The 243793-nt window shown below is 37.3% G+C and overlaps 3 protein-coding genes and 1 long non-coding RNA gene across 17 annotated transcripts; 3 read left to right on the forward strand and 1 right to left on the reverse strand.

Moving 5' to 3' along the window:
• The first annotated feature begins 24780 nt into the window (after positions 1-24780).
• On the forward strand, positions 24781-42610 carry EXOC1L (exocyst complex component 1 like). 2 transcript variants are annotated; one of them, XM_072775113.1, is made up of 3 exons: positions 24781-25231; positions 34774-34904; positions 40944-42610. In XM_072775113.1, the coding sequence occupies exons 1-3, from the start codon at positions 25111-25113 to the stop codon at positions 41208-41210; spliced, it is 519 nt and encodes a 172-aa protein (XP_072631214.1). In that variant the 5' UTR covers positions 24781-25110; the 3' UTR covers positions 41211-42610. The 2 variants fall into 2 exon arrangements, with proteins under 2 accessions (XP_072631214.1, XP_072631215.1); XM_072775114.1 differs by lacking the exon at positions 24781-25231 and adding an exon at positions 25268-25479.
• Positions 42611-61730: 19120 nt separating this feature from the next.
• Positions 61731-128837, forward strand: EXOC1 (exocyst complex component 1). 8 transcript variants are annotated; one of them, XM_072775115.1, is made up of 21 exons: positions 61731-61889; positions 67063-67196; positions 79126-79256; positions 81976-82135; positions 85423-85443; positions 86898-87085; positions 88947-89174; positions 89378-89510; positions 90161-90270; positions 91037-91090; positions 97321-97470; positions 103337-103442; positions 108172-108216; positions 109485-109648; positions 110437-110544; positions 111970-112046; positions 112565-112793; positions 119831-120014; positions 122661-122860; positions 125953-126147; positions 127753-128837. In XM_072775115.1, exons 2-21 carry the CDS (start codon positions 67073-67075, stop codon positions 127903-127905), a joined length of 2760 nt encoding a protein of 919 aa, XP_072631216.1. In that variant the 5' UTR covers positions 61731-61889; positions 67063-67072; the 3' UTR covers positions 127906-128837. The 8 variants fall into 8 exon arrangements, with proteins under 8 accessions (XP_072631216.1, XP_072631218.1, XP_072631220.1 ...); XM_072775117.1 differs by lacking the exon at positions 108172-108216; XM_072775119.1 differs by lacking the exon at positions 91037-91090.
• Positions 128838-139409: 10572 nt separating this feature from the next.
• On the reverse strand, positions 139410-151890 carry LOC140604103 (uncharacterized). 2 transcript variants are annotated; one of them, XR_012007138.1, is made up of 3 exons: positions 151589-151717; positions 141661-141729; positions 139410-140197 (listed from the first exon to the last, which is right to left on the reverse strand). It is a non-coding gene; the product is annotated as an uncharacterized lncRNA (long non-coding RNA). The 2 variants fall into 2 exon arrangements; XR_012007139.1 differs by lacking the exons at positions 139410-140197; positions 141661-141729 and adding an exon at positions 146476-147077 and having other exon boundaries at positions 151589-151890.
• A 2140-nt stretch (positions 151891-154030) lies between these two features.
• On the forward strand, positions 154031-232253 carry CEP135 (centrosomal protein 135). Of its 5 annotated transcripts, none has more exons than XM_072775124.1 (26): positions 154031-154246; positions 157735-157892; positions 159403-159593; positions 161113-161280; positions 164221-164362; positions 166462-166546; positions 169682-169810; positions 171389-171604; positions 173441-173506; positions 176456-176594; positions 181297-181520; positions 186392-186544; positions 187461-187613; positions 191694-191771; positions 199458-199609; positions 208388-208503; positions 208573-208727; positions 209323-209378; positions 210332-210500; positions 211537-211647; positions 211961-212146; positions 218258-218467; positions 219926-220128; positions 221230-221334; positions 224770-224883; positions 230484-232253. In XM_072775124.1, the coding sequence occupies exons 2-25, from the start codon at positions 157780-157782 to the stop codon at positions 224870-224872; spliced, it is 3423 nt and encodes a 1140-aa protein (XP_072631225.1). In that variant the 5' UTR covers positions 154031-154246; positions 157735-157779; the 3' UTR covers positions 224873-224883; positions 230484-232253. The 5 variants fall into 5 exon arrangements, with proteins under 5 accessions (XP_072631225.1, XP_072631230.1, XP_072631226.1 ...); XM_072775125.1 differs by lacking the exon at positions 154031-154246 and adding an exon at positions 154381-154626; XM_072775127.1 differs by lacking the exon at positions 154031-154246 and adding an exon at positions 154473-154631.
• The last annotated feature ends 11540 nt before the right edge of the window (positions 232254-243793 follow it).

Genomic DNA, 243793 nt, shown 5'->3' on the forward strand with positions numbered 1-243793 from the left:
CTCTCCCTGTGTCTCTGCCTGTCTCTCTCTCTCTCTCTCTTTCATAATGAATAAATTTTAAAAATTTAAAATTTTTTTAAAAAACGGAAGCCCACGGGTTAGCTGGGGTTAGGGAAGGAGGTGCTATAATGCAGCTGAAAAAGAAACTGCGTGCATGGAGGTGGGGGATACGAACTTCTATTTTTATTTGCAAACTCCCAAGGATAAGCTGTGCAGGTCGACGTAATATTTACATTCGTTCTTAAAAGAATGTGACTCTAAAAGAAATTTAGCAGGAGGGAGGGAGACCTTCAGGGTGGCGACCAGGACGGCGGTGCCCTTAGGTGCAGGTTTGAGAAGCTTCGCTGTGCACGCGGGGGCTGCTCTTGAGCACGAGTTCCCGCCTGCGGGCTGCGCTGCGGGTCGGGCTCTAGGACACGCCCTCGGCCTGCGCTCCTGGTTGAGCTGGTCCCCACCTCACTAGCCCAGGTCCAGGTCCGGAGAGGACCGCAGACCTGCCCCTAAACAACCTCCTTTACGGGAGAAGTTTGGATCTCGCACCTGAGCCCTCGTGGAAAACCCTCAAATGATGGGGGATAAAAAGCCATAGGCAGAACTTTAGGGAAGTGGGCGGTAAAAGCCAGCGTCTCCACTTTGGCTCCAGGGTAAACAGTACTCAAGGCTCAAAGGAAGCCTGGAAGTTCTTTTCCTTGGCTAGTTTATAAGTGATTGCTTATCAATTTGGTGGGGCAACTTAACAACAAAATAAACCCATTTGCTTTCAATTTCATGGGAAACAAAGTTAAATACACTTTTGTTATTTTTAAGTACTTAGAATGTCATCTAGCAGTGGTCACATGATGAGCTGGTCCTCCACAGTGTTCGCCGGTTGTTCCATGAGAAAGGCCTCAAAAGAGAATTATGCCAGAATTCTAGGGAATCTCGATGGCAATGTGCATAACTGGGAGAAAATACAAAAGTAGAAGGTTGCCTTTTTATGTTTCCTTGGCAGCAAAGAGTAGCAAGTTTAAAGCTTTATAAAAAGTTAAATTGTCTTTGGAAGATCCTCCAAGTGTGAAGGGCCCTAGGAGAGAAACACAGTGAACTGGAAAAACCTTTCAGTTCTCCCCTATGTCTTCCTCCTGCATTTCTCCTTTGGGACCCACACAAAACACTTCACTTCTGGTCACCAAATGGAGCAGGGAAGGAGTGGTTCTCCACATCAAGCAATTATCTGTGACACCAGTTGGGAGACCTACAATTTAACTGGATTTGAACGCTATCTGTGTGAACATAGTGTCAGATCCCACAGGTTAAGGGCTCAGTTCCACAAGACTGCTCCCATCGTACTTCAAATACCAATTGCAAACAGTAGATTACCAACAACTTTGTCCAATTTGGCTACAAATTGGAGTTTCCCATGATATTTTTTCCCTTGGATTTTATTGCTTGCTAGAAAAACTCACAGAACTTAGGGAGAAACTTATGTTTACGTTTACTAAAGGATATGATAAAGGATACAGATAAACAGCCGGATGAAGAAGTACAGGGTGGCACAGGAGGTCTGGGAGGGTGCTGACCACAGGGGATTCTGTTCCCATGGAGTTGGGGTGCATCACCTTGCCTGAAAACTCTCCAAACCCCATGTTATTGGCATTTTTATGGAGGCTTCCTCATATAGGTACAGTCGATTATCAACTCCCATTTCCCCCCTCTGGAGAAGTGGGGGGCAGGCCTGAAAATTCCAAGCTTCTAATTATGAGTTAGTCTTTCTGGGGACCAGCCCCCATCTAGGAGCCATCTAGGAGCTTACTCAGAGTCACCTCAATAAAACAGAAAATGCTTCTTGGTGGTCTTAACACCTAGGAATTGACCGGATTTTATGAGCCTGGTGCCAGAAATGGTTCCTCATTGGTCTGAGGATAAACTCCCAACTCTCTCATTAGATTTTAAAGGCTCTTTATAGTTGGCCTCACTCCTTCCACTTATTTCTTTAGCCTCACTTTTTTTTTAAAACCTTCCCTGCCACTCCATCTCCTGCCACATCTTCTTCCCAAAGGCTCTTGTTAAAATACTCTGATTTCCTCTACGTATAGGAAAGCCTCTTTGATCACTCAGCCTGAAATGCTCTTTGGCCCTTTTTTCCCTCGCTGGCTCTACTCTTCCATCAGGTCTCTGATTAGACAATTTTCTCCAGGTAGTTTCCCAGGCTCTCCCCCATAGGCTCTTATAACCACACCATACCTTCACCACAGCATCTGTCATGCAGTATTGTAACTGGCCATTTCCCCCTATTTCATCACCAGACTAAGCTACTATCCTGTACCCAAAAGGAAGCCATACCTGTAAAGAACCTGAGCTTTCAAGTCCAAAAATCTGGTTCCAACCCCAGTTCCTGCACTCATAAGTTGTGTGCCCTTCAGCAAGTTTCTTACCTGTCTGGTGTCAGTTTCTGATCTGTAAAGAAGGAGGATCACTATAAAGATTACTGAGACAGTGCATGTGAAGCATTTGCATATAGCCAGGCAATTAGTAGATGCTCACTAAAGAGGAGTTATAAATGGCAACAGTTCTGTCCCAAAGTATCCTCCCTAGACTGAACTCCTCTCACAAGAGTGGACACCTTCTTATCACCACTAAGTGGAGAGAGAGGAAGAAGGAAACTATGATTTTCCTGACCCTCCAAAATCCTTGTTAGTTGTATATACTTACAGAGGTTATTTGACCTTTCATTCTTCAGTTTCTTTATCTAAACATGTGTAATTAGCATTATCATAGGATAGAGATGAAAGCATTTTGAGCAGATACAGCATTTTGAAATGGCATATTCCTTTCCCCATTTTTTCTCAAAAGCAATGTGATTTTAGGACATTAAAATAGTGAAACTAGCTGGGGGCTAAGAGACCATAAATAATGTGAAACAGCAAACCCTCACTTTAAGCCGTGACTCTTAACATTTTCCTTCCTGTATCCTTTATACCAGAAAAGACAAGAAAAGTTGTAAAACAAGTTGTTGGAAATTTCACTACACTTTTTTTTTAATTTCTATTTATTTATGATAGTCAGAGAGAGAGAGAGAGAGAGAGGCAGAGACATAGGCAGAGGGAGAAGCAGGCTCCATGCACCGGGAGCCCGACGTGGGATTTGATCCCGGGTCTCCAGGATCGCGCCCTGGGCCAAAGGCAGGCGCTAAACCGCTGCATCACCCAGGGATCCCTTCACTACACTTTCTGCCCTCACCTACCAAGACAGTAGTGAGACAAGCCAAGCAAGTGAGCAGTTCATATGAGAAGCCTCAGTAGTCAGGAAAATCTGTATCCTGCACAACACAGCCTTGGATAATTGAGATTAGATTTTTCTTACAATTTATCATCCATCTGAGATAGACACACTATTAGAAGTAGAAAATACATTAGCATTCTGGAAAAAAAGAGAAAATTGAGCACACATATATTTAATTTTGCTTCTTCTGATGTCTATAAAAATGGGAGTAAAAAGGTTGTTTTAAAACACACAAGATATGGGCAGCCTGGGTGGCTCAGCAGTTTAGTGCCGCCTTCAGCCCAGGGCATGATCCTGGAGACCTGGGATCGAGTCCCACGTCGGGCTCCCTTCATGGAGCCTGCTTCTCCCTCTGCCTGTGTCTCTGCCTCTCTCTCTCTCTCTCTCTCATGAATAAATAAATAAAATCTTTTAAATAAATAAATAAATAAATAAATAAAACACACAAGACAAAAAGAATGAGAGAGGAAACACTACAACAAGATATAAGGAGCTGTAAAACAGTGAATGAGTGATAATTCACTCGGAGAGCTGACTTAGAACTAAGTCTGCAGAGGGAAAGCTCAGAAGCAACAACCCAGTTCCACTATAGAACCCCAGAAAGATCTAGAATTGGCAGCACCAGCTACCTCTGAAAGTGGGGGCAAACATAAGATTATTGAAGGACTGAATAATGTCTGTTTAAGAAGCTGCTGGATCCTCACATCACTTTTTCCCCACTCTGTGTGGTGGATCAAATGTTTCTCCACCACCCCATCCAAACACTGGAAGTTAACTCTCTGGAAATAGGAAGCAGAGTTTCTGAATTAGGAGACATCAGGCACAGATAAGGACAGAAGTATTGTACTAAATCCAGAAATATTAACAAAATATTTATATACTGAATATTATCCCCCTACACTCCTGTCCAATCTCTCTTTTTTTTAATGAGCTCTGGAATGAAGTGAGCCAGGGCTAATCTTTCAAGCAGGGAATTGGAAAATACTTCTTTAGGGAACATGAGTAATCCAAATCAATATATATATAAAGATGCCCACAAAATTTTCCTGCCAAATCACCCGTCAGTGAATTTCATAGTCAAAACCCCAGATATTCCAATCAGTTCAGGGCTCTCAAATATGAACAGATGGCCAAGCATCACCAGGTATCTGAAAGAAAGCCTGTAGCATAAACTACAGAGTAAAATAAAGAAAAGGGAGACAATTTGGAGACCATGTAGGCAAAATAATCCCTTGAATAATTATTAGTGTGCTCATACAAATAGGGAAAGTTATTTTACCCATACAAAAAGAACAAGTCACTATTCCATTTTAAAACTTAGTATAAAGTTATAGTAATCAAGATAATGTGGTATTGGCAAAAGAATAAACAAATAGATCAATAGAACAAAATAGAGCCCAGAAATAGACCCCCATGAATATAGACAACTATTCTTTGACAAAGAAGCAAAGATAATACAATGGAGCAAAGATAGTCTCTTCAACCAATGGTACTAGAACAACTGGACTCTGACATGCAAAAAAAAAAAAGGAAAAAAAAAACACGAATCTAGATACAGACCTTATACCCTTCACAAAAATTAATTCAAGATAGATCATAGGCCTAAATGTAAAAGACAAAACTATGAAACTCCTAGAAGATAACACAGGAGAAAACCCAGATGACCTTGGGTAAGGAGAGGCCTTTTTAAGTACAACACCAAAGACACAATCCATGAAAGAAATAATTGATAAGCTAGACTTCATTAAAATTAAAAACTTCTGCTCTGTGAAAGACAAGATTAAGAGAACAAAAAAGACAAGCCGCAGACTGGGAGAAAATAATTTGCAAAAGACAAATCTCATAAGGAACTGTTATACAAAATACTTTTTTAAAAAATCTTAAAACTCAACAACAAGAAAACAAAAAGCTCAACTATAAAATAGGCCAAAGACCTTAACAGACACCTCACGGAAGAAGATATATAAATCACAGATAAGGACATGAAAAGATGCTCCATATCATATGTCATCAGGGAAATGTAAATTAAAACAATGAGATACTACTGCACACCTATTCGAATGGCCAAAATCCAGAACACTGACAACACCAAATGCTGACAAGAATGTAGAGCAACAAGAACTCTCATACATTGCTGGTAGGAATGCTTTGGAAGACAGTTTGGCATTTTCTTATAAAACTAAACATGTTCTTACTATACAATCCAGCAATTGTGTTCCTTAGCATTTAACCAAAGGGGCTGAAAGCATATGTCCACACAAAAATCCACACGCTGCAGATTCATTCGCACAGCAGCTTTATTCATATTGTTAAAACCTGTAAGCAGCCAAGATATCTTTCAGTAGGTAGGTGGGTGGTACAACCCGACAATGGAATATTATTCAATGCTAAAAAGAAATTAGCTATCAAGCCATGAAAAGACATGAAGAAATTTTAAATGCATATTACTAGGTAAAAGAAGCCAATCTGAAAGGGTTATATCCTTCCAATGACATGGCATTCCAAGGCCAAATGATATGATGTTTCCGGAAAAATGGAGGGAAAAAAATGGAGACAATAAAAAATAAATGGTTTGGGATGGGTGGAGGTTGGGGTGGGTGGGGAGAGGAATGGGAAGACCACAGAGGGGTTTTAGGACAGTGAAAAGACTGTATACAATATTATAATGATGGATACATGTCATTACACATCTGTTCAGGCCCACTGAATGCACAGCACCAAGAATGAATTTTAAGGTAAACTATGGACTTTGGGTGATTATGATGTGATAATGTAGGCTCATCCTTGATTTTAGAAAAAGTCACCAAAGAAAAATAATAATAAAAAATAAAATAAAATAAAAAATAAAAAAAGTCACCATTGTGGCGAGTGGTGTTGATAATGAGAGAAAAGCTATGCATAGGGGATCCTTGGGTGGCGCAGAGGTTTAGCACCTGCCTTTGGCCCAGGGCGCGATCCTGGAGACCCGGGATTGAATCCCACATCGGGCTCCTGGTGCATGGAGCCTGCTTCTCCCTCTGCCTGTGTCTCTGCCTCTCTCTCTCTGTGACTATCATTAATAAGAATTAAAAAAAGAAAAGAAAAGCTATGCATATGTAGGAGCAGGAGTTATATGGGGGCAGGAAATCCCTGTACCTCCCTCTCAGTTTTGTCATGGACTTTTAAAACTGCCCTAAAAAAAAAAAAAAAAATCTTTTTAAAAAGCAATCTTTTAAAAAAAAAAAAAAAAAAGAGTAATATGCTCTTTTAAAAAAGGAACATCCAGAAAATCAAAAGCTCTTGAAAATTACACGTATAAGAGCAGAAATTAAAACTCAATAGAAGGATTGGGAGATAAAATTAAAGAAACTTTCTACAAAGTATAAAGCAAAAACACACAGAGTGCTCACTTCAGCAACACATATATTAAATGTGTTTAAATTTAAATGTAGGGTAGATCAGCATGGCCCCTCACAAACATGACAACACACAAATTCATGAAGCATCCCATATAACAATAATAACAACAATAACAATAATAATAATGGCAACAAGAACTAGTGAGGAGGTGGAGAAATCAGAACCCTTGTGCACTGCTGGCAGACATTTTAAATGGTGCAGCCATTTATTTATTTATTTATTTATTTTTTTTTTTTTGGTGCAGCCATTTAAATGTGAAAATAGTCTTGCAGTTTCTCAAAAAAATAGAGTTACCATGGGGCACCTGGGTGGCAGAGTTGGTTAAGTGTTGGACTTTTGGTTTCAGCTAAGGTCATGATCTCAGAGTTGTGGGGTCTAGTCCCACGTCAGGCTCCACCTAGCATGGAATCTGCTTGCCCCTCTCCCTTTGTGCCTCCTCCTGCTGGTGTTCTCTCTCTCTCTCTCTCTCTCTCTCTCTGTCAAATAAATAAATAAAATCTTTTAACAAATAAAAATTAAAAAAACACAGAGTTTCCATATGATTCAGCAATTCTTCCTCTGGGTAAATATCCCAAAGAATTGAAGGCGGGGACTCAGACAGATATTTGTACACCTATGTTCATAGCAGCTTTATTTACAATAGCCAAAATGTAAAAGCACCTCAAATGACTGTCAATGGATAAATGGCAAACAAAACATTGTATGTGTATGTAATGGAATATTATTCAGCCTTGAAAAGGAAGGAAATTCTGACACATGCAGCACCATGGATGAACCTTGAGGACATGATACCAAGTGAAATAAATAGGAGAAAAAGGACAAATATTGTATGATTCCACTTACATGAGGCACCTAGAGTAGTCCAATACATGAAGACAGAAGCAGAATGGAAGTTACCAAGGCCTGGGGATAAGTGGTAATAGGGAGTTACTGTTAATGAGCGACAGATTTCGGTTTGAGATGATGAAAAAATTCTGGAGATATAGGTAGTGAGGATGATTCCACAGCAATATGAATATACTTAATTCCACTTCACTCTATACTTAAAATGGTTAAAATGGTAAATTTTATGCTATGTATATTTTATCACAATTTTTAAAAACTAACAATTCAAGCATCTAACCTAGAGATACAGAGGCAAATATTAAAAGTAACAGCCCTAAGGGTTGGAAATGTTTTCCTCTAATCATAGGAAAATGATAGGGGAAGGGATTGGAAATGCTTTCCTCTAATCATAGGAAATGATAGGGGAAGGGGGACGCTGGTTTTCAAACAAGCTTTGTTAAACTACTTATCTCTTTAAACTATGTGCATGTAAAATTTTGATAACACTATAAACCAATAACAATCAAAATACATTTTAAATAATTTTACTTGGGCATCCCGGGTGGCCCAGCGGTTTAGCGCCGCCTTCAGCCCAGGGCGTGATCTTGTAGACCAGGGATCGAGTCCCATGTCGGGCTCCCTGCATGGAGTTTGCTTCTCCCTCTGCCTGTGTCTCTGTCTTTCTCTCTCTGTGTCCGTGTGTGTGTGTGTGTGTGTGTGTGTGTGTGTGTGTCTTTCGTGAATAAGTAAATAAAATATTTAAAAAATAATAAAAATAAATAAATAATTTTACTTAAGTCAATTTTATAGCTAATTGAATCATAGAGTGGGTAGGGCTGTTGGCCAAGATGATCTAAAACAGTAAGTAGCAGATTAAGAAGTCGAACCAACATGTTCTAAATCAAAGTTCAGCATCTTACCACAACATACTGCACCCCATAATAGCATCTTCCTGAATGTCCTAAAATAAACTTCTGGGAGCCCTGCCTTAAGCCTTCTTAAATTACTTTTCTTCATGTTTTATTAAATGCCTAATAATACTACAGCTTTTTCCATTTTGCCTAGCACTATTCGTTAAAAATGAACTTTTTTCTAATCTAAACACACTTCTGCAATAACTTATTTTTCCTTATTTTCTTCTCTATCTTCATAATTCGAAATGAATGGAATTTTTGAGTCAAGCACTTTTGCTGTGTAAATAGCTGGAGAGTCTTTGCTATCCATGAAGAAGACTCTGTTCTTTATTTCTTGTGTGCGGGATTTTGTATTGCGTCTAAAAGCCTTACCATGGTAACCTTTGTGGCAACAGAAAGCATTTCCATTTCAATTCAATGCAAGTCACCAATTTAATATTAATTTTAATGTTATTTTTTTCCCTTAGAAATATGATATCACTATAAAGAGAAGTTAGACGAAATAATGATATATAATTTACCATGCTTAAGACTTTAGAATAAAACCCAATGTGGACATCTTCTTCCAATAATACTCCATTAGTTATCAGTTGAACATATACTGAGCATTTATAAAATAATTTTTTAAAGAACTACAAGGACCTGTCATAAGCGTATACTTCAACACTGACAAGGTGCTTTTTCCCAGAATAATGTGCTTGACAAGTCATCAATCTTAAAGCTCTAAATGAGATTTATTATGCTTTTAAGATAACACTCCCTATCACAGTAGCACAGATTACTATGTATGGATTCTAATCTATGTGACTATCTCAATCAGGTTGTGTGCTTCCTGAGGTCAAGGTAGCACAGGATTACATACATAATAAATGCTTATTAAGCATTGTAATAACTAAGTAATGAATCAGAGTATGGGATCATGGAATGTTGAAGCTGGAATGGGTCCCAAGGATCTTTGGGTCTAACTACTCCTTTTTATAATCAGGAAATTCTAATGAGCTTTTGAGTATGTGCTTAGGTCAGACATTTCATGTGCATTTGTTCACAGCAGCCCCACTAAACAGATAAAGAGAGAGAATCAGAGACTTCACGTAATGTGACCAGGATTACACACTGGCCAGTGCTAACACTGGGACTCAAACCAAGGTGACTGGAGACCAGAGTTTCTGCTTTGATGAAGCACAGAGATAGATGTTGACTGATTTACATGAGATCTTATGGCTGGCTGCTGACAGGCCTAGACTTCAGATTGGCTGATTGCCCAGTACAGTAGCTCATTGTCAGATCCACTAATGGGTATACTAAGTTAAAAATGAATTTCTGTCTGCTGACATTCTTGACTATAATTCCTTATTTTTATATAGTGAAATTTGAGAAGACTATACGTGTGTATATTACTCCTGCAAAATTGTTTCTCTGAAATGTGTATCTTAGACTGGAAAACATCAGCTTTGATTCTCTTCCATTTCTTAAATAAACCAACAGAGGCTCAGAGAGATGAAGAAAGTAATCTAAGACCATGCCAAAATGCCACAGCTAAGGAAAGACAAGGAAGCTAAGGAAAGATCAGGTTTCCTGCCTCCTAACACAGGGCTGCTCCGCATACACATTCTGGTTCCATGTGTTGGCAGAGATCTGTGAGGTCCATGATCTATGAATCCATATTCTATACATATCCTTCTGGAACTTTCCACTTCTCAATGATATTCATTTCTATTTACAAATATTTCTGATCTCTGATTTACTCCTTACCCAATACTCTCTGTATCAGATCTAATTTATGCTCATCCTCACATTAGCTCTTTGCCACTTGCCACTTGCTCAGTGGAAAATTCTGGCTACCTCCACCACTGCCTCTCCTCCTAACACTGCTGAAGAAGTTCTCCTTCTTCCAAGGGGAAAGACTGGATCTGGCATGGCTTTCATTATGCTCAGAATGGCAGCAGCCATGGCAGCTCCGATACCAAATCCAATCTTAGTAGATCCAAAGAGAAACTCTGTGCTGCAAAGCATGGAATATGGATTAGCTGTCCAAAATGGTCAATTAACATAACAAAAATGGAGCAAATACGGATGCCTGGGTGGCTCAGCGGTTGAGCGCCTTCCTTCGGCCCAAGATGTGATCCTGGAGTCCCGGGATCGAGTCCCAGAATCAAGTCCCACATTGGGTCTCCACAGAGAGCCCGCTTCTCCCTCTGCCTATGTCTCTGCCTCTGTGTGTCTCTCATGAATAAATAAATAAAATCTTTTTTTAAAAATGGGGTAAACATTTTACCAATGAGAGTCAGAAGTTAGGAAGGAACCAAGAGATAAATTTATTTTCTTTCTTTCCTACAATGAATTGCCTCCGTATACAGTGGTTCCATAAGGCCATTCTGAAGACATCCTATTTGACCAAGTACAAGCTGTGTTTTCTTTTGAAGCTTTGTCCAGTGCGTAATGTTCCACCCTCCCTCTCTGCCCTCACACTCTTTTTCCCCTCACTCTCGCTGCCCTGGTGTTGCATTCCCCAATAAAACATTCTCATGAACACTTTGTCTCAGGTTCTGTTTTCTATCCAATTCATATTATGAAAGCTACTTTTTGGAGGAACAAAACTCTTACAAACTAAAAATATCCCTTCACAAATTCAGCTGGCAATTATTTAGATGAACACTTTTTTCTGAGATGTCCTGAGTCCTGGCAATGGGGAGAGGAGATATACAGAAGGAAGCAGTAGAGGTAGAAGGTGATGGAAATGTTCACCTCAGGCCTCACTTTTATCTCCACTTTAAAAGCAGTTAAATATCTTTGCTATCGGCAAATATTTGACATTTATTAATGAACCTAGAACCTTGAAGATCTTCAGGTGAGGTGAGGAAATGGATGTGTACATTCCTCTAAAATATCTAGAATATCTAGGCTATTGTGAACTCTTTGGATTGCTGTTAAATTCAATGACAAGGGCCAGAACTCCTTTCCCTTTGAAAGCTAGATGTTAGCCAGCCCCTCTAATCTTGGAGGAGGAAAGAAGTTTAATTTATGGGAAGAAAGGCCCAACAGCTGGCAACCCTCAGAACTCAAAAATGCCAGCCTTGTTGTATTAATCATGGTTTTTATTTTCTATATTTTATAATGTTTTGACATTGTGTGGACCTTACAGACTTCCCTTCTGGAGTTAGCTGATTTCTAAGGATTCTTCTTCTTCTTTTTTCTTTTTTTTTTTTTCTTTTTTTTTTCTTTATCTTTTTTTTAGATTTTATTTTTAAGTAATCCCTACACTCCATATGAGGCTCAAACGCACAACCCTGAGATCAAGAGTTGCATGCTCCACCAACTGAGCCATCCTCAGATTAGTTAATTTCTTTTTTTAAAAAATTGTTTCAATATTTGTTTATTTATGATAGACATAGAGAGAGAGAGAGAGGCAGGGACACAAGAGGAGGGAGAAGCAGGCTCCATGCCAGGAGCCCGACGTGGGACTCGATTCTGGGACTCCAGGATCGCGCCCCGGGCCAAAGGCAGGCGCCAAACCACTGAGCCACCCAGGGATCCCCCAGATTAGCTAATTTCTAAAGATAGCAAACAACTCACCCAGGGGCATGCCCTTATACGCAAACCAATCAACTCAAAGCTCACACCCCAATCACTTTCTTTTTTTAAAAAAGATTTTGTTTATTTACTCATGAGACACACAGAGAGAGAAAGAGAGTCAGAGACACAGGCAGAGGGAGAAGCAGGCTCCCTGCAGGGAGCCCGACATGGGACTCGATCCGGGGACTCCAGGGTCAAGCCCTGGGCAGAAGACTGCTAAACCGCTGAGCCACTCGGGCTGCCCCCAGTCACTTTTTTTTTTTTTAAATTTTTATTTATTTATGATAGTCACACACAGAGAGAGGCAGAGACATAGGCAGAGGGAGAAGCAGGCTCCATGCACCGGGAGCCCGACGTGGGATTCGATCCCGGGTCTCCAGGATCGCGCCCTGGGCCAAAGGCAGGCGCTAAACCACTGCGCCACCCAGGGATTTCCCCCCACCCCCACCCCCCCTATCACTTTCTTTATCAAACTCTCACTCACCAAGTCAGTATTCCCCCTATCCTAAATCTGGTACTTGATAGTTAGAGACCACTTCCATAGCCCAGAGCCTATAGAAACTATTCAAAACCATCTGATCCTAATAACATGCCCTCCCTTGCCTTTCCTGAAGACACCACGGCAGAGGCTTGTACCCATGCTTCCTCCTCTTCTGCTTCCTGACCCACGCTGATGCCTCACGTTGTCCCACATGGGATCTATGTCTCCTTATTCCAGAGGTCTGTGAATGTGAACATCTTCCTTCATGAAAGCTATGTCTGTGTCTGTGTGATTTACCATGCCTTGATTAAAAACAATCCCAACTACATTCTCAAGACACAGGCTAAACAGCACTCCATCTCAGAGACCTGACTTTCAGTCTTTCAGTTGCATGGGGCCTCTTCTGTAAGTTTCTAAGTCTTAACAATTTCAACCTCTTTCCTTTGCTTCCCCGGTCCTAGAGGGTGGGGTTGTTGCTTTCTGCAGCTGCTTCATCCAGGACACCGGGCTTCTTTTAGCCTTTCAGTTAAAGATTCTTCTTACCTAGTCAACAGTTCTTCATATTAAATTTTCTCTGTCAAAATAACTTTTGTGTTTTCTGCCTCTTGACTAGACCCTGATGAATACAAAATTTTATGGTTAATTCTGGCATTTGAGTTTGCATCAGAGCTTAATAATTTATCAATAGCTCATGAGATATTGCCAAGGGAGGGGGGAGGTGTATATGGAATAAGCCCAGCCAGTAAAAATTCTGGGAAATCAAAGAGATTCAGATCAACTTATGATGTGTCATTCTCAAGAAAATAATACTAAATTCCTCATACTTGCCAATTCCTCATCTTATGTAGCGATGATATTCTAAATCTTCACCTTTTATTAAATCAATACAGAAGACATATCCAGGGCTCTGTTGTCAACAAAGGTCATGGTACACTTCTAATCTTATGAAAAATACAGAGGATTTCAAAAACATATGACTTTGTCATTGGGCTGCTGTAACAAAATAATATAAACTGGGTGGATTATCAATAAACACTTATTTTGCACAGTTCTGGAGACTGGAAATGTGAGATCAGAGAGCCAGTATGGTCAGGTTCTGGTGAGAGCCCTTGGTTGCAGAGCCCTACAAACATCTCTTTGCATCCTCACATGGAGGAAAGAGAGTGAACTATCTCTCTAGCCTCCCTTTATAAGGGCATTATTCCCATCATGAGGGCTCTACTCTCATGACCAAAATACCCCCCCCCAAAGACCCCACCTCCATCACATTGGGAGTGAGGATTTAACATCTGAATTTGGGACATAAACATTCAATCCACAGCAACGTATATAATAAAGAACAAGATCTTTCCTGGTGACAAACTTCTCAATTATATCCTCATGTTCCTAGCACATGATAATTGCTCAGTTATGCCGCCTATTATTGTGATGATGGGTAATGGGAAATACACGAGTTCCTTGCTTATCAAAAGTTTGCACTAAACCACTTTGCTTTCTATGAGAGAACTACATTATTACCTGTTTTTTCTAACTGAAAGAAATCCAAAGAATATTTTCACTGTTATGAAGAGGGGGTGAAAAACAAAAATAGCATTCTGCACTGAGCCATTACAGAGGCTCAGTACACCCCAAGAAGCAAAAGTGGAACAACCAAGCCCCCTCCCCAGGAACTACATTCAGCATCTCAGTTTCAAGCTGCCATGATTTTGAACTGTGCCTGTGACATCTGCACTTTATCATTATTTATTTTGTGTATCTATCAGCAAGATGTGTCCTAAAGTATAAGAATGCCTAAGAGAGGTTATTTTTGGGGTTTGAGAATGCTCAAAAATTTTTCCCTATAAATTAAAAATTGCCTCATTGCTCTTCTCCATTTAGGCTTATAAAAGTTTGTATAGGAATTTCTACTTTCAGATAGGGTAAAGATGCACTCTGGAGCAGGTGGCCAAGTACCTGGGTTCTAATCCAGGTATACTACTGCATACTGCATACTGACTCAATAACCTTGGGAAAAGCATGAACTGCTCTAAGTCTTGGTTTCTTTATCTGTCAAATGGCATTATTTTTTAAATTTTTTTTATTGAAGTTTGATTTGCCCACATATACTGTCAAATGGGATTATTAACACTAATTACTCCACCTACTTTATAAACGTACTCAATTCACCAAATATTTATGGATCATCTATCAGTAAGGTCTTATGCTAGACATTCCATGATATATGAAGAGAAGTGAAACATGTTCCCTGCCCTCAAGAAGCTGATAAACCAGTATTTTTCTATCATTTAACAAACAGTTGTGAAATCCCTCCTATCAAGCACTGTACTGGAAACTAAGAATATAAAGATGTCTAAAATACAGTTCTTTCTTTCACAGGGCTTATAATATGATAGAGAGATAAAAACAAAGGCACAGATAACTAGAACAAGAGGTAGAGCAGGCAATGAAAAGTTGAAACAAATCAGGAGGGGCTTGGTGGATCTGGTGCCATTTGAACCGACCATGAACAAAAACCTGAAAGAAGAAAAATGAAGGGAATGACTAAAAGAGTGAGCCCAATTAGCTGTCATTAAAGCCTGAGGTGGAGTGGAGGTGGTGGAAATCAGAGAGAAGGAATGAATATAAGTGATATTAGATGAACCATGCTTGGAAATCCACATAGGACAATTATAATAGTAACTGAGATTTATGGCTGAGGATACAACAGTGAACAAGGTGGGTGTGGCCTTTGTTTTCAAGGTACTTTAGGTTTGGCTGGGAATATAAATAATTTTAAAAGTTCCTTGATATTTGTCTCTGTTTGAAAATATAGTTTAGAAATACAACATGGGAAGCTCAGTGAGGTTGACAGATCAGGAAATAATTGCCATTGAAAACATGGTTTGTTATATTCACAGATCCCAAGAGGAGGGGACACCCATGCCACACCATAGGGGGGACACACAGGGAAGCTCCAGGGTCTGTCACGAGGCAGAGGAAGGGAGGAAAGCATGGACAAGAATCTATATTGTGGTTTTCACAGGAAGAAATGGGTGAGGCAGGGTAAGCAAGTTTGGGATTAGGTAGTTTGATTAATTTCAGTGGGCTCTGGGACTTAGGAGCTGTTCCCAGATGCCTGGTACTTGGCCGTGGGTTGATTATGGCAGGCAGCCCTGTGTAAGAGAGCCTGATAAGGAAAGTGATGGAGGTATGACCCCTCCAGGGTCAACAAGCCTCAAAAAAAAAAAAAAAAAAAAAAAGCCTCCAGATATCAAAGCATCAGAATACAGAGAAGTAAAACTCATGGTTCATAAAATCTCCTAAAAAGTAGGGGAGTTTATTTAGGTTTTTTTATCACTGGCATCCACCACAATACTTTCTATATGATACAGAAAGACTCCATAAATGTTTGTTGAACAATCAGGTTAAGATATCCCTTCTTTGAGGCCCTTGCGGGGCTCAGTGGTTGAGCATCTACCTTTGGCTCATGTCGTGATCCAGGGTCCTAGGATGGAGTCCCGCATCAGGCTCCCCACAGGGAGCCTGCTTCTCACTCTGCCTATGTCTCTGCCTCTCTCTGTGTGTCTTTCATGAATAAATGAATAATAAAATCTTAAAAAATATATGTATTTCCCTTCTTTGACTCCTGAACTTTATTGAAGTTGGAAAACTGTAACACTTCATTGAGCATCAACTCAGTGGCCACCTTGTTCTGGAGGACCTCTTTAGATTCCTCGGACTAAGCTGGGCACCCCTGTAATGGATACTGCAATGCCTAGTCCCAATCCCCTTCCAGCAAAGGAGGGCTGATAGCAGACAGCCTTCAGAGATTGCCCTCAGGAGACTGTGAATCAAAGTTAAATAAATAAATGATCCTTTTAAAAATTAAAGATACTATTCAAACCAAAAATGAAAAGTGAATAATATTTCTTTTATGGCAAAGCTACTTTGTATTCTGGTTAGCATTCTTTCAATTTCAAGAGATAGAAACCCAACTTGAATTTGCTTAAAGAAAGAAAAAGAGAGTTTATTGGTAATATAACTGAAAAACACTCTTCAGTCATGGCTGCTCTCCATGTTCATTTGTCTCTCATATCTATTTATCTCTATGTATGACCTCATCTTTTTTTTTTTAAACTGAAAATAGCCTTTCTGTGCCTGGGGACAATGGCCTCAAACAGCTCCAGCTTGCCTTATACTTATAGCTCTTGATCCAGTGGGGAGAGGGGAGAACATCTTTTTTTTTTTTTTTTTTTTCTTTCTAGAAACTCTACATAAATTTCAGAGGAAACTATTGAATCCAGTCTGGAGACAGAAACTACACTGGTTCCTTGAACAGGGGTAGGTACAAAACAGCAGTTACTAACTTTAGACTGAGGACAGGTGAACAATAAATAACTAAGGACTAAAGGAGTCCCCTCCTTGGCAAGAATGAGTTTCAGGCCTTTGAAAAAGGCTTAGCTAATACAGGAACCAGAAGCTTACTGGTAATAAAAGAAACTTTCCACAGGGTGTTGGCCAGGGCCAGCCTAGCCAGGGCCAGTCTACAGAAGCAGCTTGCCATCATGGGAGGGTATGGACAGGCTCCAACTGGTCTCTGGAAGAAATCTATTGTTGCCAGAGAGTATGGGCCCAGGGTATAGCTAGAATTCCCCTGTGTAACCACTAGGCTTCCACCCTAAATAACAGTAATAATGGATCACCAGAACGTGGAAGGGACTTCTTTCTGCTGCTGTTGCTTTACAGGGTCACTTCATTGCCCTCTACTGACAAAGTTTAACATTCTACTAGCTGGCAGGTGAAAGAGATGTTCACAGGGCCCAGCTTCAAGATTACAGAGCAAGGTGTGGATTTGATGCTGAGAGACAATTGGTTAGGCACTATTCTGCTTGGATCATATGCACAGCCCTGAACCACTCACTGTGACCAGGGGAAGGAGTATTCTCATTAGCTAAGACTAGGCCAGACTCATATGCTCACGCCTCTGCAGTGGTCAAGCACGTGGCAGGGGAAAAGATGGATTCTTCTACCAGAAGAAAGGAGAGTGCTAGGCAAAGAGGAAAAGTAGAGGGACACCTGGGTGGCCCAGCGGTTGAGTACCTGCCTTTGGCCCAGGGATGATCCCAGAGTTCCAGGATCAAGTCCCACATCGGGTTCCCTGCATGGAACCTGCTTCTCCCTCTGCCTGTGTCTCTGCCTCTCTCTCTTCCTGTGTCTCTCATGAATAAACAAACAAAAAAATCTTAAAAAAAAAAAGAAAAAGTAGATATCCTTTGTATGTTTTATGTTGACCTGTGTAGGTCCAGTTCCATTTTTAGAGGAAAAGGAAAACCATGGCTTTTCCCTAGGACTGACAACTGCATTTTAATTCATTTAAGACATATTAATTATGCATCTGCTGTGAGAGGAGCTCATCCTTACTAGTCCTGAACTACTGGTATCTTTGTGGACACAAGTTGAATTGAAAAGTCTAAAAATGTAAAAGCAGTTGAAAAACAAATTAAAACAAGAAAAGAGTACCTTTATTTACAGATTAATATGTCCTAAGAAATATATCTACAACTAGCAAAGTTTTAAAATCTACTCATGGTCAAGTTGCAATAAGGCAGTATGGCCAAGTGGTTCAGAACACAAATTATAGAGTAAGACTGCCTGCATTCAAATCCAGCTCCATTACAAAGTAAGATTGGGCAAGTAACTGGTAACTTGTGTGAAAGTTTTCTCATATGTAAAACTGGAATAACAATAATAGCCACCTCATAGGACTATTGGAAAGATTAAAATAAGCTAACATCTATAAAGGTCTTAGAACAGCACCTGGCACACAGTAGGCACATAGTTGGACATGAAGTAATGTGAGTTTCTCTCTATTAACTAATTTGAAAACCCATTCTCTCCAAAATACAAAAAAACTTGCTTGAAAAAATCTAACTGCTACATATATACATATATATATATTAGCACCCATTCTATAGAAATAATATTATTTTCAATACCTTATGACATTGAGATATCCTCTTTATGAATATAAATCATATATTCCATGGAATCAAATAAAGCCAAACAAAAACTTGTTCTTGGTGTTATTCTGCACCATACAGAAGAAAATAGAAAACTTTTCCTTATACCCTTTCTTTAAAGGTTTGTAAAATTATGTGCAAAGGTGAAATCTTCCATGAAATTAAATTAGTGTATATATCTTGTCAAAAGAATATTTTTATAAGAGTGCTTTTAGAGTTTCTTTTTTTTTTCTTTTTCACTTTTAAAAGGAGACTGCTTCTATAAGTCCAATGTTTTAAAATGACACTAGAACATTCTGAGCAAGAAATGTACTCCATCTCTGGCTGAGTCAGAGAAACCTTTTCTTAATGAGGACTCTGGCACTGACTGTGAACCACTGAAGCCTTCCTATTGTGACATATTCTGCAATATTAGTGATAAACTGAAGTCCGAGATATCAAGTATCTCAGCAAGTCCTCATCAGTGAATGTTAGAATGTCGGGGAAGGGCAGGCACAAAAGAAGACATTGCATTCTTTTCCTCTCAGGGATAGGGCTGTATTCTCTAATAACTCTTATAACAGAGCTATGGGACTAGGTGGAGCATCCATAACTGGAAGAAAACAAGAGAAAACACCAAAGTACATCTATTTGGAATCGATACTAAATCATCTATCCTAAATACATTTTCCCTAGATCATCAAAGTGTGCATACACACACACACACACACACACACACACACATGCATACACACTGACCTAGTCCATTCAGGCCACTATAACAAAATACCATATATTGGGTGGCTCAAACACAAAACATTTATTCCTCACATTTCTGGAGGCTTGGGAAGTCCAACACCAAGACACTAGCAGATTTGGTGTCTGGTGAGAGCCTGCTTCCTGTTTCTTTTTCCTGTGTCCTCCTCATGGAAGCAACAAGGAAGTTCTCTAGGGTCTCTTTTATGATAATCCCATCCATGAAGATTCCATTCTCATGACTTAATCAACTCTTAAAGGCTGTTCCTCCTAATCCTATCACATTGGGAGTTAGGATTTCAACATAAGAATTTAGGGGGAAGGGCATACATTCTAGAGCATTGCACACTCACACATACACATGAACATACTAGACTAGAAATACCAAGAACTACTTTGATTAAAGAACAAATATTTCCTGGATTAAGTAAAATATGATACAGAAATATAATTTTTTATGTTTAAAAAAGATGAAATATTTTGATACCAACATTGTCCTGATTCCTACAAATAAAAGTTTAAGAAATAAAACACAGAACTGACCATTTTCAATCTCTGTGTAAACTAACATAAAAAGACATCATGTTCAAAACTTTCATAACGAAAAAGATTGTTTTAGTAACATTTTATTACTAAAGACATTCTTACCAAAGGTGGAAGCAGTAAATGTGGGACACAGATGTATTACCCTCCTTGTCAAGCATTAAGGAGGGCTACCATGTTTCCACAGAATATTGTTTCCTCATAAGAAAAATGGGAACAATCATACATTTATCTACCCTTAGCTTTGTTGGAGACTAAATAAACAATGTGTATTGCAAACACCAACACTCAGAGCCTGGCATTGATTAGTGCTGATAAACAGTATTTTCTCTTCTCTCCTGGAGGCCATTCCAGGATTTAGTGATGTGAGGACATACACAACCACAGCCTTTTGCAAAGGGGCTTTGGGATGTAGATCTGGAAAGAAGACACAGAGTTGGGGGTCTAACCTGTATTCACCATGTTTACTACTATTTCATCATACACCTACACAGCAGCCTTAAGAAGAGCAGAACTTTGGTCAACAAATTCCCAAGTAGGCCAACTCTGTAATTTCTTTTTTTTTTTTTTTTTTTTTTTTTTTAATTTTTATTTATTTATGATAGTCACAGAGAGAGAAAGAGAGAGGCAGAGACACAGGCAGAGGGAGAAGCAGGCTCCATGCACCGGGAGCCCGACGTGGGATTCGATCCCGGGTCTCCAGGATCGCGCCCTGGGCCAAAGGCAGGCGCCAAACCGCTGCGCCACCCAGGGATCCCCCAACTCTGTAATTTCAAGGAACAATTACGTTATCCCTGAGCTCAGGGCAAACCTACACTCCTATAATTTATGAATGTGCAAAAGGGAAAAAATATTATCTCTTGTACACATTATTATCCTTTTTTTCAAAAGATTTTATTTATTTGAGACATAGAGAGAGAGGCAGAGACATAGGCAGAGGGAGAAGCAGGCTCCATTCAGGGAGCCTGACGTGGGACTTGATAGGATCGAGTCTCCAGGACCACTCCCTGGGCTGAAGGCCAGGCTAAACCACTGAGCCACCGGGGCTGCCCTACACATCATTATCCTGTTAGTGATGGACAAGTAGGACACCTACTCCTAGATACCTTACACAAGTAAGTAATTCTATGGTGACAAGAAAATGTAAAATTTTTAAAGACTAGGTTGAGAAATGGTTAAAGTAAAATTCCAAAACTGAAAATTGAAAAAGAAGTAGTCCCTTGGTCTCTAAAAAAAAAAAAATCTAAGAATAAAAAAGATCTGGACTGTTTACAGACTTAGAAATGATAGTCACCTCTTCCAGCTGGGGGTTGTGTAGAATCCAGGTTTCAGTTCTGGAGTTAACACAAAAGTGAATTAATCTGTGAGTTTTATAGGACTCCCAAGGAGGCCTTTTCTTCTGAGTAATTTGCCTCCCTGTACACCAGCTAAGCTATATCTACACACACATAAGTTTCATTACTTTACCCAGGATGGTGGACTGGCGGGACCTCATAATGCATCAGTAAGGTATTAAAAATTCCTCCTCCAGGGACACCTGCCTCAATAGGTTGAGTGTCAAACTCTTGATTTCAGGTTAGGTCATGATATTGGGGTTATGAAATCAAGCCCAAAGTCAAGTTTCATGATCCACGTGGAGTCTGCTTGGGATTCTCTACCTCTCCCTCTACCCCTCCTCCTCACTCTCTCTCTGTCTCTCTATCTCTCTCCCAAATAAATAAATAAATAAATGTGGTTTTTTTTTTTTATTTCCTTCTCCATAGGAAATACATTTAGGGGATGTTGGAGTTTTAAAAATAAGGGTTTCCAGAAAAATGCCATTAATTCCCAATGGTTTCCTTATCATATTCCCCATTGACAATTCCATTGCATTTCAGAAAACAAATTTACAGACTAGAATAATCTTTGGCCATGAGGAAAAAATGTTTTTATAGCTCTATAAAATATCTTTTTAAAAAATCTTAAGTAATCTCTATGCCCAACATGGGGCTTGAATTCATGACCTTGAGTTCGAGTCACATGCTCTACCAACTGAGCCAGCCAGACACCCATTATAATTCTCTTAAATATCTTAGTGAACACTATGGGGGTCTATTTCATTATTTTTCCATCACCTCTTCTGTTGATGTTAGTTTCCAAAAGTTTTGTACTATATTCCTATCAACTGACAAAGAAATTAGGGTCTCTGGAGATTCTGCTTGTTTCCATTTTTGATGAATTGCCATTTGTAATTCTTTTAAGCCTGAATCCTTTGATTCTTTATAACGTAGATAATGTTTTGATAGATTGGTCTTACAGAAAGATTCAGGACCTTAAAAAATATTTATTAGCACTATAATATGACTTTTCCCTTAAGACTGTCAAACAAATCAATACAATAAGAATATTCTAACCAATTGGCAAATCATTCCTGAACACACTTGTTGATAGCAAATATTTCAATTTGGAACTATGTCAGCTTCTGAACATCTCATTTCAACATTACTTAAGGCCATCCTGGAATATATAGCCACTCTTCTCTTAAGAACTTTCAGAGAAAGTTGTAGTATTCCTGCGGAAGTGCAGTTGAGACTTTCACAGCTAAAGTGCATGCATTCATGGCAACAAGAGCAAATGGATATTGATACTGAATACGTCGTTGGTAAAGACTAATAACTGTCCACTCCAGCTATGAGGAAATATAACTGCAAAATCAGCTATGCAAAAATGAAAGAAAGTTATTATAAGACTATTTGATTTACTTTTTTGTTCTTTTCGTAAATATTTACAAATAAATTGAGTGAATAAATGAATGCAAAAATGTTGATAATGTGCTAGACACTGCATATCACATATCCTGGTTGTATGGTAAGCAGAAGAAACATGGTTCCTGCCCTCATAAAACTTACACTCTAACAGGAGAGAAAAAAAAATTTTTTTAATTCCATAAACAAGCATCTTATTAAATTTCAATGACAATGCTGTTGATAAGCATTCTGACTCATACCAGTTTTTTGTTGTTGTTATTGTTCTCCATAGAGGACTAAAACACCTAGGAAATAATTAATAAACTGTATATAATGTCTTCTAAAAATCTCCCTGTAGGTCCATTATCTCATTCCCTAGATGGAAGTGGAAAGTAGTTATGTCATTACCTCCACCTTCCACCTTTGATATCCAATTAGGTACCATGGCTTATTGATTTTATCATCCAAATATATCTTACATTCAAGTCCTCTTCCCCATTTTTTTTTAGAGAAGGGAAGAAGGAGAAGGACAGAAAGAATCTCAAGCATGCTCTACACCCAGCGTAGAGGCTGACAGGGACTCATTCTCAGAATCCTGACTTCATGACCTAAGCTGAAATCAAGAGTCAGACGCTGAGCCAAAAGAGCCACTCAGGCGCCCCACCCTCTTCTCCATTTCTATATCCAAAAGCATAATACTAGTTCTCTGGTAGTCTACCAAGTTGTTTTACTAGAGCCCCAGAATCACAAACAGATCAGGAGATATTAAAGTAGGAAAAGACCCTAGATATCATTCTTCAGATGAAGAAACTGAGGTTCAGTGAGATAAATGTCCCACCCAGGACCCCATAGTTCAGTCTAGCCACAGCCATGCCATTAATTTTTCTTTAGAGAAGCTAATTTGGAAGCCATAGAACACTATTATTAATTGCCTGCCTTTCCCAGCCTCTTCCTCCTTGTTAGAAAATCCTGTTTCCCATGGTAGGAACCAAAAATGACAAGTACTTGTTTCCTAGGGATGGCCATGTGACCCAGTCTTGGGCACCAAGATATAGAGGGAAGTCTCTGGCTGGTTTCTGAGAGTTTGCTTCTGACATAAAGAGAAATCAAGAAGAGCTACCAATCCCTGACTCCCTTTCTTCCTTTTTTGGAGCTGAACAACAGCAGCCTAAGGACAAAAAGCCAACAGCTGAGGATCAGAAGAATCAAAACGACTTGGGACCCTCTATGAGCCCTGAGCTAACCTTGAAACTGCCTACTTGCAGACATTTTATTCTGAGACATTATTTGAAGTCTTCCCTACTTACAACTTTATGTCATGTGTTCTGTAACTTGCAGCTGAGTGCACCCTGAATGGCCGCTGCTTTATTTCTTTATTTTCCCTCTTTCCCTCTAAGATCTACAGGAGCAGAGAATTGACCTGTTATTTTCATTGTGTCTTCCCAGTTCCTAGAACAGAGCCTGGCACAAAATCAGCCCTTGAGAAATATTTTTTGAATGGATGAATGTCCCCAAAACCTTCACTGGCTCTCTACTCCTACGGAATAAAATCCAAAGGATTAATCTGGCATTCAATGCCCTTCCTGATCTGGCCCCAATCTATTTTTCCAGTCTTATCTTTTACTTTCACATATGCTACTACTCAGGAAAACTATTTCCTGTCCTCCCAAACACTCCCTGAGCTTTCTAATGCAGGGCTTTGGCTCAGTGTCTGGTCTGTGGAATAGGCTCCTTCCCCTCCACTTTGATACTTTCCCCTCATTCTTCAAGTTCCAGAGCTTCTCCCATAGCACCTCCTCTGATACTTTTCAGGTACAAATATCTTTTCTATGTTTTCTTTTGTGCCATTTATGCTAATTAAACATTCATGCTAATTATTTGGTGTAGTCATCTCGATTAGATTATGAGCTCCTTGGGGATAGAAAATTCACCCTCCCAAGAAACAAATATAAAGCTTTGCCCCCGTAGATACCTTAATAAATTTTTATTTGTGCGTATGAGAATAAACAACATCAAAGTGAGCCCATTTAAAAAATTATTTGGACACAGGAATTGGTGCTGACTGTCATGGTAGCAAAGGTCTGATGAATTGCAGGAAGGGAAAGAAGGAGGGCAAGAGACTTGTTGGAAGTGTCAGGAGCAAGCCCTGGTGCTTTGTCTCCTGCCGATGATAGCGAAGTTCTTAATGGAAGATGATCCCAATCAATAGAGCCAGACAGCTGATTTATATAATGGAATCAAGCTGAAGCCGTTGGTCTTCCTCTGCAGAGTGATGTGAAAGGGGAAAACGCTACTAGACTAGAAAAAGCAAGGGACTCCACAAGTATAGCTGCTGGTGTTCAGAAATGTGTTCCCCATCAGCAAACCACAGGAGAGCTCCAGAGAGCAGCCTTCTTGAGCCTGGATGCTGAGGATTGCCGGTGGGGCGAGTGCTGCAGCTGGATTTGGGCTGCTGCTGCCGCTGCCACTGGGCACGCACCGCAGTGAGGGGTCTGACCACGCAGACCGCCTCCCAGAGCCTGGGTCTGGCTGGGAATGAGAAGTTAAGAGAGTGAGGGCTGGGAGGTGCAAACCCAAACAAGAAATCTAGGGAGCCAAAGGAGAGCAAAGGGTGATCTGGAGCCAAGACATCAGGCCAAGTGGAACTGGAGGAAATGTCATCATTGGTGAAGGAGGACTTGGAGAAGAAACTGTTTAAGCCACTCTCACAGAATCTCTACGAGTTTATTGAAATAGAGTTCTCGGTCCAGGACAGGTATTACCTCTGCGTGTCAGGTAATCTGTTCTTTCTGTTATCACTTCAAAATGTAAATAACTCCACAAGAGCCTTGGGTGGTAGAAGGACATTTTTGTATTTATTTTCCTGAATGGTAACAACACGTGTATCTTCAGGTGATAGAGCTTAATTATGCCAAGTTTGGGAATTTGGATTCCACTGCATTTTATTTTCAGTGCTAAAATTGAAGACAGAAAAATAATATTGTATTAAGAATATTTTGGTGGATTGTTCAGAAGAAAACTGGGTATGTATTTTCCTGCTTTGATTATTTTGTCTCCAAGCCTTTATTTAATTCACTTGCATGGTATGCAACCTTAATGTGTAAGAGCCCATTTTTAAAAATTCAACAGAGAGCTTTCTGTATGTTTTTAAATACACTGGAGAATTGAGTTATACAGCTCTATTTCCAACCAGCCTGGATAACTAAGATTCTGTCTTTTCATGCTAAGAAAGAAAAAAAGACCTTAGATTTTCTTTTAAGGGCTTACTTAGACTTCCTAGTGGTTTATTTTGAAAAGAGAAATGATCTTCTAAAAATTCTTTCTCTTCTAGGAAGTATGCTTGCAGAAACAATACTTTAATCATAGAAATTAGTTCATGAAGTGGGAACTTTAGGGATAAGAGGCTGCTCTCTAAACTATTTAACTAAATACAGATTCTCCCTCATGTTCTTAAAATGCACAAAAATTATCCATATGTGAGAATAGGCTTTTGCATTTAATTATGATTTGCCTAACCTGCAATGTTTGTGCTGAATTTAGACAGAAATGTTTATGCCATTACTGAATTTAATATATAGCTTTCCCTTTTCCCAATCCATGCCTTTTACTACTTCTCAGGGGCTTAGGAGGAAGGAGCTCAGAAACTCTAAGTGTTCTTTGTGGACTTTCTTTTTTAAGGCACACACCTCAGCATTTTCAGAAAACAACTTATTATAATTCTTTTCCTGATAATTGCCTCAGAAGGACTCTAAAATTGTCAAGATGAAGTATTGTAAGGGAAGCAAAACAGCTTTAAATAAAATGGATAAGAACTTTCAAAAATTCTATCAATCCTAATAAGAATAATATTTACTCAATAATAAGCATACTAATATTTACCTAATGCTTTACCTAGCATATGTTGCTATATAAATACAAAGTATGAGAACTTGGCGTACTAGCAAGGTAAAAAACTTAACTGGCCAGGAAAAAGAAAGAAAGCAAGTTATGGAAAAAAGTCAAATGAAATAATTTTAGAAACTATATTGCATCCTAACCATGAAATCACTATATCTTTAAGTATTTTGACTTAATATATTAGAGAAGATGCTTATTCCAACATTAATATTTAATAATTTTGTTACTAATAATGATCCTCTTTATAAAGTTAGTTACTCATCATGTAACATTAGTATGCAAGTAATTTTTTTAAACTTATAAAAATAAAATCCTAGCAATGTATAAATCTAACTTACCAAATATATCTTTTTTTAACCAAATATATCTTAATTCCTCTCTTCAACCCTATAATTAATTAAACTTGTCCTATATGCATTATAAAAAAAAAGTCCCCTAGAATTAAACTTTTGGAAATGGATAATGTCTTTTTTTTCTGTTATCCCTGAGTTGTAAGAAAGATACTGTGCACGGGGGTTACCTGCTATCTTTTTTCACAAATGACCTGAATCATTTTAACACGGATCAGAAGGTCAAGGGGTTAACATTGTTAGCATGTATGAAAGCAACTTCTTTAGGGTTCAATTTTCTCATCTGGAAAATGACCAAGGAGAGTAGGTGATCATTTTAATTAGTAAAATTCAACGATTCTCTTCTGTAAGAAGTAAGGAAGAAAAAAACAAGGTCCTCTCAGATGTGAAGAGAAAGCAAGATTGTGATATTTCAGATAAAAGTTAACATTATAACTGATACTTATTCACTAATTTTTCATAACTCTCCTCTATATCACATCCATCAATTTGAGAGCACTTATCCTAAATGTAACATCTCTTTATGACCATTTCAAGTACATTGAGGCAGAATGGTAATTGAAAATGAAGTCAATGTGATGACTGATAGACTTTAATCTTTGATCATGCTTTACTCAGTAGATTTCTATTGATATGAATCCAACAGGTCATATTACAATTATTAAGGCAGGTAACTCCCGATTTTGAATGTTGGCCACCTTCACAGAGTAGAGACTGATGGTTATAATTTTCTCTTTATATCCTACAATCTAGCAGTTCTAAATTTTAAGAACCAAAGGCTAGAGCAGCTGAATTCCATCAGGCATTTTTCAAACTAAAGAAAAGTATGTTTAGATAAGTTAAAATTTCTATTTATCTGATTAGAATCTGTCTTCTATTTATCTGATTAGAATCTGTCTTTTAACCAAATGACTGTGATTTACTGTATCTTGATACCTTACCTGATTGATGTCAAAAATCAGATGTCCTAAACCCAATCTCCCTTTATGTATTTACTAGGATTTACATTGAGGATTTCCTGGCACCTCAGTCTCTTCCCAACTCAGAGTTTGCATGGTCATTTCTCCTTGAGATTAGCTTCCCCTAGCCTCGAACATCGTTATCCCTATCAGTTAAAGGCATCTTCTTATAGAGGATGGAGGAGCCCTTTTATACACAGGCACTAGAAAGGGAAAAGTCACTTGTGCAATGATGGGTGCAAATAAATTAAAGATATTCCAAAGGATTGAAATAGTACATCCAGCATTCACCATAATTAATAGGGAAGTAGCAGGACATGCTAGAATGGATTCTAGAATGCTCGAGATCAGACATACATGGTATAAAACCTGGCTCTACTTTGTCCACCTGCCAGCTGTGAAATTTGGGGCAAGGTAATTAACCACTCTGGCCTCAGTGTTATCATCTCTGAAATGGAGATAATAACACCCACATAGGCACATAGTGCTCTCCTGTTAAATCCTAACTAGGAAAAAAACAAATATGATAAATTATGTTAAAAAAAATAAAATAAGAGGTAGGATTATATTTTTAAATATATGGAAAAATTAATTTACTGTGATAACATGCTGAAATATATTTGTATAAATAGTATATACTATATATATTTATAATAAAAACAATACACACTAAACATATATAAGCATTATATTTAATACATAATGAAAATTGAAATATTGTTATACATTTTATAAATAAAATTATATGCATATTCAGATACAGATTATTTTAAATATTCTCATATACTTAGGAAAACATTTTTGTTTATAAATATTAATTTTAAAATAAATAGCATTTTCTAGAATTATGAGAATGGTATTATAAATTATCCATACATATTACATTTTATTTTATTTTTAAAAATTTTATTTATTTATTCATGAGAGACACGGGAAGAGAGAGAGAGAGGCACAGACACAGGCAGAGGGAGAAGCAAGCTCCATGCAGGGAGCCCGACGTGGGATTCAATCCCGGGTCTCCAGGATCACACCCTGGGCTGAAGGCAGCGCTAAACCGCTGAGCCACCCGGGCTGCCCCCATATTACATTTTAATGTCAGAACAGAACTTCTCTGTGAACCAGGGAATCTAACAATTTTGTCAAGCTATTTATGGTAAGAATAGTAACAATGAGAGAGTGTCAAATAAGAATAAATTAACAAGCCTTATAAACAACAAACATTTATTTCTCACAGTTTTGGAAACTGGGAAGTCCAAGATCATAGCTCTAGTAGATTCAGTGTCTGGTTAGGACCACCTCCTCAGAGATCACCATCTTTCTGTAACCTTATATGGTGGAAAGGGCAAGGGATCTCTCTGGAGTCTTTGTATAAGTGTATTGATGCCAAATCACCTCCCAATGTCCCCAACTGCTAATACCATCACCTTTGGGGGTTAAGATTTCAAAAATAAACTTTGGAGGAGACATAAACATTCAATCTATAGTACTCAGTATAGCCCAAGAATTGATGTTATAAAAATATTTCTAGAAAAAATATATTTGAGAATTTTTAAAAGATTTTATTTATTTATTCATGACAGACACAGAGACAGAGGCAGAGACACAGGCGGAAGGATAAGCAGGCTCCCTGCAGGGAACCCGATGGCGGACTCGATCCCAGGCTCCCGGAATCATGCCCTGAGTCAAAGGCAGATGCTCAACCACTGAGCCACCCAGGTGTCCCTTGAAAATTGCTTTGTTAGTGAAATCAATAATAGTGTTCTCAATGACCCCAAGACATCATCAATATATTGAAACATTTTCACTGAGGCTTCCTATCTTTGATATCTCATGGTGGTTTCTTCATATTATTTAGTTTCAATGATGAAAACAATTATGTAATACTAAGATTATAAAATAACAGTCATTTGTTTATTTAAAGCATTTCTATGTAGTTTATTTGTGAGCTATCGTTTTTCCTCTATTCTGCAAAATCATATTGGTGGAATTAGCCAATCTTCTTTCCATCTAGCCTTATGAATTACAGTGACTATTTTGCCATGGTAAGAGAGGCAGTTATTAATGAGTGTTTCTTTTGAAATTAAAAGTGAAAATAAATGGTTGGCATAAAGTTAAGACTGTAATTCTGAAAACGCTAACTAAAGTATTAATACTTGAGCAGGTTATTCTGAAATTCCATGAGTCTATAGATATTACTCACTAAATCATAATTACATAATGGCCCCTCTGATGTTACTAAAATCACCTCTCTAACACTTTGACTATATAAACACATTTCTGTTTTAAGACAATGTGATGAGTTTCCACTTTGCTGCTGCGTTAGTGTGGATATGGCCATTGAATTTTAGCTGGCAGCAGAGCCCAGGTGTGAAAATCAGGGGTTGGGTCCACTCCAGCATGAGTAAACTTCTTTGACTCTTGGCGAAAGAAAATTCTTGGAGTCTCCTTGACTCCAAAGGAGGCTACTTTTGCCAAATTCGGAGTCTGTACTGTTTCTTGCTACATCATTGTATCAAAAGGTTAACTTTTAAAGTGTGCTTATTTTCTTAGTTCAGTGTTAGTTAGGACAGTAATCATTAATGTAAAAAAACTCGATAACTGGTAGATCCTACCTTCTTAACATCTCTCTCAATCCTTTATAGAACTCCTCAAGAAAATTTTCTAGAATTTAAAGCTCAGTTATCCCTTAAACTTCTTCAGGGACAACCCTCCTCCCAAGCTACCCCTCCATACACACACCTTTCAGGATAATATTTGAATTCTTTAGCCTAGGATTCTAGACCCTTCCAGACCTATTGCCTAACCTGCTTCCTACAATCTACCCACCCTCACATTTCATGCCAACAATACCAAATACCTGTCATGACTCAAAAGGGTCAAGTATTTCATGCTTTTGTACACATGCTGTTCCAGAAGTTCCTCTAGTCCTTTCTTTATTCTGCTCTCACTGCCCCTTACAACTCAGATTACCCCCCTTCAAGAAGCTCTCTCTGACCCCACCAGTTGGATGAAGATGTCCCTGCTCCATTTTCCTATATTACCCTGTCTGTGCCTCATTCATGGCACTGTGATTATGCATTTTTTCTGAGTCCATACCCCCTGTAATCTCAGTGAGAGCAAGATTGGTGCCTTATGGGAATTCATTTTTTTCATGCCTCGCACAGGGCTTTGTACAAAAGGGGAACTCTAATATTTATCAAATTAATGAAATGAATCAGCCTATAGGCAATTGGCTAACTATCATAACATGTAGATGAAGCAGAGGAATTTGCTTCAGATTACATTTTCACATAGTATCCAGTTATTTCTTCCCATACCCATTCTCTCCCACACCCTAAGTAGCAAGTGAGACAGCTAGTCAGAACAAGAACATTGTCCTTTGGTTCTGAGGTAGAGCCTTTGTCTGAACAGATACAACTGCCTCTTAATGGAGGGAACTGCCCTCAAGATCTTGTCCTGAATAAGTCTAACAGAATCAACTCCGCCTCCACTTCGACATTCCATGCTTCCTTCCTAATAGCTTCCTTTCTAATCATTTCCTCTTCCCAAAGCTAACATCTAGACCAGTGGAAATGAACCTTTCTTAGAGCTGGAGAAAAGCACATAGGCAGAAACCCACCAATTTTTGCAGACAGTTTTAGGAGTCTCACAGACTCTGGGACAGTATTTTGAGATTGAGTTAAGATCTCCTGTCCGGGTCCTCTCAAGGACATGCCCTTCAGTCACTCCCTTTGTCCCCCAGAATATACAATCCCTCCTCTTGCAAACTCTTGGAGTATGTGATCTAAATCATAGCCTTTAGTCTTTTCCTATTTTTTGTTTCAATCCTACCTAACCCTGGAACTGGCACACAGTATGCACTCAGTATTCGTGCAGAAGGAGTCGTCTACAAGTTGTCTTCTGCCCTCACCATTCCAGAGAAACTGCCCTCAGGAAAGAAATAAATGGTATTCCCTAAGTCAGATTCAGTGCCAGGTCTGAACTCTGCTTTCTCCAACAAAGTGACTTCACAGGATGGTTTCCAAGTTTTAAAATTCTCTGTCCTCTTGATTTCCATGGCACTGCATTGTTGGGTTTGTCTCCTCCCAGACCTCTCTGCTGGCACCTTTTTCTTTTCTGCTCCATCTTGCCTCTTTCCTCTGCTCTTTTCCCTATAAACTTGTCTTGGAAAACTGTTCACACAGAAAAAGCCTTATTCTGTATCTCTACTCCTAAATTATAAACTTCCACCTCCTTCTCTTCTGAGATCATTTATGGATACCTTGTCTGTATGTCAAAAAGTAAACTCATGGGGTGCCTGGGTGGATCAGTTGGTTAAGTGTCTGCCTTCAGCTCAGGTTGTGATCAAGCACCCACATCGCATTGGACTCCCTGCTCAGCAAGGAGTCTGCTTCTCCCTCTCCCTCTGCCTCTCCCTTCATCCACTTATGCATGCTCTCTCTCTCTCCCATAAATAAATAAATAAATAAATAAATAAATAAATAAATAAATAAATAAAATATTTTTAAAAAGAGAAATAGGGGCACCTGGGTGGCTCAGTGGGTTAAGCATCTGCCTTTGGCTCAGGTCATGATCTGGGGGTCCTGGGATCAAGCCTTGCATTGAGCAGGAGTCTTCTTGTCCCTCTGTCCCTCTCCCATCCCCCTCCCTCTGTTTATGCTCTCTCTCTCTCTCTCTCAAATAAATAAATAAAATCCTTTTTTAAAAAATAAATGAAAAGTAAAGATATAAATCAACCAATCATCATTGTTCCCAACCAGTTTACCCTCCATACTTTCCTGTATGGGTTTCCATCAAGTGTTGTCAATGCCTCATTTGAAATCTTACTTAGATTTGCCATGTCTATTCCATTGCTCACATCCTATGCCTAGATTACAACAGTCTCTTAAAACAAATGAGATAAAACACTTAACCACTTACTGCAAACCAGGCACTATCCTACCTCATTTATCTAGCTTATCTTTAATCTTTAAACCCTCTGAGTTTGTAGAAGTCTGATGTGCTTTCCAACGTGAGCAGAAGGAGGCTTAATCTCTCTGGTGTGAAGTCATTTCCTCAGACCACACTCTAAGTAGTGGTGTCCATGATTTGAATCTGAAATGTCTAAAGCCAGAGCCCAGTAAGCCTCACTGCCTTTTCTAGGGATCTCCAGTCCTCCTTTCTTTTCTCCTTCTTCAGTGTATCTTGTGCATCCCTACTCCCCCCCCACAAAAAAAAACACTCCTTTAACAGGGCACCACTGTACTAGCCTCCTGTTCAGGGAGGGAAGAGGATTTATTGAATATGTATCACTGTATGAGCTTTCACTGAACACTTGACAGAATGACCTCTTAGATTTGTCAGCCTGATCAGATTCCTTCTCTATGGGATCAAACTCACTGAGCAACTCTAAGATCAACTGGTGGCCTTAATTTCAGTATCACTTCCGCCCTCAGAGGATAATTACTCCATTCACCAGCCCCAATTCTGGAGCCCTCACAGTCCAGACCAGCAAGCCATCCCTTCTACTAGAGGAAGGATCCAAATATCACAACTCCTCAGTGGTTTCTGTCCCTTTGCAAATCCAGAGGCTTTCAAAACATTTTCACAGTCTTCTCGACATAGGCAGTCCTATTGCCCACCATATCCTAACACCCACCAATCTATATAGTCCACTTTCTCTAATTCTCTTGATAAGTCTCAGCTTCTCTGTCATTAATTTCCTCATGCTGTCCTTCACCTGGAAACACTCTCAGTATCATCCTTGCCTTCACAAACAGGACTCATTTTAAATCCTCTCTCAAATTTTATTTCTCCCACTATTCCTTCCTTAACTATTCCAATCCTCTCCCTCCTCAGAACTCCTGGTGAGCATATAGTTTGTTGCACATTGCTTATCTAGCATTATATCATAATGTATTGCTTTATATCTTCTTAACCAAGAGGACATGCCAGAGTGGTACTTTCCAGAATGAAAAGAGAGTTCCTCAAATTCCAGTCTCACTCTTAGAGGACAGAACTGGCTTGCAACTCTCTAAGTGACATCATCCATCTTGAAAGAAGTTTCCAGATATTCAATTCCAATTGCCACTACTTTATAATATACTTATATAGCATTGTATGTCATAACTATATATTTTATGTGACTTATGCATGTTAGCATTGTCTCCTCAACAAAATCATAGTTTCTAGAGGGCAGGGACCATGTTTCATCCTTGTATCACCTCTGGCATCTGTAATAGTTCTATCAGGTAAATAGCAGATTCTCAGTAAATACCCCCTTTATTTATTCACTGATAATTTTCATTTCAGGAGCTCTAACATCAAATATTGATTCTTCTGATGTGTTCATATGAGATTAAGGATTTTAAGGCCGGGAAATTATTTCCCTCACTTTGTTCACATCAAATAAGCCATGGTTTTCTCTTGCCTTTCAAAGTATAGTACTAAAGCTTTTTGTTTTGATGGCACACTTTGAATGCTAATATTTGGAGACATGCTAAAGAAGATTAAAAGTCTCAAACAAAAAAAATCTCAAACAAAATCAAACAGGTCAATGGTAGCTATGATGCAAGTACTTGTATGTCAAAATTCTCACAGCAACTTTAGAAGACAGTTCAGTACAGTATGTTTAGAAGACATACAGACCTGTATTTGTATGATCACTCTTCAACCCTGTGTTGCTGTGTGAGCAGAACTGTTTGCTTTCCTGACCTCACTTTCCATATTGTCATAAATTAAAATTCCAATTTGTTCTGGTAAATACTTTGGCACTGACTGTATGCTAACACTAAGCCTCTTATTTCCTGCCATGAGTCGAATCCCATTCTCCACCACAAAGCTCATAGCTGAAAGCACATAGCTCAGTGTTCCATCTGACAGAAATTTCGACGGCAGCATGTAAACACAGTTGTAGTAAAAATTAAATTAACATATGGAGCAAATTAGAGAGCATACTCATGAAGGTTTAGATATGTCAGGCTTTATAATTGGGGTACAGATAGGATGTAGGCTTAAACTCATTATATGAAAAGAAGGTACATAAATCCCTAAAAGTACAAAAAAATAAAATAACTTGATGAATAATTTATTCCAAGAGTTCATGTAAACTAAGTGTTTTTCTGTCCTACAGTGACGAAAAATGAAGAAGTAAAAATAATTATGGTGAAACACTACAGAATAGGTTTAGATGAAAAATATGAAGTAACAAAAAAGTGGTCTTTGAACGATCTGCAGATGATTGATGGAAAAGAAGCAGATACCGTAAGTGTTATGTTTTGTAAGGGAGATGTGGGATCAATATGCTAGAAATCTTTATGTTCAATGTCCTACTTCATATTATTCTTGGCATATACTGTTAAGATGACATATTGTTCTTTAGTGGTATGGGTTATTTTGCTGGGATAATCCACTGGGTTTTTTGTTCCGTTTTTCTAAGTTGAAGTTTGAATTTTTGTCTATTAAATTTAAAAGCATCTTTCCCAAGAGATTCTTAACAGATTAAGAACAATCTGGGATCCCTGGGTGGCGCAGCGGTTTAGCGCCTGCCTTTGGCCCAGGGCGCGATCCTGGAGACCCGGGATCGAATCCCACATCAGGCTCCCGGTGCATGGAGCCTGCTTCTCCCTCTGCCTATGTCTCTGCCTCTCTCTCTCTCTGTGACTATCATAAATAAATAAAAATTAAAAAAAAAAAAGAACAATCTGCCAGTCAATCCTAAAACTTTATGTGATGTTTCCACCACCACCCTCTCCCCAAGTTCCTCCATTAAATTTTGAAGATTCCTTCCTCATTGTCTTCAAACTACTGTCAGTTAGCCACTTGATCCTCCAGAAATCCTACAACCTTAGATTTGAAAGGTGGTGTGGGAGGTTTACATGACAATCTTTCACTTTGACCACTTGAAGAGTGGTTTTCTCAGTTTCCCCTTGAATTCTTCCACTGATGGGAAACTTTTATCATGTGAGGAAATCCATTCAATTTCTGAATTGCCATACTTTATTTTTAATTTCCTGCTATGTTTAACCAAAAATCTGCTTCACTCTAACATCCACCCATCAGTTCTGGTTTTGCCATTTGGGGCAACTTAGAAAAAATCCAGTCCTCCTTTCACATAGCAGCCTTTCCAATATTTGAAGATGATTATAATGTTCCCTCAGGTTTTCTAAGTCAAAGGTACTCATTTTATTCTTTAAATAACTTTCATTATGAAGATCAAATAAGATAACATGATAGGACAATACAAATGCTAAGAAATAGTAGCATTGTTGTGATTTCTTTCCCATGACATTGCTACAACACCCTCACCACACTATTTTCTCTTCCCTGGAATGCTCCAGCTTTCCCAAAATTAAATACAATACTTTACAATTAGTGAGACTGGCTTGTATTTCCTTGGTTCTGAATTCTTTATTTCTATTAAACGCTTACCTGAAACTCCAAGTCTTTTGTGCATGAATTACCAATTAACCTGATCTGCCATAGCTTCTACTTACAGAGAATAAAATTTAAATTAGGGCCCTTGGTGATCTGGCTCCATTATTTCTGGTCATTCCGCCTTAAACCGTATATATCATCAGTGCTTAACTGCTGACTGTCAAGGTTTAAAATGCCCAGTCACCTCCATCTCTCACCCCATTCCCAGATTCCCCATTGGGTAAAGTCCTACTCTTGTTTCCCTTCCCCCAAACCCCCCTTGCATTGAAGAATAAATGTGTTACAGACATAATTCTACAAACTGCAGTTGGCTTACTCTATCTCCCCTCCGGATGGAAACCTAAAAAACTGAGACCATGACTTTTCATCTTTTATCATAGCCTTCTGCCTTATAGATATTAAGCATTCAATAAGTATTTGTGGTTTTGCTGGATAAATTAGAATTTAAGCTTATTTATTCTTAATCCTAGAGAATACCATATTCTTAGTTTGGCCTATTGTTCCCACCTATCAAATTGTCAAATATTCACTGTAGTATGATGATGCAGATTTAATGAGCACAATATGTAGGACTTAATTCATCAATAATAAAAATGATGAGACAGGCAGAGCTAAGTGCCATCTGGTAACCTGTAGGTAATTGATGAGTTACTATTACCACCGCTTGTAATAACGCTCCCTGCTACCATCTCACACTTAGTAAACTCTTATCAGATGCCAGGAACCACATGAAGCTCTTTTCTTATATAATTTCACATAATCATTACAAAACCCTATAGAATTAGATTCAGTTATTACTTCCAATTTACAGATGAGGAAAACGAAACTCAAAGAGTTAATTGACTTGCCCAAGGTCACAAAGCTATTCAGGGGTGGAGCTAGACTTTACCCAGAAATCTATTAATTTGCCTTCTTTGAGCTGCTTGTTTAACATCTCTACAAATTCATATATCCATTCGTTCATTCATTCATTCATCCAGAATTTGTGGTATACCAGATTCTACTAGTCTCTGAAGATACAGCGGTGAAACAGACAGACATAAGCACTTACTTTTGCCATACTTACTTATATACTTACTTAATTATCTAGTCTGAATACCTGTATTTTGCCCTTATGATCTTTACTGAAATCAATATATGCTATTTGCTATTGTCTTGATATCATCACCTAGGAATCAATCCTATTTTTAAAATTTTGCATGTTTGGCATGACTTCTTGGTGAAAACATGCTGGATTTCATTGCTTTTTTTCCCCTGAGTATTCACAGAGCATTTTTCTGATAATACATTTAACCTAAATGTTGAACATTTAGGAAATAGTTACTATTGCACATCAATATGGTAGAATGTGACACTGTCATTAAAAATCATGTATCCATAAGAATGGCTCAGGACACAATTGTTCATCATTTAGTAAGTTTTTTTAAAGTCAGCCAAATACAAAACTTTTCTGTACTATTATCTCATTTTGCATATTTAGAATATTTCATATTATTGAAAACTGAAATCTAAACCTTAAATTTGAATACAAAAAATATACATAGGTATATGTATGCATGAATATGTATATATGAAAGAAAGCAGTATTTTGACAATAATTATCTCTATTTGATAAGATTACATATTCTAAGTTATTATTTCATCTTTATACCTTTATGTACTTGCCAAAATTTCTATACTGCATTGAATTTTATCAGAAATCAATGTCAAGGGGCATCTGGGTGTCTCAGTTGGTTAAGCATCTAATTTTTTTAAAGATTTTATTTATTTATTTATTCATGAGAGACAAAGAGCAAGAGAGAGGCAGAGACACAGGCAGAGGGAGAAGCAGGCTCCATGCAGGGAGCCTGACGTGGGACTTGATCCTGGGACTCCAGGACCATACTCTGAGCCAAAGGCAGATGCTCAACCACTGAGCCACCCAGGCATCCCAACGTCTGATTCTTGATTTCAGCTCAGGTCATGATGTCAGGATTGTGAGATTGAGCCCTGCATCAAGATCCACACTGAGTGTGGAGCCTGCTTAAGATTCTCTCTCCCTCTCACTCTGCCCCTCTCCACCTCCTACTCATGTACTCTCTCTCACTCTCTAAAAACAAAAATCTTACTGTGCTGTTTAATAAATAAAAGAAATATTTTTTAAAAAGAAATCAATGTTCAGGAATTAATCATCCCTCCCTCTATTTTCACTCATTTTTCTTTTCTTATTTTTCTCTCAAGTTTTCAAATATTACTGATGGCATAATGATTTTCTACAAGCTTGGTCAGTGCCTGGGGTTGTATTCAGCAAGCCTGTCACTTAGATTCCCTGGAAGCAGCTCTCTGTGCTCTATTTTCTCCTCACCTTCCTGACCTTAATTCTATCTCAACCTTGTTGATTCTTCCCTTTCCCGTTGAAGATCATCATCTTTGATTGTGAACTAGAAACAAAAGAGAAGTTGAGTATTTCTAATTTTCTCATCATTTTAGGACCTAAAATACTAAAGTGCCAGGAAAAAAAAAACCTATAATATCCAAAAATCAGTTCTTTTAAATATTTATTTTCTGTGGATGAAATGAAAATATCCCAGTTGTTCTGAGAATTTCTACTTCTCTTCTTTCTTGGAATTGAAACCTCAGAAGTCAGCACTTATTATATTTTTCTCAATAGCAATGACATGGTTTTAAATAGAATAATTTTGAGCCAGAGAATTGTCAACTTTAAAATGCAATGGAATTGAAATTGAAGTCAATCTATAAAGCAGAAATCATAAGGACTGGGGATTTGGAGAGTGATATGGTGTACCAGGAGGCGGAACAGTATAGCAAAACATTCGACTGAGCTGATTGAGATCTTGGTTCTTATCCTGGCTCTGCCAACTACAAGTGTGACCTGGGCTCCACCTCCCTGGAAACTATTGTCCCAGCTAAGCAAGAGGTCACTGGATGATCCATGAGACCCTCTTCTAGGTCTAGGATTCTATGGAAAAAAGAACAAGAGAATGGAGAGGGAGAGAAAGAGAGGGAAAGAGGCCCTTGTATTCTATGTACATGTCTGCTCAGGCATCAATTACTAGGCTTAAAGTAGAAAAATAATCCCCTCTGAGTATCCCAAAGGGATAATGGATATTTTCTACAGGATAAGGATAAAATATTTTAGAGAAAACGATATAAAGAGCATGATTACTTTGTGGTGATGGAATGGGTGTGATTTCCTTTTACTGAGATTTCCTGCAGAAGTGTCGTTAATGCTGCAATTATGACAGCCAGGAAAAATTTTGCAAGGTGTGGCTCATGGGAACACTGCATTTAAAATCATGTAACTTTTGTACATTCTTGTTTGAAAGCATTGTGTTGTTTTTTTTTATTTAATGATATGAAGCAAGGTAGTATTCACACCAGTATCACAACCTTTGAGGGCAGCTTTGGGACTATTATTTATTAAACTCTACACTATGCAGTTTTTATAATTATTCTCATATACATTTCATAGCAACCATACCTAAAATGGGGGGAAAAGTAAAGATCAGATTAGATAAGTACTTTGCCCATGGTTAACATCAGAGAGTCAAAATGGTTATCTAACTTCAAAACTCATGTTCTTTTTCCTGCCTCTTGCAAGAATTTTCCCATTTAAAAGAAAAATGCAAATGTGCAAGCTGTTTCTGTATAATGTTTACACACTACATGGTAACAAATTATTAATAGTCTCGTTTCACCTCTCTCCCCCTCCTTGTCATTTACGGCAATGTTTACCTCCACTTCTCTTTTTATAGGATTACTTCTGATCAGTTCAACACACATTTGTTGAGAACTTAGTATTTGCCATAGATAAGCACTAGGAACACAAAGATAAATAATTCAAAACCTCTGGCCTCAAAAAGAGTTAGGGGTTAGGCAGTTAATGAATGTGGAAGCGTTTTGTAAACTGAAAAGCATTTTATAAATTCAAGGCATTGTTGTTACTGCTCTTAGTAACAGCAATTATTGTTATTTTAGCAGATAGGACCTAGATGAAGTTTGATGTCCACTTGTTCTTAAAACATCTCCACTAAAAATACAGCAACAACCTAGAGCAATCAATAGAGGCAGTCTTGAGTAATTTGACACTTTCAGTCAAATGATTTAATGATCCCAGCTATTAACTTCAAAGGTAATTCTTTGCTATCAACTTGCTATTAACCAGCAAGCTGGTGATATAGTATGGCAAAAGCTAATCTTGCCATCCTGTGTTTCCCCCTTCTTTTATTTATTATTTATTATTTATTATTTATTTATTTATTTATTTATATTCAATTCATTAACATATAATGTATTATGGATTTCAGAGGTAGAGGTTAGTGATTCAACAGTGCTCATTACATCCTGTGCCCTCCTTAACATCCATCACCCAGTTACCCTGTCACCACACCCCACTCCCCTTCATCAACTCTCAGTTTGTTTCCTATAATTAAGAGTCTCTTATGGTTTGTTCCCCCTGCTACCATTGGAATAGCACAAGGGATCAACTTCCTAGGAAAGAAATGGAGACATCTTTTCTCCACTCCAGAAGTATGTAAGGGGATTTATTTTCTTTTTCCATCCCCATGTATCCTCTCAAACTCACTACCCTGGGAGGACTTGATAACTGTGCATTCTGAGGCATGTTTTATTTGGATAATTGAAAAGTTACAGATGCTTCCAAAGTAATCTTCCATATTATTGTTTTCTTTAAAAGCAATATGTTTAAATCAAATAGCTTTAGAAAGTTCGTTTGTAGATTTTAGAAATCTGTTTGATACTGATACTTTACAATCAATAAGCATATGTAAGAGAATATGAGAGAATCCCCAGGAAATTTAGCTACTTTCCGGGCTACAAACAATCATGTCTCTCTTTTTTTTCTAGGACAATCCATTTTTTGATCTGCACTTCAAGAAAGTGTACAGTTTGGAAGCATATAGTTGTGCTTCTAAATATGCCTTTGCTCGAACTGTAAATAAGCTGAATCATGCATATCTTAAGAAGGACTTACAGATTGTGAATTTTGATTCTACTTACATTAATGATGATTCTATTTGGTCCTCCAACAACAAAGATTGTTTGGTTCTTATGAGAATATGCTTTTATGCTTTCAATCTGGTGTGCTTGTCCCTGTGTCCCCTGCCACTCTGAAGATGTATACCATGTTCCTTCATCAGTGTTCTATGAAAATGGTTCCCTAGATAAATATCAATAGTCATGATTTCGTTTTTTCCTTCATCAATGACTATTATTTATATGACAATAAAGTGATGCTTTGTGAATTGCAGTGAAATGTGTTTTAATGCAAATATTGCATTCATGGATAGGAAGAAGTAATATTGTCAAGATGTCTGTACTACCCAAAGCAATCTACAGATTCAATGCAATCTCTGTTAAAATCCCAACAGCTTTTTTTTAGCAGAAATGGAAAAGTCAGCCCTCAAAATGATATGGAATTCCAAGGGTGCCAGAATAGCCAAACAATCTTAAAACAGAAGTACAAAGCTGAAGCACTCACATCTCCCAACTTCAAAACTTACTATAAAGCTACAGTAATCAAAACAGTGTGGTATTGGCATAAGGATAGCCATATAGGCCAATGGGATAGAATTGAGAGTTCAGAAATAAATCTAAACATCTATTTTTGACAAGGGTGCCAAATTCATTCAAAGAGGAAAAAATAATCTCTTCAACAAATGGTACTAGAACAACTGGATATGCCCAAGTAGAGGAATGAAGCCCCTATCTTACACCATACACAAAAATCAACTTAAAATGAATTAAAGACTTAAATGTGAGACCTGACACCATAAAATTCCTAGAAGAAAATACAGGGGTAAATCTTCAGGACCTTGGATTTGGCAATGGATTTTTATCATAACAAAAGCATGGGCAACAAAAGAAAAAAACAGATTGGACTTCATCAAAATTGCTTTTGTATCAAAGGACATTATTAAAAAAGTAAAAAACAAACCTACAGAGTGGGAGAAAATATTTGCAAGTCATGTGCCTGATAAGAGTTTAATAACCAGAGTATGTAAATAACTCCTACAACTCAGTATCAAAAAGACAACCCAATTCAAAAATGACTCAAATAGACATTTCTCCAAAGAAGGTATAGAATAAACACAAGAAAAGATACTCAGCATCATTAGTCACAGGAAATACAAGATAAAACCATAAGGAGATACCTCTTCACACCTACTAGGATGGCTTTAAAAACAAAAATAAAAACAGAAAATGACAAGTACTATCTAAGATGCAGAGGATTGGAGCCCTTATATGTTGTTGGTGGGAATGTAAAATGGTACAGTCACTATAGAAAATAATTTCACATTTCCTCCAAAAGCTAAACACCGAATTACCAAATGACCCAGCAATTTCACTCCTAAGTATATACTCAAGGGAGTTGAAAACAGGGGCTTGAATAGTTGTTTGCACACCAACATTCATTGTAGCATTATTCACAACAGTCAAAAGATGGAAACAACCCCAATATCCATAAACATGAATGGAGACACTAAATGTGGTCTATCCCTACAGTGGAATATTTTTCTGTTGCAAAAATCAGTGATGTTCTGATACATGCCACAACATAGATGAATGTTGAAAATGTGCTAAGTGAAATATCAGACACAGAAGAACAAATATTGCATGATTCTACTTACATAAAGTATATAGAATAGGCAAATCAAGAAACAGAAAGTAGGTAGGAGGTTACCAGGGACTGGAAGAAGGCAAAAATGGGGAGTTGTTGCTGAATGGTTTACAGAGTTTCTGTTTGGGATGAAGAAAAAGATTGAAATAGATGGTAGTCATGGCTGCACAGCATTGTGCATATAATTAATACCACTGAATTGTATGTTTACAGTATGATCAAAAAAATGTTATATATATTTTACCACCATGAGAAGTAATAATAATGTAATATGCTAAAAGTCACTGAATTGTACACTTTGAATGAATTGTATGGTATGTAAATTATATCTCAATAAAGCTGTTAAAAAGGACTACATTTAATCTACTAGAAGTCTACTAGAAGAAAACATGAGTGAATTTTTTTATAAACTGAGATTGGGAAAAACTGCTACCTATCACTTAAATTGAGAAATAATAAAGAAAAAAGTGATTAATTTAACTACGTAAATATAAGATGACTTTGCATGAAAAAATACTATAAAGAATCAAACAACAAATGACAAACCTGGAAAACACGCAAACATACTAATATTTTTCATAAATGGAGTTCTCTTTAACTTGAGGGGTTAAAAAGACCAACAATACAGGGGCACCTGGGTAGCTCAGTTGGTTAAGCATCCAACTCTTGGTTTCAGCTCAGGTCATGATCTTAGGATCATGGGATCGAGCTCCACATCCCACTCCATGCTCAGTGTAGAGTCTGCTTAAGTTTCTCTCCCTCTCTCTTTTCCTCTGCTCCTCCCCGCTGCTCTCTCTCTCTAAAATATATAAATAAATCTTTTTTAAAAAGACCAACAATGCAATTTGCTAAAAAATTAAGATGATATGAACAGACATGTCATTAAAAAGAATTGCAAATGACATTTAAACATATGAAAAGATATTTAAACTTGCCCATAAGAGAAATTTAAATTAAATCTACAATATAACCCTGTTTCTCATCTATTAGATAGGCAAAAATTCAAAACTTTAACAATATCTCACTGGAAGTGGAAAAATGGGTCTTCTCATTCATTGCTATTGGAAATGCAAAAGGGTACAAATCCTGTAGGAGAGGAATTTGACAATATCTTGCAAAACTACATATATATTTACTCTTTGACTCAGCAATTTATTTTTTTCCTAGAATTCTATCCAAAGATATTTTAGCAAAAATATAGAATGACACATGCACAGGCATGTGACATTGTTTATAAGAGCAAAACATTTCAAATAGCTCAAATATTCCTCATTTGAATATTATAATATATATTATAATATAATATATGAATGGAATAATCTATAGCACAAACACATAATAGAGTACCATGCTGCAGTACAAAATGGAAAATAGTGAAGGTGCCAGGTATGCCCCGATTGGAGGCTGTTGGCATGGGAAGCTGTAGGTGGGCTAACTAGAAGTCGGGTATCCTAGGTGATTGGTTAAAGATATACATTTGGCTTTCTCCAGTAGGTCCTAAGTTAGAAGTGGGGGCCAAAATTAGGGAAGTTGTCAATTATTAATCAAGTCCAGGCCATTTGAACCAGGCTATTTGACTTTCTAGACGGGGTGCTAAATAGTCCAAGCTATTTGACTTTCTAGGCTGATTGTTACACATAGTAGTTTGACTTCCTGGATTGGTTATTGCACATAGTAGGTTGGCTTCCTAAGCTGACTGCTGCAGGTTGTGGGTCAGAGTTCTTTCTCTGCATGTAGTTTGGTCACGGTTCATTTGCATATTCAGAAATATCTTAATCATGGTGGTGGTCACATGGCTATTCTTGTCAAAAATCCACTGAACTTACACCCTATTCTGAAGTTTAGTTGTTAATAGTATCGGTAATGTTATTTCGACACAATTAAATCATGTATCGTAAGATAAAGCATATGTTATCATGTTGATGTCATTATAAACTGAGATTTCAGGTTTAAGAGAGAGAATACACAATAATAAAATCAAATAAATTAACGCCTTGAAGGAGTAAATTTAATTGAAAATATTAATATAAACTCGCCTTTTAAAAAATAAGCATGCATCATGAGCAACAAGCATCTGAGCTTTCAAGAGTCATCTATAAATGCTATTCTTTATTGAAAAGAATGTAGATTGCTTAGAGAAATTACTGATTCTAGGCCTGCGGCAGAAAATGTACAAGATGAACATGGGACATCCCCAGATACCAAGAAGAAAGGAAGCTATCAAAGTTGATTGGTATCCGTCAAAAGACACAGGAGCCAATTTGAAGTAGCTCTCATGCCTAAGATGGAGAAATCCAAGCATTACAAAGAAAATGTCTTATAGAATGAAACACAGCAAATATACATAAGTCCATGAATTTCATAATACTAAAAATCTCATTTGTCATCACTGGAACATCTAAAAATTGATAAATAAAAGAAAGACTCAAGCATGTATCTTGCCTATTCTGTAGGAACTCTATTCCAGAGAAGATTTAAAGAAGAATTCCAAATAACAAATGCAGTAGGAATGATAAAACTAGAAAGTTGTCATTTGGCAATTTCCAATGAAATAATGGATTTAAGCAACAATTGTCAGCAAATGCTAAAACCATTAGGGGAAAATTTATGGGGAACTTTATAATGGAAGGACCAGGCTGACACTACTTGAACCCAAGCAATCTTAGTATCACTAAAAGCAAGTCAGCCAGCTTGAAGTGCTCATGAGGTGATGAAGTAAGCACCCAGCACCACCAATGAAGGAGTCTTACTAAAAAATGAACCTGAACCTAATCAATCTTTTAGGTCTAACCACTGAGTTTCAGGAAATGTGGAGAATGAAGGAATAAGCTAAATGACACCCAAATACAGAATGCGAAATTCTACAGCACCAGTGATTCTGTTTCTCTAACAAATCATTTTTTTTTTTAAAGCATGGAGGGTGGGGAGGAGCACTGTTTATTATTATCTTATTTCTTAAAAGAGACTGCAAAGCATCCAAATACTGTATGTGGCCTGGTTTGAACCCTGATTTGAATATGCCAAATATAAAAAGACAGTTTTGAAACAGGGAGATATGAATTTGTAGAGTATTAGATATTAAGGAGTGAGTTATTAATTTTGTTAAGTGTGATAAGGATGTGGTGGGTATGTTTTATTAAAAACATAAATTAGATAAGATAGATTCTGGGATATTTGTTGGTAATATGTCATTAAGTATGGATTAATTTTCAAATACTCCAAGGAGAAAAAAACAGAATAAAAAATAGGTTTGGCACAGTCATTATCAAGAATGAATGATGAATCCATGAGAGTTAATTATACCAGTCTACTTTTGTGTACATTTTTAATTTTTCATAATGAAACATTTAAAAATACCTGCATCTATCATCCTGAAACAAAAGTTGAAGATCCTTTTGAAATACCATTGTCCTATAAAAGAAGCCAGAGTTCCTTGAGAAGGGCTGGGCAGGGAAAATACTAGATAAGACCAGAACATCTTGTTGTGCTAAAGGATAAGGAAGCACTCAAAAAAAAAAAAAAAAAAAAAAAAGCACAGATGAGGGAAAAGACTCAGGAGACAACTTGAAATAGCTCCCAATGGCCAGAGCTGGAACAGTTTGAGCAAAACTAATAATGGAAGTATTGGAACACAACCCAAAGAATAAATACCAGAAAAAAAAAAAGAAATGAAGTAAATATGAGCACATACTGATAAAAATGAATGAGTGAGGGGAGAAGGGATGACTCTTCCTTTCAGTATAATTCCACATAATAAAAGCAGAAGGAATGAGGAAAACTAATAAATGTAGAAAAATGAGAGAAATCAAAAATCACCATTAAAACACCTCACAGTAAAAAAAAAAAAAAAAAAAAAACCACAGTAATAATTGCTACAGGCAGGATCAACAGATGGAAGCCAAAATTAGTGAGTTCAAGTTTAAAAAGAAATACGATGTTTTCATACCCTCAGAGTGTTTCCCTTAAAATATTTGTTGACTAAAAAAGGGGGAAAAGTAGTAACTTTGCAGTGGCAGATACCTGATAGACACTCCCTTAACCAGGGGATCAAGGTGAACATCACCAGCAGTAATGGGATGTATCAATATTGTGTACCCCCTGACATGATGCACAGAGAAAAGCACATAACCTCTGCAGTATTCTTATCCAAAATCCGTAGCCTTATTCTAATCATGAGAAAACATTAGACAAATCCAAACACTCTTCAAAAATGTCAAGGTCACGAAAGATAAGGAAAGACTGAGTCTATTTGTTTGCTAGGGCTGCCATAACCAAGTACCACAAACTGAGGGAAGCAACAGAAATCTATCATCCCATAGTTCTGAAGGCTAGAACTTGGATGTCAAGGTGTTAGCAAGGTGGGCTCCTTCTGAGAGCTATGAGGGAAGGATCTGTTCCAGCCTTCTCTCCTTGGGTTGTAGATGGCCACCTTCTCTTGTCTCCCTATCATCTTGCTTCTGTACACATCTGGGCCCACTTTTCCTCTTTTCATGCAAACAACAGTCATCATATTGGATTAAGGCCTAATCTAATGATCCCATTTTAACTTGATTACCTCTAAAAAGACTCTACCTCCAAATAAAGTCCCATTCCGAGGTGCTGGGATTTAGGGCTTCAACAAATGAATTCAGGGTACAAAGGGAGACACAAATTCAACCCATGATAACTCTGACGAACAGATGGAGAAGGCTTAAAGGGATATGACAACTCAATGCATTGTAGGATATTCTAAGATATAGATATCTTAGAATATCTTTTAAAACAGAGAAGGGATATTTGTGGAAAAACTGGTAAAATCTGAATAAGATCTATAATTCAGTTAGTCATATTATACTAAGGTTAATTTCTTAGTTTTCATAATTGTGCTATGATTGTGTGAGAGGTGAGCATCGGGGGAAGCCAGACAAGAAGTATGGAGCTCCTTGTACTATTTTGCATTTACTTAGAAAGTCTAATTTTTTTCCAAAATAAATTTTTTAAGCTCTATATGAGTTGATTTCTATGAAGTAGCTAAAAGATGACAAGGCTATCATATACAGACAACATCAAATGTGGAAAAATGGTGTCTCACTCCCTGAAATCAAGTTACTTAGTTATCTAGTTGAGTTGAAAATGGAAATGCCAGGGATGCCTGGGTGGCTTAGGGGTTGACCATCTGCCTTTGGCTCAGATCGTGATCCTGGAGTCCCATGCTCCCATGCTTTCCTGCATGGAGCCTGCTTCTCCCTCTGCCTGTGTCTCTGCCTCTCTCTCGCTCTCTGTCTCTCGTGAATAAATAAAATTTTTAAAATTAAAAAAAGAAAATGGAAATGCCCTCTAGCTGGGTATACCTTTTAATCAAAGCAGGCAGTTCAAATGATGATATGCTGGGGAAATCTCATATATCCCATGCCAAGTCTTACGTTGCCCTTTCCAACTAATAAAAACCGATCCATATAACTCACATGCTTGCTTCTCAGGTAAAGAGTTCAGACTGTGGTTAACAAAAGTGACCACTTCCTACTTGGAGTGATGTCTTTATAGAGAGAATAAAGATAGTATCTTACTCACTTTTGGAATATACACAGGAGGCCTTCAAGATATATGTATTTATTTTCTTGACATGTAATCCTTATAAAGGCAGTCTGATTCCTTAAGTACTTATTGAAAACCTCATCATATTAGTATAATTTTATCTCTTCTTTCTCCCCTTTGCCTTTTCTGTGTTCTCTTTTCCAACTCTTTTTTAGTCTAATTACTCTGCAGGCCAAAAGGTCTTATTTCTCTATATTCTGTTCTTAAATATGTTTTCTTGTACTCCTCTTTAGCCACTGTAAGCAGTTTGAAACCCCCAGAACCCGGTTGCCAAGACCAGCAGAGTCACCCAGACAAGCATTCAGTTTGCACAGTACACAAGAGCACCACATCTAAAGGGGAATTTTGGATCACCCAGCTGAGTTCTGGCACAGTGGGGGAGAGCTCCCTCCTCCATAAACCCTCATTTGTACTCATGGAGATTACCTAACACACACTCTACTCTTGACTACCTTCTGAGCATCAGTTGGCAATAGCTATTTTCACAATAATGCTTTATAACAAACAACTATAAATTGAAATGGCTTAAAACAACAAGTATTCAGCTCTTGTTCATACATCTCTAGGTTTACAGAAATAAGGCTGATGGAGGCTAGGATTGTCTGAACCGGGCCAAGGTGGTCTCCAAGATTCAAACTGAGTTCAGGTTTGTTCCACATCCCTCTTCTTCCTTGGGACAGTGACTACCCAAAACTTTTTCTTCTTACGGTCAAAGACAGGAAATCTTTGAATTTTTTTTAAAAAAGGCAGGTCCAATAGTGCGAGCACATTCCAAAGTTCTGCTCATATAATATCCACTAGCAAACCACTAGTCAAAGCAAGTCACCAGACCAAGTCCAAAGTCAAAGTGCAGGAAAATATACTCCACTCACCATGAGATCATATCAAGAATGTAAATGTGTAAGAGGAATGCAAAGTGGTTATAGAGACCAATACCCCAATCGAACAAACCGCTCATGCTGCTTTTCCTGCTCACCTTCTTCCCTTAGAAGCCTGAGCCATTCTGGCTTTGTTTCCTCATCTAGCTGGATATTGGAAGGATGGATGGTAGCACAGTATGCCTTCTGCCTGCCTGGGCTCTGGAAATCTGTCTTGGGGGAAGTTATTCAGGTTGTACAATAATATACTACCTAAATTCTTTTCAATTTTTTTTTCAGAGAGAGAATGCACAAAAGCAGGGAGTGGGGTGAGCAGAGGGAGAGGCAGCGAGAGAATCTCAAGGAGGCTCCACGCTCATCACAGAGAGATCATGATTTGAGCTGAAATCAAGAGTCGGATGTTTAACCAACTGAGCCACCCAGGTGCCCCATATACTACTTAAATTTTAATTTTTTTCTTTAAAAAGATTTAAAGGTGTGCTTTATTAATGAAGCTCATATCAAGGCATTGCATGGGTGAGAAAGTGATGGCCTCACAGGGTGTATATGCCCAATGGTCATCAGTTTTCATTCCAAGGTCCTTGAAGACATGATAAAAGCTATTAATCTTTGTGTTCCTCATGGCACATAATAAAGTGTCTGCCCTCACAGATGTTTTATAAATATAAAAGTAAGATTTTATTTGGAAAACCAGATTTATTTTTTTGACAAGGAGACCTAAAAGTTAAAGGTATTTATTTGATTGATTGTTGTCATACTTCCCATTTGCAAATGACACACATTTTTTTTTTATCCTTAAGCAAGTAGCAAATAAGTCTATGATCCTTACCCTTGAAGGTTGGTTGTGGGAGAAACTTGGAAACTTTGAGTTCTTGAGTAATTGGAGCCAAGTCCTGATAAAAAAGAACTGATAGACATTTTGCCACTTGTTTCTACAACCTCTGAGAGTAGCTTATTTATGATATGAAAGTGGCCACTTTTCTCTTCTTGGGAAAGTCTGAGCCAGGAAATTATTTATCAACATAATTATTTTCCAAAAATTACATGTAAGGGTGCTTAAAGAGACACATTTTAATCTTATGTAATATTTTAACCACCTAATTCTCTATTTTAAAAAATCTTATTAAAAGAAAACATCAGTAAGAATAATGATGATTGTCAGGGACTGGGAGACAGGGTGCCAGGGATTAGGGGAGAAAGTGCTAAGGAGTTATTGTCTAATGGATATAGAGTTTCAGTTTTGCAAGATGTAAAGTTACGGAGATAGATGGTGGTGTTGGTTGCATATTAAGTATGAATGTGCTTAATACCACTGAACTGTACACTTAAAACAGTTAAGATGGTAATCTTTATATTATGTATATTTTTATCACATTTTTAAATATTGGGAAAAAAGAAAACACTGAAAATGTTTAAAAAATGAGTAATCCACTGTGCTTTCAAAATTTTTCCTGCCTTTAAAAGAATACCAGATACTATAAAAACCACAAACTGTCCTAATATATCACTGATAAGAATATTAAATCAGGTAAAAATACTTGCAGTTCTCCACCAATGATTAACAGATTCATTTGTTTTACTGTCAAGAAAATATAAAATAAATTTTGTAGGCATCCACAGATTTCAGGAATGAATCTTTTATTTCAACCATGCTGATGGAAACGTATTCCAGCTGAGCTAACTTTTTACTAGTAGGTAGTCAAATACCAAGTTTTTGTATATTGTTCTTATATAACCATTCCAGGCTGGACAACTTCCTGTAGGCAACTGTTACTGAATTTCTGGTAATAGTTGTGCTTTCCTATTTCACGGCTTGACCATCCTTTTTTTTGCTTACTACCAATTTTAAATATTCTGCCCAAAAGACTGAAGATACTGAAAAAAAATAGGTTATGAGCTTACTCCAGATTTTATATACATTTCTAAGGGAAAAACAGTCTTGGGGACTCATTTCATGCCTCTCTTGGGAAGTTCTTGATCTTCAAGGGACTTCATTAATGGTAAAAATTAATTATCTACACTCCCTGCCAGTAAATAATTTTAGTAACAACAGTCTTACCTTACCTTAAAAGCAGCTGTTTACCTCTAGCTACTTACACTGTACAGTGAAAGTGCTACTTACTAGAAGTTACACATTGACTGTTGCTTAAATACATGACTGTTGCTTAAATACATTACTTAGTATATGTGAAAATAGATCTTTCCATTGGATTTAATCCATATAAATAATAAACAATTTAATAATGTCTTGTAATAAAGGAGGGATGTAAGTTTGAAGCAGTTGGAGAATTCAACATTAAATCTAATTTTTAGCAAAAATGAATATGGTCAAGCCCATGTATTCATTTATAGCTATCTTAATTTGCTTACACTTTTAGGGTGTAGGTCTTGTCTTGCCAGTGGCCTTGCTCCTGAATTCCCCAAGTGCAGAGAAGAGAAAAATCCTATGTCCGGTGCTTGACCCAAGTATATTAGCAAAGTCATGCTTAGGATCATTAAATTCAACTTCAAGCAAAATTATGTATATTTTTGTCCATGGTGGCCAATTCTCAGAAGAGATTCAGAATTAGATGAGAGATGATCTCTGTACTTCTGAGAGAATCTCTCTGAATGTGTACAGGTAACTTAGTACCATGACTTCTATTGTAATATCACCCCACAATATGTACATTGAGGGGCACCTGGGTGGCTCAGTTGGTTAAGCATCTGCCTTCAGCTTGGGTCATGATCCTAGGGGTCCTGGGATAGAGCTCCACATCAGGTTTCCTGCTCAGCAGGGAGCCTGCTTCTCCCTGTCCCCTGCCCCCAGGTTGTGCTTGCTCTGTCTCTCTAGTGCGCTTTCTCTCTCAAATAAATAAAATCTAACTCTCTGAAGAAAGTCCATGGTATTTTGATAGGGATTGCATTAAACGTGTATATTGCCCTGGGTAACATTGACATTTTCACAATATTAATTCTGCCAATCCATGAGCATGGAATATTTTTCCATCTCTTTGTGTCTTCCTCAATTTCTTTCAGAAGTGTTCTATAGTTTTGAGGGTATAGATCCTTTACATCTTTGGTGAGGTTTATTCCTAGGTATCTTATGCTTTTGGGTGCAATTGTAAATGGGATTGACTCCTTAATTTCTCTTTCTTCAGTCTCATTGTTAGTGTATAGAAATGCCACTGACTTCTGGGCATTGATTTTGTATCCTGCCACGCTACCGAATTGCTGTATGAGTTCTAGCAATCTTGGGGTGGAGACTTTTGGGTTTTCTATGTAGAGTATCATGTCATCGGCGAAGAGGGAGAGTTTGACTTCTTCTTTGCCAATTTGAATGCCTTTAATGTCTTTTTGTTGTCTGATTGCTGAGGCTAGGACTTCTCTGGGAAACGAACTAGGGGTGGTAGAAGGGGAGGAGGGCGGGGGGTGGGAGTGAATGGGTGACGGGCACTGGGTGTTATTCTGTATGTTAGTAAATTGAAAAAAATAAATAAATAAACATACTTCAATCCTAAAATAAATAAATAAATAAATAAATAAATAAATAAATAAAATCTAAATAAATAAATAAAATTTTTTTAAAAACCATAATGTGTACATTGAATAAAACAGCTGCATAAAAAAAAACTCGAAACACGTGATTCTGCAAGCCAACCTTCACCTTCCTGGTATCTGTACATCTTACTGTATTACTTTCTATGTTGTTCAAATGTGCATCTGCTACCTAGCTAATATTCATTTTAGATATTTACTTCATTAATAGTGACACAGGTAGTTATCATTCTCATTTAGTGGCTCCCCAACTTCCTTCTATAAAGCTGCAAAGAAATGAAAAGTATTATCATCTGATATTTACATCTGTTTCTAATAAAGCCTAAAACAAACACCAATTACTATGTGCATAATAGGGAGACATTATTCTGTCATCTTGACACTTCTAAAGCCATTTATAAAGAAAGAATGAATGTGGAAGGTGGAGCACTGTGATTCTTTGTTCCAAAAATTTTTCCTTGGTTTTCTCTGTATTCATACTAATGATCTGACATCTCTGAGAAATTAATTGTTCTTCCTTCCTTAGACAGAAATGTGCATAATTGAATTATGAGAAAACAGTGCTAAGAAAAAGAAAAGATAAAAATCCAAGTAACTGACATAATAAAAGTCCCCAAGTTAGGAATAAGGAAAAAATGAAATTGTATAGATTCATATGATTACTTCAAACATATAAAGACCTCTTGGCCTCGTACTCAATAAAATCAATCAGATTTAAATTAAAGGACAGTTGGACTGCAGTATTAGCGGGTTATGTGAAAGTCCATTTCTGTGAGCCCTATGGTTTCTCACTAAACAAAATCCACAAAATCAGTTGTGCTATCTACCCATTGGTGCTTCATCTAGCAGAGCCCTGGAGACAGCTGGACACGTCTGTTCTTCCTCCCTCAGGACTTTCAAGCAGAGGAAAAGAGATTCCCTTTCTGCCTCCAAAAGGTGGGAAATGAGTGCTGGTTACTCTAAGTGCTCTGAGTTCATTAAGAATCCACAAGCTTGGGGATCCCTGGGTGGCTCAGCGGTTTAGCGCCTGCCTTTGGCCCAGGGTGTGATCCTGGAGTCCTGGGATCAAGTCCCACATCAGGCTCCCTGCATGGAGCCTGTTTCTCCCTCTGCCTATGTCTCTGCCTCTCTCTTCTCTCCCTCTCTCTCTCTCTTTCATGAATAAATAAACAAAATCTTAAAAAAAAAAAAAAAGAATCCACAAGCTTCACACCTCTGCTTTATTGGAGCAAGGTATCAAGAGAGATTTCTCTGAGGAAGCAATTAACTTCAATAATCCTGCCAGTGTTGTCATCAATATTCATTCCTCTGGGCTATTTGGAAGAAACTTCTCCCTCCTTCCCTTTCCTTTTTAGCAGCAGAAAAATTATTTCATGCTATCCAACCATGAGATTGCCTCATATGTGATGTATGTTAATATATATAGCCTTCTGTCTATGAAAAGGAAGCAGGATCTTAGAGCCTGCATGACTATCATACATTTTTTGAGAACATCAATTGACCCAATTGAATCTTCTGAATCACCCTGCATGTCATAACAGCTATCAGTTATTGAATGCTTACTATGTGCCAAGCACTATGCCAAGTGCTTTACAAGAAATATCTCAGCAATCGGAGAAGGACAAACATATGTTCTCATTCATTTGGGGAATATAAATAATAGTGAAAGGGAATAGAAGGGAAGGGAGAAGAAATGTGGGGAAATATCAGAAAGGGAGACAGAACATAAAGACTCCTAACTCTGGAAAACGAACTAGGGGTGGTGGAAGGGGAGGAGGATGGGGGGTGGGGGTGAATGGGTGACGGGCACTGAGGGGGGCACTTGACGGGATGAGCACTGGGTGTTATTCTGTATGTTGGCAAATTGAACACCAATAAAAAATAAATTTATTATTTAAAAAAAAGAGAAATATCTCAGCAAATTGCATGAGACTCCCAAAAGATGGGGATTATTGGGCAGCCCCGAGTGGCTCAGCCGTTTAGCACAGCCTTCAGCTCAGGGCCTGATCCTGGAGACCTGGGATCGAGTCCCACGTCAGGCTCCCTGCATGAAGCCTGCTTCTCCCTCTGCCTGTGTCTCTACCTCTCTGTCTTTCTCTCTGTCTCACATGAATAAATAAATAAAATCTTTTAAAAAAATATGGGGATTATTATGGTGAATTTACAGATGAGGAAACTAAGGCTCGAAAGAGTTAATTAAGTGACTTACCCTGTGGTTATTGAACCAGGTAAGACCAGACTTGAACCCAGTTCTGCATGACCCAGTGATGACATATTTCCACCATTTTATGTTGCAGAGGACTTTAGTGACATAAAGAAGTATTCATCAAAATACTACTATGTGCTTACTCTCTGTCCTCTGGCTAAATAATTAATCTGTCCCTTCATTTTCTAGTCTTTAAAGTGAGGATAATAAAGATTCTTACTTCACAGGATCGTTGTGAAGACTAAATTAGTTATGACATGTAGTGTGCTTAGAATAGTATATAGAACATAATAAGTGCATTGGTATGAGTTTCAGGAACTGGGGATATATTTGGTTCACAACCAAACAGATAAAAAGTACTTCCCCTCATAAAGCTCCATTCCAGAGAAAGAGAAAGAGCAAATAACCCAATAACATATCTGTCAGGACGTAATGTCAGTATTCCAGGGTGTAATAAGAACCATGGAAAGAAAAATGAAGCAAAAATGGAAGATAAAGAATGCTAGGTTGGTACACTATTTTATTTTATTATTTTATTTATTTTACTTATCTTTTTAAAGTAATCTCTACACCCAATGTGGGGCTTGAATTCACAACCCCAAGATTAAGAGTCACATGCTCTACTGACTGAGCCAGCCAGGCACATCCTATAACATTATTTCAAATAGGGTTATCATGGAAACCCTCACTGAGGTAACACTTGAGCAAAGACTTGAAAAGGATGCAGCAGTAAGCCATGCAGATATTTAATGGAAAATTATCCCAAGCATAGGAAAAGGCATACCCAAAGGTCCAGTTTACTTGGACTTTTCATGGAACAACAAGGAGGTCTGAGCAACTAGACTAAAGTGATCAAGCAGGGTAGTGGAAGATGAAATCTTGGTGGGTGGAGAAAGGAGCCTTGTAGGTCATTGTATGAACTTTGCTTTTTACTCTGGAGCTACTGGATGAATCTGGGCAGAGGGTAACATAATTTGAGTCGTGTTTTAAAAAGAATCACTCTGGAGGCTGTGTTAAGAATGGACTATCAGGAGATAAGGGTAGAAACAGAGCAGAGGAGGCTGTAAAAGACTATTTGGGCAGCAGTAATTCAGGAGAGACATGATACTGGCAATAATCAAGGAAAGAGCAGACATGGAGATGGTGAAAAGTGGTCAGATTCTGGATGTACTCTGAAGGTAGAGCCAATAAGAATTCTTGAAAGATTGGATATGGAATATAAGAGAAAGAGAAGAAAGAGATACCATTAACCCAAATAGACAAAACCAAGGGAGAAGCTGTGTTTAGAAACTTTTTACACATCATTTTAAATACTTCCAACTTCTCTTCCTCTTCTAAATGTTAGGCAGTGACCAATTCTGTGCAGGCATCACCAGCTTCTCTCAACAGCAATATAGCCGCACCTTTTCTCTCTCACTCCCTGCCTATAGCATGACATACCTGCAGAAACCAGCCCTCCACTGCCACAGGTGACTGGAAGCATGTAGCTCAGTCTTGACCAATGGGAGACAGGAAGTGATGGATACATGCTTTCCTCTTTCTCCTTCATTCCAATGAAGAATTCTGAAAGATATTCCATTAGGCTTTGCAGAAGGTAACCATAAGATTGTTCAAAGTTGCCCATGGCATAGGTCACCTCAATAATGTACAGTTGTACTGTTTTTTATTCCTTCTCTATTTTATTTCCTCTGTGCCCTCATTCTGTTCCCTGAACTCATATTCTCAAATAAACTACAAGCATGTAAGCCCTCCTTTTGGGCTCTGCTTTCAGGGCAACCCTGAGCACTAAACCTGGCTCTAGAAAGGAAACCTTCAATATGGGATTTTAGAGACTGATCCTATAACACTGATCACAAGACGATAAGGACCTCTGCTGGTGGTAAGTGGGTGATGGTAAATTGCAAGTAGTGATAACCTCTGGCATACAGTGACATTACAATTACCAAGACTCTCAACTCTAACCAACTCGAATAGATTGGAATAAGGGGCAGACAGAAAATGAAGCACTGGATTACGTGGTACACATGGTACTTCAGCATTGTGAAAGCAATAATAATTATAAGATGGCCTGATACTGTTAACTGATTTTGGGATCTTAACAAAAGAAATTGACAGGCTGTATTCAGTTAATCATGGTACACTGTGAAAGCCATAAATCCTCTAGGGCAGTGTAGCCACAGAGCAGACTGTACTAAAAATCAGCTCCAACACATAATCATAAGTGTGGTAGAGCTACAAAGAAGTCTGAATGCACAGCCTTGAAACATTACCTGTCTCAAAGCCAGGCCCTAATAGGAAAATAATGGAACCCTGAGATCGAGAATGGGGACATTTGTATGGACATGCCTTATACTCCTAAATCTTCAGATTTTTTTCATCTTCTATGCCAATAGTCTCTTTCCTCCTGATAAAGGAAAACAGTCTCTCCTTGTCCAGAAATTCTGCAAACATATCTGAGGCAAGTGCTTCCTAATCTTATTTCCCTCAATATCCACCCCTATTGCTCTCATTACCTCAAGCCAGTAACAATGGTCAAACCTCAGTTACAATAAATATATAGAGGATTGCAATCCCTGCTCTAAGGATAAGTAGACTAGGATTTCTCAATCTCAGCCCTTGTGACATTTGGGCTAGATAATTCTTTGCTATGGAGGATTGTCCTGTGTATTGTAGACTATTTATAGTATCCCTGGCATCTACCGACTAGATTCTAGCAGAACCCTTCTAATAATGTCTAATAACCAAAAATGTCTCCAGACATTACTAAATGTCCCCTAGATATAGAACTGGTGTAGACTAACTCTTAAAGAATTGCAGGACTGCTACAACATACTGATTTGAACCAGGGAAGTATCTGTGAGAGTGAATATTTAGAGTGTTAAACCAAAGGTTGTAAGGCTGAATAGGGGAGAATTTATATCATAGGGCCATTCATCTGTGATTCTGGATTTAATGTTTTGGCAAAGACACATGGAGTCAGTTCTAACACACAACCTTGATGTCTTCATAAAGCTTGGATATGATGATGGCCTGTGCTAAATGAGATGTTTGGACAATTTTGAATGAATATTGAGAAAGGAATCAGAAGACAGAGAAATAGCAATGTTAGAATGAATTGATCATGAGACTGAAGAACCACCACTAGAATGTTTCTCAGAAGTAAGGATGTTAGAATGAACTTGTTGTAAAACTAAAGTGCCCATCACTTGGATATACTGCCACAAGGGCTATGATGCAAGTCAATTAACGCTCAGGTCATTTGTTTGAGCAGATCTAATGGTGCTAGAGGGATCTCTGATAGATTAAAAAAAAAACACTTTGAAATTTCTGGAAAGTCCCTGATAAAAGAGTTGCAGTACAGGTCCTTCATGTTCTGCAAGGCCAGAGAACCAGTCACTGGAAAAACTAAAGGTTTTTTTTTTTTCAAAGATTTTATTTATTTATTCATGAGACACACTGAGAGGCAGAGACATAGGCAGAAAGAGAAGCAGGCTCTCTGTGGGGAGCCTGATGCAGGACTCAGTCCCAGGACTCCGAGATCACAACCTGAGTCAAAGGCAGACACTCAACCATTGAGCCACCCAGGTGCCCCAAAACTAGAGCTATTTTTCATGAGCTGCATAGAATCAGATCTACCACGTCATAAGCACATGGAGATAGCAGGAATGTATGAAGGATGGAAATGGTATGGGATCGAGCCTGAGCAGATCCAGGAGACACAAGCAAACTACATGACTGGGTAAATTCGACCCCTGGCACTTCTACAGCACTGACATCTGTTTATCAACTCACTCCTATGACCTTCTGGGAGGTCCCTATGACCACCTAACAAAGAATCAAAAACTTAAATCTGGTTCACAGATAGATGAAATATTATGTTGGTAGGTAGGCAAAATTGGACTGTTGTTGCACTACAGTTCCACTCAGGAATGGCTCTAAAGAACAAAGGTGAAGGGGAATCTTTCCAGCTGGCGGAGTTTAGAAGAGTGTTCTTCCTGTTTGCTTTATATATAGAGAAAAGTGGCCTGAAATAAAAATCTTTACAGCTGTCTAGGTTTTTCTGTCTTGCCTACGGTGACTCTGCCAACATCCATGATCACCAGAATATAACATTCTTGATCAACATTATCTCAACCAAGGAATCCACTTCAGAGCCCCAAACCAAAGAAACCTCAAAGTGACAATATACACATCACCATGGAATCCACTAATATTAAAATATCACACATCATTCAGAGGCAGCCAGGTTCATAAAAGTAGTGGAATGGCTTGCTACAAACCCAGTTAATATGCCTGCTTGGGATTGAGGTGTTCTCCTACAAGATGTGGTAAATGCTCAAAACCAACCAATAAAGAGTATCCCTAAACAGTTAAAGACATGGCTCTAGAAACCCAGGCATTGGAAAAGGATTGGCCCATCTTATCAATGAGTCACTTATAGATTTATGTTTCCTTACTCTCAAATTTAGGTTTTGCTAGATAATAATACTTAGTTCTCCAGGCCTTGGGTGGAAGGATATTTCCAGCAGAATACACAGCATGGAATTCAGTGACCTTGAAATTCTATTACTTGATCACTTTGGGCTCCATTCTCGCCTTCAGTGGGCAGTTTTGAGACTCATCTCATAAAACTTCTCAGAAAGTCTTAAGAGATCAAGAAAATATTCAAATGTGGTGATGACCAACTCAGTAACACACCATTATATTGCTTCTCTTTCTTCATTGTTTCACTTTCCCTCTCTTACTCTTGCTCCTTAGGGTCAAAGCCCCAAATAAACCACTGTACATGAGCCTTTGTTTTAGTTTCGACTGGAGGAAATCCAAGAGGGGAAAGGGGAGAGAATAATTTTTGGACCAAAAGTTGAGATGCCTGATAAGACATGCAAATGCAAATGTTGGGGAGATGGTGTATACACAAATCTGGAGTTCAGGAAAGAAGTCCAGACTTCTAAAACTCAATTCACTGAATCCTAGCTTTGAAGAGGGCCACAAACATACAGTTGTTAATTTACAAAACAACAACAACAGGACAAAATAGCACGTGCAATTGTCACATAAATAGTGTCCACAGTAAGAGTTCTAGTACTGGGCACGAAAGGCCAAATGAGTCTTTTTAAAGATAATACTAGATATAGATCCTGCTCTTAAAAGGAAGATCATTTAATGAAATTGAAAAGCATTTGAGGTAGCATTCACTAGAGCATATTAAACTCAGTAGCAAATAGGTCTTTACTAACTCTGATTTTGGGGCAGCCTGAGTAGCTCAGCAGTTTAGTGCTGCCTTCAGCCCAGGGCCTGATCCTGGAGACCCGGGATCGAGTCCCACGTCTGGCTCCTTGCATGGAACCTGCTTCTCCCTCTGCCTCTGCCTGTGTCTGTGCCTCTTTCTGTGCCTCTCATGAATAAGTAAATAAAAAATCTAAAAAAAAAAAAAAAACTAACCCTGATATTTTTCCTACCAAATTATATACTCAGGGATCCCTGGGTGGCGCAGCGGTTTAGCGCCTGCCTTTGGACCAGGGCGCGATCCTGGAGACCCAGGATCGAATCCCACGTCAGGCTCCCGGCATGGAGCCTGCTTCTCCCTCTGCCTATGTCTCTGCCTCTCTCTCTCTCTCTCTGTGTGACTATCATAAATTAAAAAAAAAAAAAATTATATACTCAGACACTAGAGGATACTTTACACAACTTATTTTTCTCTTTTTCAGTGACTCCATCCCTGATAGAGTGAGTTACTTCCTCTTTTGTAGTCTCTTATCTACCTTTGTTGTTGGAATTACCTCACCAAACTGTAATTTATCCATGTATTTAAGTCTGTTCCCCCAAGGAGAGTGTGCCCTCTTCTGAATGGGATCCTTGCATTTGTATCTCCAGCACCTGACACAATGCCTGGTATAGAAGTTGCACTTTGTCCAAAAAAAAAAAAAAAAAAAAAAAAAAAGAATGCATACATGAATGGACCCTGCAGAACACCTACAAAAGATTGTGTTGAGCAGGAGCAAAGAAATCATGCCTTCGAATTCCCAGCACACTTATCTAACCTGTACCTCTCGTTGGTCACTTATCTTATTTTATGTATATTTGTACCTACCAAACTGTGAACTGTTTCAGGGTAGGATTTAGGTCTGAATCACCTCTGCACCTGGATCAAAGTGCCTGGCATAAAACCAGTGCCAAGAATATGGAATACGAATTACCTGTCTTGCAACCAGCAACCTTGGCACCATTGGTGCTTCTCAAACTTACATGTGCGTAGACGTCATTTTGTTAAGATGCAGATTCAGATTCAATAGATGCGAATATTCAATAGGTCTGCGGAGAGGCTGCAGGATCTAAAAAGGCCTCAGACAGCTGACGCCCTACCAGCTGGTCTGAGGACCACACTTTGACCATCAAGGTGCGTACATCAACAGTTCTCAATCTTAGCTGCATGTTAGGATCTTCTCGGAAGATTTTGAGAATAGTCTGGGTCCCCACCCCTCGGAAATTCTGATTTAAGTCCTTTAAACTCCCCACGCTGTAAGTAGCAAGGATCTAGAGTTAACAGAGCTTTACATACACAGAAAGAGAAAACACTTAATCGGACCGCTTCTTAAATGAAATTGCAGAAAATATCGGGATAAATAACTCTTCTAAAAAAAAAGTAACCTCGCGCCGACACCAGTATTCCCAGGTGCCAAGTCCGTCTCCGAGCAAGAGCGGCCCCGCCCCCGCCCCCTTGACACGCCCCCCGCCCCGCCCCGCCCCGCCCCCGCGAGACCTTGCCCGCCCCGCCCCGCCCCGCCCACCAGCGCCCCTCCTCCCTCCTCTACGGGGTCGACTTCCGGCGTGGCGTTGTCACGTGCCCGGAAACGGGAAGTGGTGGCGGAACGGCTCAGTTGACGGGCTCATCCTTGTAGCGGTGGCCGCCCCGGCCCTGCCCGGTGTCTGTCTTGGAGGACCTGCCTCGGCACAGCCGGGCTCGGTCCGGCCTTGCGGTAAGCCTTGGGCCGTGGCTGCCCCGTAGTCCCGGCGGCGGCCGACCCACTAGCACCCAGGCGGGCGCCGAGGTCTGAGGCGGCGCCTCGGCCCCTCTGCTGGCTCCGCGGCCGGGTGGGGTACCCCTCTCTCCGCGGTCTGGGTCAGGCGCACAGCCCGTTAGGAGCATCCACCACCTCCTTGCTGTCCGGGCGGCTGGGAGAGCAGACCTCACACATCCCTTCCCGGTTTCACCCATAAGAACCAAGATTTCATTTGTGCAAAACGGCCCTGATCTTTTTTTGCTCTCTGGCGTGGGCCAGGAGAGGAGGGCGTGACGATGCCTTCTTCATAGTCCAAATCCACATTTTCTTGTAGATCTCGGAAGCGCACTCCCCTGTCCGTGTCACGGCTTCCTCGTCTGCGTGACAATGCTCCGCTTGCCGAGTTGCCTCCATAGCACACGGGGCCCGACCCACGCGGACACTCCCATTGACAAGCTCTTTGTCGCGCAGTGTAATGGTCCCACTGAGGGTTTTTTTTTTTTTAAAGATTTTATTTATTCATGAGAATGAGAGAGGGAGAGGCAGGCTCCATGCAGGGAGCCCGACGCAGCGATCCGGGTCTCCCGGGTCACGCCCTGGGCCGAAGGCAGGTGCTAAACCGCTGAGCCAGCCAGGGAATCCCCGGTACCACTGAGTTTAAGGAAACAAGAACCAGTGGCTGACTATTTCTGGAACGTGGTCAGACCTGGATTCTTAAACCTGGAAGATAGTTTTAGAGGAGCTGATGACTTATTCACTGACTTACACAAAGGTGCTCTAAAGGCTGGACCCTTAGAACGTAAATGCGACGGAAGCACGATCTTGTCTTCCTGAGCATGTCTGTCATATTCACCTCTAATGTAGAACAGTGGGTGATGCTTAGTAGGCATCAGTACTTGCTGAATGAACAAGGGTGGCATCGAGCTTTCCATTATGCCTAACTCCTTTATGAGGTATAACCAGTCCTCTTTTGCTTTATACTTAACCCAACACTCATTGTTGCTTTTGACCCAAGAGGCACCGTGTGGTCAACGCTGACCACTATTATTCATTTGACCAGTTTTTACTATTCAGTTCAGGTTATCTCAAGGGGTATTTGCTGAGTACCTTCTTTTTTGTTTAAGATTTTATTTATTTATTCATGATAGATATATATGTAGAGAGAGGCAGGCTCCATGCAGGGAGCCCGACGTGGGACTGGATCCCGGGTCTCCAGGATCACACCCTGGGCCAAAGGCAGGCGCTAAACCACTGTGCCACCCAGGGATCCCTGCTGAGTACCTTCTAAGAAATAACACAGAACAATGCTGGAGAACCTCTTCTCTCTCTCTCTCTCTCTCTCTCTCTCTCTCTGAGTTCTTGAGGTCTACAAGCTTATGATCTCATGAACCAATTGAACAGCAAGTGCTTGATTGTTTAGTAAATACAAAAATTGCTCTAGCAATCAGGAGGAGAGATCAGTTTGGATTAAGATCATTATTGAATCAATTCCACATAAACTATGAAGTGTAATTAGGGTTTGGGTAGATGATACTCCCTGCATGGAAAAGCACTAAGCAAAGATGTAAAGACTGCACCAAGGAGAGGGCTTGGACTGGAAGATCTGTATTTGGGAACCTTGGGGAAATACGGAGCAGGGACATATTGTGATGAAAGCTATGTTTATTTTTTTTAATTTTTATTTATTTATGATAGTCACAGAGAGAGAGAGAGAGGCAGAGACATAGGCAGAGGGAGAAGCAGGCTCCATGCACCGGGAGCCCGATGTGGGATTCGATCCCAGGTCTCCAGGATCGCTCCCTGGGCCAAAGGCAGGCGCTAAACCGCTGCGCCACCCAGGGATCCCCGAAAGCTATGTTTAAATATTATTTGTTTATCAAGGATTTGGGGATTGTGGCAACTTGCAAAGAGATAACCAGATACTGAAGTGTTAAATGGATATAGTTGATGTGAACCTGGATTAGTGTGTTAGCAGTGGGAACAGAAAGGAAGGGTAAATTACACGTAGATGAGAGGAAATTAGTAGAATGTGGCATTAAGATTTCATGTTGACATGGAGGAGGAGAATCAAATATGATGGATTTTGAACCTGGACATTTGCTTAACAGGTGTGAGAGTTGGAAAGGGGGAATCAGGGAAACTTTAGTTGTCATGTTATTTGTTGCTATCATTTTGCTTAATTTTGTAATGCCTGCTATGTCTTTGCCAATTTCTAGGAATACAAAGATGAATAAGATACGGTACTTTCCTACAAAGTGCTGCTTTTAATGGGGGAGAGAATACAACTAACTAGAAAATATGGTTTGCTACTCTGTTAGCAGAGTAGAGGGGAAATGTTTGAGAAATATAAAAGAATTATTCTTTTTGTGTGTGTGACTACTTCCCAGAAGAGGTGACATTTTAGCAGGATCTTGAAGATTGAGTTGGAATTTCCTAGGGGGAAAAGAATTCCAGGAAAAGGAAATTGCATGAACAAAGCCCAGAGATAGAAAAGTAAAGTGGCCATCATCCAGAGTAGCTTGGACATAGGATAGAGTAGAGCTTTTAATACAGTGTCTAAGCCCTAGAACATATTAAGTGATTAGTAACATAGACACAAAATATTACAATAGGTAGAATGGATGTTGGAATGGGTGAAGATGTAATGAGATGGAGAAAAAAGCAGTTGGGGAAAAATCGTACTTCATGGCTTCCTAATCTTCTGCAGGGTAGATGACAACATCATTTGCTGACACTAGAGTTGGGGATTGAAGAAGATAAAGATCTGCAATACACTGATGGAGAATAGGAAGAGGAGTCATCAAAGGAAATGTTAAAGGGTTACTGAGCAATAGTGAAAGTCTAGCTTTGATCAGATTTAGATATTTGTAAAGAATGCAATGAACATAAGTATATGGCCTTCTTAAGTGGTGTACGGTAGCCCATAAGTAGTGGAGAAAAATACAGTTCACGGAGATTGATAAAGCATGGTGAACTAATCTACAAACAGATAAGATAATTGAAGAAGATAGTATGGGTGAAAACTGCCTCCAGGCTAGGTTGGAAAAGAAATTAAGCTGGAGAGTCCAGAGAGAGGATGAGAACAGGAAGGAGGGGGAGGTCAGAACACTAAAAGGCCAAGATTAGGTGAAAAAGGAATGGATGTGGGAAGATGTGATTTCTTGTGAGAAAAGCAATTTTTCAAACTGGGGCAGAAATTGAAGTTTCACAGATTGAGTAAGACATAGAAGATACCTAGTTTCCAAAATTGTCATTGTGTTATAAAAATTCATTCTGTGTCTTTTAAAATTCATAATTTCTTCATTTTCCCTAGAAACGGTATTAGAAGTTAATTTCCTAAGCAAATTCACATTGGAAAATAGTAATGTGAGTGTGTGTATATATATATACATTATATATACATACATTTAAAAATAAAGTTGAAAAGAGATTTTTAAAAATATTTAAGTTGACATTTGAAGAAAGACATTGAATTTAGTGAGAAACCTCTTTCTTTATAATAGCTTTATTGAGATATAATTCGTATACTATAAAACTCACCTTCTCAAGTGTATGATTCAATTTTTAGTATATTCACAAAGTTTTACAACCATCACTATCTAATTCTTTTTTTTTTTTTAAAGATTTTATTTATTTATTAATGAGAGACACAGAGAGAGAGAGAGAGAGAGAGAGAGAGAGAGAGGCAGAGACACAGGCTCCATGCAGGGAGCCCGATGTGGGACTCAATCCAGGGTCTCCAGGATCAGGCCCTGGGCTGAAGTGAAGGCGGTGCTAACCTGCTGAGCCACCAGGGCTGCCCTACTATCTAATTCAAGGGCATTTTCAGCACCTCAAAAGAAACTCCATACCCATTAATAGCCATTCCCCATTCCTTCTTGCCCCTAACCCCTAGCAACCACAAATCATTTTGTCTTCATGGATTTGTCTATTCTGGACATTTCATGTAAACAAAATCATAGAATATGTGGTCTTTTAACTGACTTCTTTCACTTAACGTAGTGTTTTCAAATTTCAGTGTTGTAGCATATATCAGTACTTCATTCCTTTTTATGGACAAATAATATTCCTCTGTAGATATACTTCATTTTGTTATATCATTTCATGAGTTGGTGGATATTTGAGTTGTATCTATCTTTTGGCTATTGGGGATAATGCTGCTATGAACTTTCATGTACAAGTTTTTGTGTGGACATATATTTTCAGTTCTCTTGAGTATATACAAAGTAATAAAATTGGTGGGTCATATGGTAATTTCATATTTAACTTCTTGAGGAACTGCCAAACTGTTTTTCCAAAGTGGCTGCAGCTTTTTACAATCACCAGCAATGTATGAAAGAGTTTCTTTGGGCAGCCTGGATGGCTCAGCGGTTTAGAGCCACCTTCAGCCCAGGGCGTGATCCTGGACACCCAGGATCACCTCCGGCTTTCTACATGGAGCCTGCTTCTCCCTCTGCCTGTGTCTCTTCCTCTTCTCTCTCTCTCTCTCTCTCTCTCTGTGTGTGTTTGTGTGTCTCTCATGAATAAGTAAATAGAATCTTTTTTTTTTTAAAAAAAAAGGGAGTTTCTTTTTCTCCACATCTTTACCAACACTTGTCTTTTTAATTTTAGCCATTCCAGTGAATGGCTAAATATATATAAATTCCATATATATATATAAATAAGTTATATAAAGTTGTAATTATCACATTTGTTTTTGGTTTGCATTTCCCTAGTGGTTAATGATGTTGAGCATCTTTTCATGTACTTATTGGCCATTTGTATATTTTCTTTGGAGAAAAGTCTATTCAGATCCTTTGCTCAGCTTTTAATTGGGTTTTTTTAATTGTTGAGTTGTAAAGAACTCCTTATAGAGGAAATTTATATTTAAATATTGTGCACGGGGCTTTTTTTCTTAAAACATTTTTGTACCTTAATATTTGGTAGGCACTTCCAAAATTTTTAGAGTTTGATAATGCTGGTTCTCTATAATTTCTTTTCCAAACATACAGCTTTTTATTTTTATGATGTTGGTTTGTTGATGTATGAAATCATTCTTCCTATGCTTATTAGCCACAAATAAGATCATTTTTTAAATCATAAGTGGAACAATATGAGATAGAATGGTATTGAGAATGACCTTAATATCTATACTCTCAATTTTTTTTAGCTGATTAAGAATGACAGCAATCAAGCATGCGTTACAAAGAGATATTTTTACACCAAATGATGAACGCCTGCTGAGTATTGTCAATGTCTGCAAAGCAGGAAAAAAGAAAAAGAACTGTTTTTTGTGTGCTACAGGTGGGTATTTAGTTAGAAAAAGCTCGTTTGGCATTCTTTTATTGTTTTATTCACCAGGGGACATTTCCTCTCATTTTTAGTATTCTCATTGTCTCTGTAATTGGAAAGACTGTTGGGCCAACAAATTCATTTTTTAAATTGCCTTTAATTAAATATCGAGTAGATACTAAAGAATCTATACCGAGTATATAAGGTGTAAAGATTAACCATACAGCAAACACTCGTGTGCTTACCACCTAATGTAAGAAGAATATTACTATTACTGTTCGTGAAGTGTCCTGTGCACCCTTTCCTAAGCCCATTCCCTTCCCCCACTCATTAAGAAGTAGCTAGTGTCCTGAATTTTGGTTTAGTCTTTCCTTGCTTTTTTTATCATTTCACTATATATATATATTTAATCTCAAATAACATATTGTTTGGTTTCGCATGTCTTTGAAATTTACAGGAATTGAATCACAGTGCATATATCTTTTTGTGACTTTTTCCACTCAGTATTATGTTCATGTTCATGAGTTTTATTTCTGTTTTTTTCATGTAACCATAATTCTTTCATTTTCGCTCCTATGGAGTGTTCTACTCTATGAGAGTTATCAGTTTAATTACACAGTCTACTAATGATGAACATTAGGTTTGTTTTCAGGTTTTACTGTTCAGACAGTACTTCTATGAACATGTTTGTCTTTGTCTCATGTATATAGGCAATAATTTTCTTTTTTTTTTCAATTTTTAAAAATTTGTTTATTTCAGAGAGAGCGCACACGTGTATGGGCGGGGGGGCAGAGGGAGAAACAGGCTCCTCGCTGAGCAGGGAGCTCAATGTGAGGCTCGATCCCAATCCCAGGACCCTGGGATCATGACCTGAATCAAAGGCAGGTACTTAACTGACTGAGCCACCCAGGGGCCCCTAGGCAAGAATTTTCTAGGGTAGATACCTAATGTGAAATTGCTGGGATATAGGCATAAATGTTCAACACTAATACCAAATTATTTTCAAAAGTAGTCAGGTTGGTTTTCTTTTCTTTTTTTTTTTTTAAAGATTTTATTTATTTATTCATGAGAAACACACACAAACAGAGAGGCAGAGACACAGGCAGAGGGAGAAGCAGGCTCCATACAGGGAGCCTGAGATGGGACTCAGTCCCGGGTCTCCAGGATCATGCCCTGGGCTGAAAGCACTTAACCGCTGAGGCACCCAGGCATCCCATCATACTGGTTTTCAATCCCACAAGCAGTGTGTGTTTTGAGTTCTTTTTCTACATCCTAGTAAAAACTTGGTTTTGACACTTAGTTTTGACAGACATAATTGATTCCAACCTGGTGGAAGTAATATGTAAAATAATATCTCCTTGTGGTTTTAAATTTTCATATAAATGATGAAATTGAGCACCTTTTCATGAGTTTATTGGCCATTTAGTTACCTTGTCTTAGTAATTTGCCTTAAAGCCTTTTGCTTATTTCTCTGTTGTATTGGTTGCTTTTTTACAGATTTGTACAAGTTCTATATATTTACCAATCCTGTATTGTTTATATGCCTCCCAGTTTGTGGCTTGTGTATGAGCTTTTTATGAAATTTCTAATTTTAATGAAATCACATTTGTCAATCTGATCCTATATGGCTTCCAGTTTTTTTATATTATTTAAGACAGATATACTTCCATAGAGAGGTGCCTCTTGGTTGAGCATGCAACTCCTGATCTCAGCTCAGGTTTTCATCACAGGGTTGTGAGTTCAAGCCCCAGCACGGAGCCTACTTAAAAAAAAAAAAAAAAGAAATATATATATATATATATATACATACACACACGCACGCACGCACGCACACACACTTCCCTGGAGTAATAAAAGTATTCTCCTATACCATGTTCTAAAGATTTTATATTTTTGCCATTCACATTTTAGTTTTTGCTTTAGTTTAAAAACTTTAGTTTTTACCTGTGTCCTTGTGATGAAGTATGTATGCCTATTTCTGGGTTCTCCTGTATCTGGCTTTTATTTTGTCTTGTTTTGGTTCTTTATTCTTCTACCTAAATTTTAGAATCCACTTGGCAAGTTCCAGATTCTGTTGGGATTTTAATTAGGATTGTTTTGAATTGTCATTCAGTTCAAAGAGAACTTGCATTTTCATGATATTGGGTCTTCTTGTCCATGGACATAGTGCAGTTCTCCATTTATCTAGGTCTTCTTTAATGCCTTTCAATAAGTTTTACAATTTTAAAGACTTTCAATAAGTTACATAGTTTCAAAGGTTTTACACATATGTTGTATTTATTCCTAGATTTTTTGATACTATAATAAATAATAACTTATTAGTATTAATACATTTTAAAGACTTTAATTTTTTTTATAGCAGTTTAGGTTTACAACAAAGTGGGAAGTACACAGATGTCCTATATATCCCCTGCCCCCATGTATGTGTACCCTCCTCCTTTATCAATATTGCTAGCAACAATGACAACAGTTTGTGGCCAAGAATGAACCTATATTGACACATAGTAATCATCCAAAGTCCCTAGTTTACCTTAATGTTCACCCTTAGTATTGTGCATTGTATGATTTTGGACAAATGTATAATGAAATATATCTATCATTGTAATATCATACAGGATATTTTCACTGCCCTAAAAATCCTGTGTGTTCTGCCTATTAATCTGTCTCCAACCTCTACTCTTTTCAACCACTGTTCATTTTACTTGCATGATTCTGCCTTTTCCAGAATGTCATATAGTTGGAATCATACAGTATGTCTGTAGCCTGTTCAGATTGGCTTCTTTCAGTTAGTAGTCTGCATTTACGTTCCTCTATGCCCTTTCATAACTTGATAGCCATGAAATAATAATATTCCATGCCTAGATGTATCTCATTTTATCTACTCACCTGCTGTGGAGGATATCTCGATTGTCAATTTAACAATTATGCATAAAACTACTATAAGCACTCATGTGGATTTTTGCATGGAGCTAAGTTTTCAACTCCTTTGGCTGACTACCAAGGAGTGTGATTGCTGGATCATATGGTAAGAGTATGTTTAGTTTTGTAAGAAATTGCCAAACTTTCTACCAAAGTGGCTGTATCATTTTGCAATGCCACCAGCAATGCCTCAGAGTTTCTGTTGCTCCACATTTTTGTCAGCATTTGTTGTTGTCAGGTTCTGGAAATTGGCCATACTAATAGGTGTATAATCATCTTATTTGTTATCTATATATTTTCTTTGGGAAATGTCTGTTAAAATCTTTGGCTATTTTTTAATTAGGTTTTTTTTTTCTTATTGTTGAGTTTTAAGAGTCCTTTTGTATAGGGGTACCTGGATGGCACAGTCAGTTAAGCATCTAACTCTTAGTTTTAGCTCAGGTTGTGATCTTAAAGTTGTGAGATGGAGCCCTGAGTTCATCATGGAGTCTGCTTAAGACTCTCTTTCTCTGCTCCTTCCCCACTACATGCATGCTCCGTCTCTCTCTCTCTATCTCTCTCAAATAAATAAATCTTAAAAAAAAAAAAAAAGAGTATGGGACGCCTGGGTGGCTCAGCAGTTGGGCATCTGCCTTTGGCTCAGGGCATCATCCTGGGTCCAGGAATCAAGTCCCGCATCAGGTTCCCTGCAAGGAGCCTGCTTATGTCTCTGCGTCTCTGTGTTTCTCTCATGAATAAATAAATAAAATCATTTTTTAAAAAAAAGTCCTTTGTACATTTTAGGTAACATTCCTTCATTAGATGTGTCTTTGGCAAATATTTTCTTGCAGTCTGGCTTGTGTTCTAATTCTCTTGATGTCTTTTGCAGAGCAGAAGCTTTTAGTTTTTTTAACATAAATATGTTTTAAAAATCATTTCTTGTTAGAATCTAGAAATACAGTTGGTTTTTTATATGCATTTCTATATCAATCTTGCTAAACTTATTAATTCTAATAATTTGTCCATAGACTCTTTGTAAATAGTGATATTTTCTTCCTTCCTTTATAGTCTTTATATTTTTTATTTGTTTTTGTTGCTTTAGTCTGCTGGCTAGGACTGTCAATATAGTGTTGATCTCAAAGCGAATGGCTTCACTTTTTAATGGCAGTGGTTTTTTTGTAGCTATCCTCTACAATGCTAAAGGGAGTTCCCTTCTATTCCTGACTTTTTACTTTGTTTCTTTTTGTTTTTTTATCATTGAATGAGTGTTCAATTTTATCAAATACTTTTTCAAATCATTGAGATTATCATATAGTTTTCTTAATTTGTTGGTGGTGATTGCACTTGGTTTTTAGAATGATAAATTGTGTTCTTTTTTTTTAAGATTTTATTTATTCATGAGAGACACAGAAAGAGAGGCAGAGACATAGGCAGAGGGAGAAGTAGGCTCCCCACTGGGAGCCTGATGCAGGACTCGATCCCAGGACCCCAGGATCCCGACCTGAGCCAAAGGCAAACACACCACCGCTGAGCCACCCAGGCACCCCTGTAAATTGAGTTCTTGGAATAACCTAACTCAATCATGATGTACCATATGCCATCAATTATAGTATATATTATTATTTTATGTACCACTCAAAAAAATACTGTGGTATTGCATCAGTTGTTAAGACATATTCTCATTTCAGAGATCTGAAAAGGTGGAAAAAAATATACATCTCAGAATACTATCTTTTGTATATGCCCTTGGATTAAGTTTGCCAATGCAGTGTTTGTTTGTAGTTATTTATATATTTGTAGTTATAAGAGTTTCCCCCGTGTTCATTAGTGACATGGTCCTGCCATTTTCTTTTGTACACTATCTTTGGCTCTACAACCAAAATCATAAAGTAAAGTAAGTTGGGAATGTTCCCTTGTTTTCTGTAGAGTGGAATAGTTATGTATGTTTGGAACGTTTCCTTGGAAAGCTTGGCAAAACATACCAGTAAAACTGCATTGGACTAGGTTTTTGGGAAGAGATTTTTCACTTACTAATGCAATTTCTTTAATAGGTTATAGAATTTTTCCATATTTTCTATTAAGTCAGTTTTGGTAAGTTTTACATTTTTTTTTCTATTTTTTTTTAGAGATTCAACCACTTCATCTAAAATTTTAAATGTACTGGCATTCACTCCAATCCATCCACTATTCTGCTGCCAGAGTAATTTTTAGAAACAAACTAGAACATGTCATTTCCCTAATTAAAATCCTCTAAGAGCACCCCCAACAAGAGCATACAGGCCCTTTGTGATCTGAACTTTCATCGTTTTTGGTAACTTCATTCCATCCACTTTCTTACATGTACAATTCATATTGTACTACTAATCGCTGTTCTGTGAGACGGTGCTAGGCTCTTTCAAGTCACTTGGCTTCACATTAGTCAGTCATTCTTTTTTTTTTTTTTTTTTAATTGGTGTTCAATTTACCAACATACAGAATAACCCCCGGTGCCCGTCACCCAATCACTCCCACCCCCGGCCCTCCTCCCCTTCTACCACCCCTAGTTCGTTTCCCAGAGTTAGCAGTCTTTACGTTCTGTCTCCCTTTCTGATATTTCCCACACATTTCTTCTCCCTTCCCTTATATTCCCTTTCACTATTATTTATATTCCCCACATGAATGAGAACATACAATGTTTGTCCTTCTCCGACTGACTTACTTCACTCAGCATAATACCCTCCAGTTCCATCCACGTTGAAGCAAATGGTGGGTATTTGTCATTTCTAATAGCTGAGTAATATTCCATTGTATACATAAACCACATATTCTTTATCCATTCATCTTTCAATGGACACCGAGGCTCCTTCCACAGTTTGGCTATTGTGGCCATTGCTGCTATAAACATCGGGGTGCAGGTGTCCCGGCGTTTCATTGCATCTGAATCTTTGGGGTAAATCCCCAACAGTGCAATTGCTGGGTCGTAGGGCAGGTCTATTTTTAACTGTTTGAGGAACCTCCACACAGTTTTCCAGAGTGGCTGCACCAGTTCACATTCCCACCAGCAGTGTAAGAGGGTTCCCTTTTCTCCGCATCCTCTCCAACATTTGTTGTTTCCTGCCTTGTTAATTTGCCCCATTCTCACTGGTGTGAGGTGGTATCTCATTGTGGTTTTGATTTGTATTTCCCTGATGGCAAGTGATGCGGAGCATTTTCTCATATGCATGTTGGCCATGTCTATGTCTTCCTCTGTGAGATTTCTGTTCATGTCTTTTGCCCATTTCATGATTGGATTGTTTGTTTCTTTGGTGTTGAGTTTAAGAAGTTCTTTATAGATCTTGGAAAGTAGCCCTTTATCTGATATGTCATTTGCAAATATCTTCTCCCATTCTGTAGGTTGTCTTTTAGTTTTATTGACTGTATCCTTTGCTGTGCAAAAGCTTCTTATCTTGATGAAGTCCCAATAGTTCATTTTTGCTTTTGTTTCTTTTGCCTTCGTGGATGTATCTTGCAAGAAGTTACTGTGGCCGAGTTCAAAAAGGGTGTTGCCTGTGTTCTTCTCTAGGATTTTGATGGAATCTTGTCTCACATTTAGATCTTTCATCCATTTTGAGTTTATCTTTGTGTATGGTGAAAGAGAGTGGTCTAGTTTCATTCTTCTGCATGTGGATGTCCAATTTTCCCAGCACCATTTATTGAAGAGACTGTCTTTCTTCCAATGGATAGTCTTTCCTCCTTTATCGAATATTAGCTGACCATAAAGTTCAGGGTCCACTTCTGGGTTCTCTCTTCTGTTCCATTGATCTATGTGTCTGTTTTTGTGCCAGTACCACACTGTCTTGATGACCACAGCTTTGTAGTACAACCTGAAATCTGGCATTGTGATGCCCCCAGATATGTTTTTTTTTTTTTAATTCCCCTGGCTATTCGGGGTCTTTTCTGATTCCACACAAATCTTAAAATAATTTGTTCTAACTCTCTGAAGAAAGTCCATGGTATTTTGATAGGGATTGCATTAAACGTGTATATTGCCCTGGGTAACATTGACATTTTCACAATATTAATTCTGCCAATCCATGAGCATGGAATATTTTTCCATCTCTTTGTGTCTTCCTCAATTTCTTTCAGAAGTGTTCTATAGTTTTGAGGGTATAGATCCTTTACATCTTTGGTTAGGTTTATTCCTAGGTATCTTATGCTTTAGGGTGCAATTGTAAATGGGATTGACTCCTTAATCTCTCTTTCTTCAGTCTCATTGTTAGTGTATAGAAATGCCACTGATTTCTGGGCATTGATTTTGTATCCTGCCACGCTACTGAATTGCTGTATGAGTTCTAGCAATCTTGGGGTGGAGGCTTTTGGGTTTTCTATGTAGAATATCATGTCATCGGCGAAGAGGGAGAGTTTGACTTCTTCTTTGCCAATTTGAATGCCTTTAATGTCTTTTTGTTGTCTGATTGCTGAGGCTAGGACTTCCAGTACTATGTTGAATAGCAGTGGTGAGAGTGGACATCCCTGTCTTGTTCCTGATCTTAGGGGAAAGGCTCCCAGTGCTTCCCCATTGAGAAGGATATTTGCTGTGGGCTTTTCGTAGATGGCTTTTAAGATGTTGAGGAATGTTCCCTCTATCCCTACACTCTGAAGAGTTTTGATCAGGAATGGATGCTGTATTTTGTCAAATGCTTTCTCTGCATCGAATGAGAGGATCATATGGTTCTTGGTTTTTCTCTTGCTGATATGATGAATCTCATTGATTGTTTTACGGGTGTTGAACCAGCCTTGTGTCCCGGGGATAAATCCTACTTGGTCATGGTGAATAATTTTCTTAATGTATTGTTGGATCCTATTGGCCAGTGTCTTGTTGAGAATTTTTGCATCCATGTTCATCAGGGATATTGGTCTGTAATTCTCCTTTTTGGTGGGGTCTTTGTCTGGTTTTGGAATTAAGGTGATGCTGGCCTCATAGAACGAATTTGGAAGTTCTCCATCTCTTTCTATCTTTCCAAACAGCTTTAGGAGAATAGGTATGGTTTCTTCTTTAAACGTTTGATAGAATTCCCCTAGGAAGCCATCTGGCCCTGGACTCTTGTGTCTTGGGAGGTTTCTGATGACTGCTTCAATTTCCTCCCTGGTTATTGGCCTGTTTAGGTTTTCTATTTCTTCCTGTTCCAGTTTTGGTAGTTTGTGGCTTTCCAGGAATGCGTCCATTTCTTCTAGATTGCCTAATTTATTGGCGTATAGCTGTTCATAATATGTTTTTAAAATCGTTTGTATTTCCTTGGTGTTGGTAGTGATCTCTCCTTTCTCATTCATGATTTTATTAATTTGAGTCTTCTCTCTCTTCTTTTTAATAAGGCTGGCTAATGGTTTATCTATCTTATTAATTCTTTCAAAGAACCAACTCCTGGTTCTGTTGATCTGTTCCACAGTTCTTCTGGTCTCGATTTCGTTGAGTTCTGCTTGAATCTTTATTAACTCTCTTCTTCTGCTGGGTGTAGGATCTATTTGCTGTTTTTTCTCTAGCTCCTTTATGTGTAAGATTAGCTTTTGTATTTGAGTTCTTTCCAGTTTTTGAATGGATGCTTGTATTGCGATGTATTTCCCCCTTAGGACTGCTTTTGCTGCATCCCAAAGATTTTGAACGGTTGTATCTTCATTCTCATTAGTTTCCATGAATCTTTTTAATTCTTCCTTAATTTCCTGGTTGACCCTTTCATCTTTTAGCAGGATGGTCCTTAACCTCCACGTGTTTGAGGTCCTTCCAAACTTCTTGTTGTGATTTAGTTCTAATTTCAAGGCATTATGGTCTGAGAATATGCAGGGGACGATCCCAATCTTTTGGTATTGGTTCAGACCCGATTTGTGACCCAGTATGTGGTCTATTCTGGAGAAAGTTCCATGTGCACTTGAGAAGAATGTGTATTCAGTTGAGTTTGGATGTAAAGTTCTGTAGATATCTGTGAAATCCATCTGGTCCAGTGTATCATTTAAAGCTCTCGTTTCTTTGGAGATGTTGTGCTTAGAAGACCTATCGAGTATAGAAAGAGCTAGATTGAAGTCACCAAGTATAAGTGTATTATTATCTAAGTATTTCTTCACTTTGGTTAATAATTGATTTATATATTTGGCAGCTACCACATTCGGGGCATATATATTGAGGATTGTTAAGTCCTCTTATTGGATAGATCCTTTAAGTATGATATAGTGTCCCTCTTCATCTCTCACTACAGATCGGGGTAAATTTTAGTTTATCTGATATAAGGATGGCTACCCCTGCTTTCTTTTGAGGACCATTTGAATGGTAAATGGTTCTCCAACCTTTTATTTTCAGGCTGTAGGTGTCCTTCTGTCTAAAATGAGTCTCTTGTAGACAGCAAATAGATGGGTCATGCTTTTTTATCCAGTCTGAAACCCTGCGCCTTTTGATGGGGTCATTAAGCCCATTCACGTTCAGAGTTACTATTGAGACATATGAGTTTAGTGTCATCATGATATCTATTCAGTCCTTGTTTTTGTGGATTGTTCCACTGAACTTCTTCTTAAAGGGGAATTTTAAGAGTCCCCCTTAAAATTTCTTGCAGAGCTGGTTTGGAGGTCACACATTCTTTCAGTTGCTGCCTGTCTTGGAAGCTCTTTATCTCTCCTTCCATTTTGAATGAGAGCCTTGCTGGATAAAGTATTCTTGGTTGCATGTTCTTCTCATTTAGGACCCTGAATATATCCTGCCAGCCCTTTCTGGCCTGCCAGGTCTCTGTGGAGAGGTCTGCTGTTACCCTAATACTCCTCCCCATAAAAGTCAGGGATTTCTTGTCTCTTGCTGCTTTAAGGTCTTCTCCTTATCTTTGGATTTTGCAAGCTTCACTATTAAATGTCGAGGTGTTGAACGGTTTTTATTGATTTTGGGGGGGAATCTCTCTATTTCCTGGATCTGAATGCCTGTTTCCCTTCCCAGATTAGGAAAGTTTTCAGCTAGAATTTGTTCAAATACATATTCTGGCCCTCTGTCCCTTTCGGCACCCTCGGGAACCCCAGTTAAACGTAGGTTTTTCTTCCTCAGGCTGTCGTTTATTTCCCTTAATCTATCTTCATGGTCTTTTAATTGTTTGTCTCTTTTTTCCTCAGTTTCCCTCTTTGCCATCAACTTGTCTTCTATGTCACTCACTCGTTCTTCCACCTCGTTAACCCTCGTCGTTAGGACTTCTAGTTTGGATTGCATCTCATTCAATTGATTTTTAATTTATGCCTGATTAGCTCTAAATTCTGCAGTCATGAAGTCTCTTGAATCCTTTATGCTTTTTTCTAGAGCCACCAGAAGCTGTATAATAGTGCTTCTGAATTGGCTTTCTGACATTGAATTGTAATCCAGATTTTGTAACTCTGTGGGAGAGAGGACTGTTTCTGATTCTTTCTTTTGAGGTGAGGTTTTCCTTCTAGTCATTTTGCTCAGTGCAGAGTGGCCAAAAGCAAGTTGTATTGGGAAAAAGAGAAAAAGAGAGGAGAGAAAGAAGGAAAGAAAAGAGAAAGAGGAAAAAAAGGAAAAAAAAAAAAGAAAAAGAGAAAGAAAAAGAAAGAAAGGAAAAAAAGCGGTGGGGGAAGGAAATCAAAAAGCAAAACAAAACAAAACAACAACAACAAAAAAAAAAGAAAAAAGAGAAAAAAAGAACCACGGGGGAGTATCTTCTGATTCTGTGTACTTTAAGTCCTTTGGCTTCCTCTGGAACTTGTCCCTCTAGCTGGTCTTCTGGGGGAGGGGCCTGTTGTGCTGATTTTCAGGTGTTAGCACTTGGGGTAGCTGCTCTGCCCCCTGCCTGGTGCAGGGCTCAGTGGGGGGTGTTTACCCGTGAGGCCCCTGGAGGAATAGCCCCAGTGGCGGGGTCAGCTCTGGAAACCTGGATTCAGCCCCCTCCGGAGCTCTCCGTCTGCAGGGCCTGGAGACTCCGGGGCGGGGCCGCTGATCTGCTCAGCTCGGGGCAGGAGCGTCCTTTCTGTCCTGGGCCCTCCCTGCCTCTGCCTGTCCCGGGGGAGGCTGGATCCTGGACTGTGTCCCGGCGCCCTGTGCTCCGGGGCCTGCGCTGTTTGATTCGCTCCCGGCCGCGCAGCCCCCTCCGCGGAGCTGCTGCCCGAGCCCCCCGCCCCCCCCGCCCCCCCCGCCCCCCCCCGCCCCTGCCCCAGCTGCTCCTGGAACTGCGCAGCCCCCTCAGCATGGAGCCTCTTCCTCCGCCCGAGCGCCTCCGAGCTGCTCCCGCCCCGCAGCCCCCTCCGCGGAGCCGCCCCCGAGCCCCCCCCCGAGCTGCTCCCACCCCGCAGCCCCCTCCGTGGAGCCGCCGCCTGAGCCCCCCCGAGCTGCTCCGGGTCCCGCCGAGCGTGCTGCAGCCCTTAGGGAGCTCGGGGCACTCTCCTGGGTGTGCAGTTGCTCTGTTACTGTCCCAGGGAGCCCGAGGGCATCCTCGCCCTCCTGGGGTCTTGCTCCAACTCCCTGCGAGCCCCTTTCCGCCCGGGAATGTTGGTGCAGCTCCTGTTTGCTCTCCTGTCCTGGGGACACTCGCCCAGGCCTCAGCCCGGCTCCTCGTGGGGCTCCTTCCCCTTGGATACCTTTTGTTTCTTTATTTCTTTTTTCCCGTCTTCCTACCTTGATAGAAGCGCGAACTCTTCACACTGTAGCATTCCAGGTGTTCTCTCTTTAATTCTCAGGCCGAATTCATAGATTTTCAGGATAATTTGAAGGTTTTCTAGGTAATTTGGTGGAGACAGGTGATTTGGAGACCCTACTCTTCCGCCATCTTGCCCCCCCCTCCCCCAGTCTTTAGAGTTGTTTTCATCGACCTCATACAATTCTTTCAGAACTGGTCTGAAGTTTTACTTCCCAAGGAACCTGCCTCTGACCCAGTTGTCCGATTTATGTTCCCTTTGATGCTCTGTGCATTCCTCAATCATAACACATATTAGGAAATACTACTCCTGTTCTAAATCATGTACAGGCACCTGACAAGGACACTTGCCATGAGTGGATGAATGGATGAAGAATAAGTGAGTAATATTCCTAATGAAAGTGTGTTTTACTCAACAGTGACAACTGAACGCCCTGTGCAGGTGAAGATGGTCAAAGTCAAGAAATCTGATAAAGGAGATTTCTACAAAAGGCAGATTGCTTGGCTCCTTCGAGACCTTGCTGTGGTAGATGCCAAAGATGCTATTAAAGTATGTTTTTCTTAGTTCTTTGACCTGTCTTCAGAAAGTGTCTTTCATTTTATAACATGATATTATATCTTTTAAGATCTAAACTTTTTACTATATAATTCTCTGCTTTACCAACTAACCAAGAATTAGTCTAAAGTGTATTATTAAACCTTCTATTCTCCCACTCTTAAATCTCAAGCTACTAAAATAAATCTGTATGTGTGTTTGTTTCATTGTTTTGGGGGTTTTTTTTGAGCCATAGTTATGTTTGTGCACAAGTTATGTACATTAGAGCAAAATAACTCTATATTTCTGTATTTAGGTTGGGTATATTTTGTATAAAATCCTTATACATATTTTAAAGTATTATGAGTAGTTTTTTTTTTAAACCTTCATTGTTTTGGTAAAACCTGGTTCAAAATCATGTGCAATACTCTAACCAAAGTGAGTCTTCCTTAGTTTGTCTTCACAAATGAATGTAGAATCATCAGCTAAGGCAACCAGGCTGGCCTGTTGAGGCCATGGTTTCATATTTGTGGCTCAAGTAAAGGAAGTGATGGTGAGTTACACACCTTATTTTAAGGAACTTAAAGAATAAGATATAAGAATGTAAATATTACAGTTTTCACTGAAGCCACACTCCAACTTGAAGGAGGTTGAATAATGTAGTAATCATGTTAAAGGACCACGTTTATTTCTGACAAGTCAAGGCTTTTCACAGCAATACCCTTTTTTCAAAGAAATGAAGTAGAGATCCTCTGGTGAAATTAGCTGCTCCTTCCCCTTAGCCTCTCTAACGCTGCCCCTCTCCTTCCTCCACAGGCATGTTTTGCATCACACCCATTGGTGATAGGGCTGATAGCAAGGTTTGCATTACCTAACTGCAAGGACCCTTTGATTTAACCCTTCAAGTCTCACACGTTTATTTAAAAGGCACAAAGAAGTAAAAGCTACCTCTGTAGAGCATCCAATAAAGTAGAAGTCTGACTTTACCCTGACCCTGGTACAGACCTCTGGGGATCTGAAAGCTGGACAAAATGACAGGCAGTTGAGTAAAATATTTTCAAATGAAGCAAAAACAGCTTTGCACATCTAGAATATGCAATTCAGAATTCAGATTTTAACAAATGTAGAGAATGCCTTTCTCTGGGCATTCTGGGCCGTTGATTTATCCCTAAGGAGCACCCAAAACACTTTAATAAATTATTTAATAAATTCTGTTACCAGGGGAAAAGATCAAGAGTAGAGACTTTTTTGGTAGGTTTCTGTTTAAGAAAAAATACTGTAAGGGCTTTTTAGAAATGCATCTTTATTAAAGAGCCTTTCCCTTCAATAGTTTTGCACTTTATAACCCCATTGACTTGCATAATTCACTAACATTGCTGATGCTTATTTAAATGCTTTCTCACAGCTGACGCCTCATTGCTAGCTTTCTTAATGGATTTTTTTTCATATTATATAGGCACCTTGGCGTGTGTACACTATATATGGATATAAAACATAAAATTTTTATACATAGCCTAACATTAGCCATTTAGTGTCACACATTGATTTGTGTGAGTGTTGCCACTGGAGCACTCAGCTTCTTTTACGGCATTATGGGAAATATTCCCAAGGAAGAGATAATTTCCCATCAAGTTTTAGATTAGTTGCCAATACTTTTAGGTTTTTTTATATGTAATAATGCAATTACCTCTTTATTGTAAATGCAGATTTTTAATCTTTTGATGTTTCTGTTCTGCTTATGAGCTAATTAGTAGTTCCATGCTACCATAATATGATTATTTTACCAGGTCAAGTCCTGATCCCTAAATTATCCCAGCTCTTTACAGTGAATGTCTGATATAATTTCCCTTACCCTTAAGGCATTCATTTACATTTTGTCCCCCCTAAATGATATTTTGAATTAATTGGATATATCATTAGCCTTTCATAGAACATTAAGAACGTTTGAATCTATTTTTAATTCCTTGGATGTGAAGAAAAGCATACATCCATAGGTTTTCATTTTTTAGATAGCAGTCAAGTGATCCTACATTCACGTAGGAAATATCATCCTGATATGAAATCACTGCTGCAGTGTGACTTAAGAGAAGCATACTGCACTTCTCCCACAGGTTGAGCTTCTTTGTCATTCAAAAGACAAGCATTTTTTAATTTGAGGCTAACCAGCATTTTTTATTTTTGAGGCACCTTTAATCATTCTCTGATTTCAGAATTGAAAACAGAATCAGTCCCTGCTTTCACTTCATTTGTTCTTGGAAACTACACTAGGATGTAGATTGTATTTTTTTCTCATATGTTATAATAAGAAGCTTACTAAGGAGTTAGTGCATTATCAAAGAAGATGTATAACTTTAAAACCCCATAGGCAATTTAAAAAGAAAAATTAGGTCCACATCAAAACTGGAGACCATTGTCATCTTAGAGACCAGGAAGCTGGGACACAAAGCTTTTACCTAGATATCCTATACTTCTACTCATATACTTAAGGGACATAGGAAGGAAATTACTGAAACATTGTGGTTTTTTTTTTAATCCAGCTTCTTTTGGGAGATAAAGTTTTTCCTGTATATTGAATTCTCGAACCATTCTCTGTAAGTCATTTAGCTGATTTTTAGTGGGTTTTTTTTTTTTAAGAACAGCTTCAACTTCTTTTCATTTTATTGAAATATAGACTTCATAATAATGAAAAAGGGATAAGATCAAAAACAGTATCTTTTGTATATTTTTATTTCAGGAAAATCCTGAATTTGATTTACATTTTGAAAAAATATATAAATGGGTTGCCAGCAGCACTGCTGAAAAGAATGCATTTATTTCATGCATTTGGAAATTGAATCAGCGATATCTCCGGAAGAAAATTGATTTTGTCAATGTTAGTTCACAGCTCCTGGAAGGTAAAGTTAAATAAAAATGCTAATGTAAAATCAAGTATATCTAAAGTGAATATATAATTTGACATTACTCAAAATGATTAGAACACTGATTCACCTTATATTGCAAAGGAGTTGAAAAGTAATTTTTCTTAATGTAGGACTGATACTCGTTCGTTATGGAAATTGATATATTAAATAAATAAAAATTACTTATAAACTTAATCCTCAGGGATGATTGCTGTTAATGTTTTGTTAGATAGTTCTCTAGTATTTTTTTCTATGCATATTTAAATCCCGTAAAAAATAAATTCACATTCTGTTTTCTAACATACTTTTTCTTATAATGAACATTTTTCATGTTATTAAATACTTACCCTAACATTTTTAGTGGTACCATAGTATTTCTTTTTTTTTTTAAGATTTTATTTATTTATTCATGAGAGACACACAGAGAGAATAAGAGGCAGAGACACAGGCAGAGGGAGAAGCAGGCTCCATGCAGGGAGCCCGACGTGGGTCTCGATCCCAGGTCTCCAGGATCACACCCCCTGGGCTGCAGGTGGCGCTAAACCACTGCGCCACCAGGACTGCCCAGTACCATAGTATTCCATTATATGAATATACCTTAATTTGTTTAACTAATCATTTATTTTAAAATTTCCAATCTTTACCTATTTTAAATAATTTTGACATGAATATCCTTGTGGTTGTATTTTTGTACAGAGTGTAAGTATAGTGGTTAAGAACATCAGGTCAGACTGTTTAAGTTCAAATCTTGGCTTTGTCACTTACCAGCTATATGACCTTGAGTGATTCTATGTTTCAGTTTTCTTTATCTCAGAAATAGAGATAATTAGTAGTATCCACTCCATAGGGTTGTTGTGAGGACAATTAAATTAAATATGAATGTAACAAGAACAATGCCAGGTGTATAGTAAGTACTTAATAAATATTAGCTCTTATTATATTATCAGAATAAAATCTTTAGATGTGAAGTTAAATAAGATATTTGTGATCAGTGTACCTTCAGGGATGTTACTATGGATTATTTTGTGTTACAAGATGAAAACTACTGTTATTCATTAAAAATATACAATGGGATTTTATTCTTTTAAAATTTCTTTTATGAAGACATAAATATTGTAAGAAAAATGGTCTGTATGCCTTGTGGATACACTTTGTGTTGTATTCTTGGTCCCAAAGAAAGCAGTTGAAATAAGAGCTAGTATGCAGATGAAGAGAGTTGTTGTTCCTCTTTATTAATTTAAAAAAAACAGATTTATTCCAAATAATATATATTAGAAAGAAAACTTAGATTTGTCCTAAGTTATATTGGCTTTTTTTTTTTTTAAGATCTTATTTATTTATTCATGAGAGAGACAGAGAGAAGCAGAAACATAGGCAGAGGGAGAGGCCGGCTCTTCGAGGGGAGCCAGATGTGGGACTCAATCTCTAGGCTCTGGGACCATGCCCTGAGCTGAAGGTAGACACTCAACTGTTGAGCCACCCAGGCGTTCCATATTATTAGCATTTTAAAATAGGAGCTTCATTTTGTTCGGTTGTAACGTCTGAAATAGCCAATATTCAACCATTTTGACCTATAAGAATGGCCATTTCAGATGCTTCAAGCTATTCATTTACTTAGCTACCTGACTCTGTCCTTTTTCTATTCTGTTTTACTTAATCCTTTTCTGTTTGCCTGTGAGTATTTCCCTCAATTATAGTATTCCTTCCCAACACTTAGTAGTTAGTAAACCGTTATTGGTTTCAGATTTGATGTTTGAAACTGGCAGAGGCAAGTCACATATGTCAGGCCCTGTGCCCCTCCCCTGAGTGAAGCCCTTGTGTAGGAGCTCTTGGGGTTGCCATGTCACTAACATTTTAGACCTCTTGGCAATTGAGTATGTTGAAGGAATGACCTTTAAGAAATTGATAGTAGTTTTTCATGCCTTGAATAGTGGTTTAATTTGTTTTGAATGGCTTTTATTTTATTTTACCATTTCAGTGTTGAACATTTTGATGAGGAAATGACAGCTATTCTGTTTTTAAATATGCATATATCCAGAGGTTACTTGTTGCCTACCATGTGTTTTAAACCAATACATTTCATTGAGTCAACAGAGTAGAAAAACTACATAGCCTACTTGATTTCCCTCCTTAAGAAATATTATTGGTAATCAGTGAGAAGAATTTTTAGAAATAAGTGTCTAGTTAAAAAAAGCATTTAATTTTTTAAGGCCTAAAGCAAAGTAGATATTTTCATGTTTACAAAAGTAATCCCTAATTCAGATCAATTTTAGGAATACTGTGAAGATCCTTAAGGATCTCACTTTGAAAATCATTTTCTATATATCAATAACTGTTGCTTCGGTTTAGTGGAGTTCAGAGAATAGTTTTATTAATGTCTGCAAACTTATTTTAATGTTTTAATGGATTTTGATATCATAGCTGTTGATTGACCTTAAAAAGATAATAAATATGTCTAAGCTTTAGGTGATGTTAAAAAATGAATAAGAAATTATCATCATCTACTTTTTTTTTTTAATCAACATCTACTTTTAAGATAAGTAAGATACTTCACTGTGAATGCTAACAGTGGCAACTCTAGTAGTTTTCATTGGGGTCAATTGAGTGTGCTAGTAAGTGGGGTTTCTCAGCAGAAGGTTTTTAAGGTTTTTTTTTTTTTTTTTTGGTTTTTAAGGTTTTTAAAGGAGGATTTTGTTAGCATTTGAAGTGAAGTCAAGTTTTTGTTTGGCTTTTTCTTTTTCATTCTTATAGCCAGGTTTTAAAAAAGAAATCTCTTACTTGAATCCTTAAAAGCCAGCTGGAACAGATACCTCATGTGTGTTTTTTAAAGTTGTTTTAATCTCGTCCTTTCTAACAGTGTTTTATGACTAATCTATTGTGAGATAGTGTCTGGGTAAAGTTTTGGGGCCTTGAGTGAAAATAACTAGACTAAATGCATGAGTCACAGCTGACCTAAAAATAATTCTCAGGAAGTGATCTATTTCCCAGTTTTCTCCAAGGACTAGTCAGTACTGTTTCTTAAAAGAAAGTAAAAATAGTAAGATACATGTATTTTTAGTCATTGTCAGAAAAAGAATAAGAGAATTAACTCTGGAAATTTAGTTTCGGTGGATCTTTCCACTTTGTAGTTGATTTGGACGTTATCTTTTAAACTTTGATGTACCAGAAGTTCAAATGAAATATGGGTAGTATTTAAAAATTTTAAATCTGTATACTTTTCTACCCAGCTAATATTCTTTGCTTACTTTCCTCTGCTTTTTTCATACCTTTTTACTCTCCAGAACTGCCTAAAGTTACAGAAGGTGCGTAACACCTTTTCTTCTTATTCTATTCCATATATTTTTTATTACTTGCCATTGTTATGTACTGTTGGTTGCATATTTTATGAAATTGTGCATAGGGACAAGTTTATTACCACAGAATCCATATAGTAATAAAATTAATGGTAAGATTAATTATTGACTTCCAGAGGACTGTTTCATGGAAGAGAAAATACTTCTGAAGAAGTTATGATCATATTTATTTATTTTAAATATCTGCTTGTGTAAGGAGCTGTACAGGATGATTTGGTCAGTCCCTGCCCCCTAGTGGCTAATGAACTGGCAGATATGACAATTTGACATTGCCACAGTGAGCTAAAATGGACTCGATCAAAAGACAGAGAGCTAGATGATGTCTGTGTAAAGAACTATCTATATATTGTAATCTGTAATTGCCTATACCAAAAGTTTTATTCCCCTCTTTTTCTTCCCGGGACATTATCTAAATCTGCCTAATTATCATTCTTAAGAATAAACCATTTATTGCTTTGACAATTTGTTTTATTCCTAGAACAAATTAAATATGTCAAGTCATGCTGAATGTAAATATTTCACCTTCATACAAAATAATGAATATTTAAAGTGTCCAGAGGTTATTATTTAAATCATGTCCCATTAAATTTATGAAAATCAATAACTTTATATATAGAGTTTCAGTTAGGGGGTAAAATTATTTTTTCCCTTTTACCTCTCCTAACCTCAAGCTTTATGTAAAATCCGACAAGCCAATTGTATTTTCTTAAAAACTTGAACTGAAGCGTTTGTCCAGCAGACACTTTACATTTGACTTCTTGATCTTTTGTTAAAAAGCATGAAGACCATTTAACTTTTTGTAATTTCAAACAGCCATGTTTTGTTGTTCTTGTTGCTATGGACTTGTTAAGAAAACTTTTATACCTGATCTTTAGAAATGTTATCAATACATGTGAAATTTTTTGAAACAAAGAAATGGAAAACTCATATAAAATTTTTAATACCCAAAATAAATTATGAATACATTTTTCATTTCAACTAAAAGTTATTAAAAAAAAAAGTAGGACAAAAAAGAACAGAAGAAAAATGTTACCTGGGGGAAAAAAAAGAAAGCAAATTATTTTTTATGTGTCCTAAATTCATAGTCCTTGTTTTGTTTCTGCTTTTGTATTTGTTTTTGTAGTTTAATTATGTTTTGGGAAATTGTCCAAAGTCTGTTTTAACACTTATAAGTAAGTGAATTAGACTGCATGCTTTGTATTTGTTATACTAAATGTTACAGTAAATATAATAACATATAAAGTTTTTCACAAAAATAAGGGTTTTTTTATATTCTGAATCATTCTTTCCTATTTTTCAGCCACTAAATGTGACCTGTACTTATAACTAGTCAGTTATAAGTCCCGTGTTATTGTCCTTCCTACTTTTTTACTCCTTTCTTTTTAATTTTTACCCTCTTTAAGAGTCTGTTCCAAGTGGAGAAAATCAGAGTGTGACAGGAGGTGATGAAGAAGTAGTAGATGTATACCAAGAGTTAAATGCAAGAGAAGAGCAGGACATTGAAATAATGATGGAAGGCTGTGAATGTGCAATTTCTAATGCTGAGGCCTTTGCAGAAAGGCTGTCCAGAGAGCTGCAGGTGCTAGATGGGGTAAGACCTTTTTATAACCTGTGAATGAATCATACATAGTAGATTGAAAAGACTGGTGATATTCAAGTTTTATTGCCTCAGCACCTAAGCCTTTATAATGTGATTCTTGCCATCTCTTTCTGTAAGCACATTACCAGATGCCGTATCTTTCACTGCTCTTGTTCAAAAGACAGAACCATTCCTTCTAATCGGGTCAGTGAAGGCAGTTTGCTGCAGTGGGGGACTTGGGGAGGTTCTTGACACGAAGTGATGGAAGTGAAAAGTAGCCAACCAGAAACCAGTTTGGGGATTGCTTCCCCTCAGCCCCTGAAATATCACAGGACAGTTCAGTGCAAAAGTTCACATCATTTTTGTGGTTTGAAAAAAAAATAGGTACAAATTAGAAATAGGAAAATTAGTTTGAAGTAAGTGAATTATTTACCCAGAAGGAGCAAAATAAGTGAAAACAAGGAGCCAGGGGAAAAGGATGTTTGGCTCCTCTGCTAAAATGTTTTGGGATGGCTCTTTTTCATTTGTACACAAGTTTCTGAGTCTATAAACTAAATGCACATCTTTAGAAAGTAAAAAGCTAATAGACACAGCTAAAAATAACACCACTAATGTGAGAAAAATCTATAACAAGAACATGTGCTATTTTTGTTTTGTTTAGACAAAGTAAACATTTAAGAAAAACCTTCAGAGAATGAGAAGTATTTTTAAAGACTTAAAGAATTTGGTATTTTATACATGAAAGGTACAGAATTTATGAAGTTGAACTCAGGCCCAGAGATTATACAAATAGTCCAAGTTTATAAGTTTATAAAACTCACTGGAAGCTAAGTCTAAAAGAAACTTCAAGATGTTAAGGTGGAAATTGTCCTGACAGGGTTGAACCCCACGTCTTCTACTGAAGAGATCTATTTAATGACCCTGAGCCCTGCTGACTCTTACCATTGGGCTGTACTTACAGTTGAGTTATTCTGAATAGCATATAAAATATGTGTGAAATTACAGTATCAACTGTCCAATGAAATTCTTTTCATTCCTGGTCCAAGTTTTTTCCTCATACCCAGTTACCTGCCTTCTTTTTTTTTTTTAGTTACCTGCCTTCTTAGTGTGGCTTAGTGGTTTATATTTTCTTTTGTAATTAATATTGCATATTTGTTACAAGTTATCATGTTGCTTCCCAGTTTTATTTTGGATTTGACAGCTTCCATATTTCAGGAAATTTAGAATCAATAGTCAGAATCACTTAGAAAACAATGATAAGGGGATGGTGGTTTGTTCCTGTTTTGCCTGGAAAAAAACATACAGTAGTTGCAAATGAAAAAGAAAAGAAAGAAGACAAAAGAAGGAGCTATCTTATGGATATATAGTCTGTGCTCATGTGGTCATGGCTCTTCCACATCCTGTAAGTACCAATTGTACTACAGTTATGAATTAGTTCAGTGTATCCTTCAAAGACTGGTATATCACTGCTACCCTCTTGACTAAGGTATTACACAGGTGATTATGCTTTTTTTTAAGCCTTTTACAAAAACGTAAGTATAGAAAATTTTTATAGCTGGTAGAATTGGAGGTGTCAGAAATGGTAATATGTCAACACCAGTGATACAATGTGGGGCAGAACCCTACTTGTACAATCTGGGGAAATATAAAATACTAAGAAATGGTCCCTAACCTTGATAGAGAGGCAAGTGTATCTTCTTGAAACACTGTGTAAAAAGGGAACATAAAGATAGAGTGATACACTAAAATAAATATGTAGATGCATATCAATCTTTGTTACTCACCTGTCAAAGGGATTTAGCAATATTTCATCTTATGCTTCTTTTATACATTTAAATAATATGAAGAGTTACTCTTGTTTTTCACTTTGTAGGCCAACATCCAATCAATCATGGCCTCTGAAAAGCAAGTGAACATTCTGATGAAGTTGCTGGATGAGGCTCTAAAGGAGGTAGATCAGATTGAGTTGAAACTGAGCAGTTATGAGGAAATGCTCCAAAGTGTAAAGGAACAAATGGATCAGATCTCTGAAAGCAACCACCTAATTCATCTTAGTAACACTAATAATGTAAAACTCCTCTCTGAAATAGAGTTTCTCGTGGTAAGTATTTTGTAAATTGCCACCTCCAACAAAAACCAAAAAAATCTAATAATATATAAAATCCTATTGTAAACATTTATCAATTTCCTTATGAGAGTAAGATTTAAAATAATTCCAAAGACCTTATGATAGGCTTGAGTAGCATGTTACTTGTAAATTTCCTGAAATCACATGTGCAAATGGTATATTTATATATATTCTAGAACCACATGGACCTGGCCAAAGGTCATATAAAGGCCCTTCAGGAAGGAGATCTTGCTTCTTCTAGAGGCATTGAAGCCTGTACCAATGCCGCTGATGCCCTTCTGCAGTGCATGAATGTAGCTCTTCGTCCAGGTATGTTCATTAGAAATGATAAAATCTGACCAAGGATCTGAGACTAAGCCTGTAATTTGCTATAAAGCTTTTAACAAGAAATAACGTGGGGCAAGTGGTTTAAGGTGACTGTAGTATTAGGTCCTCAAACTAGTTTCACTTCTTTCCGAACATGCTTCTTTTGGCACTAAGAACTTTTTCATTTCAGTTCCTATGACTGATCATCAGTGACTCTAGTTAACACCATGATTTTTCTTTAGTACTATGCACAGACCTTGCACAAAGTCAGTGTTTTGATTAGACCAGAGAGCTGAGGTTCTGTTAGGTCAGTCATTCCAAAAACTTGAGTTTGCTCAGAATCATGGAGAGGGTTTGTTAAAACACATATTGCTGAGCCTCACCTCCAGATTCAGTAGGTCTGGGCCAAAGCTCTAGTATCCACATTTCCAACAGTTTCCAGATAATGCTGAGGCAGGACCACACTTTGAGAACCATTGTGTTCTACCATTTTCTTCTCTTGCTTACCTTTTTTATAAAGCAAATGAATAAATCAATAAAACTTTGGGTTCTTCAAAACTGAATGAAATATGGATACTATTATAAATGTATTCATTGAAGATCAGAGAAATCCTTTTACCTATTAAATCAGTCAAGAAACGTTCTGGTTTCAGGCCATGACATGCTGCTGGCAGTCAAACAGCAGCAGCAGCGTTTCAGTGATTTGCGTGAGCAGTTTGCCCGGAGACTGGCCAGTCACCTCAACAATGTTTTTGTTCAGCAGGTAATTTTATTTCATTAATAAAAGTGGCATGTTTCTGTAGCTTTTTTATATATTACTTTAAACTTAAATTTCCACAAAAATTGTAATGTGTTTAATTGGGACCACAGTATATTCCTTCACACATTTATCCAGTTTTGAGATTTTTAAGTATTTACTCATAGATGTGTGTTGGCCCTCAACTGCTTCCTTAGTTAGGCAGTCTAGTTCCTTGCAGCTAAAACTGTCTGATTCTAGAAATCAAATAAATCAAATAATTATGCTTACTTATTAAATATACCATTTATATGTTCTTTATTTATAAAAGTACATCCAAACTTGTTACATATTTGCTACTTGGCCTATTTTATTTTTCAATATTTCGAGATGAGAACCAGAACTTGATTCAATATTTTAAATGTTTCATTGGCTGTATGTATTTTCATATGAGAAAAATAAGTATCACTCAGTTGTTAAGTTCTATTTGATTTAATTTTATATAAACCCTTTGTCTACATTTTTATATGGAAAAGGAGGTTGATAGCTTAGGTTGTGGCAATAATATTAATAATATTAAGAGTACTTTAGCAGGACTTGAATAGAAGGTATTTTAATCTGGCATAAGGATTAGGTTTCTTATGCTTTTCATCTCTTATTAAGGTTATTGAACAAAAAAAACTGCGAAATTTCGTTCATCAAGAAATGCTGTCTGAAACATTGAATTCTTATTTTGTTTTCGCTTTGCAGTATTCTAAAACAATTGTATTTACTATATTTTATTTCCAATTAGTTTACTCAGGCCCTCCTTCAACTCTATAACAGGTCCTACTTTCTTTCGGTGCCTGTGAGTACATCAAATTTGGCTCAAGCTTCTCTGATTTTTTTTTTTTTTTTTTTTTTGGTCTATAAAGTTTGCTAAACTTAACAGCAGCAGAATCTTTATAGATTATAACTTTACTGACTTAAGCTGCCTGTTAACCATATTTATAGCAGTTTTTTAATGTCCCATAGCAAAAAGGTTATTTTGGCCAAAAAGGCATTTCATGTCCTCTGCTTGCCTCTCTCTTCCTGTCGTTCTTTCACTCACTCCTTCATTTATTTAGAAACATTTTACCACGTGATTGGGATGCATACCACCCATTTTCTTAGGCTAGGTGAGGAGCTGATCCTGTCCTCCAGTGCCTCACAGTCTAGGAGAGGGAGGTAGATATACTTAGGAAGGGTAAATATTATCATAGTGGTCACATGCGCGAACATAAAGGAAGACCATCTTAGCTGAGGGTGTGAGGGAGACACTGGGGAAGACTCTCTTTACGTTTCACTTGACCTGAAAAATATCAAGAAAAAAGTAAAACTAGAAGTCACATAGGTAATACTAATCACATTTTTCTTACATTAGTACTTCAGTGATAGCTATGTCTGCCCAATTCTGTAGTTTTAAAAAATGACATTGTTGATAGTTATCCACATTTGTAGATGGCATTGAAATGTTGGAATGTTACTGTAGGTAAACAGTAGTCCTTTCTGCACCCTTCATTGTTTGTTGTAACATGCAGTTAATTTATGATTTTGCTTCCTTGCCTTGGAAACTAATGGCTTTGTTTACTATGAATGCTTCCAGTTCTGAAAATCTAATACGTATTGTTAAATGTGAGTGATGCATGTTAAAATCCAGAATGTTGCAACAACCTAGGATGTGCTGAAGAAAGTGGGAGAGAGTGTCTCAAGTACAGAAAAGAGATTGTCCCCCTTGGGTTCTGCAGAGACCTCATAATTCTGTCATTGTCTCTTGCAATATGCTGAGATCTGATTATGCACTGAACTAAAAGTACAATTGGAAAAAACTGAAATTGTAGGGGTTTTGCTATATGCTTAAGTTTGGGAATTTTTCTTTCAACATATATTTATAGAAACATCATAAAATAAAGCCTATAAAATATACCACCAGTATTCAGTTCATTTCACAAAAATTGTTTCTTTAAGAATGTTTTACAATTTCCTAAACATAGGTTAATGATCTGTATTTAAAAGCTGAGAAATAATTGATTATTTACGATCAATTTTTGTGATGTTTGTTGGAACTTTGCTCAGACTTTCTTTTTTAAGACAATAAAAATAAACATGTCATAATACAGAATCTTGAGAATTTACCCAACATTTGAAATGAGTGTATCATTTCTGTTGGAAAATTGGTTAAAGTGGTTAAGAGTACAAGGGACTATGGTGGAGCCAAACTTCCTGGAATCAAAACCCTGACTCTCCTACCTCCTAGATGGGTGACCTTTAACATGTTAATTAACCTCTTTGTGCCACAAATTCTAGTAACATATACACTAATGAAAATTTATGATGCATTTAGTTTATAGAAAATGTGTCTCTCTTAGATTAATTTGGACAAAACCTGCCATATTATTTTTAAATTATGTTAATCATAGTTTTGCTATTTTTTAAAGATTGATTGATTGATTGATTGATTGATTGATGAGAGAAAAAGAGAAAGTGCCCAGGAAGTGAGAGGGAGAGAGAATCTGAAGCAGATTCCATGCTGAGCACAGAGCCTGCCTTGGGACTTGATTGCACAACTGCAAGATCATGATCCCAGCTGAAACCAAAGAGTTGGATGCTTAACAGACAGAGCCACCCAGGCACCTGAGTTTTTCTATTTTTGAAATAAGGAGAAAAGTGCTTTGCAAGGTTATTGTGAACATTAGAATCTATACCTATAGAAAGAGAGAGCATGTCAAGCATAACAACATTCAGTAGATTGTTGTTACTTATTACTTATAATAAGAAATTTTATTTTTTTAATTTAAATTCCATTTAATTAACATGTATTATTAGTTTCAGAAGTTGAATTTAGTTATTCATCAGTTGCATATAACCCCAGTGTTCATTCCATCAAGGGCCCTCCTTTATGCCCATCACCCAGTTACTCCGTCCCCCACCCACCTTCCCTCCAGCAACCCTCAGTTGTTTCCTATAGTTTAGATACAATAAGAAACTTTAAACAATGTCTTATTTTTTTTAATATATAACGAATAAGGTGTGCACATGAGAGGTCTAGAAGTGACAGTAGCCTATATTAGTGATTGAATTAAACAGTTTAAATGCTTAATTTTCCTATTTTTATAGTTATTTTAGAACCAATTTCTCTAAATTTTCTGTTAGCACTAATCACATTTAATATCTTAATAGTAATGATTTGAAGGTAATGATGTTCTTCATAGAAGAAGGCAGTTTTTCAGGTGATAGTGATCTTAAAATGCTATTTGCAAAAGAAAGTTTTGAATAATAACATATATGAAAGAGCTTTATAAACTGTAAAATCCTTTACTTTTTTTTTTTTAATTTTTTTTTGAACATTTTAATTTATTTATGACAGTCACAGAGAGAGAGAGAGGCAGGGACATAGGCAGAGGGAGAAGCAGGCTCCATGCACCGAGAGCCCGACGTGGGATTCGATCCTGGGTCTCCAGGATCGCGCCCTGGGCCAAAGGCAGGCGCCAAACCGCTGCGCCCCCCAGGGATCCCTGTAAAATCCTTGACAAACAGTAATTACTTCTTCCATTTTTGGGGGAGGGGAAGGTTTTTAATTGAAGAACTTTCCTGACAATTAAATAATATAACTTAACACGTAATGGCATGAGTAAACAGTTGCAGAAGAACATAAATGATAATTTTGAGTCTTGAAACATTGAAAAAAATTAATGAGAAAGATTGGGATGATAAAAGATGTCTAATACTATATTAATAGAATTTTAAAAATCAGCCTTTGGCAACTATCATGAGAGATGAGGTATAGTCTAGTGGTAATAACTGTTTTTTAAAAAATTGTTAATTTTGTTCACATCTATTGTTAGTCTTTACTTCACAAAAAAACATGTGACCAGGCATTTTAAATATGTGAATAGTTACATTTTTCAAAACTGTATCTCTTAGTCCACAATGATTCTTTTGGGAGGTGTGATTGTTTTATATTTTTTTTGATTGTTTTATATTTAATCAGCCATCCAAAAAAGAATGTTCACACAGATACATGTTCCCTATGCAGAACTCTTGGGGTCAATTATGTTTTTAGAATTTTTCAGACTTTAGTAAAGTAATATAGTGCATATACTATAGTACTTTCTCTCCAAGAGAGTCTAGAACACGGCCTGTGATTAAGCACACAATATTCCTACAGCAAAAAAATACGAATAGTCATTCCAAACACTATAAATAGCCTCATGTCAGTTCAGGTCAAGTTTTACCATTAAAATAGATTTGGCACCAAATTTAAATGGAGTTTTTAGAGCTTTTTGTATTTTAGAATTGCAGAAAAGGATTACCTTGTATATAACATGTATAATAGCTGTGAACTTGTGTTACCTCACCCTTTCTGATTCTTATTTTGAATTGGTTAGCCTAATTTTCTGATACTTTTCTGCTATCTCTGGCCCAATTTCCTAAGTAGATATCAATAATCTTAATCAAGTGATATCAGTAATCTTAATTTTAAATCATCCTTAATCTTAGAAATATATTGATAGTTCTATTGATTGGTTTTATATGGAATTTCTGTATAATGGATCCTTATTTTTTTATTATCTCCATTTTAAACTGGGGATGTAATCTTACAGGAAGAAGAAAATTCAACAGGCTGATTTGAAAACTTTAATGAAGAAGGAACTCAAATTATGATGGTTTTAGTACTTCACATGTCTTAGACTCCTATCTTTCTTGCTTTGTAATTCCTAGAGAATTCTTCATGTCCATAGATCAGGAATTTTTTCTGCATACTCCGTGGTTAAAAGAAATTGTTAGAGCACCATGCCTAAGTTTTATTGTGACTACTGCGACACATACCTCATCCATGACTCTCCATCTGTGAGAAAGACACACTGCAGTGGTAGGAAACACAAAGAGAATGTAAAAGCCTACTATCAGAAATAAATGGAAGAGCAGGCTCAGAGCCTAATGGACAAAACAACCACTGCATTTCAACAAGGAAAGATCCCTCCTACTCCATCCTCTGTTCCTCCTCCTGCAGGGGCAGTGATCCCACCTCCCCCTAGGCTCCCGGGCCCTCCTCGCCCTGGTATGATGCCAGCCCCCCATATGGGGGGCCCTCCCATGATGCCAATGATGGGCCCTCCTCCTCCTGGGATGATGCCACCTGTGGGAGGCCACATGCCAGTGATGCCTGGGCCCCAATGATGAGACCTCCTGCCCGTCCCATGATGGTGCCCACTCGGCCAGGAATGACTCGACCACACAGATAAGGAGAGACAGGAACCTCTTTATATTCATTTTATATTACTTGTTCTACTTCACCAGGAGATCATGGTGCTGTGACTCTGGGTGTTTTCTAACAGCATGACAAGGAAGACTTGCTTCCCCTTCCTATCAAAGAATAGTTTTTGCAGGGGAGTAGTGGGACCAAAAAAAGGGGGGGGGCAATTTTCATTTGTATTGTGAAATGTGAAAATAAAATTGTCAACTGCTTTAGTTTAAAAAAAAGAAATTGTTTAAAAAATTCATGACCACTATCTTATTTTGTGTATGTAGTAAAACATATAAATTAGAGGAAAGAAACTCTTAAATTAAAAGAATTTAAATTCAGGGGCACCTGAGTGGCTCAATCTGTTAAGGTCTGACTCATGATTTCAGCTCAGGTAGACATCTCAGGATCATGAGATAGAGTGCCACATCGGGCTCTGTGCTCAGCATTTGTGCTTGAGATTATCTCTCTCCCTCTCCCTCTGCCCATCACCCCATGCACTCTCTCTCTCTCTCTTTTTAAATAAATAAAATCTTTAAAAAGTAAACATAGATAAAAGAATTTAAATTCAGGATATTTGTAAACTAATTTATGTCAGCTAATATAACACATATATAATCAGATTTCGGTAACTTTCCTAGAAAATGAGTTAACCAGCCCCAAAACTCAATCACTGTATCATTTTAATAGAATGCTAAAAAATAACTTCTGACTGGGCAAATTAGATTGAGTCAGAATGACATTGAATAAATCTATCTTGTTTTTTCCTTCCTTATTCTTGGGAACTTATGTTTTCAAAGGGAATCTACTCCTTTAGTCTTTCAATCTTCATCTCTTAGACACTGGCTTTGATTTCCATGACAAATATTGACCAAGTAGTAGAGAAAGAGAGCTAAATTGTTTCCAAAGAGAGCTGGGAAGATTTTTATTGTGTTTGTTTGTTTGTTTGTTTGTTTGTTTAGAAACCAATAATTAGTAGGCATTTGCAATTTTTCAGTCTAGCTAAATGATTTTATTAGATATGTTTTTAAAAGAAAATAGAAGGGAGACTCGACTGAGGTTCCAGTTCTGACATCCGGAGTGACCTGAATAAATCACTTAACCATTTAAGTTTCAGTTTCTTCTAGAAAATAAGGTCATTGGATCAGATGGTCTTCCAGACTTAATTTTTCAAAACAAAACTCAGGATGCATCATCTGAGACTGACTCATAATTTATTTATTTACATAAAAGTTTTGTCAGCATTTTAAAATAAAATCATATGTAGTTATTTAACAATTGACTAGAAAAACTAAAATTACATTATTATTAAAGATTATCCAGGAAAGCCCCGGATATCATCATCTGCAGTGCTTCTCAGTTCTAAAATTCTGTATCCTATATGTCTTTATTATTTTAAATATTGTAAACTAATGGAAATACCATAGATATAGACAATACATTTTGAATGACTTCTATATTTGCTGTGTTTCTCAGTACAGTTGTATCATGAGGTTTATTTACTTAGTAAGTTGTAAAATAATATGGTGTGGGAGAAACAAGTTTGATTAAAACATTCATTGTCAATGCCTTTAGAAGATGAAATGAGTAGTTGATTTATCAGAGTGCCATTCTTGCATGTTTCTGATTATTTTATGGTGATGGGGTTCAGTAGATTTATACAGGATGATAAAGAAGACAAGTAAGTACTCAGTTTTTATCTTTCTATCTTCTTTTGCTTTTCTTTGACTGTATTTGGTCATTGTTAAGAGTTTTCAATTATAGCATGTTTCTTTTACTGTCAATGTGTTTATTTACTTATTTACTCACTGTAGGGTCATGATCAGAGTTCAACTCTTGCTCAGCACTCTGTTGAACTGGCTTTACCCAATCATCATCCATTTCATAGAGACTTGCTTCGATATGCCAAGTTGATGGAGTGGCTAAAGAGTACAGATTATGGAAAATACGAGGGACTAACAAAGGTATGAGTTTGATATCAGTTACTCACTGAATATGGCACATAAGCTTCTAGAATCGAGAGGTCGTGTATTTAGTTCTCCAAGTGACATTTGAAGTACTGTAGTACCTTCTTAGCAAAGCAGAAATTAATTGAATTTCTGAGTGCTCATTAACCAGGCACAACATTTATTTTATTTGCTTCAGTAAAGAAGAACTAAATTTTGAACTTCAGTTTAATACAGTGATAGGCCTTAAGCTTCATTCAATTTAATTAAATGCAATAATTATTTCCTGAGTTTCTTAATATGCAATAGAAACTAGAGACTATGAAGATGTATAAGTGAGGTGTTTGCCCTCTAAGATTTGATAATCTGTTTAATTAAGCCAGTGCAGAGTGCCTCTTTATTAAGCATTTCACTATTCCAGGCACACAGGGCCTAACAAACAAGCCCAACTTCTAAAGAGCCTTACATAATAACTGGGAAGAACAGTTATACTTAAAATAATCAGCAAAAAATTAAGTGCTAAACTGAAAATTAGTTTAAATGCATGTCAGTTTAAAAAAGAGAAATCTCCATCCTAAAGCCATGGGGGGAAACTTCATGGCAGAAATTGGACTTGAACTAAGTTTTGAATAATGAATGGGATTAGATAAACCAGAAAAAGGAGAAAGAGCATTCCAGGGATGAGGAACAAGGCATGCAGACAACAGTGGGAAAATACGCCCTTTTGTCAGGACAATGAGGATGCAAGCCTATGAAGCAGAAATTTCATATTCTGGAAGCAGAGAAGAATTTTGTTGAAAAGATGAGCCATGAGACGTAACAGCATTGCTCCTCATACATGGAAACAGACTAATTGAGGCAAATTAATTAAGAACCTAGTATAATAATTCGGATGAAATGAACTCTGAACCAGGAAGATAGTGGTTGGAACAGAGAATAGAAACCAAAAGAGAGAAAAAAAAATTTAAAAAAGAAAAGAAACCAAAAGAGAGACTCCAAGGATAGAAGAGACAGGATAATGCCAAACTTTGTAGGCTTGGAGACTAGAAGAGCAGTGCCAGAAACATCAGCAATTGGAGAAGATGAGTCATTCATTTATATATGAATTGAGCACCTGTTATGTTTTAAGTCATTCATTCATGTATGAAGTGAACCTGTTATGTTCTAAGTGCTAGAGATACAGCACTGAAGGAACGGGCAAAATGCTTGCCTTGTGCATTGTTTTGGTGGAGAAAGACCGACCAAAAAGCCAGTTGTATAGTATGTCAGAATGTTCTGCTGAGTGCTTTGGAGAAAATAAAGCAGGGAATGCTGGGACTGGGGGAAGGCTATAGTTTCAAATAAGACATCATGAGTAGAAAACATCTGAGCATAGATTTTTAAAATGAGCAAGAGTAAGGGGTGTCTGGCTGGCTCGGTTGGTAGAACATTTGACTCCTGATCTTGGAGTTGTGATTTTGAGCCTCATGTTGGGTATAGAGATTACTTAAAAATAAAATCTTAAAAAAAAAAAAAAAAAGGATGAGCAGTGGGAGTTTCTTGGGGAAAGCTTTCCAGGCATAATACAGGTGATCTCTGGCAAGAGAGCATGCAACAAGAGCATGCCTGTTGTACTGGAGAGCAGCAGCAAGGAAGGCAGAGTGGTTGGAGCACAGAGGACCAGGGACAGGACCTTAGAAGGAAGGTAGGAGAGGAAAAGTGGGGAAGGGACCATATACCATGGTAAGGATGTGACTTTTACTGTGAAGGAGATGGGAGAGGGGGTTTTGGTGGGCTTTGAGCAGTTCAATGACGTGATCTGATTTAGCTCTAATAAATGGCCATTGTGGCAGGGAGCCATGGATACAATACTTTTCTGGCATTTCTCTTGTGACCTTTAGTATTGGAATTGATCATGTCACTTAGAGAGCTAAAGAATTGCTACCTAATTCAAATATATAAATAGCTATATTTATATATTGGACATAAGAGCAGTTACTTAAAAATCTGAAATACCCTTGAAAAACATGTAAAATCTTTTAAGTTTTTATGAATTTGGAGTTAAAAATTAAATAATGCATGTTATTTTAATAATTGGTAATAATTTAATTATGCAGAAAATATAACTTTAAAAGATGTTCTGGAATTGGAAAGAGTGATGTGTTATATTTCTTGGAATGGGAACAAGAATATTGAGATTGTTAATATAAAAGCTCTTCCCTTCAACCCATGTACTTATGATCAAAAATTTCCTATCATAATTTAGCAAAATCATCTTATTTTTTGCTAGCAAAAATTTTTCCTAGTTTTATTCCAAAAGTGATGCTCTCTTTCAGAGTGTTTTATAATTAAGATTATTCTCTCAGGAAGCTAATGTTTATACATGAACCCACTTTATCTTCATACTTACTGAAATAATTATTATAACTTCCTCTTGTGTTAGGCTCATGCTTCATCAGAAGGCAGAGGATTAGGTAGAAATTTATGAGAACTATGATGGTAATAAAAAAGCAGATTGTACATTCCTATCAGTGTATCACTATGAACATGTTTGGCAAAAGGACATTCTTACTTATCAGTATATGTTTTTTCTTCAAAAGTGCCTTTGTTCACTTAAAGTGAGATCTGGCTCCCTTAACTTCCAAACTGAGATCATAAGAAAGGGGACCTAGACCTTGGTAAAATAAATAATGTTTTTAAAGTATAATTTTAAAAATGCTTTTCAAAAAGACTATAAGTATCCCTAGGTGTTTATATACATCTTTTCTGGCCAGCTATTTTAGGTAAGATTACTTTTGTTCCTCAGAATTAGTCTTTTAAGTATTCTGCAACTCTACTGTTGTGTTATATTTTGTTTTGTTTTGTTTTCATTCAACAGAATTCTGATTTGGAGATATCTTAAGGAAAAATATTTACAGTACTGGAGTTCTTTGCCTTTTGAAGTTTTAGGAGGATTAATATTTTGAATAATTAAACATTATTATATCTCCTTAAGAGTTTTGTGCCAACAAGTGCTTTGTCCCCTAGTGAATATTCAAATAAGTAAAGTAATCAATAAGCTTTTTGCCTAATTGTGTTCTCAGTGAGTATTATTGCTCTATCTTTATATATAATGCAGTATTCATGAATGTAATTTAAGTGAAGAAACAAGATGATGGCCAACCTAGCAATGATTTATGGAATCATTCTCTGCTCACAGTATAGTTTTGATTGACAATATTAATGAGCCTTTTTAAATGAAATTGACTTTTTTCCCAGCAATGTTACTGGATCCTGTGGTTTGAACTTTTGACAGTTTTACCTCATAATCTAATTTGGTTGCTGAAGTTTTCAAAAACAGGAATTTTATTAAAAAGGAAGAAGGAAGAGAGGAATGAAAGAAGGAAAGAAAGAATGAAACAGACTAAGCAGAGCTTCTTTAGTAAGAAATAATAATTAAATGCAGACACTGTTTGCACTTGGTTGGGTGTACACAGCTCTCTGGCAGGAAAGAAAAGAAAAGCCTGTTTCCTGTTCTTTAAGGGATAAGAATCACTGGGCACTGCCCCAGCTCTGCTTAGGGCTGAATCTAAGCAAAGTCCTGATTTTTAGTATACATAATTAGAGTTTTTGGAAAATAACTCAGCTGCCAAAATTCCTTCCTGCCCAGGACTACAACCCCTGTCTGTGGCTCTGGTTATCCATGTAGGGCAGTCAATAATAGACATGGTCCATCCATACTTGGGAAGGAAATGCGCTTTCCTCTCCTAATAATCTCCTGAGGTTGACAGTCTTAAAGATTATTCAGACATGTTCTGTCAACCTCAGTTCTATTTTGTATGGAATTTACCTGTTTGTGCTGTTTGTGTAAAGTAAAAATAAAATACAGAGATCTCTGTAAGACCATACATGTAAAGTAAAAAAGACTGCCTGAGACAACAATATTTAAACTCATGGATAGTTAAATGTTGAATGATTTGAGTAGAAACCACTGATGAAGATTTCACAAATTGTGTGAAGCTGATTTCCTGTTTGTCAGCTATTTACTGATTTGCAGTGATTAATATTTTTATGAGAATTTAAACTTGAAAAAATGAGACAACCCAATGAAATAGGAATTAATTTTAAGGTATATTTTCATTTATATTTGCTTTTAAACTTATACAATGTTCATGGGAAAGAATTGCCCATTTGACTATATTTTCTTACAGAGACAATGTGGGAAATATATATATATGGCCTACAAATTGAAAAACCAAGGATTTATATGTTTCATCCAAATACTATTTTATAAGGATATACCTATAAACTAAGAAAATCAGTAGTAAACTATGAGTCAGTATACAAATTATTCACATAATATATATCTTTTGAAAGGTTCACCTGATATTTAAAGTGACATAAACCTGCTCTAAAATGGAATGTATTAATTTGAAATAATAAAGGAAGCTGAGGCTTAGAGTCCATAATAAATTCAAAAGAATAGCCAAGTATAGTTTTTCTGCTGTGGATTTATGTAAATTTAGTCAAACTGTGTATGGCATTTAACTCTTAGGACTTGGAAAAATATATGGTCTCTCCCACTTTTGAAAAATCCTTCCTGAGAGCATAAAATATTTTTATGTGATAATAAGCAGATAGGATGAGTTTGTATGCTAAATTATAGATGTTTCCATTTGAGGTAGAATAAATCAAATTTGTTTTTTAAAAAATAATTGTAAAAGCTATAAAATATATTAGTTATAATTAGATTCTTATTGAAAATAATATATTTTGGTATACCTAAAATACCCTAAGCTTATTGACAGTTTATTGGAAATAACCTATTTTGATATACCTTAGTACACTAAGTTGATAGGGGACACTAAAACTGAATGTACTCCTTTGCTGCCATTGACACTGTCTGTTAGTATGATTGTTTTTAAAAGCAACATGGCGGGGATCCCTGGGTGGCGCAGCTGTTTGGCGCCTGCCTTTGGCCCAGGGCGTGATCCTGGAGACCCGGGATCGAATCCCACATTGGGCCTCCGGTGCATGGAGCCTGCTTCTCCCTCTGCCTGTGTCTTTGCCTCTCTCTCTCTCTCTCTCTCTCTCTCTCTGACTATCATAAATAAATAAAAAAATAAAATAAAATAAAATAAAATAAAATAAAATAAAATAAAATAAAATAAAATAAAATAATAAAAGCAACATGGCAGTAGGGAGGAATAATTAAAAAGATTGCCATGTTCTTTGGCCCAGTATTTTCACCCTTAGGAAATTATTCTCAAGAAACAATTCATTAAAGATGAACAGCTTTGGGGCACCTGGGTGGCTTGTTAATTGTCTGCCTTTGGCTCAGGTCGTGATCCTAGGGTGCTGGAATCTGCTCCAGACCAGCTCCCTGCTCAGCAGGAAAGTCTGCTTCTCCCTCTCCTCCTCCTCTTTCTTTCTCAAATAAATAAAATCTTAAAAAAAAAAAAAAAAAAAAAAAGATGAAAAGCTTATCATAACATTGTCTATCATAGCAAAACATTGAAACCACTTAAGTGGCCTGAGCTGGGGGATTGGTTTACTGAATTGCAGTACATCAACAAAGCATAACACTGTATAGTCATTAAAGTGTGAAATGGGAGAAACCTGATTACTCTGACCCAGATATCCTGTACATTATGATTGCAACTCGAAAATACGTGAAAGATAATACATAAAAATGAAAATATAAGTGTGATTATGTTTGGCTTCATAGTTTTGTAAATTGCTGTTTTTTTTTTTTTTGATGCCTGTTCAATTTTTTTTTAAGACAGAAAACAGCTGACTTTTTATATTCTATGAAACACATCAGAAGTTTAGACCACAAAATTTAAAGCAAGCACGAAGGATTTGGGGGGACAGAATTGTTACATTTGTTTTATTAGTAAGAAGTACCTGTTACTTTTATTTTAAGAATTACATGGATTATTTATCACGACTATATGAGAGAGAAATTAAAGATTTCTTTGAAGTTGCAAAGATCAAGATGACTGGCACAACTAAAGAAAGCAAGAAGTTTGGTAAGCTTAGACACCTCAGCTCATTGTTTTCTAGTCCATTAAAAGTGGTTTTATTTATGACTAATAATTCTGAGACTTTTTAGAGCAAGGTGGAAGAAGATACAGTAGAATTGATGAAAAAGTAAGTCTAATGCATTGGATGGATTTATAGTTATTTCGCAGAACAAATATATCTGTAGATACGGCTTTTACTAAAATTCTGTAGTATATGAATCTGATGGCAATTGTATATTCATCCCATAAATGGAAGGATCTATTCATAGGAAAAGCAGTTGACAAGAAAACGAAGTACAATCTGGTAGACAAAGTATTAGGCTAAGAGACACTTTGAGAGTTCAGTTTCCAACTTCCTAAAAGGCCTTTTTAAACAGTTGGTGGCAAGTCATTGATCTCTTAAGTCATTGCTCTTTACAGGGAAATGAAAGTGATTCCTGGCTTCTTACTTCTCACTGGCTATTTTGAATCAAAAAGAAAGTTTGTGTTTCCTCCCCTCATTAAGGGGTTATAAAATGTCACCCAAATTTCTGTGATTATACCTTATTTTTCCAAAAAGGTATTTTTCAAGCATGTTATTTTTTTGTTGCTTTTAAATGTGTTAAGTGGACAGAAACATGATTTGAAAAGATAACCAGTGAAAGTATCAAGTTGCCAGGAAGGGGATTTGCCGAGGCCACATTCTGCTCTTGCATGTACCCATCTCTGGAGTTCCTTTTGGATGAGTTCTGTGCCTATTCAAGTCAAAACCTGGCCTTAAATGGCTACAATGTGTACTGAGTGTGTCTGCATAGTTCCCCTTTAGAATAATGAGTTTAGCATTTGCTTGTTGAAAGGAGCCTATGCCCTGAGCAACTTCTGGTAATCAGGAAACAAGACTGAAATTGATAGCACATCTTTCCATTCTTTCCCTTTAGGACAGAGAAGACTGTCTTTAGTGGGTAATTATTTAGTAATTCATTGTTGTTGTTTTTTAATTCAACTCTAATATATTGATTATACTAGTCCAGATTGTTGAAATGTTTTGAATCTGTGTACAAATATGTTAACACTTAGGTAAAGATACTGATAATAATCTTGGGACCATAGGCTTTTGGAAACAGAAATGCTAACTCATCCTAAAGGTTAATTGTTCTTAAACAGCACTGTGTTTATATCCTTGTTAATGTTTCACTGTGGATATGTTATGCTTTTTTTTAGTAAGCAGCATATTAATTGAGTTACATGTTTAATGTTTTCATTTAGTATATTTGTCATCACTTGTTAGTGAACCATTTTATTTTGAGAGAACTCTTCTAGAGTATATGAAAACTGGAGGTAAAAAGGACATCTTTCAAAAAATTATTTCCTTAGGAGGTTATTAATCCCAGTATCATAATAGTTTATCAAGCCTGAGGTTCAGTTGAAATAAATGACATAACAAGAATGTAATTTAAAACAAGTATAATAGTATCTTAATGGTATCATTGCATTAACCTGAAAATTAAATTTTCTTTTTCTTCCCCTTGAGAAGTTTTTAAATTATCTCATTTAAAATATTTTTAAATTAGAAGTTTAGAAGGCACTTTTATAGTTTTAAAATAGCATTAAAATCACATTTCTTCTTATGTATCAAATAATAACAAGAGAGTAATTTGTGATGCGTGGTGGCACTAGAAAATCATAATTTCAGTTATTTTGATATCATCAGCTACAAGAGAAGAAAAGCTAAATAATAAACAATTCAGAGGACAAGTTAAATACAGATGACTCAAATTCTAAATACGGTAGAATGAAAAAATTTTTAAATCTCTTTTCAGTTATTCAAATTGTGTTTAAATTAATTTTTAATAGACATTATAATTAAAATAGAAACCTGAAATTTTGGAAAGATAATTTGTCAACCAAAATGAAATAATTGTAAATAAAATTTAAATTTTTTTGGTTTTTATTTGCTCTAAAAATCCTGGGACACCAAAAAAAAAAAAAAAAAAAAATTTCCTGGGACACAGATGCTAATAAGAATAGAAAGTCAGATTAAAAGTACATTATAAAAGGAAATGTAGGGGGATCCCTGGGTGGCTCAGCGGTTTAGCGCCTGCCTTTGGCCCAGGGCGTGATCCTGGGGTCCCGGGATCGAGTCCCGCGTTGGGCTCCCAGCACGGAGCCTGTTTCTCCCTCCTCCTGTGTCTCTGCCTCTTTCTCTCTCTATGTCTATCATGAATAAATAAGTAAATAAATCTTTAAAAAAAATAAAAAAATAAAAAGAAATGTATAGTCAGCATAGTCATAGAGATTTAGGGGAATACTCTTTGATCCACTCTTGACTATCACTTTACTTCAAGTAATTCAGAATACTGTTAAAATACCAGCAAATATCTTTTCTTTGTGATAAGGTCTTTATGTACATAATTGCCTTTTTTAATTACAGTTTTGCTTTCATAAATTCAGAGGCAAGCCCCCCCCCCCACCATGTTTGATATTTTGGTGGGGGTTTTTTCTCCTTGTATTCTCCAAATGTACTTAATGAAATGGCAGGCAAAGGAAATTTAGAAATTATTTTTTAAATCACCAATTTTTTTCTTTCTATAGCTAGGACAACACACACATTATTTCAGTCCCTTAACATATGCATTTATGTAATTACTGCCTCCCTTGTATTTAATTTTCCAAAACCTTAAAAGTGGTACATCAAAATTATTTTTCATTTTGTATTTCTCCACTAAACTAAGAATCTTGTTGATTCCAAAAGGAATCTTGAGTACAAGACTGAATTCAGTGCTGGCTAGAAGATTCATTTAATAAATATTAATTACCTATTATATAATAAGCACTGCTAAGTATTGAGAATGCAGCAATAAGCAAAGACCCTATCCTCATAAAGTTTACAGTCTAGTGGAGATTATTTAAAGATATTTAAAAGGTTAAAAAAAAAAAAAAAAAGATATTTAAAAGGTTACCTGAAGAGGCACCTGGGTGGCTCAATAGGTTGGGAATCCTGCTCTTGATCTCAGCTCAGGTCTTTTTTTTTTTTTTTTTTTTTTTTTATGATAGTCACACAGAGAGAGAGAGAGGCAGAGACATAGGCAGAGGGAGAAGCAGGTTCCATGCACCAGGAGCCCAACGTGGGATTCGATCCCGGGTCTCCAGGATCGCGCCCTGGGCCAAAGGCAGGCGCTAAACCGCTGCGCCACCCAGGGATCCCTCAGCTCAGGTCTTGATCTCAAGGTCGTGAGTTCAGGCACTAGGCTCCACAGCCAGCATGGAACCTACTTAAAAAAGAAAAAAAGATAAGCTGAATATTGTTGCTGATAAATAATATAGCTTTTCTGAGCCCCAAATTATAATTAATTGGCACGACTTTAGTAACTGTATTCTTTATTAGATACCAAAAAAAAGTGTATAAAGTGTCAGGCTCTGAAACTGGTGAACTTAGTCTAGTGACACCTTAAGGCCACCAGGAGGTACTATTCAAATTGACCAGCTAGTAGCTCTAGTGCAATCCCTTCTTACCACTTTAATGTCTAGCCTTGGCGTTTCAGGCTCTCTTGAGCTTAATATAGCTAGGGCTGCAAAGATATACATATCCGTGGTATGACAAGTTAGCAGCTTTTACCTGGGCTATTCCTTGAAGTTTGGCAGGGATTCTGACACTTGACACGTTCTCTATTTTTAAAATATTTCCAGGTTATAGTTATATTCTTTAATTTTCTCTTTCATTCTATAATTTCTTTGGCTTTCACATTAACTTCTAATTTGAGTTTAGAATGTTTCATAAGATGATCTCTACAATAGCTCTAATAAATATTATAGAGAGAAGTTTTAGAATAAAAAAATACCAAATGACCCTAAAATTGCTCAGATTCCTGTATTAGGCCTGTTCCTTTGGCCTTACCCTTCCATCTACCTACCCATCTCCTGATAATTAGTATTTTGTTATATACTTTGCATTGTAAATGTTCATAAAGCCAGTTACTAAGTAGTTCTGCTTGATATTTTGAAATGATTATAAAGTCCCACTCATTTTTTATCAGATGTAATATAATATTGTTCAGTACAATGGAGACTCCTCTCAGGAGTTCTCAGGACATGAGATTGTTGATGTACTTAATGTCTAAGTCTACAACTTCGTTCTAATAAATTTTCACTTTATTAAGCTTTTACTTGACCATATAATCTCACTCATATGTGAAATTTAGGAAATAAATGAGCAAAGGAAAAAAAAAGAGAGACAAATCAAGAAACAGACTCTTAACTATAGAAAACAAATTGATGGTTCCCAGTGGAGAGGTGAGGAGGTGGGTGAAATAGGGGATGGGAATTAAAGAGTACACCTATTATGACTGAAATAAAATAAAATAAAATGACTTTTTAAAAATTTTAAAAAGACTTTTACTTGAACTGTTTGATTTTTTTTTTCCAGAAAACAAGACTTAAAAATGTAGTCTTTTAAATTTTAGGTACGCTAGCTTCATAAACTTAAAAAAATCATTTAAAAATATTGGGAAAAGGGCTGACAGATATAAATATTTTTACCTGAATTTTTTAGTAGACTAGTAAAGTTTTTTCTCTCAGAATTTGTCAAACAGTAGCAGACCAACTAAACATATGTTGCACCTCTTGTTACTTGATGCTCATGGTTCTTTGCATGTGTCTTTTAAACTAGAGCTTTAACTTCCTCTTGTGCATGGTTTGTGCAAATTGCAGTTTATTAACTTGTCTTTGTCTTTGATGCTTGCAACCTAATCCATCACAGCTACACTGCCTCGAAAAGAAAGTGCTGTCAAACAGGAAACAGAGAGTGAGTATGCTTAGTGTATTAGTAGGTATTCTCAATGCATGTTTGTTTAATGTCTAGAAATTAGTTTTTTGTCTTGAAAAAAGTTACACCAAAAATATTGATTGACAGGTTCAATGAAAGAAAACCAACATGATGGTAGTGGTATGGCTATATGAAGAAATGTAATTAGAAATATATGGTAGGTAGTCAGAAATTTATGAAAAGGCTTAATTAACCGTTAAACTTCTGTTTTCAGGCTGTGTTTAGATACTATAAAAAATTCTTTGAAAAAAAAAAGAAACTGTAAGAATTCTTATAGCTATGGTCAGATTTGTATAATGAAATCAAAGTTTATCTTTAATTGACCTTATTAGATCTTCATGTGTCTTCTGACCATCAACAAATAATATAGATTAACTGAGAAATATCTTAGAAGATTAAAAGAATTGTTTATATTTAATTCTGAATAAAAATAAATACATTCTCTTGTAAAAATGGAAGCCTTTAATTCCTTGATGTATGTAGAATATTCAGCCACATTCTTCCATTTTTCCTCAAAGATGTCTCATAATATATAATTCATGATGTATTTATCATATTTTAGTTGTATTTTGAATATAACAAGTTTTAAGGGTGTTTTTCTCTTCATTTTGTTTAGTTTTTAAAGAACTGTAGTTAATCAGTTCATTTACTGAACAGAGCAGAAACAAAGCGGAGTTTCGGGGTTCTGGAATGTGTTAAGTTGAATCATAGTAATTGACTTTTTGTAGGGCAAGAATGATCGAGTACTAGCAGTTTTATATGGTTCAACCCAATATTTTCACTTAATGTGGAGGCAAGTAATATTGGAATATGGCTGTTTTCTTCAGAAATTAAAAAAAGTCATTAAAAAATTTAAAAAGTCACATTAGCTAGTACACTAAGGAGTCATTGGCCTTCATCTGTATTTATGTCTTTTGAGTAGGAAGGAAATCTTCCATCTACTTTAGTCTGGAAATATCAGGTGACTTTGATGGTACTGGGCCAGGTATAGATTATGAGACCCCTTTAGTCCTATTCTGTAGATCTGTGTAGTTTTCACTATTCTTTACAGTATGCTGAAGAATAGGGCACAAATGCTGATGAGAGAGCAGGACACTCTACAGCTCCCCCACCCCCACCCCATGCAGTAGACTTGTGCAATGACTGATATGAGCACTGAAGACGAAGACAGTAGAAGACAGCCCTCATTTACGCTATGGGTCTTTTGTCCATAAGGTCACAACTTTCAAAGTTCTATTATTTCTTAGGTCTTCATGGAAGTTCTGGGAAATTAACTGGATCTACTTCTAGTCTAAATAAACTCAGCGTTCAGAGTTCAGGGAATCGCAGATCTCAGTCATCTTCTTTGTTGGATATGGGAAACATGTCTGCCTCTGATCTCGATGTTGCCGACAGGACCAAATTTGATAAGGTAAAATAAAGGAACAAATATGTCTTAAATATTAACATTTGTTTTCTAACAGCAGTTATTGCTTTAAGTATGTTTGAGGATTTGGGCTTTGTTGACTCTATGAATTAACCATATCTTACTTTAGAATTCTGAATCTGAAAAAAATACTAGTCAGATGGCAACTGAATTGTGTGTTATCAATTCATTGATATAACAGCTTTATTAGAATTTATTATAAATCATTACATGAAAAAATGATTAAGTGCTTGCATCTCTAAGTTCTTTTTTTTTTTAATTTTTTTTTTCAATTTTCATTTATTTATGATAGAGAGAGAGAGAGAGAGAGGCAGAGACATAGGCAGAGGGATAAGCAGGCTCCATGCACCGGGATGCCCGATGTGGGATTCGATCCCGGGTCTCCAGGATCGCGCCCTGGGCCAAAGGCAGGCGCCAAACCGCTGCGCCACCCAGGGATCCCCATCTCTAAGTTCTTTGAGCCAACTACAAAGTAAAGAGGAAATAACAGTTTTTATGAAGTTAAACTGTTCTCTGCAATGCATTAAGTTTAAAAAGTTTATCTCTGTGTTCCTCTTTGCAGATTTCAAGTGAATCATTATTGTGAGTTTTATTTTAGGTATGCCTGGCCCTGTTAAGCCTTGATACTTCTGCATCATCCTATCAATCTTGGAGTAGTTGCTTTTGGGATTCTATTGAGATTATAGATAAAGTATCTATGGTCCCTACAGAAAAGTGAATTAAATGTGGCAGTTTTTTAAGCATTTGATGCAGTTCATTTTTGTTTTCTTCAGATCTTTGAACAGGTACTAAGTGAACTAGAGCCCTTGTGTCTGGCAGAACAGGACTTCATAAGTAAATTTTTCAAACTACAGCAACATCAAAGTATGCCTGGAACTATGGTATGGCTCACATTTATTTATTGGCTAATATTTATGATCTGCAGTATAATTAGCCTAATTAATTTATTGTCACAATTTCAATATCAGAAGAGAAAAAAGAAAAAATTCACAGTGTAAGGATTTTTTTCAGTAGTTTTTATCATACCAGAAGATAATAAAAAAACAGTGATAGTTAGAGTTTGAGCATCAGATTTAATACTCCTCTAAATTAGTGAGGGGAAAATGTCTGAATTTACTTTGTAATAAATATTATTCAAAAAGCAATTTTAGCATAAAGAAAAAATATAATTGCCAAAAAGAAAAAAGATATTTCAGTGTATATACCATGGTCTAGCAAAAAAAAAAAAAAAAAGAAAGAAAAAGAAAGAAACAAGCCCCAAATCTGAATCTTTCCTATGTCTTTGTTACTAACTAGCTATGAGACTTTAAACCAATTATTTAATCCCTAGTTTTCCTTATCTGTACAATGAATATAATAATCCCTATTCAGCATGCCTCTCAGGTGGCACATATGTAAGAAATGAGAGACTGCTGCAATATTTTGAAAAACTTAAAAGCACAATGCAAATAAAGTGATTTTTTAAATTAAAGTCATCTTGGGATGCCTGGCTGGCTCAGTTGATAGAGCATTATGTCTCTTGATCTCGGGGCTATGAGTTTGAGCCCCATGTTGAGTGTAAAGCTTACTTGAAAAAAATATCAGGTCATCTTAAAAAAACAGAGTCAACATAAAAAAAGCAATCATAAAATGAATTTGCTGTTATAGATGATGATGGTAGTAAGTTGGCTTGTTAGCCTAAGAATTTTTTTTAAGACTTTATTTATTTATTTAACAGAGAGCACAAGCAGGGGGAGCACAGGCAGAGGGAGAGGGAGAAACAGACTCCCCACTGAGCAGAGGGCCCCTTGCCTTGTGGGGCTCCATCCCAGGATCCCGGGATCATGACCTCAGGCAAAGGTAGAGGCTTAACCAATTGAGCCACCCAGGTGCCCCTCTAAGGGTTTTTAATAGCATTTTTTTTAATGCCAGAGTTTTATTTGAATGATTAATGAGATTTCTTTAATTTTTAAAATTCTCTCTTAAAAGTTGTTTCTGGGTTTTTTTGAGCTACCTTCCCCCCATTCCCACAGCCCCTCAGAGCCTTCTGTAATTTCTCTGTCCACACTTTCCCTTCATGGGACACACAAGCCTATCTTCTCAGCCCACAATAATTCTCAGATAAAATCTAAGAACAAAACATTTTATAAACATTCTTAAACAACATACTAAATTATATAGTTTTATCAGTAATACTACCTTTAAAAATCATTATTTTTCATAATCTATTCTCTCCTAGGAATTTTAAGACTGAGCAGGCTTTTGCTATATAAACTAGTCAAATTGTTGGTCTTTTATTATGTAAAGTACCTGAATAATTTTTGCAGACTGAAGCAGAGGACCTCGATGGAGGACCATTTTCCCGGCAGCATAATGCTGGTGTGCCACTGCCTGTTTCATCTGAGTATGTATTTGTTACTATCCGTTGTTTATTTTGAAGGGAAGAAGGAGTACTGTTCACTGAGGAGCCAGATGATTCTGGTATTTCACAACACTCAGAACACTGACATGTCTGCCCAGTGCCTTAAAGGTCTGAGTTGAAATTCGTCCTGTTGTCTGACCCTTTAGCTCTTTTTTGCTGTAGTGATCACACACACACACACAAAAATGCAATCAATTTTAATGTTTGCTGGTAAGAAGTAGCATTTGAATTGCAGGATATTTCTCAGAAATTACAAAGCACATTTCAGGATCCAGCTTTACACATGATACAAAGTTATATTTTGAGTAATAAAACTTCAAAAAATATTTTTATGTTGGAAACTGCTGTATGATGAAATTGTTCATCATGAATGGACATTTTTAATTAAGATATAAAATTTTAGTTATTTTGTGTATATACTGTGGATTAAAGTTAAAAATAAAGATTAAAGTTATAGAAACCTGTAATAAATTCCTATACTTTGTGTGTTTTCTGAACAGGAAAGATATGATCCGTCAAATGATGATTAAAATATTTCGCTGTATTGAGCCAGAACTGAACAACCTAATTGCATTAGGAGATAAAATTGATAGCTTTAACTCCCTTTACATGCTTGTCAAGATGAGTCATCATGTGTGGACTGCACAAAATGTAGACCCTGCTTCTTTTCTGAGTACGACATTAGGAAATGTTTTGGTGACTGTCAAAAGGAACTTTGACAAATGCATTGTAAGTTTGTTTTTTTAAAATCACTTAGAATTCTAATCGTTGCAAGAAATAGGTAAATGTATTTAAATCAAGAGATTTCCAGTTTTTCATTGGAGGATCTACTATTCCCATCCCTCAAAGTCCTGAAGTAGAGTATTGGCTGCAATTTATGTGAACAGAGTTAGTTGGGTGCTACGGTGCTAGCCATTTCCCCTTCTACACTGTGTATGAATCTTGGCAAGTTCTGGAGTAAGTGGCACTGAGGTAGCAGCTGCTTGAGAGGTCTACTAGGTGACTGAAATCTCAGTTAACTGATTAGTGATCATAAATCACATAAAACAATTGAAACTATCATTTGGATTTATTGTTGTTCTTTTTTAAATATGTTCTAATAGGAAAATTAATAATTAGATTATTTTAATTGTTTAAATTATTGACTTAATTAGTTGTTTTAGTTTACTCACTTAATAGCTTTAATTAATAATTATATTGCTTTATTTTAAGCATCCATTGTTCTTTGGGGCACCTGAGTGGTGCAGTTGGTTAAGCATCTGACTCTTGGTTTCCACTCAGTTTGTGATCTCAGGGTCCTGAGATGGAGCCCTACATTGAGCTCTGGGCTCAGTGCCCTCCTTCACCATCCCAAATAAATAAATAAATCTTTTTTTTTTAATTCTTTAAAAAAAATAGAGAGTACATTTTTCTTATAATAACTTCCAGCAATCATTATGTTCTTCCTTCTAATAGGAAAGAAAAATCATTAACAACTTTATTTTTGTTCACTAGGTTTTGGTAAGCTTGTAGATATGATTTGGGCTGGGCCAGGTTCTAAAATCAAAGCTTCTAGTTAGTGTGTAAAAGTGGATGTCTATCATCTGAATATTTCTACTATGTAACTTCTAAGTTATATCCAGCTCTTGAATATTCATAAAATAATAGGAGATAAAAATATTAAGGGCAGGTAAAATCCACATCATTTTTATACTTTTGGAAAATATTTATTGAGTTTTTAAAGTATGAAGGCAACCTACGTTATCTATAGAAACCTAAATGTCACCTTCTTAGTCCTCTCCTTACCACATGATTTCTCTTGGTATTTGAAATACTATGAAATTTGACCCTTATCCTCTTCCCTCTCCCACCTTCTCCTGTGGTGATACTAAACCTAGAGGATCTGACTGCAAGCTGAGAACCAAAGGGAGAATGAAGAGTGGCCAAAGGCTAAGATAATGAGTCCCATGTGACCCAGTAGAAACACTAAATCATGAGACACTGTACATTTCCAGCCTATGAAGGCTTTGTTGCTTTTATTAGTAAAATATAACTTTATATAATACCTGTTAATCCAACACAACATAATTGTTAAAAGTATAGGATGTAGTATCAGGTAGAGGTAGATGTGGGTTCAAATAAAGTGCTTATTAGCACACACTGCCTTGCATAGAAGTAAGGCCTTAGTGATAGCTCATAATGGTGGTGCTGCTGCCGCCGTGGTGGCAAGTAATAATAGTTTATTAAAGAATGTTCATGTTATTCAAGACAGAACAGTGGGAAAACAAAGTAAAATTAACTTAGACAAAGGTATAAACTCAGTATTTTCTCATAAAATCTAAAGGATTTTTCTTTTGCCACTAAAGGGACATCTCTCTGTGTCCTATTTTAACTCCTGTCTTCTCACAGCTTCTGGTGAATAGTGTGTACTCAGTACATTTTGGTATTTGGGACAAGACTAGGATCTAAGGCATGCCTTGAAAAGGTAGTGAATGGGCTTGTTTGTATTGACCCAAAAGCATGAATGTCAGATGGCTGTAGCAAATGGAACAGATAGCACCTGAGTTTGGTTCTTTCACCTAGTGGCCAAGCTCAAAGTATCTGCTGTTCTTCAAAGAACACAACAAGACTAAGGAGGCTAGCCTAAATTGTGCTAGAGCTAGTTAGAAAGTGACAGGGGTGCCTGGGTGGCTCAGTCCGTTGAGTCTGCCTTCAGCTCCTGTCCTGATCCCAGAGTCCTGGGATGGAGCCGCACATGGGGCTCCTTGCTCAGCAGGGAGCCTGCTTCTCCCTCTCCCTCTCCCTACTGTTCCCCCTGCTTGTGCTCTTTCTCTGTCAAATAAATAAATCTTTTTTTTTAATTTATTTTTTATTGGTGTTCAATTTACTAACATACAGAATAACCCCCAGTGCCCGTCACTCATTCACTCCCACCCCCCGCCCTCCTCCCCTTCTACCACCCCTAGTTCGTTTCCTAGAGTTAGCAGTCTTTACGTTCTGTCTCCCTTTCTGATATTGCCCACACATTTCTTCTCCCATCCCTTATATTCCCTTTCACTATTATTTATATTCTCCAAATGAATGAGAACATATAATGTTTGTCCTTCTCCGACTGACTTACTTCACTCAGCATAATACCCTCCAGAAATAAATAAATCTTAAAAAAAAAAAAATTAAGTAAGAAATCAAGTACTACCAAGTTGGGCCCTACATTATGATCTGCATTTAATTTACTTTCCAAAATTCTTCACACTATAGTGATATGGATTTGTGCTCTTAAACCTTTGAGAATGATATGATTTGGTTAAATTGCCATGGACAAGGGATGGATAAGTAATATAGTGATGTGTGCCTTGCATCCAACTTGTAGTCTTAATCACTGAATAACCTCTATGTCGAGTAATCTGCTGCAAATAATGCATACATTGAGCTTGAGAGAAATTTTGCTTTTATAAGATTTAGTTCATTGATGGCTTTTCTTTTGAGAGAAAGAGCATACACACACGTGTGTGAGTTGAGAGGAAGGGGCAGAGGGAGAGAGAGAGAGGGAGAGAATGTTAAGTAGGCTCTAAGCCTAGCACAGAGCCCAACACAGGACTCAGTCTTATGACCCCGAGATCATGACCTGAGCCAAAACCGAGAAGCCAATGGCTAACTGACTTGAGCCACCCAAGCACACTCATGGCTCATTTCTTAAATAAATGCATTGTCTTTTTCTTGTACCAATTACAACCAAGCATCATTTAGGATTATTTTTTTTTTTCATTTAGGATATTTCCTGTTAAAGTTTAAGTATATTCGGGCTATAATTATATCCTGTGCATTTAAATGGCGCACTGAAGAAAAATCCTCATGTAGCTTAATAATGGCCATAGACCAGCATTCATAAATTAGTGCTTACTGTATACCAGGCACTGTTCTAAGCACCTTGCACATATTAACCTCATCTGATCTTCACAACTTCCTCTCCCCTACATAAGATAGATTCTGAGGGGTTGTGTTATTTTTCCCAGGTCAACAGTAAAGAGTGATGGAATTAGTATTCATACCCAGTCTGTTTCCAGCACCTACAGTCTTACACTACCCTCTATTACTGCATCCATTTTTACTTCTCACAATTACAATACTGATGCAGTGGAACACCTCATAGTATTCTTCAGGTTCACTTGGTCCACACTACTGCAATAAAGCAAGGATCACAATAAAGCAAGGAGTTATTGAAATGAAGTTAATTCAGATGAATTTTTTGGTCTCTCAGTACATATAAAAGTTATGTTTATATTATACTGTAGTCTATTGGTGTTCAGTAGCATTATGTCTAAAAAACAATGTACATAACTGAATTTAGAAATACTTTATTGCCAAGAAATGCTAAGCATCATTTGAGCTTTCAGTGGGTCATAATCTTTTTGCCGATGGAAGGTCTTCACTCCATGTTAATGGCTGCTGGCTGATCGGGGAGGTGGTTGCTGAAGGTTGGGTTGGCTGTGGCAATTTCTTAAAATAAGACAATAATGAAGTTTGCCCCATAAATCAACTCTTCTTTTCAGAAACAGTTTCTCTGTAGCATGCAAAGATATTTGATAACATTTTGCCCACAGCAGAACTTCTCTCAGAATTGGGGATAATCCTCTCACACCCTGCCACTGCTTTGTCAACTAAATTTATGTAATATTCTAAATCTCTTATTGTCATTTCAACAGTCTTCACAGCCTCTTCACCAAGAATAGGTTCCCTCTCAAGAAACCACTTTTTTGAGCATATGGGTGGCTCAGTGGTTGAGCATCTGCCTTTGGCTCAGGTCATGATCCTGGAGTCCTGGAATTGAGTCTTGCATCATGCTCCCCGCAGGGAGCCTACTTTTCCCTCTGCCTACGTCTCTGCCTCTCATAAATAAATAAATAAATAAATAAATAAATAAATAAATATTAAAAAAAAAAAAAGAAACTACTTTCCTGACTCATCCACAAGAAGCAACTCCTCATCTATTAAAGTTATATCATGAGGTTACAGCAATTCCAGTCCCATGTTCAGGCTCCCCTCCTAATTCTAATTCCACTACATCTGCAGTTACTACCTCTACTGAAGTCCTCCATGAGGCTTAGAAACCTGTTCGTGTTGATACTTTGACCTCTTCTCATGAAACACAAATGTTCTTAATGGCATCTAGAATGGTGAAATGCTTTCCAGAAGGTTTTTACTTTATTTTGCCCAGATCCATCAGAGGAATCACTACTTATGGCAGCTTAGCCTTACAAAATATTTTTCTTAAATAATAAAACTTGAAAGTTGAAAAGACTCCTTGATCCATGGGCTGCAGAATGGATGTTGTGTTAGCAAACATGTAAACAACATTAAATCTCATTGTCCATCCCCATCAGAGCTCTTGGGTAGCCAGGTACATTGTCAATGAGCAGTAATATTTTTAAAGAAATCTTTTTTTCTGAATAGTAGGTCTCAACAGTGGGCTTGAAACAGTCAATAAATCATGTTATCAACAGCTGAGCTGCCATCCAGATTTTGTCGTTCTATTTATAGAGCACAAGCAGAGTAAATTTAGCATAATTCTTAAGGGCCCTAGGATTTGGGGAATAGTTAATGAGCATTGGCTTCAACTTAAAGTCACCAGCTACATTAGCCCATAACAAATGAGTCAGTGCGTCCCCTGAAGCTTTGAAGCCAGGCATTGACATCTCTAGCTTTGAAAATCCTAGATGGCATCTTCCCCCAAAATATGGCTGTTTTGTCTATATTGAAAATCTGTTGCTTAGTGTAGTCATCTTGAAGAAGATCTTAGCTAGATCTTCTGAGTAGCTAGCTGCAGCTTCACCATCAGCACTTGCTCCTTCACCTTGCACTTTATGTTATGGAGATGGCTTCTTAAATCCCATGAACCAACCTTTGCTAGCGTCAGACTTTTCCTCTGCACCTTTCTTCCCTTCTCTCAGCCTTCATGCAAAAGAGGGCCTTGCTCTGGATTGGGCTTTTTGGCTTGAGGGAATAGTATGGGCTGGTTTGGTCTTCTATCCTGACCTCAAAACTTTCTCCATATGAGCAAGAAGACTGTTTTGCTTTCTTATCATTTGTGTGTTCACTGGAGTAGCACTTTTAATTTCCTTTAAAAAGTTTCTTGTGCATTCACAACTTGACTGTTTGGCACAAGAGGCCTAGCTTTTGGCCTGCCAGCTTTTCACATGCCTTCCTCACTAAGCTTAATCATTTTTTAGCTATTGATTTAAAGTAAGAGGCATGAGACCCTTCCTTTCGCTTGAGCACTTAGAGGCCATTGTAGGGCTATTAATTGGCCTCATGCCAATACAGTATTTCAGGGAATAAAACTGTTTCTGGACCTAAGCAGAGGGAGAGAGCTGGGGGAATGGCTGATTGATGGAGCTGTCTGAATACACACATTTATTGATTAAGTTTGCCATCTTATATGGGCACAGTTTGTGGCACCCTAAACAAATCACTGGTCACAGATCACCATAACAAATAATAATGGAAAAGTTTGATATATTGCCAAACAGTTACCACAGTGTCACATGGACTTGCCAGTGCAGGATGGCCACAGACCTTCAATTTATAAGAATTTTTTTTAATTCTTTTAATGCAGTATCTGTGAACTGTAATAAAGTGAATTGCAATAACGGGTGTGCTGTAATAGTTAAGATAGTATCAAATGGTTGATAGTACTCCATGGGATTTGCTATACTAATGCCTGTAGCCTACAAATAACTACTTTTTTTAAGCCACATGTCATGATTTTCAAGTTACATCCTCAAAATCATTTATGAAATTCTAGATAGAAGTAAAAATGTTTAGTAGCATTTGGCAGTGTAATTCTAACCTAGGTCCCTCTGAGAAGTACACAGAACCATAATTGAATTCATGAATCTTTTTTGGACCCAAATATCTAGGTTTTGTCTATATGAGACATCCCTTTTGTATTTTGTCACCATCATCCACAAGCACTGTGCTGAAATAAGTAGAGTAAGTAGAAAATGTAACTAATAGATACATGGCAAACTATATAGTGTATACCCATTGTAGAAATGCCTTTTCCCCCTCTCTGTTTTTATATCCAGAAATTAAAGAAATCTGGTCTTTCCAAGACCAGAAATCTGGTCTTTCCAAGCACAGATTTTTAGGCTAATGAAAATTGGAAATGACTATGATTCCAAACTTGGCCACATGGCCACCAATTAGAAATAACCTAGAGAAATCCTGTGCATGCTCTGGTATCTACTCTGCCTTAAAATGAACAATCGCCTTATACTTCTCTTTCATGAATGATAGAACTATAGCTTGTTTTCACTTTGAACAAAAACTTGATTGTAGCTTGTTTTAAATAATTTAGCTTTTTTCCTCGACTTTATTTTCTTAAAATATATGTACTTTTGAAGCACTCGCAAGTTGGTTAAAGCTTTTGACTCTTTTGATTTCAGCTCAAGTCATGATCTCAGGGTTGTGAGTTTGAGCCCCACATTGGGCTACATGCTTAAGATTCTCTCTCTCTCTCTCTCTCTCTGCCCCTCACCCTCTTTCTCTTTCTCTCTCTGTCTCTCCTTCCCTAACAACAACAAAATATATATATATGTACTTTTTAATCTATAAAAATAGTGTTTCTTAGTTATCCCTATTGTATTAATCTGTAATTAGTAAACATCCAAAAAAAAGTTTGAGGTACTAAATTATGTCCTGCCTCTATGATGTATATGTTTGCTTATGATTATATTATTTATAAGTTGCTTGGCTATTTCTCTCCCTTGCTTTCTGCCTAACTGTAGAGTAACCAAATAAGGCAAATGGAAGAAGTAAAAATCTCAAAGAAGAGTAAAGTAGGAATTCTTCCATTTGTTGCTGAATTTGAAGAATTTGCTGGACTCGCAGAATCGATTTTTAAAAATGCTGAACGTCGTGGAGATCTAGATAAAGCATATACTAAACTTATCAGAGGAGTATTTGTTAATGGTAAGCTTTTGTTATGTTCTAAAGAATTTTTTCATTGTTTTCAGTATTTATGGTAACTCATTAGTTGGAGGATATGTGTATTATTTTATAGATATGTTTATTTTCCATATTGTCATCTTTTTTAAGTTTTCTGAAAGTAGATATTTCTTGAACCTGAAAAATAAGCAGTACATAAAACCTATTCATATTAATCAGGAACCACTTCTGTCTTAAGGTTCATTTGGGATTATCACTATGCAAAATTGGAATTCCTTTTTTAATCACAAAAATTGACCTTTTTAAAAAAATTTTTTCAATGTTTTTGACAAAATGAAATACTTATTACACATTTAATTTATCTCAGATAATTGGTTAAGATATAAGGAAGTCCTATATAATCAAATAATGACAATGAATAAAATAATAGAAAAGAAAGAAAACACATGAAAAAAGTTCAACTTTCCTATTAAGGAATATATATTGGTTTGAGTTTATCAAATAAAAATTTTTTTAAAGATTTATTTATTTATTTATTTATGACAGAAAGAGAGAGAGAGAGAGGCAGAGACACAGGCGGAGGGAGAAGCAGGCTCCATGCCAGGAGCCCGACACGGGACTCGATCCCAGGATTCCAGGATCGTGCCCTGGGTGAAAGGCAGGCGCAAAACTGCTGAGCCACCCAGGGATCCCCGAATAAAAAATTTTTTAACTTAAAAGAAGGGGGTCCCCGGGTGGCGCAGCGGTTTAGCGCCTGCCTTTGGCCCAGGGCGCGATCCTGGAGACCCGGGATCGAATCTCACGACGGGCTCCCGGTGCATGGAGCCTGCTTCTCCCTCTGCCTATGTCTCTGCCTCTCTCTCTCTCTCACTGTGTGCCTATCATAAATAAATAAAATAAATAAATGAATGAATGAATGAATGAATGAATAAAAATAAACAAACTTAAAAGAATGAGATTTTACATTTGCATTTTATCAAGAGTCTTCTGGTGATGATAGACAGTGATGTGTATGTAACCTTAAGCAAATCAGTTTGCTTCTTTAGGCCTCAGTTTTCATATCTGAGATATGAAAGGTTCTAGACATGAGATTTTCACACATAAGATAGGTTAATGCTAAAATACTGTCTTCTGTGTCAGATCCCACAAGTAAGTTACAGAAAGAGTATGATGTGCCACTTAGTTTGAAATAAATGATCTGATTGCATATATTCATAAATTTTAAAAGCTAAAATAATTGACAGAAATTGGAATCCTCTTACCAATTACATATAACATTTTCAATGGAAGCATATCTAGAGGAAAAATAGATAAATTACATGATTGACTGTATGGTTGATATTTCTTTTAAAATTCAAAGTAGCTTGCATGTGGGTGGCTCAGTTGGTTAAGCATCACTCTTAATCTCAGCTCAGGTCTGTATTTTAGGGGCATGAGTTCAAACCCTGCACTGGGCTCCATGCTGGGTATGAAGCCTACTTAAAAAAAAAAGAAAGAAAAATTTATTTCAAAGTAGATTTGCTTCATCTGACTGTAAAGTAATATATGCTCATTATATACCCCCCAAAATCAAAAAACAGATTTTAAAAATGAAGAAGAAAATAAAGATAATTTGTAATTTCACCAGGCAGAGATAACATTTAATTTTTGCCATTCTAAACTTTTCAGTACTTCTTCGTGTATATGTGCTTATTGTGTGTATGTGTGTGTGTTCTTGAATACAAAAGTTTTTATCATACCTAGCACTCTGTTTTGGAATCTGCTACTCTATAATTCTAATGCCTTTCCTTGTCAATTTATATTGTAGCTATAATCATTTTTAATGATTACATAGTATTTCATATATCATTTATCAAATCTATTAATAGGCATTTAGTTTATTTCCAGTTTTTTGCATATATTTTTGGATTCTTGTCGAGTAATTTCCTTGGTGTAAATTACTAGAAATGGAATTACCAGGTCAGAAGGTTTGCATATATCTCAAGGCATTTGCCAAACTGCCTCACAGAGAGGTTATACCAGTTTAGTATTCTAGCAGTTGGTGAAAGTTTTCATCACATCTCATTAATGCTGAATATCAGTAAGTATTATCAGTTTTTATTCTTTGTCAGCCTAATAGACTAAAATTTATTTTGTTGGTTTTTTTTTTTTTATCATGCAGCAGCTTTAAATTTTCATGTCAGATTTATCCAGCTTTCCTTTTATGATTTCTAAGTTTTGGACCATTTGTAAAAATGTCATGCTATCACAAAATCATTTTTTTAATTAGCTTTATTTGCCTTAATACTTATGATTATATTTATTTGCTTTTTTCATATGTAATTGAGCAATTTAGAATTTCTTTGGCTGAAAATGAGAAATAGGAATCCAGATTTATTAGTGTATTCAAAAAGTCCAGCTAGTTGTCCTTACACATTTTGAGTAATTCATCATTTCTCCACTGATTTGAAAAGCCACCTTGATTATATATAACACTTCCATATATATATATGTATGACTATTTCAGAGTGATTTTTTTATTAGGGCTAGGTACATATGAAGACCCTTCCATATGTTTTATTAGGTCCACAAATATGTTCCTTCTTAAACTTAGAAATGAAAAAATCATGTAAATATTTTTATAGCTAATATTCATGTCAGGATATTATTTTTTTTCTTTTTTGATTTCAGTGGAGAAAGTAGCAAATGAAAGCCAGAAGACCCCCAGGGATGTAGTTATGATGGAAAATTTTCACCATATTTTTGCAACACTTTCTCGTTTGAAAATCTCATGTCTAGAAGCTGAAAAAAAAGAAGCCAAACAAAAATACACAGATCACCTTCAGTCTTACGTCATTTACTCTTTAGGACAACCTCTTGAAAAACTAAATGTAAGTATATTTTCATTTAGTATTATATTCCTGATTTTGAACCTCTATACATATATTTACATATAAAAACACAATTAGACATTCATCCTAAATTTGGTCATGTATTGATGTGAAGAATAAGGAAGAAGGGACCCAGGTATCAAAGGTTCCAGTGTACTAAGATGCTGCTAGATGCTTTATACGTTACTTCTTTTAATACTTGTAAACAATGACATATGATAATGTAGTATCAACCCATTTTACGTATGAAGAAACTGAAAGTAAATAAACTTGCTTGAAGTTATAATAATGGGCAAGTAGGAAAGCTGGGGGATGAACCTAGATTAGGCGTTATACCAGATGCTCGTATTTCATACCTCACCAATGGCTGATCTTTAACCTTAGCTCAGATGAAGATTTCAAAAACTTAAGAGAAAAGGAAAACCAAAAATTGTTTTTTTCATTGCCTTTTTCTTTCCCTTCCTTTCTTGAACTGAGTCATTCCTCAGAGCATATTTGATTGTTGAAATTATGGATGTTTTGGGGGCACCTTACTGGCCCAGTCAGTTCAGCCTCTGACTCTTGGTTTCAGCTCAGGTTGAAACCAAGCTCAGGGATTGTGAGACCAAGCTCCACATCAGGCTCTGCACTCAGCAGAAGTCTGCTTGAGTTTTCTCTCCCTCTGCCCCTCCCCCCCTTGCATGCTCTATAAATGAATGAATGAATGAAATCTTTAAAATGCATATATATATATATATCTGTTGTCAGCAACAAACACAAAAGATATTTAATCAAATACAGAACCAATTCCTTCTAAAGCTTAAGAATTTAGATATTCCTTTAGGGTAAAAGGAATCTAAATCCTGCATGATATTTAACTGCAGCATCAGAGGCATTCCCTGTAAAACCAAATTTAAAGCAGAAACATTGCTGGATCCTTTTAATATTTAACATTGTTATGGAAGCTCTAATCAATGCAGTAAGACCTGAAACATAAATAAAAGATATATAAAGGAGAATCAATGGGACACCTGGATGGCTCAGTTAGGTAGGCATCTGACTCTTGACTTTAGCTCAGATCATCTCAAGGTCATGAGATCAAGCCCCTATATCAGGCTCCGTGCTGCGAGTAGAGCCTACTTAAGATTCGCTCTCTCAAAAAAAAAAAAAAAAAAAGATTCTCTCTCTCTTTCCCTCTGCCCCTCCCCTCCCTGCTCACACACACAGGCCTATTCTCTGTCTCCTCTCTCTCTAAAAAAATGAAAGGAGAGTCAAGATTAAAATTACCTGTATATGATAGGTTGAAATTACTGACCTATGATAAAGTAGCAGGATTCAAAATAAATATATAAAGAACCAATTTATTTCCTGTATGTCATAATAACTAATTAAAAGTGTATGTAGAAACAAAATTTTAAAGTACCAGGAATAGACTTGTCAAAACAATTATTAGCAAAAACATAATGATGATAATTTAATGAAGAACAAACAGTAATTGTCAAGAAAATTTTAGAGAAAAGTAATGAGAGAGTGTAAGCTCTTCAGTATTAGATTATACTGTATAGTGGTCAAATAAAGGCATGCCAATCAATGAAACTGCATATTTAAAAAACAAATACATTTTAAAGACAACCTGAGATGAATATTTGTAACAATCTAGTAGTCAGGAATATAAAATATAGAATACCTTGTTAAAATCTATATGAAAACTACTAAGACCCCAATAAATGGATAAAGGTTCTGAATATGCTATGAGTATATGAGTATACTCCTATACTATGAAATATATGAAAGCTGGTTAACTACATTTGTAGCCAAAGAATTGTGAAATAAAACAACAAATAAATCTTTTTCACTCATCAAGCTGCAGTGATTTCTTTAAATTGTGATAATGCTGATGATAATATGGTAAACAGTAGTCTCGTGAACTGTTGACAGAAATAAAAATTGATTGAACTTTCCTGAGAAGCAATTTATGTATATGAAGAACTTTCAGAATACTTGAAATTATACTTCTCAACTGAGGAATTATAGAAATTCATGCTAAAAAGTAATCAGTAACGTGGGTAAATAGTTATGTATGAAAGATATTTTTGACAATTGTGTTTACAATAAATTTAATCTGAGTAGATTTTGCCAACTCTGAAAAAAAGTGAAAAATGTTAAATATTCAATAATGAAGAAATGGATGTATAAATTGTAGTTCAAAAAAATTATAGTTCAGCCATTAGATGAAATATTATGCAGCCATTAAAATTTATACTTTGGAAAAAACATAAATATTACATGGAAAATACAACATATAATATTATAATTTCATTTATGTATTCACATCAAAAGACTAGAAGGAGGGACACCTGGCTACTTCAGTTGGTAGAGCATTCAATTCTTGATCTTGGGGTTGTGAGTTCAAGCCCTACTTGTATGTAGAGACTACTTTAAAAAAATAGAGTGTTTAAAAAAAAAAAGACATAGAAGGAAATCTAAAATGTTAACACTGATTATCTCTGAGTGGAATAATAGCTGATTGTTATTTTATCCTTTATACTTTTATATATTTTCTGAGTTTTACACTGTGAATAAATACTACTTTTAAGTAGGGTTTTTAAAATTTATTTAAATGATAATAAAAGCAAGGCTTAACCAGTATTTCTTTTTATTAAGTTTTATTTTTATCTATTTATTTTAGTTTCTTTTCTTCTCTGTAGTTTCAAGTTTTTATTTAAATTCCAGTTGACATAGAGTGTAATATTGGTTTCAGGTGTAGAATTTAATAATTCATTACTTACGTACAACAGTGCACATCACAGCAAGTACCCTCCTTAATACATATCACCCATTTACCCAATCCCCCACCTAGCTCCCCTCCAGCCACCCTCAGTGTGTTCTCTGTAGTTAAGAGTCTCTCATGGTTTGCTTCTCTTTCCCCCCTGCCATGTTCATTTGTTTTGTTTCTTAAGTTCTACATATGGAAGTTTCTCTGACTTACTTCCTTTAGCACAATACTCTCTAGCTTCATCCACATTGTTGCAAATGGCAGGATTACTTTTTTATGGCTGAATAATATTCCATTGTATATGTATACCACATTTTCTTTTTTCATTTCCTTGAAGCACTTCTTTGAAGGCGTTGAAGCTCGAGTAGCACAGGGTATAAGAGAGGAGGAAGTAAGCTATCAACTTGCGTTTAACAAACAAGAACTTCGTAAAGTCATTAAAGAGTATCCTGGAAAGGAAGTGAAAAAAGGTCTAGATAACCTCTACAAGAAGGTTGATAAACACTTATGTGAAGAGGAAAACTTACTTCAGGTATGCTTAGTTCTGTTCACCACCCTAGATTGTACATCTTTATGTATATTGCTTTTCTCCAAAAGAGTCCTCTAGAAAGACTACAGATTTTCTAATTATAGTGCAGGAGGAAATTTCCATAAAGTACAGACCAGATTAATGAGTTGTGAGGAACAAAGGAATAATATTTATAAGTATATATGGCTATTCCTGCTTATTTTATATTTCTGCTTTATTGTTTTGAGGCATTAGTTTTTCTTTTGTTTGGGAGTAAGGCAGGGGTTTTTTTAGGCTTTTTGTTTGTTTTTTACAGATGAGAGTAACTGAACGGAATAGAGTATAGTACAGTGGAATGATTTAAGCATGGGAACCAGAGTTAGAAACAGGTTCATAATTTGGCTTCAGGTTAAGCTGTATGACTTTGGGCAAGTCATTTAACCTCTCTGAGCCTCAGTTTTCATATTTGAAAAGTGGAAATGATACCTCTTTCATATAGTGGATACTACTATTATTGTCATTGCCATTTTATAGATGAGAAAATCAAAGCTTGGAGAAGTGGAGTAACATGACCAAGAACCCATAGTTAATGGATGGTAGAGTCAGATTTAAATCCCAAATTGAGCCATACTGAAAGGCCCAGAGATGAGTGAGAATAATTCTGGCTTCAACATCATCAAAGCCTTTATGAGGGCTATTGCATTTGTGTTCGCCTAAAGTCTCAGATAGTTACAGATAATAGGAGTGGCGGGTAGAAGAAATACCAAAGGCTAAAGATGTAAGGCAAAAAGTATATTATTTAGTAAGTAGACTTAAGGTGACAGGAATTTAGGATTTATGGGATTTAGCGTTTACAAGGAAAAATCCTAGAAGAATACATTCCCTCATCTATCGGGTAGTGATGATGGTCATAGCACCCACCCTCACCAGGTAGTCATGAGACTTAAATAGGATAATGCATATATAAAGCACTTTGTACTGTGCTGATAAAAAGTAAGTATCAATAAATGTCACCTGTTACTATTAGCTAATATCTCAATGTAATATCAGATTCTGTCCTGATAGTTATTTACATAGTTTCTACTGCTAAACCATAAATCCTTAGATCGTATATAATCCATCTATTTCATCTTAATTTCCTTCATGGCTTCAAGCTATGTTTTGTATCATCAATTTGAGATAAATTTTTAAACTTTCATCTGAAATGAAATTTAAGGATTAACTGTTGCATTTCATTTAATTGCTAGTCTTAGTTCCATGCATAGTTGTGCATATACACATCTGTATTAGATATTGTAATAGATAAAATAATAGCTAAAATGTAATGAGTGCTTACTATGTCAAATGTTCTAAGCACCTTACATACATGCACTCATCTAATCCTCACAAGAAACTTATGAGGAAGGCATTATTGTTACTACCCTGGTTTACAGAGGAGGAACTTGAGACCCAGAGCAGTGATGTAACATATTCAAGATCACATATCTTGTATGTAGAAGGAGCAAAGATGCATGTTCTTACCCATGACACTCTGCTAAATTCTTAGAATATGTCCTGACATTATTTCTACATACTTGATTATATATTTCCATTGGTAATTTAATGACTTTGTTTTCATTTTTGTAATAGGTGGTGTGGCACTCTATGCAAGATGAATTTATACGCCAATACAAGCACTTTGAAGGTTTGATAGCTCGCTGTTACCCTGGTTCTGGTGTTACAATGGAATTCACTATTCAGGACATTCTAGATTATTGTTCTAGCATTGCACAGTCCCACTAAAAAGAAGAGATAAATGAAAGAAGTGTCTACTATTTTATGTATATGTATATTTATATCTTCTTTTCATATACATATATATGAAAAGAAAAGCAAAGATTTAGATGCTAGGGAGCCCCTGTTGCTTTAACTCAACAGATTAGGCAGGAGGAATGGTTATATACAACTTTCCTTATTTGTGTAACTAATAACATGAGACCAACCTATTGCAGGTGGTCACTTGGATATATGTGCTAACAGGGGCATGTGAAAGGAAGAACAGCAAATTAAGTGTCCCTGAAAGTGACAGAACCATACTTTTGACAAGTTTATTTAATTCTTTGTGGTAGAAAAGGCACAGCTCCAATAAATGTATCATTTAAATTTTTAAAAATTAAAAAAACTTCTGAAAGAAGAAAAGATAAATGAAAAAGCACTCTGAGTACACCAGACATTATTCGAAATTTTCAAGTAACTGTTTTGAGAACCCAGACTTGAAACTTTATGCATTATTAAATGTCAGATAAATGGGTAATACCATACTACAAATATTCAAGAGCAAAAGTACCAACTTATTTAGCAGTTTTAGTTGCCCAATAGGTTGTGTACTAACTTGAAACATTTCTCTCATCATAAAATGCCTTTAAACATATTTCTATAACTGAACAGAAAGTTTTCTTTATTGCCTAGTTTCTTGTATTTGAGAATGGTTATCCTATGTGTAAGGCAGTAGGAGTTCTTCTGTTGCCATTAATTCACTATTGCTTACAAATCATGTAACTACTAAAATATTGTACAGAATATTTTTCCCTCTGTCTAATTAGTGTGTATATGGATAAGGGATCTTGTGATGATCATTTGTAAACTTAGATTTTGAGAATTATGTGATTCTGTGTGGCAAAAAATCTGAAATAAAGAAATTTTCCAAAAAAATAATTTTTTCAGAAAAGTTAAAATTTGGTATCATTCTCAGATCTGTTATACGCTGGTTTTTTGTATAAAAGCAAATTTTTACAAGATCAACATACAAAAATTACATGTTCATTTACCACAAAACACTTAAAAGTATAATAAGAGGGACATCCCAGGTGGCTCAGCGGTTTAGCGCCACATTCGGTCCAGGGTGTGATCCTGGAGTCAGTCCCGGGATCAAGTCCCACGTCAGGCTTCCTGCATGGAGCCTGTTTCTCCTTCTGCCTGTGTCTCTGCCTCTCTCTCTCTCTCTCTCTCTCATAAGGAAATAAAATCTTTTAAAAAAAGTATAATAAGAAAAATATCAAAAATATTTAGTATTTAGATCTAAATCTAAGAAAGCATTGTACTATGGACTGAATTGTGCCTTATGAAAATTCATATGTGGAGCCCCTAGTCTTTCCCCACAATAGTGCCACTGTATTAGAAATAAGGCCTATAAGGGAGTGATTAAGGTTTAATGAGATTATAAGGATAGAACCCTGATCCAACAAAACTGGTGCCCTTTTAAGAAAACACCATGCTCTTTGCCATGTGAGAACACAGCAAAAAGGCAGCCATTTACAGGCCAGAGAGAGAACTCACTAGAATTCAACCATGCTGACGCCCTGATCTTGGATTTTTCTGCCTCCAAAACTGAGAAAATAAATTTCTGTTAACTCACTCAATCTATGGTATTTTATTATGGTAGCCTGAGCTAATAATACAAGATGTAGGGATGCCTGGGTGGCTCAGTAGTTGAGCACCTGCCTTCGGCTCAGGGCGTGATCCCTGGGTCCTGGGATCGAGTCCCACATCGGGCTCCCTGCATGGAGCCCGCTTCTCCATCTGCCTATGTCTCTGCCTTCTCTCGGTGTCTGTCATGTGAATAAAATCTTTTAAAAAATAATAATACAATATGTATAAGACCTTTAGGAAGAAAGTTACAAACTATTGAAAGATATTAAAGTCTAAATAAGTGGAGGATTATTTTATGCTAACACAGTAGACATGGCAGTAATTCTTAAATTTAGAGATTCAGTACAGATTTCCAATTTCCAGTCCTGTTGCATAAGAAACTTGGAAGTCCCCTCTCCATTCTAACAAAAAGTTGAACAAACTGAAAAAATCAACTTAGATCTATAAAAGAAGTGAGGCCACAGGGCAAACCACTGCCACAATTAGAGAGATGCAACTGGAGAATACAGAGAATCACAACTTACTAGAGCAGAAACCCACAAGCTGAAACATACACAGAAACCAGTGTCCAGATAGGGAAAACTAAACCATAATTGACAAATTGCTTGAGGCTGAGTGTAGGTAAGTGAGAAATAATCCCACCACCACATTACTAAAAGCCTATTTACAGCAGTTCCTTTTACCTAGCACATCTGGCTAGCAAGGAAAAAAATCATAAGACATATTAAAGGCAAAAATAAATTATTTTAAAAGATTTTATTTATTCACAAAAAGACACAGAGAAAAGCAGATATAGGCAGAGAGAGAAGCAGTCTCCCTGCAGGGAGCCTGATGAGGGACTCGATCCCAGGACTCTGGGATCACACCCTGAGCCAAAGGCAGACGCTCAACCACTGAGTCACTCAGGTGCTCCCCCCCCCAAAAAAAAAACAATTTAAAGAGACATAGCAAACATCAGAACAAAACTCAGATATGACAGAATTTTTCAAATGATCAGAGCAGCAGTTTAAAATAACTATAATTAATATGATAAATGCTCTCATGGATAAAGTAGAGTGCAGGCAAGAACAGATGGGCAACATAAGCAAAGATGGAAATTCTTTTTAAAAACCCACAGGAGGGGATCCCTGGGTTGCTCAACGGTTTAGCGCCTGCCTCTGGCCCAGGGCGCGATCCTGGAGTCCCAGGATCGAGTCCCGCATCAGGCTCCCGACATGGAGCCTGCTTCTCCCTCTGCCTGTGTCTCTGCCTCTCTCTCTCTGTCTGTGACTTAAATAAATAAATAATAAATAAAAAAATATTAAAAAAAAAAACAATTGAGAAATTCCTTGAGTTAGTCTGACACCAAACCACAGGTCCAGGAAGCTATTCCAGAAAACAAGCGGGATGAATGCCCCAAAAGCCATACCTACACATAATCATTTTCAAGCCTCAGAAAATGAAAGATTTTTTTAAAACCCTGAAATAAGCCAGAGTAAAAAAAAAGACTTCACTTCTAGAGGAATAAGGATAAAAATGACATTCAATTTCTCAGAAACCAGACAAGCAAGAAGAGAGTGGAGTGAAATATTTAAAGTATTGAGAGAAAAAAACCCACCAACCTAGAATTCTATACCCTGTGAAATTATCCTTCAAAAGTGAAGGCAAGATAGACTCTCTCCGATGAGCAAAAATTGGAATTTGTTGCCAGTATACTTGTCTTGCAGCAAATATTAAAAGAACTTGAGGTACCTGGGTGGCTTAGTTGGGTAAGCATCCAGCTCTTGATTTCAGCTCAGGTCATGATCTAAGGGTTGTGAGATTGAGGCCCACATCAGACTCTGCACTCTGTGCGGAGTCTGCTTGAGATTCTATCCCTCTCCTTGCCCTCCAACTCATGTACTCACTCTTTCTCAAATAATAAATCTTTAAAAAAAAAAAACTTTTAGAAGGAACATGGTATAGGTGAGAAATTCAAAAATCTACATAAAGAAAGGAAGAACACCAGAGGAGGAATACATGAAGGTAAAATAAAAACTTATTTTTTCTTGTTCTTAACTGATGTAACAGTTTGTTCAAAATAATAGCAACAATGTATTCAATTATTTGTGTGTGTGTATACATATATATATATATGCTTAATGTATAAGTGAAATGAATGAAGGCATGTCTCTGTGTCACAATAACTTTAGGAATATTTCAATCTTTTTCATTGTGTTTGTTATGGTGAACTATGATCAGTGATTATAACTCACTGAAAGCTCAGATGATGGTTAGCATCTTTCAGCAGTAAAGTATTCTTGAAGGTATATACATTATTTTTCTAGACATAATGTTATTGCACACTTAAAACTACAGTAGAGTATAAACATCACTTTTATATACACTGGGAAGCCAAAAATTCATTTGACTCACTTTATTGTGATATTTGTTTTATTACAGTGATCTGAAACAAAACCTGCAATGTCCCCAAGGTATGCCTATATGTGTTGTCTACAGGAAATCCAATTTAAATATAAAGACATATATAGATTAAAAGTAAGTGGACAAAAGAAGCACCTGGCTGGCTCAGTTGGTGGAACATGTGACTCTTGGTCTTGGGGTTGTGAGTTCAAGCCCCATGTTGGGTGTAGAGACTACCTAAAATCATTAGAGGTTCCTGGTTGGTTCAGTCAGTTAGGTGTCTATCTTAGGTTTGGGTCATGGTCCCAGGGTCCTGGGGTCAAGCCCAGAGTCAAGCTCCCTGCTTGGTGGGGAGCCTGCTTCTCCCTCTCCCTCTGACTCTCCTCCCATTCATGCTTGCTCACTCTCTCTCTAAAGAATAAATTTAAAAACACTTTAAAAAAATATTTGAAAAGTAAATAGATGAGAGACACATCATGCTAACATTAATCAAAGCAGAAGTAAATATATTAATTTCAGACAGCAAACTGCAGAGTAAGGAAAGTTATCAGGGATAAAGGGCATTTTATAATGACAAGTCAATTCTCCAACAAGACCTAAAAATCCTTGACATGTATACATATAACAACAAAGCATTAAAATTCATGAGGCAAAAAGTGAGAGAACTGCAAGGAGAAATAGATGACTCCACTCTTAAAGTTGGAGACTTAAACCCACCCCTATTAGAAATGGACAGATCCAACGGCAGAAAAACAAAGTCATAACTGAACTCAACATCATCAATCAATTGGATATAATGGACGTCTTTAGACCACTTCGGCAACAACAGAATGCACATTTTTCTCAAGGTCATATGGAACATTCACCAAGATAGACCACATTCTGCACCCTAAAGTATGCCTTGATAATTTTTTTAAAAAAATAGAAATGATATAGTGTCTGCCCTCAGAACAAAATGGAATTAAGCTAAAAATATTGGAAAGATAGGTAAGTCCTAAAATACTCGGGAGTGAAAAATTCAGTCCAATCCCAGTCAAAGTCACAATTGTTTCAGTTTGGTTTTATTCCCATGGGAAAGTACAATCACTTCAACAATTTGACACTATCTAGTAAAGTTAAAGATGCGTGTAACTTATGACTCAGCACTTCATTCTCAAACTGGTGCTCCACAGCAATAGATCTCACCCCTAACTACTATGGTATGCTTGTAAAATACCGATGTCTGGGCCCCAGCTCCAGATATTACATTTCAATTCAGTGTGAAACCTAGGCACCTGTATCATTTAAAAGCATCCCAGTGATTCTGGTACTCGGTGAGTATTGAGAATCACTGCGATCAAGAAACTCACTTACTTGGGCATTAGTACAGTCTTAACAGACACCTTAACAACACTGTTCGTAGTAGCAGAAAAACTACAAACAACCCAAATGTCCATCAACAGTAGAATTAAAGTATATTCATTCAATGAAATGCCAATGTGGCAGTGCAAATGAGTGAATCTTAGCTCCACACAACTGTATACATAAGCACCAGGAAAATAATGTCAGATGAAAAAAGTGAGTCATGGAAGAATGCATACAATATAATTCTATTAATATAAAATTCAAAAGCCTTCAAAATTAAACACTATATTGTTTAGTCAGAAATACGGTAAAATTGAAGAAAAGCAGGGGAAAAATGGCAAAATTCTGGAGAGATGACTGAGGGACAGGAAGGGAAGAATTGGTATCTGGCAGGTACGCTTAGGATTCTAAAGGCATATCATAATGTTCTTAAACTGGGCAGTGGTACGTGGATTTTATTGTATCATGATTCTTTATCCCTTACATATATACCTTATAAATCTTTTGTCAGTTCAAACATTTAACTTAAAAACTTTAAATCAGATTTGTATGTTGTCCATCTTTATTGATATACAATAAAACCTGAACATTTAAAGGTAACGATTTGGAGCCAAAGGAAACCCAGTGACTTGATCAAGGTCCAAGGCAAGTATTAACAGAATTGATACTCCATATGACACCCAACTCCCTCTCAAAGTTCTGGACTTTCTTTTTCTCTACTATGAACAGGAATGATACAGATACAAAAATACATCACATCTAAGGACCAAACACTGTCTAATATCTCCAACTGGCAGGCAAAAGCCATGGATGACTCCCACCAGCCATAGTTTTCTGGACTTTAAAGATCTATACTACTCTTTGTTAGAAGAGAAAGACAGAAAGGAACACTGAACTCCTAAATAAAATACTGAAAATGATCATTTAAAGAATGACTATAGGTTAAAAAGAACTGAGAAAGTAAAAATATCAATACCGGGTTGAATATGTAATAGAGTGGTGTCCAGGAAGTAAGATTATGAATCCTGGAGTTCATCTGCTTTGGGATCCTCTGCATCTTTGCTTTTCAAACTTTAATATACATATGACTCAACAGGTTTTGTGTGGTCCGAGATTCTGCTTTTTTTCTTTCAAATTTTTATTTAAATTCTAGTAACCATGTGGTGTAATATTGGTTTTGTTTTCAATTCAGGAGTAGAATTTAGTGGTTCATTACTTACATCTAATACCCACTCCCCTCAAAATAAGATTCTGCTATTCTAACAGGATCCCAAGTAACATCAATGCTGCCGCTCTGTAGGCCACAGTTTGAACTACTAAGCTTTACAATGTAGAGTTATACCGTGGATATCCGCTGAACAAACCAAGATTATTTGTGCTTTTCTTCCTTGGGAGAAAGCTAACATTAAGGCCATGGTTTTATTTATTTATTTTTATTTTTTAAATTTTTTTTTTATTTATTTATGATAGACACAGAGAGAGAGAGAGAGAGAGAGAGAGAGGCAGAGACACAGGCAGAGGGAGAAGCAGGCTCCATGCAGGGAGCCCGACATGGGACTCAATCCTGGGTCTCCAGGATCCCGCCCTGGACCAAAGGTGGCGCCAAACCGCTAAGCCACCCAGGCTGCCCTAAGGCCATGGTTTTAAGAGTTCTCAGGTTGCTAAATTTGGTGACACTGTGCTATAATACCGAAATGCCTAAGCGAGTATAGTACTGAGTGCAATTTAGGACTAATTCACGCTTTTAAGAGGACAGGGGAGCAGTCAAATGGCAGTGAGGTAGATGGAAAGAAGGAGAAGAAAATATGAAAAAGGGATGCTTGGGTGGCTCAGTGGTTGAGCGCCTGCCTTCGGCCCAAGGCATGGTCCTAGAGTCCCAGGATCAAGTCCCACGTCAGGCTCCCTGCATGGAGCCTGCTTCTCTCTCTGCCTATGTGTCTGCCTCTCTCTTGTGTCTCTCATGAATAAATAAACGAAAATCTTTTTAAAAAGAAAATATGAGAAAGATGGGGAAAGCAGTTACTTCAAGGCAATGACAAATACAGCAAGCAAGACAAAGCAACCATACATCTATGAGCAAATTGCTTGTCCAACAACCTTAAGAAAGTAGCTTCTCTGAGATCAGCATCTCAATTAATTTAACTTGTCTATGCAAGATGGTGGGTCTTTCTAGAAGTTAAATAGTTGCCCAGTTGGCTAGAGGAAAGAGTAGTGGAGAAGAAATTAAGAAAGTGAAGTGATGTGCCCTAATTGGAATTTTATACTTGCCTCTATTTAAAGTCTTTCCTGATCTTTTTTTTTTTTTCTTTCCTGATCTTCTTTAATTTAAATTACTGCCCTGTAATTCTCTGAGAAGAACCTATTCTTTTCTTCATGGCATTTACTGTAATTTAAAATCTATCTGTCTTTTTACTTCTTCTATCTTGTTTCCCCTGCTTAGTCAAGTTTTATGACGAGGATCAAGACCGTTTTGTTTACAAGTATCCATCTACCACATATAAGTACTTAAGAAACACAGAGCTTAAAAAGTAAAAAGTAAAAAAAAAAAAAAAAAAAAAAGTAAAAAGTGAATAGGTAAAGCCTGAATTGTTAATTCATGGAGGGAGGAAACTGTCACTCATATTTCTTTACTATTCTCTTCAATATAAAGAGCACAACCATACTCTCAAATGTCAGTCCCACTAGGGCAGAGACTGCCTGCTTTGTTCAGTGAGTGAACTCAATGCCGAATACACCGCCTTGCCCTAAGTGCTCACTAACTAGATGTTGAAGATTAATACCCATTTGAGATACTGAGTGAAGGAATTATAAGGAAATTGACTCACAAGACATAGAAAAATTGTGCTTTACTCAGCTTTTACTTTAAATACATAGGGTCTTGCAAATATAGTAGTATAAATTTAACAAATGCTTGATAAGTTGAATTTAATTCATGGAAGACCTGTTAAACAAAATCAAATCAAGTAAATTTAGAGATCTAATTAGCTTTATTAAATCATTCATGAATCATACAGCATCCTATCTAAGAAGTGGTGGGGGGAGCTCTAAAGGGCTACAGAAAGGGAAAGGTTTTTAAAGGCAAGTCAAGGAGGTCACAAATGGGGAAAAAAAAAGGATTATTTCATGTGAAGTTACCTTCATTTGAGGACAAAAGAGTTTTAGTAGGTGGATTACCTCATCTCCCTTTGGGGGCCAAAGAGGGTCCACATGATGGATTCCTTTTTAGTGCTGACCAGAAAATTCCTGGCTGGTTAGTTTATATCCCTGGTACAAGGGGATAAAGGGTGTTAAAACTGAATTTAGATACTGTCTTGGTTTGCTGGTTTGTGACACCATCTGGGGGCCTGTGGTTTATTTTTTAACAACCTAAATGAACGATACCTTCTATAGAATTCACATAAGCTCTCTTCAGGAGGAGAGTTTTCTAGACCTACTTCTGTAAATTTCTCAGATAGCCACTGTGGGCTGTGGGGTCTTCCTACTTGTCCTTGCTAACAGAGCTCTACTTTTTACAGGGTAGGAACATACCAAACAAAGGCAAAAAATCAAGATTGGCATAAACCATTGGATCCCAACTTGCTTTTTATTAAAATCACTGGGGAAATGTTTAAAACTGATACCCCATGCCAGACAAATAAGTAAGAATTTCCAAAGGTGGGGCCTAGGTTTTTTACAAATCCCCTGGATGATTATAATGGGCAGCCAGCATTGCACTGGTCCAAGGTAGCCATGACAATCCTGTTCTCCTTTGCCTATGTTTGGTTTAGAGGTTATGCCCAGTTCTGGTCACTGAAGTAGAAGAGAAAATCTGCTAAGAAGTCCTTTAAAAGATTTTTACCTTGATAAGCAATGTATAAGATATACAGGATTTTTCCTTTTACATCTTCTTCTGTCTTACATACTAAGACATGATATGAGATCATTAGAGCTACAGTCATGAAGAGGCATGGCTGACACACTCAGATGACAGAGCACAAAAAGCAAGAATCTGGGGGTGCCTCAGTAGCTTAGTCAGTTGAGCCTCTGTTGGTTTGGGCTCAAGTCATGATCTCAGGGTCATGGGATCGAGCTCCGCATAGGGCTCTGTGCTTGGCATGGAGTCTATTTGTTGCTCTCCCTCTGCCCCTACTGCTCCTCACTCTCTTTCTCTGTCTCTGTCTCTCTGTCTCTGTCTCTCTCTCTTGCAAATAAGTAAATAAATAAAACCCTAGGGCAGCCTGGTGGCTCAGTGGTTTAGCACTTACCTTCAGCCCAGGGCATGATCCCGGAGACCCGGGATCGAGTCCCACATCGGGCTTTCTGCATGGAGCCTGCTTCTCCCTCTGCCTGTGTCTCTGGCTTTCTGTGTGTCTCTCATGAATAAATAAATAAAATCTTTTTTAAAAAATAAAATAAAATCCTAAGAAAAAAAAAAGCAAGAGTCTGCTTAACTCCAAATCTCCCCAACTTTCTTGTTACTTGAAATGATTCAATGTCTTCCTTGGTTACGCCACAGTTATTCTGTGACTTGCATTTAATTACCTTTCTATTCCTACTTATAATATAACCGTTATTCATTCTTTCATTCATAAAATGCATTCATTTGTCAAAATAAGATGCATAACAGTTAAGGGCATGAGCTTTGCAATCAGACAGCCCCATAAAGTTTAAGTCCCAGCCCTATTTACCTGTTACTAGTTTCATATCTTTCTAAGGTTTGTTCCCTCTTCTATAAAAATAATGGTGCCTACTCTATCATTTCTTCATGAGAATTAAATAAAATAATATGCGGAAAGCACTTAGCGCAGTGCCTGGCACTACACTCAATCAATGATAGCCATTGCTGTTACATGCATGCTCTGTACCAGAAGTTTCCTCTTTTTCATTAAGTTAAAAAAAGAAAAGCATACCCATTCCAAATGATATTCAGTAATGCATTTGATCATTAAATACTACCTCAGAACTTTCCCAGGTACATTAATCCTAATTCAACATCCTGCTATTCACAATTTATACTTTAGAATTTTCACATACCTCTCTGAGTATGCGATTTATAACAGAATAGTGATTTGTTTGTTTTCTGGAAGCACTATATGCAAAGAAAAACATATTCAAACATCAGTAGTCTGGCTCTATTCATTTGCAATTAAAATGAGAAGACGAAATGTGGTAGCAGACATTCTATTGCCAATTAGAAGACCAGTATTTCATTTCATGAATGTTTCTGTAACCTTGATTTTACTAACCAAGAGGAGTATTAAGTTATTCTTTTTGCACTAGATGAACTGGCACATTAATTTTCAAGTCATGTGCCCACTTAGTACTTTAGGGCTAAGTAGAGAACAGAAGATGTGCCTTTGTCTGGGAAGGGAGGATGAACTAAGTCTTACTGGATTAATATGCAAATGTCCACATGAGCATTCTGAAGTGAGAGGTATTAGGTTGGTTTCTTGTGTCCAAAATGAGGAGAAAGATAGGAAGATTATACTGAGGAATCAAAGAAAAATGTAGATCACAGAATGATATGTGTGCATGAATAGCAAAAATGTAAAAATAACATATAGAGAAGAGTAGAAAGTATAGGTGCAATTATCTGCAATTTGGGGGGATTGGGTTTAATTTCTTTAATGGTCATCTGTATGTTACTATTAATCATTAGAGTTTTCTATTCAACATTCATTGCATAAGAGCTCAAACATAGGATGAAAAAATTCTTGCCCAAACTTTCACACTAATTACTGTGTGACTCTAGGCAAGTGATTTAACATTTGGGGGTCTTGAGCACAATCATGATCCTTTTGTCTTTTGCAGATGATTTTTAATAACAATATGTGCAAAAAGGCTTGAGAGTTCTTGTGGAAGAAATTTTACATTATTTTGTTAGAATTTAACATGTCTTGCATTTGCCATAATTTTTTTAAAGGCTTTTATCTTTGAATGGTTTTTCTAGTCCAATAGCTCTAATTCGGTTACCTCCCAGGCTTTGCCAAGTTGTAACTAAGCCAATATTGATTCTCTGCAACTACTTTGAGCTCAACACTGACCAGTCGATATTATAGCACTTAGAGAAAGAGAACTTTCTAAAAGGATTTCTAAGTGGAATAATACAACATTTAATCCAAAACATTATGTGATTTCATAAGAAAGTTTGTAGGTCATGAAATTTAATTTGAAAAAATCTTTAAGTGGTATGTATTAAAATTTACTTATTATAACTTGGAATTTTATAAACCAAATTTACTTTGAATTAACTATAGCTATGAATGTACTACTTCCAACTTGTGTTCATAATAATTCATTTCCATATTTGTTTATTCAGGAGGTAGGTATAGTCTGATGTAAGATTGACCAAACCATAAAATTCATCACAGTGAACAGGTCTGTAAATAGAAGGGGGGGGACAGTTAATGAGAGTATAATCAATACTCAGTTACTAATGAAGACTGAAATGATGTGCCTCTCCATCCTAATAAGAATGGTCATTTCTCTGCTTCTTCTCCAGATCCCTCTGCTTGAAAAATCCTATTACTCTTCATCAGGGGGTAAACAATTTAACAAGATACTTTAGAAACAAATTCAACTATTGCTCATTCCATATTACGGTAGAATCATCTGGATCTTGGTCACTATCCATCACAGTCGCTGTGCTCTAGAAGGATTACGCAGATGACTGTACTTGGTTCAACCAGATTCTGTCTCTGCCAGGAATCTGAATCTTGAGAATGACACCTGGGTAGAAGGAAGGCCCTTGGAGTTAAATGTTCCAATTGTCATATCAAAGAGGCCATATATAAACATTTCTAAAAATCCCCAGAGTTCTGGTTTTTCTTTCTCCCAAGGTTAAGGTGGTTCTGTTTTCCTTTGATTCTGCGAATCAGCCAATATTCTTCCCGTATTGAGGGCAGGACATGGTAGGGAGCACTCCTGTTAGTTTCTATAGCTTGCAATCAAAGATCCCCAGCTGAAGCAGATAAAACACATATATACACAAAATCAAAAACACTGTATAAGACAATAAGTGACAGATGCCAAGTGAATGATACAGACAGTAAGTGTTGTAATAATTCAGAGGAGCTAGATACATCTATAGTCTGATAAAGTCCAGGCAAGGAAGATTTTGTAAAGGAAATGGGACAGATGTCATTGAGTTACTGCCACCTACCCGTTGGACAACATCCATGAAGATCAATGATAGTATAGCATTGAACTAAGGGCTCAGATCCTGAAGCCTGAGAGAATTGGGCTCAAATCCTGGCTCTGTTTGGTTATATGATCGTGTTCGAGTGAGTTAGCCTCTTCTTGCCTCAGTATGCTTTATTTGTAAAATGGAAATAGTAGTACTCCTCTCACAAGTTCATTGTAAGGATTAAATCAAATAACATTTGTAAAATGTTTAGCACAATGCTGATAAGCACTCGATTTTAAGAAGAAATGAATCAATCATGTATTTCTTGGCAATGGTTGAGAAATCAAACTCAGCTCTCCTGAGTGAATGGATGAAATAGAGCAACATAATTGGTCCAAGAAAATGACAACACATAAAAAGGATCCGTTCCTTTTTCCCACTACCCACCCTACTTCGCTCCACACATGCACATATTATTTCAGGCTAGAGGGAGTTTCACAAGGTCTTTGACTGGTAAGCCATTATCCACTATTAAAAGTCTCTAATAACTTGCTAATGTTGTTTCATCAACCTTTAGTAACCTGTGAGATAAGCATTATTGTCACCATCAGCCATAGAGAGGCACAGGAAGTAAAATATCTTAATTCAAACAATTTAGAAGATTAAGAAGTTGATTTTTTATTAATTTGATGTTCTCCCTGCTTTGTAAAGCCTATTTTCCTTCTATACTCCAAACAAGACTAAGAAGGCAACTATTTTAATATTTCTTTCCATTAGGAAATATTTCAGGATTTTCCAACAAAAATTACTTTAGCTTTCCTAAAGAGAAAAACTACTAAACTTTCAGGTCCTTGAGGGAGATGTAGGCCAATGAATAAAATACATGCATAGGTGACATGCTAGAAGTAGGTGGAGACGAAGTAACTGATTCTAGCTGGGATACATTTAGGGAGTCTTTCTTCATAAGTTTTTTTGCTTCTACTCTGTATAATTCATTCTACTCACAGAAACCTAAATTACATTTTAAAACGTGAACAAATCACACAGATTTCCTCACTTGTACCTTTTATCCCAGTTGCGATAGCTATGTAACAACCTGACTGTTGGGGAAAAAACACTTTTTTATGCTCGTGAATTCTGTGAGGAATTCAGACAGAGCACAGCAGAGATGACTTGTCTCTGCTCCATGATGTTTGGAAGTTTAGCTGCTGCACTCAGAGGTTGGAGCTGGAATCATTTGAGGACTCGCCCTCTCATTTGACTGGGTGGCTGGTGCTATTGGCTGGGAACCTCAGTACCTGTCCACAGGAACCCTTCCAGGTGATCTCTCTGTGAAAACGAGTTTGCATTTCATCACAGTATGGTAGCTAGGTTCCAAGGGAAAATGTCCAGAGAGAGAGAGAGAGACAAAGAGACAGAGTAAAACTATTTTTTACAACCTACATGCTTTCACTCCTATCATACTCTATTGGTCAGAAAAGTGGTAAACCCCATGCTAGACTCAAGTTGAGGTGACATAAACCCCACCTCGCAATGGGAGAGTTGCAGTCACTTTATAAGAGGAATGTGTGAATGAGATTTATACCGGGGCAGCTGTCTTTGGAGAATTCAATCTGCTACACTTTTCAACAGCTCCTGTGCTCTCAGTAAAATTCAAACTCCTTGAATGGTCTATAAGGCCCTGTGTAGTCTGGATTCCCAGCTACCCCTCTGAACTCGTCTCCTTCCTCTCTCTCTCTCTCATTTCCTGTACTCTAGTCACACTTTTTTTACTGTTCCATGAGCCGCTTAAACTAAACTTTTCTTTTCCCTAAAACACTCCAACCCCAGATCTTTATAAGCCTGCTTCCTTGACATTCAGGTTTCAGCTCATATGCCACTCCTCAGACAGGCCTTCCCGGCCAGCTCTCCTCTGCCCATTATTCCCTGTCACATTACCCCATCTCATTTTCTTAGTTACCTGTAAAACCTGAAGTTAAACTATTCACTTACTTGTTTATTCATTTATTTTCTATCTCCCACCCACATTCCCCACTGAGAGGAGGGTCTTTGCCTGTCTCCCCTCTGGTAACCATCAGTTTGTCATCTACAACTTAGAGTCTGTTTCTTGATTTGCCTCTCTTTTATTATTTTCCCTTTGCTTGTTTGAATTGTTTCTTAAATTCCACATATAAGTGAAATCATATGGTTTATGTCTTTCTCTGACTGAGTTATTTCGCTTAGCATTATATTCTGTAGCTCTATCCATGTCATTGCAAATGGCAAGATTTTTTCTTTTTTATGGCTGAAAAATATCCCATTGTACTTATATAACACATTTTCTTTATCCATTCTTCTATCAGTAGATACTTGGGCTGCTTTCATAGATAATGCTGCTATAAACATAGCAGTGCATGTATCCCTTTGAATTAGTGTTTTTATACCCACTAGTGTAATTTTGATTCATACTCTATGTGTAACCTTTTGAGGAACTATCAAACTGTTTTCCAAAGCAACTAAACTGTTTTACATTCCCACCAGCAATGTATGAGGTTCCAATTTTTTCATGTCCCTGTCAACATTTATTATCTGTCTTTTGGATTATACCCATCCTGGTGAATATGAGGTTGTATTTCATTATATGTCCATATGGATGTTTGTCCATTCCTGATAAATAATGATGTTGAGCATCTTTTTGAGGTACTTACTGGCCATTTGTATATCTTCTTAGAGAAATATCTATCCCAAACTTTTGCCTATTTTTAGTTTAGTTTATCTTTTTAAGTCATAACGGTTCTTTACAAATCTTGAATGTAAGTCCCATATCAGATATATTATATGCAAAATTTTTCTCCCATTCTTCAGGTTGTTTTTTCACTTCATTGGTGATGTTGTTCATAACACAAAATATCTTCTTTTAATACAATTCAATTCATCTTTTTTTTTCTTTTGTTACTTGTGTTTTTGGTGTTGTATCTAAGAAACCATTGTCTAACAAGCAAATGTGTTTATATTTCAGGAAAATTAAATAGAAGAAAAATATAACAATGATGAGGGGAAGCCATATAATAAAGTCATGGGAGAATGAAAGCCTCAGGCAAGGTGTTTTCAAAATTCAGTGTGTCTGGAAGCAGAGGGAGAGGGGGTTGTCTACAGTGCCCAGAACATGCAGGGATTATACACAGAGGAGAGGTGGAGATTTGAGTCATTACCATGGGAATAATAGCTGAATTCACAGAACCCCAGTGTAGTGAGCAAAAAGGGAAGAGTCCTGAGGCCAGAACCCTAGGAAACACCAACATTTAATGGGATTAGGAAAGAAAAGGAGCTCACAATAGAAGCTGACCAAAGTGGTGAGGGAAGGTCAAGAGATGTGTGTCACAAGAATCAAGAGAGGAACAATTTTCAGAAAGAAAGTTATGATCAACTGTGTCCAATAGGGTAGTGTCTAATGATGGTTAATAAGACAAGGACTGAAAAAAAATCTACTCAATTTGGCATTTGGTAGGTCATTGCTGACCTTGGTCAAAGCATTTCAGTACTTTAGTAGCAGAGAGGAAGCCTGATTGTGGTAGAATTGAGTACAAATAGGAGATAAAGGACAGGTTTACAATATAGAAGGACTACTCTTTGCAGAAGCTTGATTATGAAGAAAGGAAGAATAATGTCCCAGATAGGAACCCAGCTGGTTCAAAGCTGGGACTTTATTAAAGTGATCTTGAGTTTGTATACCCATCAGAATTCAGTGCAGGAAATAAAAATACATTCCAGGTATTTCAAAAAGAAAGGAATTTAATTCATGAAATTATGTGCTTATAAACAATGGAAGGTTCAGGGGGCCAGAAGTCAGAGGGCCACCAATGACTTTCAGCTTCAAGATCACATCACTACAGCAGCAATCCACGGCTTCCACCGCTGCTACCACATAGCCTTCCTACTCTGAGATGGGGAGGAGACAGGTACGGGTTCATATAACTATAGATGTGGATGCAGAAAGTGGAAGTTTGCTCCTTGCAGTGGCAACCCAAACACATCTTGGTTAGAAAGAGAGCCCTATTTTCTAGATGGCCAGTAGTTTGTAGTTAACTTTGAGCACACTGTGTGAAACACTACGGTTGGAATGTGTTAGTTTAATTCTTATAACAAGCTCACTTAGTGAGGTCAAACAGTTTTCCTAAGGCCATGCTGCTAAGAAATGATGAAACAATTCCATCCCAGGTCCATCTATCTTCACATGTGCTTCCATGACAATGCAAGGACATAGATGTCTGCCATCTACCCATGTGGGACACAGCAGGGAAGAAGGGCTTCTATCCTCAACTGGTCTTCCAAGAAATTGGTTTGGAATCCTCCAAAATGACCTGGGGAAGAACCCCATTATCATTTCTGGAAATAAAGCATAAACTGTGTCTTGTTTCTTATTCATGCACAAATAATCTGTTCATCAGATTGCTATGTCTCTTCCCTATTTTAATCAGACTGCCAAAATTATTTCTTTTTTAATTTAAGAATCATATCACTGCCTTTTAAAACACCAATGACTCCAATAGATTAATCACCAGCACATTCCATTTTACCTTAACACATTAGATAGCAGAGGCTGTATTGGCTATACTCTAGGACACATCAAAAATAAAATAAGCATGAAAGCTTTGGACATTATTGCTATGGTATCAAATATTCACATAAAAGCACAAAAGCCTTGATAAAATGTCTTGTCATCATCCAATCTTCATTATTCAGTAAAATAAGCATGAGGATGCATTTAAAAGAACACTGTAAATAAATTAAGCTATGTTCTATTTTAATTAGACGTAATCCTATCAAGAAAGCTCAAAAAAATGACTAAGCATCTTTACAAATTTATGTAACAGTAAATTTTTTCTTAAAGATATTTTATGTAATCTATATTATTGATAATTCATTATTCAATTATTTATTCATTCATCAAGCATTTACTGGTGATGTCTGGTGTTATAGAGACAAGCTCAAAATGCCCATAGTGTAATACGGAAAATGTAAAAAAGATTCAACCAGACAGCTTACAGTCATGATCTTTAGGGAAAAGAGTAAAACAAGGGCCAGGTCAAGGAAAATATTAGAAGTTTGTTGGGAACTTTTCACAACTATATTGTTTGAATTCCTCTATAAGCATATACTGGTTGATAATTTTAAATATGGTAAAATGTATATGTTAGTTAATAAGGTAAATATCATAGAAATTATCAGCATGATTTTTCTCTTTTGCTTTTCCTAGCACATATTTTTCCTGGTTTACACAAGATACCAACCAATCTCAGAAGGATTTTAAGAGATTTGTTATAGAATGAGAACACTGATTGCTTACTGGGTGCTAGGCACTGTTTTAAACAATTTACATAATACGAAGAGAAAGATCAAATTAATATTCAGCTTTTGACCTTCAAATAAGATTGTGCAGCCGAACAATAGCCTCAAAAGATAGGTTATTGAATCGGGAGGGATTGCCTAAAATCTTTTATTAAGCTTCATTCCACATCCATTAGAAACCAGGTCTGAATGACTTGGTTCAGATTACATTTCTTTCCTTGAGAAGACACCCAGTTGAGGAGCTCTAACTACCCTGTGGTAGAAGGAGAGTGTGTTACCAAGGAAGTGAGGATGAAGCCATTCCTCTTCAGCCCCAGAATTCTGGGATGAAGAGAGTAAGACAGAAACACAGCAGTCAGACACCTGTCCCGAGTATGTAGTATGGAACTGGGGCAGGCATCAAGGGCAAAAAGAGATCCTTCTCCCTCTTTCCCTGTCTGAGACTCTGAGACAAGACCTCATTGCAGGTTGCCTCATGTCAACCCAAGTAGGGCCAGTACAGCCAGGCAGAGAAAAGTCATGAGATTTAACTTTAGAGTCACCTATACAATGCAAAGAGCAACCAAGTGGACAAGAGTAGAAGAGGTTCCCAAGGACCACAGTCTTCCCCTCAGCCACAAGGTCAGGCAACTCCACATCTCCCCATAAGCATACATGCAGTTAGCATCTTGGAACTTAAAGGGTGAGAAATCTAACAAACTAAACTTATTCTCTAAAACAGACTAATATCGCCTTTTAAAGGGAGTGTTTAAATTATTGGATCAGATTAAATTTAAATCAGGAAGGATATAAATGCTCATTGTTTTTATTCCTCATCAGCAGGTGAGGATGGAGGAAGAAGGCTGGATTCATTAACAAAGGGACTACAACTTCTCTGTATTTTGGAGATGAGGTGTGAGTTAAGTTCACAATCCTGCTAAATAAATTTAAAAATGAATTACAATACAGAATATTAAATGCTATGAAAAAAAGCATAGGGTGCAATGGGAGCTCTACACAGCAAAACTAATTGCTGTATTGGATCAGACTCATAGAGCATCCAGCCCCTGATTTGGTCTTTCTAGTGAAACCTCATGCACTGAGTGCTAGCGTGGGGAGCATGACTGATTTTGACTTCACATTGCATCAACTGGAAAATTAAGGGTATTTCTTGAAATACCACCAGCTTCTTATAATATCCCACTACGTATTTGGCATCCATCGATTTCTCCAACTCTTCTTGAACATTTTTATACATCTGCACCGTCTTTCAGAGGCCTTTAAGTCTCTGTAGAGGATATGTCTGAAACTTCTGTTTGTTAACATCCAATTTCAAGGAGTTAGGAAGAACGAGGTGAGGCAGGGTCTGTGTATCAGAATCTTCCTCTTCAGATGGTTTTCCCTAACCCTGAGAAAGGAAAAAGAAGCCAAAGTATATGTTCGAAGTTTAGATGGTACATATGGTTGGCTCAGAATGGCTCAAAGCATAAATTTTATTTCCTCACATGCAGCTCTTCCTCTCGCCCCTAGAAATAACTCCAGTATAACCCATGACTTTTTTGGTGTCTCTGAAGTAGAATAATTCCATGGTTGGTAATTAAAATATCTAGTTCCCAGATGTAAACAAAACTTTAACAAACTCCTCCTCTGCCCTGCTACTGGGACTATCTGCAACTTTCCTTCCTGTAGACATTTCTAGACAGGCCCCTTTCCTGTTAAGGTTTAGTTACTAGACCACAGACATCCCTTTAGGTTATTTAAACAGAAGGGGCCTTACAACCAGGTTATAGGAGGCTGACAAAAATTGTTTGGAAAGGCTAAAGGAAGACACTGTAGGCAAAGCTTCTAGAAGCAGCTACTAATGCCAGGATCACATCTCCCTTGTGGTCAGAAAAGCTTTCACTGGCAGGATGAAATCTCTCTTGATTTGAGATGAAGACATAAGCTCTCCAAAAATTCCTGGATCACTTTTAACAATCCGTTACACCACTAATAAAACACTAATTTGGTTTGGGAATGAATCATAACTGATTCAGGCCTTCTTTACTCTTGAGATGGACATGGAACCCGGTTCTGGCCAACCAGGGGAACTCTATTAGCGGACTCTGGGCGACATTTTTCTCCCTGATGAGAAAGAGGCCTTTGAGGCAAAAATCTCTTTTTTTTTTTTTTTTTCCACATCATGCAATCCTACTCCTCTCCTCTCACTTCTTGTATTTGGGTGTTTTGCTTGCAGACCTCTTTCTTAGTTGTGGCAGCCATTCCACAATGAGGCAAAAGGCCTGAGGCTAAAAGCCATCCACTGAGAAGAGAGAATGTGGTTGGATGAGAAGTGATCAGATCCTTGATGGCATCGCTGAACTGCACACCAAACTAGAACCTGCTACTGTCAGGTATCTTGTCAAGTGAGACCACGAAATGCTTTGATTATTTAACCAATTATTAGTCAGGCATTCTGGTACTTATAGCCAAATACATGTCGACCAAGACACAGGCTGAATCTCTAGAACTTGTGTAAGTTCTGAGAGAGGATGAGAGAGCCAGTGTGAGCCTAGGGAAAAGATGCAAATGCAGCCAAGTCAGCAAGTAGGTACTTTCATGTTTCTGCAGAGTTAGGACTCCTGAGCAAGTTTCACCAAGAACCTGGATTAAAGAGCAAGCCTTAGAAGTTAAAATATGCCTATGGCTATGAAGTTAAAATATAGTGAGAGAATGGAGAGATTTACCTCCTAGACATATGTATTTACCTTTCAAAGTGGGGCACAACCTGAAATCAAGGGGACATCTAGGAGGTATAGACCAGGAGAGGCTTGTCTTCTCTCCTGGAGACATTCACAGTTCATCCTTGGACAATATGGATTTGAACTATGCAGGTTGACTTACATGCAGATATTTATTCAATACTGTACTGTAAATGCACTGTAAATGTATTTTCTCTTACAATTTTCTTAATATTTTCTCTACTAATTTTGTTGTAAGAATACAATATATAATACATATAACATGCAAAATATGTGTTAATAGATTTTATGTTATCAGTAAGGCTTCTTGTCAACGGTAGGCTACTAGTATTAAGGCAGTCAAAAATTATATGTGGATTTTCAACTGTGCAGGGGATGCACACCGCAACTCTCCATGTGGTTCAAAGGTCAAACATATTTACATTCCCAAAGGTAAGAACCCAGGACCTTTCCCTTTCCTTTCCAAGGAGAATGAGTATACCACAGGCAGCAAACATTTCTCTCCCTTTCTCGGAGGGGAAGGGTGAGAGCTGTCCCTGTCATATATAAACTCTCAAATCTTGGGGGATCCCTGGGTGGCTCAGTGGTTTAGCGCCTGCCTTCTGCCCAGGCGTGATCCTGGAGTCCCGGGATCGAGTCTCACATTGGGCTCCCTGCATGGGGTCTGCTTCTCCCTCTGCCTGTGTCTCTGCCTCTCACATGAATAAATAAATAAAATCTTAAAAAAAAAAAAAACTCTCAAATCCTTAATTTAGAGATGCTTACTCTCCCGCAGTGTAGAACCCAGACATATTGGGTAACATCTGGCTTTCATCTTATCTCTCTGGGGGGAGAGGGGTAAGGGAACCCATAGTTATTGATGTAAGTAATAATAATTTTGATCTCTGCTCCAAAGACTCATATTTGCCTTCAAGATAATATAAGTAAATATAGGTATTAAATATTGAATCAATCATAGAAAGAAGCTTGTGTATGGTTCTTTACTGGTGAATATGTGACTCAGTTATAAAAAGGCTAATGTGATACTAGATTGTGTTGATACACATTGAATGTGCTATGCTAGATATATCAACAGAAACAAATATATCCCAGTCCTCGGCCCTAATCTGATACAATAATTTCTGGGTATAAATTTGATAAGAAAACAGAGAAACTAGAGTGTTTCTACTCCAGACATTAGTTAAGTTATAGGTTTGGAGACCATGTCAGGTGAGCAAAGGTTGAAGGATCTGGGGCATTCTGAAGGGTCATTATATATATAAGGGAGAAGATTCACTTTCTTTTAATTGCTCAGAAAAAATTGCTCATGCTCAAGGAAAAACAGATTTTGGCTTCATATAAAGAATTTTTCCAACAAAACTTTTAGCAATGCAATGAGCTGCTTTGAAAAGCAGTGAGTTCTCTTGTTGTTGGAAGTAGCTACAGGGTAGCTGGGGTGGCCATCTGTTAGAGAGATTGCACAGAAATCTGGGTTTATGTGGGAGGCTGGTCTAATTAATCTTTCGGGACCCTGGCAACTCTATTCCTCCAAAAGTTTAATTGATCATCATCTGAATATCCTCTTTTTTGACCATCGTCCTATGGAGTTCCTTCCCTTGATAGAATTATTTTAACTTCCAGACTTGAAGCCAACACTCTTATCACTTACTTTGTGACTCTTGGCAAATTGATCTCATCAGTATAATGGAGATATCAAAACCTCCTATTTCATAGGGTTATTATGGTGATTAAATGCTATAAAGCATGCACAGCACTTAGAATATAACCTAACATATACTCAATACATAATGACTAATATTAATTTATTCAAATCTTTGCTTATTGTCTTTTTCTACCTTTTACTTGACTACCTCCTCATCCTTCACACCTCCATTAGTTTTCATTTACATGCCTCTTATTTTCAGTGAGTTTGAGTCCCTGTTTATGCTGGTAAAGAGCCATGGGATGAATTACATATTCATACCTTTGCTCATTTTAAAATTATTTTCTTGGGCAGCCCTGGTGGCGCAGCGGTTTAGCACCGCCTGCAGCCCAGGGTGTGATCTTGGAGACCCGGGATTGAGTCCCACGTCAGGCTCCTTGCATGGAGCCTGCTTCTCCCTCTGCCTGTGTCTTTGCCTCTCTCTCTCTAGCTTTGTCACTATGAATAAATAAATAAATAATCTTTTAAAAACAAAATTATTTTCTTACTATGTTCTAATATATGCTAGTCATTATACTGCTGAGTTACAGGAGTTTTTTATATATTAGGTCTATGATAATAGTTGTATTTTTCCCAGCTATCCTTTGTCTTCTGACCATAGAAATTTTCATGTGCAAAAAAAAAGTTTTTAAAAATATATATTAGTATTTATCAGTCTTTTCTTTTTCTTTTTTCAGTCTTTTCATTCATACAGAGCCCCTATCTTATCTCTATTCTTACTGACTCCAAATGCTGATTAAAGGGCATAATCCCTTGCAGTAGCATTATGCAATGAAAAGTTCTGATGTCTTTGAGGATGCACAAAAGAAACTGCTATGTCATTAAAATGATTTAGCATTGTGCTTTTAAAAGGACACTTTCTTGGAAATAATTTTCTAGTGTCTCTGCTGCTAAAGAATAGCTTCTCATAACATCTGATTACTTACAAAGCTTGAGTATTTTTTGTAGCCAAGTCACTTCAAAGGCTCCACTGCAAGGCTCCAGACAGACGGGAACTACTGTAACCATTATCCTTATCTGCCAGTAAAAATCAGGTTGCCAGCCAAACCACACACCTGTGGTAATAGGGAAACTGAGTCCCTGCTGCTTAAATAAAAGGACGTGAATTCATGCTGACATTTTAGTCCTATCTCTGGGCCAGGCACTGAAGGGAGGCAACTGTGTTATATTGGACTCGGTGTCAGAAGATCCACTTCATTCAGTTCTGTTCAATTCAATTCACACTTCCTGATCTTTTATTAAGGGCCAGTCACTCTGCTTGGTTTTGAGGACAAAGATCTGTGTAGTATAAGGAGCTCATAGTGTAACAGGGGAAATGGGATAATCAATACTCACAGATAAATGGGATAATCTATAGTCACGGAAGAGTTAATGATATCCAGATATACTGAATATGTTTTGAAAATACAGAGAAGAAACCTGAAGACACCTCAATTTATCTCTGTTAAGTTTCTCCTAAACATTATCTGTACATACCTAGTTGTTTCCTGTGAGTTATTTTTATTCACAACACTTTTGACATCAGATGAAAGGTTTTTTGCCTCCTGACACCAAATACAGTATCTTTTCCAAAGCCACTTTTCCAAGTGTTCCAGAATTCAACTGAGTTCTGACTCTAACCACCCAGAGTTACTGCAGATTCCACAAGTTAAGACTGTACAAGAATGGGTGCCTACATGGTTCAGTTGGTTGGGCGACTGACTCTTGGTTTCTACTCAGGTAAAGATCTCATGGGTCCTGGGATCAAGTGGGGGATGGGGACTTGAAGATGCTCTTCCTCTGCCCCTCCCCCACCTGTGCACTCTCTGAAATAAATAAACAAATCTTTTTTTTTTTTTAAATAAACAAATCTTAAAAAAAAGAAAAAAGACTCTATAAGACTGTTCCTACTTCAGATGCAATTCACAAGTCCCTGGCCTCCTGTACTTCTGATGGACCATGACCTCTCTCGGGTTAGATGATTTTTAGAATGATTTACAGAACTCAGAAAGACACTTTACTTACTACTACCAGCTTATTATAAAGGATATAACTCAGGAACAGCCAAGTAGAAGAGATGCACAGGGCAAGGAAGGGGGAAGGGGCATGGAACTTCCAAAGCCTTCCAGACATGCCACCTTCCCAACACTTTGATGCATGATGTGTTCACCAATCTGGAAATCTGGATCCTGTCGTTCAGGGCTTTTACAGTGATTCCATCACATACGCATGATCGTTCTGTTCTCCTGAGCACCCACACTAAATGTTAGGAATAAAGGGAGTGTGGTGGGCTAAATGGGAGCCCTCTAAGAGATATGTATATGTGTGCAGTGACCTTGACCTGAGGCCCTGGAGTCCAGCAGTGAGACCGACTCTGGTCTTTCATGTCCCCTGGAGCAAAACAGCCCGTAACATCAGTGTTTCACTCACCTTTTTTAATTTCTTTGATTTTGATTTTTATATTTCAAAGTACTGTGTTTGGGGGGCAAAGGGATGCCAAGGAAGGAGTCTTCTGGACTGGAATGGCTGTTGCACAGCAAAATAGCTATATTATTAACTTATTTATGCCTCCCTATTTCCAAAAGAGATGTTTGTTTTTCAGCAAAAAAATGGGTTTATTGTATATTGAACATATACAATATATGTATATGTTGTATATATACAACAAGACTATGAAAGCCATCTACGGTGCCTAAGTCACTGTTCTTAGAAATTCCATAAAACAACTCATTAGGACATGTAGGAAAACAGACAGGTACACGCAATGGAAACGTTAGCAGTATATGAATGGGCACAAAGTTATTCACAACCCACAGAGAAGTTACATGACATATAAAAATGAGGTGCCTTTTCTGACTGTAGGGCCTATTTGGGAGAGTAGTGAACGGAAAGGAATCAAGCTCCTCTCCAATTATCCAGAAATCTTCAGGGTAAACATGGAATTGTAGGATTTGACCTATGTGATTTCTTTAGGGGAGCAAGCTCTCTACAACCAGTTTATTTCAATTTAATTCCCTTCACAAAATGTTAATTGTGGTAGGTGCTAGAGAAACATAGCTGAATATAATAATCTCTGATTCAAAAAATTCACAGTTGGGGGAGGCAGGGAGAGACATACAACTATGTTGGTGCTACTTTTTTTTTTTTTTTTCTTAAGGATTATTTATTTATTTATCCATAAGACATACAGAGAGAGGCAGAGACATAGGCAGAGGAAGAAGCAGGCTCCCTGCGGGGATCCCAGGACCTGGGGATCACGACCTGAGCCAAAGGCACTCAACCACTGAGCCACCCAGGAGTTCCAATTATGTTTTGATGGAATAAAACTACAACTCATGCAATCAAAATTTAATATGATGCTCATGATGGAATGAGTATAATAAATCTAAGTGTCGGGTAGCCCGGGTGGGTGGCTCAGCGGTTTAGCGCCTGCGTTTGGCCCAGGGTGTGACCCTGGAGACCCAGGATTGAGTCCCACGTTGGGCTCCTTGCATGGAGCCTGCTTCTCCCTCTGTGTCTCTGCCTCTGCGTCTCTCCTGAATAAATACATAAAGTCTTTAAAATAAATAAGTCTAAGTGCCTACACAGCTTTACAGGGAGATGGGTGTGGCAGCAACAGTTTTATTGGGCGATTGTCGGGGAAAGTTGCAAAGAAACGTGACTTTCGGGTTGGACTTTTCGTGGTCAGCCGGCGTGCACCCGGCGTGGTCAGCCCACCTGGCGTGGTCAGCCCACCTGGCGGTCAGCCGGCGTGCACCTGGCGGGGGACGCTTATCCGTCGCGGGGACCAAGGCCTGGGCAGCGTCTCAAGCCTGCGCTGCGCCGCCGGCCCACGACTCGGGCCCACGGAAGGAGCGTTGCGGGCGTCCTCGGGCTCCTCGGTGGGGCGGGGCGCGCCGGCCGCCAGGGGGCGCCGTGGCCGCGCGCCCGCCGGCCGTTGCGTTTCCGGGCGCTCGGGCCCAGCGCCGCCATCGCCGCCGCGCAGCGCCCGCCGCTCCCGTTACCGGGGCAACCGCGGCGCCGACTCCGCGCCATTTTCAAACTCTCCCAGCGCCGCAGCTGAAGTGCGGGGCGGAAGGAACCAGCCGCGGGGCGGGGGCGAGCCCCGAGGGGCGATGCGGCCGCGGGCGGAAGGAGCGGCGGCGGGAGCTGCGGGTGAGTGCGGCTGTGGCGGCGGGAGGGCTCCGGCAGGTCCCCGCGGGCCGGGCCCGGGGGCTGCCGGGAGGGCGTCCGCGCGGCCGCGGGAGGAAGTGGGGCCCGGCCTTGGCGGCGACGCCCGCGAGCCGCCCGCTCCCTCCCGCGCCGCCCCCCGCGGGCGAAGGTGCGGCGTGTGCCTGCCGCCGGCCGCGGCTGACGGGCTGACGGAAGAGCTCAGGCGCCTGCCGCCGCGGGGCCAGGCCTGCGTGTGAAACCGCGGCGCCGCAAAGCGCAGGGCGGGAGCCGCTGGGTGACCTTTGTCCTGCGCCTCGGTGCGCACCCCGCCCTCCCAGTCTCGACTCTTAAGTTCAGCGTGGAAGAACACGGGGCAGCCTAAGGTAAGGTTGGTGTTTTGTTTTCTTTCGACCCCTGTGCGTACAGGATACACTTGTAAGAATGAGACGTGGGGGCTTCGGGCCGTCCGGGTGGCCCCGCGGCCTAGCGCCGCCTTCGGCCCAGGGCGTGACCTGGGGACCGGGGATCGAGTCCCGCGTCGGGCTCCCTGCATGGAGCCTGCTTCTCCCTCTGCCTGTGTCTCTGCCTCTGTGTGTGTGTGTGTGTGTGTGTGTGTGTCTCAAGAATATATAAAATGTTTTAAAAAGATGTACTGGCTTTCAGTCACCCCCTCCCTCAGTATTAAGCGAGTGAGGAGTTCTAAACACGTATGCGGGGGGGGGGGACCTCCAAACTTACCCTTTTAAAAAAATTATTATTTTATTTACTTATTCATGAGAGACACACAGAGAGAGAAAGGCACAGACACAGGCGGAGGGAGAAGCAGACTCCATGCAGGGAGCCCGACGCGGGACTCGATCCCGGTCTCCAGGGTCACGCCCTGGGCTGCAGGCAGGCGCTCAACCGCTGAGTCCCGCCCCGGGCTGCCCCAAACCTACCCTTTTATGCTGTGCTGGAAACTTTCAGTGTAGCCACAGTGTTTGGGTGACGTAGGTGCCGCTCACTGATGAGGATGCTTTTCGTCCTTCCGGGGGAGAGGGATGGATTTTAATCTTTTCCATCCGTCCTGTGTTTGGGTGGTTTTTTTTGATTCGTCTTCATTGACCGTCTCAGCCAAAGGAGGAAGTCTTAATTCTCGGTAAACAAAAGTTGGTACCAGACAAAGGGGAGAAATGTCTGAGTGGGGAGGCCCTGCTAGGTCTTGACAGGTGTACGGGCCATGTCTCCAGGAGTGTATCTAAAACGCCTTGCATCATCAGTCCGGTCACTCTTGTGAAAGGAACCTAGAAAGTCCATGGGGACGCCCCTAAAAGGAAAGGTTAGCCAAGAGTGTGGAGAGAGAAAGATCTCTCTTGAAAGGAGTAGATTAGAAGTGACATGGCACGTTGCTGCAGCTTGGTACAGATAACTATGCTTGATCTTAGCCAAAAGGCCAAGAGGCCATTGCAGCTTGGTACAGAAACCAGGGTGCTGGATCAGGACTCAGGAGACCTGAATGCTTACCTTCTTTGTGGCCCAGTGGTTGGGCAAAGTTGCTCTCTAGAGGCAGCCTTTCCTCACATTTGATTAGAAAGGATGTCTAGTACACCATGTCTCCCTTGTGAGGATCAGTTTTGCATGTATTCACATGCATTCATGTTTTATAAGTTGTGAAAAACAATAGAGATGTTAAAGCAATATTGTGTTTGTCTTAGAAATATGAATACTAGAACTATACTTACCTGGCAGAGGTTCTAAACAAGCAATTTTTTTTTAAGATTTTTATTTATTTATTCATGAGAGAGGCAGAGACACAGGCAGAGGGAGAAGCAGGCCCCTTGCAGGGAGCCCAATGAGGGACTCGATCCCAGGACCTGGGCTGAAGGCAGACACTAAACCGCTGAGCCACACAGGGATCCCTAAACAAGCAATTTTTTAATAACTCTATCTTAGGGTACATTAATAGAGAACACATTCATAGATATTGAAAAAGAAGGATGAACTGTGTGTAGAGATTCATATGTTTGTCTTTTTTTTTTTTCATTAAAATTTACATGACAAAATGCACAGATCTCAAGTGTACTATATGAAGACCTTTGGTAAATACATTTGTGTAACCAGTACCCCAATTAACATAATATTTTCATCACCCCAGAAAGTTCCCTCATAACCCTTCCAGTCAGTGTCCACTCCCATTGACCCAGGCCACAGCTATTCTGGTTTCTGTCTACATAGTTTCATTTTGCCAGTTCCTGAATTTTTTTTTTTTTAAGATTTTTATTTATTTATTCATGAGAGACACAGAGAGATGCAGAGACACAGGCAGAGGGAGAAACAGGCTCCATGCAGGGAGCCTGATGTGAGACTCGATCCCGGGACTCCAGGATCACGCCCTGAGTCAAAGGCAGACGCTCAACCGCTGAGCCACCCAGGTGTCCCAACCATTCCTGAATTTGATGTAAATAGAATCATACAGTATGTATGACTGGCCTCTATTGCTCAAGTAGTGTTTTCCAAGTTAATTCATGTGGTTGACATATATCAGTATTTCCTTCTCTTTTATTCCTGAATAGTATTGTATAAATATCTCGTAGTTTATTTATCTGTCTACTGTTGATGGACAGTATGTTGTTTCCAATCTGGGGCTATTATGAATAAAGCTGTTATGAACATTCTTATAGAGTGTCTTTGTGGATGCTTATTTTCATTTCTTTGAAGAAAAAGAATTATAGAGTTCTGGGGTAGAAGTTTAACTTTGTAAGAAACTGCCAGACCTTTTCCACCATGATTTTACGCTCCTGTCAGCAATGTGAAGATTCTAGTTGCTCTAAATCCTTGATAACATTTGGTTGTGCGCTTTTTAATTTTAGTCATTTTGGTATGGATGAAATTGTGTCTCCTTGTGGTTTTAATTCATATTTCCATATAACTAATGGTGATAAGCACCTTTTTATATGATTATTCCCATTCAGTTATCTTTGCAAGGTGCCTGTTCAAGACTTTAGCCCATTTTCTTACCAGATTGTGTTTATTATTATTATTGAACTATAAGTGTTCTTTATGTATTCCATATACAAATCCTTTGTCAGATATTATGAATATTTTCTCCCACCCCTTCAATGTCTTTTTGTTTCTTAGTGGAATATGTTGATGAGCAGACGTTTTTAATTTGATGAAGTCCAAAAATCTATCAGGTTTTTCTTTTATATTTAAGTGCTTCCAAAAGAGACTTCTCTAAAGATTCTCTGCCTATCTCAGGCTTAGGAAAATATTCTTTGTTTTCTCTTTTTTTTTTTTAACTTTTCAATATAGGTTTATCAGGAGATACTTCTTTTACTACAGCAACATGACTATCATAAGCACTGCATTTAAATCAGTCTAAATATTCTAGAGGGCTGCTTACCCAAAGAAAAACGAAAAATAGTTGCTTCATATTGAAAGACTCTTTTCTTATCATGAAATAGTAATGATAGCCATAATAATAGAATAATGTTTTACTCTCTTCTTTTTAGGACTTTTATTTTAGGTAGTGAATAAAACTAGTTTTGGAAGACAAGATGACTACAGCTGCAGAAAGAAAGTATATTAATATTAGAAAAAGATTGGATCAGTTGGGATACCGCCAGACTCTGACAGTGGAGTGTTTACCATTGGTAGAAAAACTTTTCAGGTAAAGATGAAAATACAGTTTTAAACCTGTGTGATCCTTTATCCCATTTATCTAGTTTCTATTAAATTTCATGTTACAGTAAAGAAATGGGTAGGGTTTTTTTTGTTTTTTTTTTTTTTGTTGTTGTTGTTTTTTAAGTCCTTCAGTCATCTGAAGCTCATCTATTCTTAGCTCATCCATATATAACATCAGTTCAGGGCCTCTGCATTGCAGACCTCTAGGGGTCACCTTTCACACTATACTATTCAGAGCAAATGTTTCTGAGAGTTCTCTCTGAATAGAATTACAATTTTTTAATGTGATTTTCTGATATCATTGGGAGTTCTGTGTCTGCCTCATTAGTTTTAAATTACTGTGATTCGATAAAGGTTCTCTAATATGTGGTTGGTCATACTTTAGCAGTTACATGTTACTTTAACTAGAAGATTCTATGTGATTTTGTTCTTTTCTGTTCTTTCCTTGAGACTGGAAAAGGGAAATGCTGAGAAAGCTTTTGCATTAGGACTACAAGCTATAAAAAAAAAAAAAAAAGGACTACAAGCTATGATGATGGTAAGAAGAGAATGGAAGAAAGATATTTGGTGGTCTTTATTATGGCCTCCAGAACCCTTCATGATCTAGTTCTAGCTCTACAGTTCAGGGTTGTAGGGTGGGTGAAGTATGTCTAACCTTCTAAGAAACTGGCAGACTTTTCCTACAGTGAACTTATACTCCTACAGCTTCATCTGCCATGTATTTAACCACTTGGAGCTCCCTAAACATAAACACTCCCTACCGGGCTCTCCCTACTGGGCTCTCCATGTGCTATTCTGTCTGCCTGGTAAGTCCCTCTGTCCTCTCCCTCCTGCCCTATGCTTGTTTATCTGTATGGCCTGCAGGATTGTCACATCTGCCACATGTTACCTTCACCACTTATCATTGTTGGAAACTTGTTTTCGTTTTTCCTTTAGAATGCAAACTCCATAAGACTAGAGGTTGACTTCATCTTTGCTATACCTAGTACAGGCTGAAAACATATTTGGCACTGAAATAGTTATTGAGTTTATCACATAATATAACTTTTGACAAATTGTCAAAAGCAAAAAGCAGTATTACCTGCTCAGTAAATACTGGTGGAATGAATATTCTACTGGTATGTGTTCTGAGAGGAAAGGAACCAGTTCTTATAGACTAGTACTTAGCAGATAACAGGCACTCAATAAATCTTTGCTGAATGTGCAGATAAGTTTCACAGATTCCACAGGATCAAGTGACTAATTGGACATGGGGGATGAATGAGAGGAGAGATTGAAACATACACATAGTTACGTGTATGTTTTATGACTTTTAATCTTATTTTGAGAAATTTTTGAGCATCTGGTACCTTGAAAGATTTCTTGTATTTTTGTTTGTTTTTAGATTTGATCTCACTTAATGTTAACATTTAAGTCTTCTTTTGAAATATATTCTTAGCTATTAAAAGTTAATGGACTGTTTCCTTGTATTTATGTTTTCTATTCTTTAATTTTAGTGACCTAGTTCATACAACAGAAAGTCTTCGGAAATCAAAATTATCTACTGTGAAAGCTGAAAAAGAAAGTGCCAATTTTGATTTTGTTTTGGAACCTTATAAACTTGAAAATGCAAGATTGATCAAGGAAAATAATGAATTATACCTGGAGTTAATGAAACTGAGAGAACAGTCAAGCCAACACATTAAAGGTACAGATTTGTGGGACGCCTGGGTGGCTCAACGGTTGAGCCTCTGCCTTCAGCTCAGGGCATGATCCCCAGGGTCCTGGGATCCAGTCCCTCATCAGGCTCCCTGCGAGGAGCCTGCTTCTCCCTCTGCCTATGTCTCTGCCTCTCTCTCTCTGTGTCTCTCATGAGTAAATAAAATAAAATCTTTAAAAATAAAAAAGTATAGTTTTGTGATTTTTAAAATGCTGTGTTTTTGCCCTTTTTGTTTTTTATGTAGGGAAGACTCATGTAGAAATGTGAGAGCTTTCCTGATAACAGACTTGAAGTAATGTAGAGTGCACTGAAGAGTTCCCAACAAGTAAAATAAATTTGCGTTTCATAGCTATAATCATCCTCACTATATATGAATTAAATTTTTAGAATTAGGGATCCCTGGGTGGCTCAGCGGTTTGGCACCTGCCTTCAGCTCAGGACGTGACCCTGGAGTCCTGGGATCAAGTCCCGCATTGGGCTCTCTGCAGGGAGCCTGCTTTTCCCTCTGCCTGTGTCTCTGCCTCTCTCTCTGTTTTTCATGGATAAATAAAAATATTTAAAAATAAATAAATAAAAATTTTAGAATTAAAATTGCTATAGAAAGAAGCACAGCATAGTCAGTGATATTGTAATAGCACTGCACAATGATAGAGAGTAGTTACACTTGTGGTGTGCATAGCATAACTTACAGAGAAGTTGAATCACAATGTTGTACACCCGGAACTAATGTAACGTGTCAACTATACTCAGTAATTTTTTTTAATCAATAAAAAATATTGCTGTAGGAAATATTAAATGCTGAAATTAAAGAAATGTCCTTGAAACGACTTTCGAGGTGAAAGCCTTGTATCATTCCGATTCTTTAATACTTGGTCTTCGAACTAGAAGAGTGAATAGAATGATTTCAAAGGTGCTGATTACACCTTCAAAGGTGATGACTACAGAGGGTAATTGAATGGCTATCTTACTATAACTTCTTCTTAAATTCAGTAGGAGCCCTGCCTAATACCCGGCATGAATTCATAATCCTTCAGTTTCATACCCAGTTTACTACATTAGATCAAAAGCCATAATTTATATTAAGCCGTATAGCAGAGGAAAACTAATTCCCTTTTTTGTTTAGTGACTTACTTGTAGTTTTGTTAACAGTGCTAGAAAAGGTAATAGCCTTTCAAACAAATCTTGGATAAGAATCAGATGGAGGGATCCCTGGGTGGCGCAGCGGTTTGGCGCCTGCCTTTGGCCCAGGGCGCGATCCTGAAGACCCGGGATCGAATCCCACGTCGGGCTCCCGGTGCATGGAGCCTGCTTCTTCCTCTGCCTATGTCTCTGCCTCTCTCTCTCTCTCTCTCTCTGTGTGACTATCATAAATAAATTTTTTAAAAAAATTTAAAAAAGAATCAGATGGAGCCTTTCAAATTAATGTGACTTTTTGAATCTTTGTTAAATGGAAGGACTTCATAGATTTCTTGATCTGTAAAATACTCTGAATCTTTTTCATTTTAAGAGTTGAAAACTACGGTGAAGAAGTGTGCACGTGAAACAGCTGATCTGAAATTTCTAAATAACCAATATGTTCATAAACTCAAACTTTTGGAGAAAGAGAGCAAAGCTAAGAATGAAAGAATTCAACAACTTCAAGAAAAGAATTTGCATGCTGTAGTACAAACTCCGGGTGAGTCTGCTTCTTCTCAAAACAAATTATACACACCTAATCTTTTAAAGATATTAAAACTGTTGACTGAAATAAGACTAGATGATTTTGGATTGTCACATAAACTTTTAAATTTATCTCTAAAGATCCGGGTTGTATTTTATACATGTGCTTAGGAATGTTATATAATAGTAGTTTTTTAGATACAAGTAGTCTGACTTTAATGCTCAGAGTTTTATTTCCTTAATCATTATTTTAACTTCTTTTTAAAATTGTTGGGGCAGCCCCAGCCCCGGTGGCTTAGCAGTTTAGTGCCGCCTTCAGCCCAGGGCATGATCCCGGAGTCCTGGGATTGAGTCCCACATCAGGCTCCCTGCATGGAGCGTGCTTCTCCCTCTGCCTGTCTCTCTCTCTCTCTCTCTCTCTCTCTCTGTCTCTCTCTGCGTCTCAAATAAATAAACAAAAATCTTTTTAAAAAAATAAAATAAAAATAAAATTGTTATTATTTTATTTTAGTATTTTTTTTCCAAACCTAACTGTATTCAGCTGTTTTAAAGGTACTTGTCATAAACAATCGTGGTATTTCAGGGAGGACATGGCAGACAGTTGTTAGTAGTATACAACAGCTTTCAAAAATCCATTCTTCAGTGGACTACCAAAATCAGAAAGCCACTGTAAAACCCAATGAAGTCTTCATGTGATATTCTGAACAGGGAAGGTTTAGGGTGAGGGTTGATGGTTCATGCTTAACATGTTGTTCAACAACTTCTCATAAGCCGGCCCTGACTTTCAGGAAATGAAATGAAAATGGCAGAATTATCAATGTGAAGATCCACAAGCTAAAAAAAGGAATTCTTTTGAGGGATGCCATCTCAATATTATCATTATTTTAGTTATAAAGGTAACCCATACTCATCAAAGAATTTGGAAATGACATGCTTTCTGTATTTCTTAGTTTATTTTATTTTCTTTATGCTCAGTAGTTCTATAGCAAAATCAAAGAAGTGAAGGGGCATATCCAGAGTTGAGGGCGGTCCAGGCATAAATTTGGTGGAAGCATCTCAAGTACCAGTGACAAGTACCAGTGACAAGTACTTGAGATGTCTGAATCAAGGGATGAGGATTATGGGAGTGAGTGGGGTGTAGGAAGGTGCTGGATTATGAGATGAGGTGGAGACTGAGAGATTAAGAGCATGGCGAGGACCAGGAGTGATTCGGTCAGAATGAAGACTGGGATCAGAAGGGAGTTGGAGATCTAGATGCTGGCACAGTTCTAAGTGGTGATGAAGACCAGACATAATCATCTTAGAGTGATTAGAGTGTGCCTGTAGCTGAGTGGAATCAGAGGAGAATCGAAATGGCAGGAAATGAAATGGAGAGGGGGACTGTGGGCTAAAGGTAGAAAAGAGTGAGAAACTTGGGAGAAGGTCTCAAGTAACTAGAAGATTAAAGAGAAAATGAAGATAATCATGTTTCCTGAGAAAGGAATGGGGCAGATTCCAGAGAGATTCAGCAGGTCTAATCTATAGAATTCAGTGACTCTGGAAGACTTGGGAAGAAGAGGAATTCCCAGATTTCTGTTTCAAGTGAATGAGCTGGTGGATGATGGTACTATTTTTAAGGTAGAGAAGGTAGAAAGCAGAGCAGGAATTCATTTTGGCATGTGTCTTATACCCAAGGAACATCTGATTTGAGATTTCTAGTACATGGTGGGATATGTGGATCTGTTTTTAGATATATGGTCTCAGATGGAGATTCAAATTTGGGAGTCTTTGGAGTAATGTGGGAATTGAAGTTACAGATACCGTAGGAATTACCTAGTGAGATTATGTAGACTGGGAAGAAACAGCAGACCCTGAGAGGAGGTTGGTATTTAAAGGACTGGTGGAAGGAGAAGGTCTAAAAGAAACTGAGAAGGAACAACCAAGGAGGAAAACTAGGAAAGAAGAGGAGGAGAAAATGGTTTACCTTGTTTAGGTGTGTGACTACAGGCAAATCATTTAAATACTTCTGATCCAGTCTCTTCATCCTCAAAACAAAAGATATGTATACACAAAATGTGCCAGGCTTCTAACGAAGACATGGCTGTGGATTATGTTTGTTCTTTGTGCACATAAATTCATTTTTCAAGTGTGTGTCTAATCTTGGCCAGGTACTGGGAAAGGTAAATTATCTATGTAATTTGGATATATCTTTCCATAAAAAGAAATTACTCCCACTAGTTTTAAGGATAATTAAGTAGACATACCCCACTAATTCAGGTTATAGCATCTTTTATATTACAGATGACATTCATTCATTATTTACTAATTTTGCTGCATGAAGTTTCTGTTATCTCTTCTTTGGGGATTGCTTAATAAACATGTTTATTTTAGCTATCACTGCTTTAAGGTTCTCATTTGCCAGTTTTCTGCTGATGATGGTCTCTTGGATTTATGACAGCAAATACTGCAAGATACGCTCAACTTTTAATCTCACCAAAGTCTTGTTCCCATCTAGTGGAGGAACAGATTAAGTACCATGCATGCAGAAAATAAAACTTGTTTTATAACCATGTCTTATTGAGATTTTCAGGAATGCATTGTTTAAAGATCAGGGAGTGAGTGTATATATAAGGGAGGAGATATTTTATATCTAGGTAACTAACTAACATGAGCTAGAGACACCCTTTATAACAAAAAGTCTAGCCTACTGGACTGTTTAATTCTAAGACAGTGTTTTGTTTCTTTTAAAAGTTTTTAAAACACATTTGTGGGGCAGCCCCGGTGGCGCAGCGGTTTGGCGCCGCCTGCAGCCTGGGTTGTGATCCTGGAGACCGGGGATCGAGTCCCCCATCGGGCTCCCTGCATAGAGCCTGCTTCTCCCTCTGTCTGTGTCTCTGCCCCTCTCTCTCTGTGCCTATGAATAAATAAATAAAATCTTTAAAAATAAATAAACAAATAAAACACATTTGTGTTTTAGGTGGCAAGAAAAGAAGTATTGCTTTCAGGCGCCAGCGTATGCAGATTGATGAACCAGTCCCTCCCTCTGAAGTCAGTTCATATCCAGTTCCTCAGCCAGCTGACCCTTACATTGCAGACCTCCTGCAAGTGGCTGATAACAGGTGGATTAAATCATTTTTTGTTGGTTTCGGTTAATTACTGATTAACTCTGTTTCTTGATACTAGGGCTTCCATCTTCTTAGCTGTTTTATCTCCAGGGCCTAGCACAGAACTTTGCATGAACACTCAGGAAATCCTTTCTGAATATATCCTGAATATAGAATGTTTTTACTTGTTTTGAAATTTTGATCTCAGGTAGATCATAAATCTGATGTTTCTGTCCATATTTGCTTTAAAATAATTTAGGGCCATCTAGGACCTGTTTAGTAGAGTTGCTTTAATATTTAATTTTATCACCTAATTTGTTTTTTGCAGGACTCTCTTACTTCATATTATGTCTAATGCCAGTGAACATGAATAGATTTGTAACTGGCTTTGATATTCTTGCTTCATGATTCTTTAGCTCTGTGTGTTTGTTTTTCCTTAAACTGGAATCAGATATAAATTCTGTTTTAATTAAAACTTCGTTAAGGTCTCTGGGAAAGGCACTATGTAAGTGTTCTGGGGATAGAAAGATGAGTAAGATGGTATTGCTGCTCTTGAGAAGCTTTTATTCAAATAGTAAAGATAAGAAATACACAGAATGCCATTAAGAAAATTATAAGAGGTTCACAGGAGCAAGAGAACACTCATGACAACTTCTGTGGTCATAGCTGGAGAAACATTGTAAAATATGTACTATGGTAGTAAAATTGGTTAGTGCAGATAATCTTTCATTTTGTAGATCATGCAGAGAACATGAGTTTTTCTGCTTTATTAATTTCATAACAATCTAAAGGAACATTGGTTGAGTTACTGATTAGGATCTCTTAGTTATTGTCACACAGTATTACATAACTATGTTTATACAGTTACCTGACCTTAATTGTGAAATATTTTGTGCGGTTTTTTTCTGTTATCGTTGTAATCTAGGACTTCTCAGCAGTGTGTTAGTATATTATATAAGGAGGCTTTTGGTCTCCATATATGTCATTTTCTGTGTTTATCTTTCCCATTAACATCTTTCATTTCTATCAAACCATCATAGGTGGCATTGGTCGCTTGATGATCTTGTTTGCTTTCTTTCACACATACATTTTGTTTGTATTCTGGGTAATCTGTGTGCATGCATAGGAGTGCAGTTGCATACAACTTTTCTCCTAAACCTAGGTTAGTAAAAATATTGGTGCCATTAACAGCAAGGACAAGGTGTGTCCAGCCTCACTCTTCTTCATGGAAAATCTCTCTTAAAAGCAGACCTGGCTTCTGGCTTTATTTTTCCACTATGAAAGTGGTTATATTATATCTATGTTAATGTTTGGCAAAGTTTGATGTAGTACAGATACACATGGGCAGTTGTAGAATTCAGATAATTTGAACAAATCTTGATTTTGTTAGAATTAATGAGTTCCATAAAGGAGTAGGTTTTCGCTGTAGTTAATTGGTAAATTGTAGTATTTCTCAATATTTTTCTTCTCTCCACAATTGCAGAGTAGTTCGTTAGAAAGTACAGGGTCATTTAGGGTCAGAAAATATACTTTAGTCCCTTATTTCACTTAATGATGTGCATTTTGGGCTAGATGCTCTAGTTTCCTGAACCTAAGATTTGGCAGCAGTACCTCAAAGAGTTTTAAGGATCAAAATGTAATAGTAGACCTAATGTTATCTGAGTTTCAAATTATTTCCCACTAGGGGATCCCTGGGTGGCTCAGTGGTTTAGCGCCTGCTTTTGGCCCAGGGCGCGGTCCTGGAGTCCTGATATCGAGTCCCGCATCGGGCTCCCGGCATGGAGCCTGCTTCTCCCTCCTCCTGTGTCTCTGCCTCTCTTTCTCTCTCTATGTCTATCATAAATAAATAAATAAATCTTTAAAAAAAATTATTTCCCACTCAGTTTTTTTAATCTATTCTTGTAAAATTAAATCTCCAAGATGTTCTACTCTATTCATGCTGTGGTTTGGAACCCTTTGGCACGATATTTCATAACTTATTGAGAAATAGAAAGTAGAAAATTTATAGGAGAATATATCTACTTTCATTTCTTGAGGTTTTGGGTTGGTTTGTTTTTTTTTTTTTTGTATTTCTTAATAAAAGTATATTGGCATTAATTATAAATGTATTTCAGAATTCAAGAACTTCAACAGGAAGTCCACCAGTTACAAGAAAAGTTAACAATGATGGAAAGTGGACTGAGGGATTATAACGAGCAGGTAGGATTTTTATTTACTTCCATAGTAAGGATACATGGTTACATTGTTGAGATGGATATGCTGTGGTTGTAAATAAAGTTGGGTTATATTTGGGATAACTGATACTGAATTTTTATTCAGCTTTTATCTTTTCCACCAATTTGTTAATAGAGATAATAGCTGGAGTGGTTTAGATAGCTTCAGAGTAAACAGTGCAGTCCCTTGGTTATAATAGTTTTGGGGGGTTTCTTTAGGTGACTCAGCTATCTCCTCTAGTATTGTAACCATATTACTTGTTTCCATCTTGGGAGATATTTTACTAAAGTATGCTTTGTAGGGGTATCTTAAATAATTTTTTTACTCTAGATTTTGTCATTTGGAACGTCTTTTTTGATAGTCACTCTTCTGTGGTACCATATTTGTTGTGTGTTTTCTATACAAGACCTGGTAAAATGGTTTTCTGAAGAAGCAGGGGAATTAATGTATGTAGGTTAGATCATAATCATACCCTCTATTGTTGTTTTGGCTAAATTGTATTTATATAATTACAGGCTTTCTTTCTTAATATGCTTACTGAAGCTTAAATTGGGTAACATGTTTTTCATTTTCTGCACATGACTGTATTTTTTTGGAGTGAAGTGATTTGCACATACAAATATAGATGTAACTTATGTGTTAGTATAACTGTTAAGTTTGTAAAGTACTTTGAAGATTATTCCGTTAAATTTGGAGTAAAAAGGAGTTGTGATCATGTCAACCAAAAAACTTAACTATATGGAGAGAGATGGAAAGTATCAAATATGCAGAAGTTGAATATTATTTATATTTTTCAATTTATAATCACACTTCCACCATATTTTTTTCCAAGTACTTTATAAACATAAGCTGACCAATCTTTACTATCTCTGTGAGGTAGATGAGGTATTTGGAGAAAATAGCCTGACCGTTGTGATTGAAACTATCAATTTATTGTGGTTATCAGGTTATCAGTCTTAGTTGAATGTACTCTGATGCCTATTTTTTTTTTTTGCTTAAGTTTGTTCTGTTTTTCTCAGTCTTTATTCCAAACACTGCTGTTCTCCTCCAGCTCTTTCCCAAGCCTATAATAAACACCCTCCTTCTCAAGATACCACCTTGTCTCAGCTTTATTTCTACCTTAAAATTAACAGTGTTCACACTGAACTCTCTAGACTTAATGGGTAGTGTGGCATTCTTCACAAGTGGTAAGGCTTGCTCTTTCTACCTCTGCTCTTGGCTCCATTTCCTCTCCTTTTTTTTTTTTTTTTTTTTTTTTTTTTGGCTTTAGTCGATTATTCTTTCTTTAACAATATGGCCACTTTACAACTAGTAATGCTTTTAATCTCCCTAACAATCCTAGAAGGACGTGCTATTATGGTCATTACTAATATCCCCTAAAAAGATCTCCTTTAACCACCTTTCTCTCTTGCCAATGTCTTCTCTCTCAGACAGACTTCTCAAGAGCATCTTATTCTTACTCTTCTGTCTCACGTCTTTATCTCCTGCTGTCCTATTGCATTCTGGCTTCTGCCTCCCATTACGTAAATTGGTCTAGTTAATGACACCAGTGACATTAATTGCTAGATCCAAAAGGATACTTTTAGTCTTTATTTTCTCAATCCCTCTGTAGCATTCAACATATCTGATAATTTTTCTTTGAAATACTTTCATGACTTCATTTTCTTTGTTTTCCCTTTTTAAAAAAAAGTCTTATCATTTCTTTTTTGCTTTTTTTTTTCCTGTGCCTGTTTCCTGAAATATTACTGTTTTTCAGGATCCTGTCTTTGACCCTTCTCCTTTCCCAGTATATTTTCTCAGAAGGTCTCATCTCTCTCTTGGTTTAAAATATTCCCTGTATGTTGATGACTTCCCAGTCTTCTGGCTCAAATTTCTGCAGAGCTCCAGACCCATATATCCAATTTCACACTGGGCATTTCCACTTGAATGAAAGCTCTTCGTACCATATGCCTAGTACTGAACTTGTTATCTTCTCCCTCAAATCTGTTTTCCCTCCAGTATTCTCTACTTTGGTAGCATCACCATCTGTCCAAGCCAACATTCTGTGATCTTTGTAGATCTCATTCTCTTCCCTTCACATACCACTCACTTACTACTCACCAAGTTCTGTCATTTTCAAGTACTTTGTAAACTTACTTTTTCGGCTCTAGTCTATCTTGCTGTTTTATTTTATGCCTTACTCATCTCTCATAAATTTCTCCAGTAGATCTCCCTTCCCCTGGTTTTATTCTTATTCATCTTTTAGTCCAGAGCAATCTTTCTCCTTGGCAAAGTATTCAGAGCTTATAATAATTAACTCCAGCCTGATTCCGCAGATCTTACCATAAATAAGTTCCCTTGTGTGTTACAGTCCAGTCTTACTGAGCCATTTCTGCTCCTTCAATCATACCATGTGGCATTATGCTTCTGTGTCACTGCCTGGAACAGTTCTCCTTTCTTCTCTTCGTAGCATCATATATAACCTTTTTAATTTTTGATCAAGCCTTCACTAATTTCTATAGGCATATGAATATATCATGGAGAGTAAATCAGTTTATTCCCTTAACTACTTTGGTGCCATATACCTTTTTCCTTTCATATACCTTTCATGCAGGTGAGTAAGTGTGAATTCATGGTTGATAGTGATCTCTGTGATTTTATGTGTGTTGTTTTTAAATAATTATTAAATTCACCCCAACTGCCTGTCCTTTTCTATATTGAGTTTCAGTAGCAATTCTTTGTGTCCTACATTCATTCATTTACTCTACATTTATTCCACCAGGCACTGAAGTAGATTAGACCTCAGTTCTGATACCTAATAGTTTATTTTTATATAAACATTGCCTAATCTTGGAGGAGGGGGGAAAAATCTAAAATTAATTGGGAATAATATTTTCAATAGAAGTACTTACAAAAGCCTTGTTGACATTCTTATTTTGATATTTTCTGTGTTTATTTTTGCTCTGTGTATATGCATTTCATAATTCCATATAGGTGTTGGTACATACATGAATGTTAATGTCTTATATACTTATAAAACATAAGAAATAGAAGTATATCCAAATAAGTGTTTGTCCAGTGTTAATTATTTTCAGTTCAAAGCAGATTTTTAAAGATGATAACATGATTTTATGTCTTCAGATTGAGCTAAGAGAACGAGAGATAGAACGACTATCAGTTGCATTGGACAGGGGCCGCTCCCCTGATATTCTCTCTTTGGAGACTAGAAATAAAAGCAATGAGAAGCTTATTGCTCACTTAAATATTCAGGTAATGACTTTATAATTATTTCACTGGGTATATAAAATCCTTAAGTATCATGGATTTGTAAAAGTGACGGAGTTGTTCACTAGTGTATTATTTACAGTGGGAAAAATTTGATAGAGCCAAAGTATCCAGAAATAGGATGCAACTATTGAAAAATCATGTTTTTAAAGAATACTTAATGAGGCAGAAAAATATATACACCGTAATGTTAAATATTTAAAAGAGGAGAATAAACTATAGACACAATGTGATCTTCAGTTTGCTTTTGGAAATGTGCATATGAACTTGGAGAGAGAAAACACTAGAAGAGAATACAGCAAAGTAAACTAACAGTTTATCTTTGGGTCATGAGGTATCCTTTTTTATTTTCTTTATTTTCAAATATTTATTTGTTTTATAATGTAAAAAAAGATTTTTATTTTTTTTTATTATTATTTTTTATTTTTTTAAAAGATTTTTAAAAAGAAATAGAAAAGCTAAACATACGGGCAGCCCAAAGGGCTCAGCCATTTAGGCCACCTTCAACCCAGGGTGTGATCCTGGAGACCTGGAATCTAGTGCAATGTCAGGCTCCCTGCATTTGCCTGTGCCTCTCTGTGTCTCTCATGAATAAATAAATAAAATATTATTTTAAAAAGGTAATCATATAATAGATTCTCTTGCCTTGCATTTGACTTGGGAGTAAAAGAACAGGAGACTTACATAAAACATGTTACATTACCTATAGAAATTTAGACATGTCATTGCTGCTTGGGCTGTTACCAGAATTGAGTAAGTCATGAATATCAGCAGTAGCTCTAGAGCAGTGCTCTCCAACACAAATATGATATGAGCCACAAATGTAATTTAAAATTTTCTGGGAGCACATAGGTGGCTCATTAAGTTAAGCATTCGACTGACTCTTGATGTCGGCTTGGGTCTTGATCTCAGGGTCATAAATTCAAGCATCCGTGGAACCCACTTAAAAAAGAAAAAAGGGGAAAAAAATGAATCCCAGATTTCAATGTAAAACATAAAACCATAAAATTTTCTAGTAACTAGATTAAGAAAGTAAAAAGAAACAAATGAAATTAATTTTAATAATGTGTTTACTTCAGTGTATCCAAAATATAATTTCAATGTGTAATTAATGAAGTTGAGATATTTTACATTCTTTCTTTTTTGCACCAAGTCTTTGAAATCTTGTGTATATTTTACATTTATAGGACATCTCAGTTTGGACAAGCCACAGTATGCACATATGGATACTAGTGACTGCTATATTGGACAGCACAGTCTAGAGTGATATTATCATTGTAGTGATATTCTTGTAATTTTAGAACTCTCTGTTAGAATAAAGTTCACACACATGTTTTACTTTTCCTTTCCATCCGTGTTTAAAAATTGGAAGCCAGTGGCTATATCTTTTTATTATACTTTACATTGTCAGTTTTGTTAAAGCAGTGTAATATTATAAATGTAAAATAGCTCTGTTTAAATTTTTAGTGCTTTAAGAAATACAGTATTTTGAAATATTTTTGTAAGTGCAGTATTTAGGATGATTTTCCAATTCATATACCTGTGATTACAAATTCAATTTAGGTTGACTTTCTTCAGCGAGCTAATAAAGACCTAGAGAAGCATATACAAGAGCTTATGGAAACCAAGGAAACAGTGACTACTGAAGTTGTTAATTTAAGTAACAAAAATGAAAAACTCTGCCAAGAATTAACTGAAATAGACCAGTTAGCACAGCAGTTAGAAAGACATAAAGAAGAAGTGCTTGAGACTGCCGATAAAGAACTTGGGGAAGCAAAGGTATGTCTGGGTTGTGGGAGTATTTGTTAATTCTCCTGGAACATCGTGAGTTTAAGCCTCCTTGATATCTGATTTGGTCTTAATTCAAGTTTTTCTGAAATATTGTTTATGCTCTCTAAATATGGGTGTGTTTCTGAAGCACACCTTTTCTTAGGATAACTCTCCAGATTTTGTCCTATTTTCTTCAAGGTTTTCATCTCTGTCCTTTTTATCTCTGTATTGTGAGTGGGCTTTGAAAATATGTCCTCTGTGTCATCCTGTGCTCACGAGCCCTTTAAAAATATTTTCTGCAATAATATATGTCCTTAAAATCTTTAAGTTGGTAGCTAACATTTTTCATCTTTAAGTTTAAACAGATATGAAAGGGAGCATGTGGCTGATGTGTTGGGAGGAGCAGGCAACTCTTGATCTTGGGGTTGTGAGTACAAGCCCCTGTTGAGTGTAGAGATTACTTAAAAAATAAAATCTTTAAAAAAAATAAAATCTTTAAAAAATAATAATACAATAATAGATATGAAAGATATAATTTCCATTTTATTGTAAATACTCTTAAAACTGTCACATTGTTCTTTTAAACAAAGCTAGTAGAATGTAAATGACCCTTTTCTTCTTGAAATCTCCAGAGTTTTATCCTATTTTAACATATTTATACTTGAAGATCTTTTCATGATCACTCTATCCAACATCTCTGCAATAAAAAATATATAAATTGAAACTATATTTATTTAGAACTTGTTTAAATGTCCATAGTACTCAAAGCAGTCTGCAGATTCAGTACAATCCTTATCCAAATCCCAATGACATTTTTTATAGAAATGGAAAAAAGTTATAAAATTACTAAATCTCAAGAAACTGAGAATAGTCAGTGGAGTCTTAAAAATGAAGAATATAGGGATACCTGCCTAGCTCAGTTGGAAGTGCATGTGATCTCAGGGTCATTATTTCAAGCCCCACGTTGAGTATAGAGACTACCAAAAAAAAAAAAAAAACTTAAGGAGCACCTGAATAGCTCAGTCACTTGAGCATCTACCTTTGCCTCAGGTCATGATCCCAAAGTCCTGGCCTCGAGCCCAGCATCAGGCTCCCTGCTAAGCAGTTCCCCCTCTCCCTCTGCTTGCCACTGTCCCTGCTTGTGCTCACTCTTCTCTCTGTCAAATAAATCTTTTAAAAAATAGTAAATTTTTAAAATAAGCTTAAAAAGAAAATGAAAAGAAAATTATTGTGGTTTTAATTTTGTTTTTTGTGGCTCTAGTTTCATCGCAACACTCCTATAACTTATTCCTCTCTTTTTCCACTTCATTTTGCATCTTCTATGTTCATGCATACAACATACTAAACATAGCTTCTCAAGTCCCATTGGCAGTGCTCAAGAATGACAGTTTGGCTCACAATAGGTTCTGTTGGGTCAAAATATTTTAATGTTGGCATTCAGTGCTCTCATTTGCCGTATAGAGGTTCCACATTGGTAGTAGCAGGTGAGGGAAATCAAATAAGATAGAAAAAGTAGGAAATGACCGTGCTATAAAAAGAACCCACAAATCAAGGTTCAAGGAAGGTCCTACAAGTATATAGGTCCTACAGGTGTATATGAGAGGGCCCTCTTGTTTCAGATGTTACAAATAGCTCCCTGTAACCATTTAGGATGCCAAGACTTTAAAGAGAAGCATGGACTTTGTCTCCTCTTTACTGAAATTGAGGCTTAAAACAGCTAAAGCCTCCCATCTCACTGGTGAGAAGGAAGACTAAAAAAATGACTTGGTCTTATTTGCAGTGTGACTCAGTGTGATAAGTATTCTTGACTTTTAGGTCTGTACTTAATAAGTTTTTTATTCCTAGAAAGAGATTAAAAGAAAGCTTTCTGAAATGCGGGATCTTGAAGAAACAATGGCAAAACTTCAACTGGTAAGTAGATGTCATGTTAAATTGCCAGATATTTTGATAAGAAAATTTGTATGCTATATTTTACATACATTTTTTGTTGAGATGTAATTTACACATTATAATATTCACTCTTAAGCATTTAATTCATTGGTATTGGTATAGTTATGAAGTACTGCAGCCATTATGATCATCTAGTAACAGAACATTTTCATCACCCCAGAAAGAAACATCATACCCATTAGAAGTCACTCTCCATTTTCCTCTGCTCAGCCCCTGACAACTGCTAGTCATTCTGTTTCTATAGACTTGCATATTTGGACAGTTTGTACAAATGGAATTGTACAATATGTGGCCTTTTGTTTCTGGCTTCTTTCATTTAGCACAGTGTTTTTTTTTTTTAATTTTTTTTTTTAAATTTATTTATGATAGTAATAGAGGGAGAGAGAGAGAGAGAGGCAGAGACACAGGCAGAGGGAGAAGCAGGCTCCATGCACCGGGAGCCCGATGTGGGATTCGATCCCGGGTCTCCAGGATCGCGCCCTGGGCCAAAGGCAGGCGCCAAACTGCTGCGCCACCTAGGGATCCCTAGCACAGTGTTTTCAAATCTCATGCTTGTTGTAGCATGCATCCAAGTACTTTCTTTTTATGGCTGAGTAATATTCCATTGTATGAATGTATTTAATTTCACTTATGTTTTTATAATTCTTTAATTTCATACAGAGTAGATGGCAATTTGAATTTGGAAAACCTGTTAGGAATTTTATATTTTTTTAATCACTTCATGACTTGTCAGTTTAAAACTAGAAATTGATAATTGTTGAAGTTGTTGACTTTTATTAAAAGCATCCAATCTAGGGTACCTAGCTCAATTGGAGCATGCAACTTTTTTTTTTAGGATTTAATTTTATTTATTTTAGAGAGAGAACATGTGCATGAGTGGGGGGAGGGGCAGAGGGTGAGGATATCAAACAGTCTCCACACTGAACACAGGAGTTTGTCAGAAAGCTTGATCTCACAACCCTGAAATTATAACCTAAGCTAAAATCAAAGAGTTGATCACTTAACCAACTGAGCCACCCAGGTGCCCCTGGAGTGCACAACTCTTGATCTCAGGGTTGTGAGTTCAAGCCCCATGTTGGGTATAGAGATTACTTAAAAATAAAATCTTAAAGAAAAGAAACACTCCTCTTTTAATAAGCTTTGGTAGTGCAAACCATCTTCCTAGATAGTATTTGCTCTGATAGTCTTCAAATGAGAAAAATGGTAGTCTTCCCAGCATAAGCCTAGATCTAACATATGGTTTTATAGTCTAGAACTGACAGCATGTCTTGCTTCTAGGTAGAAACTCCTGGGTGGTCACCTAAAAAGTGATTAGGGATTTTTAAAATTTTTTACTTAAATTCAGTTTGCCAATATATAGGATAATACCCAGTACTCATCACATCATGTTCACTCCTTAATGCCTGTCACCCAGTTACCCCATCCCCCCACCTACCTCCCCTTCTGCAACCCTTTGTTTCCCAGAGTTAGGAGTCTTTCATGGTTTGTCTTCCTCTCTAATTTTGATGATTGGGGATTTTTTTTAATAGCTTATTAAATTGGATGGGTTTCTTTCTTTTATAAAAAAAATTTTTTTGTTTACTCATGAGAGACACAGAGAGAAGGCAGAGAGAAAGGCAGGGTCCATGCAGAGAGCCTGATGTGGGACTCGATCCCAGGACCCCGGGATCACACCCTGAGCCGAAGGCAGTTACTCAACTGCTGAGCCATCCAGGCATCCCTGGATGGGTTTCTTATATTAGAAACTAAGACTAATACTAATTTTCAAGTTTTCTCATTATATATATAGTCTTAAACAGTGTATCAGCAATATTGTGGTGGCATAAGGAAAATTAAAAAATGCATCCAGGGCAGTCCAGGTGGCTCAGCAGTTTAATGCCGCCTTCAGCCCAGAGCGTGATCCTGGAGACCCGGGATCAAGTCCCACGTCGGGCTACTATGCTGGTACATTGTAGGTGCTTGAATACTTGCTGATTTTTATATGCTCACTGTGAATCACAGTGGTTTCCCTTTTATTCACCTGCAGCTATTCAATTCAATATTGAATAACTGAATCAACTAAACCTGCAAAATATTGTCCTCTCTTTTTTTCTTTTGGATGGGGTCTACTCTTGAGTCGCATCAGTCTTGTGAAATTCTTCCATGAGGTCAATAAACAGAAAGTAGATGTTTAGATGTTATTTTTACTAACAACGTAAACTCTGTGAGGGCAGGGATTTTTGTTCACTGCCATTGTATGTACACTCTAAACAGTTGAGTGTGATTCATAATGCTTGTCTTGCCAAGTTTCAGTAGAATTGGCTGACAGTAAGATACTTTCTGACCTTTCTTATTTTTTCCCATTTATGCTATATTATGTATTTTTAAGATAAATGATATTAATAGCTTACATTTATTGAGCACTTGCCATGTGCTAGACACTGTGCAGAATGCTTCATATCCTTAGTTTCATACTCACCAGTGAATCCTTGGTGTCCAATAATGCTCTTATCCCCATTGTGCAGATGAGTCTGCAAGAATAACCAACATAGTTACTGGTACCTACGGTAGTCTTAAGCACTATGTCTTCATTCTGCCTTCCTTTAAAAGTAAGAAAGCTTTAAAACTTTTTATTGCACAAGTACATATTCATTTTAAAAAGTAGGACAATATGCTAAACAAATTAAGAGAAAATAAAATCTAATAATTGTATTCAGAAAGGAGCACTGTTGATGTTTGGGTTTTACGGTCCTTTTAGCCACAGTTGATAATTAACTTTAGTTGAAATTATATATTTGACTAACTAAAAGTGTGTGTCTGTGTATATATGAATTATTCTTAATTAAATGTACTTACCAAAATATATTTTTTAAGCTTTATAATATTTTATAAAGTTGTTAGAAATCCTAATTACAGTATTAAAATTTGTAGGAATTAAACTTATGCCATAAAGAAAAGGAGAGACTGAGTGATGAACTACTTATAAAATCAGACCTGGAAACTGTCGTTCATCAGCTTGAACAAGAAAAGCAAAGACTTAACAAAAAAATGGAAAGTTTTGCAGTTACAGGTAAAATACAAAATGTTGATAACTTAAAAAGTGAATGTGATTTCCACCTGACTTATTATTTTTCTTAGTAATCTTTCATTCGTTTATTCAATAAATATTTGTGGAGTGCTTGTTATATACCAGAAACCATACCAGGTTTGGAATGGAAAACCTCTCTCCCTCAATGACCTTACAGGATTCTTTCATATTTTGACTATTTGGTATACGGAACCCTGCTTGAATATTTTCCAATAGAAGTATATCCTTTTTTGAGGCAGATAATGGAATTATTTAAGACTCAGAGGAAAACTAAAATTATGAAAAATTGAAGTACGGAAATTGAAGCACTTGCATCACCTGAAAGAACACATTCTCATTCTCTTTCTCCTTCTCTCTCTCTTTTTCTCTCTTCATAGGGCAACTTTCTGCCAGGTACCAACCCTGAATGAGTTAGTTTAAGAAACATGTAAGAATGTTCCAACCATTCGACAAACGTTTATGAGCCTGTTGTATGCCAGGCTCTGTTTTGGGTACTGGAGAATATGATGGTAAACAAAATACACAAGGCCTCTGCTCTTGTGGAGCCTTTGTTCTAGTTAGACAAATTAGCAACACATAAATTAACAAGCCAATTTTAGATGATAAGAGGTATTAAAATGGGGGAAGATGTGCTAGAATTGACTGACCTGAGGTCTCAGAGACAAGACACCAGCCAAATAAAGATTTGGGGCAGTTTTTTCCAGTCAGAAGGAATGGTAAGAGCAGAAGCCTGGTGCTGTCAAATTCCCATGTGTCTTCAGAAGTAAAAGAAAAGCCAGTGTATTATATTACAAAGAGGCTATATCCTAGGCTCTTCAGCATCCATGTGGATAATCTGTTTGACCTCTTCTCCACTTACTGGCTGTATTTCTTGAGTGCATTACTTAACCTCTCTATGCTGTCCCAAGGGTTACCGATGGCAACTACCCAAAAGATTGTTCTGAGGATTAAATGGGTTAATACATTAAACTGCTTTGACCTATGTATGTAAGTTTTCAGTTTACTTCCTTTCATACCTAGCTGTAACCTGTCATTTCTGCATGATCCTTCACGTCTGAAATTCCCTACTTCTCTGTGCTGCAAAAGTACCAGCCTGCCAAAAATCCTACCACAAGTCAACCAAAATATTTACCTTTTACACGTTTACACATGAGCAGCTAAGTACTGGCTGTGTGTGTACCCAACACATCAGTAGCAGTATAAATTTTTTTTTTTAAGATTTTATTCATTTATTCATGAGAGACACAGAGAGAGAGAGAGGGAGAAGCAGGCTCCATGCAGGAAGCCTGACATGGGACTGGCCGGGTCTCCAGGATCACGCCCTGGACCGAAGGCGGCGCTAAACCGCTGAGCCACCGGGGCTGCCCAGTAGCACTATAAATTAGATAGTCCTGAACTTGAGCAGCACTCTTGATGATGTATGGAAATCTTACTCTATGTTTCTTACCACTTGATCTCCTACTCTCTGCAGGGAACATTTCACATGTTTTCCATTCTCAGTAAACTTAGGAATCTCATTCCACTTCCCATTCTGAGTGGGCAATCTTCAGGTTCCCTAAGAGCATGGAAGCCACCAGGGAGGCCTTCTGTCAGTTTCTGTCCCAAGATCTTAAACTGTCCATTTTTATCTTTCCTCCTGTTACTGTGGAAGTGTGTCCCTCTTAGGAAAGGCCACTGCTTCCATCTGTTCTCTGGATCCTACCCTCTCTAATTTTAAAACCTTGCATATTATCTTTTTTCCATAACTTTAGCCTGTACTGTTTTTGTCCATTGGCTTTTTTTTTTTAATTTTTATTTATTTATGATAGTCACACAGGGAGAGAGAGAGAGAGAGGCAGAGACATAGGCAGAGGGAGAAGCAGGCTCCATGCACCGGGACCCCGAGGTGGGATTTGATCCCAGGTCTCCAGGATCGTGCCCTGGGCCAAAGGCAGGTGCCAAACCACTGCGCCACCCAGGGATCCCCATTGGCATTTTTTAAAAAGATTTTATTTATTCATGAGAGACAAACAGAGAGGCAGAGACATAGGCAGAGGGAAAGCTGGCTCCCTGTGGGGAACCCAATGCAGGACTCAATCCCAAGACCGATCATGCCCTGAGCCGAAGGCAGATGCTCAGCCACTGAGCCACCCAGGCATCCCTGTCCATTGGCATTTATTTATTTATTTTTAAGATTTTTATTTATTTATTCATGAGAGAAACAGAGAGAGAGAGAGGCAGAGACACAGAAAGCGAAGCAGGCTCCATGCAGGGAGCCTGATGTGGGACTCGATCCCAGGTCTCCAGGATCACACCCCAGGCCAAAGGCAGCGCTAAACCACTGAGCCACTCGGGGTTCCCCAGGCATTTAAACATACCCTGATATGTCTCCTAAGGCAAGGGAAACAAAAGCAAAAATGAGCTTTTGGGACATCAAAATAAAAGGCTTCTGTACAGCCAAGGAAATGGTCAACAAAACTAAAAGGCAACCTATAGAATGGGAGAAGATATTTGTAAATGATACATCTGATAAAGGATCAGTATCCAAAATTTATAAAGAACTTATAAAACTCAACACCAAACAACAAACAATGCAGTTAAAAAATGAATAGAAGACATGAATAGATGTTTCCAAGGAAGACATAGAGATGGCCAACAGACACATGAAAAGCTGCTCATAATAAAAATCTGTAGCTGAAAAAAAAAGAAAGAAAAGCTGCTCATCATCACTTATCATCAGGAAAATACAAATCCAAACTATAGTGAGATATCACCTCACGTGTGTCAGAATTGCTAAAATCAGTAACACAAAAAACAACAGGTGTTGGTGAGGATTTGGAGAAAGGGGAACCCTCCTGTACTGTTGATGAGAATGTAAACTGAAGCAGCCACTGTGGAAAACCATGTGGAGCTTCCTCAAAAAGTTAAAAATAGAACTACCCTATAATCCAGCAATCACACTACTTAGGTATTTACCCAGAGAACACAAAAATACTAATTCAAAGGGATATATGCACCCTGATGTTTACTGCACCATTATCTACAATGGCCAAATTATGGAAACAGCCCAAGTGTCCATCAACTGAAGAGTTGATAAGGAAGAGGTGGTATATATACATATAATGGAATATCACCACAAAAAAGCATGAAACCGTGCCATTTGCAACAACATGGATGGAGTTTGAGAGTATTATGCTAAGTGAAATAGAGAAAGACAAATACCATGTGATTTCACTCATGTAGAATTTAAGAAAACAAATGAGCAAAGGGGAAAAAAGAGAGGCAAACCAAGAAACAGACTCTTGGGGTGCCTGGCTGGCTCCATCAAAAGAATGTAACATGCGACTCTTGATATCAGAGTTGTGAGTTTGAGCCCTACAGTGGGTGTAGAGATTACTTAAAAATAGAATAAGAAAAAGAAAAAGGAAACACTCTTAACTTTAGAGAACAAACTGGTGGTTGCCAGGGGGGAGGTGGGTAGGTTGATGGGGGAAATAGGGGTTAGGGATTAAGGAGTGCACTTGTCTTGATGAGCACTGGGTGATGTATGTAAGTGGTAAATTACTGTACACATGAAATTAATATTACAGTGTATGCGAACTAACTGAAATTAACAAGAAAACATACTTACCCTTTTCCCGATCTATAACAAAAACTGTGACCTACTCCCCTCCAGACACCCTTTTCTCCTTTTCGCATCTTTAACATCTTGAAAGGTGATCCACACTTGCTGTATCTGCCCAGTAGTACTACCTGTTAGCTCCTTAAGGACTCCAGTTGGCTTCTGTTCCCACCCAGTACCTGAGGTGCTCTTGGAAAGGCTTCCTTCATTCCCGTTATGCTAAATGCAGTGGACACTTTTCTTCATTAATTTATTTGACTTCTTAGCATTCAACCCAATTGCCCATTCCTTCCCCCTCTCCTACTTCTTACCTCTCTAGTCACTCCTTGGGATGAATTTGTCATTTCATCCTCTGGATTGCATTACATGCTATTCTTTTGTAGATTTCATCTTACTACACACAGAATAATTGTTTGATCTTGGCTATATTTTTCATACTTGTATCCTTAGCTAGTGCTGGGCATAGAGTAGATGCTCCATAAATACCTGTCAAATGAATAAAAGAAGAGAGGAGAGTGAATCAGACAGAATATGTCTTGAAAATCATATGCTTCAGAGTTAAATTAGATTGAACTATGTGAAATTACCAGTATTAGGCTACTTTTGACTCATGAAAAGGTAACTGTTGTGGTAAAAGTTAGTAGTTTTGCTTATTTGGAGAAAGATGAATTGTTTTGATCTCTTTGTGTAATATTGTATTAAATTCAAGCTTCCTGTTAAAAATCATGCATATTATGATTAATTGCTTATAGATAAAATTTCCTTTAATGCATTTTCAGGTCACCAGAAAGTACCAAATGGTAGTTTATTACATCACTCTATAGTACTAAATGGTACCCATCCCTATAATAAGACAAAAGTAGGACGACTTTGACTTACTAGATTTTATTTAAACTTTTAATGTTGTTTGTGCTCTTTTTCCTCATTTTTCTCAATATTTGCTTCTTTGATATCAGCCAGTGATAGGTGATATACAAAAGTTAATAATTTTTTAGTAGTTTGTATTCTAAAACTTACTAATATAATGTTTTGGCTAATCATACAATTTATATGCAACACTTTTAATATTTAATTTACTTACAGAAAGAGAACTTACTCTGGAAGTTGAAAGGATGAGGCTAGAACATGGAATAAAACGTCGAGACAAGTCACCCTCTCGTTTAGATACATTTCTGAAAGGTATAGAGGAAGAACGAGATTTTTACAAGAAAGAGCTAGAAAGACTCCAACATATAATACAGCGAAGATCTTGCTCTACAAATTATTCTACACGTGAAAAAATTCCAATATTTAAAACACTAGAAAAGGTAATATCTCTCTTTAAGGATGATTGATAATCAGGAGTGTATCTTTATGAACAAACTTTTTCGGTGTTATTGTATTAAATATAACTTTATTCATACTTGTTTTTTAAAAGTTTTTCTTGGGGATCCCTGGGTGGCTCAGCGGTTTAGCACCTGCCTTTGGCCCAGGGTGTGATCCTGGAGTCCCAGGATCGAGTCCCACGTCAGGCTCCCGGCATGGAGCCTGCTTCTCCCTCCTCCTGTGTCTCTGCCTCTCTCTCTCTCTCTCTCTCTCTTTCTATCATAAATAAATAAATCTTTTAAAAAAATAAAAAATAAAATAAATAAAAGTTTTTCTTGGGGCCCCTGGGTGGCTCAATCGGTTAAACATCTGACTCTTGATCTCAGCTCAGGTCTTGATCCCAGGGTCATGATTTCAAGCCCTACATTGGGCTCTATGCTGGACATGGAGCCTACTTAAAAGCGTGGGGAGTTGCGTGCACCTGAGTGGTTCATTCGGTTAACTTTCCACAGACTCTTGATTCTAGCTCAGGTCATGATCTCAGAGTTGTGAAATTGAACCTTGAGTCAGTCATGCTTAACATGTTAAGCATGGAGCCTGCTTAAGATTCTTTCTTTCTCTCTCTCTGCCCCTCCCTGTCACTCGCTCATGCTGTCATGTGCACTCTCTCACTTTCTTTCTCTTAAAAAAAAAGTTTTTCTTAATTTTGGTATTTGTTTTCTTTCATGACCAATACTATAGAAACACTGCATTTATTAGGAAAACTACTTAACAAAGTGTAACATACTGATTTTTGGAAATTAAGGAAAGATTGAATAGCTTAGGTGTGTAGGGTAAGTACAGGGACATCTGGGCTTCCAGAAACTAGAACCAGTAATTCATGCTACTGGATATTTCCTTTCTTTCAGTCCATTATTTTGGGAATCCGCTGCATTTCTCTCTCAAAGCAGAGCGGCTTCGTCCACATGGCAGACATGACATTCTCAGGCTTGGACCAGTCAGAAGGGCGGGTCACATTGTGCATACCATGTTAACCATGCAACAGGAGAAGATAGAGTATGGAAGTGAGTGCAGGGCAGACCATCCCATTTGTCTACTACAACCACATTGACAAGTTGGTAGTCTAAAGATGTGTATTAGGTAAAGTTAACCATGTTTCATGAGAGATTAAAATCATGTATCTCTCTGTTTTCGGTCCTAATTATTTTCAGTGTTTTCTGAATATCATTTGAATTCTTCATTAAGGTTTTTCTTTTTCTTTTTTTAAAGCTTTAGAGCTATAGGAATCCTGGCTTATGAGGCTTATGATTTTAACATTCCACACACTGGATAAAATTAGGGGAAGTTGGGTGTAAAATTAAAACTCAGAACATTTAAAATGTTTAAAAATATCAAGTCGCTGTGACATATACATGAAGATACTAGGTTTAAAAATTTCAGACTTGACTGAATTTATCAGTTGCGTCATTTCTTGAAGATCCCATGTCCATTGTAAAATGGTTTGAAGTTTTCTGATTAGACTTTTTTTAACCTCATTGGCTAATGGGTGAATTTGATTTATAGGTGTTAGTAAAAACACAATGCTATGTTAACTGTTATAAGCAGAATGAATTGTTGGGAAAATACTGTATAAGTTAATTTATGTGTTACTGAGTTGTTTTTTAAGCATATATACTTAGGACTCAGAAAATATTAGTGAATTGATCACCTTCATTGCATAGGAGCATCTTCCATAAAAGGTTGCTTGATCAAGTATTTATTAAATAAAAACTGAGTAGGCAAATATCTCAAAACTTTTAACCTAAATATTTGACTTAACTTCTCCATATGGATTCACAGTTAAAAAATGAGATTTTTTTAAGGTACTGGTAAAATTAGAAGAGATTTTTATCCCCCTTCAACTTAGGTATTTTCTTTTTTTTTTTTTTTTTTTTTTAGGTATTTTCTTACAATGTTCTAATGATACCTGATACAGATAAAGAATTCATTTTCTAAAGTTTAGAAAGATAGGATGTTCAGAGCATTTTAGAATTCCAATAATAAGTTCCAGGAATGGTAGGAAATAGTAGGTGTGTACATGAGTGAAAGTGGTGGAGTGTAGACTGTTGTGAGTTCGGGGCACTAGAGAATGCATCCTCGCCTAAACTTGGGTATTTTAAACATGTTTAGAAACCATATAGCACACAACAAAGACCCCTATAAAGCTGGATTTGGTACACTCTATGGGTTTTCAGCTCCTGCTTTATTGCAAACGGTTAGACACAATTTCTTAGGATTGCAATAATTCAGAAAAAAATACTGACATTTTTAGTGTCAGTGATCTTTGTCAAAAATACACCTGTTGGTTCTCTGCTGTCTGTGGGGTGAGCACTGCCTCCTTTCTCCTTGTACTTGTACTCACTATGGTTTCCATTGTGAGTTTCAAGTATAGTGTAATAGGGCTTTGGAGTTGGAGACCTGATAGAAGTTCCCACTCTACAAATTGCCTTTATGGTCTTGGACAAGTTACTTCACGAAATCCCTGTTTTCAAAGATTAGAGATAATAAGGTCCCAGCATAACAGCTAGTTCCTTATAAATATCGTATTCTTTATTGTTTATTTGCTGGTTCAAAGCACATCAAGTCTAGGTAGAAAGTTAGGTTCAGTTCAACAGGTACATGTTGAGTCGTGCTCTGAATGAGGCATTGGACGTGAGATAAAGAAGACATAGTCTGTTTGCTTATAACCTTTAGTATTGTGCATATATGTGCATGAGCTTGTGTGTATGTATCAGGGACAATGGAGTGGTAAAAGAATTATTAACAATTACATATGAACACAAGTATAAGTATCTGCATATTTATGTCAATCATGATATATTTAGAAAAGACCAAGAGTCCCTGCTTAGGAAGACCAGTAAGTGATTTTGGAGAATTCATATGTTTTAGGTACCATGCTAGGCACTCAAGATGTAGTCAGACCAGATACCTACTGTGACACTCATTGAGCTTACATTTTAGTAGTAAAGACATATAGTAAACACACAATCATGTTAACTTTATAAGCTCATTTATCATAAGTGTTGAAGAGTCAGAAGACTCCTTAGAGAAAGTGACATTTAAGCTGAGACCTAAACAGTAATGAAAGTAGACTGTCAAATCTTTTTTTTTTTTAATGTCCTAACTTTATTTACAACCATACTCCTCACTCCCACTCAACCAGATCCTCAGCTTAGCTCTAGGGGAGAAGCTGGATAAGCAGTGACACTTCTGCCAAGCTTAGAGCTCAAGGAGATGTGCAGGGTGAGCCCCTCACTACTTCTGGACTTTTTTCCTGGCTGCTGAATTTTATCAACCATGGCCCCATCTGTGATGCCAATGCAGTGAGACAGGACAAGACTCAGCTCTACTTCATTCCAGTACTCAATGACCACATCTGCAGTACTGTCAAATCTTTATTCACGGAGTCTCCTTTTCTAAAATCTATGCAAACCACCTCCTTTTTATAAGATATTTTTATGTATAGTTAAGTTACAGATTTTCTTTTAGTTACCTAAGCCTTAATTAAGTCCTCAAACCTTAATATGCTTTTGTCCTGTAAAATATTGTATCCTTTAATGTATCCAGGTAATTAATCTTGTCCATTATACCCTGATTTTGCCCTGTTTAGCCCTGTTTAACAAGTGAATAACTTAACTTCTAAGTGGCAGTTTAGGAGTACCTCACACATACCACGTCTACATTGGATATAGTTATGTGCACAGGAGATAGTAACGTATATAAAATGTGTTCCAGTGTACCAGATTATCAGATTATTTCTACCTGGGGCATCTGCATTTAGTACTTTAATATTAAGATATCTTAAATCTCCTCAGGGTCATGAGATCAAGCCCCGTAGTCAAGCTTGGCTGGGCATGGAGCCTACTTAAGATTCTCCCACTCCCTCTGCTCCTCCCGTCCTCACACTCTCACTCTGCCTTTAAAAAAAAAAAAATATATATATATATATATATACACACACACACATACATACACACACACACACACGTATATAATATGTATTTATGTATATATACCTTAGATGCCAAGTCTACATTTATCACCTTTATTTTCCACAATAGTCATGAAGATAGTGGATCTTTTGAATGGGACTGAAATAATAGGCATCATCCTGTTTTAGAAATGTTGAAAGTATTTGCTTATTTGGTGAACATCCTTAATGTATATTGCCTGGTAGAAATATTTATCTCATTGCAAAAATAGACTTCACATAGGTTGGAGCTGGGATGGTTGTGGAGGTTGGTGTGGCTGGGAAACTGATCTTAGATTTGGTTAGAAAACACTGAGGAATATGCTAGACCACAATAGTTACTTGCATAGAGTGAGCAGACATGCACATGCCCTCCTAGTCCTTCCCCTGGAGAGAGCTGTAAACTAGGGGTTCCCAACAATTATCATGCATGAGAATCACGGGGAGGGCTTGATAAACTGTAGTTACTAGCCCTATGCCCACAGTTTCTGATTTAGTATGTCTGGGGTGGGCCCACAAACTTGCATGTCTAACAAATTCCTAGATGCTGCTGATGCTTCTCCTCTGGGAAGTACACTTTAGTTACTACCATTAGAAACAAATCCAGGAGAATGACAGTTGAAGTGTATGACAGGATCTGATCAAGTAGTATCATTGGTAGCGGGGTCCCTTCCTGGGCATTTGAAGGCCAGGAAATTTGCCCCGATACTGCCTGCACTCTCATCTTCTGCTCCCATTATGGATAAAAAAATTGTGTTCTTTTTTGTCTATTAACATTCAGTCACTGTCATTACCAACATCCTGTGATGACCATATGGGTGATAATTATAACAAATAATAACTTGTTTTTAAATTATGTTTCAGGGTGATTATAACTCAGAAATTCATCTGATTACAAGAGAAAGAGATGAACTTCAGCGCATGCTGGAAAGATTTGAAAAACATATGGAAGATATACAGTCCAATGTTAAGCTATTGACAGCAGAAAGAGATAAACTAAGTGTCTTATATAATGAAGTAAGAAATTGGTTAAGCTGACAGATTATATAGAACAAGTTAACTATAAGGGAACCAGTATAAATCTTTTAAATTACTGTAATATATGGACCTTGTGATATTCCTTTATAATTAGAATTATCTAAGTACGGTAGTAGTTTCTATTATTGTCCTGTTCCCAAAGCAGAGATTTCTATTACTCTTCCACATTTATTCTTCCTCTTTTCTAGTCTATCTGTGTGTCAAGTCTGTTAGAGAAAATCTCCTAAAGCTACCTGGAACAGGTCTTAGCCTGACTCTGAGCTAAGTTTATCCTTGGGATTCAGACATGTTAGGAATCTATCAAACAGTGGGTAGCACCCACGATTTGGGTATATAGGATATTAAGGACTTAGCCCATAATTTAAAAAAACTCTGAGGAAGAGAGAATTGATACAGGTTGGCCCAGTTACAAAGCCTCAGTTATCAGAGAGCAAGGTGAGTCTGTGCAGACCATAGTGTTTAAGTTTGTTCTATGCCAATTTCCCATGAAGTTCTACTTTGAAAGAGGGAGAGGGACATGAAAGATAACGGGTAAAGTTGAAAAAGCTGTTTTTACTTTTGGAGCTTTTTTTTTTTGAATCTGCGGTTGCAAATTGATTAATTTCTGGGCTCTCCCCACTGTTGGCTTGGATTTCAGTTTTCTTGGGTCTGCTTACTTAATTACTTATTGTCCATCTGCTGTCTAGTTTCTGAAATGTTGTAGCTGGCATTTCCCCTCAATCTCCTTGTCATATGGGGTTTTCGTCATCGTCATCGTTATTTTAATCCTTTTCCTCATTTTGTTGGGATTTGGGAAGAGAGCAAAGGTAGCATGTTAGTTTGCCAGGTTTTTTTTTTTTTTTTCCTTTGGAGTATATCCAAAGTGTTTTTATTTATATATTTTAATTCTTTAAAGGCTCAGGAACAGTTACATGCACTAAGACAAGAGTCCGCCCAAACCACAGTCTCCCATAATATCGTTAGTCTTATGGAAAAGGAAAAAGAACTTGCATTATCTGACCTAAGAAGGATTATGTCAGAAAAAGAAGCTTTAAAAGAAAAGTTAAAGGTAAGTTATAAGATCAACTTATTTTTGAAAGGTAATTTATATATAGTTTTCCTCTGAAGTGATTGTTTAGAATGTATGGCTAGATCAAGTGGTTGGCAAACAATGACACATGAACCAAATCCAGACCATTATGTTTTTTTATGACCCATCTGCTAAAAATGTTTTTTACATTTTTAAGTCATTGAAAACCTATAAAAAGAAGAGTATTTCATGACATGAGAACTATGAAATTCAAATATCATCGTCGGTCAACGTGATTGGAATACCAAGCTCATTCGTGTACCGTAGTATTCTGTGTGGCATCTGTTGTGCCACAGTGACAGAACTGAGCGTTTTGCAGCAGAAACTGGCCCACAAAGCCTAAAATGTTTATTATCCGGTTCTTTAGAGAACCTCTGATCTCAATAGGAAGTTCTTTCCTCATGTGGAAGGACCTTAACCTTTTTTTTTTTAATCTAAAACAACTTGACTGAGTTATTCACATACTATTCAGTTCACCCATTTAAAGTATACAGTTCAGTGGTTTTTAGTATATTCAGAGACTTGTTCAGCCAGCCTACCACCACAATTTTAGAGCATTTTCATTACGTCGAAAAGAAACCCTGGAACCTGTTAGCAGCTGTTCTCCATTGTGCCCTGGCCTCCCCAGGCCTCGGTGATCACTGAGCTACTTTCCATCTCTGTAGATTTGGTTACTCTGAACATTTCATATAAATTGAATCCTTTTCTATGTGTTTTTTTTTTTAATCTCTGGCTTCTCTCACTTTGCATAATGTTTTCAAGTTCATCTATGTAGTATGTATCAATACTTTATTCCTTTTTATTGTGGAATAATACTCCATTGTATGGATAGACATTTTAATTTTCATTGATGTGGTTTCTACTTCTTGACTATTATAATAATGATGCTTTGAGCATTCGTGTACAACCATTTGTTGATGTAGGTTTTTATTATCTTGAGTATATACCTAGGTTCATAGGATAACCATAACCATTTGAGCAACTGCCAGTCTATTTTCCAAAGCAGCTGTACCATTTATATTTCACCAGCAGTATTTAAAAGTTCTAATTTCGGATGCCTGGGTGGCTCAGCAGTTGAGCGTCTGCCTTTGGCTCAGGGTGTGATCCTGGGATCCCGGATCAGGCTGCTTGCAGGGAGCCTGCTTTTCCCTCCGCCTATGTTCTGGGTCTCTCTCTCTCTCTCTCTCTCTCTCTCTCTCTCTCCCTGGCTCTCATGAATAAATAAAATCTTTAAAAAAAATAATAAAAGTTATAATATCTCTGCATCCTCACCAACACTTGTTATTATGCCTTCTTTATTACCATCATGCTGGTAAATGTGAGGTACTATCCATTGTGGTCTTGATTTGCATTTCCTTGGTGGCTAATGACATTGAGCATCTTTTCATGTGCTTATTTGGCCATTTGTATATCTTTGGAGAAATGCCTAAAAATGTCAACAGAATCCATTGGATTATTGTCTCTTTGTTATTGAACTGTCCAAGTATTCTATGTCTTGGTTAGGAGCTCCTTATCAGTTACATGATGTACAAATACTTTCTCCCATTCTGTGGTTTGCCTTTTCATTTTCTTAATGAGAAGAGTTTTTAATTTTGATAAAGTCCAGTTTATTTATTTATTTATTTTTTTTTTCTCTAAAGTCCAGTTTATATATATTTTTTGTTGCTTGTGTTCTTGGTGTCCTATTTAGGGGCAATATTTTATATTTTCTTTTATAAAATAAAAAAAATGTGTGAATGTACATAAAACATTAAACAGTTCTTGTAACATGATAAGAACGCAACATTAGCTGTTATTGTTACTTTTATGGATTCTTAGTTTACTTCCAGTAAATACTATTGAATTAATGCTTGGAAATTAGCAGCTCAGGTTAGCAATAAGAACATTTAAGCATTATAAGGTAGTCTTTATGTCATACATTTTCGGTTAAAATTTTATCCCAACAAAATACTTTTAATTGAGATCTTTTGGAATACTGCCTTGCAGAATGTGCTTTCTTATAAAAATAAGTGTTAAAATTACCAAATGGAAAACTTATATGCAGTGTGACAGCTTTTAGCATAAGGTACTGATTTATTCTTTTCCATATTCGTTGAAAGGACCAAGGAACGTAGAAACAGGATTTTAAAATGCAGTAGTACTGAAAGCTCAGAATAAGTGATATTCATATTACCAGAATCTTTCTAGATTTACTTAAAAACTAGTCATCTCAATCCTTAAGCATCTGGTAGTTTCCTGTTATTTGACTACCCACCCAGTTGGCAAACCAAGTATCATCACTCACTCCTCTCTCCTGTAAAGCACTTTTCTCTCAATTACCGAGTCCTACGTGTGCTGCCTGTTAAATAATAATTAACATTTATTAAGTTCTTTTCACGTGGGAAACTCTGTTCTAAGACTTTTCACGTGAGCTGTCTCAGTAAATCTTCACAGTTGACTTTTCAGATAGCTAATGCTTACAGATGTGGTCTCTGAGTTACAGCGAGTTTAAATGATTTGCCCAAGATCACTTAACTATAAAGTCACATGGAGTCTGGATCCTGAGCCCCAGTTAGTTTCTCTTGAATCTGTGTACTTCTTTCCACTCCCCTGCTGCATCCCATTCTGGCCATTATTCTCTCCCAGCTGCATTAGTATGTCAGCAGCCTCCCAAATGTGTATTTTACACTGAAGGCAGAATCACCTTTCAGAGATATAAATGTGATCAGATCGCTTTTTATTTAAAATCTGTGAACTGTTTTCAAAGACTTCAGTGATTCGCTTTTGCTTACTTGGAGGTCTAGCTTCTTTTCCCCAAACTCATCTCTCCCGGTTCCCCTACCTCATTTTCTCAACTCCAAGTCCCCAATTTTCTTTTTCTTTTTTTTTTTTTTTAATTTTTATTTATTTATGATAGTCACAGAGAGAGAGAGAGAGAGGCAGAGACACAGGCAGAGGGAGAAGCAGGCTCCATGCACCGGGAGCCTGACGTGGGATTCGATCCCGGGTCTCCAGGATCGCGCCCTGGGCCAAAGGCAGGCGCTAAACCACTGCGCCACCCAGGGATCCCAGTCCCCAATTTTCTACAAAGGCTATTGAAAAGTCTTTCACTCCTTACAGTACTTTCAACTGGCTAACTCCTATCATCCTTTAGAGCCAGGTTAAACATTTCCTCGTGCAGGAAATGGACTCTAGACTCTAGATTCCCTTTCAATATGTTGCCATATAGTTCATTTTCCTAGCAGAATATTCATGATTTAACTATAATATCTTATTTAAGGTTGTCTTATCTACTAGGCTTTAGTAACTATAATGTCAAAGGCTTTATCCATTTTACTTACTGTGTATTCCTAACATTGTGCTTGGTGCTTGGTATGCAGTATGTCCTTAATACTGATTGAATGATTTAATAAAAAATGCATGCACCAGAGTGACCCTTCCAACCAGATATATGATCCAAACATCAGGTGTCTTTATTTGTTTTTAATTAATAACATGGATAGAAGTATGAATCTGCACTAGAAAAAGTCTCAGGGAACACCAGCTTATATAATTTATCCTATACTTAACATCAGCAAGAGTTGGATAAGGTAACCTGACCAAAGAAATAGTAGTTGTGTTTTACACCGTTGACTAGCCTATTCTTGAAATTTTGATCTCTTGTATGGCCCTGTAGAATTCTTTCCTATATCTTTGTGATCTCATCTTTTCTTCTTTGCCCTTTGTTCCTCTGACATGTCTCATAAGGGCATACTCCTGATCATACTTAACTTGCTGGTTTTTTCCTTTTATAGTTGTACTACTGGAGTGGTCTATGTAAATCTTTAAAAACAAATCCATGCCATTCTGTGTCTTCTATTACAAGCACACATGGAGATAGTATATAAGGATAAGAAATTCTTGTCCTTTTTTTTTTTCAACCAAAAGCATCATTATTATAAAATGTCTAATGATTTTCTTTCTAAAACCTTTCTATGTCATAAAAAGATAAATAGAATTGTACTGTAGACTTGCATTACTTTGCTAATTTTGTTTTGATATCTGGTGTGAATGAACATCTTCCATAAAATTCTTTTTCAGAGTCTCCAGGAAATGAGTATTTTTGAAAAATCAAAATTAGAGAAAACTATTGAACATTTGACATGTGTTAATCATCAGGTAATTAACAAACTGGATTTGGGGTAAATTATATTGTATGGCTAACTATTTCAATTACAGTTTCAGCATTTTATATATTTTTAAAGTTACAAAATAGTATGCTAATTTAAAAATAAAAAAAAACAAAATAATATGCTAGAGATGCTGTGTAACAGTGATTAGGAGTATATACTCTGAAGGCTGATTACTTGGGTTCATATACTTTTTTGTCACCCATTACCCGTAGATAAGCTACTCAAACTTTCCATCCCTCAGTTTACTTGTAAAATGGAATGGTGCTAGTACTTACTTCTTAAGTTTTTATGAAGATTAAACGAGTTAATACACGTCAAGAACTTGGAAGAATCGCTGACCTGTGGTAGAGCACTCAGTAGGTGTTAGTTATGATTATTGTTGTTTTGTTAAAGATCAGGCATAGAGGAAAAAATGAAATTCATTTTCATTCCTTATTGCTCTCTAAAATATAATTTTTTAACAAATGTTTATGTGTTCTCACAGTCCTTTGTTTTCTTGGTGTTTTGTTTTGGCTAGTTTCCTTTACTATATCTTAAATGTTTTTATTTACCATGTCTTTGAATTCTATAATCTGTTTCTATCAACTTTGGGTCAGTTGATTTTTTTTCTGCTCATCATGGGTTACATTTTCCTGATTCTTTGTATGTTTGGTAACTTTAGATGTCAGACATTATGAATTTTACCTTCTTGGTTGCTGGATAACTTGTATTCCTGTAAATACTCTTGAGGTTTGTTGTAGCATACAATTAGATCAGATGGAAATAGCTTGAGTCTTTTCAGTTTTGCTTTTAAGCTTCATTAGGTGGGATCAAAGTAGCATTTAATCCTGGACTAATTTTGTTTCGTTACTAGGACAAAACCGTTTTTGAGTACCCTATCTATTGCCCCATGAATTATAAGGTTTTCAAATGACTGAAGGGAACAAGAATTACTTTGACTTTTTCTTAGTTCTTTCTCTGGCATTAACTTCTTCAGTGTTCTGTTCAACTGAACATTTAAAGGACACCTTTTACAGATCTCTGGAGATCTGTCTGTGTAGCTCTCCTCCAGTATCTGCCTAACTGCCTTAGCCTCCCCTGACATTCAGTTGTGTCTTCTGAACTTAGGGGAACACCAGGCTTCACCTGCGTTCCTTTCCTTATGCCACAGCCTAGAAATTCTTGAAGCAGTAAGCTGAAGCAATCGTAGGGCTCATCTTATTTGTTTCTTGTCCCTCAGGGTCAGTGTCCATCACTGCCTGATGCTCAGTGTGTTGAAAACCATTGTTTCATGTATCTTGTCCTATTTTTAGTTATTTCAAGTAGAGGGGTCCCTGTCACTCCAGCTTGCCCAGAGGTTGAAAGTGAGAATTAACTGAAAAATGTATCTAAAGTACTAGAGGGAGGGGATTCCTGGGTGGCTCAGCGGTTTAGTGTGCCTCCTTTGGCCCTGGAGTCCCGGGATCAAGTCCCACATCGGGCTCCCTGCATGGGGCCTGCTTCTCCCTCTGCCTGTGTCTCTGCCTCTCTCTGTGTGTCTCTCATGAATAAATAAATAAAATCTTAAAAAAAATAAAGTACTAGAGGGACGCCTGGGTGGCTCAGCAGTTGAGCATCTGCTTTCAGCCCAGGGTGTGATCCTGGAGACCCAGGATCGAGTCCCACATCGGGCTCCCTGCATGAAGCCTGCTTCTCTCTCTCTGCCTTGGTCTCTTTCTCTTTCTCTGTGTCTCTCATGAATAAATAAAATCTTTAAAAAAAAATAAAGTACTAGAGGTCATTGGAAGGAGACTAGGATATAGCAAATGTAAAATAAGTCAAAGCCTTAGAGAATAAAGTGAGAAAGTCTAACATACATTTAGCCAAAATTCTAGGAGAATGTAATAGAATGTATGAGAGAGGCAGTATTTGAAAAGATAATGACTGATAATTTTATAGCTATTCTAAAACCACAGGAATTCTCTGATTCAAAATGCACAGTGAGGAATTCCTGGGTGGCTCAGCGGTTGAGCATCTACCTTCTGCCTTCGGCTCAGGGTGTGATCCCTGGGTCCTGGGATCAAGTTCCGCGTCACGTTCTACACAGGGAGTCTTCTTCTCCCTCTGCCTGTGTCTGCCTCTCTCTGTGTGTCTCTCATGAATAAATAAAGTCTTTTAAAGAAATGCACAATGAAAAATGCCCTGGAAGTATGACAGTTCCCAAAGAAGAAAAAAGAAAAGAAAAATCCATACCATTTTAATAGAGATAAGATACTTATGTAGTAATTTGCTGAATCTTTATAGAAAATATAATACCTTGTTGAAAGACATTAAAGACCTAAATAAGTGAAGAGCTATATCAGGTTTATAAAAAAGGTGACAGACATCATATTTATAAAAAAAAATGTAAATTCTCCCCAAATTGATCTATAGAATTGATATAGTTCCAGATGAAGTCCCAAGATGTGTGTGTAAATTGACAATGGATTTTAAATTTTACATGGAGGGGATCCCTGGGTGGCTCAGCGGTTTGGTGCCTGCCTTTGGCCCAGGGCGTGGTCCTGGAGACCCGGGATCGAGTCCTGCGTTGGGTTCCCAGCATGGAGCCTGCTTCTTCCTCTGCCTGTGTCTCTGCCTCTCTCTCTCTCTCTATGTCTATCATGAATAAATAAATAAATCTTTAAAAAAATAAAAATAAATTTTACATGGAAACAGAGCTAAGAATCACAAAGAAATTTTAAAGAAGATCTTGGTGTAGAATTTAGCCTACTGGATGCAAAGACTTTACAGTTAATAATTAATACATAGTGGTAGTTCACAAAGATTAAAGGAAAATGGTAAAAATCCAGTAAAGAGTAAACCCACAAATCCACAAATACATGAAAACTTTATCTATCAAGGACTCAGATCAGTGAGAAAAGATTATACATCAAATATACCATACCCAAAAATCAGTTCAAGGTTATTTGCAACCTTGAATGTTCAAGGAATAGCTACAGTTTTTGAAAGAAAATATAGGAGATGGGGTGTGTTGGTGGCTCAGTTGGTTAAGATTCTGAATCTTGATCCCAGCTCAGGTCTTGATCACAGGTCTTGTGTTCATGCCCTGCATTGGGCTCCACACTGGATGTGGAGTCTACTTTAAAAAAGAAGACGAAGGGCACCGGGTGGCTCAGCGGCTTAGCACCGCCTTCAGCCCAGGATATGATCCTGGAGTCCCAGGATCGAGTCCCACGTTGGGCTCCCTGCATGGAGCCTGCTTCTCCCTCTTCCTGTGTCTCTGCCTCTCTCTCTCTCTCTCTCTCTCTCTCTCTCTCTCTCTCTGTGCTTCTCATTAATAAAATAAAATAAATAAAGTCTTTTTTAAAATTAAAAAAATAAAATTAAAAATAAGAAGAAAAGCAGAAAATCTTTTTGACTTGGGAAATAATAATAGCAATAATTCATAAAGCATTTACTGTGTGTCAGGCACTTTCTCAACATTTTATAGAACTTTAAAGAGGAAATTTCCCTAACATCTCTTGGCTAGCAAGTGTTTGCTGCCAGAATGTAAGCTCCTAAACACAGATGAAAGAAAACAGATAAATAGGACCTTGTTGACAAGAACTCCCTTGTTCATCAAATGGCCATTAATTGAAAAGACAAGCCACTAAGAGAATTTGCTATACATTTAACCAAAAAAACCCCAAAAAAACAAAAAACAGTAACAGAAAATGTGAATTGACACTTCATGGCAGAAGAAATTATAAATGGTTAATAAACCTAAAAAGGTGTTCTACATCACTAATAGAGGAAATACAACTTATAACTATAATAAAAACATTTTATATATATCAGGGCATCAGAAATTAAAAAGTTAGGGGCACATGGCTGGCTCAGTCAGTAGAGCATGCAACTCTTGGTGTTAGTGTTGTAAGTTCAAGCCCCACGTTGGGTGTAGAGATTACTTTTTAAAAAATAAAATCTTACAAAAAAATTAAGTTATAACACACATAATTTAGCAAATATATGTCAGGGAGCAAACAGGTACCTTTTTGGAGGGTAATTTGGCATTGCGTAGCAATGTTCTATGAGCCAGGAAATCCATTTCTTGCGGAGAACCCTGGTTGGAGGTCAGCAAACTGTGGCCCCCAGACCAAATCTGACCTCTAGTCTGTCTTTGTTTTGTTTGTTGGTTGGTTGGTTGTTTGTTTTAAAAAGATTTTATTTCTCCATGAGAGACAGAGAGAAAGGCAGAGATATAGGCAGAGGGAGAAGCAGGCTCTATGCAGGGAGCCCAACGTGGGACTGGATCCCAGGTCTCCAAGATCACGCCCTAGGCTGAAGGCAGGCACTAAACTGCTGAGCCACCCAAGCATTCCCACTAGTCTGTCTTTGTAATAAAGTTTTTATTGGAACACAGCCATGTTTATCTTCTACACATTGCTTGTGGCTATTTTTATTTTACTTTACTTTTACTTCACTTCACTTTACTTCACTTTACTTTACCAAGGAGTGAGGGCAGCAGACCATAGTACTCACAAAGCCTAAAATATTTAACTCTCTGGTAGAAAACAAGAAACAATATTGATGTCAGTTATGAGGAAAATAGAGAAATGGTGGTAGTAATTCACACAGTGAAGTATTATGGAGCAGTGAAAATGAGTGAATAGTAGCTGCAAACATCAATGTGTGTGAATCTTATAAATACAGTGTCAAAGAGCATGGCAGTATGATTCTACTTTTGTAGAGTTCAAAAATATGCAGACCTAAACTATATGTTATTTAAAGATTCATACAGATATGGTACACCAATAAAAATGTAAGAAATGAGAAACATAAGGACTCCTGATAGTGGTTACTGTGGCAGGGTTTGGGGAATATGATTGGAGACTGCTCACAAGTAGTTTCGGGGTTCAGGTAATATATTTTTAAGCCAGATAGTAGATATATAATTTAATTTTTTTTGTTCTTTATACAATACATGTATTCCTGTTTGTACATGATATACCCAAGGGATTTTGAAATATATTTTTTTATTTTGAAATATTTTTAGTGCCAAAAAAAAAGTTTCCTTTCCTACCTCTTTACCCCCAAAACTACTAACAACGATCATAATTCCTCCTGATATTTACCTCCCTGTTTCTAAATAATGTGCTGGTATAACTGCTTAGACTTGTCTTAACTTCGTTGATTGAAGGTTATTTAGTGAGTATCTGTGATGTTAGATACCTTTTTCTTCCCCCATTATTTCAAACATAGTTTTATTATATATTATACTTACTTTAGTAGTAACCATCTGTATTATTATGACTTCTTGTGGCCCATGGGTTGGCCAAATGGGATAGTACTACTCTTGCCTTTTCTCTTATGGATCTTTTTCCTGGAGTTAATAATTGCCTTTTTTTCCTTTTTGTTATTTTTCCGTTTTCATTAAACCTGTTGCTAATTTTTGTCAAGAACTCCAACATCTCTACCACATACCTATCAGTTGTTTTTGAACATTCAAACCTATTAGTTTTGTTTTTTCCTGCTGAAGACTTCCCTTCTTGAGCTTTCCATTATCTCGCTCAATTGTGGACTGTCCTTCTCTTAAGAATTTCTCTGTCCTCCTCTTCTGTATTGAATCTTACATTTTATTCTTGTTTTTTTTTTTTCCTTCATCCTTGTATAGCACCTTTTCTAACAGGTTCCTGGAAAAGACTACATGAGAGAAAATTTTTTTGGTACACTGCTTGTCTGAAAATGTCTTTATTCACATTTCATAATTGATTTATGATTTGGCTTAGGTATATGGAAATCTAGATTAGAAAATTATTTTCAGTAAAAATTTTGAATATTGTTTTCCATTGTCTCTTAACTTCCTTTGAGATGTCTGATATTATTCTATACCATAGTCCTTTGGACATGACATGTTTTTATTTCTGAAAACACAGAATTTGCTCCTTACCTCTTGTTTTCAATTTCTTGGGTAATTTACTGTACTATTCTATTTTCTCCCTCTGGAAGCTTTTTTTTTTTTTTTTTTAAATAAGCTCTGTACTCGGCATGGGGCTTGAACTCATGACCCAGAGATCAAGAGTCACATGCTGAACCTACTGAACTGGCCAGGCACCCCTCTGGAACTTTTATTAGTTGGTTTTGGACCTCCTAAGGAGATCTAAGTAAAGTTATTTTCCTTTCTCCCTTATTTGCTCTGACTTTTTGTTCTTCTTTGAGATTTCATCAACTTTATCTACTAACTCTTCTATTGATTTATTTTAAAATTTAGTTATATTTTTGGTTTCTAAAAGAACTTTCTAGAAAGAGGTAGGAGCTCTCTAGGGTATGACAGTCCCAGTGTAGATTTTCTTGCCCCAAATAGCAGTAGTTTTTAGGTTCAGAAACTTTGCTTTAGGTTGTATCTTTCTTCCACTTTTCAGTCACTATTCGATCTCCTCTTTGTCTTCCACAAGGTATAGATGTCAGTATCCACTACTGATTTTCTTGTTCTCTATGTCTTGTGAGTACTTAACTTTCTATTCCTTTACTGTCATTTCCAAAGTGAGGGGAGATCAAATGTGTGCGGTCATTCTACAGTTTTAGCTGGAAGATTTCTATTTAACACAAATATTTCTTGGTTTTGAGTTTTATATATAGATCGTTATTCCATTTAGAATTTATTTTTGTATATAAAATAAAATAAAAATCTATTTTTTTCTTCAATGAGTGGCTGTCCCAACTCTGTTTTTAAAGAGCATTTTCTTTTCCCACTTACCTTAAAATGCTGCCTTTTCTAAATTTACATCTGTGCACATAAACATATATTTGCTCATTTGTGTGAAATCCACAGTGTTTAATAGTAGCTTTTAATTTATTCTGGTATCTCATAAATCCCCCACAAATTTTCCTATTCTGTTTTTTCCTAAATGAACTTCAGAATGAAATCTAAGCTACTACCTTCCTTATTTTGAAAAAGGTTCTGTTAGGATTCTTACCGAAATTTCACTGAATTTACAGTTATCTCATTAACTTTTAATATATTCCCAATATTGTGTTTCCATTCAGAAACATGTTGTGTCTTTACATTAAATCAGTTTGTGTTTTATGTCCTTCAGGAAAATTTTACAGTTTCTTCATCTAAATCTTGCCTGTTTTGTGTTTGGGTTATAGTATTTTCTGTTCTGATTTTTCTTCAACCTAGCCCTGTGTACTTACTGTTTTTTAGACATTCCTCAAAATGTTTGCTCTATTTGCTAATGGTTTCCCTTCCTTTTTCCTTGTTGTTATGGATATATTCTTTTCTTCCTTTCTTGCTCTTTTATTTTGTATCTTTTTTTTTTTCATTTCACTGATATTGAAAAGGAGAGGTAAATGTGTATGCCCATTCTGACATCTAGAACCTAAAGTTGTACACATGACTTTTAAAGTATGGTTAAGGGCAGCCCAGGTGGCTCAGCGGTTTAGCGCCACCTTCAGTCCAGGTCGTGATCCTGGAGACCGGGGATTGAGTCCCATGTCATGCTTCCAGCATGAAGCCTGCTTATCCCTCTGCCTGTCTCTGCGCCTCTCTCTCTCTCTGTCTCTCATGAATAAATAAATAAATAAAATCTTTAAAAACAAATAAATAAATAAAAATAAAGTATGGTTAAATAAATCTAATTTATTTCCTTAGTTTTCCTCCAGAAATATTATTAAGGAGTACTTAGGAAGACAAAACTGAAACATCTATTAATTTTTTTAATTTAAATTATAGCTTGAAGATGAAAGATGTGATTTAAAATCTAAAATGTTAATAATGAAAGAAACAGTAGAGTCATTAGAGAACAAAGCAAAACTCCAAGCTCAAAAACTTAGCCATGTGGCTGGTGACTCATCTCATCAGAAGACAGAGATGAACTCTCTTAGGTAAGTTTATTGAAAGTTTTGTTATTTGACTTCTGGGAACAAATTAGTGGCTATGGAAGGTTCTTAGTGGTGGCATTTTGGACTGGGCCTTTGAGCAGTTGACCTTGCAGCAGGATCACCTGTGGAGATTTTGAAAAGTATGAGTTTAAGGGCAGATTCACTGAGCCAACCTGAGTAGGTTTTGAGTATCTCTATTTTTAAAAACTCTCACAGATTTTTATACTTATTTCCTTCAAAAATTCCCCTTAGCTACCTCCTATTATTTATACTCCCTACTACTGTAGGGTTGCTGAAAATTACAGGATTTTTTTGCTTGCCATTGTCCTTGTCTTTCTTCTTTCAAAGAATATAAAATAAGAATATGCATATACAGAATCTAAAATGCAATGCATCTGAAAGTTAAGAAGGTCAGTATGGAAAAATAAGCTATATCTATAGGTTAGAGTCAGGTTATGAAGGACATTGTGTGATAACCAAGAGTGTGTGGATTTTACTTTATAAATATGGAGAACAAACAAATTTTAACCCAAGGGATGATGTTAGTGTTTATTAGTGTGCCTTTTACGAAGTAAACTCTGGCAAAAATTAGGAAGATGTATTTGGAGTCATAAGAGACTGATGGCAAACGTTGGAGACCATGTGTCTGGACTGGAAACAGTGGCAATGAACTTTAAGAGAGGCTAGATTTAGGAAACATTTCTTCATAAAATCAAAAGGAGTGGATGATTTATATCAGAATGATAGAGTAATGCAGAATGTGTTTGCCTTAGGAGATTGGGTCTTTGTTTAGCTCTTAGTAAATTTAAAACACAGAACATTGGGCAGCCCCGGTGGCGCAGTGGTTTGGCGCTGCCTGCAGCCCCGGGGTGTGATCCTGGAGACCCGGGATCGAGTCCCACGTCAGGTTCCCTGCATGGAGCCTGCTTCTCCCTCTGCCTGTGTCTCTTCCTCTCTCTCTCTCTGTGTCTCTATTGAATGAATGAATGAATGAATGAATGAATGAATGAATGAATGATTAAAATCTTAAAAAAAAAAGAAAAAAGAAAACAGAACATTGAAGGAAACAAAAAGTCAGCAAAGTTTTTTTCTGGGCTGGGTAGCTGTAATAAGTAAAAAGACTTAAGATCAGAAGAAGATCACTCTGAAGAATCAGAGGAGATATTCCTCTCTAAATTACATTTGCAGTAATGATCAGAAAAAGATTTTCAGATGCCAACATGACATTGCATATGTAAAACTAAATCACTCCTGAGATAATAACAACTTGAGATTAGAAAGGATTGTAGTAATGATGATTAGAAAGAAGATGGGAAAAAAAAAGAAGATTGATGGGTTTTCAGTCAGTTAAGTGTCTGCCTTCAGCTCAGGCCATGATCCTGGGCTCCTGGGATTGCCCTGCACCCTGCTGAGCAGGAAGCCTGCTTCTCCCTCTTCCTCTTTCCCTCCCCACTGCTCATGCTCTTTCTTGATCTTTCTCTCTCAAATAGGTAGAATCTTTTTCTAGAAGATTTACTTTATTTGAAGTAGTGAGAGACGGCACATGAGCTGGGGCTGTGGAGGGGTGCAGAGGGAGAGGGAGAAGCAAGTTCTCCACTGAGCAGAGAGCCAGACTCCGGGCTTGATATCAGGACCCTGGGATCATGATCTGAGCAAAAGCAGATGCTTAACCAACTTAGCCACCCAGGCACCCCTGAAATAGGTAGAATTTTTTGAAAAAGAAAGTGGGACACCTGGGTGGCTCAGTGGTTGAGCGGTCAGCCTTTGGCTCAGGGCATAATCCCAGGGTCTGGGATCGAGTCCCACTTCGGGCTCCCTGCGGGGAGCCTGTTTCTCCCTCTGCCTATGTCTCTGCTTCTCTCTCTGTCTCTCTCATGAATAAATAAAAATCTTTTTTAAAAAAATAAAGAAAGATTGATAAATTAAAAGTGCTAGTGAATAGTGGAATGGATATTTCTGAAAACTAGGTTCGTAAAATAGAAAACAAACTCAAGTAATTCATCTAGAATTCAGAACCCAGAAGAATAAAAGGAAATGATGAAAGACACAGACCTAATATACAAATAATGAGAATTGCAAAATATATAATAAAATAAACAGCAGGATTGAAAATCCAAGGAATAATTAGGAAAAGAAAGACCAACATCTGTTCATAAGGAGATGTGTGATTATCAAACAACTTTAACAAATTAAAATCAAGAGATCATTGTCTGATTAATTAAGGAATACTATATTAGGAACTCACATAGAGTATCTCCAATTTTTGCCTTTTGTTGCTCTGACTACAAATCTTCATAAGTTTGACTTTAGTTAGAACTAAGGTGAAAGCTGCTTTTTTCTTTTTTTCTTTTTTTCTTTTTTGTGAGTGCTACATACATCCTCTGGAAAGCTAGCTGAAGGGATCAGCCTATCTTCGTCTGGTTTATGTCTTTACTCAGCTCCAAAGTATAGATACTACGATGTATTTCTGTCAGCCAGAATTATTAGTCTACCTGTTTTCCTCTTGTGTTGAGCTGTCAGGAACTGGCATTTAATCCATTTTGCTTTTCCTTTACACTGTAGCCAAAACTCCCCATTTCCTTTTCTCACAGGAGACCCTCTCAGTTTGTTTGTTTTTTTTTTAATCCCCTGCAGGGAGCCTTATGCAAGACTCTATCACGGGACCCCTGGATCACAACCTGAGCCAAAGGCAGATGCTCAACCACTAAGCCACCTGGGTGCCCCCCTTCTCAGTTTTACATGGAGGAGCTTTCAAGTGCCCTTGGATCCCCTAGCATACAGCTCCTTTCACTTTTTTTTTGTTGTTGTTATAATATTCTTTTCTTTGGTTAACCCCGTGTACTGTTTCTCTCATAGACACTGTATTATAGGAAAGGATTATGAGGACTTTTTGTTTACCTTGTATAACCTGGGAAGGGCACCTGGGCGGTTCAGTGGTTGAGCATCTACCTTTGGCTCAGGGCATGGTCCTGGAGTCCCAGGATCGAGTCCTATGTTGGGGTCCCCTAGAGGAACCTGCTTCTCCCTCTACCTATGTCTCTGCCTCTCTCTGTGTGTCTCTCATGAATAAATAAAATTTAAAAAAAAAAAAAAAAAACCTTACAGAAACCAAAAAACTATTAAAACTAATAAATGAACTCAGTAATGTTGCAGGATACAAAGTTAATATATAGAAATCTTTTGGGTTACTGTACACTTAATACAGAATGAGCAGAAGGTGATGTTAAGAAAATTCCTTTTTTAGTTGCATCCAAAAGAATAAAATACCTAGGAATAAATTTAACCAAGGAGGTAAAAGACCTGTAATCTGAATATTATAAGACTTTGATGAAAGTAATTGAAGATGACAGAAATAAATGGAAAGAAAGACTGTGTACATGGATTTGAAGAATATTGTTAAAATGTTTATACTACCCAAATCAATCTACAGATTCAGTGCATCCTAATCAAAATACCACAAACATTTTTTACAGAACTAGAATGAAAAATCTTAAAATTTAGACAGAACCATAAACCCTCCAAGTAGCCAAAGCAATTTTGAGAAAGATTGAAGCTGGTGGTATCATGCTCCCAGATTTCAAACTACTACAAAGCCAGAGTAATCAAAACAGTATGGTACTGGCACACAAAAACACATTCTAATCAATGGAACAGAACAGAAAGACTGGAAATAAATGCACTCTTATATGGTCCATTAGTTTGTGGCAAAGGAGGCCATAATATACAATGGAGAAAAGATTGCTTCTTCAATAAATGGTGTTGGGGAAACTGGACCACTTTCTTATACCATATACAAAAAATAAACTCAAAATGAATTAGAGCCCTAAATGTAAGATTTGAAATTATAAAACTCTTAAAAAGAAAACAAAAAAAAAAAAAAAAAAAGAAAACAGGCAGTAAACTCTTGGTTATTGGTCCAATATATTTTTTGGATCTTTCTAAGGCAAGGGCAATAAAAGCAAAAATAAACAATTGGAACTATATCAGACAAACGCCTTTGCACAGTAAAGGAAACCATCAACAAAATGAAAAGGCAGCCTACATAGATACATGGGCTTATTTCTGGACTTCTCCCAATATTGTGAACAATATTTGCAAATCATGTATCTCATTAGAGGTTAATATCCAAAATATATAAAGAACTCATACAACTGAACACCAAAAAATAATCAATTAAAAAATGGGTGGAGGATGTGAATAGACATTTTTCCATAGATGTTTAGATGGCCAAGAAACACATGAAAAGATGCTCGACATCACTAATCATCAGGAAGTACAAATCAAAAGCACAGTGAGATATCACCTAAGGCTATCAAAATGGCTAGAATCAAAAAGACAGTAAGTAACAAGTGTTGGTGAGGATATGGAGAAAAAAAGAAGCCTCATTCACTGTTGGTGGATATGTAAATTGGTGCAGCAACTGTGGAAAACAGTGTGGTGGGTCTTCAAAAAAAAGTACCATATGATCCAGTGATTTTTCAAAGAAAATTAAAACACTAATTCAAAAAGTTATATACACTCTTATGTTTACTGCAGCATTTACAAGAGCCAAGATAGGGAAGCAACTCAAGTATCCATTGATAAGTGGATTAAAAAATGTAAAAAAAAAAAAAAAGATATAGTATATACATATACAGTGGCATATTACCATAAAAAAGCATGAGCTCTTGTCATTTTGTGACAATCTGTGAAAACATGGATGGACCTAGAAGCTATTACACTAAGTGACAAAGACAAAGAAAGAGAAGTCACAGGGATGTAAAGTACAGCGGAGAGAATATAACCAGTAGTATTGTAATCACTTTGGTGACAGGTGGTAACTAGATCTTTTGTGGTGGTCATTTTGTAACATATAAAAAGTCAAATCACTATGTTGTACACTTAAAGCTGGTATACAGTATTATATACCAAAGCTGGTATACAGTATTATATACCAAAAAGAAAAAAAGCAGGGTGCCTGGGTGGCTCAGTCTGTTGGGGGCATTTGCCTTCAGCTCGGATCATGATCCCAGACTCCTGGGATGGAGCCCTGCATTGGGCTCCCTGCTCAGTGGGGGGGGGTCTGCTTCTCCTCTCGTCTCTCTCCACATACTCTCTCTCTCAAATAAATAAAATCTTTTTGTTTTTAAGGTACAGCATTCAAAACAATGTGATAACTGGCATAAAGATAGACATATGGCCCAATTGGATAAAACTGAAAGTCCAGAAATAAACCCATGTATCTATGGCCAGTTGATTTCAACAAGGGCGCCAAGAGCATTCAATAGAGAAAGAATAGTCTCATCAATAAATGGTGCTAGAGGGATCCCTGGGTGGCGCAGCAGTTTGGCGCCTGCCTTTGGCCCAGGGCGCGATCCTGGAGACCCGGGATCGAATCCCACATCGGGCTCCCGGTGCATGGAGCCTGCTTCTCCCTCTGCCTGTGTCTCTGCCTCTCTCTCTCTCACTGTGTGCCTATCATAAATAAATAAAAAAAAAATTAAAAATAAAATAAAATAAAATAAATGGTGCTAGAATAGCTGGATATCCACATGCCAAAGAATGAAACTGGACCCGTACCTCACTCTAATTAAAAAATTAACTCAAAATGGGTCAGTGACCTAAATAGAAGAGCTAAAACCATAAAATTCTTGAAGAAAACATAGGAGAAAATCTTAATGACTTTGGGTTTGGCAATGGATTCTAAGGACACCAGTAAGAATAAGCAACAAAAGAAAAAGTAGTTAAATTAGACTTCCAACAAAATAGAAAACTTTGTGTATCAAAAGACTTTATGGGGATCCCTGAGTGGCTCAGTGGTTGAGCATCTGCCTTTGCCTCAGGGCATGATCCTGAAGTCCTGGCATCTAGTCCCACATGAGCTCCCTGCATGGAGCCTGCTTCTCCCTCTGCCTATGTCTCTGCCTCTCTCTCTCTCTCTCTCTCTCTCTCTGTGTCTCTCATGAATAAATAAAATCTTTAAAAAATAATAAAAATTTAAAAAAATACTTTATCAAGAAAGTGACAACTTGCAGAATGGGAGAAAAATTTTTTTATTTAAAGATTTTATTTACAGGCAGCCCCGGTGGCACAGTGGTTTAGCGCCGCCTGCAGCCCAGGGTGTGATCCTGGAGGCCCTGGATCTAGTCCCACGGCAGGCTCTCTGTATGATGCCTGCTTCTCCCTCTGCCTGTGTCTCTGCCTCTCTCTCTCTCTCTCTCTCACTCTCTCTCTGTTTCTATGAATAGATAAATAAAATCTTTAATAAAATAAAGATTTTAATTACTTATTCATAAGAGACACAGAGAGAGGCAGAGACACAGGCAGAGGGAGAAGCAGGCTCCAAGCAGGGAGCCCGATGTGGAACTCGATCCCAGGACTCCAGGATCACACCCTGAGCCAAAGGCAGATGCTCAACCGCTGAGCCACCCAGGTGTCCCAGGAGAAAATATTTTCAATTCATAACACTGATAAGCGTCTAGTGTCCAAAATGTATGAAGAACTCTTATAACTGAACAATAACAAGACAAGCAACCTGTCTAAATGGACAAAGGACTTGAATAGGCATTTCTCCAAATAAGGTATATAAATGACCAGCAAACACATGAAAAGATGCTTATTAGGAAAAAGCAAGTCAAAATCATAATGCGGTATCACTTTATACCCCTTACCATGGCTCTAAATGAGAAAAAGAAAATACAAGTGTTGGCAAGGGAATAGAGAAACCAGAACTCTCATTGCTGATGGGAACATGTAAAATAGTCCAGCGCTGTGGAAAATAATCTGGCACGTCTTCAAGAAGCTGTAAACATAGGATTACCATATGACCCAGCAATTTTAGATATGTACCTAAAAGAATTAAGAATAGACCAGTATATGTACACAAATGTTCCTAGCAGCACTTCACAATAGCCAAAAGAAAGTAACAGCCCAAATACCCATCGACAGATGGACAGATTGTGATACATACGTACACTGGATTGACCATAAAGAGAAAGGAAATTCTGACACTTGCTACAACATGGATTAACCTTGAACACATCGTGCTAAATGCAATAAGCCAGGCACTAAAGAGCAAATATTGTATGATTTTACTTATGTGTGGTACCTAGAGTTAAATTCATAAAGACAGGAAGTAGAGGTTACCAGAGAATGGGAAGAGAGAAGGAGGAGTTGTTCAGTAGGTACAGAGTTTATGTTGGTGAGGATGAAAAAGTTTTGGGTAGGTACTGGTAATGGGTATACAGGACTGTGAATGTATTTAATGCCACTGATTTACATGGTAAATGTAAATGGTTAAAATGGTAAATATGGTCACAAAGTCAAAAAAATAAAATATGGATATCATTACTGTTTCTCTTTCCTCTAGTATGCCATTAAAATTCCAAACCTACACTGCTTGTCCCCTAAAATGAAATCATGTGTCCCTCTATGTAATGTAGTATAACTAAGGAATTTGAGACCAAGAGATGGTCCTGTCCAATCAGCCACATGGCTCATAAGTAGAGAGCTAGAACTTTGGTTTTAAATTTTACTGCTTCACTGTCTTGTGGTAAGTCATCACTCCCTTTGGTATGTTCATAACGCTTTCAAAGCTAAGAAATTGGTTAATTTCTCCTAATAACATAGTTCTCAGATTTTCCTTTCCAAACACCATGATGAACAAATAATATGATAGTCACTCAACTATTCATCCTTATCACCTTTATACCTCAGTTCTTTCATTAAGCAGACCTTTATCTTAACAGCAGTATTTCTGTCAGAGAAGTTACATCCAGGATCTGTTATAGAATCTATATTGTCAGGATCCCTGGGTGGCTCAGCGGTTAAGCGCCGCATTTAGCCCAGGACTTGATCCTGGAGTCCCGGGATCGAGTCCCACATCGGGCTCCCTGCATGGAGCTTGCTTCTCCCTCTGCCTGTGTCTGTGCCTCTCTCTTTCTCTCTCTCTCTCTCTCTCTCTCTCTGCGTGTGTGTGCCTCTCATGAATAAATAAATCTTAAAAAAAAAAAAAAAAGAATCTCTACTGTCCCCTTCCTGTCTACACTAGAGTATGAAAAGGTAAAGCTATTTTTAGGACTCACCAAGAGCCTACTTTATGTATACAGTCAAGATGTTATACTGCCTTCCTTTATCAATCATACTTTTATTAGGTATTAACCTTCCTATTTTACATTTCTACTTAGAACTTCAAACACTGCCAACCACTTGGTGTCCCAGTGTCCACAGGGACTCTATGGGTGGGCCTTCTATTTTTGAGCATTTTCCCTTGTAGATAGAGGATATTGGTCTCCCTGAATTCTTCATAGATTGCACTACAATAATTGTCCATTTTCCCTGTTTACTAAGACCTCCAGTTGACTACCTACCAAAAAAGTCGAAATAGAAAGCAAAATTAAAAGCTCACCAGTCTGGATTTATGGATAATCCTTGGAAGTGCCAGGCCATGCTGTAAAAACAGGGCATGCCTTTACCTCCACGTTTGAAAATAGATTTTACAAGGAAAAGTGTGTTAATATTAGGAAACAAGAACTTTAAAACTACCAGGAAACCTCTAGAAAAGAGTATATAATTAATTTGATTTTTATACTATATTATTTTTAGGAAGATGGAACCATTTTGAAGAAGAATGGTGGACAGCAAGAAATAATATATAATATAATACCATTGATTATACTGGAAGAGCTTTAAAATAAATAAAAGAAACTTTAAAAATAATATTTTTTAAAATCTCTCATTTTTAAAAAATTATTTCTACTAGAGATAAAGAATGCCATTTGTTTTTATCCACTGATTCTTTAGGCTAGTAAATGAGCAGCTACAGCGGTCACTTGATGATTGTCAGCACCGGCTCTCCAAGAAAAGAGATGAACTTGAATCAGCCCAAGCACAAATAAGCATACTGCAGGAAAAAATAGGTAAGCATTTTTAAATTTTGCTTTTGCTAAACCTACTTTATTTGGTCTAACAAACATTTCTCTTTATAGATAAACTATACCTTCAGATGACTTCGCAGAGTGAAGAGGCTCATGTAATGAAAAAGACCATTGATGTTATTGATAAAGAGAAAGACTTTCTTCAGGAGACAGTAGATGAGAAGACAGAAAAGATTGCAAACTTGCAAGAAAACCTGGTTAATAAAGTATGTGACAGCTAAATACCTTTATCCGGCATCTCAACAGAAATTATCTCATTCTCTCTTTCAAATATGTAAATTCCTAAGGCCTACAGCCTAATCTTCTAATATTCTTAAATTTCATTTCATGCCATTAATTTGGATCTGCAAAAGTTCTATTTATAGAGGCGCCTGGGTGGCTCAGTTGGTTAAGGATCCTACTCTTCATTTTGGCTGAGGTCAACAATCTCAGGGTTGTGCACTTAAGCCCTGTGTTGGGCTCTGCACTGGGCATGGAGCTTAAGGTTCTCTCTTTCCCTCTCCTGCCCCTCCCCCCTGCCCCATCACTCATGGGCACATGCCTTTCTCCCCAACCCCCCCCAAAAAATTCTATTTATGGAATGTAATTTTATCAAATATGATTATAGCAAATTCAAGGAAACAATTCAGGTTCTTAGAATGGGTAAAAGCATGCCAATATGTAAAGTATTGAGACATAGAAATGTTTACTTTGAAGCTTTCTTTTATAGAGTAATTTATATAAATGTGATAAATTATATAAATTCAAGTAAAGACATTTTTATATGAATGTTTTAGAATCATATTTTCATAATTTCTGTAGGAAAAAGCTATTGCTCAGATGAAGAAGACAGTCTCAGAATGTGAATCTTCTATGAAGTAAGTAATCAATGAAATGGCATCCAGCTTTTTTTAGAAAGTTTCAGTGAATATAGCTTATGTATTTAAGTAGCAATTTGATCATAGGTAATTTCTTTGTTCAGTTTTCCCGTTTTTGCTGGTGGCAGCATCTGAGTGTCTTCCATGAACATGCCATCCTCTTTAACTTTCTCCTCTCCATCATCAAATCTCAGTTGTTATGTCTGACTTGTTATTCTTTTCATACCTATTGCTCTTTATTTCTACCATAATTACTCTGTTCAGACCCTAATTATTAAAACTTGGATTACTTGGGATCCCTGGGTGGCTCAGCAGTTTAGTGCCTGCCTTTGGCCCAGGGCATGATCCCCGAGTACCGGGATCGAGTCCCACATCAGGCTCCTCGCAGGGAGCCTACTTCTCCCGCTTCCTGTGTCTCTGCCTCTCTCTCTCTCTCTGTGTCTCTCATAAATAAATAAAATCTTTAAAAAAAAAAAAAAAAAAACTTGGATTACTTTAGTAGCCAATCTGAAATTTGTTCTACATCAAAACCTATCTTGAATAGTTACACAATTTTACATTTTATGTCTAATCTCTACTTCAAGACAAAAGTCACTATTATTTTATATGCCTTTACACATTACATGGTAGTGGAGACTTAAATATTAAATAATACTTAACAATTGAATCTATTATGTTTTGCTCCTAATATTTTAAAGTCCTCTATTTAAGAAGAAAAAAAAAAGTCCTCTATTTTTACCTGACTTTTAGAATTATAAATTTATTTTATTACTATTTCCATATGATGATTGGTAGAGATCTAAAATATCTGCTTTACCTAATTTATCAGTGTCTTAATGCAGTATAATTTCTTGTATTCTTAGTGTACTTAATTCAGAGTACAGCAGTTTTCTTTTAAATGATTTACATTTTTCCAAAAAACTTTATTATTTCCACATCCTTTGTGTTAACAGCCAGATAAAGGAAACGTTGACTAATCGGGAGCGAGAAATAAGCAGCCTCCGGCGCCAGCTTGATGCAGCTCACAAAGAACTTGATGAAGTAGGAAAATCTAAAGAAGTGTCTTTTAAGGAAAACAGAAGATTACAAGAAGATCTGAATACAATGGCAAGAGAAAACCAGGTATGAGCACAATGCATAAACTTTGTTTTACTCCATATTCATTCTTTGCTAAATTTTAAAGCTCTAAATATGTTTTCTAAAATTTAATGATATTAATATGAACAACATAAATAATTCTTTGAGGGGAATTGAATTTATAAGAGTATTAAAAAGTATGGTTTAGAACGCTGCTGTATATCACAGGGTGTCTAATTGTTACAACTGTGGTCTCCTTACTATTTTGGTCTTTGTTATAAGGACTCCTAAAGCTGAGAACATTGTATTGTCTGTGGCAGATACCATTGTCACCCTCAACATCACTTTCAAGGCAAAGTGCTATGTTTTAAAGATCCATGATTTTAATTATTCACACATCCTTTCAACAACTTAGAGATATACCTATAAGTAAGTTAATATTTTAGAATGGCAGATACTGAGAAGTATCGGTTTTGTTTGTGCTGGTTTATTAAAGGATTACACTAAGAAGATAAATGATTTTCCTGTTTTAAATATTTTAAATTTTTTAAAAATTACTTTTAGTATTCAGTATAAAACATAGCGCTGATACATGAATTTTTTAAAATGACAACCCTTGAGCATAGCTAGCCCCATAATATAAATGCCAGATACGTGGTCAAGACTATTTGAGGGAAATGGGTGGTAATATTTGGTTAAAAAGTCACGGTCAAGAAAAACATGTGAAAATAACTCTTAGGAACAGTTTTCCTTTCTCCTACTCTTATTCCCCCAATTCAAAAGGAGCTTTTGAATATAAATAGAACTCATGGGGACCCCTGGGTGGCGCAGCGGTTTGGCGCCTGCCTTTGGCCCAGGGCTCGATCCTGGAGACCCGGGATCGAATCCCACGTCGGACTCCCGGTGCATGGAGCCTGCTTCTCCCTCTGCCTGTGTCTCTGCCTCTCTCTCTCTCTCTCTCTCTCTCTCTCTCTCTCTCTGTGGCTATCATAAATAAAAAAATAAAAAAATAAAATAAATAGAACTCATTAGGTGCCACATTTATTGTAGATTTATCTGTCTTCAATTCTCTGATTAACAGGAAATCTCACTGGAATTGGAAGCAGCAGTTCAAGAAAAAGAAGAAATGAAGAGTAGAGTTCATAATTACATAACTGAAGTGTCACGATGGGAGAGCTTAATGGCTGCTAAGGTATATAAAAAATATTTAGGTTGAATTTAAGACTGATAATCTAAAAAATATTTTGATGTGTGTTTATTCTGTCTCCTCATTTATTTATTTCTTTTCCTGTCTCTTCTCATAGATATTAAGATATGAGAGAGGAGATCTTGCCTACCGTATTTTTATATTTCCCCACAGATCTTACTTAGTATGCTGTCTGCACAGATAGCGTATGGTTCCTCATTAAAACAAAAATCCCAGTGTGTGTGTATGTTTATGATATGAGTATTCCAATGGATGACAGTTACTAATTTAGAAACAATTTACTTATACTTAAAACCAGGAAAAAGAAAATCAAGATTTGTTAGATAGATTTCAGATGCTTCATAACCGTGCTGAAGACTGGGAGGTCAAAGCCCATCAAGCTGAGGGAGAAAGTAGCTCGGTTCGACTGGAACTTCTTTCAATTGATACTGAGAGGAGACATCTTCGAGAAAGGGTGGAGCTACTAGAAAAAGAAATTCAGGAGGTAATATATTTATTTATCTTGCAATGACATTATTTAGTAAAACAATAACATTCAAAGATACTTTAAAGTGAGGTTTAAGCATTGATAAAGTCAAGGTCAGTGTAATATTTTATCATTAATTCTGATAATTTGCTTATGAGTATCATTACTTTTTTTAAATTGTAAGATGTACATAAAGTTTATGTTTATCATTTTTTAGAGCACAGTTCTTGGCAGTTAGTATACTCACATTGTTATGCAACTGTCACCACCATTTCCAGAACTTTTTCATATTCCCTGATTGAAACTGTACCCATAAAAAAAAAAAAAAAAGAAACTGTACCCATTTACACTAACTGCCCATTCCTCACTCCCTACCCCATCCCAGCCTCTAGCAACCACGTACTTTCTTTGTCTATGAATTTGACTACTTTTTGTGCCTCATATAAGTGGAATCATACAATATTTTTCTTTTTGTGACTGGCTTATTTCACTTAGGCTTAAGGTTCATGTATGTTGTAACGTGTCCAAATTGCATTTCTTTTTAAGGCTGAGTAATACTCCATTGTGTATATACCTCACATTTTCTTTATCCATTCATCTGTCAATGGACATTTCATTTGTTTTCACCTTTGGCTGCCAGGAATAATGCTATGAACATGGATATACAATCTGTTCAAGTCCTTGCTTTCAGTTCTTTAGGATATACCTGGAAGTAGAATTGCTGAATCATGATGATTTTTAAGTTTAGCATTTTCAGAAATTGCCATACTTTTTTCCTTAAGGAAAACTATAATGAAAATATGAAAGTGGCTTTGAAATATGGCAATGAATAAAGGCTGAAAGAATTTTAAGTGCTTGATAGAAAAATCCTAGATTGCTTTGAAAAACTCATTGGTAGAAAGATGCACATTGGAGAGGATCCTAGTAAGGGCTTAGAAAAAATAGCTAGAGACAAAACTGCTGTCATTTACAAAATACATAAATTTTTAACAGAATTTTTCCAGGAATCTTAATGTTTCTTCTAGTGAGGTCTCAGATGCCATTGAGGAACATGTTATTGGATATTTATTTATTTGTTTGTTTATTTATTTATTTTTATTCATGAGAGACACAGAGAATGGGAGAGACACAGGCAGAGAGAGAAGCAGGCTCCATGCAGGGAGCCTGATGTGGGACCCAGTTCTGGGACTCCAGGATCAAGGCAGATGCTTAACCACTGAGCCACCCAGGCGTCCCAAGAGAGAAAATCTTCAGCAAGCTCCATGCTGAGCTTAACATGGGGCTTGATCTCACAACCCTGAGATCATGACCTGAGCCAAAATCAAGAGTCATAAACTCAATAGACTAAGCCACCAATGTGCCCCTAGAAGAACACAGAATAAGTAATAAACTTGGATATTTAGCTGAGAACATTTCTAAGCAAAGTGTATAAGGTGTAGCCTGGTTTCTTTTTGCTGCTTATAGTAAAATACAAAGAAAAGAAATAAGTGAGAAAGGAGCCAGGTCTTACCAAAATACCAACAGCATTTTCCATAGAACTAGAACAAATAATCCTACATTTTTAAAAATATTTATTTATCTTTTTACTTTTTAAAAGATTTTATTTATTTATTTATTTATTTATTTATTTATTTATTTATTTGAGAGAGAGAAAGTGAGAGCACAAGCAGGGGGAGGGGCAGAGAGAGAGGATAAAGCAGACTCCCTGCTGATTAGGAAGCCTGACGTGGGGCTCAATCCCAGGACCCCGAGATCATGACCTGAGCCAAAGGCAGATGCTTAACCAACTGAGCCACCCAGGTGCCTCCCTAGATTTTTTTTAAGATTTACTTATTTGAGGGAGACAGGGTGAAAATCTTAAGCAGACTCTGCTCTGAGCACAGAGCCCAATACACAGGGTTCAATCTCATGACCTTAAGATCCCAACTTGAGCCAAAACCAAGAGTCGGATGCTTTACCAACTCTGCCACCCAGGTGCCCCAATAATCCTAAAATTTGTATGGTACCGCAAAAGACCCCAAAACGCCAAAGGAATCTTGAAAAGGAAGAAGAAACCTGGAGATACCACAACCCCAGATTTCAAGCTATATTGCAAAGCTGTAGTAATCAAAACAGTATAGTACTGAAACAAAAAACAGACACACAGATCAATGGAACGGAATAGAGTGCAGACATAAACCCATATTATTCTATCACATAGGAAGCAAGAATATGCAGGGGGAAAAGACCGTCTCTACAACAGATAGAACCAGGAAAACTACACAGCTACATGCAAAAGAATGAAACTTTCTTACACCATACATAAAAATAAACTCAAGGGACACCTGGCTGGCTCAGTGGATGAGCATGTGCCTTTACCTCAGGGTGTGATCCTGGAGTTTGGGATTGAGTCCCATATCTGGCTCCCTGCAGGGAGCCTGCTTCTCCCTCTGCCTATGTCTCTGTCTCTCTCTCTCTGTCTCTCATGAATAAATAAATAAAATCTTAAAGAAAAAAACTCGAAATGGATTAAAGAGGCGTGCTTAGGTGGCTCAGTCGGTTAAGCATCTGCCTTTGGCTCAGGTCATGATCTCAGGGTTCTGGAATTAAGCCCCATGTCAGGCTCTCTGCTCAGCAGGAATCCTGCTTCTCCCTCTTTTTCTGCCCCTCCTCCTGTTTGTGCATTCTCTCTCTCTCTCTAATAGAAATAAAATCATGGGATCCCTGGGTGGCGCAGCGGTTTGGCGCCTGCCTTTGGCCCAGGGCGCGATCCTGGAGACCCGGGATCGAATCCCACATCGGGCTTCCGGTGCATGGAGCCTGCTTCTCCCTCTGCCTATGTCTCTGCCTCTCTCTTTCTCTCTCTGTGACTATCATAAATAAATAAAAATTTTTTAAAAAAATTAAAAAAAAAATAAAAGAAATAAAATCATTTTAAAAAATGAATTAAAGACATAAATGTGGGACCTGATTCCACAAAAATCCTAGAAAAGAGCACAGGCAATAATTTCTCTGACATCAACTATAGCAACATTTTTCTAGGTATGTCTCCTGAGGCAAGGGGAACAAAAACAAAAATAAGCTACTAGGACTACATCAAAGTAAAAACCTTCTGCACAGCAAAGGAAACTATCAACAAAATTAAAAGGCAACCTACTAGGGGCACTTGGCTGGTTCAGTTAATAGAGCATGTGACTCCTGATCTTGGAGTCATTAATTTAAGCCCCACATTTAAGTGTAGAGCTCACTTTAAAAAGTAAAAATAAAAGACAGCCTTCTGGATGAGAGAAGATATTTGCAAATGACAACCAAAAAAAAAACAATCCAATTTAAAAATAGGCAGAAATGGGGCACTTAGGTGGCTCAGTTAAGCGTCTGACTCTTGATTTCAACTTACGTTGTGATCTCAGAGTCATGAAATCAAGCCCTGCGTCAGGTTCTGCGCTTAGCAAAGAGTCTGCTTAAGATTCTCTCTGCCCCTCCCTGCTTGCTTGCATGCACTCTCAAAAAGGGGGGGTGGGGCAGAAGATACGAACATTTTTCCAAAGAAGATAGACAGCCAGCAGACATATGAAAAGATGTTTAATATCCCTCATCATCAGGGAAATGCAAATTAAAACCACAGTGAGGTATCCCCTCACAACTGTCAGAATGACTAAAATCTAAAACACAAGAAACAATGTTGGCAAGGACACCAAGAAAAAGGAACCCTCATGTACTATTGGTGAGAATGTAAATTAGTACAGCCCCTGTGGAAAACAGTTTGGAGAGTCCTTGAAAAATTAAAAATAGAATTACCATATGATCTGGTAATCCCACTATTGAGTATTTACCCAAAGAATACAAAACACTAATTCAAAAAGATACATGTGCCCTCTGATTCTTGCAGCATTATTACATTAGCCAAAGTATGGAAGCAGCCCTAGTGTCCATCAATAGATGAATAAAGAAATTATATACATACATATGTATAAAATGTGTGTGCATATGTATATGCACAATGAAATAATATTCAGCCATAAAAAAGAATGAATCTTTTCATTCTTGCCTTTACAATAACATGGATGGGTCTAGGGGGTGTAATGCTAAGCAAAATAAGTCAGAGAAAGACAAATACCATATGATTTCACTCAAATCATTTAAGAAACAAATGAACAAAGAAAGAAAGAGACAAAGGAGAAACAGACTCTTAACTCTAGAGAAACTAATGATCACCAGAGGGGAGGTAGGTGGGGGGAGGTGTGAAATAGGTGAAGGGGATTTGGAGTACACTTACCATGATGAGTACTGAGTAATGTATAGAATTGTGAATCACTATATTGTACATCTGAAACTAATATAATACTGGTGTGTTAAGTATACTAGACTTAAAATTTAGAGGGGAAAAAAGGAACCAGGTCTTGATGATTTGGAAACTTCTTAGCCTACTGAGTGTGCGCTGGAGACAGGCCAAGTGTGTGGCTCCACAGCCTCTTCGTGAACAGATAGATTAGGGATGTGACTCATATAGCCGATCAGTCACCCCCGTAGAAAGATTGCCAGCTTGTAATGACGGGGACAGAAACAAGGTGAAATGAAGGAAGGCTGTTGAACATCTGGGATCTTACCTGCAGAAAACGGGCTAGGAGTGTTACTTGGCTACAAATATATGTTCTCCTTTGAGAAGAGGGAAGAATGGCTCTGAAGGTAGCTCAGAGACCAGCAAGGCTGCAAAGGGCAGCTCAGAAGCAAATGGGGCTGCTGGTGCCACCACAGGCCCGGGGATGGAGCTACTCCCTCCTTCGTTCCAGAGTGCAATGCCACTGCCACTGAGGGCCAAGAGGGTGGGGCTGTAGCTGAAGGGTGAGAAGGTGGGGCCGCTCTAGCAGGCCCAGAAGACAGACCATTGGGGCACTGATAATTATTCTTAGGCCCTGAAACCAAATGGAATTTTCCTTGCTTGGTTACAAACTTACTCTGGACTAGTAACTTCTTCATTCCTTCTATTTTTTTCCTTTCATAGTAGGCCTGGCTATTCTATACCTGTTTCACTGTTGTTTTTGTAAGCAAGTAACTTGTTTGCTAGTGTCACAGATCTCTGGAGGGAGAATAGTTTTGCCCCTAGATGGACCACATCTAGAGTATTGCCTGCATCTAATTTAGATGATGCTTAGATGTGATTTTGGACTTAGAATTGATGCTAGAATGTTGGGATGGAGTGGATGTATTTTACAAAGGAAGGACATGAATTTTGGGGACCTAAAGAGTAGATAGAATTATGGGCCTTAAGTTATGTTGAAATCCTAACCCCCAAGCACCTGTGAATGTGCCCTTATTTGGAAATAGAGTTTTTGCAGGTATAATCTAGGTAAAATGAGGTCATACTGGACTATAGGGCTGACCATAACCTCGTGACTGTTGACCTTTGTAAGAGAAATCTGTACACAAGATACAAAGAACACCAGATGAAGACAGAGGCAGAGACTGGAGTGAAGTGTCTACAAGGCAAAGTACACTAAGGATTACTAGCAGCCACCAGAAGTTGGGAAAGGCATGGAATAGATTCTCTCTTAGAACTTCCAGAAGAAAAAAAAAAAAAAAAAAAAAGAACTTCCAGAAGAGAGCAGCCCCGGTGGCTCAGCGGTTTAGCACCGCCTTCAGCACAGGATGTGATCTTGGAGACCCGGGATTGAGTCCCACATCAGGCTCCCTGCATGGAGCCTGCTTCTACCTCTGCCTCTCTCTGTCTATCTGTGTGTGTGTGTGTCTCATGAATAAATAAATAAAATATTTTTTAAAAATTAAAGACAACTGAGAAAGAACTATATATGTTATTTTTTCTTGAAAGGGTATTATAACAATTTAAAGATAAAATTTAACCTAACTTCAGAGACCTCTCTTATTCACTCTAAAATGATAATTTTCATCTTTGCATCTTCCAAATATATACATGAGGTACTTAGTTACCGTGATTAATAATTATATACAATTCATTTGGTTAAGCATTAAATAAACCATCTTTAAATAGCAGGCAGCTTCCTGAGAGTATCTTAAAATATGCAAAAATTGGCTTTCATATTTTTATAAAGTAAGGTTGTGGCTGTATAGATTCAAGCCTTTAAAATTATTGTGTTACTTCAACTTTTTACCAGTTTCTTTTTCTACTTTCAGCACATAAATGCACATCATGCTTATGAATCTCAGATTTCATCAATGGCAAAAGCCATGTCTAGATTAGAAGAAGAGCTGAGGCATCAAGAAGATGCAAAAGCAGCAGTGTTGAATGATTTGTCGTCTCTTAGAGAACTTTGCATCAAGCTCGACTCAGGCAAAGATATTATGACCCAGCAACTGAATTCCAAAAACCTGGAGTTTGAGAGGGTAAGAACTTAAAAGATTTTGTTATACCACATTATTTTATTTAGCCCTACCCTCATTGTTTTACTTTATCATTACACTGCCCAATATATTTGTTCCCCTTTAAGGAGTTACTTTTGAGGGCACCTGGGGTGGCTCAGTCCATTGAGCATCTGCCTTTGGTTCAGGTCATGATCCCCGGGATCCAGCCCCAAGTAAAAAGAAAAGAGTTACTGTTGACTACAGATTTTTTTTTTTCTTTTTTTTTGACTACAGGATTTTGACAACTAGATTCTTTGCCAAGATTTTCCTGGCAAACATGGTGATGAATTAGATGCTCTCTGTTTTGGAGTAGATGGGTATTTAGGAAAATAGGAGTCTTCTTATTATAGAGTAGGAACATATCCCAGTACATCTTTTACTCTGTTTGAAGGTAAGATTTAAATGAAAGATTGAGTAATTCATTGCTTCCTAAATAGAGTAGTTTTTCTGATTAAAATCCCAAGGCATTTAGGGGCACCTGGGTGGCTCAGTCAGTTACGTGTCTGTTTTGGCTTAGGTCATGATCTCCAGGTCCTGGGATCCAGCCCCACATTGGCTTCCTGTTCCGCAGGGAGTTTTCTTTTCCCTCTCCCTCTCCCTCTGCTCCCACCCCTTGTGCTCTCTCTTTCTCCTTTTCTCAAATAAATAAATAAATAAATAAAATCTTTTTTAAAATCCCAAAGCATTTAAATCTTACTTAATTTTAAAAGTCTAGTTAGCTAGAACTTCGCATTCTCAAACTGAGGCATTATCTAAACAACTCAGTGCATGTTTTCAAACACAGGTGTTTTAATTTTCATCCATATAGTAGTATCTTTATTTTCAGGTACTAAGAAGCTCCAATGAAGGCTTGACTGCATAGTCAGGGTACACATAATAGTTAAGAAGTCTTCCTTAATGATAAGATTGACCACATTTAAAAAAAAAAAAAAAAAAAAGATTGACCACATTTTAGGATTTTATGTTAAAATATTTTTTAAACTTTTTTTAATTTATTTATGATAGGCACACAGTGAGAGAGAGAGAGAGAGAGGCAGAGACACAGGCAGAGGGAGGGAGAAGCAGGCTCCATGCACCGGGAGCCCGACGTGGGATTCGATTCCGGGTCTTCAGGACCACGCCCTGGGCCAAAGGCAGGCGCCAAACCGCTGCGCCACCCAGGGATCCCTTAGGATTTTATGTTAATGACCCTCTCTTGACAAGGTAGTATGAGTGAAAACTATTTAAGGGCTAGAGTGGGTCTTATAGCAAATAAGCCCTTACTAAAAATAGCAAAAATTATTTTGAAAATAAGATGATTTTCTTACACTTAAAGAAATGGTTCAAAATCTTTAACTGATACCCCACATAAAGCAACTGATGGGTGTATAGCTCTGCAAATAATTTTTCAGAGTAAGTCTGAAATTGTACTGAAGTAATTTTCCTTTGTTCTCCCTGTAGGTTATGGCGGAATTAGAAAATGTAAAATCAGAAGCAGAACTGTTGAAAAAACAACTGTCAAGTGAGAGACTTACAATTAAAAACCTTGAATCATTGTTGGCTACAAATAGAGATAAAGAATTTCATTCTCATTTGACTTCCCACGAGAAGGATACAGAAATTCAGCTACTTAAAGAGAAGTTAACCCTTTCAGAAAGCAAATTGTACGTGGCATAAATCAACCTATGTAAAGAAAATAGCCTGTCAAAAAGAATATTTCAATTTTTGGTAGAGTAGGATGGGAGTGTGTAAGATGATATTCAAAACCAAAATATCTTACTTATGTGGTGGCTGCTTTGGGGAATTCAGAGGTTTAGTTCAAAAGGGACATTGTGTTTGGAAATGCAGATTGTCTATCTCCACCACAGAGGTAGTACCCATGGAAGTGAATAAATGAATGAACTTTAGAAAAATGTCTCAAATTCAGGAATAAAGAGAGTCAACAAAGGAGAGCGCATTTTAGGTTGGGGAGAGCCGTGTCTCTTGCTGTGGATTAGGAAAAAGACTTCCTGTGTAATATGACCCTCATGGGTGTATTGATTAATTACCTTTTAGGAGATTGATGATACTGTCTTTTAGATGGACAGGTTTGGATATATTTGATGGAAGAGGGGAGGAAATCCAGAGTGGATAGTACAAATGGAACAGTTTTAAAAGTTTGAAATGTTTCTCTTTCTGGGCTCCTAGGTGGCTCAATTGGTTAAGCATCTACTTTCAGTTTAGGTCATGATCCCGGGTCCTGGGATCAAGCCCCTCTTTGGGCTCCTTGCTCCGGGGGGGGGCTTGCTTCTCTCTCTCTCTCTCTCCCTCTCTCTCTCTCTCTCTTTCTCTCTGCCACTCCACCTGCTTATGCATGCGTGCGCTCTCTCGCACTCTCTCTCTGTCAAATAAAATGCTTTAAAAAATATATTTCTGTTTGAGGCAGGACTCAAGGAGTCAACAAAGATACTTTACATCTTGATGTTTATAATTGATGTCTTGTTCAAATTTATATGTCCACTATTGCAGCACATAACAGAAGCTCAGTTAAAATATTTGTTAAATAAATAAGATGAATGAATGAATAAGAAAACTTAGTGATAGAAGCTCCTGAAAAAAAAAAAAAAAGAAAATTTGTGTTAAAAGTCATGTTCTTCTCTTTTTTTGTCCTTAAGTATCATCTCCATTTTTATTTATTGATAACAAAAACAAAAATCCATAGCACTTGACTCTACAAAATAGCACATTTTTTACTTATTTCTTTGATTTTTAAAATTTGTTTTAAGAACTAGTCAAGGCCGGGAAAACACCATGCTTCGAGCTAAAGTGGCACAATTACAAACTGATCATGATGTTCTGAAAAGGCAGATTTCAACTGAAAGATACGAACGGTAAGAAAAAAATTTTAGTACTGGACAGCATTTTTATTTATTCCCTATCCTATTTCAGAAAGGATTTAATATGGCTTAAAAATAGCCAGCTTCCTTTTAACATTCATACAAAAATAAATTTTTCTGATATTTCTTTCTAAAAAGGCAATAAGAAAAAATAAAATAAAAAGGCAATAAGTGTTGTGGAAGATACTATCCTTATAGTAAATGATGTTACAAGTATTGTCTCAGTGTTTTCTATAGCATTGCTTAGGGCAAAATTAGGACATTATTTCAAAGAATATAGATAAGGAATCAACAAGCTAGTAAGGATTCTACAAGAGCCCAAAACAATATGGTCCAATAGGAAACTCCAAATATAGATCATCACAAAAATGATGATCATGGGCAGCCCAGGTGGCTCAGTGGTTTAGCACCACCTTCAGCCCAGGGTGTGGTCCTTGAGCCCCGGGATCAAGTCCCACATCAGGCTCCTACAGGGAGCCTGCTTCTACATGGAGCCTGCTTCTCCCTCTGCCTGTGTCTCTGCCTCTCTCTGTCTCTCATGAATAAATAAATAAATAAATCTTTAAAAAAAAAAAATGATGATCATAAGAGCGATTGATACATATGTGCTAGATATCATATACGTTTCTGATTATTTCTATCAATTATTATAATGCTTATATTAGAGGAAACTAAAGTCACTCAAATAGTAAATGGTAGAGCCAAAATTAAAATCAAGATAGATTTTGTACAACTGAAACTAACATTGTATGTTAATTATACTTTAATTAAAAAAATAAATACAAATTTAATGGGGCACCTGGGTGGCTCAGTTGATTAAGCATCCAACTCTTGATCTTAATTCAGGTCTTCATCTCAGGGTCATGAGTTCAAGCCCTGCATTGTGCTCTACAATGGATGTGACACCTACTTAAAATTAATTAAACTATTTATTTATATAATAATTAGTTGAGTAGAATGAAGGAGAGGCAGATCTAATTTTAAACCCCATGCTCTTGGGATCCCTGGGTGGCGCAGCGGTTTGGCGCCTGCCTCTGGCCCAGGGCACGATCCTGGAGACCCGGGATCAAATCCCACATCAGGCTCCCGGTGCATGGGGCCTGCTTCTCCCTCTGCCTGTGTCTCTGCCTCTCTCTCTCTCTCTGTGACTATCATAAATAAATACAAATTAAAAAAAAATAATAAAATAAAATAAAATAAACCCCATGCTCTTATATACATATATTCCCATAGCTTAGTAATTTTCACACTCACTTATAATTTCAGTTCATTTGCTGTGTTATATTGAAAACTTGAATCTCCCAAGTGTTACAAACAGAAATAACTGTTTTCACAGCTAAAATTGAAGTCTCGTTTGCAAATCACTTGTTCAGTTACTTTCTTTCCATTGTGCTTTCTTGCTATGTTAATACCATAGATGTCAACATTCCTGAGATTTCATTCTCAAATTGTTCATCAGATTGCTTATCAAGTCAAGTTTTTGAGTTCTCTTATCTATTGGCATCAGAACTTTGATGTGCCATTTGGAGTGTAGATAAAATTTGCTGAGAAATCAATATTTATGATTTCAAAGAGAAAGAAACCTGAGAAATGAAGAAATGCATCAGTGTCATAAAAGCAGTGTTACTAATTTCTCATAATTAAGAAGATTTAGTTTCTCAATATGCTAAACTGTACGTACATAATGATTTCCATTTTCTTAATGATGACTTAAGTTCTCTTAAATCCAAGGGCCTTAAATCAAATCCTCTATTGCCTAAGGTTATAAGACCCCCCCCTTAATTCTTCTTTTTCCCTTGGCTCTGTTCCCCAAAGAAGTCTTGGCTCACATGACTATGTCTCTTTCCTTACCATCCAACTAGTTTACACATCTTTACACCAGCCTAGGGAACAATAGTGGTTCTTGGCAGAAAAGAGTGGCAAAAAAGACTTTAGGTATTACAATGATTTATAGCCCTCTAAAGGGCGTCAGTACATAAATAGCATATCTATGTACTGAAATTTCATGGGGAGAGGTAGGTAATTTGGGGAGAAGGAATATCTTTAAAAGTTTCTTTAGGGGAAAAAAAAAAAAAGTTTCTTTAGGGGGATAATAATGAAAAAAAGTTTGTGAAACACCCAAGGGGGTAGAAATCCTGGATACTAAAGATCATAAGGCAGAAAGTCTAGGCCAGAGTCTCTGAATAGTCCACAAAAGAGGTAGCAACACAGTCACCATGCTTTGTGGTGCTGACTCAGACACAGGGCAGGAGAGCATAACAGAGAAAAATAGTTACTTCACTTCTGACATTTGGGAGTTGTTAGGCAGGAAGAAGGAAGAGGCTAGATTTATGTTCAAGAAGAGATAGGAGTGTGGACTGTGGGCCACTGGGGTCGGTGAAGGATCTCAAGATGGCTGGGCGAAAACTTGCTCTAAAAACCATTAACTGGGTCGCTTTTGAGGAGATCATACCCCGAAACCAGAAGGCCATTGCCAACTCCCTGAAATCCTGGAATGAGATGCTTACCTCCAGGTTGGCAACTCTTCCTGAGAACCACCTGCTATCGACTGGGCTTACTACAAGGCCAATGTGGCAAAAGCTGGCTTGGTAGATGACTTTGAGAAGAAATTTAATGCCCTGAAGGTTCCTGTACCAGAGGATAAATACACTGTCCAGGTGGATGCTGAGGAAAAAGAAGATGTGAAAAGCTGTGCTGAGTTTTTGTCTCTCTCAAAGGCCAGGATTGAAGAATATGAAAAAGAGCTGGAGAAGATGAAGAACATAATTCCATTTGATCAGATGATCATTGAGGACCTGAATGAGTGTCTTCCTAGAAAGCAAATTAGACAAGAAGAAGTATCCCTATTGGCCTCACAAGCCAATCAGAAATTTATAAACTGGGATCCGTGGGTGGCACAGCGGTTTAGCACCTGCCTTTGGCCCAGGGCACGATCCTGGAGACCCCGGATGGAATCCCACGTCGGGCTCCCGGTGCATGGAGCCTGCTTCTCCCTCTGCCTATGTCTCTGCCTCTCTCTCTCTCTCTGTGTGTGACTATCATAAATAAATAAAAATTTTTTAAAAAGACATTTATAAACTTGAGTTGGGGTGAAAGCCCTGGCCCTCATATTATAAACATTGGACATTAAAAATAATGATTTGGAAAAAAAAAAAAAAGAAGAGATAGGAAAGGAAGGGGAGAAGAGGAGGGAATCAGCCAACTTTGAAAATCTCTATTTAGGGGGGCTTTGAACAATCTTTTATAATACGTATTACCTTAATTGAAATCTTTTGTTTACTACTTAAAAATTATATAAGAACATAGGATTTAATTTTAGTAGAAAAACTCATTAATTAATTGAGAAGTTAATTAACCAGTAACAGTAACAGCACCTTATATTTGTATTCCGCTTTTTGGTATAATCTCTTATTTGATCTTTACTGACAGAGAACGAGCAATCCAAGAGATGCGTCGACACGGTCTTCCCACACCACCCCTTAGCTCTACTCTGAGGTCTCCTTTACATTCTCCTGAACATATAAGCTGTTAATTATCAGAAAGGTATGTATGGGGGCCCCTGGGCGACTCAGTGGTTGAGTGTCTGCCTTCGGCTCAGAGTGTTATTCTGGTCTGGGATCGAATCCCACATCAGGCTCCCTACAAGGAACCTGCTTCTCCCTCTGCCTATGTCTCTGCCTCTCTCTGTGTGTCTCTCATGAATAAATAAATAAAATCTTAAAAAAAAAAAAAAGTATGTAACACCAAGAACAGGCAAAACTAATCTGTAGTTACAAAAATTAAGAAAGTAGTTTCAGCATTGGGGGAAGGAAAATTGCCCACAGAGGCAGTCAGGGGAACTTTGTGAAGTAATGTAATGTGTATTTTCGTGATGGTTACATGGGTATATACAATTGTAAAAACTCATTGACCTGAACACTAATAGTTCATGCATTTCATTGTATTGTAAATTATATCTCATTTTAAAAAAGAGAAGACATCCATAATCAAATACCAAATGACAATATGAGAAATCCATGGTAATATTTGATGAATGGCTAGGTTCAAGGTACAAATAGGAATGCACATGGCACAGTAGACTCAATCTGACAGGAATGGCAGATTGTTGGGGAATGATGAGGGGAAAAGGCAGGGAAGGTAGAGTGGGACATACAAGATATACTGAATGTGCGGCAAAATTAGAGATTGTACATAGTCTTGATTCTATAAGCCAAGGGGAACCTTCTGTGTATAGAATGAGTATCAAGGAGGGATTAAGATGAAAGAACTGTTCCTGGTGGATTAACGTCATAACTATAATTGGGGCCATATTGGGGAGTGTAAAAATCAGAGGCAGGGAGACCAGAAAGAGGTACGTAATGAACAATATACTAAGTTCAGGATCCGTATAACAATATTTGTTTTTTAAAAAACAAATTATAAGGACACCTGGATGGCTCAGTGGTTAAGCATCTGTCTTCAGCTCAGGGTGTAATCCTGGGGTCTGGGATTGGGCTCCCAAAGTTCTGCATTGAGCTTCCCGCAGGGAGCCTGTTTCTCCCTATGCCTGTGTCTCAGCCTCTCTCTGTTTCTCATGAATAAATAAACAAAATCTTTAAAAAAGAGGAGAGAGAGAGAGAACAAATAGTAATATATATACAGAAAAGTGCCATATCCTAGTATACAGCTCAGTGAGTTTTCACAAACTAAACATACCCATGTATAATCTACACCCATATCAAGAAACAAAACCTGTCTCTCTTGGGCTTTCTCCTAGTCATAAACACTACTCCAGAAGTAACTGTCCTGTTTATTAAAAACATAGATAATTCTTTTGCCTGTTTTTGGACATTTAATACACGAAATCATACATTTCTGACTTCTTCCACAGTGTATTTGTGAGATTCATTCGTACTGTTGTGTGTATTTGTAGGCTGTTCAGTCTTGTTGCTGTGTAGTATCACATTGTGTGAACTCTCCCACAGTCCATTTCTTCATTCTATTGTTGATGGGCTTTGGGTAGTTGCCAGTTTGGGCTATTATAGAATTATGATGAATATTCTAGTACCTGTGGGTTACTTGACATGTGTATTTCCTTGGCTATACTCCTCACTCAGGAGTGAGGTTGTTGGGTCACTGGACATGCAGATATTCAAACTTAAATAGATACAGCAAAGTAGTTGTAAAGAGCTAGAATACATTTGACAGAGGAAGGGCCAGAGGGATGTGCTGATTCATTGGAGAAGGGAATGAATGGGAAAGAAGTATGTGAGACCCAGGACTTAAAAGGTAGGTAACTGAAAAATGCAAGCTCCCTGACAGAAATAGTAAAGTCAGTCTTTTTTAAAAATAGGTGTTTCTTTACCTTTCTAAATAGAAGTATATAGGAGATAGTTAAGCATTTCCTCAAATGCCCAGAATCCTCATTATGAACATTACTTATGTACTATGCTTTAACATACTGATGCCCCCAGGGTTTATTAGTATTTGTAGGACGTAGGTTTAAATGATTCCTGTTTGCTGTGCTTTTGCTTTGGGGTTTGTTCGTTTGATTAGAATGTGTATTTTCCTCCTTTGCTTTGAGGACCACTTCTCAGTGCTGGTTGCAATCACTGTGTCCTCACAACTCCAAAGCTGCTGTATTAATTTAAGGGTGATTAGATGGTTTAGATTAGATTAGATGGTTAAGAAGATGAGTCATCTTCTTGTTATAAAGCCATGTAACAGTTGTGACATACATTTTCTCATACTAGATTCACAGCTGCATTTTAGATCAAGAATTGGTAAGCCAAGGTTTGTGAGCCAGGCGCACTCCACTGCCTGTTTTTGTAAATTTAACTTTATTGGAGCAGAGCCACACATGTTTACATATTGTCTAAGACTGCTTTTCTCCAGTGGCTGAATTAATTAGTTGTAACAAAGATCCTGTTGCCCACAAATCTAAAATATTTACTGCCTGGCCTTTCACATCATGTGGCCGCTGAAAAACTCCACTGTATATCCACGAGATAGTAAAAGTGAAAACCAAAGAATTCTACAGTGTTATGTAAATAGACCCCCCAAAAGGGTCTTGAGGACTCCCAGATGTCTCCAGATTCTACTTTAAGAACCACTGATACAGAACATACTGGATTTCAGCGATTTCTAAAGCTATGATGAATTAGAAAAATTTTTGGTTTGTTTTAAAGAAAGTGTATCACTCAGTGGCATTAAATTTACAATAGTGTACAGCTGGACCCATGGCCCTGGAATTCTCTAATCTACTTTTCTGTCTCTATGAATTTGTCTATTCTGGGACACCTGGGAGGCTCAGCGGTTGAGCATCTGCCTTCCGCTCAGGGCATGATCCCGGAGTCTGGGGATCGAGTCCCACATCAGGCTCCTTGTAAGGGAGCCTGCTTCTCCCTCTGCCTATGTCTCTGCCTCTCTCTGTGTCTCTCTCATGAACAAATAAAATCTTTAAAAAAAAAAAAAAAAAAGAATTTACCTACTCTTTTATTTTTTTATAATTTTTATTTATTTATGATAGTCATACAGAGAGAGAGAGAGAGGCAGAGACATAGGCAGAGGGAGAAGCAGGCTCCATGCACCGGGAGCCCGACGTGGGATTCGATCCCGGATATCCAGGATCACGCCCTGGGCCAAAGGCAGGCGCTAAACCGCTGCGCCACCCAGGGATCCCCCTACTCTGTTTTTTTATCAAAGTGAAATCATACCTTATTTGTCCTTTTGTGTTGAAATGGTTTCACTTAGGATAATGTTTTCAGGGTTCATCTATATTGTAGCATGTGCTAGAATTTTATTCTTTTTTTGCGATTGAGTAATATTTCTTTGTGTGCTTGTGCCATATTTTGTTTATCCACTCATCAGTTGATGGATTACTTGAGTTGTTTTCACCTCCTAGCTATTGTGAATAATAATGAATAATAATATGAATATGAACATTTGTGTACAGTATCTGTTTTAGTCCCTTTTTTCAAATCTTTTGGAAGTACCTAAAGAGGAAGAGTTTCTGGGTCATGTGGTAATCTTGCGTTTAAATAATATATCCTCACGAAGAGAACATAAAATACAAAAATATAAAGAAGGAAACCAAAATCACTTTATTTTACATTTTTTTTATTGTTATAAAATATACATAACATCAAATGTATCATTCTTAACCATTTTTAAGTATGCATTTCTCTGGCATTGACATTATTGTGCAAAAATAATGTCCACCGTTCAACTCCAGAACTTTTTTATCTTCTTCAACTGAAACTCTTGACCCATTAAACACTAACTTTCCATCCTCCCCTCCCCATAGCTCCTGGCAACCACCATTACAAATTTCCGTCTCCACGAATTTGACTACTCTGTTTACTTCATATAATTGGAATCATACTGTATTTGTCCTTTCTGTGACTTATAATGTTTTCAGGGTTCATCCAAGTTGGAGCTTGTGTCAGAATTTCCTTCTTTTTTGAAATGAACAGTGTTGCATTATATGAATATACCACGTTTTGTTTATCCGTTCATGAGTTGATAGATACTTGAGTTGCTTCTGTCTTTTGGCTGAAAATGGATGTACAGGGAAGCCCGGGTGGCTCAGTGGTTTAGCGCTGCCTTCGGCCCAGGGCCTGATCCTGGAGACCCGGGATCGAGTCCCATGTCGGGCTCCTTGCGTGGAGCCTGCTTCTCCCTCTGCGTGTGTCTCTGCCTTTCTCTCTGTCTCTCTCTCTCTCTGTCTCTCATAAATAAATAAAAAAATCTTAAAAAAAAAGAAAATGGGTGTACAAATGAAAATCACTTTTAATCCTACAACCCAGAAAAATTAGCAATTTGCATTTTGGTATATACTTCCTTCTTGTATTCAATGTGTAATAAATATACACACATTCATAGACCTACATATGTAATTTTCATAGATTTTTTTTTTAATTTTTTTTTTTAATTTTTATTTATTTATGATAGTCACAGAGAGAGAGAGAGAGGCAGAGACATAGGCAGAGGGAGAAGCAGGCTCCATGCACCGGCAGCCCGATGTGGGACTCGATCCCGGGTCTCCAGGATCGCGCCCTGGGCCAAAGGCAGGCGCCAAACCGCTGCGCCACCCAGGGATCCCATAGATTTTATATCTACTCAATTTTTATCCTAATTTTTGTTTTGTTCTTTGGGAGTTTTCTCCTTAATAAATTGTTGAGGGCATCTACTCTCATCATTAAAATTTTGGGGATCCCTGGGTGGCTCGGCAGCTTAGCACCTGCCTCGGCCAAGGGCGTTATCCTGGAGTCCTGGGATCGAATCCCGTATTGGGCACCCTGCATGGGCCTGCTTCTCCCTCCTCCTGTGTCTCTGCCTCTCTCTCTCTCTCTGTATCTCTCATGAATAAATAAAATAAAATCTTAAAAGAATAAAATACAATCATTAAAATTTCAAAAGTCGGGATCCCTGGGTGGCGCAGCGGTTTGGCGCCTACCTTTGGCCCAGGGCGCGATCCTGGAGACCCGGGATCGAGTCCCACATCGGGCTCCCGGTGCATGGAGCCTGCTTCTCCCTCTGCCTGTGTCTCTGCCTCTCTCTCTCTCTCTCTCTCTGTGACTATCATAAATAAATACATTTAAAAAAATAAAAATTAAAATTTCAAAAGTCCCATTTTAAAGTTCATTATCTAACAGTTCTTCATCACATGGATATTCCAGGATTTGCTTAGATTACTTTCTCAGTGTTTCCATTGTGGAATTTCTCATATTTGTGTGTATGTGTGTTTAATTGGGAGAGTAATTAGCACATAAGGTCAAAATATTTGGAAAAATACTTGATTATCCCTAATATGCTGTTTTAAGACACAGATACCACAATTTACAGTACTTGTATATTAACCTAAACATCATATTGTTCCTCGTTTTGAGTGGTCTTTCTCAGCTAATGTGTTATCTCTTTTCACTCTATAGCTATCATTTATTTAATCCTCATACTTTGTGTTTTTGGTGGTTTCAGGGGAATATCTTTTTTAAGTATAGAACAGTACTTACTAACTATAACTTGATTATGGGCAAAGGCTTTATTGGAGACTGCAGTTTCAATTAAAACTGAAAACAATCTCAGTTTTTTGTGAATGTACTAAGCAATTTTGTTTATCATTTTTCTCTTAACTCACCTTTCCTGTCCCTTCTTTATTTCAGAATGATGGCTTTCAAGGAGTTACCTATATGGATTTTTTAAAGGACAGAACAGTAGTGAAATATTCGGAAGTACTTGTTCCTGAAAATCATGAACATTGACACAAATTCTACCTCTGTCAACTTTTATTTAAATCAATGAATATTTATGTAAAAAAATTGGTTTAAAAGAGCCATATCTATGTGTATATTTTTATATATATGACAAAACAAAATATGTATTAATAGTGCTAATGTTTTATCTGTATTTGTACTATTCCTGACTTAAATTACTCCTCAAAGTGTGTTTTTGTACTGTGAATTAATATAATGTATTAGTCACATTATGCTTTAATAATCTTTTTCATAATGAGCCATGATACATGTATATAAATATTCTTACAGTACTTGTTTTCAAAGTGTTTTTAGTTTTCATGCCTGTGTTTATAACCCATATCTTTAATGCCTTCACATAGGATTATCAACTTTGATGCTGTGCTGTCTCACTTAACTTTTTTCTTCTAAATGTAAAATTAATTATTCACCAGTTTGCTGTCTGTCATCTAGGGTAATATATTCAGGTCTATCCTTACAATAGCAGAGGTCTTGATAAAATAATGATTACCATATATTGTTATTGCTAACTTGAAGAATGGTGATGGAAAAGATACATTTATATATTATATACAGTATTACATTATTTTGGTTATCACATGGACTTTTCATATAATACAAATTCTATCAAAATCAAACTACAAGCAGCATTCAGAATTTTATAAGCAATAGAATAAATTTGGGACACTTTTTCAGTAAATAAAATTCCTCCCTGTATTAATTTAAAAATTCAGAGTATAAAAGTATATGGAGTAAATATAGTAAAGCATTTTGTTAAAATGCCAATATACATTATTATCAGTTTTTTGCTTCTAAACCTGTGTGTTAACAATTTATCAGTCTTGCAGAATAGTATGTAAACTCTGAACCGTGGCATGTTTTTACAGCTAATTTACAACTTTTCACAGCTAATTTTCAAAGTTGTAATTTTAAGGAATTTAGATATATACACACATCCATAAAAGAACAGAAGTAAAAAATAGAATGTCAGATACAAAACTAATCGTGTTTGAACCATACACATTTGAAAAAAATCCTGTTCTTAGTAGATTTCATTATGATTGGAAAAGAAGAATTTAAGAACTAACATAGGAAAGTTGAAGACCAGTTTTTTATATGTTTTGTTTCCTCTTGTGGTTTACTACAGTGGAGTATGCGTGTGTGTGTTTGTGTGTACCTGGGGGTGGGCACTGTTCTTTTTCCAAAACTAGTATGCCTTATGTGTTCAGGTTATGCCCTTTGCAATAATTCACTATGTATTTGGGTGTGATGCGGTTTACTTTTCTACCATCTTTGTAATTTTATTTATTCCGCCTTCTTTGTGTGAATTCATGTATTATATAGCAAAATACAAGAGAAATGGGACTATTTGCAATGTCATATGGAAAATCTTTTAATAAATACATGTAAATAAAATAAAAAATATCTGTCCCCACCTTTCCCCCCCAAGCAACAGCAAGACATATTTTGTTAGATATATTTTATTTTTAATGTTTTCTATAATTTAAAAATGTATAGCTTGCCATAATTGTTATTTTCTTAACCATGTTACTACAATTTTTCTAAATTAGTTTTATCCTAAAATACTGGATGTTCTGACCTTTTATAGATGTTTTTGCTTTAAATAATTTTAAATTATGTTTGACATAGATTTTCCAATAAACTTTACAATTTATTTTCTCTTTCTTACAAATAGTTTTTTCTTAAATTTTAGCAATATTCTTAATTCTAAAATTAAGTACAATTAATTCAAATCAAATTTTATCATGGTAGGATATGGGGAAATCGCTGTGCTTATGTTCCAGGTAGTTTATTTTCTTTTTTTATTTTTTCACTAACTTTGATTTAGTTCTAGGTAGTTCAAATAGAAGAAATGAAGTCAAAGTTTCTCTTTGAAACCCATCTACAAAATGATAAACAGGCTCTCCCCGGTTCTTAGAAGATTTTGGCACCTGACTTACTGTCTTTCTACCATTAGTTCTATCATCAGTCTTTTTTATGTCAGAATCTTCTTAGAACAGTAGTTTTTGACCAGGCTTGTACATTAGAGTTACCTAGATAATTTCTTTTTTAAGATTTTATTTATTCATGAGAAACACACAGAGAGAGGCAGAGACATAGAGGGAGAAGTAGGCTCCCTGCGGGGAGCCCAATGAGGGACTTGATCCCAGGACCACCATCTGAGCCAAAGGCAGATGCTCAACCACTTAGCCACCCAGGTACCCCTGGATAATTTTATTTTTTTTTTTGAAAATTTTATTTATTTATGAGAGACACACAGAGAGGCAGAGACACAGGCAGAGGGAGAAGCAGACTCCATGCCGGGAGCCTGATGGAGGACTCGATCCCAGAACTCCAGGATCACGACCTGAGCCAAAAGCAGATGCTCAAACTAAGCCACCCAGGTGCCCCCCAATCTTTTTTTAACTTTAGTTTCTCTAGATGATTCTACTGTGTCACCAGATATAAAATACTAATTTAGAAATTGATCCACCAAACTGATTTCATGACTTATTAATGGGGCTCAACCTATAGTTTGAAAACACTGCCCTAGATCTTGTCATTACCTCCAAAAATCCAACTTCTAGCGTGTGACTCACCTTTCTTTCTAGGTCATTCTCTTATGCCTAGCCTAACAATTCTTTCACTCTCCAGACAATTGATTCTCTCACCTATCCCTTGTCTATAAGTTCCTCACTTTCCTCTTTATCTAGCATAGGCATCATTTTCTTTGCATATACCCTAAATTCTCTTATCCCTCTAAACTGAAAATTCAGATCTTGTTTGTATCCAACAACACTGCATCTGCACCAAAGCACCTGAATGGGGCTCGAGAAAAAAAAAAAAAAAAAAAAAAACAACCATGCTCTTAATGCTTGAAATTTATGGCCCTGAATATCAAGGGTCCACAGCACTGTGTGAGGATCTGTCCACATTTTCCCGGTCAATTCACACTTAACCTCTCCCCAGCAAGCATTTCATGCCTTCTCTTTATTCAGACCTTTAGTCTTCCCTCTTTCTTGCTCTCAGGTTGTTTCTTTTTTCGTTGAGAAAATGGAAACAGTAAGGAAACTTTGTCTATTAGCAATATATTTGGAGACCTCCGTATCTGTATAACTTCCTATCCTATTATAACATGAACCATCTCTACCTCTAGCTATTTTATCTAGTTGTGATCAGTATTCATCCCTTCTACCACTGCCTTTAACCCCACATTCCTGATTCATTTTTGCTCTATTGGCTTATTCCCACTTGCATGCATACTTCCCATTTTTAATCTCCCATTTAAAAACCCTCCCAGGGGTAGCCCGAGTGGTTCAGCGGTTTAGTGCCACCTTCAGCCCAGGGCCTGATCCTGGAGACCCAGGATTGAGTCCCACGTCGGGCTCCCTGCATGGAGCCTGCTCCTCCCTCTGCCTGTGTCTCTGCCTCTCTGTTTCTCATGAATAAATAAATAAAATCTTAAAACAAAAACAAAAAAAAAAAAACCCTCCCAGACCCAACCATTTCATTTTTTGTACCCTTCAGAGCAAATAATAATAATAATAATAATAATAATAATAAAATTAAAGGTGTTATCTATACTCACTTCATCCCCCCTTTACACCCACCTTTACTTCTTGAACTATTGCAATCATGTTTTATTCCTATTACTCCAAACCATTTTTGTCAAGATACCAAGAACCTCCATGTATTATTTCCTTCTTCACACCTAATGTTTCCACTTAATACTTTTTTGTTGTATTTTGTTCTTATTTGATACTGCTTCTATCTTCTGTGGAGAATGATTGGGTATAGATAGAGCTTTAAAATGAAAAATGCACTTGAAGATAAGATTAAGGACTTCTTTGAGAAGGCATCAAGAAAAGATTGAAAGTGTAAAAGAAAAGCATTATGGAGGATGTGTGTAGCAGTGCCAACATCTAGGTAATAATAAGCCTTAGAAGAGAGAAATATTAGGAAGGCAAAAATATTTTAAGAAATAATGGAGATAAAAAAAAAAAAAAAAAAGAAATAATGGAGATAAATGTCACCAAATCCAAGGATACAGTCTGAGGTCCTTATTGAAAGGGCTCAGCAAAAAAAAAAAAAAAAAAAGAAAGAAAAAAAAAAAAAAAAAGAAAGGGCTCAGCAAAAGCCAAGTAGGAGAGAAGAGGGAAATCCACATTAGATACAATATTAAAGAAGGAAAGAAATTTTAAAAGCCCCAGAAAGAAACAGTTCATCTGAAAAAGATCAAATTTACATCTCTTATGGACTGAATGTGAAAATTCCTATGTGAAACCCCTGCTCCCCAGATGTTAGGAAGTAGGGTCTTTGAGAGGTAATTAAGTCATGAGGGGTGGAGCCCTCATGAATGGGATTAATCCCCTTTTAAAGCTAATCCCAAAAAGCTCTCTCACCCTTTCTGCCATGTGAGGATACAACGAGAAGTTGGCAGTGTACAACCCAGAAGTTGGCAGTGTACAACCCATACTCCAACCATACTGGCACCCTTGTCTTGAACTTCCAGCCTCCAGAACTATGAAGATTAAATTTTAGTTGTTTATAAGCCACTGCCCTCACCCCAGTCTATGCCAAATTGTTTTAACAGTCTAAACAGACTAAAACATTAAATGTCTCAGCAGTTACATTGGAGACAAGAACATATTATTTTTAGAATCCTAAAAGGAATTTTGCAACTATTGTAACTGGCTATTGAAACACTTTTCAAGGAAGAAATCAATTAGGGAAATAAGTATAGGAGATTCTGCAAGAGCTGTGTGACTTAAAGATAAGCAAATATTTTGGTAAAGTCTATTGCACTAATAGGGAAGGATAAAACAAGATAAAGGGAGAGAGGGAGGAGGGGAAGAAGGATGGAAGGAAGGAAGGAAGGAAGCAAGCAAGCAAGCAAGCAAGCAAAGAAGGAAGGAAGGTCCAAAACAAGTCAGACCAAAACTGGATAATAACAACACATTAGAGGGTGAGGAAGAAGAAAGAAAGAGAACAAAAGAACATGAGAAATTAAGTATTTGTGTTATTGGGAGAAGATACAAATACAAATGTTTCAGAAATCAAAAGGGAAAAATAACACAGCTATGAGTCTTAAAAGCAACTATCATAATGATGTAACAGTAAACACTTACCTAGTACTTTATTCTTCCAAGGCATTATTCTGAGAATTTTACAGACATTAACACGTTTTTTAAAAAAGATTTTACTTATTTATTCATGAGAGACACAGAGAGAGGCAGAGACACAAGCAGAGGGAGAAGCAGGTTCCATGCAGGGAGTCAGATGCAGGACTCGATCCTGCGTCTCCAGGATCACACCCTGGACAGAACGTGGCGCTAAACCGCTGAGCCACCCAGGCTGCCCAACATTAACTCATTTAATTCTCACAACAATCATATTCTTCTTTATTCTCATTTTAAAGATGAGGGTGTAGGCAAGACTTGCCTATGGACATATAACTAGCAATGGTGAATTCACTTTTAGATAATTTGTTGAGTGATTTAACATTTAAACCAGCATAGGGAAACATGAGCCCTGCAGTGGAAAGCACGAAAACAGAAAAAAAGAAAGTATATTAGAAAATGTGAGACGATGGCAGAAGTAAATCTTTAAGAGTAGCCACAATAAATGTAAATGGATAAAATTCTTCAGTTAAATGGCAGAGTCAGATTGAATTTAAAAAACAATGTGTCAGGCAGCCCAGGTGGTGCAGCAGTTTAGCGCCACCTGCAGCCCAGGGCGTGATCCTGGAGACCCAGGATCGAATCCCATGTCAGGCTTCCTGCCTGGAGCCTGCTTCTCCCTCTGCCTGTGTCTCTGCCTCTCTCTGTGTGTCTCTATGAATAAAAAAATAAAAAAATAAATCTTTAAAAAATAAAAATAAAAAATAAAAAACAATGTGTCAGCTACAAGAGATATATGTTTAAAATAAAGAGACATAGAAAATTTAAAAATAAAAGGAAAAGACTCACCAAGCACATGGGGACCAAGAGAAAACCAGAGACTAATCCTATCTGACTAGATAGAATTTTAGGGAAAAGAGAAAAGAAAAAACCAATGTGTTACATGCTGGTGAACAAGAATATCGATAGAACATAAAGATACAGCCATTACAAACATACAACTATATGTGTATATGTACATATATAAAATTTCACACCCAACAAACAGAATACACATTTTCTTCAAGCACATCTCTTATATTTAAAAATAGACCATATATTAGCCCTTAAGTCATATAAATCATTTCTTTGACCATGGTGCATAAAATTAGAATATGAAAGGATAGAAAAAAAACTTTATGTTTGGAACCTAAAAAAATGTCTAAATTATCATCTGATATAAATGAAAATCATAAAATGAAATAATTTAGACTGATAAGTAAATGATAACAAAACCACTGGAATCAAAATTGTGTAACACAACCAAAGTAGGTGTAGAGGAAAACTCTAACTCAAATATGTTAATCAGGAAATAAAAAATGTTAACAAATGAGCAAGGATTTAATTCAAGAGATTGGGAAAAGGTAACAGCAACGCTTGTTCTCTTCCCCTTCTCAAAATAACAAATAATGAAGAGAAAACAATGTTAGAGAACAATAACATCAATTACGAAAGTTGAGATAAACCAAGAGTCGGATCCATAAAAGTACTGATCAATAAAATTTATTTGAAATAAGACTTATCGGGATCCCTGGGTGGCACAGTGGTTTAGCGCCTACCTTTGGCCCAGGGCGTGATCCTGGAGACCCAGGATCGAATCCCACGTCAGGCTCCCGGTGCATGGAGCCTGCTTCTCCCTCTGCCTATGTCTCTGCCTTTCTCTCTCTCTCTGTGTAACTATCATAAATAAATAAAAATTAAAAAAAAAAGAAATAAGACTTATCAAGAAAAATATACAAAATTCAAAACAAAAAGGGGAAAGTAATTACAAATGAATCAGGTATCAAGAAAATGAAAGCATGAAGAATGGTTATATGCTAATGTGTGTAATACATGAAGTCCATGAATATTAAAAATACTGAAATTTGGTACAAGAAATAATATAGAACTCAACTAGAACAATATATGATAAGAAATTGAGAGATAAATGTAAATGTGTGGGGTGTATTTTTCCTTAGTTATAAGCTAATAAGTCAATATATGCCTGTTTACAAGATGCTAGTAGAAAACAGGAGACTCCTGGGTCAGAGACAAAGGCCCTTATTACTTATGGCACAGAAAGTAGCATAAGGATCATGTCTTCACTGGTTCTCCTTACCCCCCAAAACACCAAGGGAGGGAGTGGGAGGGACCCGAATGAATCCAACATGAAGAGGTTCATGTCCCAGCCTAGGAACACTAAGTTTAGGGAACCCATCTCTTTTATAACAAACAGTAAGTAAGCCTGCTCTTTGTCTGAGGAGACATTGCTGCATCCTTCTATGTTGCTCATGGCAAACATGATTGCTCATGGCAAGCCCAATGCTGAAAAGTGGCATGCGTAAAGATTGATTAGGGCTTTGCATTCTTGGCATGCCCACAATGAGAACATACAGGGATGTTCAGAGTCCATGGCAGCGTCTCTCGAGGATAATCTACACCTTGACCCTATATGTTCTTGACCAAACTTAAGTTTTTATGTAATTATGCCACTTCATTGGCCATGCTGCTTAATTTAACCAACAGGGGCTAAGATCAAACCTGTTCAATTTGTCTCATATAGTTTTAGATAAGGCTAATGATATCAATAAGATTCTAAGCAGCAGGAAGAGGCTAACCAGCTCTACTGACCTCATTCATGCTTTGCAGTATCCCAGACACAGCCAACTGCAAATAAATATGGGGAACAGTGGGTGTTATTTTAGATATCCGGGATATAGTCTAAGGTCAATCTGTTATTCATGATGACTCTTGCAACATAGACTGATCCACTCATCTCTGGTATCATTGTCAACGGGGCAATAGATATGCCAAAATATAGATAAGCCTCATCCACAACGGAAAGATAGGCTGTGGCCATCTCTCCCCCACTTACAGATAGGCCAAAGAGTCACAAGTTGCTCTAGCTTGGAGTTTATTTTGAAACTTGATTTGGATGGTCATTACATTGGTTTAGTTAAGAAACATGGGCCATGTCATGGAGTAGTTGCAGCCTGGATAGGCATACATGGTATAACCAAGGCTGCTCAGTAATCAAGAGAAGCTATGAATTTGCATCGATCAGGTTTTTAAAAGATTGTACTAAAAAAAAAAAAAAAAAGATTGCGTTGGTCTGTGTGCTTGTACATATCCAAGGCAGAGTCCATGTTTGGGAGCTGCCACTGATGGCATTAGGCATAACGAAATGGTGGAAGAGCAGCCGTGCTTGCGTGAATTTTTCTGTTCTCCTAGCACATGGCCAGAGATGACAGATAGAAGCAGGTTAGATTGCCAGCCACTGCAGTTTCTTGATTCAGGCAGACCATATGATTTTTTGCCAGGCTGCAATGTAGGCTCTTTGTAGGGGACAAAGAGGGCATTCATTGCTATTGGTTTGGGCCCCGCTCAAAGAATGCTGATTTGTGGATTAGCAGATATAAAGGACCAAATAGAATGCCCAATAGAGGCACATACTGACTCCTGTTCCCAAAAAAGTCCCCACAAGATGCTCAACCTCCTTTTTGGTTGGGGCATGGCTGGAGACACAGCACTTTTTCCTGAGGTGCCAGAGGAATTGAATAATGTGAATCTGTCCATACAGTCCCAAGAAGCTTCACTTGGCAAGTAGGCCTCTGAATTTTGTTGAGGGTTATCAGCCACCTCTGCTGGTGGAGTTGTTAGGGAGTCCTCCTTAAAACAGAGATTTCTGACTTGCCATCTGATAGGATATCATCTTCAAGAGGAAAACTGTGAAATTAGAGGGTAGAGGCACCCATGCTAAAATCCTGACTCACCTACTAGTGACAAATGGCAGTTAAGTTTGTCCCACAAGCATGTCTCTACTTTCTGCTCTTCCCTGATTGGGATAAATCCCCTCTGACACTTATGGTACAGGTATATAAGTATATAACACCTCAATTCCTACTATTCCATTCAGATGTGCAAGCAACAACAGTGTTTTTTTTTTTTTTTTTGAGATTTTATTTATTCATAAGAGACACAGAAAGAGAGGCAGAGACACAGGCAGAGGGAGAAACAGGCTCACCACAGGGAGCCGGATGTGGGACTCGATCCCAGGACCCCGCGATCACGACCTGAGCAGAAGGCAGATGCACAACCACTGAGCCACCCAGGCGTCCCTATTCTTTTTCTTCATCTTTTTTTTTTTTTTTTCCTATTCTCTTTCTTAAGTCAGTTTTGGTAACTCAGTTTTTCTGCAAAATCTATTTCATCTAGATTTTTAAAAAATCTATAACTTAGTAATTTCTCTTTTCTTATGAAATGTTTGCATGTGTATGTGTGTGTGTGTCCTCACTAATTGACCACAGGTTGGCCAATTTTTTTTCTAAGAATCAACTTTTTATTTTGTTGATCAAATCCTTTGCTTGATTTGTTTTCTATTTCATTGACTGCTCTTTTCATCCCTTCCTTCTTTCTGCTTTTGTTGTTTTTGCTTTCCTTCTTGAGTTATGTACTTAGCTCATTTTTAATCTTTCTTATTTTCTATTTTTTAAGATTTTATTTATTTTTTTATTTATTCATGAGAGATACAGAGAGAAAGAGAGAGAGAGAGGGAGAGGCAGAGGCAGAGACACAGGCAGAGGGAGAAGCAGGCTCCTCCATGCAGGGAGCCTGACGTGGGACTGGATCCTGGGTCTCCAGGATCAGGGCCTGGGCTGAAGGCGGTGCTAAACCGCTGAGCCACCTGGGCTGCCCCTTTTATTTTCTAATGTATTCATCAAAGGCTACAAAATTTCCCCTGAGAACTTCAGGCTGTTCCCCCACATGGTTTTTAGTCTTTTTTTTTTTTTTGTCCTTGCTTTCTAAATAGATTTCTATTTCAGTTCTGAATTACTTCTTAATTGGGGTCACTACATAATTTATCCTCCAAATGTGGACACTTTTGCCAATGAAATATATATTATGTCAGGACAATAGGTAAAAGTCAGGACTGTTTTGGGTGAACTGGAAAATACGGTCATCCTATTTTTATCACACTATTTTTTAAAAGATTTATTTGTTTGTTTGAGAGAGAGACTGACAGAGAGAGAGAGAGAGCATGAGCAAGAGGGACAGAAGGAAAGAGGGAGAAAATCTCAAGCAGACTCTGTGCTGAGTGCAGAGCCCGATGGGGAGCTCGATCCCACTACACTGAGATCATGACCAGAGCTAAAACCCAGAGTCAGATGCTTGACCAACTGCACCCCCCAGGTGCCCCCTATGGTCATCCTATTTTTAACAAAAGAGTTATTAAAAAGTAAGAGAAGTTTTAAATTTCTCACATAGTGGTTACAAATTTTAAATTTGTTGAATTTTGATGGATTTAGTTTTTTGAAATTTATTAAGGTTTGGTTTTTTGGCCTAAAAGTTGATTAGTTTTTGTGACTGGTGCCAATAGTTTTGTACAAAATGCATATTTTCTGCTTGGTGAATACACATCTCTTGATATCTTTTGGATCAAACTTGTTAATTCTGTATATGGTTAGGATGCCTGAATGGCTCAGTGGTTGAGCATCTGCCTTCAGCTCAGTGTATGCTCCCGGGATCTGGGATCGAGTCCCCAATCAGGCTCTTTGCGGGGAGCCTGCTTCTCCCTCTGCCTATGTCTCTACCATTCTCTCTTTATCTCTGTGTGTCTCTCATGAATAAATGAATAAAACCTTTTAAAAAATCTCTATATCGACTATCTCTATAGATTTGTGTGATTTGTCAATTTCTTTTCTTTTCTTTTTTTTTTTATGATAGGCACACAGTGAGAGAGAGAGGCAGAGACATAGGCAGAGGGAGAAGCGGGCTCCATGCACCAGGAGCCCGACGTGGGATTCAATCCTGGGTCTCCAGGATCGCGCCCTGGGCCAAGGCAGGCGCCAAACCGCTGCACCACCCAGGGATCCCTGATTTGTCAATTTCTAAGAAAAGTTAAAAAGTATCCCACTCTAAGAGCAAATTTTTAACTTTTCCTTTTGTTTCGGTTTTTGGCTTAAATATTTCAAAAGCTCTGTTAGATATGTAAAGTTTCAGGACTGTTTTATATATATATATATATATATATATATATATAAAAATATTTTATTTATTTATTCATGAGAGACACACACAGAGAGGCAGAGACACAGGCAGAGGTAGAAGCAGGCTCCATGCAGGGAGCCCGATGTGGGACTCGATCCCAGGACCCCAGGATCACGCCCTGAGCTGAAGGCAGATACTCAACTACTGAGCCACTCAGGTGCTCCAGGACTGTTCTATTTTTTGTCGGCTTGTACATTTTAGCACTTGATACCTTTTTTTGACATCTCTTTTATCAGGTATTAACATTGCTACAGCTTTTTGAAATACAGTTTATATACATCCATACAATTCATCCATTTAAATGTATGATTTAATGATTTTTATTATATTTGGAGAGCTGTGTGACTCTTACTACAACCAATTTTAGAACATTTTCATCATCCCCCAAAAGAAGCATACTCACTGAGAGTTACTCACCACTTTCCTCCAACTTTCTTCCTCCAACCATGAAATCTGTTACTATCTCTATAGATTAACCTGTCATACAGGTTAATTTGGTAAAGGTGGAATCATACAGTATGTGGTCCTTTATGTCTGGCTTTTAGTTAGCATAAGATTTTCAAGGTTCATCCATGCAGTAGCATGTATCAGTATTTCATTTCTTTTAATCTCCAAATAGTAGTATTCCATTGTATGGATAAGAGCACATTTTGTTCAATCCATTCATCAGTTGATGGACATTTGTATTGTTTCCACTTTTTGGCCATAATGCTACTATAAATATTCATGTACATTTTTTTTTCATGTACATGTTTTAGAGGGATATGTTTTCATTTCTTGAATGTATACTTTGGATGGAAATTCTGGGTCATGTGATATCTCCATATTTAACATTTTATTTTCTTTTTTTAAAATATTTATTTATTCATGAGACACAGAGAGAGAGAGAGAGAGGCAGAGACACAGGCTCTATGCAGGGAGCCTGACATGGGACTCGATCCCTGGTCTCCAGGATCACACCCTGGGCTGAAGGCAGCGCTAAACCGCTGAGCCACCTGGGCTACACGATATTTAACATTTTAAAGAACTGCCAATTATTTCCTTAAGTGGCTGCACCATTTTATGTCATCACCAGCAATATATGAGGATTCCAGTTTTTCTACATTCTCACCAACACGTTATTATATATTTTTAATTATAGCTATCCTAATAGGTATTTCATTGTGATTTTGATTTGCACATCCCTCTTGGTTAATGGTGTTGAGCATCTTTTCATTTTCTTATTGCCTACTTGCATATCATCATTGGAAAAATATCTATTTAGACCCTTTGCTCATTTTAAAATTAGGATGCTTGCCTTTTTAATTATTGAGTTATACAAGTTCTTTATATGTTCTGTATACAAGTCCCTTTATCAGACATATAATTTTCTTTTTTTAATTGGTTAATTTTTTTTTTGAAGATTTTATTTATTCTTGAGAGACACAGAGAGAGAGAGGCAGAGACACAGGCAGAGGGAGAAGCAAGCTCCTCACAGGAAGCCTGATGCGGGACTCAATCCTGGGACTCCAGGATCATGCCCTGAGCCAAAGGCAGACGCTCAACCGCTGAGCCACCCAGGTGTCCCCAGACATATAATTTTCAAATATATTTTTTCATTCTGTGACTCATATTTTCACTCTCTTGATGGTATCATTTGCAGCACAAAAGTTTTTAATTTCGATGTAGTTTAATTTACTTTTTTGTTGTTGTTGTTGCTTTGTGCTTTTGGATGTCATCTAAGAAACCATCGTCTGACTCAGGAATGTAAAGATTTACTCATGTTTTCTTCTAAGAGTTTTATAATTTTAGCTCTTTCCTTTAGGTTTACGATTCATTTTGAATTAATTTTTGTGAATGGTGTGAGATAGTTGTCCAGCTTCATTCTTTTGCATCTGGATATCCAGTGGTCTCCTTTGCTTTTTTAAATTAGTATTTGCCTTCCTCTATCATCTATCTATATCTATCATCTATTTATTTTTAAAAGATATTACTTATTCATTAATGAGAGACACAGAGAGAGAGGCAGAGACCTACCTAGACAGAGGGAGAAGC

The sequence above is a fragment of the Canis lupus genome, chromosome 14 (assembly GCF_048164855.1).
Source record: "Canis lupus baileyi chromosome 14, mCanLup2.hap1, whole genome shotgun sequence".
Classification (NCBI taxonomy): domain Eukaryota; kingdom Metazoa; phylum Chordata; class Mammalia; order Carnivora; family Canidae; genus Canis; species Canis lupus.

Coding starts and splice junctions, on each gene's coding strand:
- EXOC1L (XM_072775113.1), top strand. CDS start 25,111: ATGTCATCATTGGTGAAGGAGGACTTGGAGAAGAAACTGTTTAAGCCA. Junction 25,232..34,773: donor GTATTACCTCTGCGTGTCAG/GTAATCTGTTCT, acceptor TCTGTCCTACAG/TGACGAAAAATGAAGAAGTA. Junction 34,905..40,943: donor ATGGAAAAGAAGCAGATACC/GTAAGTGTTATG, acceptor TTTTTTTTCTAG/GACAATCCATTTTTTGATCT.
- EXOC1 (XM_072775115.1), top strand. CDS start 67,073: ATGACAGCAATCAAGCATGCGTTACAAAGAGATATTTTTACACCAAAT. Junction 87,086..88,946: donor AGCTGCAGGTGCTAGATGGG/GTAAGACCTTTT, acceptor TTCACTTTGTAG/GCCAACATCCAATCAATCAT. Junction 120,015..122,660: donor CAGAGGAGTATTTGTTAATG/GTAAGCTTTTGT, acceptor TTTTGATTTCAG/TGGAGAAAGTAGCAAATGAA.
- CEP135 (XM_072775124.1), top strand. CDS start 157,780: ATGACTACAGCTGCAGAAAGAAAGTATATTAATATTAGAAAAAGATTG. Junction 210,501..211,536: donor CAATGGCAAGAGAAAACCAG/GTATGAGCACAA, acceptor TCTGATTAACAG/GAAATCTCACTGGAATTGGA. Junction 220,129..221,229: donor ACCCTTTCAGAAAGCAAATT/GTACGTGGCATA, acceptor ATTTGTTTTAAG/AACTAGTCAAGGCCGGGAAA.